Source organism: Anopheles coluzzii, chromosome 3, assembly GCF_943734685.1.
Source record: "Anopheles coluzzii chromosome 3, AcolN3, whole genome shotgun sequence".
NCBI lineage: Eukaryota > Metazoa > Arthropoda > Insecta > Diptera > Culicidae > Anopheles > Anopheles coluzzii.
In genome coordinates this window covers 9,478,443-9,766,800 of record NC_064671.1, presented here as the reverse complement: position 1 = coordinate 9,766,800, position 288,358 = coordinate 9,478,443, and the positions used below count along the sequence as shown (strand labels likewise).

At 46.5% G+C, this 288,358-nt stretch overlaps 9 protein-coding genes, 2 long non-coding RNA genes and 1 other non-coding gene across 13 annotated transcripts in view; 7 read left to right on the top strand and 5 right to left on the bottom strand.

Annotated features, from left to right (window-relative positions):
- Window positions 1-12,384: 12,384 nt before the first annotated feature.
- LOC125907250 (uncharacterized) lies at window positions 12,385-16,961 on the bottom strand. The gene is made up of 3 exons (XR_007452526.1): window positions 16,868-16,961; window positions 16,726-16,779; window positions 12,385-12,525 (listed from the first exon to the last, which is right to left on the bottom strand). It is a non-coding gene; the product is annotated as an uncharacterized LOC125907250 (long non-coding RNA).
- Window positions 16,962-47,625: 30,664 nt separating this feature from the next.
- On the top strand, window positions 47,626-77,997 carry LOC120956007 (tyrosine-protein kinase hopscotch). The gene is made up of 14 exons (XM_040377341.2): window positions 47,626-48,781; window positions 67,460-68,605; window positions 70,483-70,805; window positions 70,902-71,172; window positions 71,262-71,419; window positions 71,493-71,588; window positions 72,402-72,515; window positions 72,605-72,909; window positions 73,022-73,149; window positions 73,236-73,887; window positions 73,967-74,080; window positions 74,184-74,734; window positions 74,815-75,152; window positions 75,242-77,997. Exons 2-14 carry the CDS (start codon window positions 68,354-68,356, stop codon window positions 75,387-75,389), a joined length of 3,450 nt encoding a protein of 1,149 aa, XP_040233275.2. The 5' UTR covers window positions 47,626-48,781; window positions 67,460-68,353; the 3' UTR covers window positions 75,390-77,997.
- Window positions 77,998-82,320: 4,323 nt separating this feature from the next.
- LOC120957220 (vacuolar protein sorting-associated protein 54) lies at window positions 82,321-87,276 on the top strand. Its single transcript, XM_040379298.2, has 2 exons — window positions 82,321-82,866; window positions 83,227-87,276. The coding sequence occupies exons 1-2, from the start codon at window positions 82,688-82,690 to the stop codon at window positions 86,012-86,014; spliced, it is 2,967 nt and encodes a 988-aa protein (XP_040235232.2). The 5' UTR covers window positions 82,321-82,687; the 3' UTR covers window positions 86,015-87,276.
- A 250-nt stretch (window positions 87,277-87,526) lies between these two features.
- Window positions 87,527-89,512, top strand: LOC120958666 (DNA polymerase delta subunit 3). The gene is made up of 4 exons (XM_040381621.2): window positions 87,527-87,749; window positions 87,834-87,989; window positions 88,061-89,087; window positions 89,160-89,512. Exons 1-4 carry the CDS (start codon window positions 87,681-87,683, stop codon window positions 89,378-89,380), a joined length of 1,473 nt encoding a protein of 490 aa, XP_040237555.2. The 5' UTR covers window positions 87,527-87,680; the 3' UTR covers window positions 89,381-89,512.
- Window positions 89,513-89,612: 100 nt separating this feature from the next.
- LOC120958667 (uncharacterized) lies at window positions 89,613-90,906 on the top strand. Its single transcript, XM_040381622.2, has 2 exons — window positions 89,613-90,389; window positions 90,459-90,906. The coding sequence occupies exons 1-2, from the start codon at window positions 90,043-90,045 to the stop codon at window positions 90,727-90,729; spliced, it is 618 nt and encodes a 205-aa protein (XP_040237556.1). The 5' UTR covers window positions 89,613-90,042; the 3' UTR covers window positions 90,730-90,906.
- A 79-nt stretch (window positions 90,907-90,985) lies between these two features.
- LOC120959504 (uncharacterized) lies at window positions 90,986-97,257 on the top strand. Its single transcript, XR_005752211.2, has 2 exons — window positions 90,986-91,289; window positions 96,445-97,257. It is a non-coding gene; the product is annotated as an uncharacterized LOC120959504 (long non-coding RNA).
- Window positions 96,678-124,129, bottom strand: LOC120959501 (uncharacterized). 2 transcript variants are annotated; one of them, XM_040382941.2, is made up of 8 exons: window positions 124,007-124,129; window positions 123,335-123,581; window positions 100,975-102,297; window positions 100,406-100,896; window positions 99,845-99,980; window positions 97,954-99,777; window positions 97,710-97,866; window positions 96,678-97,634 (listed from the first exon to the last, which is right to left on the bottom strand). In XM_040382941.2, the coding sequence occupies exons 2-8, from the start codon at window positions 123,367-123,369 to the stop codon at window positions 97,365-97,367; spliced, it is 4,236 nt and encodes a 1,411-aa protein (XP_040238875.2). In that variant the 5' UTR covers window positions 123,370-123,581; window positions 124,007-124,129; the 3' UTR covers window positions 96,678-97,364. The 2 variants fall into 2 exon arrangements, with proteins under 2 accessions (XP_040238875.2, XP_040238873.2); XM_040382939.2 differs by having other exon boundaries at window positions 123,951-124,081.
- LOC120959503 (metallo-beta-lactamase domain-containing protein 1) lies at window positions 104,623-200,702 on the top strand. Its single transcript, XM_040382945.2, has 5 exons — window positions 104,623-104,740; window positions 137,784-137,889; window positions 139,728-139,935; window positions 147,436-147,603; window positions 193,691-200,702. Exons 3-5 carry the CDS (start codon window positions 139,764-139,766, stop codon window positions 194,035-194,037), a joined length of 687 nt encoding a protein of 228 aa, XP_040238879.2. The 5' UTR covers window positions 104,623-104,740; window positions 137,784-137,889; window positions 139,728-139,763; the 3' UTR covers window positions 194,038-200,702.
- On the bottom strand, window positions 105,725-108,263 carry LOC120959502 (pyruvate dehydrogenase [acetyl-transferring]-phosphatase 1, mitochondrial). Its single transcript, XM_040382943.2, has 3 exons — window positions 107,829-108,263; window positions 107,381-107,689; window positions 105,725-107,265 (listed from the first exon to the last, which is right to left on the bottom strand). The coding sequence occupies exons 1-3, from the start codon at window positions 107,955-107,957 to the stop codon at window positions 106,297-106,299; spliced, it is 1,407 nt and encodes a 468-aa protein (XP_040238877.1). The 5' UTR covers window positions 107,958-108,263; the 3' UTR covers window positions 105,725-106,296.
- Window positions 200,703-207,094: 6,392 nt separating the features above from the next.
- On the bottom strand, window positions 207,095-208,072 carry LOC120953624 (uncharacterized). The gene has a single exon (XM_049610701.1). It carries the CDS (start codon window positions 208,070-208,072, stop codon window positions 207,095-207,097), a length of 978 nt encoding a protein of 325 aa, XP_049466658.1.
- A 7,799-nt stretch (window positions 208,073-215,871) lies between these two features.
- Window positions 215,872-288,358, bottom strand: part of LOC120957247 (follicle-stimulating hormone receptor) — a 98,874-nt gene continuing 26,387 nt past the window's right edge. The window contains exons 3-17 of the mRNA XM_040379343.2: window positions 279,712-280,518; window positions 227,382-227,453; window positions 226,550-226,693; window positions 226,307-226,450; window positions 225,292-225,363; window positions 224,927-224,998; window positions 224,199-224,267; window positions 222,540-222,677; window positions 222,298-222,438; window positions 222,135-222,200; window positions 221,707-221,850; window positions 221,496-221,567; window positions 221,120-221,418; window positions 218,716-220,449; window positions 215,872-218,604 (exon numbers count right to left, since the gene is read on the bottom strand). Of these exons, the coding sequence (XP_040235277.2) occupies window positions 218,306-218,604; window positions 218,716-220,449; window positions 221,120-221,418; window positions 221,496-221,567; window positions 221,707-221,850; window positions 222,135-222,200; window positions 222,298-222,438; window positions 222,540-222,677; window positions 224,199-224,267; window positions 224,927-224,998; window positions 225,292-225,363; window positions 226,307-226,450; window positions 226,550-226,693; window positions 227,382-227,453; window positions 279,712-280,091 (3,846 nt within the window). The 5' untranslated portion in view covers window positions 280,092-280,518 and the 3' untranslated portion in view covers window positions 215,872-218,305. The remainder of the gene's footprint in view (window positions 218,605-218,715; window positions 220,450-221,119; window positions 221,419-221,495; window positions 221,568-221,706; window positions 221,851-222,134; window positions 222,201-222,297; window positions 222,439-222,539; window positions 222,678-224,198; window positions 224,268-224,926; window positions 224,999-225,291; window positions 225,364-226,306; window positions 226,451-226,549; window positions 226,694-227,381; window positions 227,454-279,711; window positions 280,519-288,358) is intronic.
- On the top strand, window positions 282,606-282,677 carry Trnag-ucc (transfer RNA glycine (anticodon UCC)). The gene has a single exon. It is a non-coding gene; the product is annotated as a tRNA-Gly (tRNA).

Here is a 288,358-nt window from a genome sequence, read left to right as displayed (position 1 = left end):
GCCCGCCGCTGCCGTTGAGCAAATTAGTTTTTTTGCTGTGAAAAATTGCAGGGTTTTTGGCACCGTCGTGCTTGTTCGCCAAACCGAAAATGAAAATAACACATGGGGTGCTTCCGAACCTGTGATGGTGTTCTTGCACGTTTTTGGCTCTGAGATCTTTCTCGCTGTCTTCCTCTATTATTTCCTGTTTGGAAGGAAATTCTCCTTAGCATACTACGCAGTTCAGAAATTTCCTGTCGCAATATTGCAGTTTCATTCGAGGGATTTCTTCCCGAGCTTTCACTAGAAGAAACGCCTGCGATTGATGATACCGCTCCGGCTTGGGTTGCTTCCCACACCCTGTCTGCGATTTTAATTAGCTCATTGATTTCTCGGTTTCCGATGGCAATGAGCGCTACTTCCATTGTTTTTGGCAATCTTGATAACCAAAGCTTACGAATAAGCTCGGAAGTGAGGTTTGCAGAATCACCTGCCAGCTGAACCATGTGTCTGTAAAAATCAGACGGACTACGATCACCCATTTGTACGTGATACAACAACTGAGTGATTCGTTGTTCTTCACTCGCGTTAAGCCTTTCTAGAAGTTGACTTTTTAAATGTGAGTACGGGTTGTTTGGTAATGGCATAGTTATTATGTCCATTATTTTCGGCAAGACGTTTTTCGGGAGCACGCTTAGAACGTGAGAATATTTCGAGCGTTCCCTTGTAACGTTTGAAATATCGAACTCAGCTTCTGCTGCCACAAACCATGCGCTTGGAGCGTCTTCCCAAAAACAAGGCAATTTTGTGGAAATTTTTTCTATGGCCAAATGAGAGTTTTCTTGTTCCATCGTTCCCGCCACTGATGACGGCCCCGCGGCTCGCCCCGGAATTGCACTGGGACCAGCATTTTTATCATCACTTTCGTTCTTTGACATTTTGAGTTCACAGAATATTCCCTATCTAATAAAAAAAATGTACCTAATTCTCTCTAAAATGCTTACACTATTGAGTTGAATTTTTTTTTTTTGATGAAAATTGCGTATTATGATGAAAAAAAATTTTTTGTTTGAAATGTTTATGACGTATCACGAAACGATTGTGAAATATGTATAAATATGCATATATATAAATAGGTCGGCAAATTCAAATTTAATGCATGTTAATATTTAACGCAATAGTATATACGATAATAATATAATGATGGAACGCGGGAAAATACGTTATAATAAGAGAAAAGATAAAATAAAATAAAGGAACGAGCTCACCGATATCGTGGCGTATAGCGTCAGCAGCCGGTAGGTCACCACGAGGTTCTCAGCTCGTTGTTCTCGATAGCGGCTGCGGCGTTGTGGTTCATGCAGCAAAGACGATGCTGCGCCGATGAAAATCTCGACACGTTATTGCGATGGCTGCGCCGACGAAAAACTGCACACGTCATCCACGATGTTGCACCGTAAAAAGCTGCACTCGTCATCCACGATGTTCCGCACGTTGGTTCAAGTTGAAATCTGCGTCCGTTCGTTCACTATGATGTTCCGTCGAATGATTGGCACGTCATCTTATGCTGCTTACCGTTGTTTTACACAGCTCGATTTCTGCTGCGCGATGGGTTAACGTGGTTTTCCACATAGAGGATCGAGATGGCTGCTGCATGTGGTTTCCACCATACAGGATCGCGATGGCTGCTTCACGAGGTTTGCCACATAGAAAATCGCGATGGCTGCGTCACGTGGTTTGCCAAATAGAGGATCGCGATGGCTGCTTCACGTGGTTTGCCAAATAGAAGATCGCGATGGCTGCGTCACGTGGTTTGCCAAATAGAAGATCGCGTTACTTCCTATGCCTCGTTCTTCACACGGGAATATTGCTGCTTTGGCGTGGTCCCGTGTGACACTCGTCAGTTTTCGGAGGGCTGGCTTCTTCCCATCCGTAAACGAGAAAAAAAAACCCGTGAGTGGTTTCCTTTGCGACACTCACAATGTGGGCTACCGCATGGTCCGAAACGCGGATTTCACGATGGCATTCACCCCGTACGTTGGATTGACAGGTTTTGTAGTAGCGGTAAAACACTGTCCACGCGGTAACGCGTTGCACTCTCCTTAATGTTCCGACACGCAGTGTATGTGTCCGTGTGCGTTATACTCCAGTCCTGCGCTGCAGCACGATGATAACAGGGACGTGAACAGCTGAAGAGGTGGGACCGTGATGTGCGTTAGCGACGACGGTTGTCGTTTCCTCTATCCATTAGCCATGCACTTAGCACTTGTTGCACCAATCACGACACTTTTCACGACACCCTTCAGATCACGTCGGGGTCACCAATTTGTAAGTTTCTACAATTATATTCACTTTATTATCTTAATCGTGCGCAGGAGAACAGTATTGTCGCGGTATACCGGAGTATTAAGAAAGAGAGCTTATCCGATCGGATGCTCCTTTTTATACCTTCTCTCTCTCGCCTTACGCTCGCGCGCCTATTCCTTCTCGCGCACCTGTCCTTTCTCACGCACCTACGCACTTTCGCGAGGCTACGCATTTCTCGCGCTCGTTATGCGTGTCCTGCCCGACTCTCCCGTTATCTCCTAAGCTCTCTAACCATCTACTTGAGACCCTAATTAACCCTTAATATCGCAGACCTCAAGTGATGAGAAAAAGCTGTCCTTCCCAATTCACTTAATTTGAACAGGCGAACACCACACAGCAAAGAAAAGGAAGTTGCAAGAGGACGGACGTCAGTCTTGTGGTTGAGCGATTGTAGCAAGGTTGTGGGGAGAAATCGAAATCGAAGAAATAAAGTTAAAAAAAAGAACAAATTTTAATAAAAGTGAAGTTTATTATATTGTGAACGAAAAAAATGTGCATCGATCACGACTCTCACCATTACTCCACCGATCCACATCTCAACGTTTACCTTTAACTAAAAGTCCGCAGTGCCAGTTCATTTCAATCCCGTCTTGGTCTTCTGCTGGATACATTAGTTTATTTCGGCGCCCATTTCTACGCGCAATATTAACTGTCTCCTTCGGAATGATTTGTAGCATGTGTACTAAATAAAGCATACTTTAAAAATCCAGAACGTTCAAAGTGGGACAAAAAACGTGAAACCCAATTTCTCAACAATACTAAATGCGCATCAAAAAGGTAAAGAACAACAAACATTCAAATTCAAAACGTGATCAGTTTATTCATTATAACCTCAAAACTATAACCTCAAGTTTTAGAACTAATTAACCGATTAAGAGATGCAAATGAGGCCAATCGGCTCAAAGTCTCTATGAAAGAAAAGAAAAACAAAATCCGTGATGGGCGTTTCGAGCCGATGTGCTGCACTCGCTGGTTCCGTTGCAGCCGTTGGCGATGTAGACGGATACGGTAGTGGTGCTACAGCAGCAAATTAATGCTCTCCTGTCGAGAGCCGTTGCACAGGACGTCAAAATTCCTCATGAGGCTACCATTCCGAATGTTTCTGCGGTGACTAAGTAATAAAAAAAACAATAAAAAATAAATAAATAAATAAACAAATAACATCAACCGTCATGTGTACTGTGGGGATCAAGAGTGCGAGAGAAGTTAAGTGAAATCAAGGAGAGCGACAAAATATTGAGACATGCAAAAATGAGGATGAGAGAGGAGAGATTGGACGAAAGTAGAGATACAGATGGAGAAGGCTCGCGGAAAGGGAGACGGACGTCTACCGGTAGCTAGCGGTAGCTCGGATCGAGAGAGAGTAAACTCGGAGAGAGAGAGAGAGATCGTGAGATCAGGGAGAGTAGACGAGTCAGGCGACAGGGAGAAATAAGCGAGCCTTGACCCAAACGACCAGAACGCGCGATGAATGGGTATAACTATGGACCTGAAATGGGGCCCTATCTCAGTACCCATACTGGTACCCAAAGGCAGACAATTTTGGACTTATTTTTTGCGAGAGAGCAAAAAGCTGATGCTCCTCCCTCTCTTCCCCTTGTATGAGTTCTAGGAGAGGGGGGAAAGGGGAAGAAATGTAGCAAGTGGTTTAAATATAATTGAATGATGAGGAGAGGGAGGAGACTGACACATTCACCATCACTCCCCACCACACCGCCAATATCGAGAATTTGTTATTTTCCGGTGGTGTTTGGGGGTATGGGTTTGGGGGGTGCGCCAAAGAAGAAGAAGAAGAAGTTTGGGGGTATCGGCGTTCCGTGTGGACCACAGATACTCAATGGAAATGCTGTGTACATTTTCGTACAGTATATAATTGCGACGGAACCTTAAAAATGTTATTGCGCGATCGCATCAGGAATCGCGCATCGGATCGATGGAAGAAGAGAGTAGGCACGAGGGGGGAGAAGAGGAAGCATAGAGAAAAACGCTGCACATTCACTTATACATTCTTACAGCAGCAGGCAATTCGCGAAAACATGCAATCGGGAGAGTATATTTGAACGCTCGCAAATGAGCGCAGGCAGGTGTGGTATAGAAGATAAAGCAAGACAGCCGAGTTCAAGCTAGGACCAAAATGTCTCATTGGGGAGCCAGTCTTATGGTTAATCGCAACGAGATCGGTTGAGCGTAAGAATTGAATAAAAATACGATAATACGAACCAAATAAATATTTAAAATGTGTGACGATCACGACATGTACAACCAAAAAATCTTAGTCATGTTTTTTTTTCTAATTTTCTGGTACTTTCTCTCAAATGCTTCTTTGAAAAGTTATTTACTTACATTACTATATGTTCAGGCACAGCCCTGTCACTTCATATCGTGCTTAACGAAACACGAACATTCTTCGTTCAATATCGAGTGTTCGGCTCGATCGAGTAGTTTATAAATAACAGTGTATGTCGCGAATAAACTCTCTCTTCCAATTTTGCTGCACAACGAATAACTGCTGGTAAATATTAAAGGTTTGAAGGTTACACCGAAACGCGGAAAATAAATTATCCGAAATAGTGAGATTAAACATTGGTGCCGTGACCAGGATTAAGACGAATCTGGTTTTCTAAATCTTAATTATTCTCGCGATAATCACTGTTTGCGCGCGTGTAACTGTGCTTTAGTCGCCTCACAATCGACCAAGCTCATTGTGTACGCGAAATCTAGCACCTTTTTCCTGCAAGAACTGCATTATGCTCGTCCAAGTTGCTGGTTTATCGTCCAGAAGGACAGTATTACTCGCGGTATTGGCCAGTCACGAAAGGTTTCCGAGTTTCTTTTTCCCAGAACGGGATGCAATCGAAATAGACATTCGCATTGCAAAGCTCAAACTACTTTCCACCGAGCTGGAAACAATTCAGTCGAAATTAGAAGATGCAGCAGTATCAAACGAAGAGCAGATCGCCCAAAATGCAGCTTTACGCGAAGATTTTGAGCCTCGTTTGATTCGTGTTGAGGCCTTGTTGAAGGCAAAACGATGCATTCAACTAAATGCAAACACTCCGCAAATCACAAGCATCAAGCCTTTGGGAGGGTTACAGCTGCCCACCATCGCGCTTCCCAAATTAGGTGGTAGCTACACTAATACAAACAGAGCCACAGCGACACCTTGCGGAAAAGAAACAAGCTACCAACATAAACCCGCAAAACACACACTCACATACACACCGCACTCCACCAGCACATTTGCCACTGCACCAACGCCAGCTGCGCCAACTGCTCCTGCGTGGAAAGCACAAAACACCGGCACATTTTCCACTGCATCGACGCCAGCTGAGCAAAATGTTTCCGCGTGTTACACACATAAAATCGGTGCATTTTCCACTGCGATCAAGCCAGCTGCGCAAAATGCTCCGGTGACACACACACAACACACTGACGATCACACGGCAAGCACACAAAGAAGCGACAATACAGCTCAAAGACAAACTCCCGAAAAAGTTTTGTCTCACACTACAGTAGTGGACACTAGCCATGCACATAGTAGGGTGCATCCTACAAGCGCATTATTGGACGGTGCAACCCGGCCTGTTTTGATGAGCCACCGATACGATCATGTTTATAAGATCCAATCTTCGATCGTCATCAATCTGATTGGTGCCTATCATTCTCGCATCCCGGTGCATAAGCCGGAGCGTCCATATCAACCCAGTACGAGCTGGATAGCGATATGTTGATGGCCAAAAATGTGAATCACGATTTGCCAGCACATAGGGTGCACACCAGCAACACGGGTTATCAGCACACCACGAAAGTGCTACAAGGGAGCTTCATGAGCTCTTTGATACGTTCCGCGGCGAATTGCTATCCTTTGTCGTTACAGATTACACCAACCGAAACCGCATTTAGCGCTGGGCACTACACACATCACTACCCATCTACGCATTTTGGAACCCAGCAGCGAAGACCGCCAAGAAACAATCACTTCACTCCCGGTCTTAACCTGATCGAAGCCGTAGCGTGTTACTTTCCTCTCCTACCTAAGCCCAATGACCCTAACGCGACACTTACCCCATAGTATTTCCTCGTCAACATATCGGTACAGCACTGGGCGACGGCATGTCGACAAGAAATGGTAATATTGGCTTGCATCATCCATCACTCTGGCCACTTGAGCGCATCATCCGTGCGCACACCGAGAACGATAGGTTGGGACGGGTACTAACGTTGAAATAATGAAAGGTTTCGTAACTCGCCTCTTTAGATGCAATATTTATATCTTACTTGTAGCAATCCGAAAGCACAGGCATCTAATTTCCGTTTATTTTGATTGTTTTTGTTTTGTTTGTTGACTTGCGTCAAGGGGGGGAGGATGTTCAGGCACAGCCCTGTCACTTCATATCGTGCTTAACGAAACACGAACATTCTTCGTTCAATATCGAGTGTTCGGCTCGATCGAGTAGTTTATAAATAACAGTGTATGTCGCGAATAAACTCTCTCTTCCAATTTTGCTGCACAACGAATAACTGCTGGTAAATATTAAAGGTTTGAAGGTTACACCGAAACGCGGAAAATAAATTATCCGAAATAGTGAGATTAAACACTATATTTCTTCTTCTATTTGGTATAGCATCCTTCGCGAAAATGCCAACCCATAAAGGCTTACGAGACTTAATTCATTACCACGCAGCCGGATAGTCAATCCTTCATAGCTACGGGAAGATAGTCCATGCTAGGTTTGAATTCATTTGAATATTGCATCTTGCACTTGAATATTTTCAAGTGTTTGTTCATTATGCGTATTAGATATTGATTACCGTGATGAGTTATAAAAGTGTAAATAAATAACCGTAGTCACATAACATAACAGTGTAGTATTATCAATTTTTGGATACTTCGCTGTAGTTCCATGTTTAACTGACAAGCGGACTGATTAAACCCGGCATTTGACCATGGCAGGCGATCATGGAAACCCGGTAGTGGTTTCCCTTGCTGGAAACGCTTAAATTTAAAAGCCTTGCCGCCTTAGAGTAGGGGACATAACTAAACTCCCTGAATGAGTTGGAAGGCGAACTTTTAGGAAGGGTAACGGGCTATCTTGGCAGTCTGAACAAATCTGACTTGCCATGATCCGAATTGGTTTTATTTTTACTCAAAATAAGAATTTAGTTTTGTCCTAATTAAATGTGATTTTTATTAGTAACAATTTATACACTCCTGAGGCCGACCAAGACCGCAAAGCGCTTGTAGCGCCAGATAAGTAAGTAATATTTTATACATTCAATTGGTGAGAGGTGTTTGTCGATGTATGCCTATGCTGCTGTTTTACTGTGTTGCGAAAGAGGGTTTCAACTATTGTTACTAAAGAATGGATGTTTTCGTCGCTGAGCTTGTAAGTTGCCATGTGTTCTCTGTTTGTCTACTTAGGTGCAGTAATGCTTGAATTAGCTGATGTTACGCGTTTCGGGTGTTTTCAATAAGTGTTTTACAATTGTTTTTATATGAAATGTGTGGTCTGAACTCTTCCGGGTGTGTTGTTATGGTACGATCTGATTTGTTGAGTGTGTTATAATGAATGTGTTGCAATAGTTTGGTTTGACTTTCCAGTAAGTGTGTTACAATAGCTGATAGTAAGGTTTATAATAAGTTCTGTATTGTAGATACGGTTATCGGTTATCTAGTAGTATCGACACAAATCTTGTCTCTTTGCTGAGTTCCTGCTTTCCAGCGCTTGACAACGGAAAACAAGTCGACACTACCTTTACTGATTTTCATGCCGGATTCGAGTTATCTCAATGTCAAGCTATCTCATCAACAGGAGGTTAAATTAAACGCCCCGTTTTCGACACCTTTCACCAGCGCTTCGGGAGCATTTTCCCATTCACCACAAGGAATCGTTCGTGGAGCACTGATTTTTCTAACATTTATAAACGACATCATCTACGCGCTTCCGAACTGCCATACATTACTTCATGCCGACGATCCCAAGATGTTTACGCCTGTTTCGGATACTGATGACTGCTTGAGACTTAAGAATTGTCTGTACAGTTTCACTTCTTGGTGCAAACTATATCGTTTGGGTGTCAACATCAACAAATTCGCAGTGATTACGTTCTCGAGAAAAAGATTTCCAATACTGTACTATACTGAAGAATACTATACTGGACTGAACTTTAAAATTGCCGACATTTCAGTTCCAATAACTAACTCTGTGCGTGAATTTAGGCGTGCAATTAGACGGCTGGTTAATGTTTAAAGATTACTACGAGCTCTGTATTTGCAAAGCGAACCGCTTATTAGGTTTAATTTGACTTGTTGGTGAAGATTTCAAAGACCCATTTCAGCCTTAAATATATGTATTGTGATATCGTGCATACAATCCTTGAGTGTTTTATGGACTCCTACACAGCAGTACATTATAGATTGTGCGCATTGTTATATCGTTTGCCTTGGTCTCGCGATTATACTTACCCATCATCTAACCGCACCAGGTGCATCCTTTTCGGACTGGAGTCTCTCCAACACAGACGAATGACGGCACAGTGTGTATTTCTACGTAACCTACTTTGTGGTTTTATTGACACCCCTGTTCATTCCTGAACATGTTAACATGTTTGGGTCAATTGACCCGATTACAACAATGATTAATGCTTATACTTCTATAAATTGCACTGTTTATTTTAATGTTAGTGTAAACAAACTTAAAATACTATATCGAAGCGCATATTATTGTGAATATGTTTGTTTTGTCTTTGGTTAAACCTTTCGCCCATTCAGTATAATATAAGTTGTGTATGTTAAAACAACGACGAAAAGCAAACCATCAACCGAGAGAAATGTAATGCGACGAACTTTGAACAAAAAGAATAACGACCAAGCTTCGATGTTAGTTATTTTATTCCTGAGACGCAACTGTACAAGTTCACAATGTTGAATCGCTTATATACTACCATACGCCAGTACTTGCAAGCCCAAAAAACAAAACGTTGCTTATTCATAACAGTGTAGGCCTATAGTGGCTCAATAACTTTTATTAAAGAAATTAATAAATACATGAATAAATAAATAACAAAACAAAAAATTAACACTTAAGCGTCCTCAAAACGTCCTATCGCGTCGATAATGGCCTGCAGAATTCTGGGGGCGTCTTTTTTTCTTTTTGGCCTCATTGCTTGAGCTGCCACCTCAAACAATGGGCCAAAATCGTACGCCCCCATATCCTCCTCCCTAGGTACAGGCCTAGGCGTTGAGGAAGCCAAAGGGTTGCCCAATCCGGCAGCTTCCTCTGCTGGCCGGTACGAAACCTGCAAAACAAGAGCACATTATCGTATCACCTTTGAAACTCATTCTCTGTTTCATCAACATACCTGGCCATCTCTCTGCAGCATTGCACCACTGCTGCTGCTTCTAAGGAAGGCCATGGCCTCGTACGCGAACCATTTTGGCCTGTACCTAGGATCTGAAATAAACATTAATAAAAAAAAAAAGTCCGATTTATGCTGCCTTACTTCATGCATTTACAGCGCGTCAAGCAACTTCTTACTTACTTTCGCCATTGCGGCTAGCAGCGTCTACGCGCGTCTGAATCTGCCGATAGCGGTACCTGAGCTGCTGCCACAGCTTCTTAAACTCCGGCACCGATCCCCGTAGCCCCGCAGCTATTGCACCCCATGCCCTGGCAGTAAGGGTTTTATTGCCATAGTATATATGACTTACCTGCCAGAGCAAGGGGTGTTTTTCGATGCATCGCAAAAGCTGCAGTTTTTTGCTACGGGTAAAGGCCTTACAAAAAAAACAAAAGACAAATCATGAATTAGTTTAACGATAACTCAAAATTTTAGCACTACATCGGCAAGCATTGGCTAGGTAAGGGTCCATTTTGTTGAAGAAAAGAGACTACCAACTAACTGTAATACATGGTTTTTCAGGGGTTCTCATAGTAGTGGGACACTTCCTTGACTCTTTCTAATGGGAAGTGAACTTCATGTGATGGAAATTGGACTCTATGGCACCCTATTTGGACAAAATCCTTGGAAAATGCTATTGGATTTGTCCAACAAGGGTTCTAGAACTTGTAATCCCCATTACATTAAGGTAATTTCAAGTAGGAAAGAGTCAAGAAAGTGTCCAACAGCTCTGAGAACTCTTGGTAAAAACCTGTAAGTTTGGTTTGAATACAGTTGCCAAGTAATGCGATGAGCGTACATACGACACAACCTATCATCTAGTAACGTCGCGGTTGCCCAGTATTTCGCTGACATGAGTCTTCAACATCAACTTTGTTAAAAACAAAGACGATCCAGACGATCGTTTCAGGGTGAGTTAGGGGGACATAATGGAATTCTTTAAATGGTAAGTGGATAAATGTTGGATGGGTAATAGTCCTATCCTAACAACGAATCCGGATAAAGATATCTGAACGAATCAGACTTGCTGCCATGATCGGAGTGGGTTTTATTTATGCTCAAAAGATGATATACATGGCTTTCATGCATTTGATTTTAAAATGTGTTTTGTGTGAATTAAAGCTATGCTGCGCTTCCAGTGTTTTTACGAACGATCTGGAAAGTTTCAACTGTTCTAGCCAAAGAGCGTGTGCGTTAGTCGTTCTTTGTCTATGCTGCATTTAAAGCGATATAAGATGCTATGCGTTCTCTACTTAGCTGCAGTAATGATTCAATTAGCTTATGTTACGCGTTTCGGGTATTTTCAATAAGTGTTTTACAATTGTTTGTATATGAACGGTGTGGCCTGAACTCTTATGGATGTGTTTTTATGGTCAGATCTAATTGGCTTAGTGTATTATAATTAATGTGTTGCAGTAGTGTGTTGTGTTACTTCCGAAATGTGTTTATGTTGTGGCCAGCAATTAGGCTAATAAAGTGTAATTTTTGTTAAGAGTAATGCGAATAGATTTGTAATTCGGAGAGCCGTGCAGGGCTTGGCAGATCGTCCGATCGTTTTCTCTTGATCTTGGGCTTGGTTGCGAGCGGACATGTGTAGCGATGTCCTATTTTAATTGTTAATGTATATAGGTTTTAATTCTGATCATTGTGTTCGCGTCATAATTACATTCCGAACACAACAGTTACGATATGGCTCTAGCGGATAGTGAGGTTTATACAGGGTTTCACACTTTATCTCAAGACCGCCGGAATCCTTCCCGAATCTGTCTTGGCCATTGCCAAGACTGCGGTATGATGCTTGAAAACGTTGATGGTACCTGAAAACGTTGATGATACCTGAATTCATCGGATGCAATGCTGAATCTGCGGCACATTTCTCGAACACACTGTTCCGCGCCGAGGACATGCGGTCGAATATTTTTTTACACGTATAACCTTTGTGTACATCAGTGTATTAGAAATACCCAATTATCCTTTTCGTGTTTTTACCAAGAAAAGACAATTTGATGAAATGAATGAATGCATACTTGTTTAATAAAAATATTTTAAAAGTGTTAATAAAGTAGTTCCAATTGTTTAAATACTCTTTTCTGGTAAAAACCAAAAAAATAATAGGGTGTTTTCAGTAGAATGATGTACACAAAGATTATACGTGTAAAAAAATATTCGACCGCATGTCCTCGGCGCGGCACAGAGTGTTCGAGAAATGTGCCGCAGATTCAGCATTGCATCCGATGAATTCAGGTATCATCAACGTTTCCAAGCATCATACCGCAGTCTTGACATTGGCCAAGACAGATTCGGGAAGGGGTCCCGCGGTCTTGAGATTTAGTGTGAATCCCTGTAATGAGTTTTATGCTGTGCTACAACAGTATTTTTCCTTACCTTCACTCGATATCAGCAAAAGCCACCAATACGGCAAGACTGTGACTGTGATGACTGTGACATTGCCGTCTTTATCGTTGTCGAATAGCTGCCAGCTCACGCATCCATCCTGATTTGGCGATACTAGTATCGGAGCTGGTGCCACGCTCTCTTGCACGTGGGCACCATGCTCCCTAGCCTGTGAGCTATTCAGCCCCATGCTCTGGCAGTTACACTGCTTTTGTTGTAAAGCTCATTACTCGTCTGCCAGAGCATGAGCTGTTCCGATAGTGGTGTTGCTAGCCATTTCTGCTATTTTAACCCATGCTCTGGGAGTTACATTTTATTGGTTGATTTCAATGTGGCTTGTAAGCCAGAGCATGAGTCTGATACAACCAGTGAGATATTTTTTGGCTACATGATGTCATTTGAAAAAAAAAACATAAATGCAAACAATTAATTTATTTATACTGTTTACTCAACTGTTTCATATTGCGCCTTCCAGGACTGTAGACTAGACGTTTTTGAGTGAGGACTAGGCTTGAACAATTAGGTTCGCTTTCATAGACGTGAAGATGATAGTTCTTTCATTATAAACAAACTGAACGTGAATCGTAATTGTTCAATTCATTTGATTGAATGAAAATAAGATATACTGTTTCATTTCGGGATAAGAAAGTAATTATTTACCATTAACATTGTTTGGCAGTCCAAGACATTCTTTATTTTAACGGGTAGGACACTCTGTTTGTGAACGTACTGGTCAACGGCTCACGATCATATTTGTGGGGGTCGTGATGCTCTGACAATTTTGTCTCGAGGCGGCAGCGATGATGAAGCGTTCGTTGTCATCGGGTTGCGGCTAGTGTTGGGAATTGTGCTCGAGCGCACACTTCGCACATTGCGTACGTCGGGTGCGTAGTGTTGGGTAAAGAACAACTGTGTGCACTCCATACCACACCCCACCGCTCAAAGTGCGCATTATGCGGAAAGTGCTGATCGAAGTGTGCTATGCTATTGACGGAGTGTGTGCAGTTTACGCAGTGCTAGCAATGTGCTAACACTTTCGCACCTGTGGGCGTATTGCTAAAGCAACTAACAAAATCATCATGCGTTCTCGTTCTACTCAACATACTACCCATCTTGAGAGACCGAGAAAGCATGTTGATTTTGTTAGTTGGGTACTATGCGAATGTGCTAACCTCCCAACTAACAAAACCTACAAGCTCTCTCTCTCTCTCTCTCGTTCTACCCAGCGGACCATTAAACCTGAGAGAGCAAAAAAGCGTGTTGGTTTTGTAAATTGGAATTTTCGCAATATGCTCACATTCAGCGCTTAATTGTGCTACTTTACCCAACACTAGTTTCGACCACGATGGTGATGGCGATGCGGCGGCGATGATGCCGATGTGGATTGTAGCTGTCCATGGTGCCGTGATTTAACTCTTCGCTGACGGTTATGTCTCAGAGGCGTATGTGACTAGTACCGTTACTATATAGGAGCGATGCTACTGCCCAATTTTTGAGCTATTTTAACTCAGGCTTTCACTGATTGCTTTTTTGTTTTTGTGTTAATGCGATACGTGCCAAAGCATCAGCAGCTTCAAAATAAAAGAAACCGCGTTTTTTATACTGATGGATAATAATCTTACTTTTATATTTTAACTATTTACATGATTATGTATTTATAGGAATACAGCAAATTTGCCGTACGCATATACAGATCTTCTTCTTCTTCTTTTTGGCACAAAACCGCTACCGGTCAACGCCTGCCTGTACCCCACTAGTGAAGTGGGCTTGGCTTTCAGTGACTTTTTGTTAGCGTAGCTGGATAGTCAGTCCCACGTATGGGGGCACGGTCTATTCGGGGCTTGAACCCATGACGGGCATGTCGTTAAGTCGTTCGAGTTGACGACTGTACCACCAGACCGGCCCACGCATATACAGATAATTTAATTTGTCTTTTCACTCGTCGGGGTCACCACTTAAAATGTTTGATCACGTTACCACTCTACACTTTATTACTTACGGCAATTTCACTACGACGCTGAGCGAGCCGAGCCCGAGCTAAAGCCCATGCCAGTGCCCGTCATTGCGAATGCGGTTCATATTGCGATTATTTGGTTGATGTTAATAGTTTAACCATTACAGGGTTTCCCACGATTTATTGGTTGGTTCCCATAATTTTCTGGTAGCTTCCCATAAGTTTTTGGTCTGTTCTCACAACTTTTTGGGCATTTCTCAGAATTTTTTGGTTCAATTGCATTGATAACCATTCGGAAGATACCAATAAATTATGGAAACGAAACAAAAATCTATGGGATACGATGAATAAATAAATAAAAATTATGGGAACCCCTGTATACAACATACAATATACATAGCCTACATAATTACATTGACAGATAAAATTGGATGCAACGATCGGACGGAATAAATAATAAATAAAAATCTCTGATATTATCTGTAAAATATCAATAAAATTTGACAGACCTTCCGATAAAATTGCATCTGATGGAGCACTGCCACGGGCCTAAGGACCGCATGCCCTTAGTGCCCTAATTCTTCCTCCGGTTGCTAACGCGGTTGGCAACCACGGTCTAACCCGATTAGAGGAAGGTGGAAGGTTGAGGTGCACAGGGTCAGATGGCGTACCTGCCATAATTTGCTATATTATAGATCAATTTAGTTAGAATTCGTCTAACACGAATCTAACGGTCAGAATTGGTCCGAAGTCATAACGGTCACTGCAGAACGAATAGGAACAAGACAACATAAATACTCTATTCAGTAAATTAACCATTATTTTTATGTTCCAATCCTGATGCAAAAACCGATCGAATTAGTTTCAGGAGACCGTAGAAAAATTTTGCAATGTCTACCATCAAACGTCTATACCAACGTCTGGGGAACTGTGGCAATAGCAATCAAATAGGAAATGCACTTTGTGAGGAAAATCAAAGAGGATATTTTTCTATTGCTCATCCTGAAAAACGCACCCATTTTCCAAACAACACAAACCGTCCACCGATTCCTCGCTTCAAATCGATTGACAAGTGTCATGTCGCCAACAAAGAAAAATGTGTAATTCTTGTACAATGCTTCTTCCTCAGAACACTACAGAACAGACACGTCTAAAGGCCGGGCTACATTGATCGTACTCGCAAGGGTAATTTCGATTTTCACTAGCGCATCTGGTGGCGGCTGGTGGAAGCTTTTTTTGGTCGTCGGGGGAATGGTCGTGCCGAATCTCAAAATTAATTAGTTTTTCCACCGTTTTTCGTTGCGAAAACGGCTGAAATACTTGCACAACATATTTATCTATCAATTGCATAGCTTTTTCAGTCGAGTTAAAGTAAAAAACATGGAAAAATAACGTATTTTCTGAAGCGGCTCAAAATTGTTTGCCAAATTGCTTCTGTCAGCGGCCGCCAGATGCGCTAGTGAAAATCGAAATTACACTTGCGAGTACGATCAATGTAGCCCGGCCTTAACGTAAGGCCCACGAAAGCTTTCAATCCGGTCCGTCAAGAACTTGGGCGATTATTTGTATGAAGCTAAATTAGATTGTAAGTTGAAAGACAAGAAAAAAGGATGCGCTAATTTTGTTCCACTTTAATAGAAGGACGGAACATTTAGTCTAAGTAGTTCGATAAACGAAGAGTGGATTAAATATAACTCAAAGGCGCTTCTTTGGTAAGGTAGCACCAAGGATGGCATGTAGCATGAGTTTTAATAGTTGATTAGTGACGGCACGCTAATCAAATTCCTCAGATTTTCACCCATTTGAGGACTTTTGGACTTTTTTGGATAGTAAGCAAATCATGTACTGTACATATGCTCAGCAATCCCCACTTTTGACAACCAAATTTACGCGAAGAAATAGTGTTGAGTAGTGATACTTTATTAAAAAGTAATCTATTTTTTATATAAGCTTTCTTTGTAAAAAAAAATATATGATATATTAGAATTAACTCATGGAACGAGACGAAAATAAGAAACTAAATAAAACTTATCAAAACGTCATTGGATAATCCGCGCCAAGTCAAGTGCGGATTATCGAGCGTGAACTGTATCGAAATATCACATTCTTCACTTCATTGATGGTGGTACTTTTTAGCTAAAAAAAATCAGGCCGACTCATCAAATTCACAAATATTTTAGTCAACACACCATCACAAATATATTTAGGGTAATTTACTTGGATTCAACGGGTATTACATTTGAATGAATCTATGCTGCAATTACCACATAAAGTTATTTTTGGTATTAAAAAAAACGATTTTAAGTATATGAGGTTAAAATAATTTTTTTGAGGTATATTATTTGTTTAAATATCATATTTTTACCATTGTTTGAAAACATGGTTCTCAAGGCATTCTAAATTGTTTGGATCGATTTGATTCTCTAATAAAAAGTTATTATAACATATTGATCAAAAAAATACCCGGGTGGTGGTTAGAGAAATGAAGGTTGATAAATTTATAAAGTTTAATATAATTAAATTAACTAATAACATTAATTTGATTTATTTTATAAAGGAATTAATATTGCAATTTATTTTAAGGAGGGTGTAAGCCTTTATAATAAACTTATTGTGTCATATGGACTTACCTATCGCTCCAGAACTTAAAGTCTATCGATAAGGAGAAAGCTCATCTCAATCATCTGTAATAAAAATAACATAATTAATGCCTTGTTTGATGCACTTCAATGTCACGATTTGCAATTTGCTTTTCCATGGAACTTAAATTACTTGCAGTTTAAGAGGAACACACGCACAAAAAAACAATTACTACACACGAAGCACACCGCAGACTGAACAGAAATGGCTCACTCCACGTGCGTACATCCGGGCAAGGAAGTACAGGTATGTGCAAGGCTATTATATGATAACAGGTGTTGGAATCAAGGCTATTATAGTCGATCAGGTGGTGAGATCAAGGCTATTATAGAAAGACAGGTGATGGAGTACATTGCATATTGACAAACCGCCGCTTGTCGTGCGTCGCTATGTCAACACTCCCATGCATTAAAAAAAATCGTCTAAAATTAAAAAAAAAATTTTTTTGTGCCAAACTTAGCCAAACAAAACAGCAAAAAAACTTTGTCAATTGATCATAATTACTTATTATTTAAATTATTATTTATTAATTATTTAAATTATTCTTATATGATTAATACTGAAATCAATTCTACAATATATTATGCTTTATAATATTAATTAAAATTAAAATTATTAAAAGTTAATTAAAATAAAAGTAAACGTCATTTTATTGATATCGTATTAAAACTTGAGAAATATGGGACGTTATCAAATATTCCACTTCCTATTCTTCTGTAATAGCCTTGGGTGGTGTCAAAAAGCGATCTATTTGCAGCCTTATTTCGTAAGTTTTTTATTGAAATATACACTAAATTTTGTACAATCTTGTAAAATGGTATGAGCAAAACGTTAAAGTTTCCTATGCATAGCTCAACAATCTCACTAATCGAAACACTTACAGCGAAATGCGGCTGTACTTTTGATGAGCTTTTCTTCGTATTTTCGCTACGCTCACTTACATTCATTCGTTGTCACCGTTCGCACCGTTGCTCATGCTGGCTCAACCGGGCGTTCAACGGCCCCCATCGTTTCATTCAACCAAAAGAAAGGAGGAAAGAAAGAAAGAATAGGTGAGCAGAATGTGGGCCAAGATTTGCCAACAATCCTTCACACACCCGCCCGCCCAAGTGTGGTGCTTTCTCCTATCCAAGCAAGCTCTACGGCTGGCCAGGAGTGGGCTGTCGACTCTTTAAGTGGCACCTTTGAGATTCATAGAAGTGTAAACAACGGTCGTTAATAACAATTGTTCTCATCATGTCGTAGAACGTTTGCTGCTGCTGCTGCTGCTGCTCCATGTGTCCTTCTCTTATGGGGTGGAAAGTATGCTCAAGAGTGAAGCCAAGAAGCCGGCTGCTTCTTGCTCGATGGTGCGCATAAATGAATGCTTTTTTATGATGATGAGCCTCGTAAAAGCGGCGCACCCATTTGCTTTTCGTTTGCACGGGTTCCGCCCATTCAATTCGTTCTCCTATGCTCCTGTACACGCCAAAAGACAGAGAGAGAATGGACTTTTTTTTTGTTATTGTGCGAAAACTTTTCCCCATCGTCCAGCAGGAACGGCCCCCACTGGCCGCTCGGTAGCACGTCCATCAGAAACAATTATGTGCCAGCAGCGCAAGCAGCACACTTTTATTAATATTTTCATTTCAATTTTATGCAAATAATATTTATACCTCGCTGCTACTGCTCCCTCCCAAGCAAGTGGTGTCAGTTTGATTCAACTACAGATCGAGCGCACAGCATCTCCGGATTTTTCGAGTCTTAAATGGTCAACGCCATCCTTCGGCTACCGGGAATAACCGTCGCCCTTTGGGTGGAAGTTTAGCAAAAAACAACAACAGCCCCACTGGCATTACACTTATCAAACATTATCATTCCGTTAAACGCCCTAATAGGCACTTAACTTTTTGGTTTTTTGTCCTCCCTTCAGGTTTGGCGTTCAAATCGTTCCGTCTAAATTTAGCGCACGGCCACCAAACGGGGAAGATAAAATGATGCCTGCACGTTGTTGGGGATACCTTCGTCAAGCTGCCCTTATTTTTTGTTTTGGTCATAGATTCACCATCTCCCAAAAACTAGATGGAAAGAATAAATAACACTCACAGCGGCATGCACATTTACATTTGGGTGAAAATGAAAAGTTTTCTGCCTATCGTGATTATTGCCTTAGCTTTTACTGTAAACGTAGGTGTGGAAGAAGAAAGGGATGAGAAGCGTTGGATGTTTTTCACTTTTTTTTGTATATTAAGTTTCAAGTGAAAGATATTTATTTTAGTTTTTCCTTCTTTATTTTTACTTTCTGGTGGATTTTTTGCTGGAATGCTCCCTAAGGATTTTGCTAATTTATGAAACCATCAAACGTAAAGATTTATTGCATCAAAATGCAAATGTTGGGAATTTATTTTATACGTTTACTTTACGAATGAAATTTCTAGAGAAAATGCTAAAAAAAGCTGTACTGATCTGATTTGCAAATTATTTGTAGCAGTCCAAAAACAAAGTATCGTGCAAACCTTGAAAATAAATTATAAAAAGTTAGTATTTTGTAACAATTACCATATTGCTTCGAATTACGAACATTAAAGACATTTTTGGCATTTAATACTTTCTAACTACCAAAGTGGGTTTATTATACAGGTGGGCTTATCCCGAACAAATTGACAGCCGTACTCTAGAAAAATGAAAACGAAATGACAGGAGGGGATTCGATCATTTGTTGATGTATGCGTGTGAATTCCAATGGCTATTTTGGATGATGTGTCGTAGTGTGGGTGAAAAACTACGTATCACAATCGAATCCCCTCCTCATTCGTTCGTTCAATATGGCCTTCCTGCCAAACCTATAAGCCCACCTAGTCCCTATACCCACTTTGCTAACTACAGTGGAGCGCCGTTTATCCGGGTACCTTTTATCCGGCCGTTCGTTTATCCGTGCAGTTGAGAAATGACAGTTCAATACAATGGTGACATTGCGTTATGAAGAGGATATTTGAAAAAGCGGTTAAAAGAGCACATTGTCATTACAAAAGACACGATAATTCAAGGCAAATTTCAAATACTCTTATGGGAAAAACATGAAGTTAATAAAAACTGCTCTATTTTGATGAACAAATAAGATAATTTTTTTAAACTAATCAGTAGTTTGTGATAAAATATATTAATTGATTCACTTTCCGTGTTATTCGCATATCTGGGCGAGATCAAGTCCCGATGAGCCTGGATAAACGGGGCTCCAATGTAATTCAGTTTTAATTGATCAAACGTACGTATAGCTCCTATTAATAAAGAACCCCTTCTACAGTTGAGAAAAAAAACAAAGATTTGCAATAAATTTACTAGAAACATTGCAAAAATTGATTATTTTTTAACAATATTTTGATTTCTATTCCGGATAGTTTCGAGCTCATTTGTTCAAATTACCTCGAATCTTCGGCTTTAATCTTCAGATATTATAACTACTTCCACAATTGATTCTTGATGTATTTCACGTGCACGTGGAGAACGGTTAATAGGAATTATTGAAGAAATAACACTGGCGTCGTAACAAACTGCTAGGAGCACCTCTTGGCGAGGAACAGAGCGACAGAAAATATTTATTTACTGTGGCATCACGTCCTACTAGGGGTCCGACACATTTTTTATTGATTCTAGAATATTAAGGCAATTATGTAAAATTAAAAAAAAAGATATGGTCAGGGACTGGATGTGAAGTAATTCAATAAAAACATTCCGAATGTCCGGAATTTTAAGTTGTTCGCAATTTGAATCGTAACGGCATCCTAAAATGCGCCTAACAATATGCAACTTACATTACATTAACCTATCAATGTGTCTTTTTAAGTACATTCTGCTATCGAATTCATTAAATACACCAGTATATAACAATTATAAATCATTTTTTTCTGAACAAAGATCATCCTTCTCAAAAACCAATGTCAAATGCACATTTTTTTAATTTCCTCAGACAAACCTAAAATTAATAAACGATGATAAATTGACTACAAACCGAGTAAAATCGTTTAACTCTTAATGTCCTCTTGATTATCACTTATTTTTGTTTTTTTGGTTCTACACTCGTTCTCAAGACAAGTGCGGGCAAGGAATGGTACTTTTTGACACGATACCTGCGCTCCCTCATACCGTCTTTCCACCGAAAACTACCCCTCCATACCCGTACCGGAGACAGCTGCACTGGGAAGGTGAAAGTTCCTAAATTAATTAACAGCATCATAACACTCATCCTGCTGTAAGCTTCTCACCGTTCCAGTGCATGTGACAACGCGCCAACACGCGGTACAATCGGGACCAGGCGGCCGTTGCCGTCGTACGGAGAAGTTCCAGTAGGAGGGGGATCAAAAACTTTGCTGCCATCGTCGGTGTGATTTACGCGAATCGCAGCTGACAGTAGTCTAGCGTAAATTGCGTATTTTATTACATTTTGATTTATTTGCACCGAACCGAGCGGGGTGGGAACGTGTATTTTTTTTTCTTTCTTCTCTCGCTCCTTTATTTCTATCTTCGAAAAATACTCACACAGCTTACCAGGGGCAGCGAACATTTTTCCAAACAGCCAAGCTGTGCGGGGTTTGTCCATATGGCGAGTTGGTATAAAAACTTGCTCTCGCTCTCTTCGTCACTTTATCGAGCGATTAGAGGGAGGGGAGGAGGAGGGACCTTCGGGAAGTGTGTTTTATTGGCACAAGACAGGAGCAAGGAGGTATCGGATTTTGTGCGGAGTTTTCACGACTTATTAAGCCGGTTTAGCGGAAAGGCAACAACGGTCGTCCCCGGAGGCCACTACTTAAGCCGTGAACGATGTCTCCCTCGCTGCTGCTATGCTCTGGCAATAAAACCAACAACGAAGGATTCAGTGTCTGCAGCAATCGTAACATCCTTCGCCAAGCACCACACCGTGGTGTGCGCTATCAAATGATTGATAAATAAAAAGTGGAAACAAAACAAAAACACACACTGCTTTTCCCTTTATTACACGCTGGGTAACAAGGGACGAACGAAACTCCAATACAAAACCAATAAAACACTGATTTTATACAACCCGCGAACCCCTGTTCTGATCGGCCTGGCAAGCCTGGCTGGCAGTCGGATTCGATCTGCTTCGTTTCGGACGTTTGCTTCGATAGCCGGGAATAGTCAAAGTGTGGAAGTTTGGCCGCTTTTATGTCCCTTTTCACAAGCTGGACATGCTCTAGCCGGCTCTGGTAGCAGCTGCGTTTCGGGTAGTGCAAACATCTACTTAAAGGAACAATCTCGAGGGGGTGAGGAATGAGAAGAGCTCATTTCAATCGAAAAACTCAACAAACAGCATAAACCGGCCCCGGTAAATGATCCATTGAAAGGAATCTTCCTGCAAGCATTAGACTAAACGATTGCTCCATAAATTATTGCAATTGGCAATGAGCGCTTCAAACGCGTTTATTTCGATTTCAGCAGCTGGAACATGGCAAGGATGGGAAAATGTTGTTCGCTGGATTTAATTGTTCCTCTATAATCTGGCAGTCGAAAACGTCAAAATTACGCTTTAATACGTACGTTTTAATACGTTTTATTGGATTAAAAATTTGAGAATTGGATTTAAAAAATAAGACAAACATTTTCGAGTTTTATGGGTTAACTATACCATACTAATGTATTGTTTATTGTTAATTTTCATTAATAGTATCCCATGAGTCAGCAGACAAAATTTGACACCTCTATCAGTCGAACTCCAACCGCGATGGTTAAAAAAGTGAAGCAACTTCGTTTAGAAGCGTGCGCAATCAAAGAACCGCACTCGTATAAGCCTCGTGTACGTCGTATAAGCCTGTTCTGGCATCAACAACATCTTGGCACTATTAGACAACAATCGGAGCATCGAAAGATCGAAGAGGCCCGGTTCCGAATGGCCGATGATCATGAGCGAGTTGGAGTTCCAAAGGAAGATCGAGGAACAAATGACTACATCGCTGCATTCGCTTTGCCGATGCAACGGTGGTAAATGCAGCCGGTCAAATAGTGAAATAGTACCTGAGAAAACATGAATAAACATATCAGAAAGTATATTTATCGTCGATTGGGTTTGCAGCGACAAGCAATGACGCCAAAATTCAATTCGACCATTTCAAACGAATTTTGGAGGAGTTTTTATATGACACCCTAGACCGCGAACTGGTCCAACGTCCCCCAGCTATGGCTCATTGAATTCTACTGGACAAACATAAGCTTTACTCTATCAATTTTGTCACAAAAACTGGCCAGGAATTGATAAAAATCGAAGACCTAGAACCTTAGAACATGCCTACACGTCTGTCTTCGTCCGATATGGTGAAAATTCCGGATAACTGACGACAGGGAATTTTCTTACATGGTCGTTGATTTATTTTGTCAAGAAAGCCAAATTAATTACCTTTTAAATGATGTTCATGGAACGAAATTAATCTCTCTTAATTTTTGTTTGCTCAGAGATATTGAAAAGGTATGTTTTAATGCAAACGTTACTGTGTAGAATTGCGTCCTACACTAGTTACCTTAAACTCGCGATTTGACGTTCACGATACCAAATACTCATGAGAGCTCTGACAAGTTACAAGAAAGAGCTACCCGCCACGAACTCTGTTAAAGATTTTCCATCTAGGTGATTTGAAATTAACAAATTCAGACTCCGAAATCTGTGCTGTTAACTTAATTCTGCATGTATTTCTTGGAGTACTTATTACACAGTGCTGTGTTCCGATAGCGATGTAAACATTTTTGGGTTTGTACGATGGCTTAATTTCCCCTCTTTTCGTTAACATACAAATGTTTCTCACCTATTAGCTGATACAAACACCCTTGTACCCCATGATTATAACGGTTAATTACGCAGATAGCGCTTCTATTAAGTATGGAGGAATTCGCCGCAAGATGGCACTATCGATGGTTTGTGGGCTAATTAAAGGGTATAACAAATTGCCTACATTTTGGCGCATTTAAATCCTAAATAGTTACTTTGTTACTTGTATCAATACTTTGTGTTGTTGGTTTTATATTTATATTTCATTGGTACAATTTTACTGTATTTTTAAATATATTTTATATTTTCATTGTCGCTTTGTTTTTATATCTTGATCATGGGTTATTTCTATACTTTGAACCTAGAAATAAACCTTAAGTTCTATTCTAATTTTAATTAATATTTGTTGTGAATTTTGTATTGTTTAATTATTTTTTTCTCCTTTAATTTAATTCTAAACCACGTTTTCAATATTGTCTAAAAGGTACAATGCATTCCTTAATGAAACTAAACATCTAGAGTTACATTAATTATGACTGTTCTGTTCACCACCCGCCAAGAAGTCATATTTAATTTCACTGATCACGTCAACGATACTTGCCGCCAGCATTTAACCCGTCACAACCCGTGCTTCACCGTTCATTTGTCGAATTGTTCACTTATTATGATGCTGCTCATTAATTTTCTACCAAAGCACTGGTACAGAAAGCACCTGAGCGAAGTGAAGACTGCGAAAGTAAGTAATTCAATTATGCACGTTCAATTTGTTGCCGGCCAGTTGTGTAAAATAATTAATCTTTCCCATGCCATGCCCACGAAGCTGCCGGGGAGCGAGAGCCTTCCGTCAAGAAAGTGGTGGCTCTTTTCACTGTTGGATAACAATTTTCCGCCACTCGGCAGTAAGCACACCGATATTTCCTACTTCCTACCATTGGGTCCCGCAGCCACTCTCCCTTCTGCCCTTCAGCTTTGTTGTAAAAGCGTCCGATTTTCACCGGTTGTTTGTCTGCCTTTTTATTGTTCTTTTCTACGGCCCGAGCTATCGAGATCGAGACGGCCGCGTGCTTACACCCGTGGAGCGTGAGGCTTTGCGATTTTATAAAACTGTCTGTCTAAAAAGTTCTTATCCGTGCGCCCGTGCTGTGCTTACCCTGCCCCATTCCCCGCAGCCTGTCTGGATCGGGTTTTCCGTGAGCGTTTTTTTGTTCCGTGAACGATTTTCGCTGTTTATTTCAGCACTTTGGTTTACGCGCTTTTGTGCTTTAATGGACCGTTTCCGTTGCAGAATGAAGCGCTTCGCGGCAGGATTTGCAGTATCGAGGCAGGGATTTGATAGCTTCCCAACTTCCCGCTCATTTCCCGGAAAGGCGTAAATTTTCCAGGATTTAAAACAGTTCATCGTTATCAAAACCAGGGGGAGATGGGATGCTGTTGTTGCTGTCCGTCGAAGCTTTGCTGCCCTCTTTCCTACCCCACAGTCTACGCTCGTAAACATCGCATCGGAGCGGAGGGTCTCAATAGGTAATTCGCGTTTTTCAAAAGTTTAATCGAATGAGAGCCAGCTACAAAAAAAAAAAAAAAACGGGAACACAAAACGGGAGCGCCCCGAGATTGCTGCGAAAAGCGAAATATTCAAATCGTTATCGCACCGCTCCCATCATCATTTATATGAAAATCTTTAAATTTATAGCTTCATCGATTTTTTTCTCTTCCTTGTTCACGTTGTAGGCGTCTCGGTAGGCTCAACCTTCTTTCGATTTGCTGCTGCTGCTGCTGGTCCTGGACTGTTTTGAGGGCAGGGGATCGAACGGTTTTGGAAAGTTTATCCCGACAAACAGTCTATCGGGGGAGTGGAGGGTAGTAGGTGTGGTTGGAATGGGATTGTCGGGAAAATGCACCGGAGCGACCGAGATTTCCAACCGCGCAACAAACCCGGCCAACGAGATTGGTAATCGATAGCGGAAATGCCCCGAAGGCGAAGGAAACGAAATCGAATCCAATCAATTGTCATTTTGCCTACGCCAGAAGCTGCCGGTCGCACGGTTCGGAAGCTCGGGGGATGGTTGTGATTGGGGTATGTGCTTACTATGGGTACGGAATGCTGTCTTTTTCAGTCAAAATTTGAATGCAAAATTGCATACATTCAGGCGGATACAGTAATCAGTTTTCTGCAGTGAGTTGAAACGCCTAAAGTTATGCAAGCAGCAAATCATTCTTACTCCATCATATTTCCCATAGAGGTCTAATTGGAGGCTTTAGACTTCTTTTATATCTTTAAAATCACTTTTAATTCATTTTTTTCACAAGGAAATTTTATTTAGTTAATAACTCTTTTATTTACTTACTCTACTGTGGAATATTTTGCTACATTTTGCATAAGTTTGTAACCAATTTCGACCCCTTTCACACAATATTCCACTGTGCCCAAGCAGGGAGAACGATCGGAGAAAGCACGCAAAAGCAGCCCAATGATTGCTGTCGCTCTTGCATAGGCCAAACAATCGACAAGAAGACAACCTGCAAAAAGGAGGCAGTACCGTACCGTCCTCCGTGGAAAGCAGGAAGAACGGAAAAATCGAAGAATTACCATATTTCAGCAACAGCATCCTCACGTAGTTTTGATATACAGCCGAGATAAACGAGGAATACATAAAAAAGCGAAACATTTTCTTCTGTCCAACCTTTTTTTTTGTTGAGGTGAAGCAGCAGCAATAGCAGAATGAGCCAGTAGCAGAAGGGAACCGTCGTGTCGGTTGTGTTTTTATCTGCCTTCGTATTGCGCGGATCAACTTGATTTCTTTTACCCTTAGCCCAGCGTCGGCGGGTAGGAAGCACAGTTTGAGAGAAGGTTTGCCATTACCGTGAATTCGTTCAAAGGATCAAAAAAAAAAAACACACACACAAGACGGTAACTTGAACCGGAAAGGAAGTCGATGTGGTTTATTGGAGCAACTGGCCCACCGGGCTGCTTTGCAGTTTGGGAAGCTGCTTTCGAATTGCTTCATTTTTTGGTTTTGTTGTTTGCTGGATTCATGTTTTTTAAAGCATTCCCAAAGTACGTATCGCACCCAAAGTCGGGAAATCAGACCAAAAAAAAAAAAACTGCCCTCAAAACGAGCCACAGAAAATGTGCTACTGCCGTTTCTATCAAATCGGGCGTAAGGAATATTTCAAATGAAATTAACCGATAAATTGGAGACTGTTGTGTTTGCTGCAAAGATACGGCGGTCAGCAATGTCACAGGAGACTCGTAAAATGAAACAAAAAAAAGGCGGCAAACCGGCAACCCGAAACGCGACGGTGCTGCTGCTAGCTTAAAGCGTAAAAAGTAACGCTCACGACTGTAGCGGGGGAAAACCCCAAAGGAGGACCACATTCTTCACAGATAATTAAACAAATTTAGCATTCACCCCGAAAGTTCACCCCGGTATTCAAGCATTTAAAACCATGCTCCGTGTCTTTTGCACGGCACCGCAACGACATCTTCCTTGTTCGGTCGAAGGTAAGTATTGTTTGAACAGTCTCCGAGGGAAGCGCCGAAACACCGAAACCGTAGGAAAGGACCATAAATCGGACGGATGACGCCTGTGCGCCTATTCGGCAGCGGGTCCTCCGAACGCCGACAGTAAACCGTGGCGCTTCCGGAAGCGCTGCAAAACCGCTCAAGTCGAATGCAAATAGCGCCAATGAAATTCTCATTTAAATACAGATTTCGGTTACAGTTCAAATACAGCCTTCACACGAACCAGAACCGCCGCAAGAACCGCCAGCGTTTCTGGAAGGAGTGCTCGAGGCGAGTGGCATATCTCTTGAGCGCTCTGGTTTGCGCTTCGCTTAGCGCTTCCGTGGCTCGTGGTGGCAGCTAACCGGAAGGAACCAAGCTGCGGGAAGAGGCCTCGATGGAGACGACCACGGAAAGACGGCTGGCGATGTAAATGTGCGCCGTCGAATGATGAACTGAGCTGCAAATTTGAAACACTATCGACAATGGGGACAAAGGGGGGCTCGCAGGAGTCGTTGTTCTCTGCCGGCGTATCTCTACCGATCGTGTCTACTCAACTACTGGTACTACTGGTATACACTTGCTGGCAAGCTTCTTCACTGGAAGGGTGAAGGGACTACACCACTACCCGGTATGGCAGATAATTTAAATTACATTTCAAATATTTGCCATTGGGAAACGAGTCCGTTTCCGCTGGAAGGAGCGATTGTTAGCGGATTTAGTGGGAACATTTTTGGATCAACATTTGCGTTGCAGAAAGCGTGATATTGTGTGCGTGTTTGAGAGGGATCGGTTAGCAGGAAGTAGGAGGTAAGCACAGGATGAGTTAAAACAATGTAATTGGATTAGATGTGAACTGTTTGCGGGATGTAATAAATCGTACTTTAAGTTTTAAGGTTCGAAATAGGCTAAAGTTGACAACCCCAATAGAGCAATGTGGTTTCAAACGTTGGTTTTAAAATTATCAAACAATATAATAAACTAAAACTGCTAATACATCCTTCCACCCAGCAAGATGTTTCACATAACTGGAGCGCTATAGCGATCAGGTTGCGTTAGTGAACTCGCTCAAAATCCCAGCGGATGCATTATATACATCCACCCAGCAGCGGGATGACTTTAGAGCACAGCCACAAACCGCAACGCAGTTGCCGGCTGCATTCTCCCACTTCCCTTCCCCAGGAAAGCTTCAGCCATCTCCTAAACCAATCCTTTCGTGTGGTTTATTTCTATTTATAATCCCCATTTGTGCATTGACTGCACCGGAAACCCGACGCACCAGACAGTGCGGGCATGCGGGTTAGGCCCATTATGGTGATAGCTTCCTGGAGCCGGTGGTGCTGGTTGAAAGTAGTATTATACTTTCCGATGAACTTCCTCGGATGGATCCGATGCAACCGCGTCCCCCAGGCAGCCCGGCCCGACTGCCGGTGGTGGCGTGCCGAATAAGCCATTGAGGTCCTAACCTCAACGAAACAATATCCGGTAATTAGTGGAGAGGTTTAAGGTTAGACTTTACACCGTAACCCAATACCCGTGTACGCCTCGGTACTGGGATTGGGGTACCAGCATCATTAGAGCTACATTCAATGCACATGAAATCGAGACATGTTGTGGGTGGAGATGGTCGGAGATGGTTGAAAGTGAGTGTCAAACGCCATTGTTTAGAAGTTTTGATATAATGTTACCCCGATTAGTAGCGGGCATATTTCAGCGACAGTGGTGCTGGTGGAGTTTATTACTGTACGAGCGTTGGAGTTTGGCTCGGATGGCAAATTAGTGATAATAAATGTGCAAAACCATACCGTACCGGAGGAGGTCTTATCTTTACTTTCGAAAGGGCACAGATCGTAAACGAGCTCGTAGTTGGAGTATTGATATATTATGTAGGGTTAATGTACATTGTTGCATTCCCATTTGTGCATGAACTTGTTAGGAAATTGAATAAAAAGCTTAAAATTTGAAAAATATTATTCGAATAAATCAGCATTTTCATGAAAAATTACAATTAGGGACCATATGCAATGTAAATTGCATACTTTTAGGCGCTTTTAATGTATCTCTAATAAAATTACACACTCATTAAGGCATATTGTACATAAAAAACGAACCTTCATCATCAAAATCACTTACTAAAGAGTTTCTGACATGTTTTCTGACATCTCTCATCTTCATGTTTCAATTTTGAAATCAATTGTTACCCTCCTCTTCTCGAAACCACAAACGAGTAAGCTTAATCCACTTCCCGCAAACAATCTATACTTAGCTCTCCCTCACTCTGCTCCCACTGGAAAGGGGTTCAAACCGATTACCGGTATCTTAGCTTCGGTTGTAAAGTGATTTCCCAGCCGGTGGGTGTGACCGCAAACAATTTGATGCTGCCACCACTGCCCACTGAGCTTACCCAAAAGATGGTACACCCGATGTCCCGCCGGTCCGGTCGGCCAGGCACACAGGCATCGTTTGTGCCAAAGAAACAGTAACTGACCACCAGGCTCGCTTGGCAGCACTGCAGGCAATCCCAAAATGTGGCCTCAAAGGTGGCCAATCTACGAAACCAGTTATGATTGCGGTTTACGGGTGCAAATGTGTGCGGAAAGTAGATAGGGGAGGGGTCGGAGAGACAAAACGGTTTGAGATTAAAAATTCTTCCTTCGCAAGCACTTGTTAACTGTTGTGTATGCCTCTTGCGCTGTGCGATGGAATGTTTGCAACGGTGAACGATGAATTTACTGTCTGGAATTTTGGCTCCGGTAAGGATGGCTGTTAGGTTCTAAACTGGTCGTAAGGTCTGACTAGTCTTCTGACGGTCCGGTACATCAATCACTCTGACGCACTGACTCACAATTAACCGTAGCAGCGCCAGGGTGGAGTTTGGAAGGGATGCAGGACATTTTCCTTCAATTGTTTCGAAATCGAGTAATGAAGGGATTCATTCTTGGAATTTTCTTAGACTCGTCTCGGGCTCGTCACCAGCTGCTGCACCGCTCTCTTGGTCCATCGTCAAGGTAAGGCAGTATAAATATAGCTCGTTGTGAAGGTACATAAACTTTGCCGGCAAGTATCCTAATTCTTGCTAGAAAGGGCAGTGAAGCGATCCTGTTTTGCAGGTGAAAGTCATGAAATATTTCAATTAGCAAATACTTGGCATCGTTGGGCATGACCACCGTTGAGTTCTTGAAGATTGTGGAAGGATCTAGGCGAGAGTGTTCATGATTTAGAAGTAAAATCTTGTTTATATCACGTTTTGATTGATTTCCTTTTATTAGTTTTAAATGTTAAAATGTGCTACCGTCATATATTTAAAGTCCTCGATCACGTATTGTTGATCCGTAGCCTCGATTCTGCACATCCCTTTATCAACCCGCACTCAAATTTGCTGACTGAAGCCATCATCAGCGTAACATGGTAAGTTTTCTTGCACATTCGTCCTCTTTTAAGCCTTTTTTGTTCTGGTTCGGTAGTACAATAGCAAGATCACCATCAACCCGTGCCGGGCTGGTTGTTTGCGCAGAAACTGGCGCAAACTACAAACTAAAGAACTAAAACAACTACCACACTGTGGCCTGGAATGATAACTTTTCTTCTCCGTCACAAGCACATTGAAAAAAGAAGCAGCAAAGGCTTTTGAGGTTTATCTGTTGATGGAGCCAGCTTCCTTAAACCAGCGTGCGGCGCTTTCGCTTTGAAGTGCTGCGGAACTAGCGGGTGTTTGTGTGTTTGAAAATGAAAAGTTTTCCTTCATCAAAATGTGCCGCCCGGAGAAACCGCATGTATGGCACTGGGTGAATGTGTGGTTAGGAAGACACATAAAAATCCCAGAATCCTTTCTTGCAGCTGGCGGCGGCTAGAGCATACACGTACAGCACAAGCGTAGCATAGTGAGCATCAGCTTTGTTGAGGCCCATCACTGTTTGTAATCATTGATTAAAATGAGGCCCAGGATTCTTTGATGCACAGTTAGGGCGAATGTACTGTGTCCGTGTACTATTGAGAAGTTTTGTGGCGCGCACAATGCCTTACTGTTGCAAGTGTTCTTTTTTTGGTAGGCATTTGAAGTAAATACAGAACGTGAGATTACTCAAACGGGTGTATTGGGTGTCACAAGAACCACTAAAGGAGGTCATGGGACAACAATGGTGTTGGCTTTTGTGTAAGTATTTTAAAAAACGTTTTACTTTGAATGTGACTCATCTGAACTGTTCGAATAATTTTGGGGATACTTGTACGTATATATCCGTAAGCATTATGCTCGAAGAATGAAACGCCTAGAGCTATGCAATGGACAATGTATGCTCAGCTTATTCATTGTTATTCATCCAGGCGTTTCAGTAGACATTTCACCAGTTTGTAGTTTTAATTTATACAATTCACAAACAGCTACAACAAGAAAATGTCATAAATCCACCCAGCAAATCACCATTGCAATCCCAAAGCATAACCCCCAAGTAACTAAAGCATGATTTAACGTTCCTAAATCGAGCCCCGGTTGACCTAGTTTAAGCACGCGCAATTATTTCATTTTTATCCCCCTGCAAGGAGACCGTTCCACGGGCTACTGTTTAATCCCTATTAATTAGGGCACAAGGAACGAACAAAACGTGGTGCTGGTATCTTTCTTTTTTTTACTACAGTGCTTTCTGGCAATCGTTCAATTATCGTGCCCGTGCTCGACCTCCTCCAGCGAGCCCATTTCGAGCGCGTCTCTAAAACAGTGTCCACCTAATGGAGCGTAGTGAGGGAACTAAACTGTCCGTTGCTAATTTTCGTCATCATCGTCAAACGAACTTTGACCATGGCTAGCGGAAGCCGGGGTGGTTGGATTTTACGTAAACGAATCCTGCCAAGTGCCGGCCGTCCGGCTAACTGATCGGCAGCTCTGCAGCCGCTGCTGGTTAGCTAGTTTGTGCCCGTGTTTGTCGAAGGGCTTGGCTGTCTCCAGTTGCTCCAGCAACTGATTAATACCTTCCCACGGAGGAGCCATAACTCATCCGGTTCGTTCTGAAGCCCCGGCCCAGGCTGGACGCTCATTTTCCCGCCGGTCCCGCATCACGGGCAGTGGGGTGGTTTTTTTTTTTTAAGTGAAAAGAATGAAGGTGGGTTTATGTCCTGTTCCGGCGTTTTTTGTTCTCTCCATCGTTGGAGAGGACTGAAGAAGAGCACGTAAAGGCGGTGGCGGTGAAAGAGGGAAAGGAAATTATGATAAAACTCTTGTAGACTTGGAACGAGGCTGGGGAAATAATCCCAGGACGATGAAGCAATGCAAAAAACCGTCGACCCTTTGAGCTGTAATTTTCCACCTCGCCATGATAATGTTATCAGCGGCAATGAAGCTGCCGGCTGGGTGGTGATTAATTTGTCAATCGTTGTCAAGGGCTTTCTTTATGTTGGGAAAGAACGGGGCAAAGAAGTGCAATGGTTGAGCAATGTTACCCGATGTTGGCTGTCATGCTTTTGCAAGTGGCGCCCTTTTTGAGCAAGTTGAATAGAGTTTTTACACTCGGAGGAGGTTTAATGAGATTGGCAACGCTTTGCATTATTCGTAATTGTTTAAAGGAAGTCGCGTTAAATGACACCTTTGTATTCTGTGATGTGCAGAAATAATTTATTTCACATATCACACTTATGTAGCTCGACACAGCTGTGGTGCATGTGGTGCAGCACGGTCCGCGCTCATTATCGTGCAAGACGCGGCATCATTCCTCCCGGGAGCTTCATGAACCCTGTCAACTGTAGACGAGGGAATGTAAAAAAGTCGGATGCGTTTTTTTGTTGCGTCTGCTAACTGCCATATGTGTGCGTTAAACTCATCACTCCACTTCATTATCATAAATTATAATTTCATACGAGCAAACAGGGTTATTGAATTATCGTTTTGTCACTTGTTTGTGCACCTCACTTGAGCCTCTCCCATCGTGCCGCGTATTCTCCTACCTTCTCCTTCTCCCTCTCTGGCCAGTGGATGGCTTTAAATGGAGGGTTTTTTGGTGGGGCAGAACGAGCTGAGTCTCTTTTTCGCTCTTCCCCATACATACATGTTAAGGTCGAGCGAAATGTTCGTTCGACCGAAACCGATGGATGGATGGATGGATGGCTGGAGCCCAGCGCTGGTGCAACCATCCTCCCTGATACTGATGATGGAAAATGTCGCTAAAATGTATGCGTACTGTACAGGGTTGGCATATGAATTGTGCATGAATTTTGATGGCTGTTTCGCTGTTGCTGCTGCCGCTGGAAGTAGGTGAATGTATGGTGGAAAACATAAAAGGACGTACGCTTGATCTATACCATGTTTGCAAGCGTGGCCTTCGGTACGACGCGGGTAACACTTAATGTATTTCACTGTGGCAAATGGCACTTTTTTTACTGGCCGTAGTAACAGGAACTCGTGGAGCGAAAATCACGAACGACACGCTAACCTATTCAGGCGTAACGAGATGGATTTCTGTAGTGGGAAAGGAAAAAAGAAGGAAAAAAGGTTAATAATGTTTATGCAAACAGAGCTGCAAGCAGTAATCGTATTGTCGTTTTAATGTTGCAATGATATGCATTAAGCAGGGTAAGCTATGAAGAAAATTCCAGGAGCTTTCATCTTTTTGTAATTTAAACCGCCTGAAAGTATGCAATCTGCAAAGCAAAGTTTATTTTAAACACTGAATTTACCTTATATTTAACGTTTTCTTTAGTTCGCCTGCATGAAAGATTAAATAAGGACAATTTGATATAAAGATAAAGCAAAAAAAATCACTTTTTGTTTATTTGTTTCATCTTCAACCCTTCGTCTACGATTCGTCGCACGTGTTTTTTGCAGCGGGCACCTAGAAGCAATCAAGTGGGTGAATGAAATCAATCGAAAGTATCGCACTGCGGTTTTGCGGTTACCATTTGCTGTCCCTTAAATAGTACTTGCGGTGCTGCTAAGCACGAGAAACCTTTCTCGTCAATTGTTTTGCGGAAGTGTAATGGCTGCGGCATTCGCCAACTAATTCAATGCCTCAGCGACACTTCTACACTGAACGGATATTTTCAGAAAGGGAGGAAACGCTCTCTTTGGCCACCTAGGGTGAGCTCAAATCATTAGCCTAATTACGTGCACTAAGTGGGCATCGGTGACGATCATCTTTGACGTCGCTTATGTTGGATAGGAAGCACAACAACCGCCAAAAGAAAAACGCGGCAGAGTCTGACGTTTCGTTCCGATGACCGACCGACAGGACGGTTGCTGTTAGGAGAAATGTGTTGCCTTTGACATTCCATACCCATTTTGCTAAATGGACTCATAACTCCAGCCTTAGCCGGATGCCGGTTTCGTGAAGCAATTCTTCATGCAATGACCAGTGTACGGCAAGCGACTAGCGTTTTGCCGATTTCTATCGATCCTAATGAATGCAACCCAGCCAGTGTGTCGTGTTGGTGCGGTTGTTTTCTTTCCCTTATATTTTACCCCCCCCCCCTCCTTTCCCCTGGGTCAGCTGCACAAATGATTGATGTTTGTAAGCGTTGCCACCAATTGCCACCGACCGCAGCGAGACGAGACATGCAAACAGTGCTTGTGCCGAGGGTTCCACAATCGCAACCATAGGGTGGGTACTGCATAAATCTTTCGTTTGCGAGTTTGTTTCCCTTTTTTCTTCCATCCGGTCACGATGATGCACGAGCCGATGTAAAACCTACCGGCGGCTGCATTTGCGTAGTTTTCTAATTCTGTGTTGCTGTTACTCTTGCGTTTTTTGTTGTTGTTGTCGAGCGTGCCCGCTAGTTCCCGCTGCATCGTCACACGCAAACCATTCATTAAAGATGATGGATAGTTTGGGGAGAAATTTGTGAAAGCATAAGGAAATGGATACAGCGTGTAGCTTTCACCTGGTTTTAGGTTGCTGCCCATTAATGTCCTGCAGCTGGCAGGTTTGGGAGGGGGGAATTATAAAAAAAAACAACAACAAGCAGTGGTATGCGTTCTGTTGGGAAAACATGGCATTTTGGCCGATGATTCTATTTTAAGTTTATGGCGTGGCTTATTGGCAGGAATGTAAATTGAAATTCTTTGCCAATGGCCTGTTTTATATGCATTCCACGGTTGGTTTCATGTTAGGGAGAAATATTTCCTTGTACATTAAATTGCAGATAAGCAATTTTAGAATTTTTGTTTGATATTTTAAACATATTAAATTTTGAAAAAAGAATGGAAAATGTTTAATTTGCTAACTTTTGTATTAAGTGGACTTTTCTCGGCTGACAATAGACAAAATAAGAGAGATAATTACATTCCATTCTTTCCATTCCTTTGATTGGTAATTATTTAAGTTTACTGTCCAAAATATATTGTTGGAGTACAGCTTTTTAATCACCTTGGTCTAGTATTTTTTTTAAATTAAAAGTAAAAATAAAGTAAAAAAAATAATGAAAAGGTTATAGAACAAAATTCAGAATTGTAAATATGTAAATGAAACAAAAAGTTTAAAGTTTAACGATATTAGCAAATGAGCAAAACTAACAGTTAAATAGACAGCAAACAACTAAAATACATAGATCAACTTTGAATTTTACTGCGCAACAAGAAAAAGAAAGATAAAATAAATGTTCCGTACAAGTAAAGCTGAGAGTTTTACGTCACCATTTCGTTACCATTGACTTAGCAAAAAAAATCTTTTCCAATCGATTCATAGGGAACGCCCGGGACAGTAAAACTTTTCCTCAGCATGAGCTATTTAGGGATTGCCAACTTCACAAGCCAGCGTACAACCAGTGGCCAGCAGGGTCGTGGCAGCATAAGCATAATTTATACATCCGTTCATTTCACTCCACCGTTAACACTCCATTGATGGCAGAAATCTCAACCATGAAGCGGCTCAGTACCATCAACGATTTCCACCGCAGACCGGAAATATCGAAATGAAGCGAAAACAAAATTCATAAAAAAGAAGAGCCCCCGTGCGACATTTGTGCGAATACATAACGAAAAAAAACACTAAAATCGAAAAACTTTCACCACTTGTGCAGCGCGAGTCGGGCGTGAAATTTGTCTTCGTCTACGCGCGCGTCCCGCGTGAGCGTTTTGCCGTACGGGGAGGAAAGCTACCCAAAATGGAGAAGCCTGGTACTTTACCAGCGCCACCCTTGGGGTATGCTCACCCAGAGCCGACGGTGATGGCATCAGGCCAATTGTTGAGTCGTCAATTGAAGTGTGCCTGCCCCTTTAATGTGAATGGTGTGACACCAGCAATGCACAGCTCCCGCAAAGCTTTCCATCCATCCATCCACTTCCATGTGCAGCAGCAAAGTGTGTAATATTAATGGGAAAACTTTACCACTTAATTCGATTCCTGTTCGCTGATCGTCAATGCCATTGTTAACCGTTCCATCCAGAAGCCCGGTACGTGTGGGTGCCGAAATTTCAACGAAAATAAACCCTCTCCACACACACACACAATGAAACTCACTCCATTGAATGCTGGATGAAGCATGAAACGAGCGTCGTAGAACAAAAAGCCCGTTTGTTTTTTTTTGCTGTTTTGCAGGAACGAAAACTATTTTTCCAACGTGCTTCGACCAGCTCCAGCACGGGAGGGTTTGTCTTTAATTCAGTTTGGCCCTCCCAGTTCATGGCGTGCATGGTGCCACATTCTTATCATAGCGATGTGTACCAATCGCAGCGCGGAATAGGACGGCGAGGGGAGTTCGCAGACTCTCCCAGGATCGACTACTTTTTTATGCATGAACTGCTCGAAGTGACTGCATGTGTGTGTGTGTGTGTTCGATTGTGTAACGGAGTTTGGTGAGTAGATTTTAGTATTCTGCAACCATTTTCTCCACCAACGACTCTTTCGAGCGAGTGTACCCGGTACATTTGTCGGCACGTACTCAGCGATCGGAGAAAATAAAACAATATGTTTAACAAGCGAACGTTGTTACAACGAGCGGAACCTGTCTTGCCAATGCTGTAACTTTGGAATCGAATTCTTGCTGCCATCCTGTGGTCCATAGGCAAGACGGTTTGTCGTCAATTGTGTTGGATGAGTTTGTTGTGCTTTTGAGCGTAAAAATGTAAGATACAACACAACACAGGATGCAAATTATTCAACGAAAAAAAAGTATGTGAATTGGTCAAATAACTTTATAAATACACAGCTTAAATGTAAGCTTAATGCGTCACTTTCAATGTCATAAAAACAATCTGACTGAAAAAAAATGTCAGAGATGTCAGCGTTAGGTACTCAATTGTGATGATCAGAGCTGATACTCAATATGATTGGTGTGACCAATACAGCCTACGTAACATTTTTGCGATCATCACTTAATCAGTGTAAATGTCATGACTTTTTTTCCGTGATCAGTTCTGCAAAACGTCACTGACATAATAATGACATATTCCGGCTGAAACAAAATCATCTCAGCGTCACGAGCTCTACTGTAATGATCAGAGACGAGCCTCAAACAGTTGGTGCGACCATCACATGCTTGGTGCAACATTGTGTGCAACCAACTCGTGGTCAGTCACTTGGTCGCGACATTTTGTGTCGGTGATCATCACGATAGTGATGGGAGATATGCGGTGATTGCAAGTGGTTTCAAGAAACATAATGAACATATTTTCTTGCTCTGATTGACCCAACAGACAATCAAAGCAGACAGAGAGAGAAAGAATGCCCATTTTGTTGCTTAAGACCACACGTCAAGTATATTCCAAGAATCTCGTGGTTATCACCGATAGAAAATGTCGTGACCAAATGACTAACCAAGAGTTGGGTACTAAGCAAAATGTTATCAAGCGTGTGATTGGACCACCACCAGCTGGTTGAGTCCTACCTATGATCATCTCAGTTGGGAACGTGAGCTGATTTGCGCTTCGTTTGAGTATTGGTGACTGAAAACAATGGCATTTGGCAGCACGGTTCACAGTCAGAAAAAATCATGATTATGCTTGCGCCTGCATTAAGCTCAGCTTGTCAGTCAGAAGATCGCGTTGGACACTGTCACTGTAAAGAAACGACTGTCAAGATGAATAGGATCTCTTTTCCAGTTAAAGCCCCATATGACTCTAGATAGTCGAAGTCTTCACAAGAGAGAGTAAGCCTCTGAATATGCTGTTTCAAACAAGCGTTTGAACAACATAGGAGGATACATCCCCTCTCGCAAGAAGAAGAAGAAGAAGTTTAAGCCCCTGAAGGTATGCAATAGTTCTTACAAATTGTTTGTAATGCATTTTGCATAAGTTTTCTGATCTTTGGGAGGATATCGAGCAAGAACTATGCACGTTACAGTCCTTGGACAGTTTGGAGTTTTAGTTTTTAATTTAATTTTCTATTCATGGTCAGGATAATGCAACCTTCTGTTATGAATGTGAAGTCCATCCACATCATCTGAATGAACAGAAGATGTTAAAGCCACTGAATAACGTATACGATTTTTATAGTAATTATTTACCCTATTCCACATATAATAATTATTACAAAATATAATGGTTAAGCCATTAAATTATAATAAAACCTCAACAAATGTGTATGCACCAAAAACTGGTACGTTCGATTCCTTCAAAGCAATCCATTTCCAATTGTGGTTTTCCCATACCTGCGTGTCTAGCATTGCGTCCACCTAAAAACGCTCCGTGTGTTTGTGCAAATTTCCCCCGGATAACAAAAGGCCAGGCTCACAATTTGGACACATGTTTTCTTCCCTCAGCTTTGGAATGGTCAGCCTGGTCAAGCTTACGTTCCTGATCACGTTGGTTGTGTGAAAACGCTCGTTTAGATGATTTCATCGCTATCTGTTTCAACCTCCCCTTTCCCGGTGTAGACAAATTGGAACAAATACACAGTGCGCGGCACGTGGTTGACTTTTTGAAAATGTTTGGGTTTTTTTATTGCTCCCTAAACCGAAAAAATCATCCCATTTTTTGGACCAACTTCGAGCTGGCGTTGCTTCCTGTTTCTATTTCCAGCGAACAATAGATGTCTGTCTGTCTGGGTGGATGACGAGGGATTACAGGCAGGAATCCGACCCGACAGGCAGTTCAGTCGGTTGGATAGAAATCGCGAGCGTGTGCGCGCGCGTGCGAGGTCAGAACACACACGCTCAGCCTGCCTGAGGGTCCTGTTTGAGTCTGATCAGCCGCCAACATATATCAGCGGACCACTCTGGCGTAAGATATGCACCGCTGGGGAGATAACCAAAGAGCAAAACAGACACACACACACGCCCACGATGTCGGTTTTGTATCGTTTTTTTCCCCCTATCCCAACTCATCTGCATTCTTCTGTTTCGTGTGGAATGTTTCATTCATGTATGAATTTCAAAAAGTTTCCTTTTTCGTATGCCCACACACACACACGCACAGATAAAGAGGAAAAAAAAGTTCGCCAAGCCATCCGGGCCCGCCCGACATCGGACGCTGACTGACATCCGATAAGATTATGGGGCCAATTGTGCTGTGTCGTTCTAGCGGAAGCAACCCTTTAACGAATATTACCCCGGAAGAGTAATGTGACGCCGGACGGGACGGGGGGAAAACCCGGGGACCTCGGAAAAGCGGAGAGACATTCATGTATCCAATTTTTTGGTCACCTCGGAAGGTTCTTTACGGGTTGGTTGAAAAAAAAAAAGAAAATACTGTTATCAGCCCTGTTCCGACCAGAAGCGCTTCTTTATTTAAATTCCAATTATTGTAAGAGTAGTGGGAGTTTTACCTCTCTTCATATCAGAAAAAAGCAAATTATTTTCTCAACTTTTTTGGTGAACAGAAGTGCATCATTATTATCACTGCATCAAGCGTGTTTCAAGGCCATATTTTTGTTTCGTTTTTTAAGCAAATTATAATTGTATTCATTACCAAAGTTTGTGATGGATTTCTCTCTCCGATTTCCCGATAGAGATTACAGTAACAATGCTAATTTGAATCGTATACAGTCCTGTTGTATTCGTATAGGAAAAGCTAGCCAACCATATGCGTCGTATCTTGGTTGGCTCAGTCTCTGTCAGTTTAAAAATAGGCACTAAGGCAACACATGACCACGTTTTTCAACCCCCTAAAGCCATGTGGGACAGGCTCAGTTTGATTATCCACTGCTTCTAAATCATTCGTCCGAGATGCACAATCCAGCTGGATGAGTAAGCCCGCATGTTTGGAAAAATCCCACCAACGATAATCTCTCTAAGCCCTCACAATGTTCTCCCTATTGTAGCAACAAGCAATTGACCAACGTACTCGAATGACAGATGGAGGGAGGGATCGTTATTTTTTTCAGGTCTTTTTGGACTTTTGGAGCAAAGCGAATACGTGGTAGGCTCACGCTTAGGTAGGCTGACGGACAGTGGCTGAGCTAATTCACAGAACCAAACCGTGGTATTGCGTCAGGATTTAGACATTCTTGTTAGAGCTTGCAGTGGTAAAGTAACGTATTTGAATACAAAAAATCCATTTTTAACATCTTGCAGAGCAGCATACATTTATGATATTTATGAAATTTTGTATTGCAAAAACAAATCGCACGCAAAGCCTTCCCCCAGACACGCAAAACCGACTCTCTATTCGTGCGTGAAAGTGTTTCACCTGCCTTCTCTTTATCTGTTTTCCTCGCCGGAAGTTCAATTATTTCACTCATTAACATTTTCGTCCTCGACTTTCTCCCGCTGATGCTTCGTCCGATTATCATGATCGACCCTTAATCAAACCGACACCACCAGCACCACTGACCGCCCGCCCGGCTAGAAAACGGATGTACGTTTCAACAATTAACCCTCCGCATAACCTTCGCTATCCTTTCCATCGTAACCGACACCGGAGCCTGTCAAAGAGGGTATACGAACAAGGACAAGGAGATCAGTTTACACGGGCAGGCGGGGAGAAAAATATTGATCCTTTTTTTCTTCTAAGAAAAGCAACGAAAAGGCCAGCTCCGGAGGTAATAAACCGTTTCTTAAAATCCCATTACAATATTAAATATGGATAAAGAAATCATCTCCCTGGTTTAAGCGTCTATCTAGCCATTGCGTTTGTCACGTCCTCTTCCTTTGGAAGCAATACAAAAAAAACCCTCTTTCCGCGTTTTTTTGCCCGTATTTTCATCCCGCATTTTAACGGTGGGAAAAGAAATCTCCACGACCTCCCCCCCCCCCCCTGAAAGTGAAACTTCTTGTTGCATGAATAAATAAATAAATAAATTTTCTAATCTCAACGTAAATAAATTTGGATGAACGTCTCTGTTGTTTTGTAAAACGGGACGGCAAAGGAAGGACGCATGGGAGGCCTCACCCTGCAGGAGGACTCGATTCCTGCTTTCTTTGCCGCATTTTTCCCACCCAGCTACGGAGCAACTTCCGAAACAACGCACTTTCGCACGTTTCGTCCGCATCCCACAAATCACTTATGAAAATCGCAGCCTCCGCAGAGTGTAGTCGTTTGTACCGTGCGTTGGTTGTAGTCCCGAAACCCGGAAGCACCCAGTGGTCGGGAGAGTACTCCTTGGGAAGAGGTACGAACCCATAACGAGCTTAGGTACCCAGGGCTGATTCCCAACCGGTAAAAGGGAAGTGTGGAACCGCTTCAAGTTCACACCATCTATTTTACTTTTGCTGAGCCACTTTCACCTCGCACTGTTCGAGCAACGGCTTGGTTGGAAGGAGGACGAATATCCCGGTACGTGAAAATGTACAGATGGAGGGGAACCAGCCTCTAAAACTTTCCCTCTCACAGTGTAGCAGTTTTGCAATGAATAGCAAGGTAAGAAGTTAGGGGTTCGTTCGGTTTTTTATTCGCTACTTTGTGAAGCACTGGAGAAAACCCTCCCGCCTGCAGGAGAATGTGACGATTGGTGGCTTTTTGCGTTTTTTGCTGCCTTCTGCCTTCGCTGCAGTCGTTATTTCGGGGCATCCAGGGGCCTAGCCGTGATTTGCTCTTCACCACAGTTCGCTCGGCAAACAAGCGAATTGGCCATTACTCTGCTTGCCGCACCGCTCTCGCACCCTTACGATACGTGGATCTACCTGAAAGATAAGCGATTTGAGGGGAAAAATTCAAGATTGAGCAATTCTTAAAATAGAAAGAACAAAAAATAGCTTCAGCTAGAGAGGGGGAAAAATCGTTTCCGCATGTATGCGATGTTGCGATGGTTCGTCGCCCTGTTTCGCTTGATTTTTTTGGAACCGTTGGTGGATTTTATTGCTTCCACTTGTTCAAAGCGGGAGTAAAGTGGAACCAATCAAACGGTAAGAGCTGAGGGGATAAAGCAGCAGCTGGAAGTGGGTGTAGATAGGGTACAACCACGTAATGAAAGTTGTAATGCAATTCACCGAGAAATAGAAATGCAGTGAAACACATAAACACCTTCGCCGCAGAATATGCGCGGAATGTCCTGAAGAGTTCGCTATGGAAAAAGGTTCGCAATTGCTTTTGTCTTTTTGCTGGCATAAAACAATATATGATTATTATTCTCCTTACTGAATGAGGATACTATAGATGTGGTTTAACAAAATACAATAATACTATAAAGGACTACAACGTTACCCTTAGAAATACAGAATTTAAGCAAAATTATCAATTAAATCCTTCTGTGACGATTTTGTTATGTAAATTGCATACTTTTAGGCGTATTTTTTCCTATTTAACGAAAATGTCACAAAATGCCTCTAGAACCATTTCATTTTTTCCTCCATCTTCCACCATCTTTACTAGTACTAAGGCGTCAGTTCGAACGAAAAATCTACTTAAATCTCAAAACAAAATTCGCTTTGGCAAATACATTTTAATCCACCCGTTACTGTAAGTGTGCATCGTAAACATTTCATCCCAGTCAATTGCACCCGAAACACACACACACCCGAGCTACCCAAAAAAAAAATATTGAAGTCTATCAAATTTCCATTTATGTGTTTTCCCACATCGGCGCATCGGCACGGCGCTTGCACTTAACCATCAATCTTAAAATGTTAGCCACCGTCACCCGTCCTATCCTGTTTTGGATTCCGGGATTCACTCAAAACCGACTACCACAACGGGCCCGACTCGACAAGCTATGCAAGCGGTGCTTTATGACGCTGAAGTGGTCATAAAATATGATGAAGAATATTGTCCTTCCAAACGTCCTTTTCCCTGTTTGGAGTGGAAACCACCAGTTGGCTCCATCGTATGACCATTATTGCCGAGGAGTGCTCCCCCTTTGTGCACTTCTCCCGGGCACTGGAGTGTCAAGTGTTGAACGGGGGCTAGAAAATTGCAATGCTACATTGGCTACAATGTACACACACACTGCGTGGGGTTGGTGCAATGTTTCCTATGCAAACGGAAGGATGTCGTCCAGGGCGTCGTATGTGACTCGGGGCGGGGTGAACTTTAAGTTAAACATAAAAAAAATGGACACACATTGGCTATGCAATTGGCGGGAGGAGAGAAACAAAAAATCATACACCACATGCACATCCCACACACACACACACACACACACACACACACACACACACACACACACACACACACACACACACACACACACACACACACACACACACACACACACACACACACACACACACACACACACACACACACACACACACACACACACACACACACTCACACACACACACACACACATTCCTTCATTATGCTTAAAGTCATAACATGCCAGATACTTATGGGTCGTAAAATGTTAGAAACAAAAGCTCATCCTTTGCGGTGGGGTTGTATTTTTCATGTCCGTTTTGTAATCATTTTTTTTTTTTCGTTGTACATTTTTTAGTCTACAACCGTTGGTGGGATCCGTTCAAAAATGTTTATACTGTTTCAACATTGCCGCTCGTGGGTGGCAGGTTCATTCCGTTCATAAAATATTGAACGCACAATAAAGTTTCATGCGAAAGTTTCACATTTTCGATTTCGTTCCCCCTGCCAAGAGCGTTCCTGTTCTGTGGTTCTGACAGTAGCGTGATACGTATTTGAAATTATTTCTCTTTACTACAAAATGGTATGAAAAATGCAGTAGTTAAATGCCACCGCGTAACCAAATCAACCAAGAGAGCAATGGGAAACGTTGCGCGAGAAACCTTTTTGGTCGCAAGCCACACGGTACGCGAGATTGCAGTGCACTGATTTGCGTAAATTCCTTAGTTTTGTTTTTTGTAACATGACTTTTTTTGTACATGTTGTAGTAATGATAATGCTACATTATTCGTTTCAGTTTCTACTTTGTTTTAATCCTACCATTTTACATTTATCCATATTTTTTATTTCACTCATTTCTTTTCAAACCAAGAAAAGTGTTAATAAACAATTACCAATGATTATTCATTTATCGGGTCGGTCTGATGATACAGTCGTCAACGCGTACGACTTAACAACATGCCCGTAAGGGGCTCAAACCCCAAATGGACTGTGTCCCCATACATAGGACTGACTACTCTACTATGTGTACTCAGTAAGTCACTGAAAGCCAAGCCCACTAATGATACAACCAGGTCTTAACCGGCAACGGTTATCGCTAGATACTCAATTTTAATAACGAAACTACAGCACGTTTTCTGAAAAGCTCAGGACAAAAGCCATTATTTTGTAGAGGGCGCTATATACAATGGTAGTGTAGCTTTAGGCAAGCTTTTTCAAAGCTGAGGATAAATTCTTGGCAAAAGCTTTTGGCGGCAGGGTTGAGCAACCTTCCAGCACTAAAGGCCTTTCCACATTAGGCAAGAATAAAGCGCAAAAGCGATTGAACACAAACAACCAAATATAGGATTGCCGCATTACATGCAAAGTTACACGAAAATTAGCTATATTTTGATTCGAAACGGCGCGATTCGACGTACACGGAAATTCGAGATACGCGGTTTGGTAAAAAGTATAACCCAGCTTGCGCACAAGTTCCTAACTTCCACGCAAAATGGCTGAAAATCTCGGTAACAAGTATGGTAAAAAGTACTTACAAGGTGTTACAAGTCAGTTTCGAATGTAAACATTGTTATTCTTCGCATCCATTATGTTTTTCAACAGCTGTCAAATGGTGTATTTGCTTGAAAATAAAATTTTAGTTTCAACGCATGATTTTCAACACATAACAATAACTGGCAAACTCAATCCAGCTTGAGTCGTGTTGAAAATCATGCTGTAGAAATTAAACATTATTGCGATAGAAATGAAATATCAGATCGATGTGGAACAACATTTTGCATGCGGTGAATAACAATGTTTACTTTCGAAACTGACATGCGAGACTGACTAACCCAGGCTATAAGTGACTTTTACACAGATATTTTATTTTTCTTACCCTTATTCATCATAGGACAATGAGTCGACCACAATCAGCACAGACGGCTGTAGCTAGATCGTCTTTTAGCGGCCACGTTAGTCGCTCTAACTGTTGCCCAAAATCCGTGTAGCGGTTGTCCCGGCATCTTTCATACGTTATCTACAACAAAAAAAAAACATTTTTGCGTTTGTACTTGGGCAGATGAGAGATTAACTTATTCCAGTAGGCCGCAAATATAGGACGCGCGTTTCCGCGCAACGCGTATAACAGATCCGCGAAGATATCCAGCAAGAATATAGCTGCGCGTTTCCCTGGTAGTGCCTTTGAATGATATTTCATTACAACGGAAACGCGAATGACATTACGCGGAAACGCGCGTCGTGTATTTGCGGCCTTAAATGATTCAAAACGTTGGGTGATTGGTTATACAGTAGGTGACCGCTAACTGAGAGGTAAACAAGCTCCAGTTAACGAACAATGTTCGCTAACTGGAGTGACGTTTCTATGGATTGATTGTTTTGATTAGCGTTGACTGGAATAAACATACCAAACTTTTTTTTTCATTTATGTTGATATAAAGTATAGTAATTCGTGTAATAACAAAAATTAATAGCAAACGTAGGCAAGAGATCCTAAATTTGTTTGAAAAATGCACATTTGCGACAAATTTCTCTTCATGAGATTCCGGATATTTCATGTTTTGACGTTTAAGTGTTCGTTAACTGAGAGTCACTCCAGTTAGCGAACCTCCAGTTAAAAAGCACTCCAGTTAAAACACATCCAGTTAGCGGTCACCTACTGTATAGTAATACTTACTGTAGGTGCTTGACCTGGCAAACAGATCCGGCGGATCCTCACCTGTAATAAAACGAAATGATTAATAATTTTCAGACAAACAAACAAACATACACACACACATGTTTTTCAACAACTATCATGATTTGCGACAGCAGAGCTGTTAAGAAACTTCTCGCGATTGTTCAATAATGCCGTTCACATTCGAGACTGACCCGCAAAACAGTGTAAATAGTATAATTAAATATGCTGTATGGTAGGCGCTGTAATAATACTTACAATTGGCTCTGCTCGAGCTCTTTTTTGCCCTGTGGAGGCATTATCCTGTAATAAAACGAAATGATTAGTAATGTTCGAGCAAATGCCATGTTTCATTCATCGAACCATAATCTGCCCGGTAGGACATACATTTTGTATGCACTACCCAAGTGCCACAAATCCACTAAACGACCACTAAACGGCTTCTAAACGACTCAAGTTCTCTACCTAAACGGAATATAGAAAGACTTCGTTTAGCAGATGGCAAACGACTCATGCATTCTAAAAATAGCGAAAAAGCTGGTGGCGCTCTCTGTTGGTGGGATACCCCAACCAGTTGAGCTTCATCGCTTGGAGGAGAGCTTTCTCATTTCCTCTGTAGTGTTGTATGGTTTTGCATTGAAGTTATGCATCGCTAGAACTAGAACGGCGATACGTTTGTTTAAATACTAAACTCCAACGGAAACCACCAGCACTGAAGCAAGTGAGATTTGAGTAATGGTCGTTGGTGTTGATACCCACGTATCTGACCACAAGACCATTCATATAGATTTTTGCTCGGAAAGTTAGAAGCTATATACGTCATGATAAGATGAAACTTGTCGAAACACATTGCAAGAAAAGGATAGCAATATAATGATGAGTTGTAATACGCCATCTATTGATCAAACCAACGAAGCTGTAGAGCTTTCATTTTTTTTCTATGGATATTCAATTTTCCAGTCGTTTAAGCTTAATCTGTGGCGCTTGGGAAGGTTCCAAAAAGTACCGAGTGCTTGTTAAAAAGCGCCATAGTTTCGCAAAGTACTTCGTATCTCTTAATCAGCCACAAAGTACGACGTTAAACAGCCTCAAATCAGCTATAGAGTTCGAGCTGGCTATTTGGGTACATCCTATTTTTATTTTTATATAGATTAATAAATTGCTAACTATTTACTGATGTTCTCGTCCTTGCCTTCTATTTCCGGCATATTTTCATCTTATAGACGACTGAAAAAGTTTTCCGCGACAATTTTTGGCGACACTTTCTATCTGTCCGACCGTCTATGTGTTAGCACAAATGTATGGCCTCCTTCGATCATAATGTCACGAAACGCCAGCATTGCCTTACTGCAGTGCCGAAGCAGTGTAACAGAATAATAAAAAAAAAAACACAAAAACGTTTTAAAATGTCATTCATCTATTGGTTCTATTTCTTTCATTTCGTTATATGACTCTTATCTGACTGCTCGCATCCAGTGCTGTCAGCACCCGCACCAATTCTCAAACGTCAAACTTTGCCCACTGGGTACGCGCTCCGGGCGCGCGTTTATACCCCGACCGGGTTGAGCGGGTCCGCTGACAGCGCTCGAACCAAAACAACCTCAGTCTGACAGACCGAAATACCACAAGCGGACGCACAGTCGTGTTTTTGCGTTTGCTCGCGCTTGGTGGAGCAAATTTAACACACACACCACCACCGCCAGCTTCCCTGCGCATTGCAGGATCAGGAAAGTGTTTCGCCCTGAGGGAAACAGACGGTAACGGAACAATTGTTGTTTAGCAGCAAACGGAGCAATTGATTTGGTTTTTACAAAACGCACCCCTCCTCTGTCTGTCTATACAAGGATTCCGGGTTTTTTAACGTGCGCTCCGTTTGTATGTGTGCGTGTATGTATAGTGTTGGTGCTGCAAGTGCGTTCTAGATGCGTTCGTGGTGAGAGTGTGTGCGTGTGTGGGTGTGTGAACGTCCTTTTTCGGTGGAATGCAACCTAGGGCAGAGCGTCCGTAAAGCTTCATCCCGTACGCGCGTGTGTGTGGTTGTGTGCGGGTGTGTGATATGGTTGTGTTTTTCCATTCCTTTCCCACCTACGCTGCAACGTGCAAGGCTGCAAAGGGTCTGGAAAGGGGCAAAACGGTGGAAGTGGAAACGACGCAGTAAGAGTGGGAAGAGCGCGGGGAGTGCTCGGAGGTTAAGCTCACTCGGCTGCACGCTCCGGGCTTCCTTCCTGGATCCGGAAGCGGGGAGTCTCCCTTTGGTGTACAGGGCAGCTCTAGAACCGAAGGAGGTTTACAACAAAAAACACACACATACCCGTTTATCCTCTACATCCACCTACGGGGTGGCCCCGCGGATGCAGTATTGTTGTTGCCGTTGCTGTTATTGTGTCGTTGTGTTTGAAGAACGTCCTGTTAGTGTGCGCGCCTGTGTATGTGTGTGTTTGTGCCTATGTGAATTTCGAAGGAAAAAAGGTTAAGCAGGCGTTGAGAAGGAAAATCCCCAAATCGTGTCTATTTCATCCCAATCCCAAAGTGAATGTGTGTTGCGTTGCATGTAGAAATTGTTCCGAAATTGTTCCGAAAAAATTGCAAAGTTTTGGTCTGTGTGTGCGTGTGTGGGTTCGTCGTCGTACAACATCATTTCCATCAGCCATCAGCCCCGTAGCACAAGCCATGAGAGGCGGAGCAGGCCGTTGTCAATCAGCACAGGTCGAGAGCGGACGAGCAGCACCACGGGCGAGCTGAGAAAGGTGAGTTTTTCCAGCCCGATTTTCCAAGTGCACTGCAACACAGCGCAAACTACGCGGCGTAAGTTTTGGAATTAAACCCCATGTGTGCCTATGTGTGCCTGTTTATAATAGCATAAAAGCATCAAGACACGTGCCGCCACCCCATTCGATTCTCCTCTCCTCTCCTCCCCTCTCTCTCTCTCTCTCTGTATGTTAGATCGTTGGGCATTTTCCTTGAACTGCACGTAAACATTTCGGGTTCCGGGAAAATCGTCCGCTGCTGTTGCTCCCCGCGTGTGCGCGAACGCTTGCTCGGGTGTAAATGCTGTAATGTGTGTGTGTGCGCGCGCGCTTGTATATGTGCGCTGTAAGTGTATTTCACCCCACCGTTTTTTGTTCGCTGCTGCGCGCCTACGATGATGGTGGTGTGTGCCCTGTCAAAATCCATCAGCACAGGGTCTCAGGTCCCCCGGGCTTGGCACGAGGGGGGCAGCAGAGTGTGGAAAAGCTGCCCTGCTTCCCAGTAATAGAATGAGCTGAATGAACGAAGGAAAAGGCCACCCTTCCCAACTGTCTCGTACCACGGTGTTGGTCACCTGTGTGTGTGTGTGAGAGTGTGTGGACGGGAAAAAGGCCATCGGTTGCGCCGTTGTGAGACACGTTTCGGACAGGTTCGAGTTGGGTGTAATTTTCCCGGGAGCGCCGTCGCCATCGAAGGATGCGAGAAGGAGGGTGACCGTTTTTCCCTACCAGCTCTGTGTGTCCTGTGGAAGGGCAAGGGAACAGCTAGAGAGAGAGAGAGAGAGTTACAGGTTGAGAGAAAAACGACTGAGCGGATGTGTAACAAAAAAAAACCGTTGGGTGGCTGACGGAAAAATCATCCCTTAAGAGGAGCTCTGTGTCTGTGGGTGTGTGAGGGGGGGATGTCGTAATACCCAAAGTGTTTGTGTGTGTGTGTATGTATCAATTCCAGGATCATATTGCACGGCCGTCGCCATCGTCCGGTTCCGTCAATCCAGATGATAGGATGGAAGAGTATTGCGAGAAAGAGAGATAGAGAGAGAGCAACAGTAGTAGGCCAAATACAAACGTGAAGGAAAAAAGGACGAACATCAAACAAGCAGCGAAAATCACACAGAAGCATCAGGTTGGTGTACAACAAGAGAGAAAGAGAGAGAGCGAGAGAGAGAGAGAGTGAAGGTGGAAAATGCGCTCCGAGCGAGAGCAACAGAGAATGTAAGACGGAGTGAACGTCGATTTCGTCGGTAAGGTTCCTTTTTTTCGGCCCTGTCATGGCTCGAGCCTTCTCCATCCCTTCGCCTAATCGATCGAAGGATGTCATGCCTATCGATGCCCGATGTGTGTATGTGTGTGTGTGTGTGCACGAGCGGTCAGGGGACGGGCTCTCGGGGTCAATTAGCAGGAACAACCGCTAATGCAAACAATGTTTTTGTTTCTTGTTGTTTTTTCCTCCTCCGAAGGATAATTGCTTGGTCCTTTTATTCCTTTTCTCTCAGTGTGTTTCTGTGTGTGTGTGACTCGAACGCAAAAATCAAATTTTCAATCCCCTGAAGAGGAGCCGCTCTGCTGAAAAACTGCTCACGCCCACACGAGTGCGCCACACACTCACACCCACCCACCCACGTGTCTCTTCGAGGGCATGCCAGGGCAGTCGTGGCTTTCGCTTAAAACTGCATTCGTGGAACGCAATGTACGGGCGAACATGGGGGACGAAAGTGAAGTAAAACAAAAAGAACAGCACCAGAGTGTGTGTGTGTGCTTGTTGTTTTGGTTTGTGCCACGCTGCTGCTGCTGCACGATGACGCTGGCAACGGTTCTGGCAATCCGGCATGGACTCCGGTTTTCCCGGAACCGTTCCGTTCTGCAGACGGGGATCGCCTTACCTACTTTCTCTCTTTCCCTCGCTCTCATTCTCACTCTCTCTCGCTCTCGCGAGCCGTTTGTTAGGTCACACATTACCAAGGAAGAAAGTTGCTGCTCTTTCCACACGCACACACACACACATATGCAAGCCAAGGGCCCCGGGATGTGTAATTATTATTACTCGGTACTGGCATTTAGGCCGTGGAACTGAACAGCCCCCATCTCCAGCCACCCTCACCTTCGTGCGAATTACACTACGGCCCTCGTCCTGCATCCTGCGACAGCGGGTTCCAGCAATTCTGCCAAACGCAATTCAAAGTACCCGGTGTGGAAGGGAGGGGAGCGGGGAGCGATGGAGCTTAGGCAATAACTTTGGAATGCAGCAGTGCGTTTTGTGAGTTCACCGGAAACCCAACCTCCTCGATGGTGCGGCGAGCTGCTCCAGAGTGTGAGAGAGAGAGACTTCCCGGAGCTCTGCAACCTAATGCGATTTGCGAAGGATTAATGTATAAATCCGGCTGGGCATATATGTGTTGAAGTGGGTGGGAAGGTGTCTTTTGATGTTTGGGATTATCATGAAATCGGAGGGAAATGTGAAGTGTGATCGTCTGATGAGGTGACTGGAAATATCCGCTGAGGCACACACATGCTATCTTCGTATGATGGTACTTCTAGGGGGCTTGCCTCCTGAAGTGTGCACGATTGATCTATCCTTTTGTGAGTCTAAGCCTACAAAAGTCTGGAATTCGGTCAAAGGGTGTTAAGTCAGTTGTTTGTTGCACTAAACCTTCCAGTATTACGCGAATTGGCATTTGCACGTGTCATTGAAGACCTCTCGGAACTCTGTATTTGGCACTTGTTGATCGAATGGAATATGACTGGGCGTCTTCGGACAACATCATTGGAGAAACTGGTTATGGTTTTGAGATTTTCATTGGGACCTCTTGGGATGTTGCCTAGGACATTTGAGATGTCCAGTGTAGGATTGGAACGAATATTCCAATCACAATGTCCATCGAACTCATGTCCAAGGACTTAGAGGATACCATATCTTCTTATCTCCAATCAGGACATATGAGGTTCTGCTTTACACGTACTATGTGTTCATAGCGAATATTTTCAAATTTTAAGTCTTATAAGCGCATCTTGCTAAGAGCCCCCAACAATTCACAAAAATAACAATTTTATGCCCCATGTTCTTTGCAAACAACTGACAGAACCAAGAACTTTGCTCCAAAATTACTTCTCCCCTCACAACGAAATCCCTTCCAGAGGCTGTGAGGCTCACGGTTATATTTAGCAATCAAATTTGAAATCTGTTTTACATCGACCTCGTTGTTCGTTCCCTCGGGCAAAGATTGTGTCAACTGGAAGCCATTCGTTGGTGTGACGTATAATTGGAAAGCTTCATCCCGACACGTTGTTAGGCTTTTTTTTTCTTCTCTTTTGCGCCATGATCTGGACACACTTGGGCGTTAATTGAGTTCCAGCGGGGGTTTTAGGACGCTATTTTTAAACTCCCAAAAACCGTGTCAAAATCCCTTTTTCGAGATCAGCGAATACATCGATCCCCGATGCGAAGGTAATGCGTCCACCGAAACCTTTGGGGAACCATAAAAGCAAAGCAAAAAAAGAGATGATGGTCCAAAGGGGAGGAGGAGTACCTCACACTAGTAACAGGTGTGTGCGTGTGTGTTTGTGTGTTTGTATTGCTCCAAAAAGCATTAGGCACGTTTTGGTAAATGCGTCTGCGACGTAATAAAACCAAACCTCCACCCGCGGAGCACGATAAACACGGAAGAAAGCGAAAAAAAAACAGGGAGATAACACACCCGTGCGCGCGCGCTCCCTTTGTGCGAGCTTTTTGGGAGTTCTCCACAGCAGCGCGTAGCAGGAAGGTGTAAGCAACAACGCCGACGAAAGAAAAGGCACAACGCCTGGATCAGCGAGCTTTCAAAGAAGTTCTCCCCGATCAACTCTGTTTGTGGAACAACCGTCCGCACCACCACACCACAGCCTTAGAACGACCGACCTGGGCAGCATTATTTATGGCGGTCGAGAGGGGCAAGTTCTGCTGGCAAGTTCGGCGGGATAGGTCGTAACAACAAAACACACCGGGGAGTAGTTTGAGGAGAGGATGATATGATAAGGACCGGGGGGAAGATCCAAAATGGAGGAGCGAGCTGGTTGTTGTTTGTATTGCTTATACCGTCTTTGGAGCAACAGCAGGCAGATTGATGGCTGCGGCTTGGCTGTAGCTACTACTTGAAGGAGAGGTAACATCTCCCATATTCTGGTCGTTCCCATCCCGGAGACTGGTTCGAAGTTTGACGGAAAGGACGGGAGTTGGGGAATGAAATGGAGGGATTAGAGAATATCGAACACAAGACGTGCGCTCTCCGCCAAAGACTTGCCGTGAAGATGTGGCCAAACTCATCGCCCCAAAGACACACACTTTGTCTGTGCGTTGTGGAGCGCGTTTGTGAATCTTGAAGAGTTGCTCTTTTCCCTTTTTTCTCTCTATGTGGCATTGGCCCCCCCCCCCCCCCGAGAAGGCTTTACTTATACGAATTGGTTATGTTTGCCGATGTGTACGACTCCTTTGTACACACCCCCGCAGTCAGGAGTTTTTTTTTGTTCTGGAGAGGTTGGGGAGGTCTCCGTCTCATTGGGTATTCATTCCCATATCCCTTCTTTACGTGCCTTTGCGCACAAAAAAACGGAATGGAGATCGTGTTGTGTATATGTTTGGTTGTGCTGTGGTGCTGTGATGAATTTATGAACAGCCCGGCGACTGTTCTGGCTTCGTGTCCCCTAGTGGATGGATGGGACATCCCCAGTGTGTGTATGTGTTGTCTGGGGAGAGAGGGGCATTAATATATCCATTACTCCATCATGTGCTGATCAAACGAAGGCCCGCGCCCGTCCATAAGAACAATAATGCCAGGAGGGCTTCTTTTGGTGGCGGAGGTTCGTCGTCGGGTGGCGCTTGCGTTTGGCAAGGAGCAAGGGAAGAATCCACAGCTCCAACATATGGCTGCTGACTGGGTAGAAGCGCATTTAGGTATGGAAAGGGATTTTAATTTGGCCGTTTTGGTGGGTTTAGGACGTTTGTCCGACACACTTTTCCCCACTCTTGATCCGTCCCTTCGTAGTAGTTCGGTGGGCCGTCTCGCCGGACCTTCAATATATGTAATGTTTATGTATGTTTGATGAAGTGCTTGCGTGGCACACACAGAACCCACCACTGTATGGGGACAGCAGCATCAACCATGTTGACCCGGCATCCTTCGGTCATTGGTGCGCGCGCGGTCTTGAATTAATTCACCAGACGGCACTTCATTACGTGCGTGTGCAGCAGAATTGCTTTTTTCTTATATGCCCTCTTTTCCCCTCCAGAACCTTGCCTCTCTTTCTCTCCCTTTCGTTCTCTTCTCTGGACTTTTTGTTCGTCGCACCCCGCAAAACGTTCCTAATGCGAAATGACACGGACACGGAGGAGCTTTGGCACTGTGTTGGCATATGCTGTGGCCACAAACGCGAAGCTAATTGATTTTCATGTTTGGCGGTTCCAATTGTGTCTTCTGTGTTTGTACAAGCTGTGGGAGCGGAAAAGGTCCCCCGATATGGCCACACAGTCAAGCACACATATTGGGAGGGGAGAGAGCGCGAGGATCATGTGGAAACGATTTCGGAGTCGCCCTGCGCCGCTCATGCACGCTCCGTTTGCTTTATACGGCCCGCAGGAAACAAAAACAAGCTTTATGATTCTATTATTAATTAATGGACAATAACCTGTCTTCCTCCGCTGTTATTCCCATCTCCCTCCCAGTAATGGCCGCGGCATTTTTTGCGGCATTATGCGCTAATTTAGGCGGAGGTTTGTTTTTTGCGACCCATCACTCTTTATACAGGGGGTTGTTTTAGTGCTTGTAGGTAGGCCAAAAAGGGGTTATGTTTTATTACAATTTATTACCGTTTTGCTTGATGAGTTTGATGCTTTTTTAATCATGTCTTTTTTTGGGGCAACGAAATACTGAAGGTATGATATCATCAACTAAGAGAGTTACACAGTGCGTCGACGTCACAAGAAATTTCAAAAGACCTTCTTTAAATTGGATTAAAATTTGTAATTGATTTTTTTCTGCCGAAAAGTCCGCTTATCGTTGCGATCTAATCTTATCTTGCGATGAATACCCGCCGTTTGAGCCCAGTGGGTCAAAGATCCTATTTTTGATGACAAATTGAATTCCTTTCGTCAAGCTATTCCTCAATAGTGAAAATCCGATTCCGTGTTCGCAATTTATTCCGGAGCCGATTCCGATGCTGGAATCGATTCCGGAGCCAATTTCGGAGTTGACTCCGGAGCCGATTACGGAGTCGGCTCTGGAATCGTTTCCGCGATCAGAATCAGAATTCGCGCAATTTTCCCCGATAACGGGGAATCATAATTGACTCCATCTTCATCTCCAATTAATCATAATTGACTCCAGAGTTAGAATTAGCTCCGGAATGTGAATTAGTTCTTGAATTGAAAAAAGAAGTTTTAGAAACGAAATCAGTCCGGGAATCTCCATGAGAATGGATATTTTACAAATACATTTTGATTTTTTGCGGTTATTCGAGTGCCGATTTCGATTCCGGAACCGATTCCGATTCCGGAGTCAATTCCGGAGCCGATTCCAATTCTGGAGCCGATTCTGGAGCCGATTCTGGAACCAATTCCGGAGTCGATTCCGATTCCGGAGCCGATTCTGGATTTGATTCCGAAAACTGATTCCAGACCTACCATCCTGAATCGATTCCAAAAAACTGCGGAGCTAACCGGAATCGATTCCTACAAAAACTTCATTTTTCTCATCACTACACGGAACTACTGAAAACGTGTGGGCCTCGGAATATTTCGTGCAAAGCGTTTGATAATTTCCCGATAAACTTTCGCAATGGTTTTGCCTGATAACGATGCCGTAATTTTACACAATCGTCTGCTTGATGGTCTGCAGCGGCAGTGACCGTGTCCCCGTGTTGTTTCTAAGCGCCCCCAGGGCAAAACCCAGTTGGTCTAGAGGGCCAATGTGTGACTAACGCCCTCGGGTGTCCGCACCAGTGTTTGTTTGTTTACACTTTTACGCTCCACAGATTATCAATCGGCAACAATATTTGACCCGAAACTCAACCGTATTACACGGCCCGATCGGTCCTACCCACACAGGCGGGCGGGGTGATCAAGCGTTATCAGTTGTTGGGGGGGGGGCGTGTGGACCCGTTGGAAAGCGCTATCAAGTCATGGGGTTTTGTTGATATCATCACTGGCTGGCTGGCGTAGTGGAGTGGTGTGGCAGAGTTGGAATATGTACCACAGCAAACAAGAACCTTAAAAAAAAAAAAACATGTACGCAGGCGGTCGTTTGTGCGTATGTGTCTGTTATACACATATTGTTGAAAAATGTCAAAAATAGAAATTAACGTTTTCAGTTCGTCTGGGGCAGCACCCGGTTGTCTCTGGGTGTTGGTACAGTTTCCTTTTTTCCGCTTTTGTTGGCTGTGTTGCCTTGAGTAGTGTCCAGGGCGTGTGCGGGGTGTGTTGTGCACGCTATGCTTAACCAGTCCCGCCGACCCATTTCAAAAACGTCCCAGATGTCATTCATTTCAGCAGACCCGCAGCAGAGGACCCCAAGGAGGTCCGCGAGCAGGAGGAGGAGGTTCCGTTACCCGCGGATCGGGTGTTTCTTCGCCCCTGATGGATGGGATGCCCTTTTCTGGACGGTCCACCGGCGTGTCTCGCTCCAGTCTATATGTCTCTCGCCCCACAGCGCGAGGTTGCTGCATGTGTGGTGATGGCTCTGAAGGCAGTTCGAGTTTATGTTGTGTGTTCCCCGTTTCCAATCGTGCATATGCTCATGCTCACACACGGCATCGGGCTTCAACTTGGATTTCCTTTTCTCAACTTACAGGCAGACGGTGTAATGCTGGAGTGTCATTCTCTCTCTCTCTCTCCTTCAACCGAGAACACGAAGAAACCTTGACTTGGTGGCTGCAAGAGATTGAAGAAGGAACCTCCACTTTTCTTACCACAAACGACGCAACGCGACTGACTTGATAATCGCTGCTTAAATACGGAACCCCCCGCTTCGCAGGCCGTTCGTGTCCTCCCCCCAGCGCTCGTTTAAGGCGATGTTTTTATGCTGCCTTCTGATTTTCAACTTATGCTGCTACCCCTTTTTTTGTGCTGTGTAGCTTGCGCTTTCCAGTTGTGTCTGTGTCCATGGGGCTGTCTCTGTGTGTATGCTACAAGCAAGCAAGAGACCACAAGAGAAGGAAAGGAAGAAGGCAAAAAGAAAGAAGAAAAAGACACGCCACACACATTTAATTGCTCATGCGCGCAGCCCTTGCTGCTGCGTTTCCCTCCTTTCCTCTCTCTCTCTCTCTCTCTCTCTCTCCTCCCTTGTCGATGGTGTAGGCTCTCTTTTCTTGGCGGATCTCCTCCGCGTCCCGGTCACGGCGTGCTGCTGCGACGACTCGACTTGACTTCACGGTTGTTGATATTTATGTGTCTGGTTTCGTTCACTCTTGTGTGCACCCGCTATCCTTCCCCGTCCGGTACCTGATCGTGCTCTCGTTCTCTTTCTCCTTCTCTCGCTCTGTCCTAGCTTCCTTCACGATCCTCGTCCACAACAGGCCTAGCCAAGAGGAAGGTTCGTTCTCTGGCTCTCTCCTTCGTTATGCTCCTTCGGTTGACGCTTGATTAATCGAAGCATCAAACCTCCCAACACCACCACCAACCACCCCTGCTGGAAGGCAAACTCGCATTGGGATGTTGTCTTTCACTGAAGATATCACTTTGATCCCCGCGCTGCCTCTTGTCCTCTGGGTGGTTCCTGAAAACGACACGAGATCTAGGGAACAGCGAAGCACAAAAAAACGAAGAACGATCCTCTATCGCTATCTGTCCTTGTGTGTCTTTTTGCCTCGTTTTTTTGTGTTGGGTTGGCTTGACTTGGATCCTTCGACCCTTTGGGGGAGACAGACACGCAGGGTTGTATTTTTGCTACATTTTAAATGCTTGTCTGTTGGAATAAATCCACCATCCTCCCCCAGTCGTCCCCATTTGTTTCTCAAGTTCTTCCACCACGCTGTTTCTGTTGTGTAATCTTTAACTGCTCTTCTTTAGGCGCAGCGTGAAGCTGCTGCTGCTGCTGGCTTTTGGCATCTCCACGATCAGAGCAGCGATTTTAATTCGTTCTCCAAACCCCCATTCCCCCTCCGTGCGCAGCGGAAGGAATATATTTCACTAAATTTCAAATTAAAGAAACATGTTCTCCCCCTGCTTTTGACATTCGATGGGAAACGGCGCTGAGCGCTTGTGGGGACACGGCTGCCTGTAGCTTGTACCTTTAGCATTTTAAAAGTTTTGGTTTGTGTTTCGATTTCTTCCTTTCTTTTTTTTTGTTGAAATCACAAACCTCTACTGTGTAACACGATCGGTAAAAGGTTCTCGTAAATATCAAACCGAGTCCGATGTTGGTAATGGGAGCTTGTTGGCAGTCTTCTTTTCTGCTTGCCCTCCAAAAATGATAAGATTAAAGTTTATGCCATGCATGCGTGAGTGAGAAAAGTGATCGATCAACCCCGTTTTTCTTTTTTTGGAGTTGATGCAACGTTTGGAGTTGATTCGGCCAACTCCAACAGGGAGGGAGGCTAACGTCCTGTCCCACCAAGCGCACACACAGTCCAGACGTCGGAATCAATATTTGATTCTTTTGTGTAGTTTTGATTCTAGGGGCTTACCAGGTCACGGTTTGTTGATATGAACTTGGCTTGTTTCTAGTCAAAACTTAGTTACAAATCAATCTTTGCTCACAGGGTGGAACACGGTTGAGGTTTCTGATTTATTTCCGACCTTTTTCATGGGTCGGGAGTAATCTATTCACGAAAACAAGTTGCTTGCAAGATTAGATTGTGGGATTTTACAGTTCATACAAAGTAAAATAAGCGCCATTTAGTGCTGCACGCCAAGGATCTTCAACCCAGTCAATGCTCTTTATCACTTGATAGATTATTCAAATTCAAATAAGCTCTGTGGGCTACGACATCTATCTGCTGGTGGTGTTGTCATGGTCCTAATATTCCCCGTATTCGTATCCTCGTTAACGCTTCCTTTCCCTTCAAGCGCACTTGTTCGGTTTCGAGTGATGGAAAACGTACCGACGCCATCAGTTTTTCAATATTTAACGGAATGGGAGACAAAACCTTTTTTCTGTAATTCTGTGCTGTGGATGCATCGCGCCACCATTTGAAATGCAAGTCGTACTGTTCCTTCCTCTCGCTTCCGTTAATACAAACGCTTTCCTCGTAATGATATGCATGATCGGCAGGCCCGAAGCGCGCGCATTATTTACCCTTTTTTAAACATTCCACAGCAGCGCAGCATAGGTTTTCTACCGCGTGTTGTGTCCCGCTGCACATGCATTCGGCTGTGTGGTGGGGTGTGTGCGTTGGCGGTTTGTAATTCAAACCACTTCCTCGGCTCCATAGCGGCCGCATCCACACACCGCACACAGTTGACGTTAGCGCTAATGGAAAATATCAATTACAGGCGATCCCTGGCACCGACACACACCGTTGGTGCGTGTTCTGATCATGCTGAACAAAACACGGCCGGCCGGGGCACGCCGGTTTTGATGGTGGTGTACTACCCAGCCAACAATTTCCGAAGGCGCCCCGTGTAAAAAATTTTTACTTTAAGCTTTCCTTAAGTTTTTACACTAGCAGCAGCTAAAGTAAAAACTTTCAGCACGGCACAAACCGATGCACACATTCAAATGCTTGGATTGCTGGTCCTGCTTACGCATACATTTGTATTTATCCCTCCCCTTGCATTTTCGGATTGCTGGTTGTAGTAGTGACGCTTTTTCTTTTTGCTTTATGCACACTTTCGCATGCTATTTATTGGTGTTACTCTTTCCACATGCGTTTTGGCACACTCACACTCTGTATACGGCAGGATGCTTCACCCCTTCCCCATATATACGGTGAAGCAAATGAAGTCCAACCGTCAAAGCCGCCTTTCAATCGGCTGATGCCTTTCAGGTAAAATTGATGGGCGGGTTTGGGAATGGGGGCCTATTTAAGGCGTAAGCATATATGCGTCTATTAATTGTAGCTTTTTGCCGAAATATTAATTAAAATGGCACAAGCACGCGCACACAAACACACAGAAAACAAACCCACTCACAGTAGCAGACGAATGTTTAATTATGTTGATCGAATGATATAGTTTAAGGCATATTTAGGGCGTTATTTGGGAAATAGAGTTACGGTGGCAGTTGGTACAAACGAGTTAAATGTTGTTTGGCATACCAATTTTGGAGCATTTTTAATGAATTTTACTGTCCCTTATGCTCTCTGAAGTGCATCCACGACTCCGATCTGACTCCAGCTATTAATAGGCCGATTCCGATGACGGCTAAGTCGGAATCACTAGTTTCGACCGGAGTTGGAGTTGTCTGGAGTTGGAATCGTCTGGAGTTGCAAACGTTCGGAGTTGGAGTCGTCCGGAGTTGTCCGACTCCAGACGAATCCGGACGACTTTGGGCGACTTCAGACGACTCTGGATAACTCCGACTCTGAAGAATCCGGAAGACTTCTACTTCGGATGACTCCGGACAACTCCGGAAGACTCTGGACGACTTTGGACGACTCCGTACGACTTCGGATGACTCCAGAATACTCCGACCCCAGACGACTCCGCACAACTCCAGACGACTCTGGATGTATCCGGACGACTCCGGACGACTACGGACGACTCCGGATAACTCCTATTATGAAGAACTCCGGAAGACTCCGGCTTCTGATGACTCCGGACAACTCCGGAAGACTCCGGACGACTTCGGACGACTCCGCACGACTTCGAAAGACTCCGGCTTGGGACGACTCCGGACGACTCCGGATGACTCCGGATGACTCCGGCCGGCTCCAGCCGACTCCAGACGACTCCGGATGACTCCGGACGATTCCGGATAACTTCTACTCTGAAGGACTTCGAACGACACCGGGCAACACCGGATGACTCCGGATGATCTCGGACAGGACGACTTCTGACGCCGACTTCCAAGCGATTCCAAACGGCTCCGGATAATGCTGGACGAACCTACCGTCCCGAGACGGATTTGGATCAGAGTTGACTCCGGATGTTTGTCAACATTACCCATCACTAGTTCATTCATTGTCGAGAAAATGAATTGCGATCCCCGTGACACATGGCCTCCGTCCAGCTTTCCTTTGCGATGGTGTCTATCTCCAGGCCTTTTCGTTGAAATAATTCCTCACCGTACAACGCACCATGTTTTTCTTTCCTTTTTGCAAATTCCCGAACGCAGCAATTACAAAACACTCTCTCTCTCTCTCCCTCGGCTCTGTTGCAAACACCCTTTCCCCTTGCCATCCCGGGGTTTTTGTGGAGTGGCTCTTGTTACAACTGCACTCCAACTGACGCGATCCCTTTCCACACCAAATGCCCTCTAGAATCAAAACAATAGAACTATGCATGCCTTCCAAGTTGGCAAAAAGGAACCCTCCGTTGCACTGAAAAGTGCATAATCCGGTGGAAATTGTGTGTGTGTGTGTCTGTGAGCGCGCTCGTTCGTCATTTCGAGCGCTGCATCGGATTTCGCGCGCGCGAGGATGTTAAAACGACGGCACATTCTGTTGCAACGTCTCTATCACCCTTCGGTTGTGTGTATGTTTCCCTCTCTCCCTCTGTCGCACACACACCCATACATTGTCGTTCAGACTGTGAGGAGGAGTAGAAGGGAGAAGGGCGGTAAACGTTGAAGGGCGAGGGGCTAGTGCAATTATCGAAGAAAGCGATCTACACCCGAGCCGATACGAGAGTGGGTTGCGGTTGGGGTTGGCGTTGGCGGGGACCGTTACTGCTGCTGCTGCATGTGCACACACACGTACAAGTTAAAGATAACCTTCTCCCTTCTTACCATCACCCCGCTATCCATCCACTGCTCAAACAGCGGAGCTGCGATTGAAAGTGTAAACAATGCAAAATTTATTAATTTATGCACCAAAGCCGTCCGGTACAGGGGAGGGGTGGAGAGTTGGAAGAGTGGTAGAGCGATGTGGTGGCGTGTTACTCTTATTGCGGAAGGGAGGATGTAGTTGGAAGGGCGGGAGAATGCTATCATTTTAAAACACGGCCAACCTTCTCCCCAGACCGCGCGCTCGCCGCTCGTATATCCACTTCTGACTTTTATGCACCAGCGAGTTGCAAAATCGTTTCAACAACAACAAAAAGTGCATACAAATACATTAAACTCTCGGGTCTTTTCATTTCCATTTCGCAGAATGAACTGCGCTGAACTCTCCTCTGCCCCTTCTCCACGGGGTGGTAAGGTCACAGGGTTTCCTTTTTTTGTATTTTAAATTTAATTTTCCATTTCACCCCCCCCCCCATGGTTTGGCAAATTGTTTAACAGTTAAGCAGATTATTTGACTCTTTTTTTATGCAATTTATGGGTAGATTGTTATAATATGAGCTAAAATTGATTAACTGGATTAATTTTTGTTGGTTTTTTAATATATTTTTTGTTGTTGATATCCTTATAAGAATAATATGTCCTTTATAGTTAGCAAGGAGCGTACTTTGTTATTGGAATGACTTGTTTTGCAAAATGTACCATATAAAATGATACATAACCTTTAAAATGTAGCCAAATAATTAAACAAATGCCAATTTAATTACTCACTAAAAACCCCTGCAAAATAATTGCACGCCAAGGAAATGCAGCAAAAGCACACTTGCCGACGCTACTGCACTTGAGAACTGCCTCTCCCGTGTGGCCCGTGTGTCGGCCCCCATAGAATGAGGCACACAGCACACATGAGCTTTATGCAAACGCGGAGCGACGATGTGTGCTGGCGGCTGGCGCAGCGAAGAAAGCATTTGTTTTAACACGGCGTGTCAGCAATTTATACCGACGACGACGACGATAGGGTTTGAGTGCATTTATCTAAACGCAGAACACAGAACCACAAAGCGCGGGGGTTGAGAATGCGCGCGCACTCCATAAAGTGTAAGCAAAGATCTGCTTTTAACTGAGATCGTTAATTTAACCCTTCTGCTGCTGGCAAGAAAAAGGAAGAAAACAGGGCAGAAAACAGGGCAAGGAATAATTAAAACAAATCCCTTCTCTGCTTCACTGGTCAACGCAGAAGGAGAGTCTTTTCTCCGTTGCATTCAAAGTGCATTCAGCCGTATAAAGTTGATGAGAGAGGAGTAATGGCGCGTGTGTGTTGCATGGTTCTGCCTCCTTTCGTGTGTCAAATGCCGAGATACGCAGATCAACGCAGCAGCAGACGACCTGCCCAATTGTCAACGCGCGGCCCTCTAGGGAGAGGAGGGAACAAGTCATGCAATGGCGTGATGTGGAGTGCATTTCTCAGCTCACACTGTAACACCTGCACACACACACACCGTTCGTTTTTGCACCGAAGCAAATAATCCGTCCCAATGTGCATGTGCTCTACAGCTGTGTGTTTTGTGTTGTGGTTGGTGTGCAGTTAATGTGCATTAATTATCAAGCTTGAGGAGGACGGTGGTGCTTGTTGAGGCCCTGTGGTGATGGGACGCGCTTTAAAACGAACCCCGGGAACGGTGCGCCAAACGCATTCTCGCGTGTGCTCGTTAGGATGCAGTTTCTCAAGTGTTGAAGTTAAAACCACTCAGTTGATGGTTTTGGTCACGAAAAATCGATACGTCGGTGTGTGTGTGTGTGTGTGTGCTGCCTTTTTCTACGTTTTGTGTGGCCCGAGGAAAATCGAGAAAATATCGAAAGATGATGCAGCAGCAGCAGTAACGCGTCAACGAGCCGCGCTCTCATTTGCACATTTCAATCGCAAATATATCGCGTTTCTCCTCTTCTGTTTTATTATATTTTTAAAATACACAAACAAACGCATTTTCTACGGCGTGTGTGATGCCGCCTGATGGGAAGAAAGCGAAGTCGTACGTCATTAACGGCGCGCCGCGTCATTAAGGTCGTGTGCCAGCAGCTCCGCTTGTAAGATTTTTTTAACGTTTTGTGACTGCCCACACATCTGAAAGTGTTTTGCTGTTTAAATAGCTTCTTTTGTTAGGACTAGCACTGTTTGGTATGCGTAAGGATAATTAACATAAATAGCACAACTTTCCACCGAACACAAACTCAAGTCAATCGGCAAACAAAATTGTCCGTATAATGGCAATCAAATAATTAGCATCAAATCACCACCAACCAAGTTGTTTGAGCACGTTCGTGTATGATCGGTTACAACATCGGTTGCCTTCCCCGGAGGCGCCGCCGGCCTGCTGCTATTCAATATCTATTGTTCTGCGAAAATCAACACCCCAAAGCTATGTTGAATGGATTCTACCAGTTCACATGAAATTATACAGCTTGGTTGGACTGACTTTTCCACCTGCATTCGGGCTAACGGAAACACATCTAAAAGGGGGATTGATTTATAATATCTTTTCGCCAGAATGTGCACTCGGAAGTGCTACACCACCCCCAGCTTTTTGGGTTGCTGGGGAACGTTTCATTCTGATATCAAAAATGGTTAAGGAATGCTTAAATGGCGACATTAGGGTAAATGTACCAATAGTGGTGCAATTTGTAATGGTACCGATGTGTTTTAATGGATTTAAAGTGTGAGGAAGGATAATTTCTGAATATTTTAACACATAGCAATTGGAATATGTTTTATCTACGCAATCACAACCATTTTTATCATGAAATACATCAAATTTACGAAAAAATACATATTTTTGTGACTGCTTCGTTGTACCTATAATGGTGGTATGGTTCCTATAGTCGTCGTATTGTGTTCCTATAGTGGTGGTAAACAAAGATGCATCAAAAACGGTGTATAATATCAATGAAACTTAGTTTCGAAGCTGTTTTCGTATGAATAGCAAGGATTACTGCCATAATATAGGTTTCTTGCGTAATTTGATCGTAAAAAATGTATAAATTTGATCAATGAAACTATTGACTAAAGTACTGCATCACACCTGTCATCAAACTACACCAGGAAGAGTGTGCTTGATTTGAAGTCAATTTTTCATTCAGCCATATAAGCGAATTTTGGCCTGTTTTTGGTAAATTACCAACATAAAACTCATTTCTGTTGCTTATTTTAGTAAAAACAGTACGACATGTCAAAATTATCCTCGAAAAAATCTAAAACGACCTGTTTTTATTGATTTTATAACTATAACCACTATAGGAACATGCCTGTTTTGTGTACCTATAATGGCACTATGGTAAAAAACACTAAAAAATGCATAAATATGGTCAAAAGGCAAATAATTTTAGTAAAACAATAACATTTCATAACAGTTATGTTGAAAAACTAGTAATTGCGTGGTTATGTGGTCATTTAGAACGTTAACAGAAAAATGAGTTTCGTTATGAAATCCTAAGGATTTTGGAAAAATGTTGACTCATTTCACAAAATAATGGATTTTTCGGTCACTAAGTAACGGAATGGCCCCATTTAACTTTTAAACCCTTTGTAAAAGGCTAAAGAACATTTCACACTAACTTAAATAACTTAATTACTTGTAATTTGCCGTATGAACCGCATTTTAGTGCAATACCACCACTATTGGTACTACCACCACTATAGGTACATTTACCCTAGATGTTAATAGAAGGGTTAAGAGGGGTTACTCTTGACAATGATGCTTTTAATTGACCCCCAAAAAGACGCGGTGACCTCGCGGGCATCCCGACGCCATGGACAGTGATTAAAGGTATCAACCACAGATCGATAGCTGAAGAGAGGGGACATATTATTATGATTTCTGAATCAAAGACCTTCAAAGTACAAGAGGTCTAGTGATGGGTAAAGTTGGAGTAAAATCTGGAGAAGGAACCGACTAGTTCTACCCAGCAGGAGTCGTCTGGAGTAGTTCGGAGTAGTTCGGAGCCGTCCGGAGTCGTCCGGAGTCGTACGGAGTCGTACGGAGTCGTTTGTAGTAGGAGTCATGCGAAGTCATAGTCGTACGGAGTCTCCAGGGTCGTCCGAAATCGTCCGAATTTGTTCGGAGTCATCCGGAGTCGTCCGTAGCTGAAGTCAGCTGGAGTCATAGTCGTTCAAAGTCAGCAGAGTTGTCCAGAGTAGTCTGTAGTTGGAGTCATGCAGAGTCATAGTCGTACGGTGTCTCTAGAGTCGTCCGAAGTCGTCCGGAGTTGTTCGGAGTCATTCGGAGTCATTCGGAGTCGTCCGTAGTCGTACGTAGTCTCCAGTGTCGTCCGAAGTCGTCCGGAGTTGTTCGGAGTCATCCATAGTCATAGTCATTCAAAGTCTGCAGAGTCGTCCGGAGTCGTCTGGAGTCGTTCGAAGTCGTCTGTAGTTGGAGTCATGCAGAGTCATAATCGTACGAAGTCTCTAGAGTCGTCCGAAGTCGTCCAGAGTTGTTCGGAGTCATCCGGAGTCGTCCGTAGCTGGAATCATAGTCGTTCAAAGTCTGCAGAGTCGGTCGAAGTCGTCTCGAGTCGTCCGGAGTTTTCCAGAGTCGACCAGAGTTGTCCGGAGTCGTACGCCGTAGTTGGTGTCATCTGGAGTGCATTGTGCTCCGAAGTCTCCAGAGTCGTCCAGAGTCGTCCGGAGTCTGCCGGAGTCTATTTAAGAAGAGGAAAAACACCATTATTTGAAATGCCTTCGGCCGATTCCAAACGACTCCGACTCTGGACGACTCCGCACGACTTGGGACGACTTGGTCTCCGGTCGGCTTCAATTGCGGGAAGAGCTAGTGGATCCAATTTTACCGGAGTCGGAATCGTACTAACAATAGCAGGAGTCAGATCGGAGGTCATTTTTTCACCATACTCAAATAATGAAGCAAATGATTGGTCGGTTTTGTAGAAATTTTATATCGTTTCATGCTTCACATTGATGTTTAACAGTTTTGAAATAAAAAAAAAACCCTTTTTCTTTGTCATTTTTCAAATGATCGAAAACTAAACGCCAATTCTGAAATGTAGCTGAAGAGATGCTTTGTATGTTTACAATTGATAATTGTTTTTTAAATCACTCTGATATTGTTTTGATTTTGTTTATTCAATTAAAAAATTTCATCCAACCAATCATTAGTTACAATTAAATCTCTAATGAACATTTCAATTCGTTTTGTCTACCCAACACCACTGCCTGTGTTTGTGTGTGGTTTTGCGTGACGCGGAATCATTTTAATGCGCGTTTAATTCCTCCGATCAAACCGAATTCGCGTGTGCATCCGTTTCACTTATCACGATTCTACTGACCCTCCTCCCCCTTGTTCAATGGCTTTAAATTATGTTAACCCACCTATATATTGGGTTTATCAGAGTTGTTCCGGCTTTAAGCGAGGGGATTTCGTTCCCATCCTATCGCGTTAACGCGCTCTCGCGCTCACTGTCCTGTCGTGGCGTTATTCCCGGCAACAGGTTACCGCATATATTATTAACCCATCCTTCGGTTGTCAGTAGTTGTTGACATTGGTGGTCACTTTCCCGTACCACTCGTTGGTGGTGGTGTTGTGGTGTGATGGTGGCATCGTCGGTGGTTCGGCCGTTAAAGCATGGGCGTCCGCGGCATCCCCGGGGGGGTGGTGAAGCTTAATGAATTAAATATATACATCTATATACCCTTTACACTGGAAATGCTATTTGTGCGCGCATAATGTAATTAATTGTTTTACCAAGTACCGAGCTACCTACCTATGGTTAATTAAACTGATTCTTATATGTGTCTCTCTCTCTCTGTTTCGAATCGTTACAGCACAATACATACGGACAGCAACCGGCTAGAAAGGATGGTTATGGGTGGCCCCGCAACGCAAGCTTGCCAAAGTGACCTCCCAACGGACATCATCGAAACCGTTTGAGCAAGGAACCAACCAATCAACCCACAGAGTAACGGCCACGGGCCGACATTCAAGCGTCTGATCAAATGTACAGCAGAAGGCGGCAGAACCTACCCACGTCTAAGCCTTGGCGACACTCACACACACGGTGGGCTCCAAAGGCATTAGGGTTGAGCCCACTTAATTAAGAACGTAGAATAGAGCTGCCGAGCAACAGCATTCCTTCAATCGCGCCGATGCATCGGCACCGATGTGTGGTTGGTGTGGTTCAAAGTCGAAGGAATTTTACATCTGTGATATCTGTGTGAAATGTTAAAAGTGCGTTTATCAACAACACGTGTGTGCGGTTGCGGAAACGACGATATGATGCCATCCCGTTCGCGGAAGGCGAATGAATTGATCAAATGTCACACAGAATTAGAAGGTTTCCCATTTTAATGTGTCCAGTTCCGTCGAGCGCTGGTCGGAGAGCGTACGTTGCGTAGAGAAGACCAGATTTAGAGCAGGTTAGAGCTAAGCAAGAAGGAGCGGAAACCTTTTACATCCTCCAAGAGGAAATGGTGCGCGCTAAAGTTTGAAGTTTTAAACAATGTTACTGCAGTTATAACTACTTAAACGTCTATCTTGTTATTTGCGTCCATAAACAAAAGTGTCCAACAAACACACAACGCGTCCGTATTGGTAGTAAAGACAGCAAGCTATAGAGATTAGAGAGTGGTAGAAAAGGGATATTATTTTCCTTCCTGTGTGGCTACCGGTGCGCGATCGTTGCGCCCGGTAGTTGACCCGCGGAAAAAACCCCGTTCGCTATGCCCGATGAAGCGGCGTACCAGGTGTTCAACTATGTGGCGGACTGCTTCATCCACGTGCCGGTGGTGGGCCGCGCCGGCGGCGAGGACGATACGTGCGAGCGTGTCTGCCGGGCGGTCTGCGAGCAGCTCAAGATAAAGCCGGTCGTGTTTGCGCTGGTCGGATTGCGGCTGCACGACGAGAAATGGTTCCTGGCCGGCGGGAGCCGTCCGTCCACGGACAAGAAGTACGACTTTCGGTTGCGGTTCAAGGTAAGCATTTTTTGTCACTTGTGTCAATCCTGTGTCACTTGTGTCAATTTTCTTTTTTTAAATAATAAAAGACTTCGAGGGGGTGTGAAGATTGTTTGTGGGTGAGCTTATAAGTACGTCCCACCCCGGCGGTGGTGACACAGTTAGAGCAAAAGTTGCATAGTTATAACTTCCATGAATTATTAGATATCCATCCACGACTAGCTCCGCGAGCGGCAAAGAGAAAGAGAGAAAAACAGTGGAAAAAGCTGAAGTAAAACATTAATAAATTAAACATCCAGGCCCATGCATAACTAATAAAAAGTGTGCTCGTGGATCGATCGTGGAAGCCAGCAGCGACCCATTCGGGCTGTTTATTTTCCTTACCCCCACACACACACACACTGCTGCATCCATAATTAATCCTTTAAGCGTTCTTGGGCTGCACTGTATATGCCCCCTTAGGACGAGGCCCCCTTAGGCTTCACAGAACACACTGTATAACAGATTGGGCAAACTTACTTTTATTTGATTATTCTCCCTCTGTCTCTCTCTGTCGGCACTTGTTGTTGCCTAGACCGATTAGTTTGGTTGCACTTGATATTAAATACATGCAGAGTGTGTGTGTGCGTGTTTTGTGCTTTTATGGCGTATGGGTGTGGTTCGGAATTGTAATATAACTAATCTATTTGCCTTTTGGACGCGATGTTCTTGGTGGTGGGACGTGATTTTGTGTTCGTTCGGTTCCCTTACCCCGGTTTACGGTTTGCTTTACGTCGGAAACTTGGACGTGACAAGCTATGGAGATAGAGAGAGATAGTGTGTGAGGTTGAATGGATGCACACCCTCTAAAGCTGTCGCTCCGGGAGGACGTTTGTTTGCACTTGTTCGGGGCAGGGAGAAGGACAAGATAAACGGGTGTGATGATTTAGCAAAATATTTGCCTTCCCTCCCTTCTCGGGATGTGAAACTTTAAACAATTGCGCTACTTTACATCCGCTCCAGCCGCGCTCTATCTTAACAGCTCTGCGGTCGTCTCCCGTTTTGAGATAGCAAAAGCCTGTAACCCCAACGACGAGAGAAGCTGTACCTGGTACACCTGGTACATAGGAATTTATCTTCTCGTTTTATTGCTTGCAAATGGCACCCCTGGGGCAGGGATGTTCATCTTTTGGTTGTTGGCAAATAGTTGGTTTTTGCTCTATATTGTGCGTCCTAATTACGTGTGGAGTGGTATTGTGCTTCTTGAATCTTTCGTTATGATTCGTTCATATGAATGGTTAGTGATGAGTGATTTGAATACTGAATCTAATCTTCAGAGATTCCTGAATCTTTTCTGTTTCATATGACACATACGACGAGGTGATGCAATCTTTGACTCTTTGGACATTGATGAATGTCTTTAGATTGATGAATCCTTTGTGATTCTTCATTTTTAAAGATCCACGAATCATTAGAGATTCATGAATCGTTAGAGATTTGAAGACTTCAATCTTCAAGAATTTATGATTCATCAGAGTTCCTTGAATCTGTAGATATTATTGTTTCTTTTTAGATTCATAAATCTTCAGGGATTTACGGTTTTTTTTTGAAGATTCAAAAATTGTCAGAGATTTAAGAATGTTCGAGAAATTCATCAATCTTTAGTGACTCATGTATCCTTAAAAAATTAACGACTTAAGGTTCATTTCAAAGATTCATTTTCAAAGATACACTCTAAAGATTCACTCAGATTCCTAAATCTGGATCAGCACTACCCATCTCCAGTCTGGAACAACCACAAAAGGATGTTGTTTTGTATATCCAAAGCGAAAGGGGTCTCAAAACAAACAAATACTACAAAGATCACATTTGATATTCACATGCATTCCTCTTCCTGTTTTCACTAATTTCCTCAGGTCCCGGACCTATCCTGCCTGAAAGCGCTCGACCAGGAGCTGTTCAACTACTACTACAGCCAGCTCCGGTACGATCTGCTGCACAACCGCATCCCGGAGATCGACTACCGGAAGTACAAGAACAAAATACTCGGCTACGTCGTGAACGACATGTACCGGAAGATGATCGAGGACAAGGTTGGGCTGAGCGAGCTGAAGCGTGACTTTGAGAAGTACATCCCGCGCAAGATTAGCCGTGAGCATTCGGTGTGCTTCGTGAACGTGGCCCAGAAGCGGATATTCGAATCGCTCAACTCCATCCAGAACCGAGATCACGATGTGAAGTAAGTGGCGGCGCAGAGCCGACAACACGCGTCACACCCGTAAGATCCTTTTCATGTACAAACTCTCCCGGTTTTCTTTTTATCATCGCAACACAGCTACGTGAAGAACGTTTACATCAACGATATCGACAACATCGCGCCGGGCTATCTGTACGAGGAGTACGCGGCCGAAATACAGTATCCGCGGGGAGAGTTCAGCTCGCGCACCGGCAAATGTCCGGTGAAGCTACGGTTTCAGCCCTACGGTACGGCGGTATCGAGCCGCGAAACGACCAAGTACGGCTCGACGGGCGGTAGGCTGGAGCGTACGCTAGACCACGAGGATGCGACCACGACGCCCGGCCTGAAGGTGTTTTATGCCAGCAAGGTAATGTCTTGGTCTTGTTATACGACACAAGAGGACCTTAGAATGTGCTTGCATGCTTACTCCACAACATTTCACTTCCATTCCAACAGTGGCAACACGTGACGAATATCGACGAAATACTCACCATACTGGTGGAGAAGCTGACGGTGAAACTCGCGCTGGAAGACCAGTCGGAGCCATACTGTATAGACTTTCATGATCAGACTGAACTGAACTCGTTCGTAACCTGCCTAGCCGGTTACTATAGGTAAGCTGTATGTCTTTCCGAAAGCCCGGCACCTTAACATGCGGTCCGCTCCGTTTCCCTTTTCTCGTTACAGGTTAATGTGCAAATGGACCGTGTATCTGTGCCAGGACTACCTTTCCTCGCCGATGCTCAACTTGCTGAAAGAGCTCAAGTGCCACGGTCCCATCGGGTGAGTCTTTTTCGATGGGAAAAGGGCAGGTGGGGGGGGGAGTAGTAATTCCGGCAAAATCATCGAAGCTGTGTAGGGTTTCATTCATACCCGAGGACCAAGTTCCACGCATTCAGCAACAGCAGTACGCAACGATGCGAACGATCCGAACTGCGCTGTCGCCCGGCCTGCTGCTCCTCGTATCTTGGAAAAAGGGCTTAGCCCTAAAGTTGCGCTTTCGTTTCATTGTTTTATGTGTGTGTGTGTGTCGGTGCGCCGCGACATCGTATACACCGAGAAGCTACCGAGAATCGGCGTGTCATCGTCATCATCTTCCGCCTCCGCCGCCGCCAACGTGCTTGGTGTGTTCCGTCCGTCCGGGCCGGATGAATGGAAAGTTTACGCAAAAGCGAACCATCCTGCTGCCTCGGATGAGGGGAAGGGGGGATACATTCTTCGAACTTGGTGCGCGCACTCTCGGTGCATATCATTTTACAGTGCGGGCTTTAGAAAAATGGTCGCTAGGCGCCTTTTGTGAGTTTGAGGTACGGCATGTCATCATGAGGAGAGCATTTTTCGCGTTAGTTTTTTTGTAGCATTTTCCTATGCTACCGGATGGAGGAGAGGCCCGAGCTCAGCTTTAAGTGAGATTTTGAAAAAATAAGGACTTTTCCCATGTAACCTTAGCTAATAGTTCGCAGATTGTTGAAGGACTGGGCCGCTTCTGCGAAATTAGGCACGCAAACCTCCCTCTCTCTGTTTAATGGGGCCAATCGGTCGGGGGTTTCGTTTAACCCCCAGCGTTCTTATGCCCTTATCTTTTCTTTTTTTCAGCGGAAAGTACTCCACCGACAAAATTCGGGAAAAGAACAGCAGCTGCGGTGCATGCATCATACGCCAGTGCGAGGAGCAGTACGATACCTACTATGTCGATATGCTAGAAACCGAGTAAGTAGAAGGACACGCAATTGTGCACGCGGTGTTGTGTGTTTTATCAATACATTTATCTCCTCCACAATCTCCTCCTCCCCATCCAGTGGACTGATAAAAACGTACAAGCTTATCCACGCCGAAGATCAGTGGCACGTGCAGCGCGACAAGGAGGAAGAGGAGGCACTGCACCGGTACAACCAGCTGACGGAGGCGCTGAAGAGCCTCAACCCGGAGATAACGAGCGTGTACCGGTTGCCGCCATCGGACAACGATACCGCCCCGAACCTGCTGCTCTGCCGGCCGACGCACAAAGCCTCCCCGAAGCGGCTGCTGCGCGGCGGCACGCAGGAACTGGGCCAGAAGCGGGCCTGCATTATCAATGCCGCCAAGGAGCTGGTTATCAATCGAAGTGCGTGTGAGATACAGCGATACGGCTAATGCTGTTTTGCTAATTAATGAAAAAGGAACAGTTGGTTTAATTTGTGTTTTTTTTTTTTCTCGTGTGCTCTTTTTCTGTACAGATGCGGTGGAAGATGAAAGCGACGGTTACACGAAGCGAACGCGGGCCGACTTTCTGCTGCCGAACAACAGCAAGATGGAGGTTACGCTCAAGCTGCTCAAGAACGAGAAGGAGGGAGAATATTTGAAGGTTTGTCGCTACGCTACCATCATCGCACGCCGCTAGAATCTGTCCTCTAACCAGCACACTGGGTGGTGCTTTCTTCCCTTTTGCAGGACTTTCTGCAGGTTGCGGGCCAGTGGGCAACGATCGATTCGATCGATATCATCAAGCTGTACGGTATGACCGTTTGCAAACCGATCACGATGGTGCTCGAATTCCCCCGGTACGGTCGGCTGGATGAGTTTCTGCGGACGCGGCGCACCTCGGTACGGCCGACCGCACTGATCGAGATCGGCCATTCGCTGGCCCGGGCCCTGTACTACCTGCAGAAGCACGGCATTATCCACGGCCACATCCGGTGCTCGTCCATGCTCGTCACGCAGTACGACGAGGGCGAGCAGCGCGTGCTGGCCAAGCTGGGCGATCCGGGGATGCACGGGCAGCGCCGGCTAACCAAGCACGATCTGCTCTGGATACCGTACGAGTATCAGGATCTGAGCGAGCAGAGCGTGGCCCGGCTGCGGACGGATCCGGCCACCGATGCGTGGGCCTGCACCTCGACGCTGTGGGAAATCTTTAGCCGCGGCATCAAGATGCACGTGTACAAGCCGGCCGAGTTTCTGCCCACGCGCAAATGGCTGCAGACGATGCCGCCCGAGCTGAAGGACTCGAAGCAGATCTACGAGTGTCTGAGCTGCGGCTGGCACGCCGATCCGGACAAGCGGCTCGCACCGCAGACGGTCGTGGGGCTGCTGGTGCATGCGCGTATGTATTGCGGAGCTTGGATGCATTTTTAAGTAATGATAATCATTTTCTTGTGTTCAAATTGTCTGAAAACAAACAGGTCAATTAGACGGTAGCTACTGCACGGTCGGGAATGGACACGTGAACGGTCACTCGGCGAGCAACATGCTGAATGGGTCTGTCTTCAAAAACAGTATCCTGTCAATGGAAACCAGTGAGTAGGATAGGAGAGGGAACCAAGGGCTCTCCGCAGACTCTCTTTCTTTCCACACAACTCCAATGCTTATCGCTTCTGTTTTGTTACATTTTCCCAACAGACTCCACCTTGATTCGGTCCCGTACCGACTGCACTTCCTCGTCCTACGTGAGCAACGGAAGCGACAGTGAGCTGCGCAGCAATGCCTCGAGCGGCAGCAGCTCGCTTCCGCTGCTCTCGAACTCGATCAACCGTTTCAGCGGCGACTCGTACTACGAGAAAACGTTCGTCAACTGCTCGGACTACATTCAGCTGAGCGGCAGTGAGCGCATCTTCTTCCACAACATGCTGGGGGAGGGCAATTATGGGCGCGTGTACCGGGGTACGCTCGAGCGGGACAACCAGGCGCCGCGCGACGTCGCGCTGAAAACGATCTACGACGATCGGCCCGACCTGGGCCGGGTGAAGGACGACTTTCGGCGCGAGGTCGATATAATGAAAAACCTGCGCCACACCAACATCGTCGAGTTTATCTGCTTCATCGAGGAGCTGGACAAGCTGGTGGTGGTGATGGAGTACGTGCCGCTGGGATCGCTGCTGGCGTACCTCGGCTACATGCGGTACGAGCTGAAGGAGCTGGACCTGCTGTGGATGGCGCGCGATATAGCAAATGTAGGTGAACGGGATGAGGAAGCGGATTGTACATTTAAGAACGAATTAATGATCGAATTTCGCTCCATCTCCCCTCTTAGGGCATGAATTATCTGTGCGAGAAGAACATCGTGCATCGCGACCTGGCCGCCCGCAACATCCTGGTGGAGAGCAAAAAGTGCGTCAAAATCTCCGACTTTGGGCTGGCGCAGGTAACCGAGGGCAGCAATTACTACGTGGCGCGGCACAGCCGCGAGCTGCCGATCCGCTGGTACGCGCCGGAAACGCTCGAAACGCAAAAGTACTCCTCCCAGTCGGACGTGTGGTCGTTCGGCGTGACGCTGTACGAGATGTTCACGTACGGTGCGACACCGTACTCGCACGTGGACGTCAAGAGTGCGGCCCAGTTGTATCAACTGCTGCAACGCGAGACAAAGATGTAAGTGGTGTGTTGGGCCGGTGTCATGGTGGTTGACTTTTCGCACGTGTGATATGATTCTCTTTCTTTCTCCTTCCGCGCTCCGACAGATTACAGCTTCCGGAGGATTTTTCGTACGTGTACGATAAGCTGATGGCACCGTGCTTTAAGCGGGATCCGCACGAGCGCATGACATTCAGCGAGCTGCTGGAGGAGCTGAACGACATGATCAATCAGTACGGTGAACCGATCTATTAGGTTTCGCAGACAGGCGGATGAGATGAATAGAATCTGTGAATAAGCGCTAGCGTGCTCTTGTGTGTGCAAGGCAAGCCATTATATTTAATGTTTGAAGAAAGAGAGAAAGAGCGAGAGAAGAAAGGGCACAGAAGATGGAAAAAGTGTAAAGTCTTAGAACTAGCTGGTAAGCGAACCCAGGCACACTACTACCACGACGGATGGTTTGTTGGATCTGTATTTTAACTTAACTGTGACATGATTGCACAGCACTCTGCGCACAGCACACGCCATAAAAATGGGCAAGATCAAGTCGCGCGCCACATTTCCTTGTGAGCGCAACAACGGTTGTCGTGAGGAGAAGAATCGTGTATTCCAAAGCCTAAACCGATTGCACGCGCGTTCGCACTAATGCTATGGATATAACTATACTCACACACACACATACCTTCGTCAATTTTGATGATCATTAGATACACAGATGCGCTATTTGTTGTGAAGAGAATGTAGGGAAAAACAATGAAGCAAAACACATACATTCGCACTTGCTAAGAAACAAAACAGTATGGATAGTGTATTGGATGACGTTTTAGCCGTTCCTCTATGTGCTCTCCCCCCCGTGATGAAGAAAAAGCAGAATTAAGTGTGAAGGAAAACAAATTAAAAGCTGTAAGGAAAGATAGCGCGAAGAGAGATAGAGAGAGAGAGAGATGAAAAACCCGATGGCCGGCGTACAAGAAAGTATTGTGTGAACGAATCTTAATGGTTGTCCTTTTTACAAAATACTCGTGTCGTGTCCCGTGTTCTAGCGGAATCATATTAGAAATAGTCTATTGGGAAACGTCGTCGTCGTTGGTTGCGCTTTTTATCAAGCAAAAGTGTGTGTGTATGTGTACAGTTTAAGAGAGAGAGAGTGTGTATGTGTATGTGTTAATTAACACTAATTACACAGTCATACTCGTACATACCTTTAACTTTACTAACTCGTTATCACTTTACTCGTAGTGTGGCAATCAGAAAACACGTGTGTGTGTGTGTGTTAGTAGTATGCCAATGTGCGCCTAAAATGGGGGAATACTAATAACAAAGAGGGCTCTATTAAAGGGTTAAAGCTTCCCCCCAAATCCACACTCGCACACATCCTGTTTAATGATGGGGAAAGGAACGATGAAATGTATGTGCCGTGATTATGTATACATAGATGTGGCTTATTAGTGAAATTTGAAACAAAAACTAGAAGAGAAAACGAAGCGATTAAACACGCAAGATCTACTATGTGTGTGTGTTACAACTCTAAATTAGTTTACAGTGCGCGGGGACCTAACTAGAGCGAAATATTAGTAACAGGGTTTTTGGTGTAGCTGGAAGCGCTCAGAACTTTATCTCGAAATCCTACGAAAGGATGGGCGATCGATACATTTTCCCACGAAAACGCGGCGAGCCACGTCATGCTGCAACCGTGAAAATGATCTCTTTGAGAAGAATTTTACTGTGCAATAGAGAGACGCACACACAGACAGAGTCACACAACTACATACTCTATTTAGAACTGTGTTTTCCTACGCATACATTAGTTATGACTATTTTTAACCACAACCTCTGGTACCAATTTTCTACACGGAGCCTTTTTCCCCACCCGAATCTTAAACTAGCAAAAACTAGGGAAACACGGTTGGCGAGGGTGGATGATTGATTTCCCTGGGTGCCGCTCCGATCTGTTGGGGAATTGCAAATTTTAACGTATGATAATAACGAGCGATATGATTGAGATTATTATTCAAGTACAACGACACACACACCCACACATACACAACACGACCAAAACCTGCGGATAGAGGAAATGAAGACGCTTCCCTAAAAAGAAAAATATATAGTTCAAAAAGTTTTTTCCCGACCGGAATATGGGGTAACTCGAGCGCCAAACGGTATGACCGTTGTGTAGTATGGTAGAAAAAGAAAATGATTCACGCCACCCCCCTATCCCCATGGATGGCTTTTCGCGCCTGGAACGACTCTTCATCTCTGGTGTGTGTAATGATGGAGGGAACTCTAAAATTCCACCCATAAATTCTTTATTGAATTCTTGAGATCTCTCTCGCTAGTAAGAGACCGGTAGCAGTTGCCGAAGAAAGGAAGAAGCTTAGCAAAAGTAAAAGAAACTTATATTAAAAGAAAAGGTAACGAATAATAAACATAGATCAATTTCTCAAAGTGCCACTTAAATTTGAAACCCGAAGACAAAGCAGCAAGCAGCAAAACACGCACGCTCACACCCCCCGCACTCACAAACTGCATAAATGGGAAAAAGAAGAAGAAAAGAAGAAGAAGAAGAAGAAGAAGAAGAAAGAAACAGAAGAAGAAACAAGAAGAAGAAGAAGAAGAAGAAAGTAAAAGAAGAAAGAAGACGAAGACGAAGAAGAAGAGGAAGAAGAAGAAGAAGAAGAAGTAGAAACATTAGCAGCAAAACGTAAAACAACGATAAAAACCCCCCCAAGCAAGAACAAAACTAAAACAAACAAAAACCCATGACCATTTTGTGGAAAATCAGGAGAGAACGAGAAAAAGACACACACAACTAAGCTAATTAGAGAGCGAGAGAACAAAACTCAAATCCAAACCGAGTAGAGAAGTGAATATAAAATAGTTAAAAAAAGAAGTGTATATCCACAGGCGCTTTTAAAGCACTGCTTTGCAAAATGAATTTAGCACTCGGTGGTTTCACATAAAAAAGCAGTTTTACCAATTAGATGGATCGATGGAAGAAAGCGTTAAATAGCAGATTAAATAGAAGAAGGACTACGAAGAAGAAAAGCTTAAGGATTTGAAGGAAGACGACGGAAGCGGAAACTTACATAGTGTATTCACACACACACACACGTGGACTCAAAACATTGACCAAGGCAAGGCACTTTACTTAAGAAAAACATAGAAGCGCTGCCTCTACCCTGTTGTGCTGTATTCAAAGATGTAGAACAAAAAACTATTCCAAAACACACACACATACAACAAGTTTGTTGGATTAGAATTTTATTAACGATTGAAGAAGGTTGCTTACAAGAAAATAGAGTGAGCGTGTCAAACAAGGTTTCTCCCAAACACACACAAAATGTGTATGTGCATAATAAGAAGAAGGACGATATTCAGTAGATAGAGCAGAGGAGAGTGAAAGTTATGTTTATGTTTTCTTTATATATATTGCTTATATACGGTTTTCCAGGGGTTCTCATAGTTGTGGGACGCTTCCTTGACTCTTTCTTATTGGAAATGAACTTTACATGTTGGAAAATTGGACTTGGAGTGGTACCTTGTTTGGACAGGCTCTTTGGAATATCCACTTGGATTTGTCCAACTAGTGTGCTATAGAGTATAATTCCTATTACATTAAGTTCATTTCACTTAAGAAAGAGGCAATTAAATATCCCACAGCTATCAGAACTCCTGAAAAACCTTGTATCATCCCGTCAATAACACACCCGCACCACCCCCCGCCCCAAACCTAATCCGTTAGAATTGTGGCGCGCGTCGTGTGTGTGTATGTAGACGATGTGTGAATGTGTGCGTGTCCCAACACCACCACCACCACCACCGTCGCTTATAGTCATTTTTAGCTCGTTAAGGATGCAAAAGCCTGGTGCGGAAGGAATGTGATTGCCCCCCCCCCCCCCCCCTGTAGTATATAGTTTATATTATCCCTCCGACCCCTCATGATCATCATCATCGGCGGAGGCAGAAAGAGAGATGTAGCTTTAGTGAAACAGAGATGAATTCATATAATTATTTTTCTACACAAACTCAATGTGTAAGAGAGTTAGTTAGTTTAGAGAAGAAAAAAAATAATTAAATTTTACGTTTTTTTCCCACGTATCCTTGTTGCCTTGTTTTTGCGCTTACAGCAACAGCGCCTTGTGGCTTGTGGGGATGTTGGTGACACTGTTGTGTTTTCGTTGACGAATTATTAGTAGGAAATGACGAGAATGTTTCGGATAGTGTTTAATGCTACGAAGATTGCGAAAAGAAAAGGGCCACTGTTTACTTACACTTGCTTCCGATTTTTTCGTTTGTTTGTGTGCGCCACACTGCTGCAACTGGTTGTGTTTTACACATATATATTATATATGCGCCTTACGGGAGGAAGGATGCGCCGCCAAATCCGGCTTATACTTAGATAGCGATGCGATGAACGAACGAACAAACGAACAAAAACTAAAAGAACTAAATGTGTGTGTTGACTGTTCGGATTTGTAATTTAGTTGTCTCTCATCCCTTAGAAAGCGAAGGATACGTGTGTGTGTAGAGCCGTAGAGAGAGAGAGCTGAGGGAAGAGAAGAACTCCGTTCTGGTTATAACTTACTTAAATTATATTCGCTTATACAAATCAAAAGGCTCCATTTTAGTAGTCCCCATCGCGAGTGGAGTGTGGTGAATGTGAAATGGAATTTAAAATTCTCAACATACACACCACATCCCGTTTTTGTGAGAACCATTATGTTGCAATGTTTAGCATTAAGAAGAGAGGAACGCTGCTTCAATTTGTACGAGAACTGATTTTTGCCTTACGTTTTTTCGTTACACTTTTTGGTGATAAATTTTTGAACATTTATATTTTTAGTCTCGCTCTTGTGGGTTACTGATACTACGAATGCTGTACAAAAATGTATGATGAATATAGAATTGATAGAATTGATAGAATTCCAAAATGCTCTCCGCCCCCCGTATGTTGTAGATAATGTGAAAAACTACTCACCGACAAACACACACACACATACAGAGAGAGAGGACACAGACAGCAAGTTCCCTTTGAAGAAGAAAAAGAAAAACCTGCCCAAATAAAACTCGATGGTACAATGTTAATGAAAGCGTCAGATTTTTAGCATTAAAAACAAATGTACACTTGTATTAACACTTTGATTAAGGTGAAGGAACGATAGGGAAATGAGGCCGTAGAGCAGCTGCACAGCCAGGCAATAGTACACTGCACGTATATAAGGCTAATGTATCTATGTTAAATGAATTCCCCGCCTCCTGGCAAATGGCCTGGAAGCCCTCCTGTACGTGGAGGGTGGAGGCCCTCCTGTACGTGGAAACCTCCTGTACGATGTGATTATTGTGTGCAACAGCGAACTCGGACCTGCACTACTCGGGCCACGTGTTTCGGGTCGGGTCGGGTCGGGTGTGTGTCTCTATCATCCTGACTCTTGCATTTCTCACCCCCCACCTGGGAGGGGAAAGAATACTTGTTGTGTTATTATATTACGGCTATAAGTGGATAAGCAACAACCGGAAAACGAATAGATCAATTCCTGTCCTGTGTATGTTTTTTTTCTTCCTACATTGTAGATGTATACTCGTCGTGATGGGAGTGAAAAAGCTCTATTAAATATTAAACAAAACCCCAAAAATTTGCAGAGAACCTGAGACAAGGGTGGATCCATTACTCCCGCCATTATTACACTTCCTGAAAGTGAAATGCCCCAAAGTGAGGAATCATTATAGAGAAACACACAACCCCTCCATACACACACTCGTAATGGCAAGCAAGAAAAAAAAACACACTAACAAATGGTTATCTTCCTCGTACAAGAGAGATTGAGTAAAAAAAGTAAATGTTTATCGGTGTTCACAGTGAATAAAACGAACGGGGAGAGCGAAAGGTGAAAATTGAAAATGCAAAATAAAGAAAAATCGTGCAATTCAAATGAATATTGGAAGCAACAGTGGGGTTAATGTTTGGGTGAATCCGAAACGATGGTATGGTTGTAAGTGTTAGAGTGATCTGTAACTGATCTCAAAACTTTTCCTGGCCTAAAACTTATCCTTATCTCATGCAAGTTCTGGAAATGATCCTGAATCTATACAGATCTTGGAACTGATCCTACATCCATATCAGTCTTGATGCTGCGTTCGAATCTTTGGGGGTCCTGAAACTGATTACGCATCATAATGATCCTAGAATTCATATCTCATACCGTTATTGGAACAGATACCTGACCAACTCCATACCTGTCTTGAAACGGATATTGAACCTGTGCGGGTCCTACAATTGATCCCAATTCTTTGACGATCCTGGAACTCTTGCAGATCCTGCCAGGGACACTGATCCCATAACGGTCTTGATACTACACCAAATCTATTTACATCTATAACAGTGCTTGGAGCTGATCCCAATCTAATACCGGTCAAGGAATTTGTCTTGAACTCATAGCGGTGCTGAAAATAATCCAACAACCATATTCCTGAAATTGGTCCTGCATCAATGCCAGTCCTGGAACTAATCCTGAAGTCATAGCGGTTCTGAAATTCATGTTTTAACTCATATGGCCTGGAACTGATACTTAACACATACCGATTCTGAGTCTAATCACAAACCTATACCAGTCCAGGAACTTATCCTTAGGTTATTCGGAAACTGATAAAACCGATCCTTTATGATGGTCTGGTCTAAGATCATGTCTTGAACCAACGCCAACATTTTCGGAATAGATTCTGAACCAATACCAATGATGGTACTGAATAATGGAGCCTTACCCAACTAGCTAGAAAGCAACAAAACGAATTACTTGAGAAAAGAGTACGAGCTCGTTGCTTCCAATGAATCAGTTCCAATGGACATCGTTTTGGTGCAAAGGTTTTGGTTCTCTCTATTAATTCCTGATTATTTTGGTGCTGCTTAATAGCTGCCGTCAGCCTCAAAGTGGCTACAAAAACTTTCCCTTCTCCTTTTTTCGGTTTTTTGCTACGAATGGTTGAATTCCAAATCCATCTGTTACATGATAATGCTCTTAATTGGTCGATCTTCTAAGATTTCACCCCAAATGGTTATTGTAATTTAAATAAAATAGTATTCACTCCCCAAAATGGCACACGCCAAGTACCATCTGTACCGTGTCACACCTTCACCTCTATTAACCTGTCACTTCGTCACAATCGCGCACGTCACTGAGCTGTCAAAAAAACGAAAAAAAAACGAAAAAAAATCGGTGTTGTGTCAGCTGAAGAATTTTGATACGTTGTGTGTGTACTTTTCCCCAAATGCTCCTGCTCGCCGTTCGTATCATTTATTTGCCCGTGTGTCCCACGTAGCGCCCGACGGCCGGACGCGGATTGCCTGGTTTAGTTTCTGGCTGATAAGAAACCCGTGCTGTGTGTGTGTGTGCTGTATTGTGAAAGTGTTCCGAAAAAATCATTCCACCCGGCTGCTGCACGGAGTTCCAGTGCTCCGTCATCATTGTCTCTTCGTGGTCGTGCGTGTGCGTGTGTGTGTGTGTTTTGTGTTTTGAACGGGACGGGCAGGGTCATCCCGTTCCGAACAATATGTGCCAATGGCAAAGTCTACCTCGGGAAGTTTCGATCTGAAGGAACCACCGCCTTGGCAAAGCTGCCAGTACTGCCTTTCCCCCGTCTCGGCCCGGTCAGCTGAGCAGCCCAGCAGCCAGGACCAGCAGCAGCAGTCCCAGCAGCAACAGCAGTTTTTGTTCAAAAATACCAACGAGTTTGTGAGGTAATGGGGAGGCGAGTTTGATTGACACATCCGGAGGAGGGAGGAAGGGTTGCGTTAGTGATGATAGCACGGCGAGATCTTGCCACGCCGCCCTGGGGCCTGGGGTTAATTAGCACCAATTGTGCCGAACCCACCCCATCGGGAGGCCGCTTACGTACTATCGCCCACCCAAGGCTGCGAGGAAATTGATCTGTATAATTGTTTTTTACCGTTTTCGCGTTACGTTTTTCGGTACGGGCATGGCGCAATCGCTCTCCTCCTCGCGCCCGTTTATCGCCCGTAGCTAACACACGCGCCTTTCTTACATGTTTGCTCTACTTTCACCCTCTTCTCTCTGTCTCTCTTGCCATGTCGTTTCAGGCACCTTCGCCAGCAGCACTGCACGGTGGAAGGTGGCTCGTACGTGTGTCGCTATGGTTACAACGGTGTGTGCGCGTCGCTACCGTTGGACGGTGTGAGCGATCGCGACTACGACACGCACGTCACCCGGTGCCACGTGCAGGCGCAGCAGAAGGAGCCGCACGTGAAGTGGTCGGTGTTTTCCGCCGCCCAAAACCTGCCCGCCGTACTGAACGACCCGAGCCGGGGCAAGCAGACGAACTTCTTCACCAAGAAATGGGGCGACAGCTTCGTGGAGGGTGCGTCGATCGGGCCGTCGCCCCGCCTCGCCGACATCCGGTGGGACCAGTTCGATGCGTACCTGAAGCGCATCGGCAAGCGGTACCGGGTGCACACGCGCATCGCGAACGTGCCGACGGCGAACGCCACTAGCCAGCAGGCGCTCGTGAGCGACCGGCTGCCGAACGGGGCCACCGCCAGCCTGAGCGACATCCCGGAGGTGTTCCTCAAGCAGCACCTGGAGCTGCACCGGCCGGCCACGTTTGCGGCCGCGTTCGCCGGCATCGGCACCGAGGGCGGCGAGCAGACGCGCCAATCGAGCCGCCAGTTGCAGGAGCGGCTCAGCCACTACCTGGACATCGTGGAGGTGCTGATCGCCAAGCAGGTGGCGGACAAATCGTCCGCCTTCTTTCACGCGATGACGTCCCAGGACGCCATCATGGAGCAGATGACGCAGGCGCTCGCGAATGTGCAGCGATTGCGCGCCAAGATTGCGCAGATCGACGACATGATCGTGCGCGAGTCGCTGCAGGTCGTGCGAGCGGAGCGCATCCGCTCGAACAACAATCTCGTGCTGGAGAAGCTAAAGCTCATGTCGACGGTGCACCAGACGCAGCCGATGATACAGCTGCTGCTCAGCACGCAGGACTACGTGGCGGCGCTGGATCTGATCAGCACGACGCAGGAAATACTCGGCCAGGAGCTGACCGGGGTGCACTGCTTTCGCCATCTGCCTTCCCAGCTGTGCGAGATGGAGCTGTTGATCGACAAGATGCTCAAGACGGACTTTGAGCGCTACTCGACGGCAGATTTGAACCGGCCCTTCCGCGCGGCGGCCACTGGGGAGGAGCGCGTGCTCGAGGAGGACAAGCTGATCTGCATCATTTCGGGGCTGCTGCGGAAGCGCAGCCTGGACTTTATCGACACGTACCGGGACGAGGCGATCACGACGGTGCGGGCGATTGTGAAGCAGCTCGTGATCGAGGTGATTGCGTCGGGCGATGCGGAGGTGTGCCTGACGGGGGCCGGCGAGGAGGCGCAAAGTTTATCGCTCTCGGAGTGGATTGTGCTGCTGGAGGGTGCGACGGGGACGCTGCTGAAGCTGCTGCGCCGCATACGGGCGGTGCACGACGTGATGCAGCAGACGGCCGACGCCAGCGCTGGCCGGCTGACGGACGATGTGAGCTTTATCGACACGGAAGCGTTCCTGTCCGCGGCGGACTATGCGGTGGTGCAGGGCAAGCTGGCCAATCTGCTGCAGAGCGTGTGCAACTACTGCCACGAACGGTGCGCCAATCTCGTCTCGAACCAGAGCCTGGAGCGGAGCGCCGTCAGTGCGGAACAGATTGCACAGCTGGCGCAGATTGTGGAGCGGTTCGCGGACGGTTGCCAGGCGGCGTGCGGCGTGCAGAGTGCCCCACTGAAGCTGGCCCTCTGTGCGCAGGGCAATCGGTTTGCGCAAAAGTTCCACACGGAGCGCAAATCGAAGCTGGCGCTGTTGCTGGACAGTGAGCGCTGGAAGCAGGCGGAGGTGCCGGCCGAGTTTCAAACGATGATCGATTGCATCGCGCGCGGCGAGTTTCACTGGAGCAAACCGGCGCTGAATGGGCATCAGCAGACGAACGGGGGCGGTGCGGCTCCGTCACCGCCCCAGTCGGTGCTGAAGGTGGAGGGCGAACCGTTTGCCCTGGTCGGTGCGGCCCTGCTGCTCGTGCAGATCGTTAGCGAGTACTGCCGGTGCGCTTCGCAGCTGCCGGTGATTGCGCCACAGCTGGGCCGGAACGTGGTCGACCTGTTGCGCATGTTCAACTCGCGCTGCTGCCAGCTGGTGCTGGGCGCGGGGGCACTACACGTCGCGGGGCTTAAAACCATCACCAGCAGCAACCTGGCGCTGGTGTCCCGGGCGCTCGAACTAGTCCTGTGGCTGTTGCCGCACGTGAAACGTCACTTCCGGGCGCTCGAGGGCGCGAGCGCAGTACCCGCGGGTGCAAACCACACTACCTCCGGATCGGCGGCTGGCCCACTAACGAATGGAGGAACGCATCAGCCCACACCACCACCACCACCCACGAGTGCCTCCTCCTCCTCCACCACCACCACCTACTCGTCCATTGCCGGGTACGATTCGGTGGAGAAAGACTTCGTCAGCCACATCAAGGAGATCGAGAACAAGGTGCTGTCGATCGTGTGTGACGTGGTGACGGGCCAGCTGAACAATTGGGACGCCAGGCCGCCGGTACCGTCGCAACCGTTCCGCAACATTAGCCGCCAGTTCGTGAAGCTGCACGAAGCGATCGCACCGATCCTGCCGGAGAAGCAGGTGCACGCCATCTACCGGACGGTGCAGCGCAACTTTAAGGACAAGCTGCGGGAGCAGCTGCTCCGCAACAACATCACCAACAATGGGGGGCCCCAGCACGGTGTCGTCGTGTCCGAGCTGACGTTTTACATGGAAACGCTGCGGACGCTGCGGGCGATGCCGGTGGCCGAGCTGCACGACGATACGATGGACGATATTTGGTTAAAGTGAGGCGTGAAGCATTCCAGCCTTTGGTGTTCGGGGAAAGCCCAAGGTAAAGAAAAGGTTCAAGGGTTACTATGATAGGGAAACAGCGAAAAAGCGAGGGTTGATTGAGCTTTTAGGTTTAGTTTGGCGCTTTTCGATGGGCTTGCGAGCCCTGCCCCAGTGCATTCAATTGCTTTGCGATTTTATTTATACACCCAGGCATATACACACACCCACACACTTCCGTTTTATTGCATGTGCACCACATCTCCCCCATTGCGCTGGCAAAGCCACATTCTCCTACCTTGCCAAATGTTATCGGTTGTGCGTAGTTTATTGTGTATAGCTGTGTATTGTACGTTTGCGCTTTCTTGCTTCGCCGTTATAGATTTCTTGCTCACACACCTGCCTGGCCGTCAGCTGCTCGGGAGCTTTGCTTGGGCATTTACTTTAATAAGGCGACGAATTTGCTCGCGAACAGCCAGTAAAACATCCTTTTATTTAGTGGACGATTATTTACTTAAGGTAGTACTACTGTACAGAGGGGCGCGCGTTACCTAACCAGGATCATTTCATACCAAAAAGAAAAGCGCAGGGAACGCCTAGAGTATTACGTTTCGGGGCCGTTGGCAGTGCTGCGGCATTTGTATTTCCTTCTCCCTTCTTCTGTAGCTTGTAGTTGTGAGAGTCAGCCTTCAAATTACCCAAATTTTGTTCCCAACCTTCCTCGAGGAAAGGATTGTAGCTGACAGGAAGCTTCCTATACACCCCATACACACACACACTTCCACAGAAAGCAAAAGGCCACTGGGCATATGTGCAAAAAAGACTGTGACCGTGTGCGCCCAGCAAGTGTCGAGCGTTGAAGTAGTAAGGGCGCGCCCCAACTAGCATCGAAGATGGCAAGAATAATACAATGTAATCGAAAAAACCAACCATGCGATAACGTTAGAACGCCGCATCACCAACACCAACAGCTCACCAACTGCACCACCGCTAGGACTCTCGGGCGAGAGTGGACGAGAGACAAGAAACGTTTAGATAATTTACTACAATTGGAAACAACTACTATTAAAGCAAATATTAAAGCCTGCAGCTGCTGCTAGAGCTACATGCTACATCGGGGGTGTATCGGGCATTGTTCCGATCCGTTCGTACCGGTTCGGTCTGGTAAGATTGGCAGTTTGAGGAAGGGTTTGAAACGTTTAGGTAATTATAATGACGATACTTGCCGCAAACACAGGTGGATTTAATAAAGAATAAAATTGGCAGCTCATGTAAGAAAATGCGTCTGTGGTTGTAGGTGAATTGAACAATCAGTGAAAAATGAAGAAAGAACGTTGAATTGAAGAAAAGTATTACTTAATATACTACAAAATAGTTTAATTTGTCATTAAAAATGCTCTGAATGTGTTGGTAATTCAACTTTCAACTCGAAATTCCTTTTAACGGAACATTTGAAAGTGTACCCGCTCGTGTGGCTCACGCCATTTGATCCATCCAGTATGGTGGGCGATGTAAACAACGTTTGACAGCCGAAACGTCAGGGCGAGAGAAAAATTGCGCGAATATCTTGTGCGTTGTGCAGTTTGTTGTTACGCTCCTTTTCCTAGCTAAACGTAGGTAAAAAGCATTTTCCTGTCGATTTATTGCCGTTTTGTGTCTCTAGTTTGAGTAAGTGTTCTTAGCTATGGATGACGAGCTGCTAAAAACGTGCCAAAGGGAGATAGGGCACATTGTGTTCGATGCCAACGAGAAGGTAAGCTTCAAGGTCTTTTTAGGGGGCTACGGTTCCGGTACAACAATTTCCTTTTGTGTACAAATTCCACCTTTTCCACCGTAGATTTCTACCCGTCGGATCAGTAACACGTGGAGCTTGGACAGCAAAAAATCGCTGGAAGTGCTGCAGAAATGGGTTGAAGGGCAGAAAGAGCCGAACAAACTCTCGAAAGAGTACGTCGTGAGGGGCGTCGATAAAAATGGCAACGTTTTCATCACTGTACGTTGACAGCAGAGTGCATAGGAGGAGTTTCATATCGTTTTCTAACTCTTCTCCTTCCCTCCTTTCAGCTAGCGAATGAGGAAAAGCTGGAAAAAATCAGCAAAACCTACCCCAAGTGCTCGAAAATGCTTTACTCCGTCGAGGTTGCGTCCGACGTGCGACCGCTGAACGTGTCCAACGACAACGAGTTCAATGTGATCCGTTTACGGTTGGAATCGCAAAAGCGTCAAATAGAACAAGCATCTTCTACAACCGCCCCACAAACAACGCCGAAACCGGCTCCCGCGCCCGTCAAACAGGAGCAGAAACCCTCGAAACCGAGCATGTTTGCGGCGACCAGCAAGCAACAACCCCCGGTAAAGGAGGAAAAACAATCACCACCCGCAAAGGCACAGGTAAAACCGGAACCCAAAACAGCGGCATCCCCACCGAAAGCTTCGCCGAAAACACAATCCCCGAAGAAACAGGACGCGAAAAAAGCCGTCACTGGAAAGGGATCAATTTCATCGTTTTTCTCTGCCAAACCCGCCGGTACGGCACCGAAACCAGCACCCACATCTGTCCCAGTAAAGCAGGAACCTCAATCACCTGCGCCGGAACCGGCGAAAAAGGAGCAGAAAGACGAGAAAGCGGTGGAAAAGTCGGTGGAAAAGTCCCGCAAACGAACCATTACCGATGACGAGGAGGAAGAGGAGGAGGACGTCATCCCAAGCACCCCGCAGGAGGACAAAAAGCAGCGCGGGGATAAAAGTAAAAAGCGCAACACCGGAAAGCCGCTACTGCAGCGCAAGAAGAATCCGTCGAATCCGTCGAAGAAATCACGGCTGCTGCAAATTTGTGATTCGTCCAGCGATGAGGAAGCGGACGGGAGGGAAGCAGGGGCCGCGATCGAGCAGCGAAGCGAACGGTTGGTGGAGTTTGACGAGGAAACGCCGATGGAGACGGAAATTGAAGAAAATAAGAAGGAAGAAGGCCGCAAGCCGTCACTGTCGCCGGAGAAGCCGGTCGAGAACGATTCGAACAGTGTGAACCGTAATAGGGGCAAGGTTAAGAAGCTGGTCACCAAAACGTACACCGACGAGGAGGGATATTTGAGTGAGTATTGGAGGGTTCTTATCATCAATGATCGTCTTAAATTGTAATACCATTTTCCTTTTTGCTTTCCAGTCACTGTTAAAGACTACGAAATGGTTTCGGAAGATGATGAGTCAACGGCCAATGGAACGGAGAAAGAAATGGCAGCGCCGGCAGCTGGAGCAGCAGCACTCACCAAGCCGAAAGCTTCCCTCGCAAGCCAAGGCAAATCGTCCTCGGCAGAGAAGAAAGCAACGCCGCCAACGCCGAAAACGAAGCAAGGCTCCATTATGAGCTTTTTCGCGAAGAAGTAAAAACTGGTTTAAATTCTAATAGGAAAATCAATCTTTCCAATCATCAAATAGGAAACGGGGAAAGGAAGCGCAGCGTGTTACGTGTTGCAGTATAATCTCTTGAAAAGGTAATAAAAAAGTGGAACAAAACTATTTCATGTTTCTTCTCCCTCCTCGGTTAGGTTCCGGGCATACCTTTTGTTACGGCAAGCGTAATGGTAACGCGTCACCCTTAGTACGCCTAGCGTAAGGTAGAGGGCGCTATCAAGAAATTTACCTACGTGCAAATTTTACTTAACCATAATTCTATTACGCAGTGCAAATTGCTGTAGATCGGTATCGTGCAGCTCGAATTTCCGCAAGTGCAGCTCGAATTCCCGAATTCTGCCGTATATAAGCGAGTATTTTTTCTGAATAAATTTAGTCAAGTTCCAGAGTTCAAAGCAACAACATCGTGTCTTCATCATTACCAAACTTCCTCTTCATCAATAACACCTTTGCCTTTGCGTTTAGTTCAAAAATCCTTCTTTGGTAGTGTGCGTACAGTCAGCAGTAGAAGAACGGCACCAAAAAGAGGGGAAAAAAGGTTCAACAGACGGGTTGGTCCTTTCCGTCTGTTGCCTCTTCCTGTTCGCTCATTTGATTGCTATTATCGTTCCACCCGTCGCCGTCGCCTCGCGCTAATGGGACAGCGCACCACCGTGTTCCTTAGACAGTGCGCACAAGCAAGTCCGTCGTCACAGTGGCAAACGTTTCCCAAAGCTCGGCGGAGAATGACCGTCCTGTGGGTAATTGTCGGTTTCCTGTTCACCTCCTGCGCTGGACAGTCGCTAAACGACACGTACGGTGGGCTGATTATCGAACACGTGCGCGCAGAATCATCCCCAGCACCGGTGCCAACGGCCCAATGGAATCAACTGAAGCGCTACTCGATGCATTACGGCGGGGTGGCCAGCAGCAGTGCAGCAGGCGAGGAGTCGACCGCCCAGTCCAATGTGTCCCTGCTCAGTGAATCGCTTTCCTCTCGTGCGTAAGTAACAGTGTGGCCAATCTGTGGCTGTACAGTCCCGTTAATGGCAGCATGCACTTCTTTCCGCAGGATGTCCGGTGTGGTCGGTGGCATCAAGCTGATCATTCTCGCGTTTCGTGTGATTGGCGAGTTTCTGCGCAAGTTCGGCGCGGAGCTGCGGGTGGCCAAGTGTCTGCTGATGTACTCGCTTACCTTTCAGCCGCTCAGCGCGAAGGTCGCAAGCGGGACGATCGTGAACTGGCTGACCGGGTACTTCGGTGCGGAAGATGCGCGTGATCTGTACCGGTTTTTGTCGCGCAATCTGTTCGCGCAGCTTGGGCTTTCCGGGGCGGATGTGTGAAGTTGAGCTGTGTGTGTGCGATGGGCCGGCAAGGTGCGAATTTTTCACAAAAGTTCGGATTATTGTAGGTTTATGCGGGTCGGCATCGAATCCGGTTCTTTGAGAAGCACCCGATTGCTGATTAATGCCTAAAATCGAGGCGGGACACATCTCATCAATCGAATTTGATAGTTATACGAAGGAGATAAGTTAATACCTATAATTAAAACAAAATTAAACAAAATACTTTTTGGTGGAATCCTCTCATTCACCACTCAAGCCGTCTGGTAGTCTCTCGAGTAACCTTGGTTTGCATGAAACGTCAAGTTGGGCCGTTTGACAGTTGGTGTATTCTCGTTCAGATCAAAGTAGGCGGCCAAACTGTGCGGTTGATCAACGGAAAACGTGCGTTCGCTCGCTGTTGCCGAACTCCGCCATATCGCGTTCTTTTCTTTCGCAATTGTTCCGCAAAAGTGTTCCACAAAATAAACCGAAACGTTCTCCGCACGCTGACACTACTGTGTATCGTGCTTTTGCTTATCGCTCCCTGTGCCTATGAGATCGAAAAGGTCATCACGCACGTAAGTAAGCCCGGCAAGAAAGTCTCTTCCAGGGAAAACTGAGAGAAATTCTAATTGATTCTTTGTCGTTGTGGTATGTGTTGTAAGAGCTCGGCTTTATTCCGCTCCTTGCTAGAGCGCGGTATAATCTGACAACGATGACAGATAGTCAGAACACATACAGAACGGAGTGAAGCCAGATCGTGTATTACAGCAAGCTACCCACCACAAATTGGCGACGAGGACAGGATTAATTTTCTTTATTCCTATTTGCAACACGAGATTGAAGCATTTGAATTGAAATATAATAGGGTAAGTTATCAGGGAAGGACGAAAGAAATGGGGAAAAGAAAGATTAAGAGCAGAAATGAAATAAAGCGTTGAAAGCATCATAGTGTTAGTGCTGGCTTGGGTTATGCGGAGTACAAAGGAAGACAAAAGGATAAGTGAATGCTCTGTGTCGAGAAAACAGAATGGCCGCCTCGGGGAAAAAAAACAAAAGAGATGTGTAGAAAGAGCTGTGTCAAGCAAACAGCAGTGAAGCGTTATGGAAGCGAAAGGCAAAATTATAAGACCTATAAAAAGCGCTGTGTCTTGAAAACAGCAAGGCCGCGTCTTGCAAGCGGATGAAATAATTGAAGATGCCTTTAATGAGCCGCGTCTGGAAGCGGTAGTGGAAAATGAAGAAGAGGAAGAAAGAGAATCAAATAAGTACGCGTCTAGAGAGCGGAAAAAGAAGCGAAGAAAAGGAAGGAAGAGAATTTAATAAATGCGCGTCTAGAGAGCGAGGAAAAAAAGGAAATACTCGATATTAATAGTTATGACTCGGGAAAGAGTCATGAATCTGTCATGAAATAGTGAACTAATTGAATACTTGATCGTATTCACAACCTGCTTCATTTCAGGGAATCAGCGATGGAACCAAACAAATTATTTGGGAATTTGCCACCACTGTCGTTAGCAGGCGTTCCCCTAACCGAGCGGCGAACAAAATGGACGACTTGGAAACGGGGGTTCGAAATTTGGTTGCGTACGGCGAAGATAGTGGACGGAACGGAGAAAAAGAATTTACTTTTAACTTGTGGTTCTCTCGAGCTGCAAGAAATATTTTTCAGCATTCCAGATGCAGATGTAGAGGCGGACGTAGACCAGGGCGTAGACCCATACGAGATTGCTATTCTTAAATTGGATGAATATTTCGCTCCACAAAGACACGAAGCACACGAGAGATTTTTGTTTTGGTCAATGAAACCGGAGCCGGAAGAAACGCTAGAGAAATTTGTAATGCGTGCCCAAGCTCATGGCTCCAAGTGCAATTTCGGGGCAACTGCGGCAGAGAGTGCAGGGATTGCAATCATTGACAAAGTGCTTCAGTTTGTACCGGCAAATTTGCGAGTCAAACTTCTGCAAGAAAAAAACTTGTCTCTGGACGAAGTCATTAAACAAATAAATTCGTATGAAACATCCCGAGTTGCCAACGAACAAATGAGCGGTAGGAGCAAATCTTTTGAAATAGATAACCAACACATCCATCATATAAAAACATTGTGTCGATTCTGTGGTCGTACCCATGGGCAACAATCTTGCCCGGCACGAGACAAAACGTGCGCAAAATGTGGCAAGCGAGGTCATTTCGCTGTTGTATGCTACTCAAATGCTGGACAAACTTCAAATAGACTACATACGAATCAAAGAATGCAAAAGAGGCCGTTCAGAGGGCACTTTAATGATTCGGAACTAAATAAGAAAACGGCAAAGTTTGCAAGGAAAATTCACGCAATCCAGGATGACGGAAATGAACCTCTTGAGTGTGAATTAGTGGAGATGGTATCTTCGGCAAACGATTCAGACGAATTGATCTGGGCGAAAGTAGGCGGTATCCTTATCGAGATGCAAATTGATTCTGGAGTCCAATCGAATATCATAGACGATAGAACGTGGGCGTCAATGAGGAATAACCAAGTCAAGATCATCGGCGAGGCACGGAGTCCGGATCGGAAGTTCAAGGCATACGCTCAGACCGATTGTTTAGAAATAATTACGATGTTTGAGGCGGAAATAGCTATTGCGGACGGGTTGAAAGAACTCCGTACAATTTCCAAATTTTACGTAGTTAAAAATGGTCCACAACCACTTTTGGGAAAAATCACCGCAAAACAGCTTGGAGTATTATATGTTGGATTACCTAGCCAGCATGAATCAATCAACCAGGTTGAAACATTTCGCGTGTTCCCCTCAATTCGTGGAGTCAGCATCCACATTCCAATTGATAAGACGGTGACACCCGTAGCTCAGCGACTCCGACGATTGCCTTTGCCCATGCTAGATAAAGTTGATAGTAAACTAAACGAGTTGGTCGCTAAAGACATAATAGAGAAAGTATCGGAACCGAGCAGCTGGGTTTCACCCATGGTGATAGTTGTAAAAGATTGTGGAAGTATTCGGCTTTGCATAGACATGCGGCAAGTTAATAAAGCAATTTTGCGAGAAACGCATCCACTACCAACCATAGAAGACATACGTTGGAGAATGAATGGTGCTAAATACTTTTCTCGCCTTGACATAAAGGATGCTTTTCATCAACTACTGCTCGATGAAGAAAGTAAAACTCTCACAACTTTTATCACCCACCGTGGACTTTATCGTTATAAACGAATGATGTTTGGGATTTCATGCGCTCCAGAGAAATTCCAAAAAATATTGGAACAAGTTTTGGCCGACTGTCCAAACACAGTCAATTTTATCGACGATATCATAGTTACGGGAAAAACTGAGACCGAACACGATTTAGCACTAGAGAAAGTGATGGAAAAGATTGAGGAATATGGCATTTTACTTAATCAATCTAAGTGCGTTTTCAAACTCACAGAAATCGAATTCGTTGGCCAACGTTTTAACCAGAACGGAATGCTCCCTGCACTAAACAAAATTGAAGCAATAAGAAGCTTTCGGCCACCCAAAAATTGTGAAGAGGTTCGGAGTTTTCTGGGATTAATTACTTACGTGGGAACGTTCATTCCAAACTTAGCTACAGTTTCATTCCCACTACGCGAATTAACAAAGAACAACGCCGAATTCGTTTGGGAGCGAGACCAGAACAAAGCATTTAACGAACTGATCCGGTTAGTTTCTAACGTCGAAAGATTAGCCCATTTTGATCCTCATCTAAAAACCCGAGTAGTGGCAGATGCGTCCCCAGTAGGGTTAGGAGCCGTCCTCCTTCAGTTCCAGAACGAGCAGCCTAAAGTAATAGCTTATGCCAGCAAGAGCCTAACGAGTACCGAGCAACGGTATGCACAAACAGAAAAGGAGGCACTAGCGTTAGTATGGGCCGTGGAACGGTTCCAAATCTATCTATTCGGAATACGATTCGAGCTGGAAACGGACCATAAACCTCTAGAGGCTATCTTTAGCCCCACATCTTCTCCTTGTTTGCGGATTGAGCGTTGGGTCTTAAGGCTGCAGGCTTTTAGCTATGATGTAATTTATCGGAAAGGAAAAACGAATATAGCTGATCCTCTGTCTCGGTTGTCAAGTCCTACTGAAGTATCAGAATTCGATCCAGATTCTACAGTATATATCCGCAGCGTGATGGAAAATGCTGCAATCGATGTGCAAGAGGTAGAGATTGCTTCTTCGAATGATGCCGAAATGCGGGCTCTTAAGGAGTGTTTGGAAAGAGGTGCGTGGAATTATACAGATGAACTACTGAAACCTTACCAAGCATTTCGATTGGAACTCGGAACAGTTGGAGACCTAGTAGTCCGCGGTAGCAAACTAGTAATACCGAAAGCTATCCGGCAAAGAATGCTAGAACTGGCACACGAAGGGCATCCTGGACGCACTAAAATGCAACAACGGCTGCGATGTACTTGCTGGTGGCCAGGAATGGATGAAGCTATTGCTCGACTGGTTAGCAGCTGCTCAGGCTGCCAATTGGTCAGCCAACCAGATAAACCGGAGCCCATGAAGCGAAGGCCACTACCACATAAGCCTTGGGTAGATGTAGCAATCGATTTTTTGGGCCCACTACCAACTGGTGATTATCTACTAGTAATCATTGATTACTTCAGTCGGTACAAAGAGGTCGAAATTGTTAAGAAAATTACAGCGATTGAAACATCTGAACGACTTGAACGAATATTTGTGCGTCTTGGCTATCCGAGAACCATAACACTCGACAATGGAAGGCAATTTGTGAGCAATTATTTTGACAACTATTGCAAACAGCGAGGAATATTGCTTAACAAGACAACCCCATATTGGCCGCAAGAAAATGGTCTGGTTGAACGCCAGAACAGGTCTTTGCTAAAAAGGCTGAAGATAAGCCAGGCTCAGAACGGGGATTGGAAAAAAGATTTGGGGGCGTATCTCTCCATGTACTACGCCACTCCACACAGCACCACAGGGAAAACACCGAGTGAGTTGATGTTCAACCGAAATATCCGGACAAAAATACCATCATTGGGAGACATCAGTACCGGATCTGCATTACCAATGTCTGATTACAGGGATAGAGACACATGTATGAAGGAAAAGGGAAGAGTGACAGAAGATCAACGACGCAAAGCAAAACCGTCTGATATAATAGTAGGAGATAGAGTCCTATTGAGGAATACAATGCCAGGCAACAAACTGAGTACACCCTTTGGACCACAGATTGCAAAAGTAATTGAGAAGCAAGGTTCTCGCGTAACAGTACAGGATGAGCAAAACGGGAAATTATATGACAGGAATTCGAGCCACCTAAAAGAGTACAAGGACACAGACGATCATAGGGATGGTTGTGAGAGGGTGGTGGATAACCAGGAGGAAGGAGTAGGTTTTAATGAACCAACGACCGAAGAGATACCGAGAACACTCTCCCGTCCGAAACGAGAAATTAAACGTCCCGCTAGGTTCCTATCATAGAGTAAGAGATTGGGTGAAATAATCAGATGAAATCAAATAGTAAATAAATAATTTGGGGAATTGTATTTATCGTTCATTATTCGGAAAAAAGGGAGATGTGGTATGTGTTGTAAGAGCTCGGCTTTATTCCGCTCCTTGCTAGAGCGCGGTATAATCTGACAACGATGACAGATAGTCAGAACACATACAGAACGGAGTGAAGCCAGATCGTGTATTACAGCAAGCTACCCACCACAGTCGTAAATTCGATCTGTCTTCCCCGTAGCCAATCTGCCGGCTACAGTTGCAACGAGATGGCTAAGTCTTCACTTCAATCGACTTTGAAGTTTCTGAGGAAAGTCAGCCCGGTACTACCTGTGGTCAGGATTGCTCTTCAGTACACACTCGGGTTTCATTCGCCCACCATCGAATGGGCACAATATCTCTTGCCCGACTGTGTCACCCTGGACGTGGTCCGAGAAATGCTGAAAAAATGGTAAAACACGCGCAGACACATGCTTTTATTTTGTTGAATTACTCTTTATTATACGGATTTTTCGACGATTACACCCCAGCAAAGATGAGGTGAAGTGGAGGGCTCGGTGATCGTCCACATCGTTCGCCCTCCCCTCTCCCGACGAGACTAACAACATTACGGGAGACACTACTAAACGGAACTTCGGCTCCTGCAAATCGTAAATATATAGAACTACATGTATCTTTTCTATCATCACTAGCTGATTCGTTCGCACGCACTTCGTTCTTCGTTCACTGCTGCTCTTTAACGTTACATTGATTTCTATCGGAGGTTAAAACAACACCTCACCGTAGGGGACAGAGTAGTGGCATCTTTCACGCGCTAGTCCCTAGTCGCGCAGAAGATGATCATAACTTAAGGAAAGCGCCAAGAGGCGAAAAGGCGAAAATAGGGGGAAGATAGTAATAAAATAGTAGACATACAGAAACACACACAGGAGCCTGCGTGAGCCTTCATCGCGAGATCACCATCGGGGGATATGGTGGGCAGTTGGTAAATAGATAACGTTGGTCCTGAAACCAGGAACGAATTCCTCACAATAAAATATATGGTAAAAAAAAATACGGAAATAAGAAAGGAAACTATCAATTATGGCCGCTCAATATGTACAAAAGTGTTTGGACACCGGACAGTGTTTTTTAAGTCCATTGGGTCATCCGGGACCTTCTCTAGCCGATAAACTGCGACAGATCGGGGAACTGGAAGCCCTGGAACGTGAACGGTGCCGAGCCGGTCTGCTGCTGCACGATGCGCGACCGTGCAATGCGCTGAGGAGGTGGCCGCAAGCTGATCGGGATGTTGCGTCCCTGAGGAGTGCCGGCATTCTGCAGTACCAGCCCGCACTGGGCGCTGCACACGTCGTCCCGCAGGATCACATCGCGGGGCCATTCGCGGGCCAGCTGGGCACAGTCGGTAATGCGCAGCGAGGCACACTGGGGCTGGAAGGACGAACGAGAGCACGTTAGTGAAAGGGGATCACACACACACACTCTGGGAACTTGTAGAGAACTTACCCCCTCGTTGGTACAGATGCAGCTGGTGCAGGGCGACGGGAAGGCCGACTCGCCGACGTTCACGTTCTTACCGCCGATCTGGCATCCCTGGACGATGTTCTCTCTCCACGCGCTGAGATCAATTTGTGGCATGGAGTTGCACGGCACACGTGGATTGCTACAAGAAGAAGATACAAGGAGAGCATGAAGCAATGGTTAGCTGCGAGGATCTTAAAACATCATTCAAACCAGCACCGAAACTTACAGGAAGTTGCTGGGAAGATCGAACGCCGCCCGCTGCATGTCCCCGCCAACGTCCAGATTCTCGCAGATAATGCGCGCCAGCGTCGTCTTCCGAATCTCAGCCAGCTGCTGCTCGGTGAACTTCACCACCGGATCCTCATTCTCGTACCAGAACCGGTCGCACTTGCGCAGCTGCCGGAACTGGATCGCAATGATGCAGGCGAACGTCGGTCCCACCAACCCACCCTGCAGCGGTCGCTCCGACATGCCGCCCGGGAACAGATCGATATCATCTACGTGCGCATAGATACGGCGCAATCGGGCAATCACCTCCGGTGGAATTTCCCGCCCCAGATCTTCCCACGTTTGCGCACGCTTCAGATTGCAAAGCGCTCGGTAGTTGTTGTACGACGGCATGCCATGATCGCGGCCACGGTGGATGTTGAGTGCAATCAAATCAAAGCCCGAGAACGGTATGCGCCGATCCTCGAACAGATGGTTCGTCACCTCGCCGGTAATGAACTGGTCGAGCGTTTCCATCGGCGTGGCGACCAGGCCGCGCGAAATCTCGTCCACCAGTCCGGGCTGCAGGAAGTTGTCCGTGCGGAAGAAGCCATCGCGCAGCAGCAGCGGCGGATCGATCGGCTGATGCTGCACGCTCAGGCGCGGGATGTGCGGACGCAGCAGCGAATGGCCGATGCGGAAGGCGGCCGTCGCAAACTCCGTCACGATCGATGGGTTGCAGGTTGGGTTGTACTCCTTGTAGTAGCCCTGTGCCAGCAGCTTCAGCCCGTACAGGTTCACCGCGTTCCAGCTGAGAATACGGGGCAGAAATTCGTTGTACGTGATGTGCTGGTTTTGGGCGATCACGATACGGCGTGCCTGTTCGTAGAGTTGATCTCCGTTCCAGTGTGGATTGACGCCGCGCAGTCCCTCGACGATGCGGTTGTGTTCGCGCATAAACACCGTGTGGATTGCGGTCAGGCCTGGCTGTTCCGAGGCACGCCCATCACCGGCAATGAAGCAGTACCCGCTGGGGGACTTACACTCCGGATGTACCGGGCTCTGCGGCAGCAGTTCCTTGCCCTGAATCGGATGGATGGTGGAGTTCAGACGTCCGGAGAACCCGCGCAGCTTCTTCGCAATGCACCCGTTCTCGCCGTAAATCTGGGACGCGTCCAGGAAGGCCGTGTTCTGGTTGATCTGCTCGCGAGGACCTAGCGTCTGCTGACCGGGCAGCGATCGCATCGACGGGAAGCACAGTCGCTCACCGCTCGTGACGTTCACCTCGGGATAGTAATGGTCACGCGGCGGCACCGGGAATGGACTACACTCGGGGTGCACGGTGCGGGGGGAATCGCACGATCGGCAGCTTGGGATCGACTCGTGGAAACCCTTGTGGATGGGCGTCATGGTGAGATCGTGATCGAGGAACTGGGCGTACTGCATCACCATGAGGGAGTAGCGCGTGTGCAGGTTGGAAATGTCCGGATGGATCAGTGAGGAGATGGAGCGTGGGTTGGGAAGCGGTGCCCCTGTGACGGACAGTGATCGTGGCTGCGATATGCCATCATCGTACACCGGTGGCAGTAGTCGGGCGAACACGGTAAGCGATTGACCAAGCTCCGGATTGCGTAGGTTGTTACAGTGCGCGGTGAGTGTGCGGAACGGTGTCGTGGTGTCGCACGGTGCTTCCAGGTTTTCGCACTGCGGTTCCAGATTGATGGGCGAGATCGACCCGGTAATGAACTGGTTGACGTCTACGCTCTGGAGCGCATTGCTGAAGTCGTCGCTCGCAAAGCCACCGAGATTGTTATCGAACACTTGACGCTTGCGACGTCGCAGGCTGTGGAGGTTCACGCGAAAAGGGAGATTAATCTTTAGCCGAAGGTCAGGGTTGATCGTCTACTTACGTATGCAGCGAGTTGACGATCTCGTTGGTGGCCAGCTCGTAGAATAGTGAGGTGTTGGCGATGATCAGTGCGTTGCGGTTCGCCTTGCTGAAGGAAGCGGCTGTACCGTCCGGGGACTTGGCATCGATGCCTCCCTCTGTAGGTGAAGTGGAAGAACATTTATTAAAAAAAACATCCCAATAGTTGGAATTCCTATTCCGGATCCTATTTCGATACCAAAACCGAATCCGAATCCGAATCCGAATCCAACTCTGGAACTGATTCCGATTCCAAACACGATTCCATTTCCGAAACTGATTTGAATACGGAACTGATTACTAAATCGATTCCCATTCCGGAACTGGTTCCGAAACCGAATCCAATCACGGATTCGATTCCGATTCCTAATACGATTCCGCTTACGAAACTGAATAATAATTCGATTCCCCTTGCAGAACTGGTTCCGAAGCCGAATCCAATTACGGATCCGATTCCTGATCTGATTCGGATTACAGAATCGATTCCAGGATTGGAATCAGAGCACCCATCAATGAGTGAGATCATCCAGAAGAGAATACTTACGTCGTACCCACGCCTCGTACTCCTGGCGCTTGCGCTCGTTCAGCTTCGTTTTGGCCTTGTTGATAGCGCTCGAGATGACGTCCATGTTCAACTCCTCAAACTCGGGCGGCGTCGGCTGCTCCTCCTGCATGTACTCCTCCACCACATCGTCCTGCTCGGAGCGCCAGGCGGACACGTCCAATCCAGCGACCTGCTCACAGCTTAGCCGTGCGTTCAGGTACGGATCCTCGCGGATGAAAGCCTTCGGTTGGGCACGCTGCACGTCCTTCGTTTCGCACAGCAGCCCGGAGAGCGTCACGCGACGGATCGCCTGCAGCTGGGGCAGTGTCAGTGAGGAAGGTGGAAGATCATTCTCGTACCAGAACCGATCGCTGCTACGCATGTTCGCAAACTGGATCGCCATCAGACAGGTGAGGGTTGGGCCGAACACCGTGCCCAGGGCGGGCGTTTCCATCAGCCCACCGATGAGTAGATCGATATCTTCCGGATCTCTGTAGTTGGAAGGGGAACACAGAGTTTGGGAAGTTTAGTACAAGGTGAGACGGGGAAAAAGAGTTCGCAATACTTACTGGTACATGCTTTCGAGCACCTCGCGCTTGCCCTGTCCCAGCCCAAAGTACTGCATGTCCTCGAAGCTGAGTTTCTCCCCGAACGGCTTACCGAACCGCTTCTCACACAGATTGATCGCCTTGTGGTAAGCCGGCACTCCATGATCGCGTCCACGCTGAATAGCCAGCGAGATCGGTGTCCACTCATCGCTGAAGCTCGCATGATCCGGTATGAACGTTTGCTGCATCGCCGGCGAAGACAGCAGTATCTCGGCCGACATCGAATCATTGTACATGTCCGGTGGCAGCATCGTCAGGAAGGCTGGCACAGCACCGACCGCAACTTCCGCAAACATACCGGCCCGATTGGCGCTCGAGTACCCACTGTAGTAGCCACCGTTCTCCAGCCGCAGGTCCGGGTTGTTCGTAATCTGGCTGCCCAGCAGGATGGGCAGAAACTCGCTGTACGTGATGTGCTGTATCTGCGCCATCACGATGCGGCGCGTCTCGTAGAACAGTGTCGTGTCGCTCCATTCCGCATTGAGCTTGGCGAGCTGCTCGGCAATGCGGTTATGCTCCTTCAGCAGCACCGTGTGGAGCGCACCGATCGCACCGGGTTCGTTACAGCGCAAACACGCGGCCGTATCGACCTTCCCGTTCAGGAACGTTCTTAGCGCGTGGATTTCTTTCTCCGTCGTACCGTACAGGCCCGATCCGTCCAAGAACCCGGAAGCGGCATTCATCTGATCGCGATAGTGAAACTCGCAGCTGGTCGGATCGTGCGACGGGATTGATCGCTTGTACTCGCGGCAGCCCTCACCCATCCGCACGTAGCACTGCACCACATCCTCTACCGTCTCCTCGGTTTGATTGCGGCAGCAGCGGTAGCGTGAGTTGGGTGACAGTATTTGCACCAGATCGTACGCAAGCAGCTGTCCCCAGGCGGGCAGCATGGCGGTGATGTGCGGATGGATGGCTTTCTCGTCCACCGAGCGTTGCAGCTGATTGACGATAACGTCGGGCGTGGGCAGTGCATGCGAACCGACGGATGTGCGAGGCTTCAGGCGACCGTCGGCGTAATCCGGTTGCAGCAATCGGATGAACGGATCACCCCGTGCACCCCAGTACCGGTGGTTGAAGTTGTTACATTCGCCCGACGCCGAGCGGAACTTGCTCGGGGGGCAGGGCTGAGGCGTCTGTACCTGGCAGCTGGCGGGGCCGTTCGGTTTTTCCAGCAGCAGTGCGGCACGGGCCCGTTCCTTCAGGTCGGCTCCCGTGGTGGTGTGTGCTAGGAGGGCAAGGAGTAGTAGCAGTCCGCAGGCAATCGGGTACCATCGCTGGGACCTATGAAGGAAATATTGGGAAGATATTGGGAAACTTGTGTTAAAAATCATTCGCAAGGGCAGCTCTCCAATAGAGAGAGAGAGAAGGTCAATGACGCTGGTTTATCTGTTGTTACTATGTGACCATAGGGTGCGCCTCCCCAAGATGTCGTTTTCATTTGGATAGTAAAAGATCAGCCCCTATAGGGGAGTGTCAGCTCCCCCCCCCTCCTCCGTTAATCCGGTTTACCGGCAAGACGTTCGAGAGCTTTCTGTGGCAGTGGCAGAAGATGAAGATAATTTGAATATTTAATTGATTTAGCATGAAATCAGCGTATGCGACACACGCAGAAGATCGCTCGCTGGAATGCTGCTCATATCGCGTCACACCCTGCTAGATAGGTGGCGCTTCTGAAGGTACTGATCGGGCTTGATAGGGTTGGAATCCGGTTTTCTTTCTTCTGCTTCTGCTGGTGGTGTCATCGCGTTATGCGATAACAACATTCTTGAATAGGGCCTGATGTGGTTAGTTCTATGCTAAAAATAAAACCAGCATGAATAGCCTCACGGAGAAGGAAGTTGCTACCTTCCATTGTGAACACTTTTTGGAAGAATTTGGAGCAAATCCTCCTTTCCGAAAGTGGTGAAAGTGGGCAACTGGAGTTGCAATTTCGGAGATCGCTGTAAAACCTGTTTGTAATTATGCATATTGCACTAGGTCCTAAAGTCTGGCAGTCTCGACCAGGAACAGCCCGTGTTTTATTGCCAATTTCCCTCTCGGAAATGTGTGGCCACCTCCCCAAAAAAATCCGTTACAAAGTTTGCATTTGTCGTCCTGCAAGCTTGTTTATCATCCACACAAAACAGCTGTTGTTAATTTATTGATTTCACCAGGAAGGAAGCAACGATCAAGGCAATGGCCGTTTATGGAGTGCTCTGTGGACATGCCTCTCTGACTGTGTTTTGGTCAGAACCATAAACTACATCCTCCTGGGAATAGCACTGGACAGAGAGATCGAGCACAGAAAGAAGAAAGCCACTAAGAGCAAAGCTTCGCGTGACAACGGTTGACTGGGCGAAATTAATGTCCCGCATGTTTTACGAATCTTCTGGAAACCTGTGCGGGGCTTTGTGGGATGGGGGGTATCGGTTTGCTGCCGAGACACTCCATGCCGTGTGTGTGTGTTGTTTGTTTGATTTAAATTTATCGGCAGTCCAAAAACCGCGAGATGCTGTTGCTGGTGCTCCCTGACGATACCGCGAGTCGTGTGTATTTTAGTTCCAAGCAAGGGGAACTCATGTTTGATTTGTTTATTGGTTTTTGGTATCCATGTCCCGGTGTCTGGTTTGCTCAAACACCAAACAACAATCGTGCTGGCTGTGTAATTTATTGTCCATACGCAAGGTACGTGGACGAGCATTATTGGGACGCTTTGGTGGCTTACGAGCACGTGTTAACTCCGTTAAAATCCATCCTCTTCAGTACGTTGTTCCTTTGCTTTGCAGCTGATCAATAATGGATTTTCGGAAAAGAAAGGTCATCTGACCATCTTGAAGGGTTGGAAAAGCATGCAAGAAAACGATCACGCGATCAGTCTTTACACACACGCACAAAAAGCTTCAATTATTCATCGCAAATAGGATAGGATAGGGAGCCTCACGCTGATTACATTTAATCAACCGGAAAGGTCTTACATACTTATGCAAAATTCAATGTTGATTGTACGGCAAATGTGAAATGGAAGTCGTCTCCAGGTGCTTTCTGATTATTCCATCGTACGATTCCGCTGGAAGATAAATCACTTGCAAATGCGTTTAAGAGCGTCCAATGTTCCAAAGCGAAGGCGACCTTTTCCGCCTTGGCATGGTAGGCAACGGGAGCACTGTTTTATGATGATTTGCTTAAATCCCGTGGCAAGGAGCGGTGTTTGTTGATATCCGAAGGCTTAACGACCAACTAGGCTTAGCGGGGATAGTGTTACGCAAACTTGCCATTTGCCAATTCGCCGGTGAAGATGATTCGTAGGTTGGACTGTGTGAATTCGTTATTGTAAATGTGGAAATGACTTCCAGAGGTGTTTCCGGAAATTGGGTTCGAGCTAACTAGAGCTGTGGAGATTTATACGGGTTTGAAAGTTGATACAGGTATGGACAAAAAAAAGGATACAAAATATTGTATGCACGAAAAGTGCAAAACCTTATAGAATAGTTTGTAATTACTGTGAAAACATTATTAATGTGTTCCGAAAAATTTAATTGATTTTCTATACTGTCTATAAAATAGTAAAAAGTTTTTTTTTTGTCAGTCACTGTTTCTAGCTGACAACTGTCAAGGGTGAATTTCTGGAAAAGTGTTTTGAAGGTGGATCCCGTCTTCAAATCATCCTAGTAGCGCATGCTGCACGCTGCCCAACAAGTGTGTGAAGTGAAAAGGTCGCTCTCCGTGTGCCGGAATTCCATTTCCCGTAAGTAACTTCAGTGTTAAGTAACTTTGTTTTATAAATTCATGTAAATAGTTGTGTTGTGGGAAAAGGGCGTAAAATATTCCAATGTTATCCACACCGTCTTCCTCCCCCCCCCCCCCCACGCTGTGTTTGTTTGCTCCGATCACGCGGATCGGACCGTTTGGCACACTGACGACGAACCCCCGTCTTGCCCCGAGGTCTTACGGCATATACCGCATTCATTGCACGATTGATCGAACCAAGAGGAAAGGGGGGTGCAATTGGAAATTAGGTTATGTTTTGGTTTTCACTTTCCTGTACCCTTCTCTCCTCCCCATCATGCGGGGCTATGTGAAGCCGACGTCATCGGCATTCGGATCGGACAAACGCAAACACGCCTCCGGTGGGAGATCGCACGTTCGATCATCCGTGGCGTGCCCGCATTAGAGTTACTCGAGCGAAAAGACCTGCCCGTTTCTTGGGCTACTGTTTACTTTTGCACCTTTTGGGGTTTTTTTCTCCTTCAGGGGGCTGGAGGTACACACCTCCAAACCACTCCTAGGGCACATTTTAAACGGCCAAACAGGTTCGGTCATAGCGCGCAAATTAACACACTTTTTCGTCTTTTGTGTCCACCGGATTATCAACCGGAACTGAGTGTGTGTGTGTGTGTGTGTGTGTGTGTGTGTGGAATCTTCTTCTTCCACGCCGTTCACACCGTTGAGTAACACACAGCCAGGGGAGCGCTCGATGAGTTGAGTCGGCATGGCGTAATAGTGGTGCCACCTTCTCCGGGGATCACTTTCTCCAAAGCACGGATTACTGATTCGAACTTTCAGCTCATTTTTGGCTTGGCTCTCCTGATCATGAGGAGACACACACCTGTGTGACCTTCACTTGTGTCCGGGAGGAAGGGATGGTTGGATGGATGGATTACATCAATCCGTTACCAAACACGTTTCGGAAGATGAAGTTGGGCGCAAAGAAGGGGGACCGAAAACAGAGTTGGCGGAACATTCGGAACTAGTTTTAATTTATTCACGTTTAACTACTCAAGAACTCAACAGATAAATCTTTTAAAACAATGCAATAAATTCACGTCAAATTGCACTTCCGTAAAATAAAATTCGTCGTATGCGCCGTCGTTGCGCTGTGGCCGGCTTTGGACGACCGCATGGCAGGTCTCGATTGATTGATTCGTGTTGATCAACTCATTGGCCTTCTAAATTCCTTTTTTAAAAAACATATAAACGGAAACATAAATACAAGGGAATAAAGAAAAACAAGCACCTAATGTGAGTGTGTGCGTTCTCTGCTGTAACGCTGTTGCGATAAAATGATTCATTAGGACACACAACGCGTTACAGGAACGCGCGGGCACGCTTTGTTAAGTTGAGCGGTAGGACATATTTGCGCGGGAAAAAGGGGCCAGCCTTTACCATTTTGTCGACATTGAACTGTCTCTGAGTGTGTGTGTGTGTGTGTGTGTGTGTGTGTGTGTGTGTGTTTTAAATGCTTCCGGCGGTTTCCTATGAAGCACTGTTCTTCTCACGACGGGGACCATCACCCTCCCGCCATCAAGTGGGACAATTTCGCAGATATTCCGAGTCAAAGTACACCACCGTGATGGTAATGTCGTCCCGGAACAGTCTCACAATGTCCTGCGGGAGTGACAGCATGTGCGACAGCTTCGAGTGCTCCACGCCGTACTCCGTGCCGCCGAGTGCGTTGCGGATCAGATGTGTTGCCGCATTGCGATCGAGCGGTTTCTTCTGCAGACCCGCCTTTCGAGTGGTTAACATTTGACTGATCTCCCCGAGCGTTATGTCCTGCTTGGGGAGAGTGAGCGGCTGCAGGAACGCCTTCCCGTACATGTGCTCCCCGACCAGATGTACCGTCTGCATGGCGCTCATCGTATCCCACAGGCCGTCGCTCGCGATGATCAAGAACTTGTCGCGCGGCGTTAGGATGTGATGCGTTATCTCGGGGCACGCGCTTAGGTAGGGCGGTGTGAGGTAGTACGGTGCGATGACCTGCTCCCCGAACTGTGGCACGACCAGCTGTTCGAGCTGCTCGCGTGACCACTTGTAGCGGAAGTCACCCATCGCACGCAGTGGTGCCAGCTGACCGAGCAACCGTTCACCGCGGATCACCGTATCCCGCTCCGTGGCAGGGTGTTCACTTAGCAAGCGTCGAACCTCGCCCACATTGTCGGAGTTGTGCTCGTTGGTGAGCTTCTTCGCCATCCACTGCCCGGTGTCGGTGACGGTACCGAGCACGGCCGAACAATCGCCAACCGACGCAACGTGCAGATGGGGGCCGTCTATGTGCGCGACCAGCGCCACGGCACCGCTCATCGCCACCGACATCGTCCGCAGGCTGGGCATTTCGATCGCCTCCCGGGACAGATCCTGATCCAGCCGGATGAACGCGTTCTCGAGCGTTTGGTGCATCTGAAACCCGGCCAGCGTCGTGTTGGTCAGCTCGTTCGCGAACTGGTGGAAGCTTTTCTCGTACAGCTCCTTGATTTCGCTCACAAACTCTAGCTGCAATGAACAGTCCAGAAGCCCCCGGTGGGAAAGGGGAGAAATTAGTATCACACACACACATGGTTTTGTGTCTTCCAAAGCGCCCTGTCAACGGGCACTAGCCGCATCTTGCCTTATCGTTGTGGCAGCTCAGGAAGGAGAAGCTTTGCGCACCGTTCAGCACGTGCTGGCGCAGATCGTCCGGCGGCACGAGCGAGGCGGCGATGTAGCGCATCAGCCGCTTGCTGATGACCTGCGAGCAGGCCGGTCCGCCGTGACCGTCAAAGATGCCCAGCAGCAAACCGGACGTGTGGACGCAGCTCGCCTCGCTGCGCGAGTCTTCGATCGGCGAGTTCGAGGCGAGCTGGTTCGAGTCGTAGCTTTTAACCGAGCCGCCGAAAAACTCCTGCGTGTGTTCGTTCGTTCGCAATATACAGTTGACCTGCCGGGGTGCGGAGAGAGAGGGAGAGAGAGGAACAGCGAGGTGTGGTATGAGAGAAACACAGAAATATGGTAATGCTGGAATATGGTGGAAGGAACCTGTTTTTGGTTTCCCCTGCCAGCAGAGCCAGCGCACGTACATCGTATGGCGAGAGTTTCGGTGGCCCCGACGGGCAGTGGAGGGCTGTGGCACGGTGGTAGCACCGGTTGAACGTCTTCGCCAGCGCATGGATCCGGAGGGCGAGAATTTTGCGTGAACAGCTCGACATCTTTTCTGCTTCGCGCTCCTATTGACAGTGGTTGATGCGGGTTGTCTTTTCGGAAGCTCACTCTACTGCTTCCTCTTCTGTGCTTACATTTGTGTTGCGCAAACACAGCACCACGTCACTGCTGCACTGTTTATCACACGCGGAATTGCACTGGACGGGCGAGGTATATAAATAGTTTGTGGTCTTTCGTGTGCCGTGTTTTGGTTTTCACGTTCGTTCACGGCAGAACGGAGCAGCCAAGTGCGGGCCCGAGAACGTAATCGGCTAGCAGAACGTAAACAAAACGTGTGGTGGTCGGGGTTGCGATTTGACAGCTGGGGCGGATGACAGCAGGCGTTTTCGCCGTGCGCTTCAGGGCGCGAATTGCCGGTAGAGGGCAGCACTGCGTAACACATTTGAATGTTTTGTAGAATATCGGTAATGAATTGATAGTGAACGCTTTTTTTTTTAGTAATCTCTATGGGAAAATATGATTGTTATATTCTTTAATGTTGTAACAGTAATTAGTTTGTTCGTTTGTATGTTTTTTTTTCTCCAGAAATGGAAATTTTATGGTAATACATAGATTGGTCAAATTATTTGCCGTCATTAAATACTACTATGTTCCATCTTTTGATTATTATACGAATTTCGTAGTGGAAAATATCGTCTCTTAGGCTGCTATTCGAACATCGATCTATTTTTGTACTTCTGTGTAATTGGAGAAGTATTGATGAGCTAGATCATGCTCCATCGACTAAAACAAATGATAATCCGAAGGATCAATGTTTAAGCTAGCGGGTGAGATAAAACTTATAATTTCAGTGTTTGCTTATGTACTTTTTTATAGTTGTTTTTGTCTCTCAACTTCAGTTGACATGGGGTTCAATATCCCGTTATACGGATCATTCTCATCGCTTTTAAACATAATAGCTGAGGTACACTAAGTATCTCCGGAATTCTTTGATGGAGTCTTTTGTGCAGAATTAGGCTCTATTCGAATGACTAAATGCATCTCTAATTTTTTCCCATGTATCACTTCTTATACACTAAAAGCGATTTTAAAATGTTGAACATTTTAAACGCTATCCCGGATGTTCCGCTGCAGCCCATAGAACCCGGATGTTTTGGAAATCAATCCTTCGTGCGTTCTCAGAAGTGATTTCCAGTAGTGCCTGACATTTTGGCCCTCCACCACAAGAAAAAAACCTCAAAGACTTCTCAAAAACCATCCAAACCCCGGACGTAAATCAAGATTCAATTCTACCGAACATTTTGTGTTTGCATGATCCTTATTCACTCGCCAATATTTGCTTGTCATGGTCACGGTTCGGTTTGCACCGCTGCGTACCAGATCATGTACCGAACAGAATGCAGATAGTAGGATAGAAACTCTCAGCTCCTTCTTCCCATCATTCGATGGGTTGCTCTCCCTGGGGGCAGGTGGTATGAATGAAAATCAGCGCCATTAGCACCCAAAGAGACTTTGCGTGCAAATAGCGACCAGTCGTTTAGCTCGCGGGGCAGATAATGGACTCCTCGTTCCTCTTTTTTTTGAGGAATTACCGGCTTTGTCGGGTTGAGTCAGCTGCTTGATTGGCGTGATAATTGAATTATGGCGCGAGCAAAAAAGGGAGAGTACGCGGTAGTTGTTAGAACGTTGCGAATCAGCAAACGGGATCCGGGGTATCCCCTGAGGCGAACATTGGTCTGCTGTCGTAATGAAGAATCAGTGCAAAACAAACCGAAACCCACTCCGATGACCTTCGCGGATCTTTTCAGATAAGGAAGATGATCTCGGGCGAGTTCGGCTGATTGATGATACTGCCATTTGAACTTCCTTTTCTGGAGACTTGTGTGCAGGTTTGTGCAAATAGGCAGCTTGTGTTTCACTGCTGTTTGTTGGCTGTACGCTTTTTTCTCTCTTGTCTCTGGTCTCTGGTATCAATCAATGTTGTTTGATTATTTCAAAAGAATGTTGACCTTTATCGTTTCATGCTGCGTTAGACAAATGGAACTGTGCATTGTAGTTGGATCAGCGGGAGAGACGGAGAAGCAACGTGATATGACCCGACCGCGAGAAGACATGCGGTAATAAATCCTGCCACCTTCCTAAACTCCCTCCTCACTCTCTACAATCGCCAAGTCACCCCCAGAGGGTGCCGATTAAATGCCGCCAAGAATGTGCCGTCCGGTCACCCAATCATCATACCTGTTCGGTAAAAAGTGAAAGTAAATTGTTACAATCGTGCAGGGGACGGTCCCCCCGTCAATGTCCGGGGGCTTGCCTGGGAATGGTGTAACACCTTGGACACAACACTCCCCTTCTTTGCTTGCCTGCTTGTTTCGAAGTCCGAGTGTGTGAATAAGAATATAAATCAAACCAACATCGGTGACGTTGAGCGATCGACGCAAAAAGGAGTACAATTATCTAACACGCTTGGTCGTTTGTGCGGGGTGACTTGAATAGAGTCATCTTCCGACGCCAAAGGGACACTGATGAGAGAGGACAAGCGCACACTGCTTTGTCGTTCGGCGTGCGGCATCGTGACGAGAATTGTGCACGGCCCGCGCAAACGAGCCTTACCTACCAATTTATGGCGCTGGCAGGCATCGTAAATCGCGCCCCCGTCACACGTGTAATCGTGCCCTCCCCGCCGGAGTTATCAGAGTCCGGCCGGAACGCGGTAGACCCTGACCCAACGGCTTCTGTACTTTCGCCGTTAGGGACATAGCATTGACGAGTGTGTCGCGGAATGCTAATTTGAATTCTTGGTGAGGATGTTTTTATTTTGCGACTGCAAGGTACTGCTGGAACGGACGTGACTTAATCGGGCACACGAACTTCCAGTATGATAGTGTATGAGGAGATTTTGCCACCAGAGGGCTGTACAGAGCGGGGAGAAGAGGTATCCATACATGTTTGTTCTCCCTGCTTGATTAAATCATCAGCTCTGCGTTTGCTTAATTATGAATGGGTTTGGTGTGAGAGGCGTTGATTGTCAGTTTCGCCGCACACACACACACACACACACACACTACATTGTGTGTCGATTGGTGGAGTTGGAATGATTTACGGATAAGCTTCATCGACAGTGGCATGAATTGAGTACAAACAAAAAACACAAAAGACTTCTCGTTTAGGAATGCATTATTCAGGCGACGAACCCTTCATCGTAGGATGATAGTATCGCTGATGAAGATAATGGAATTACAAGAAAACGAAGACGAAGAAATAAACGGAACAAGCGTGCTCAGTAACTCATGCACGTTAGCGCTGGATATATCTCTGTGTGAACGATTTGTGCAGCAACAGGGAGTTGTTGTTCACACAAATCAAACTTCTTGATAATCAACAAAAATCAACCGACCAAACAATGTACGCGTATGTACCGAGATGTAATGTTTGCCTTACCGCCTGTGTATTTGCGCACCACTTCACCAACCGACGCTCGTCGGTTCGGTAAGTGGTAGTAGCAACAAGTGCTCACGACAAAACGCAACGCGCGCTGTGCTGTACACTCACGAACGGTGCCGTTTGCCCAGAAGAGCCAGGAGCTAGAGGATGTTCTCGTCTGTGTTAGCGTTCTAGGATGCCAAAAGTTCATTGTCACATTCCTGAAACGCTCGCAAAACTTGATGAGCTTTGGCGGAGTGCAAAACAACACTATTCCGGTTTGGGGGAATCCCTCGTGGCGTGATGCGATCATCAGCAGCAGCAGCATCATCGACGTATCACATCGAGAGTTTAATTGATTGCAGATGGATTTCGAATGAGTTGAAATTACTCACTAGATTCGTGCTTCTCGGGTCTTTGCTCCAGGTGAGTCATGTGACCTTTGATGATACTTGGAAATTGCTCTTCTCAAGATTGGTGCTGTGAAGGCTTAGCTTTGTGTTGTTCGTTGTGTATTGGCAATGTCCGAATAGTGATTAAAATTGCTCCGAAAAGCAAAGGACACGACGGATCATTAATACTTTTGCATTGAAAGAACAGTTGTGCGATTAATCCCTTTATGTATTGCTTCATCGAATGCAACCGTTCGATTCTGTACGGTTGGTCATCACAAATAAAAGCAATTCCCTTAAACGATGCGCTTCGACTAGGTGGCTCTGACCTAGTAAAAGGAACCAATCCATTTCATCGGTGCTGTGTTTGTATGTATGTACCAATTCCAATGCTTTCAATATGTTCCCTTCATTCACACGCACAGTCCCTCATACTAGAGCCCCGTCCCTCGACCAAGGTTATATAGGGTTATGTGTTTGTTGTTCTTATGTCTCGTCATGCTACCTCACCAGGCAGACATTCTTCGACCTGCAAAGATCTCCCCAAGCGGCACGAGAGAAAGAAAAACACATTAAAACATCGATGCAAAAGTCAATCGTTAAGTCCAATCCAATCGAAGGGATATGGCGTAAATGGCTGCTTATTTGAAGTGCTCTTTAGAAAGGGTTTAGAGCTTCTTTTACCCCGAGCGAAGTGTGCTAAGTGTCGTTGTTACCCTTTCCGTTCCGCACTTGGCACCACAAGAAACTGGGAAGGAGGAGGAGGTACCCCTAGCTATTAGCGTTTGTGTGTGTGTGTCTGTGTGGGCAAACCTTAAAACGAGCCACACTTGGCAGCTTCACAGCTGATTCACATCTACCCATTGCGATGAGGGAGCACACTACAAGGGTTCGTCGCTTACGCCCGACCATCACATCGGTCGCATCAACAGCAGTTTATCGAAAGCGAAATCAGCAGCGTCCCTTTTTGGCACCCGCAGGGGTGCAGGCGGTGTAGTCTGCACGTTCGTTTCTGGTGCAGTGGGTCGGATGCAGTAATGACACTGTTTGCATCGCACCATGATGGTGCAGGCCCGGGTAGCAATTGACACATTAGGTTGGTACGCTCTGCACGTAATTGTTGTGCCCGAGCGGTACCCCAGGCGTATGTGGGTGGCGTAAGCTTAAGGCGCAAAGACACATTTCGAAGGGGTGCATTTGTTTGCCATAAACGGACTGGGCAAACAATGTGCAGGGGCCGTCTGGAGGGCCAGCCGCTGACCGTGGCACTCGGATTTGGATGGTTTGGTTTTGAGAGGTTGCAAAAGTTAACCGTTTCTTGGTGGCGCTTTTATAGCGGCTCGATATTGCTACCAGCATCGGTTGAGGGTAATAAAACTGAGAAATGATTATGATTTTGAAACCTGCGCTTGTTGCATCATTTGCTAGAGCTTTGCTAAGACTGAGCTTTGCGCACAGTCGATACAATTCACCCTTCGGTACGAAGGTCTACTCAGGTCATGTCTCCCGTTTGCTCGGGAGCATTGACACTGCCTTTACTCCTCATCTCATATCGGGCACGATTTAAAAACAAAGATATCAGCAACTGTTTGTAAATATTTATCACTGTGTAGTGCAAATATCGATCTTTGCTTCCTTCCCTCGCTCCACGCTTTATTTTTTAATCGCTTTCCACGCAATTAACTACACACCAGCCCGTGATGATCACGCCGGCAGCAGCCGGGCCTCCCACCCAACATTGCGCCTTACACGCTAAGATGATTTCAAAGGCGAAACCGATTTTAATGCTGTCGGAGCAACAAAGTACCAATCTCCACCTTCCCCACGCCTTGTTCGGCCGACCATAAACACGCCTATGTATGTGTGTATGTGTGTGCGTACCGAAGTCTATGCGGATTTTTGGACTGGTGGAAAACGATTGCCCCCTTTTTCGCGCCACGGTTCAATGGCTTTCCCCCGCAGCCAGGAGGAAGATCGCGACGAGTAGGAAGTGTACTTGCAATGCGAATTGGTATGAATATTTTAAATCATGCTACTAACACCCCAAACGCACAGACGAGCCGTTTGTTTTCCCAGCTACTACTGCCCGGGCCACTTCCGCATTAAACGGCGTTGTGTGGTGGTGGTCGTTGTAACGGGCATGTTTTTTTTCACAATGCAGCTCCGCCGAACGATCGCGCTTGGCAAGAAGCGCCTGGTTATTATTTGCACACCGAGAGCGAAAATTTCCCAGGCATCTTCTCCAATCATCAAAACAGCCGCGTGCAGTTGAGGTTTAGAGGGGAGGGAGCGATAGTGCTTCGTGGGAATTTGCGGTCTGTGTGTGTGCAATTCAATGGGACGGTGCAATTTCGAAGATTCCGCAAGATTTCGAACTGCCTTTTGGTGGCGGGAAGCTTTGGAACGATCGGTGATCGGTTTTAAGAGCCGAAAGCCGGCCCGGAATGCGGTCACAGTCGGGTGGGCTGTTTTTTCTCAAGATACGGCGCACTAACGGGAAGGGTTTTTGGTTGGACGGATAAGATGAAAGCGAAAGTTTGTTGCAGAAGTAGATGAGCGGTTTGTGGAATGGCTCGGCTCGATTGATTGGCTGGACGATGAGGCAACAGAAAATCGAGCCGGGAAAAGCGGACAAAAATTATGATTATCTTTGGGATTTGCATTTAATTGATGATTACTGTTTGGTTGCATAAATGTAGCTGTTTCATTTTTTTTAGTCTAGACCAATTACTAAATATAGCCTAGAAGACATTTTCGATGAGAAAATTATGCCATTGAGGCTCTTTTTATGCTTAAAATTTCACCACATTGCCACAAAGCAACCTTCCAGAACTTCCCCAACCCAGCACTTGCCCAACCGACGATAGCTGGTGTCCGAATCACCTACACTAGCGCATTAAAAACTAAAAAAATATATTCATAGATGTCAGGGCTAAACCATCCGTTGCGTTTGCAAACCGGCCAAATGGTGAAATCCGGTTGCAAATGTTGGACAGGCTACAATAGCAACAAAAAAAAGAATCATAATCGAGTCGCGTCGTTTGCGGTCCGACCGACGACGCACACAGACCGAAATGTGCAACCGGCGCTTGGAGCTATGTTGTGTGCCGCGTAGAGATGGAATGCCGTTTCGCGTGCATATTTCGAAACGCATTCGTGACCTTCTGCTTGGTGGTTTTGGTGTTTTTGAAAAGCTTCTTTTCGAACGTTTCGTCCACAATGACGTCTTTTTACCTTTAAAAAAGCGAAAAACGATTCTTAATCGGGTTCGTCGCTTTTAAGCAAATCGTTCGATTTTTGGTCCTTCGAACCGGATGCAGTGCAAAAGGCTAGTATCCATTTCATGCTATTTTTTTCTTCTCCAACCGAAGGTCAGCAGAATATTGTCCCGGTTTCTGGAACCGCGTTGGTGGAGAAAGTTTTGCACAATCCCAAGCTGCAGCTGGTACGCCCTCTCACAGTGAGGGTAAAAGCGATCGATAAAGAAGAGGAACAGAAAACAAAACTCAACAACAAGAAACCAAAGAGGTCCCATCAGAAGTGGAGCGGCGGCTGAGCTAAAGGGAACTTTCATTTTCAATAAACCCTTCTCGCCGCTCTCGGGCGTTCGTGCGCGTGCAGTTCCAACTCGTGCATTCTTCTACTGGCTTTTTTCGGTTTAGGTTGTACTTTTCTCTCACCCTTTGTTTGCCTTCTATCTATCTAGTCTAGTGTTGGCGGTATGATGCTGGTTTGTTTGTACACACTCTTGGTACAGCGAGAAACCTCTCCGCGTGGTTTGTGCCGGAAATGCACTCGGCATAGCAGTCGACAGTCAAAACCCGTACAACCATATGCACAGACTCGGCCTGAAGACCTCGTCTGCTCTTTCTTTTTTAACACATATTGTTTTAGTTATTGGAAAGTGGAAGCGGTGGTTGCTTTCGCGCTTAAATTATCACTCATAATTGAACAAGAAGCAATACAAACTGCAAACAGCACGGGGAGACGGGGTTTGCTTTTCCCTTGGCCACAGTCGCTATCTTGTCCCTCCCCCCTCGTCCATTCCACTACATGACACCGATACTGACCTGAAAGAGAAAAGAAAGGAAACATTTCATTAAAATGATGCATTTTTGTGTATGGGTGTAGGGGGCTTATGCAAGCCTGTTTGTGGAATGGATTTTTGTTTTGTTTTGCGCTTAATCGATCTCTCTCGCTCTCCCCTGTGCGTGTGTGTGTGTGTGTGCAGACTCCCACTCATGGAGATAGTATAGCACCCCGGGGCCTTCGGTAGGCTTTTCGGCAAAATGTCACGATCATTAAGCGAAAATTATTAGTTTGAAAGGAATCAAATATCAAAATTGATGGTAAAGGATGTGATTTTGGGTGTTTTTTTTTGCTCCCTCACCTTAAACTCAAAACGCTACCACCAAACCGCCAACCGTTTTGAGTCGACGGTAGGCTTTGCCTAAGCAATGCGCATATATTCAAATGAAACTACGGAACGCATCATCGGGCGTGCGGAAAAGGAAAGCATGCTTCCCACAGCATCCCAAAGCGGACTCCGGACTGCTGGGGTAAAGCGGCAACGACGATGCCACCGCCGCACTTTCTTCACGCATTGCGGCATTCACTTTCGACCGTACGCGTCTGCTTACTTCATCTGCTCAGCGGCACTGGTAACCACCGATCGAGTGATGTGATGGGTTTCTTCCGAAACAACTGCAAACGACTGTGCGTTTGTTCGTGTGTGCGTGTGTGTGTCTGTGTTGATCGCGAAAGGAAATGAAACTCTTTCACCGTTTTTCAACCCCCATCACCCAACGGAGCCGATCTCGGCGAACGGCTTAGTATCTTAGTGGTTGTAGTCTCGGCACGGTAGCGCGCGAGCATTACGCTTACGAATCGTGCGATGGGCTCGAAATAGCGAAGGAGGAGAGGAGGAATGATTTTATAACAGCGAGAAAATAACTTCTTCCGATCCGAGGTGACGAGTGCGGCCGGATATGAAGCGGAGATGTCGTGTGTTGATGTTTTTTTTTATTATTGTTTTTAGCCTTTTATAGCAAGTCGTGGTTGCGGTTAGCGCGTCGTGGGTTAAGTAATAGCGGGATAGTGTGTGTGGATTGTGTTGCAAAAATAAGCTTTTATGCTGTATTTATATGCCTTGAGATTCAGATTTGCTTGCAAACAAACAACAATTCGTCCAAAAGCGACCGAGAACGTCCTCATTCTAAATAGCACAAAGCTCGAAAGACTTCAACGGGCGGGCAGGCGTGAAACCTTATCCCATAAATTTCGTACATTAGTGCGATTGTGTTCACTAATTATATTAAATTATCGCTCGCGCCGGGGTCCTCCTTTGCAGAATCGGTGTGAAGGTGAGAACTGAAATTAAACTGTCTCATTACCCGGTGCTAATTGGCAACCATTTGGTTGGTCGGTGATGTCGGTACCCGGGAACAAGAACTTCCAACTAGCGGGTACCGTCCACGAAGTGCAATCGTGTGCACGCTCGAAGCGACTCAGGCTCAAGATATGGCACCAGGGGCTTTTGCAGCGGGCACGGAGAAGAATTCCAGGTAAGCTCGCTGTTTTTGAACGTCGACTGCTGCCGTGTGAGAGACAGTTGCTCATCTTCACGCGCCCGCAGACCGGTTCGCCTTGAGCGGGCGATCTTCCCCTGGATGCAGCAAACGATCACGACGACAACTGCGTCGGGTATGCAACTGTCGACTGTCTGGCTGCGTGCTTTTTGGTGGTGTGCGTTGAGTCGTCCGTTTTTTCGAATTTAGTGGGTGTCGAATCGGCGTCAAAAGGTGCAATAACCTTGCCGGCAAAGCAGTAAGGGATGCAAAGCACAGAAGGCAACAGAAAAAAGCAATAACCAACCACACCGCCGCCGATAGAATAACATATCGCTGCAAATTTGCGTTAATTTGTGTGGAGGTATGTTTTGCTGCTGGCCTGGCGCGAAGCGCTTGTTTGTCGAGCCAGGTGTTTAATGTCACCATTTGTCATGTTTCAAGTTCACGCCAGATAACCCTCCTGCGCGCGTGTGTGTGTTGGTGCTGTTGGAAGCAGCGGGGGCCCACCGGTCGATCCGATCGACGAAGTGTGATGCGCCAAAACGTTAAGGTCGCCGCGTCTCGGGTGTTTCAAACCACTCGAAGCGATCAATCATTTACCGTGCGGTGACGCGCGAAGATCACCAGCACTCGCTCGCTTGTTTTTTGTTTTTGTTGTGTGTGCTGGGTGGTGTGTGACATGGACGCGGTTCGTCTGTCTGCGGACGAACCCTCCACTCCGGCTTTGTATGTTAATTAAAGACGGAACGAGGAAATGCAACTCGAAGTGGCAGCGCGCGCTCGGTCTGTGTTGGACGGCGAGCCAGCATGACAGTTTGGCATCGTGGGGGCGACTTTGACAGCTCATTGGCGACGACCTCTCCCGGCGGTTCGGCGGAAGGGCGCGCTGTCGGTAGATCTCTATCCGGTGGTAGAGTAGAAAGTGAAATATGGCGTTGGAATCGGCACGCGAACCATCAGCAGCCACCAGGGAATGATGATAGAAACAAAAAACCCGAAGAGATGAACAGTGATGATGTCAGTCATCGGGGGGGTGTCTGTCAGCCCGGGAGATTGAAGGCAACAGCTCGCAACCTCCCCATTTCGCTTGTTGGAGGTGACAAAACTGGAGCCGGTTTTGTTGTGCACGTGCGCGTATATTATAAAACCGCAACGCGCAACCAGTCCAGAGATCGCTCAGGTGGGGTGTGCGTTTGTCCCGTGCGGGGAAACATATAAGACCCGTTTTTGGCGAGTGCGTGTGCGTTGTGGATGCTGCCGCCCTACAGGGTGCCTCGGACGATCGAGACGATCAAGTCGAAGCAACCGAATCTGCGTCAATGTACTGGTGCGCCAAAAATAATCCTCCAGCCGCCACGAACCTTTCCCGGAGTTGTGTTTTATTTTTATCTTCAACACCGAAACAACCCGAAACGGGTGAAGATTTATGAGCTGCGGGAGGAGGTGTTTGTCGCGTTGCTGTGGTACGCGGTCCCGCGGTTACGATCCCGGATCTTCCGATCCCGGTCGGCGTGCTCTCGCGCACACTGCGAGCAATAAACTTCTCGCATTACACTGTGACGTCGTTGTTGTGCCTTGCGGGATCGCACATGTGTTTGGCGAATGCGCGTGCACATTCCGGAAAATAGCGCCGCAGCCATTGAGTCAGAGAGGGGGAGAATCCGGGATGCATTACCGGTAGCGGGAAAGTGCACATTTGGAGGATTGTGTTGTATCGTAACACTGATGGATGTAAAATAAAAACATCTTCAAACGATCATTGAAACGATCGAAAGATCAAGCAGGAGGGGAAAACGGGCCCGGGAATGGAGGGGTGAAAAAAAGGTTAATGATGTTAATTGGACAGGCGCAGTGCAACGCGCGGCGGTTTGGATGGCACGATAGATTCTAATGCGATGCTCGTTTGCGAGCGTGCTAAGTATTTCCGTGGGAGCGTCCGCGTGCAACAGCTGCTGCTGCCGCTGCTGCTGGCTGACGTACGGACCAAAGGCATCGATCGAAACTGCCACACGGCGTGTTCGCGGAATGTGTTTGTGTGTGTTGCTTAACGAAGCTCCAAGAGCACCTCTGCCTCTGATGGCAAGCGACAGAAAAAGAACGACACAAAAAAAAGAAGGTTCTAAGTTTCGCCTCGCGGCTTTGGCAGGTTTTCGTGTCAAACCGGTCACGATCGTGCGCAGGATCCGAGGTTTGCCGCCTGGCGAGGAATGTCCCATAACAGACGGCTTTAAACCGAATTCATTCACCTTCGCGGTGGATTATGTTAATAGGTGCGCGCAAGATTGTCGAGGTTGTTGTTGTTAGACCCAAACCCCTCCCCCCGGGGAAGGTGCGCTTCGGATTGCTCCAGCATACAAAGTAGAGTAGATGGCGATGGAAAGTAAGCTGTTGTTGCAAGTAGAACAACACATTATACTTTCACATTATTTTTTAAATTAATTTTTTTGTGGGTAATTATTTATAATTATCGATGGTTCTTTTTAAAAGACAATTTAGCAAAGGTCCGAGTAGAGCAAATTGACCAAATGATACTAATTATAAGTAATTAAAGCAGTATAACATCCAGAAACAACGCGCGCGATAAAAATCTTGCTTTTTACAACAAAAGATTTCAACGCGATTTTTAAGTGACGAACCTCCCAAAATTGACCGAATCTTGTTGTTCCCCGTTCATCTTCCTGAGGCATGAAAAATCATCTAATTTTATCTGATGAATCGTCGCATGGTTGAGCGCTTCTTTACTTCCCTCTAGCTCTTATAAAATGATTAAAAAAAAAAACACTTTACTTCAATAGCGTTTACGAATGATGTCGTTGACGTGGAATGCAACGCGAAATAATTATCACGGATGATTCACATTCGCCGTGAGTTGGCACCACCGTAGTTGGAAGTTGCAAGTCGTTGGGTCTGCAAGCTTCGTCACGTTCCAACACCCTCCCCGTAAGTGGAATGGTCGTCCAGGGTCTCCCGATATTTAGTTCGGTCGCCATTGTCCTTCAAAAAGCCGTTTTTGCAAATCGCGAATGTCCAATGTCAACCGGGAAAGTAGGATCCGGGTGACCTAATTTTGGGTTTGCAAAATATTATCGTTTGATGTAGTAACCGCGTTTTTTTTGTCTGCCCACCCTGCATAATTCGTATCGATTCATGGGCACGCGTGTTGTACTTGTTGCAAACCACGATGATGGTACACAGTCTAAACGGTACACGTTACGGAGGGTGTCCGCGCAAGCTGCAAAAACGCGCACTCGAAACATGTGTTCAACCGCGATGTGTAGTTATGCCGCGGTAGTGTTTATGTCGAACGACGAGGGGGTTATGCTTGCAAGCCACAAAATAAAATCGTAACGAGTAAAACGCTCGCCAATCGGTCGGGTGCATAATAAATTTGGTTTCGGCCGCGCTGGAGCTTCATATTTTGTGGCGTAACCGTAAGGAAAGGGGGGGAAGGTTATCTTCCGCTGGACTGCGCTTGAAGAGGGACAGTCCGCGCGCGTGTTTGTGTGTGTCTTTGGGAAAGCTTATGTTTTATTAATGAACCGTTCGGTCGGCGAAAGGATGGGAGGACTCCCTCGAAACCTCTTACCCGGGGCGATGCTGTTACGTGGACGCTGCTGAAGGACTACGTCACCGTCTGGACGGTTGCAAGCGTTTGGTTCTGATTCGAGGCTTATTTATTACCAGCGCAAAAACGGTATCTTCCTCTTTGTCTCCTTGTTTTTATCGCCTTTTGCGTGGGGTCGCTAGTTCCCGCCGGGTAGTAGTAGCAGCAGCAGGTGCTGCAGGAAGAGTACAATAATTTGTTTCCCCCGTGCAAGCGACCACAGAGCGCAGTGGCAACAACAACAACAGGTCTTTCGGGTCATTTTGGGGCCCGGTGGACCGGTCCTAGATGTTGGGAACCGGCCGGGTCGGGTCTTCCTGCGCAAGAATTGGATAATAGCCCCCGCAGGCTCGATGGGTTCGAGGCGCGGGACCAGGAAGACAAAAAAAAGCGACGCGTATAAGGAAGCAGCGTCAACGACAACGGACGGCCAACAGGTTTATGAAAGCTGTTTGCGTTCTGCAAAAATTGTCGTCAAGCCGAATGGCTTTTGACTGCGTGCGGAGCTCCAAGTTCCGTGTGTTAAAACTGTTCTTTGTGTTCGGAGCTATTATGTTGGTCAGCAAAAAAAAAAAAGAAAAGACAATAATTTGATTGATACCGTATTCAATGGATTGTTTAATTTGATCCAAGTCGAGTGTCATAAAAATGGTGTCAATTATAGGAAGTTCGAGCGGGAGACAATAGCGCTAGCTCATCGGCTCGATTTAAAGCGAAGCTTTATGTTTTATGCCTAGCTTTTACTTTTGTTAGTATTTTCATTTTGTTTTGATTGTTGGACGGATCATTGCCTTTACGCCAAAATTGGTCTTAAGACGCTGATGAATTGTAAATTCGAGACGAATTGAGATGTCTGGAGGAAGACCAAAACAAAATAAAAAGGCGGCTAATAAAATCAATCCTCCACTTTTGTATGTCTTCGATTATTGTACATCAGTTTTCACATGTGGTTCGTGGCGGTTCCAGCCGTGGAGTTTTTTTTATGTTAGCATAAATAAACAATCGTCGCATTCGTTGGTGGAATAAAATTACCAATTTTCATTGATGGAAACGACACGTTTCGCTTCATGGCGTCGTGTTTTTTTTTTGCTGCCGATGAATCTATAAAATGTGCCAAAACCGTGCCTAGCTCGGGCATCACGCATCACGCGGCCGGTGAGAGAGAAACTTCGAGGCGGAAAAGTCCAAAGATCTGCTCAATGAAATTGCCTTTTTGTCTTACGCAACCTGGTGCCGGCGGTACGCAAGAAGAAAGGGGCGGCTAGTGTTGGATAAAAGACACAGCCGTCTTCGTCGTACCCCGTGTGCGCGATAGCGAAAAATGGGCTGGGAAGAGAAGGGGGGGACACAGTTGCGCGGGTGGCAAGGTGTGTAAATATGAGCCGTGCAACTTGTCGATCGTTGAACAGGTTGGAATGCACGGCTCTGGGGCTGGTACGGAGAGGGGAGAATCATCTCGCCGTGAGATGTGCCCCGGCACCAACGGGGTGGTTGGTGGTTTGTGAACAAAAAACCAATCGTGAGCATAACCTCCACAGTCGTGCATACCGCCCTCCAAAAAGCATAAAAAGAAGGTAGACGATGAACAATGATTTAAGATTTGAATCTTTTCCAATGCGACCGTGTGGCGAGAGGAAGTTCGTCGCTTAGTTGCCCTTCGGCGAATGTCCGGTTTTTGGCGCTGGATGTTGCGTAGGTGTGCGTAGAAAACTGAAATGATTGCAAATAAGCATACGCGTACCCCAAACAGTATGATCATTCGTTTTTTTTCGGTAATGATTTATACTGTGCAATTGGGATTGTGCAGAAATTTCAATGTCTGCATAAATCACTGGGAGGCTGTGAGAATGGGCCACAATAAAAGCCACAAGAACTTGCAGGGTGGCCGGAAGGCATGTTGCATTGTTTGGCGGTTTGCAATTTGGACTAATTGGAGTGCCGAATTAATCTCCAGCCGATCTCATAATTGCAACATCAAATGAGTGTAAATAAGTGGCTTAATTCGAGACAATAAGAGCTGCTCATACCCACGCACAGATTTTTCCTATTTCCATCCGCCTTCGAGAATGATCGAAACAGGTTTTGGTTGGAAAGTGGCAGTTTGAAATTGCTTGGCTGAGGTTTGTTTGAGGAACTTTAAAATAAGTTAAAATGGGTTTGGTTGTATTCTGTTACTTCAATCATTTGAATTGAACTCCGCCACTATACACTATGTTGATTTCATTCAGTGTCTACTTTAAATTTTTATCTCAACTGTTCCATACATTAAGAAACAAACGATGCACAACGAAACTGTGTAAAAATATTGCGATAAAATGAATTATGCTACTTGATTTAAAAATCAAATCTCTTGATCGTTCCGAAACAATGTAACGCTTTATGCACATGCCTGCCCCGGAGAGCGCAGTAGAAGAGTACCCAAACAAAACACCTACCTTGCTGAGGGAACTGTCGTGGTGCATAGATTCATCTTTGCTGCGTTCACCGTATGGGTGTGCGGTTTTACACAAAACTAAACATAAGGTGCACACACAGGTAAACGATAGTAGAAGGTTTCAAACGTGCGTCGGACGTTTGTTTGCTGTACTCGTTCAAATGTTAAGCTCTCCGAACACACTTTGCACTACGGTGCTCACTTACAATTCACTTCCTAATAACTATATCACCAAAGTAAAAAATGCCCTGAGAAGAAAAGGAAAGGATAATTTAGTAACAGTGCAACACAAATCACTTCCACTAGGAGACAAAGAGGTAAAAGAAGATTCAAAAGCTTATGCTACACTGGTACAGTGATAGTAAATGGCGTATGTCTAATTTTTGCACTTGCAAACGGAGCACTTCGGAGTTACGGAGTATACAATTTTCCTCATCAAGAAATCACAGCAGCACAATGTTACACCGAAATTCGACAAATTATGTGCACGTTCGATGAAGTCACTGGTTTGCCATTATTTCCCGCACGCGTTACACTTTTCTTTTACCCCCGCGGCTGCCCAGACACTCGGTTGTTTTTTTGGCTTTCCCTCCCGTATGCACTTCACTTAAACTTACAAAAAAATACCCCCAAAAAGCGACAAGCAAAGAAGGGATAAGAGGCGGACACCCACTGTTTAGCACACGTGCGCACTCCGCAACGACTTCTCAGCGACTGGCCTGCGATGCGTTGTGCTGATCGTGCTTTTATGAAATCAAAAGTCGAACCCCGACGGCCCGTGTCTCGGACTCTCGCGCCCTTATGCGAGGCTTCTCTCCCTCTCTCTCTCCCTCTCTCTCTCGTGCACGGTGGTGGCGAACTGGTTTCGGACGGTTACAGCCAGCTTTGGGTGAGTACGTAGTATGTAGATGTGCCTTTGGGATGTTTCGTTATTTGCGCTGGAAATCCGCGAGATCCGCGATCTCTCGTGCGCGGCATGCTTCTCGGCGCACGTCGGTAAACCCGAGTGGAGAAAGTTGCGCCGAGCGATCGTTACGAAGATGTGGTGGTGCCGGTGTGGTGGTGCCGGCAACGATGCTGTTGCAGTGCGAAACCGTCCGTGCGGCATCGGTTCGCGGAGATGTTCGTGATCGTGAGCAAACAGTGAGCCAAGGTTGTGTGTACCGCGCTCGCGGTTTTGGTTTGAGTTGGTGTGCCGTGTTACATTTGCATAGGTAAGAATTCCACCGGGGGAAAAAACGACAGAAAAAAGCCTAAGGAGGCATCGCATCCGTTTGACGGTGTGGTGTGTCGTCATGTTGAAAAATAAAGAAGGGAATTTTCGAAGGCCTGTGGCATTTCCAGCTAGTGGGTAGAATGAGCTCAAGCGTTTCTTGGATCCGTTGCTTGCGATGAATCATTGCGAGCTTCTTTTTCGATAGCGTTTCGATGAGAATGCGAGAATTTCCGCATTTTGGCAACAAGCGACGAACCCTGGTTCGCTCCGTTTTGAGCAGTTTCTGGTGTTATTTTTGTGTCACAATGTTACATGCATGGTTTTATGGTGATGTTTCGTTTTTAAAGCACATTTGAACAGGAATAAGAATAAGATTAATAATGAAGGAAATATTTGCCATGATTATCACAGTATTTGCAATGTTGCGGAGGAATCGTAAAGTTTACATTTCCTGGTTGAAATTTACAACCTACAGCAACATTCTTCATGCATAATGTATTGTCTAGCACAACATACCTGTTCTAATGTTGAAGCAGGAAGTTGAAACTTCTGAATAGTTTTATTCTCAGCCAGAACTCAAAACAAGATAAGAAATGAATTCATTGGTGACTTATTATTAGTTTTTTAGTTTTAAAATATGACCATGCATTGAAAGCCGTTCATTTTGTGCCGGAGTTTATGCGATCGCATGGTTTGTTCGGGAGCAAAATAAAAAGAAAAATACAAACCCAGAACGATATGGCACGTTCATCATCACCCAGCAGCCACATCGGCTAGGCATCTCGGACAGTTTATTACCCATTGTTCTAGGCTAGAGGTTGCGAAATAACAATAAAATATTGTTTAGGACAAAATTTCTGCGCTGCACAAACTGCGCTCTGCGCAACAATACACAGGGGTGAGCATCATCCGCCCGAACGCGCGCCTTTGGTTTTGTGTTTGGCTCTACCAGTATATGCACGGTTGTCTCACGTTGTGAAATTGTTGTTTGCTGTGAATCAATAGTACCGCACCGTGCGCCACACTGTTTGACCCCGGGGCGGGCAACCACAACAACAGCAGCAGCAGCAATATTCCCTCTACGGTTGTAAAGCAACGGCAAAAGTCTGTGCGCCCAACGCGCGGGCAAATCAAACATCAAACATTTAGCACCGAACCGATACCGATGAAGGGAGGTAGAGAATGATTGAAATTCATATTTTAATGTGAGCGGCCACTCAATTTGAATAGCGGATTCCGTTTGGTAAATTAGCGAGCTTTTTAGGCGCATTATGTTCTGACAAAAGAGTAGTATCATCTTCGACTTGTCGCTCACGCGCTGAAGGGGAGGTAGTAAAGTGGAGGAGCAAACCACTGACCGGAGAGGAAAAATAAAACGTTGTTAATAGGATGCTCAATCTGAGTCGACGAATCAATCTGGTAGTGTGGGTCCTTTGGGTAAACATTCCAGCCGGAATCGACATTAAAAAAAACCTGTCCCTCTTGAAGACGCACTCCACCTGAGACTTTGCTGGGACGGGCCCACCTGCCACTGCCATTCGTGCGTGCGTGCGTGCGTGTGCGGGTGTGTGCACAAAATTAATAATTAAGTTGCGCGTTGCGCAACACCACATTAACGGCAGGGACAGTGCTGGACGATGATGGGGGTTTTGTTTTTGAGGCATCAACCAAACCCCGCGAGGAAGGCCGTCGTCGTCGTCGTCACCGTAGTGCTGAAAGCTTTGGCCCTCCCCCTCCCGGGGGTCTTAAGTGCGCCTGGGAATCGGTGACGACTTCCTAACGGACGTGTGCCGATTTGTGTTGCAGTAGTAGTGGTTAATTTTTTTTTATTGTCTGACCCGTTGTTTTCGTTGTCTGAATTTAAAATATTCAGCACTCTGGGGGACCAGAGCCGGGTGTGTGTGTGAAAGTGTTTTCGGGGGGTGGGACGGTGGGCAGAAGCGCACCGGTAGTGTCGTCAAACTTGACCTCGATGGCCCTGCCATCATTTTCGGCCTGCCACTGGACCGCCAAGGTCTTCCAGTAGTTTCTCTCTCTCGTTCCCTCTATTGATCCTGTCCTTGGAGGTCCTCTTCGGGTGGATTCCTAAACGAGCGTGTTTGTGAAGTGTGATCGGATCCGAGGGGAGATTTGTTGTTTGCGACAGCTGACCTAACCTCCTGGCCAGTGTGTCATCCAGTAAGTGAGTGCTTGTTATCAGCAGGATACTGGATAAAGCTGGTTCCAACTGTGCGAGACCGTTCCGTCACATGATCGGCATAAAAAATAGAAACCACTTATGCTAACACACCATTGATGGTTAACCATGCGCACCAGGCTGCTCACAACAAGCTCCCTCTTCGGTCGATGATCGAGCGTTGCCCATTTCGTGCGATTTAGTTCGCCATTTGTATCAGGACAGCATATCTAGATCGATTAATTTCCCTCACCGCGGTAGTGGCACGTGACTGCGGATGAATTTCGTATCATTAATCTAGCCCCCGGTTCGCTCTGCATATTTTCATAGACGTTTCATAATTTTGTTTGTATGATAAATTATGTTTTTTCACTATTTGAGCGGAGTTTTTTTGGGATGATATATTTCTCCCAATGCGCTTCATAAATGATCTAGCGCAAAACGTTAACAAACCATGATGCAATGAGTTCCGAGAGCGTGCGTAAACTGTTTGCTCCGTACTACCTCGAACGTGAAAACGATAATCCGCTTCTCATGACAATGATTAGCGGTAGAAAGTACGCATCACCTTCCGTCAATGATTTGCCAATTAGTGGCTAAAATGTTCAAAAATTAGTATACCCTTCGCCTTAGTCACCAGGAAGTAACAGAGAGAGAGAGGCTGGAGAGCCTTTTTGCGGATGTGAAAAAAGTGCGTTTGGCATCATGATGCTGGTGGGAAACGATCGATTGAATAAAGGTAGACATCAATTTCACCAATAATGTGGTGCAATTTTTAAAACGGAACTTAACAGGTTAGGAAAGGTTTATTTTAAATTGGTTTTACTTTTTACTGTTTTATGTTCATATTTTTATGTTTTCTATATTTCGATACAAATAAGATTCTTGTTTTAAAGCGAGTTCAGAATTTATAAATCATTTATAATTTGTCAGCTATGATTTTATTATAAATTTTCAATTATACAAGCAAAACTGGATACGTGGAAATTGAGAGATTTACCACAACCTAATTAAAACCTAATGAAGCCTCCGACATGAAACGGATAGCAGTAGGAAAAGGAAAAGTAAGCTTGAATTGTAAAAGGGCACATCTCAAAGAGGAGAGAGAGAGAGAGAGAGAAACCTCAAAAAACATAAAAAACAGATGCCTTGTGTGAAGGAAGCATTAACATTAGCCACTCAAGCCGCCTCTTTCGTCACATGCATCCCGAAGTGCACTCGTATGCTTGATCAGGCGCATAACCATCGTCTCTTCACGATCGTACCATCGTCGGGTGGAACTGGTGTGTATGTACCATGGGGAAGAGGGAGAGCCTTTCTGTGTCACTAGTGTGTTTTAGCGTTAGTGGGACCGTGCTGAAGTAAAAACAACAACAACAAAAAGCGGTAAGCGGTGATCCGTCACAGAGCATAGGCCGGTGTAGCATAGGCAAAACAAAACGGCCATCCGTAGCCCGTGGCGGGACCGGCCCAGGGTGGAAGCTGCAGCGAAGAAGCAGATTAACAACCGCTGCAAGTAATTGCTGTTGATGGCTAGGTACTTCGCTCCCTCGTTGCTGCTTGTTGTGTTCGGGAGAGTTGAGCTTTTTTGTTTTTAGATTGTTTTTTTTTGCTTCTCTCTCTTCTGTGCATACCCGCGCAGTGTTGCCAGCATGGTTTAGCCGTCCTTCTGGTTGCTTCTACCTGTTAGTGGTGAACTTTATCTTCATGCTTAACGATCAGCGCTTAAGCGGCGCTAGATGGCACCCGACATAGATGGGACAAGAGAAAGAGAGCAAGTGCAAGCGTTAGTGGAGGCTGGGTGCGCGCTCTCTCTCTCTCTCTCTCTCTCTCTCTCTCTCTCTCTCTCTATCGCCTTCGGTTGACGCCACTCTTTCCCGAGGCGTTCCTTCAATCGAGCGGAAGGTGATGAGGTTATGTGATTTAGAAATGTCATAATCAGCGCTCGAGTGGCACCGCACATTGCGTAATCGTGAGGGCACACCGTGCGCCCCGTTTCGGGGATGGCTGGATGGGGTTTTTGTTTCGGACGCTTGGGTTTTCTGGAGCTGGCAGGCTCTTTCTGGGGCTGGCAACCTTTCGCCGCAGGTCCTTTCTTTTGTCGAGCCGAACACACATTTGAACATGTCTGGATGGAAGGCGAGAGAAGCCCGAGAGACGAGATTTTTGGAGCACTTTTTGTTCGTGGTTTGTTTATTTGGCATAATTTTGTTACAATTTTGTTGTGAGCAAAAAAAAAAAAATAGTCATAATATGATACGAGCGTGTTTGTATGTGTGTGTGTTTGGTTTACACTCCGACCGTAATCGCCATGCTGCATCGTGTTATGCGGCTGTTAACGCACTTTCCTCAAAAGGGGGTGTCGGGTTAACATCGCGCTGGTCTGGTCCATTTTCTCCCCACCATGCACCACAAGGCCGCAAATACGCAGCACGGCCGACTGGAATGCTGCTGTTGACGGGCTCTGCGTTACTAAGTGTTATACCGCCACTACTAACCCGTAATCGAGTAGGTTGGTGTGCAACAATGCGCCCAGAGTCCGGGAGATGTAATGCAACCGAACTAGTGATGGGTAAAGTTAGCACAAATCTGGAGTCAAGTCCGGAATTTTCGGGATTCGCCCAGAGTCGGAGTCATTCGGAGTGATCATCTGGAATTCACTGGAGTCCGGAGTCATTTGGAGTTCACTGGAGTCATCCGGAGTTGTCCGGTGTCATCTGGAGTCCTCCGGAGTAGTCCTGAGTCATTCGAGATCGCTTGGAGTATTCTGGAGTCGGAGTCATCCAGAATCGTCAAGAGTCATTCAGAATCGACAGGAGTCATCCGGAATTGTACGGAGTCATCTGGAGTCGTCCGGAGTAGTCCGGAGTCATCTGGGATTGCTTCGTATATTCTAGAGTCTGAGTCATCCGGAATCGCCCGGAGTCATCCGGAATCGTCCGGAATCATCTGGAGTCTTCCGGAGCTATCCGAAGTCTTCTGGAGTTACCATGAGTCGTCCGGGGTCATCGGTAGTCGCTCGGGGTCGTTGGTAGTTGTCCGAAAAGGTCTGGAGTCATCCAGAATCGTCGGGAGTCATTCGGAGTCGTCCGGAGCCATCAGAAGTCTTTCGAAGTCGGAGTCGTCTGGAGTTGTCTGGAGTCGTCTGGAGTCGTCTGAAGTCGTCTGAAGTCGTCAGGCGACATTCGGAGTCGTCCGGAGTGGACTGGAGCCACTGGTGTTCACGGTTCTACGGAGTCGCCTGCAGTCGTCTGAAGATGACGGAGTCGTCTGGAATCATCCGGACTTGACCGGATACAGGTTTTTATGGTTATCATCAGGCGTATCCGACTCCGACTCTTGCTAACTACAGTGGACTCAAATCGCTATTCTTAGAAAGAAAGGCCTTTTAAGAAAGTCTGTCGCAATGCACAAAAGAGGAAAAACACACCACAAAATGAAATGCCTCCGGACGACTCCAGCCGACTCCGATCGACTTGTCCAGAGAGCACATCACTAAACCGAACCATCCAGTCCAAACGAAGCGCAGCTCTATGTCCTGTTTGGCATCACAAAGCAGTACAGAGACAGCATGATGGCCATAGCGCCAAGCGTACACGGTTCCATCTTCAGCGGCATGGCCGATGACGCCACGAGAGAGCGGGGTTTACTTTGCCCATTAACACGTGCTGCGATAATCGTGCAAACTTGTTGTCATTTGGCTGGTTGGCTGGCTGCACTTTCTCGAACACTTGCTCCACTCCTGCTTTAAAGAAACGATGCGGTTTTGCTTCCGAACTTCCTTTCCCGGCCACTGGGCGCACACGGAACCGTGCGCAGAGCGCATTCCCCTTTCGTCTTTCGATTTGTAATAATTTAGACGTTTTGGCAAAAGTGTCAAACATTTTAGCACGTTCGATGGCAAATTGAACATCGCACTCCGTTTGCTCAAACACTTTAGCATGCGTGCAGTGATTTATGCAGAAATTGTTGCGGACTTGTTTACTTTTTAATGTATTCGGTGCTAATGTACGAAATGGTGTAACAGCTTCCCAAGGTTGAATGATGCGTAACGAATGTAAATGTAAACAAGTTTGCCAAAAAAAGGGGGGGAATAATTTATGCTTCTACCGATGCGATGATTAAGCGTTGTTTTTAAAAGGAATTAATGCGCTAAATCAATCAAACCGAGCTAGATCTGCGGTGTGTGGTGCGCCAACCGCGCTATCGACGCCATATTTCATGCGCGTTCCTCTTGGTGCGTGCTACGATTCTGTCACCGGATGAACGGACGGATTCAATGATGTGTGCGGTGTCTCGATCTCGAGCGTCTCTAAACAGCAGGGCGAAGGTGAACGAGCAGGAGGAGACGAATCGACAGACAAACCTACTGACTGAGTAACATAACCAAAACCAGAAGGGAAACCCTCGCTCCTTGCCACCAGCAAAGCGCCGGAGCAAAGCAGCAAAACCTAAACCACAGAGAAAAATGCGCCGACCTGCGACGGGAGGGACTGAGCGACGACAAAAAAATGCAAAATGAAAGTGATCAACATTTATGTAACAGGTGACACAGCAGGGGGGAGGGTGCACCGATGGTTGGGCCGATGGTTGTCGTTTTCTTCGTCGCCCCGTTCATTATCACTCTCACGGCGATGACGTTTTTTTTGTTTGTTGCTTTCTTCTGGAGTTTCGGTCGATTGCAAAGTGTGTGTTTGGATTATCGCAACACCCCCCCTTTGACCGTGTCTTCCTCCCGCCGATCTCCTGTACTGGTCGGGTCAACTTTCGAAGGAAGAAATTTGGGCGAATTTTTTGGCGCCCGCCAGACGACGCGAACGGCGACAGAGTTTGCAGCCATAGAAGAAGCCCGGGAGAAGAGAGCATGATGTGATGATCGCATCCGATTACGACCATTGTGTGTTGAATGCGTGAGTGCTCTTTTATCGATTGTTACACATCCGATTTCCGGTTACTTAACAAAGCTCGTCTTCATCCCGAAGTCGTGGAAGCTGCCTGCCAATCGACCAGGTGTCCAGGTGCCTAGGTGACATTGTGGATGCAGTTCTGGGGATGTTTTATGGGCATTGGAGTGATGCCGCCATGTCAAGGAAAGCGATGCGTTTGATTCAACGCTCCAAATGGATTGAGCAATCTCTCCGTGTCCGTTGTAGTTGGCACCGGCACCGCATTAGGTTCTGTGTCCACTTCAGCGTACCCATAATCGTGCGGTGAGCGCCGAAGCGTCTCAAGCCACGATCGAAACCCACGAGGAGGGGACGCTAGGTGCAATGCGTACAGGAAATCTGCGTACAGGAAATGTACCCTTCTGCGCTTACTTCGCATCGTTCAAGCAGTGCAAATTGCTCTTCTGCTGCGCCAAAAAGCACCGCTCATCCGAATCATTTTTTGGATCATCGATCGCCATCCCCACAGCGCGGGAATCAATCACTATCCCAGATGACCGAGATCCTAGAGGCTATCCAACCGGAGTTTCCTCCCACACCCCCTCAGTTATCACCGGGGGTGGGGCTTCAATCACAGAACAATCTCAGCAACACGAATCGCTCACCACAGATCAGCCCGTTTGCCAAACGGATAGCTCACAATTAATAGACCCCTTCGTGATCTATTACCAAAATGTTCGAGGCCTTCGCACCAAATATAATGAATTGCGCCTTTCTGCGAATGAATCAGGGTTTGAAATGCTTGCCCTTACTGAAACCTGGTTAAATGAATCGATTCCATCCAATATGGTCCTGGATAGTGATTCTTACAATATATACCGTTGCGATCGCAGCAGGTTAAACAATGAACGATCGCGTGGGGGTGGTGTGCTGCTTGCATGTTCCAGTCGTTATCCGTCTGTGGCACTTAACATGAATCAACCTACGCTTGAAGCTTTATGTATTCGTGTTTCTTTTCCCAAGTTTCGTCTTTATGTGGGGATTGTTTATGTGCCACCGTATTTGAGCAGCGACCGCAACTATTTCGAATCCCTTTCTGCTTTCATCAGCGATGCATACATGCATATGAAACCGAATGATCATCTTATCCTTCTTGGCGACTTCAATCAACCGGCGTTAGGGTGGTCGCCTGCAGCCGCAGTAAGGTCAGATTCATCTTTACCTATGAGACATTATGTGCCTCATATCTCTTTGAATTCATCCAGTTCCTGCTTTTTGGATGTGTTAAATTTGCATGAACTCTATCAGCTGAACGGGGTGCATAACCATTCAAATCATTATCTGGACCTGGTGCTCTCTAACTCTGCTGCTGCTGCTTGTTCTTCTGTGTATCCTGCTTCGTCACTGCTCCTGCCCCAGGATGCCCATCATCCTGCTCTGGAAATTGCGTTACCGTCTTCTTTATTTAGGGCTAGTAGGGTTAGGAATGAATTGCCTTCTGCTCCTAATTCATTGAGTGTTCGTTATAATTTTCGTCTTACAGACTATCGTAAACTTAATTCTATTCTATCTCGTGCCGACTGGTCTTTTTTTTATCAATGTACATCGGTCGACGAGGCTGTCCAATCGTTTAATGCTTTGTTAACCTCTGCACTCCTTTCATGTACACCTATTTTTCGTTCCCCTCCTAATCCTCCCTGGTCCAATCGTACTCTTCGCAACCTGAAAAAGGATAGAATGAAATATCTTAGGAGGTATCGTCTGAACCGATCTGCTTTCAACTTTCGTTTATTTAAGTACGCTGCCTCTGCGCATCGACTATACAACAGGGCTTGTTTTGAGGCCTATTCGAGTAGACTGCAATCGCGTTTCCGTTCTGATCCAGCATTCTTCTGGCAATTTGTTAGGATTCGAAGAGGGTGCAATACGTTACCTAATGAAATGGTACTTGATTCTCGAACTGCCTCTACGCCTGTTGAGATCTGTGAGCTATTCTCTGCACATTTTTCCCAAATGTTTGAGCCACCGGTTAGTGACCCTAACCTTATTGAGGGTGGGCTACTCTACACGCCAGAGAACTTAATTAATCTCTCCGATATTTCGGTTAGCTCTGAAACAGTTGTACAGGTGTTATTTGGGTTGAAACGTTCTTTTACTCCTGGTCCAGATGGCATTCCTGCCTCTGTTTTAATTAACTGTAAGGACGTGCTTGCTCCACACCTTGCTAAAATTTTCAACCTTTCACTTTCTCTCGGGGTCTTTCCTGCTCTTTGGAAATCCTGTTGGCTTTTTCCGGTACACAAAAAGGGATGCCGTAGCATTGTCTCTAATTATCGTGGGATAACTCAAACATGTGCCACAGCCAAAACTTTTGAGCTATGTATCTTTCCAACCATACTTCATAGTTGTAGTTCCGCTATTAGCCCTAAACAGCATGGGTTTATGCCTGGTAGGTCTACTTCTACTAATCTCATGTCTTTTGTTACCAATATTTTCAGATCTTTTGAGGCAGGTACCCAACTTGATGCAATATACACTGACTTTCATGCTGCATTTGATAGTTTGCCCCACTCTTTACTATTAGCTAAACTATCTATTAGCTAAACTATCTAAACTTGGTTTTGGTGATCGGCAGTCGGCATTATTAGCTGGCTGTCCTCATACTTAAGTAATCGATCTTGCAGGGTTAAAACCGGGTCGTACTTATCTGAGGAGTTTTTTTGTACGTCAGGTGTCCCTCAGGGTTGTGTGCTAAGTCCACTTCTGTTTTCTTTGTTCATCAATGATGTCTGTAATGTTTTACCTCCTGATGGTCATCTCCTTTATGCGGATGATATCAAAATCTTTTTACCTGTGTCCTCTTCTTCTGATTGTATGAGTCTTCAGCATTACCTTAATGCATTTGTTCATTGGTGTTCATCCAACTTACTTCGCTTGTGCCCTGATAAATGTTCTGTTATTTCTTTCTCTCACTCTCTTTCTCCTATTTCATTTAACTATACTCTCTCTAACTCGTCTCTCTCTCGTGTTTTGTCCATCCGTGACCTTGGTATTATACTCGACAGTCGTCTTAACTTTAAACTGCAGCTTGATGAGGTTCTACTAAAAGCTAATCGAACTCTTGGGTTTATTTTACGTTTTACCTCTATTTTTAGAGATCAAAGCTTCTTAAGAAACCTTTATTGTGCTCTGGTAAGGCCTCTTCTTGAATATGCTAGCATCATCTGGAATCCTCCTACTATTGATGGCTGTTCGAGAATTGAAAGCATTCAGCGCCTTTTTACCAGGGTTGCTTTTCGTCGTTTGTTCGGTGCTGCCTCACTACCTCCCTATGAAACGCGATTGCAGTTACTCAATCTTCACTCTTTAAGCTTCCGCCGCCAAGTGTCTCAGGCATGTTTTATTGGTGGCTTATTACTTTCTGATACTGATGCTCCTGATTTACTCTCGTCCATCTCGTTGTATGTTCCCTCTCGTTCCCTTCGTCCTCGTGATCCTCTGTCAATTGAAACACGTCATACTCTCTATACTTTCAATGATCCTATTCTATCCTGTTTCAGGTTGTTTAACCACTTTTACTATCTCTTTGATTTCGACTCCTCTCTCAACTCTTTCCGTAACCGTATTTTTTCTTCTAATTCTCTTTAATTATTCTTCTAAGTTTCATTAAGTTTTGATAGTCTCTACGCTCTACCTTTGTTTTTTTTCTTTAATTTTTTTGCTAGGTCTAGACTAGTTTAGTTAGGCTTAGTTTTTCATGAATTATTTTGTTTATTTGTTAGGGTTTATTTAGTTTTAAGTCTGCCTTATTTAGCCTTGATGGCGGATATTGTATTAATAAATGAAATGAAATGAAATGAAATGAAATGAAATGCTGTGTGGTAGGTAGGACCCTTCGGATGGGTACGTGACGTGCGCGATTGCGCGATGAAGCCCTGCACCGATGGGCACGTCACGATGCGTTGCAGGGGAGGGGTTTAGAAGAAGCAGCCCTTCCCGTCGTGCCACAGACTGACGTGAAGTTTACCATTCGGAATCGGACACTTTCGGAGGCATTGATCGATTGCGAAAGCGGACGGTAGGCTTTAGATTGGACGTGAGCGCGCCCACACCCCGTGCACATCACATCCAAGCGTGCCTTCACAGTACGTTAATTCTATGCGGCATTACACAGCTGTTGCACATTGGTCTGTGTGTGGGTACGTGTGGCTTGAAGCGCTATTGCGTACCCCCAACAGGAGGAACCATTGCGTTTCGCAGTGGGTTGAAATGTACGTACGGTAGGGGCTCTCTTGACACATTACCGGCGAACCCGTAGCCTCATAATCGGGCCCCAACGGCTCATCTTCACGCATAATGCGAAAGGCGCAAAAAAGTGCAGTCAAGCGGAGGCACAAGACAAAACTGCGGGCATAATCGTACACTGTGTGGCCATGATCCCAAAAATGCACCTGCAGCAGTAACGACACTGGTTGTCATCGTTGCCATCGTCGTCGTCGTCGTCGTGGTTGTCGTTGTCGCCATTGCAAGCCAACACGACCGGTGACCGATTTGCGAAGCAAAAGCGCGTACGGGCTGCGGCAGTTTGTTGGCCCAGTGACCACAGTAGGTGCTTCGGAGCGAAATTATAATTAAAAAAAAACTGTTCCATCCTTCCTTCCGTCGCGTACGTTGTGTCGGTTCGTCGCTTGATTCCCCTCCATTGATTGAAGAGGGTTTACGATTAATTGACTGTGTTTATGAGCACTTGTCCGTATGTGTGTGTGTGTTTATTGACGCATCCCTCGCTATTGATATTCAATCGCCGTGTTGAACCCGCTTGGGACAAGGGCACGCTGTAAACGCACTCACCCTTGGCACGGGCAGATTATGTTGTAATGCGAGCGTATGTTTGGTTTTTGTCGTTGAACTTCAAAGCGCCAAATTGAAAAAAAAAAATGGGGAAGGCGTTGAAGGACTTTTTCACACGGGGCAAGCGTGTTCACGTGGAGACGTGGGAAACCTTTGCGTGGGGGTAGCGAGGGTTTTGGGAAGATTGACAGTCTCGCATGTAAGTGATTTATTTGTAAGTGGTTTGGGGGGGTTGGCATTTTTTTCAGAATGCTTTAGGGATGGCACAGTAAGATAAAATTAATGTCATGGGATGCTAAATCGATGGCCTTTTTGCTTAAAAAGTGTTCAAATAATTTAATTAGAGGACTTTAATTAAAGAAAGGGCATTCAATGGCCTTGCAGTGAGCAGATTGAAATATGATATTTCACCATAAAAATTGGTTCGATTATCTCCTGAATGAATTCATTTTAATTAAAATCTTTGAAGAATTCTAAAAGTGCCAACCAGAGCGAAGCGTCTCCATCGCTTTGTGGGGTATTAAGCTTGCATGCAAGAAACATCGCCAACATTATGAAAAGTTGCGCGCAACTGGGGGTATGTTTCAGGTCGCAGCCCACAGATTTATGGTAAGCTTTGGTGTGCTTTTGTATTCGCTCTTTCACTTATGTTGGCCATTCGGTTATGTTGCTACCGTGACGTCAGAAACGAGTCGATACAAAGAGTCAAACAACAGTGGGGTGGTTGATGTGGACTGTTGTGCCATTTTTGAACTGCATTTATTCGTTGTGGATTATGATTGTGCGTGTGGAGCTGGTTTTGTATTTTAATATTTTAAATGATTATTTAGTGCATTCAAGGCGACTTGTGTATGAGTGTTTCTGGTCTTTTGACATTGTATCATACAATGTTGCCCAAAATTAACAGTTTATACGAAAAGATATACATTTTCCAACAGATGAAATGGGTGCGAGAGAAATGGGATGACTTTTGTTTTGGATGGAAAGCAAAACAACAACATTACTCGTGAGTTCCAATTTATCATCGCACAGGTTGCAGAGAAAAGGAAAGAGACAAAACGATCCTTTCAATGCGTTAGAATGTCGTCTAAAGTATAGCTTTCGAGTGGACAAAAAAATACAACAAGCTTTTATTTTTTAACAATAATATTATCGTTGTCCAAATGTATTGATTAATACCATGTTTTTAAAAATAAATTAATATAATTAATAATATTTTTATTAAACCACGGATTAGGACAATCAAACAAGTTATGAAGTATTTAGACACTAAGGCATGTTAAATAATTATCTTAATTATCTATTTTTATTTTCTTTGCAGACATATCTGAGATTTTTTTTAGCGCGTAACAAGCCATAGTGCAGCATCGTCAGAAAAACATCGTCCACTCACCCTCATCGAAAGCATATACACCGCTCCAACGTAGGTAAGTACACAAAACCAGCACCCTCCAGAAAATGCACCGGAAAACGAGAACTCAGTGAGTGCAGGCTGCTGGTGCGCGCTTTACCGGTGAGTGCTACGATGCGGGCGAACGAACGATGATAGGCCGACGAGTCGCCGACGACCCGCCGACGACTCCGATGACGATTTTCCACCTCATGCGCGCGGGTGGCGAATGCGAAAAAAGAAGAAAAAAAAAAACACAAACGCTTTCCGATCGACTGCAGGCTGTGTGTGTGTGTGGCACCAACCCCGGTGGCTCGACCGTTTTTCACCGTTTTCCGTGTTTCCAGTCAAGGTTGATCACTCGGCAGGAGCGAACGGAAGCGAACGACTGGCACAGCCCGGCTGGAACGGCGGACGACCGTTCGGACGACCCGTAGTACGCGTAGCTTTGGACTGTATGGCTCCCCCCTCCCTATCCCCAGTTGAAATCCCTCTGCCACCTCCCCTACTATTGCTCCTCATCAGTGGCCCGACGAACAGAGCTTGTTTTTGGCGTGTTTTGGCAAACAACCTAGAATCGGCACCGGAAAGAGTTTCTTCCCAGAGAAAAGAAGGAAAAACCAGCCGGGAAAACAGTGCGAAAAGTGCAACCGCGTGCGCGTGTGTTTATGTGCGTGACCGGCCATTAGCAAAAATCGCACCACTCACCACCACCCGCCCCATTCGTAGAACCATCGGGGTCGGGGTGAATATCGTGTACGGATGACCCGCTGCTCGATTTTCCCTTACCCTTCCCCCCTCCGTTGCTCGGTGGCCCGCTATGGTGGCAAAGGTCGGGGTCTTTTTTCCACTCTCGGGGTGTTTCTCTCTGTGTGTGTGTTTGTGTGTGTGTGTCGCGCGCGTGCAAAATTCACCTCCAATGCGGTACGGAAAATCATCGCGCAAAAACCCCGCACATAGTGGTGTGTGAGAGAGAGTGTGTCTGAGTCTGTGTGACTAACGCGCGCGCCCGTAGCCATCTGTGTGTTTGTCGGTGGTCTCCCCCCCCCTCCCCGGCCGTGTGGTGCACTTGTTTTGGTGCGGTGTATTGGAGTGTCTCAGTGTGTGTGTTTGTGTTTTGTGTGCGCAAAACAAGAGAGGCAAAGGGCATGAAAAAAAAAGCCCACCCGACGGAACGGGAAATGCGTACGAGAGAGAGAAAGAAAGGGGGCTGAAGCGGGGGGAGGCGAAAACGCAAAACAGCTGGAACGGAAATCGCCTCCCCTTGTGCATGCACCACCACCGCGCACGATGGGAGGGGTGGAAAAGTGTGCTCGCTCGTGAAAAGTGTGTGTAAGTGGCAAGGAGAAAAGAGGGAAAGTGTGAGGAAACTTGGGGGCCAATTTCTTAAATCAAAACCCCAATCCTGCCCCCGTCCCTTCCCCATTCCCCCCTCTCCACGTTGGTTCAACGCTACGCGTACTGCGTCACTCTGCCTGTCGTCCGTTTTACCGTCGCCGGTCGTCGTCGTCGTTCCATTCGCTCCTGCCGCGGTGGTCATCTTCCTTGTAGGGTGGTTGGCTGAAATTAAATGCCCCTCCTCCCACTGCCGATCTTGTGCGAATTAAAAATAATCAGCACACACACTCGCGCGTGTGTGAACAATTTCCCGACTCCCGCTTGACACGCGTGGAGTGGAAAATTAAACTGCAGCAAAAGAGAGATAGTGAGAAGGATTCGTTCGTTCGGTTTGTGTTGCGTTCGGTTTTGAAAAAAAAAAAAAAACAAGTTTCGTTAGTTCGTTCGTTCTCTACGTGGTGCATCACCCTCGCAATTGGAGTGGCAAAAAAAAAACAGACCAAAGTAATCAATTTCATTCCCTCCGCTTCACAAAAGCGACCAGCAGTAGCAGCAGCAGCGACAAACACCACCATGAATCAAATCATCGTGCTGAGCGAGGGCTACTCGAAGTACGAGCAGAACGAACCGCCGTCGGCCGACGCCCCGATGCTGGCCAACTGCACCTGCACCCTGATCAAAGGCCCCGATTGCAACGTCATCGTCGACACGATGACACCTTGGGATGGCGATCTGCTTTTACAGCGTAAGTATACGGGCCTCTTACGCTCGGGATGGTTTGTCTTAACACAGTAGACACACTCGCTAAACACTTCTTTACTGCCCTCTTGGCGGAGCATCTTCGAAGCAGCCGGAAATTAACAGTTTAGACACGGACATTTGTACCACCCATTTGTGAGTGTGTCTTTTTTGTCTGTATTTCTTCGCTTTATTCGTTTCCAAAAGCACACGGCAGCACATCCACATCATCCACACATGGGCTAAGCAGCAGGAAAAAAGCTCATTACCTAAAGGCTTTTTCGGATGTAAAGGTCCGCGAGGGAAAGAGTGTTGCGAAAGGATGGCTCTGAAATCGAATTGCCATTTTCGAGGGGGTTTTGTGTGTGTGTGTGTTATTGGAGAAGGATATTCGTTCTGTCGAGGCATCCTTTCGCTTTTTTTTTGGCAAAATGATGGTGTACAGAAAGTCACGATTCCAACAGGGTCAAGTGCATGGAAAGGAGAGGGAGCATTTTCACTTTCCACTGGACCGGTTCCAAGCCAGCCAGCCATGAGGGGAAGATCGGTAAGAGGGCTTCTAACGTATGGTTGGGAAGATATAACCACTTTCCTTAATCTCTTCGTTTTTTCTGTTCGCACACTAGCTTTAGAAGGGGCGTGCTCGACCAAAAGCATGCTCTAAACATGCTCTTGTATGACCTCTTGCTGATACAAAAATGGCTCAATATCCTTTCGGTCCTTCCATTGCTGTTTGGTTTCCCGTCCAACTCCCTTGTACTTCAATGCGCATTTACTACGTCCATTGACTCGTGCTTTCGGTATGTTGTGTCGCACAGAGGACGTTCTTTTTCTTGTTCGTCTGCCTGCCACTGTCGAATCCTTTTGCCATTACGATGGTAATGATGGCGACGCTGTTTGTTGTACGAAGCAACGCATTCAAGCACGCGTGACACACACGCACAAACACACGCACAAAGCCACGGAGCAGAATAAACGATTGACTGTGGGTGTAAGAAGGTTTGGAAAGCAGCTCCAAGCAGCAGGAACAAGTTTTCCATGTTCGACGTGATGTTCCCGCGGGAGCGATGGAGCGGGGCGGGCCCGGGAGGACCCGAAGACAACTGTTTGAAATAGTTTCTCCGTCCCTCGGGCTTCACAAATCACAAAACGGTTCCGAATGGCGGGTGAAAACTTCTAAAAAGAGGTGATACTACCCTTCCCCTTCGTCTTGGGAGTGAGAATGGCAAAGTGTGGTGATTTTCGCACACAGGTTCGTTTGCTGCTTCCCGCAAACCAATCAATTCTTGTCACTCACAAGGCAAGCACCGGGAATGGAAAGGGAAAGCGAAGGGGTTGGACCTTTGTGTGTGTGAACCGTCTAAAGGAAGCTTTTGTTAGTGGGGAAAACACTATCGTAAGTAGTTAGAGCGCGCCACCGTGGCTGTAAGACACAGTCGCCGACGGGAGTGGCAGCAAATGGTGGGAATGCCGTGCCGTGCCCGTGTACCGCCTGGAATAAAACATTCAAACGAGGGTTGGAAAACAAAAACCCCTGCTACTCTAAGGGGTACTGTGGTGTGTGTGTGTGTTGCGAGCTTGCGAACATTTCCGGAACGAGGTGAAACATCGGAAAAGCACGCAATGACGAGCAAGAAGTTCTGCAGCGTTCGTCCAACAAACAGCCAACAACAAACGCAAACGGAAAACATTCAGCAGCAGCAGCACCAGTCGCTGATACGGTACAGTTTTAGAAAACTCCTTCCATCCCCTTTCTTTTCTCCTTCGGACTCCAAACAAAACGGACACGGCAGCACCGGGAGTCAGCTTGCCAGCGGTGAACTTTTGATTAAGCTTTTGTCGTTTTGCGCGTTTGGGGTGTGTTGTGTTGTGTTCTCCAGGCTCGCTTCGTTTCTTAACATACCGCAACGAACAAACGGCCACACGCGCACACAAACACACCCTTGGCACGGGGTTCACGGGCCTTGGCCACCCGGTGACGGTGGTCATTTGAATGGTTTGCCGTGGTTTCGGTTTCGTGCCGGGCAGAACGCGAACTGCTGTTTGCGCGCGAGGATGGGTGCAGCACGGTTTGGGTTGGTTCGGCTTTCCCTCCCATTTTCTTCCATTTGTCTGGCCGGAAAGGTTGGTAGGGGTGCTTTGGAAAAGAAAGTTTTGCAAATGGTTTCTTTTCCAATCGATGTGCCGTCGTGGGATGAGTTGCAGGATGAAAAAGGCGGGCGAAATATTATTGCCAAACGGGCGATTGAATGTTGGATTTAGAATTGTTCGCCTTTGCTTGGACGGGTCGGGGCGCATTGGGGTTGCGAGAAAGTTCCCGAACTTTGACCGCAATGAACTTTTGGTGTTCAAACAGCTAATAAAGCCAGTTCAAGAGGCAATAAATCGAAAAGTCACATTTTTTAAGTGCGCTATTTACGCATTGATTCTCGGAATGATCTCCTAGTGCCGTGGCAAACTGCTGGATGCATCACAACGAACGACACACGTTCAAATCTTATCTTGACCGTTCTTTTCAGGTTTTCGGTATCCAGTTTTACTATAAAATTATGGTTTTGGCAGTTATTTAAGGGACTTATTAGATGCTATCAAACCATTATTGTTAGTGCTGACCGATGTTATAAGATTGTTCTTATCTGGGATTAGATTTTCAAGATTGCATACCTTCAGGCGCATTCACATTTTGCATTCATGGCACATTTTGCACAAATACAACTTGAAAATGACTTTATAGCGATATTTTGATTGTATTTAATTTGGGTTTAATCACTTTTTTAAACCTTCCTCACTCTTTTGTCCACCCAATAACTATGAAATACCATCGATTGCGAACCAGCCAGTCCAGTCAAGTTGAACGATATCTCAAAAACAATTCCGTTTGGTTCATTTATTTTGTGTTCACAGATCTCGCTTTTTCCTTTTTTGTTCACTCTCCCCTTCACAAACTGTTCGTCGACCGACGACGATTTAGCTGAAAAAAATCTCAAACAGTAGTTTAGTAAAAAAGTGACTCTACAGTGCAATACAAAAAAAAAACAAAAAGAGAAGAATTGGGGAAGGTGAAACTAATTTAGAAAGTTTTTTCATTTCCATTTCCCCCCCAGAACGGGCAAACCGGAAGCTGCTGTGTGCGCTCTTCTAGCGGCGCGCGAGTTCACAATTGATTGCGATATTTTCACGGCACACAACACGGTGTGGTGTGTGTGTGTGTGTGTGTGTGTGTGTGTGTGTGTGTGTGTGTGTGTGTATGTGCAAGCACACCGGGAGCATGATTTGCTCCGCAGCGAAATAAATTGATCTTGCCGGATTGATTTTGTCGAATTGTTTGCGTTTGACTTTGCAATTTTTGTGCCAGACGCGCAACGGTGGGGGTGGGAGGTACACAACAAAAAAAATTGGAAATAATTGCACATGAAAAAGGAGCTGAAAGAGCTGATTGATGAATTTCATTGCATGGAGCACGGAAATGAAGAGACGACAAAGCGCGCTCATAGAAACAAAGCGAGAAAAGAGGAACTTGTACATTGAACATGAAACATTAATCATTCACGACAAAAACCTGAAACCCCCCCGCGGGGAAGGAAGGTTATGTAAATAAGCGCTAAAAGTTGGTTTGGACTTTTGGAACAGCCAAACAGCGCCGCATACCGAAATGAGGAAGTTGTGCCAAACAGCAGCGGGGAACCGGAATCGAGAATGGAATCGATATAAAGTTAAGCTAAACTGTGTGTGTGTGCTTGTGCGGTGGGAATGTGGAAGCAAATTATTTCGGCATTCTCGGCGCACAGTTCGCGAGCCATGCCATCGATTGTCAATTCTGAGTTGGAGTCTAATAACTCTGTCGCTTTCTCTCTCTCTCTATCGCTCGCGTTCTGTATATAACTCTCTGTCCCTATCCCTCGCAAACTTCATAATGATGCCAATCAAGCCAAAACGAGGATTAACCTACCCCAACCCCACCCCTACCGGTCGATTTTGCACATCGAAATCGGATTCGCGCGAGTATCCGGTGGAAAACTTTTCTTCCTCCTTTTATCGTTCGCTCCCCGGGCCCCGGCCGGAGAAACGGAGAATCGTTACCACAATTAACCGGCTGGAACGACTTGCTGGGGTCAGTTCATTTTTCGGGGCACTTGAGCGGAGGGAAGACAGAAGAGTGTAACCTTCCGCCGGTACTTCCGCTTCCGGAACCGGCGCAAGAGTGCGCACTGCTGCCTGCAGACGGACTTTAGTTTGGTAGTTTTCATAAAGTGGTTTTAGCAAACGGTTGCTCGGGGAAAGTTTTGCTCCCTACGTCTCCCACCACGCTCTGGCGTGTGTGTGTGTGTGCGCTATTCGCCATTCGGCAGTGCGAAAGTTCATGCGCCAGGGCCAGGCGATTCTAATCTGTTGTGCTAACTGTGCTTGGTGTGGTTGTAGGCCGTTCTAGATAGCACGATACACCGAATCTGCACCATTTGGATGCTGTTGGATGCTTGTGTCTGTCCTCCTTTTTTTTTGTTTTGCTGTTCTAAATAATTTTCCACTTGTATTTTCGGTGTGGCCCCCTCCGGGTGTGTACGCCGCCGCGAAGTGCCCCGTGTAGTCAGTGTAATGGGGATGCATGGATGCCGATTTGAATAATCTACTCGGCCGTAGCAACCGGGCGAAGAGCGCTGGGGCGCTGCTTTGCGAAAATGAGCACCGAGCATTCGGTTTTTGCGGTAAAGTATGAAATTTTGATGAATATTCATCGTCAGTGCTCAGCGTGTCCGTGTTGCAGCGTGTGGGCAAGACTGGAATTGACTGCTTCATAAGACGGTACGGACGGGGACCGAGGCAAAAACACGCACTAAAGTGAAACAAGGCGTATGAATATTGTTGTGCAATACTTTTTGCTTATCCGTTAAAGCGGCGGTACCAACAGGCAAGAAACACCGATGCTTCCCTCTCATGCTATATCTTTATTTATGGTTTCGAAAGATGTTCGAAACATTCGACGGTATCCTGCCCACGGGGCGAGTTTGTAATCTCTTCGGCGGCCGTCCTCCCCGTCAGGCAAAACAGAACTTGAACGCTTGCTCGAGTTGAAAAGTTGTGTAGAGAAAGGTATGCAAATGCTGCCATCCCCCACCTCGGTAGCTGAAGAAGCGCCTTCTTGAGCACGTCAGTTACAACCAATAAAAGCAGCTGCCAGCAGGTCCAGGTTCAGGCCTCTCCACCACTGCCGCTGGTTGAGGTTGCCTCTTTGATCGATAGTTTTAATTTGATGTTTTTATGTTGCAGATTGTACCGAACGCCGGGCTCGGAAGAACATGATCCTAGCATCTAAGAACACTCCACTCCGCTTCGACACTAACTTACCTGTTTCTCGAGACATCGTCTAATCCCTTTTGATGTCCGATTATCAGGATTTGTGAAGCTTACGTTTTTCATTTCTATATCTTCATTCAATTTTCGCATCCCGGGCTACCTTTTGTTACCTGGTTGTGTCTCCCCGGTCTAGAGCCCCAGCGGTAAGCTCACTCCGGATCCGGATCCGGCTTTGAGAGAAGCTTTGCTAGGAGTTTCGAAGAGCCGGGGGGGCTTGATCTGCCACTGCTGTGGCTAGTTTATTGGCCTGTTGGAGAAAAGGCAGTTGTGTAGAGTGTGGAGTGTGAAGAAGAGAGAGAGAGAGAGAAGGGGGATGGCAAAAACCTCGTGACCGATTCCAGTGCTGTGCACACGGCTGCAAAACCACAACATCGGGGGTCATCGGGATTGAAATGCGGCGCCTCCTGTGTGCCACGAAGCACTCACGAAGAACCGGCCGGGTGGGTGCCGTCGTTCGTGTTCGTCGTCGTCGTCGTCATTCCCATTGTCGCTTGTGTGCCGGTGGTGTGTATTACTGTGTGCGGTAAACCCGGAAGCTGTGTCGGGGGGGACCCGTCCTGTGTGTATGGGTGAGTGAACAACACAAGCATACACACTGAGGTGGGTCGATGTTTTTAGGCCTTTCTGAAGCGATGGCAACACCGCTGGCCGTGTGAGTGGCAGGTCCTTTTTGTCCGTGTTGGTGTGTGTGTGGAACGGGAACTGTGGAAACTGCAGCCACCGCAGCAGTGTACCCCGTGTGTGTACTAAAGGCGCAGGGCTTTACCCTAACTAAGTGGTGAATCAGGAGATGAATGTAGTTATTGATTATCATAAGCCAAGGAACGAAACCGTATGGAAGGAACCAAGAGTGAGGTAGAGAAGAGTGTAAGGGGCAGAAGGATTGTGTACGGTGTTATTTCGCACACATACACGCTGAAACGGAAAGGTCCGTAAAACCCGAGGACCGTAATCTGCGAAGCCCGGACGGATACGTGACCACCGAAGACATTCGCAGCATTGGAAAATGCCGCGCTGTGGTAGCTTTGCTTCCCTTTTTATCCAACCCTGGTTTTCTTCCTGGTGTGGCATTTTGTGGAGATGGGGAGATGGTAATAAAAAAACTGGGGAGCGAGAGACAGAGCGAGCGAAAGAGAAGGTTGGTGGCAACGTGTGCACGATACAGCAATTGTGCGATTTATGCGCTTTTGTTGTTTGTTCTTCTTCGCCCGACACCTAAACTTCGTGTGTTGGCCTGCAGGGGATGTGCTGCTGCTGGATCAAAGGAGGGTATGGGGTAGGAGGGAGGGATCGTTGCTGGTAGGAGCGAACACGTGGGTTCATAATCGAACGATTCGCTTTGCTCTCGGTACTGGGTAGGTACTACTGGGTCGGGAAGGTGATAAAACCCCATCCTTTCGGCAAACGCATAAAGGCCTGGAAGAGCCTGTGGTGCTCCAGAGAGACAGAGAGAGAGAGAGAGAGAGAGAGAGAGAGAGAGAGAGAGAGAGAGAGAGAGCGCTCCGGAAGGCGTTGTCGGTTGGTTGGTGTTGCCTCGGAACGGGAAAATCAATAGCGAACGGGTCTCGAATGAAGATTTGTTATGCTGGAGGTGATGGCATGTTTTTCAGGAGGAACCGGGGTTAGTGGTTTCTTTTTGCATTTTTGGTTTTGCAGGAAGATTGCAGGAAACCTACTTCCTGGTGTACACACGTCAACCACCCACCCACCCAAGCCGAAGTGTGGTCTCTGTATCACATGTCACATGTGTCGCCTGATGATGCATCATCAAACGAAGCGCCCGGACAGAGAGCAATTATGCTGATCCGGAAAGGCGAGAAGCAAAAGATTCAGAAGCTGTATTTGAGGTCTTTTTGTTGTTGGGTTGCTGCGTGTCTTCTTGAGTGACGATGCACAAAAAGGGGTTTCGTGTGTACACAAAGTACATCTCCTTGCGCTGCTCCATCTGTCACTGTGCTCGGTGTCCAATTTCGTCACGCCAACCCGTCTGTCGTGTGTGTGTGTGTACTTCCAAAACAAGATAAAAAAAACTGTCTCGAACTTATGGAGCTGATGTGTTTTCATGTACTGGTTTTTCTCTCTTTCTTCTCTTCTCTTTATCTTCTCCTTCATCCGATGATAAATGCGTTCGTGGACGGGGCAACACAACACACAGGACTGCAGGAGCATCAGCTGCATCCGGACGACATCGACTACGTCGTGAGCACACATGGACATTCCGACCATCTGGGGAATAATAACCTCTTCCTGCGGGCGAAGCGGCACATCGTTGGCACTAATATTTCCCACCGGAATCGTTACTACGTCCATGATTTCGACGCCGGTAAGTAGCTGGGCTGGTGCGCCTGCATGCGCCTATCTCTAGACGTCTTGCCGGGGTGCTGGGTGGGCTGCTACGGCGGGTATCGTTTGCTTGCCTGAGCACGAACAGCTAGCGAGACGACACTTCAGTGTTGGCGACGGACCGAGTTTTTGTCCGCAACAACAAAAACCAACAACAACAACCCGAAGGATCAGCCCCGGATGGACTTGATTGTTTGACATTAAGACAAACGAACAAAGCTTGTCGCACGATGAGCTGAAGTGGATGGAGGAGACGCTGGGGGAAACGATACGAAATCATGTTCATTTCAAAGCGTTCCAATTCCGTCCCAGCTTTTCTAGGGCGCGGGGGTGCTTTTTCTCGCTTGCGCTTTCTTGGGAAGCAGATAGAATCGCACTTTGGCAGAGGATGAGGCAGAGACCGGAGTGTTGGTGGTGTCGTTGGTCCGAAATTGATACCGTTTTAGCCAAATCTTTGCGCACCGTGTCCCGCCTCTGGGAGGGATAAACCGGTCGTTGCCGGGTAGAGCGCAAGATGAAGATGATAATGATGATCTTGGGTGTTTCGTTCTCGTTTCGCGTGCGCCATAAACTTATTTACCGAAATAAATAAACAGAAAATTGACACGTCAGCAGCAGCAGCAGCAGCAGTCGAAGCAGCATTGGGCGCTCTGGCGCGGGATGTCGTGGGATTTTGGGGGGCCACTAACGAATGCGAAAAATCAAGTCGAAATTAGATATTGCCTCTTGGCTGCCTCACGGACTTTGTATGTGCCGTTCCGGTCGCGATTTGGAGCCTTGGTAGAGGAGAGATAGAGAGAGAGAGAGCGCTAGAGCTTCGTACCGTGATTCTTTTAGCGCGCTGGCTCATAGGAACATGTATCATTCTTCGACCACCCGCCCTCCGGTTGGCCTTATTTCCAGATCGTCTCTGGAGATGGGTGAAAGACCACGAAAACCTTCCTGGAACAGGACGACAGCGACGTCTTGGAGCTGGAATTTTATTTTCTTCGCCTCATTTCCCGGTGACATTCTTGAGCGGCTGCCAGGGTTTTTGGGTGGGGCGTTTTTTTTTCTTTCTTTCGGGACCAGTGCTATTTTTTCCACCACTTATTCCACCGCCCTCGGAATTTGTTCGAACGTGCCAATTCCAGGCCCCCGGTGTGCCTATTTCATGGTCGACGTTCGAACACCGTCGTTACCGTCGATCTCCGTGCGGGCGTACGGCGTGTGCATTGGAGCCTGTGACCTGAGCGCTTACTTTTCCGGCTGGTTGAAGCTATCAACCGCGCAAAGATGTATGGGCAGATGTGTTTGAGTGTGTGTGTCCATTGGAGGGGGGGGGGGGGGAGGCTTTTGGGAAGGAGCCCCGGCATCGGTGGACTGGGCTGATTGGACTGCAACAAAAAATACCTTTCCTTCGGGGCTGGATTCCGAATCATTTTCCCATTTCTGATATAATGTGCCTTTTCTCCTTTCGAGGAGACTTTGCTGGCATTTTGCTGGAATAAAGCTCTGGACACATACATCACTAACAGCGCTACTTGTTACGCTATTACATGGTCTTTACAGGCTGGCAAGAAAGAATTGAATGCTCTCTATGGCAGTAACAATACGCCAAGATTTCCAAAGACTTTCAAAGACACTCCCGGAAGACAACAGCCCACCCGAGCAGCGCTGAAAATCGGTGTCAAAAAATCGATAATTTTAATTTTGCCCATAATTTCCACCACTATACCTCAATTTTGCCTCATTTAACAGCCGCGCGTTCGTTACCGCACGAACGAGCGAGCGGCGCCCGTGCGCGTCTCGTGACTGCGTCAGATAGTGCGGCTGTACACTGCGGAAAATGATACGAGAAGCCAGGGGGGAGGGGTACAGGGTGTATTTTGGATACGGTACGGTAGGGACATGGTGTCTCATAAAACGGCCCAGGTACTCGCCCTCATGCCTCTCCTGAAAGCTTACCGAAGTGAAAATTAATGGTACAATTCCGCCTGTACTCGGTGCTTTTGGTGCCCGACTACCATTTTGTTTGCTTTATGGGCGGCCGGGAAGGAAGGCGCTCAATGCGCTGAAGACTTTTCAATTACGGCCGTGTGCGAGACTGGTGGCGGAAGTTTCGCTTCGTTTTTTGTTTAAAATCCTTTGTGCTTGGAGAGGGAGGTTTGAGTATATTAGGGAGTCTTTTGTGATTAGAAATGTTTCGACTGGGGAAGGAGAGGTTTGGTGATGTGATTTTATTTTTGCAGCATCACTACCACCATCATCAGCCTCCGAAGGTGTAACTGGCTGCATAAGGAAGTTCGGAAGACGGGTGACTGACGGTGGTATGTCTTTAGCAGCTTTGGTAGTGTGCAAATCTTTGCCGTGTTTGTTTTTCGGCGCCCCCTCGGTATCAAAACGTTGGCGCGTATCGCATAACCCAACCTGCTCGACGAACACAACTCGCCGTGGGGAATGTGGCTGGGGTGTCGTTTCCCGGTTTGCTTCGCTCGCTTGGTGCGCTGCGAGAAACAATGCCGGCGCAGCAGCAGCGCTATGGTAGTGATTTTTTACTGTGTGCTTTGGCGCATGCTGTCGTTTCGGGGGAAGGATTTAGATAAAATTTTATGAAAACAGTTTCGGTTCCCGGGGATGGTGTGCTTTGCGCACTCCCCACCCAGCGCGCCTGTTACGCGAGTGCTGCGCGACAGTTGGAGAGTCATTTCGATCGCAAACAGTTTCGCAGTTTCGCTGATAGTACAAAGAAGATTGAGTAGAACAAAAAAAACATTCAGAGCAAAACAACAACGCTTCCAATACCATCCGGTGAGGTTTTGCGCTGAGTTCGCGAACATATGTTATCGAGTTTTTTTTCTGTAAGGAAGAACGTTCCCCACCCACTCGCCTTTATCGTAACGTACACATACACTGAATCAGAGTGTGCGAACGTGTCAAACAAACTTGATTAGGGAAGCGCAAGGGGAAGAGTGGTATGCTTGATTGTTGTGAAGGATATAAGGGATTGGCTTTTCGCCTTTGTTTCTTGTGTGGGATAATAAACAGCACGACAGCACAACGCGACCGATGGTTATGTATGGGGTGCGATATTGGGTATTTTTGACGGAAAATTGACCACTTAAAAATGATTGCACGACGACGCGTTGCTCTGGATGTGGTTTGCTGCACAAGCGGTTACAACCGTTTACAACTTTTGGAAAGGAAATGAGTGTTGTTGGGTAACATGCGAGTTTTAGCACCATATATCAGAATATTATTCGTTTTAGACGTTTTTTGTAAGCTAATTTCAGAGTTTTGATTGTTTGATACTCATTTTTGTTGTCATGGGAAAATGTGGTGATATAATGTATATTGAAAATGTCAATTTTTTTTAGTTAAATACCTCAAAACGACCTATTATTGGTACATTATGGCATCAATTCTATAGTACCTTAATAAGTTATGCAATTAAGACAAGACAATAGTTCCCCTGGTAGTCTGGTGGAGCTTATTTTAGGAACTCGCAAAACATCTAGACAAAAAATCATCAAAATAAAGCTTTGATTCAATAAAGCTTAACTGTGAACTTCCATTTCTGTGAAAAGAGCAATAATCCGGTTTTTGGAGAATTCTGGCTCTTAAATCCATTTTCTTATAAGGTTTTTATTATTTCCCTGGAAATGACAAATCTTATTTTAAGACTCTTCAACTTATATTTGAGTTCTTTCATATGTGATTTGATATATATCCTATGTTGTACTAAAAACCGCGCATATGGATAGATTCAACAACCAGTTTTGAGATGCTTTAAATGTTTCTATACGAAAAAACAACTTTCTGATAGCGATCACTATTCATTTATCCTCCTTTTGTCGAGCAAACTAAGTGCTGCGTCCAACAAAAAAGAACAAACCACCCCCGTACCCTATACCATCCCTTGATTATGAAGCTTCGCAGGGTTGCACGAATCACGTGTATTCGCGACGCTCCCATACACATCTTGAGTGTTTTTCGGCGAACGTCTCGGTTGTGTTGAATTCGCATGAAAAGACGGAGCTGAATGCAATTTTGATTCGAGTGCTGGTAACAATGTGCTCGCACAGTGCACTTCCTCGCTATCGTTTCGCTTCGGCTCCGATTTGGCTCTGGTTGGTAGTCCGGACAAACGCGGCAAAGGGCGTTGTTTTGTGCTGTTTCAAAATCAGGCAAAAAAAAGGAAAAGAACCGTGACATCCGGTAGGTGTTTCACAGCGGTCCCTTCCTTCGCCCTCCGCGTGTGATGACGTCTCTGTCACTGTCAAGTTAAAAAATCACGCAGCTCTTTTGTTGCTACGACCGATTCGCCGTAATTTCATCTACGGTCGGGAAATGCGAATCGCTCTGTATGCCTGTCCTGTATGTGTGTGTACATTTTGTGTAAGTCGGGGCACGTATTTGCTCGTGGTAAGATTTTCCTTTGCGCGCGCTCTCCATCATCCGTCACCAGTCCGTATCCTGTGGCGACCCCCTTCGTCACGATCATCCCTCGTTTCACCCGTTCCGTGTACTTCGGCCATGCCGTAGCTGCGGGAGGGATTGTGATTTCCTTCACCAGGCGCTGGGGGTGTCTGTGTGTGTGTTCCATCAGTTTCGGTTGATGATGTGAGACGTTTCGGAAGAGGAAAATTTGAGCGAGAAGTAACATGATGATAGTAGGTACTTTGGGCCGCCGTTGCTTAAGCCTGCCACTTGCCGGCGAACTTCGGTGGCGGCAGGGAACTGGGGGGGAGGAACCGGAAAGCTATCAGAAACAGTGTGAAATCTCACACTGCCTCATGCTCTGCTCTGCCTACCGCCCTGCTCTGCCTACTGCAGCACAATCATCTAGGGCCGCGCGGACTGATCCGGCTTTACGTTTTTTTTTGACGAGACAGCTTCAAATCCACGTCACGCTGTGGTGGTGGTGGTGGCGGTCGTGTAGGTAGTGGTGCACGACGTGACATTTCCATAATCGAGTTGCCTTTAACTGGCGGGAGCGAGCCATGCACCGAAGAAACAGTTTGACGGATATGGGTGTCTCCTCCCTTCCCTCATTTCTTTGGCCGTTAGTTTCCTGGAAAAGCGGCGGAAGGCATATTCTCCCACATAACTGTCTTCCCTCCGCTTTCCTCACACAGTGGAACGGGATGCACACTGACACAACAACAAAAAAGAACTGGAGAAGCTTTTGTTGATCATTGTGTACCCAGGTTCGACATATACCGACATTCTGCGTCACCCGGATCGATGTTTTCCTTCACAATGGCGCTGCTCTCTGTGTGTGATTCCTCCGGCTGGGAGAGCCCCCCCCCCGGGACTGGGAGATGCTAAAGGGAGGAAACTAAAATTCAATTTTGTGCGAATATCGTCTCCTCCCGAGGCTTGCGGTGATGGTAATATCCTGTATGAATGTGTGCGAGCGTGTGTGTGTGTGTGTGTGTTTGCACAAAGCACACATATGTGTAGAGGATGCCGCACTCCAGCGGTGAACAAATGAACCTGACATGGTTTTGCGCTGCCATGCCCTCTCCAGCCCCACACGAGTGGAGTCGATCAAACTCTCACCGTGATTGGCGTTCTCGTTCCGGTTACAGCTTTCACCAAGACGACGGTTATGAGTTCATCGTGTGTGTGTGTGTTTTTGCTCTTTTTTCTATCTACTTCCATCCATTTCCGTCGTTGGAGGAAGTTCCCCTGTTGGGTCTGCCGGGCCTTAAGCCCTAGCCGATTTGTAACGGGAGGCCACAAAACGAAGACTTCCCGTTCTTTTTTGGTTTGGCCACGTGTCCCCGGGAGTCCACTGGTACCACCGGAGGAGGCCTTCCGGAAGCACTCCGTTTCGGACTAACTTTTACCGGATGTCGGTTTGTTATCGCTCCAGCTGACCGGAACCTCATTTGAAGTGGTTTCTTATGTGGCGAGGTGTGGGAGGCCATCCCAGGACAATTTTAATGTCACAAAATTCGCCCTGCCCGTAGGCTCATCCTGCCACAGCATCTCTTCTCGGGGGAGTTCGCAAAAGTTTCGTTAAATGTGTTTCTGTGGTGTCGTTTTTATTTTTCCTTTCTTTTGTCTTGTACACACACACATACATACACAAACACACCCATATAGGAGGTAATATCAGTTCTTCCCGGTGGGCGGAAATTCGATTTCAACTGCGAGCGTATTGCAGCCTCCGGTGTGACGTTCCTGCGAGACATGTGTCGGCGGCTGCTCCAAAAGTTGCCCACCTGGCCTCGCCAGCCGGGGAACAAAATATATGAGCACGATTGCCCCGATGGCAATAACTGTCAAGCGGGGGAATGATAATTGTCGGCAAAGTGTGTGCTAGCTATCGCAAAAGCGAGAAAGACGCATCGTTCTTTTATGTGGTGTGGAAAACTGTGAGCTCATCCTTCCACGTACCGCGCAAGTACATTGCTCGCACTTGTCAACTTGAACAAGTCAGCAGACGATAAAGAGTGACAGGAACACTAAAACATCTCGCCATTTGCCATCGTACCCGATGGTGGGCCGTTCCTCGGCGTTGCGTCAAATCGTTCTATTTTATGCAAATATTTATGGACTTTCCGGGAAATTAACTTTTATCAGTCGATTAACGAATTGGCAGGCCCGCGCGCTTTCTTCAAAATCCGGCTTCATTTCGATCATTAAATTTTGCGCTTTCCGCTTTCTTCCGGCTTACAGTTTGCGGGTGGGAAAGGTGGTAATGCCATTTGCAGCCATCGTTATCAAACCGTGAATTACCTGATATTTTAGATCACAGTTCCGCTGCGATTGGTCGGCTTTGATTGTTTCTCGGAACGCTTGCCAGACAAAGGAAGAAGGCAAAGAGGCTCCACGCCGTTTCGGAAAAACACAATTTCCTCCACCGCTAAAGCATTTGCCCTTCGATGGCGGTGGCGGTGTCTTATTGGGGGAAAATCTCATCTACAATGCCGCTACTACCATGGCGCCCTCCATTGCGCGAAGCCGACATTAAAATCATCATTTATTCCTTCAGTGTCGGTCGTAATGTGATATACTTTGGGCCGCTTTTAAGCAATTTCCGGTAAGACTTTTCCCGCACCACAGTACACAACACCTGGGCGTTCTTGCTGTTGGCAGTGCGAAAGTAACCACCGCATTTGCAACCCTCCCTTCCTCGGTTTTTTGTGCAGATTTGCTGTCGCGAATTTATTCCTGCTGGGCGGACGGCCAACTGGCAGCAAGTTCGAGCTCGTCGTGGGTTGTTTTTTTTTGCTGCCGAGCCTTCGATTGGCAAATGGCGCGTGAATCGGTCCCGTATCGGGGAAGGATGGGAAAGGCTTTCTCAAGTAAACTGTGCGTGGAACACCGTTTGGCATCACCATCCCACACGAAAGGAAGATCCCTTTGTGGCTTAAAAAATGGTGACTTTATGAATTTTTCAAGTCATAATTCAAACGCCGCCGTTCCGAGCTCCTCCTTCCCACTCTCAATGATCGCTTTGTTTTGTGTCTTTTGTGGGGAGATATTTTCTCGTTTCGCTTTACAAAATTGTTTCGCTTGAAGGCAGTTTATTCTGTCACTTTCACGACTTTTCTTTTAACGGCTCGTGCTTTTATACAGCAGCAGCTGGATTGGCGGAGAGCTGAAGGGAGAGCTTCTCGATGCTTTTTGTTTTGTCCATTTTTGTGCTTCCACGAAAGTATATTTCTCCTCGATGACAGGGACAGGTCTCGGCGCTACACACCTTAATTAAGACGGGTGGCACAATCGCACAAAATCCTCGCGCACCGTTCGCGTGATGGAAAATCTGTCTCTTTGAGGGAGGAAGGGGTGCTGTTTCGGAGCAGGGTAGGAAAAATCGGAACGGAACCCGTTTGTTGCGCGATTGTTCCTTTTTTTTTACTTGCACTGTCTGAGAAGAAAAGCTTTGAATTAAGATTGCCTTTCCATTTTCTTATCTCTTTGTGTGTGTGTTGAGCATTCTGTTTTTTTGTTTTTATTTGAATCTCAAACCACGTTGGTCCTGTTCGCCTTTTTGTGTCTGAAATACCGCATATTTGCATTGTTCATTTTGAATCAGCGAAAAGTAGGTGTCTTGTGGGGAGCAGAGACAGAGAGAGGCAGGGTGCGGTTTCGGATTCACTTATGCAGAAAAGGTCACGAACGTGTGTTGTGCTCCTCTGCGTCAACCTGAAGCCCTTTCGGCATTTGAACTCACAGACTCGCTCCCGTTTCCCCCCCCCCCCCCCAAACGCCAAGTCAGTGAGTGCCACTCGCCGAACGCCAACCTTGCCGACCTTAAAACTGTTGCGAGACAACGATGAATAATGGATTTTTGGAGCAATATTGGAGAAGCATCCGAGCAAAGTTGCGTTTTGTGCGGATTAGCCGGGCCGTGTTGCTTCCGCAGTGGTTGGAATCTGCCGGTGACTGTGCCGTTGCTGCTGCTGCTGCTGCTGGCATTATTGCCGGCGAGTGGAGGGCAACCGTTCCGGCCCGGTGGTCGTGATTAATTATTCAGCTCGGGCCTAGGCCAAAAATCGGTACTCCAACACACGAGGCCGCGCACCGAAAGAAGCACCGAAACCAATTCATCCATATGCTTTCACGGGGTGTGTGTGCGCGCAGGGAACGCGGCCTCGTGGGCTGCAGCCTGGCAACCGGGACGAGTGGAAACAATTCCGGGAAGGTTGAATCAGTACGAGTGCGTTTTGTTTCTTTTTTCTATTTGTACTGTTTTCTCTTTCTCGAGAGGTTATGTTTGCATTTAGAGGGAGGGTTGACGTGTGCGTGCGTGTGTGTGTCTGTTGATCCTTTATCCTGCCAACTCGAGTTGAACCCTGTCAAGTATTCGGTTGAGACATGGTCCATGGTCCATGGATCCTTCCGTCCACGCAATCACTGTGCGCACACAGTCAGTCAGGACCTGGCGCAAGAAAAAGTTTGTCCGGGCAAAGTAACCTTTAACTGGGATCTGGGGTGTGTGTGTGTGTGAGTACTGGACACGGGTTAAAGGTGACCCGTTGGTGGGGAGGAATGATAGGGAAAGGAGTGTTGCCGGCAAACAACGACACCACCAGCCTAAGGTACCTCAAATGGTGGTTGCACTGGCAACGCTTGATTGCTGCCTAATTTCTATGTTTGACTTATGGTTCTGTTATTCGTCACAGCTAGTCCCGGGAGGCATGTTTTGTGCGTGCTCTTTCTTGCTCTCTCTCTCTCCTGTACCTTCCTTCTCCAAGCTATTCATGGGCAGCGAGTGTTTTGTAGGGGCTTGTAGCCTGAAAGGACGGATTTACGCCCCCGGGCAGGTACTTATTTTTGCTGCCAGCTGTGTGTAATAGGCGTAAAGAATGGAAGTACAGCTTTCAGAAAGCTGAAGGGTAGTGTGGACTTGTTTTGTTGTTGTTGTGGTACGGTGTTTCACTTTCTATGTTGTCACATAACACACACACACATACATTATTTTCGGTGTTAAGTTGTATGTATTTGGGCAAGTACTTTGCGCCAAGCTACCACCATATTTAATGTATAAGATACAATTATGTGATACGATTATTTACAGTAAAGCGGCTTGGCTTGGTGGGGACAATTGTGCTCAAACATTTCTGTGGTGTGCTTTGGGGAATTTTAGGCGAAGAATGAGACGCTATTGTTAAAAGAGGTATACTTAGGGCAAAAACACAATGTATATGGATATGGATTTGAAATATTATATTAAATTTAAAACGGAATAAAGTTTCCAAAGGTTTTACAATTAAATTTGTTAGGACGTAGGTTTTATGGATGATTGTACCCCTTTTATTCATGCTTTTTTGGTACTTTGTCGTTTGTTTTCGTTTTTTTATTCAGAAATTAATATTTAATTTTTGTTTTTCGTTATGATGATAATACACATTTAAATATAACAAGGTCAACTTGTTCAGTACACACAGACCTCCGCATGAAAATCGACTCAGACTAGATTCGAACTCATAAACTGCGTTGTGAAAATCCAATGCACTTGTCACGACACCATCGAGGACCGCCTCCACACTTGCTGCTTTGAAAGCAATAAAAGCTTCGAAACGATCGACAGCTTTAAAAAGGTGTCACTTGTATGCAAATATTTCTTTTACAAACGATAAATCCTTGCTTTATTGGCCATCAAATTACAAAGCTATCGGATCGCTTCAACCGCTACGTTAAAAAGAAAGAGAAAGAAAATAAAACACGTCACACAAGCAAACGTTGTTGATTATATCTTTGCTAGCTGTACAGGCGCCGATCGTGCTTGCGTGCTTAAATGATGCGTTTTTGTTGTTGTTATACGTATTCACCGTCACTAGACGTGCGTCCGTACCGCCACCCGCACGGTGCGCCAACTGCTTGGCTTGGCAAAATTTATTAGCCCCTCAGCGCGTGCTCCAATAAAAGCTCGAAATTGCCATCTTCAAACTGGCGAGCACAACACTTACGCACTCGAATAAAACATTAGAAAACGAAGAAGAGGGAACAAAAACAAGCTCCAGCGGGTTGCTGTTGTTGTTGTTGTTGGTGGTGAAGGATCAACAACTTTTATTTAATTTTTCTCCTTTAAACTCTCTGCACAGCATTTCTGGGCTTCAACTCGATGTTGGGGGTGACTTTTTTTGTTATGGAAGAACAACACACACACAGGCAGAGCGCGCAGCTCAACGATGCACTTCCCATCAAGAACGGGACCTCTCAGCGATATGGCTGAGTGGAGAGGGCACTCGAAACCTTGGTACTTTGGTTCCAATTTTCCTCTCTTTTTGCCCCTTCTCGCGACGATGATGGGTTAGAAAAGGGGAGCGATCACCGGGGAGCACCAGGTTCGTCGTCAGGGCTTCGACGCAAAGAATCACAATGTAACAAGCGCAATAAAGCAGAGAGGCCACTTAAACAACAAACTCTGTCATAGGAACGGGGAGCATGGGAGAGGGCAGTTTGGCGATGACGATGACGATAGTCTTAAAATGGGCGTATTCCGGCGGTCCTTCAGGATTCGATTGCAAAACTCGAACTGAAGCAGAAAGTGGAGCTCCCTCGCTATTGCTGCGTTGGGTACGAGCATTGAGGGAGCTCATTTTTCTACTTTTGGCTGTACTTCTGGCTCGTTGTTGCTTACCGCAAACGATTTGTATTTTTCGCTTTCGCAGCAGCAGTGGGTTGATTTTCGTACAATCTAAAACCAGTTAGTAAAGCAGTGGAGCTCTTTTAAGTGAGCAGAGCATTCGTGTGCGTTTTTTTCGTTCGTTCATGTTGTTATGTGTGCACGCTTATCACGTGCCACGGGGTAAAGAGAGAGAGAGAGAGAGAGAGAGAGAGAGAGAGAGAGAGTTTCAAAGCAACTGCGCACGTTTCCATCAGCAACAACTGTAGCAGATGGGCGAGCTTCTTGTACCGGGAACACCGGTTGTGATGTGTTCACCTGGCCGGAAAAACGGATGGTCTCAATCAGAGCCAGAGCTGCCAGGTTCATACCAGCTGCAAATGGAGAGGCGGCTGCAATGGAGAGGCAAAAAAGGGAAACCCGTGGCAAGGAAAATTAATTTGTATCCATTTCTCAGAGCTTTTCGGACGTTTTGTCTTTCGCTGATGCTGCGAGTCGTTGTTGCCGCACGAGTCTCCAAAGAAAAGTATCGTAAAAACGGGTCAGGCGTGCACTGGGAGGGCGGAGAGAGATAGAGAGTGGGTGGGTATGAATAGAGAGGATGGAATGTTTTGGCTCCATGTTTCTTTCCGTCCGTTTCGTATTCGCTTTGTTTTCGGGCAGAAAATCGGGGTCGACCATACTGTGCCGTTTGGGGCCCTGGCTTTGGGAAGAAGCAGTGCTCTGCAGGAAAGAGGTTGCTGGGATTTGGACAAAATACCAACCAAAAAGAAAGAAAGAAAGAAAAGCTCATCCCATCCGCACTCCTCCCGCAAAAGGTGATAAGCAACGAACGTGATGGACATTCTGTGATGGTCCTTTTGTGGTTCGCGCGAAGGTGAAAAAAAGCAAAGCGAACAATCGGCTAAGCGGATTCGAGCAAAACAGATGGCAAAAATAGACAACCAAGGGGGGAGAATGGGGGGAGAGCCAGGAGGAGAAGGCAAAAATCCCGCTAGCGCTAGTAGTGAAAATGGGCGAAAATGGGATGAGGAATGCTTGGGAAATATTTTAGCAACAACCATCAGGTGTAATTGTTTGTGTGTCTGTGTGGCCGGGCGAGGGATGTGTCCGAGCGGGCGGACACCCACCACCCACAAGGGCGGGGCAACAAAGTGCGAAAAACGCTGCCTCCATCGCGCATCGGTTGGTCAGTGTGGCGAGAAAACGTCACGATGGGATCGTAAAGATGAAAATGTAGCACAGGCAGCAGCAGCATCACCAGCAAAAAAGAAAGATAGATGAAGGACGATCGGGACAGGGGTTTGGAGGGAACTAGTTAAGAGTGTGCGGAGGGAATCGGGGAAAAAGGCATTTGAATCAATGATACCGCCGGGACCGAGAGGAGGAAAGAATGCTGCTGCTGCTGATGCGCGGTGAATGCTTTTGCCAGGTTTTTCTCGTCCAGGAGCGCTCTGACTACCATTTTTTTCTCTTTTCTGGCATTGGTTTTCGTTGGTTCTTCACTCGGATGGCAGCTTCAAACGTGGTGTTTAGTTACTCTTTTCGGGTGCGAACGATCGCTCAACTCGCCCCGTGGCTCAACTCGTCGTCGTGCGAAAACTCACATTATTATGCGAAGGAGCATTTTCATTATCATCATTCATTCTTTGATTTTCTTTTTTCCATTCCGCTGGGTCTCCCCACGCTGACGGGCGTTGGATGGTTGGTTGAGCAACCGGGAGAGGCAGAAAACGCATGGGTATGGAATGCTACTACGGGGTTTTGGGTGGAGCTTCTTCTTTTTTTTGCACTTGGTTCCAGTTTTCGGTGGAGGATATGGTGGTAAAATTAATTTAAATTCCCCACGGTGTGTGTGTGTGTGTATATGGGAGCGACCGGGTGCCACCGGATGTGCCGACCGGTGGCGGTGGCCACGGTTGTGCGCTCGAGCGTGTGTTTGTGCAAGTGTCACGCGGAGGCGAGGATCCAATACAAATGAGGAGTCATTATGTGTGTCCCGAGCCAGTGTGTCGTATTTTGTGTGTGTTTTTGCTGGCTTTTCTCCCTCCCCCGTCCCCATTGGGTTTTCACAGTCAATGCGGGGCGGCAGGCAACTGTTTTAGTGTCAACCAAAATGCCTAAATTTGACGGCCGAGGATGCAAAACAGCAATCTCGTCGCGCTCTTAGTGTTGTGGGGGTATTTTGTGTTTTGTTTTTGCTGTTAGCTCTGCTTCTTACAGGGTTACAGGGCTTCTTACAGGGTGAGATAGCTAGTGAGATAGCCTTGAAATAGTCAGTAGTTTTTCTTTTTCCATCATTTCATTTCATCGTAATCATTTTGGAACAAACAGTTTCAGACCGTTTCAGGCTTTTATTTTCCATAAATTTTATTCAATGTTTTATTACATTTTGACATTTTATTTTACGATAGAATCTTAAACGATTTTTCTAATCTTAAGCAAGGTTTTTTAAGCTCTTCTTCAAGTTCTTCAAATTTTGTTTGACGTCAGAGTAATATTTGACATGGACCTGTCAATCAGTCGTTTAAGGCAAAATGTCTTAATTTCATTTAATTCAATAATCAAACTAATATTTTGTGCTATTTTTAATACTTTTTTGCAAATTCCGATGTTCTTTCTGGATAATCATTCTGTTGAAATGTAGTTTAATTAATTTTCCCATCCTCATCGCACCCATGCGAACCCTGCACTTTTGCGCATTCGGGTGTGCCGCGGCTGTGCGGTAAGGTGAGCTCATTTTTTATTTCACCGCAAGGCTCGTAAAGATGGGGAATTCTGTTTTTTTTTCTTACCTAACAGTGGTGGCACTGGTTTCGTTTTTCCCCCCGTCGAAAAACCGTGGTTTGAACGGGGATGGGATTTTTTTTGATTTTTCCTCCACTTCAACCCGAACTCCCGATTCGATGGAGACGCCCGGTACCCGGTTTCGGCAGTGACGTTCTGGCGGTTCTGGCAAAGTGTGGCCTGGGCTTAAATTGACGCTGATCAAATAAATTTTAGCAGCTTCACCAGCGGCGTTGCGGGATCGTTCCTTGCGCATCGCTTGCGGGCATCTGCAGCCCCACGGAGCAGCCCATCGGCACGATCCATTACGGTCACTGCGCTCTCACTCTCTTTCGTCGTGTCTGTGCGCTCGTTGGGGGGGTAAAACCGTTTCCCGTTCGCCCCCCGGGATGTTAATAGCGAAAACGAAATGAACGAAAAGGCGGCGCGGGAAGGATGTGTTACGGTAAATTGTAATAGCTAAAAGTATGCTGATGTGTGGGTTGTGGATGGAGCGAGCGTCATTGTCGCCGGTTGCGCCGTGGCCGTCGTTCGCTGCGGTGGTGTATCGTCTCGCCAGTGCGCCACAGCTCGCCTCTTGTTGCTGCTGCTCGTTCGTGTGTCATCAACTCCGGGATGCTGGGAATCGTCCTCACACAAGAGGGGATGTTTCAACCTTTCATCCTCCACCCCGTCCACCTTTCCACACGGGGACAAGTCATCGGTGCGGTGACACTAACAAAACGCCCACTGGAAAAGTATGTCGCTTCGCGCGGTGGCTCTTGTCCGCATTTTATGTTCACATTCATTTCGGGTCGACGCCATAATTCCACTAGCTCACCTCGTCCAAAACCAAGCACAAAAAAAAAAAAATGGAAATAAAAAAGGAGTGGACAAGGAGGAGCCGGTTTTTGTGTGCGCGGTGTGTTTTCTATCGCAACGATGTTATGCTTTTATACATCAGCAAAGCCCTCAACACGTGTGTGTGTGCGTTTGTTTGTCTTTTCGACCGATTTGAATCTGCTCCTGAAAGGTGCGGTTATTGTGGCTGTTGTTGTTGTTGTTGTTGTTGTTGTTGCTGTTTTTCGTGCTATGTGTCGCAGGCAAAGGGAGCGGTTTTTGTTTTCATTTACCTCCTTCTGGGAAAATGGCATCCCGACTCGGGGTTTCGTTTCGGGGAAAAATCCTTTTTTTTTTCTTCTACATCACCACCACTCTGGGCTGGAGGGGGTGCTAAATTGTTTTCGGAACAAACATTCCAAGACGAATGTTGCCTTCGACGAGCGGCGAAGTGAAATGTGTTCGTATTAATTTAGCCTTTTCTCGATAAGAAGCGAGCGGCGTCTGTGCGAACGTTCCCACGCCGAGCACGCGCACGTCTTTGAAGCTGACGTTGCAAGCGCGAGGAGTGGCAGATGTAACTGTGTGTTTCGCGGTAACTATGTTAGAACCGTTTGTAATGAAGGGAAAATCTGCATAATGGCATCAAAGTGCCAGTCTGTGACTCGCTTTTGCAAAGACTGTACAAAGAGAGAGCTGTGAGCGCGGGAAAAGCGCACCGGGTAATAACTTCCAATAAAACATGAACCAGTATTATTATTGATGACATAAGCGGATGCTGTCATGTTTATAGCAGAAAACATTTTCTTTCAAAACAATATAATTGATTGTCTTAGCATTAGTGTGTGCGTCGGTGACTCTATATGTGCATACTTGGCGTGCCGGAGGGGCTGTTGTTGTGATTGGAGCTCGCATATCAAACCATCAAACCGTGAAACACCGCACACACACTCGTAACCCACACCAGAACTCCTTCCCTCCCCACGGGTTCGATGAGCCTCATAAAAATGATGATCGTTTTGTAACCTCATATTTTATATTTCGGCTGCCCCGAAACACTTCGGTCCCGGGGCGATGGTCCATGAATGCATAAAGTCCGGTTTGGCCCGAGGGGTCTCGATTTTTATCGCTTTCGTCCAGCTGCGCGCGTGTGTGTGTGTCGAGCCAACCCAAATCAAAATAACCGGAGCTCACACGACCCTTCTTCATCCCTCTATTTCTGCCCCCCCCCCCCCCTCGCCATGATATGTGTGATTCGTGTGGGACAGTTGATTAATACACATCCGGGGCGCCCCGGGCTGGTGTCGTAAAGGTCGCCTACTCGGGGGAGGGGACTAGGGGCAGCATCCAAAGGGGTAGCGGATGAGCAAGGGGAGAAATAGGAGAGAAGTGTTGAATCCCTCCCTTTATTTCTCCGCCCTCCACAAACAGTCGCAATCCGATTGGAAGAAACCCTGCTGGTTCGGGTTTAACTATCGCTCTCCGGTGATGTTTATCGAGCGCTGACTGTGAAATGGGTGACAGACCGGATGTGGTTTGTTTTCCTTTGGTGTGTATCCTGGTGTGTGTGTCCTTAAAGTCGTTGAAAGTTTGATGTATCATCTGTGGGGAAATGTAAATCATCAAAGTAAAACCCGATCGATTGGTGCGGTGATGTAAATGATTCCTGTACTCGGAAGCTGCAACTGATACATCAAACTTTTTGCAAAACCACAAACCGAACCATGTCATCGTGTCTGTTTTTTTTTGTTGCGCTCTCTGCAACTTTCCCATTGCAACGATCAAAGCAGAGTGCAATCGGAGAGCTTCTAGGTAACTTTTTTACTCCGTCGGACGGTATCTTCCACTACTCGGCTGTGTGCCGCTCTACCTGGAATCGATTACCCCACCCGGGGATCAAAGCGGTACGGTTCGAAGAAGCAGAACGATTTAGCAACTAAATCCAGCAATGGAATGGAGGTTTTCGGGAATCATCACGAATTCCCTGTTTTCACCCCGGGCAGCAGGCGAAATTCGTGAAAGCAAAAGCGAACGATTGTCTCTCTCACGGTGACAGAAACGGTAAAAATGCTTTTAATTTCCTCCTTCAACCTAAACGGACACCCACTGGCGACGCAGGGAAAAGGAAATCACCGCTGGAAAAACGGGGGAGTGGAGTGAGTGAATAGAAAAGTTTTTGACGTGTGTCAAGAGCCAACACTCATACTAATTTGTTGGCAGTAGCTTTTTTCTTCCCTCCACTTTCGCTCTCTCTCTCTCGGTTTCTTTGCCGTCTGAGCGGATCTTCTGTTACGTGTAACCGCTTTTTTCATCCCCCCCCCCTCCCGTTACCTAACGTAACTTTTCCCCGTGTGCCGTGACGTTTTCGGTAACGGTTTCGTTGGACTTTTGGGAAACAACTTTTACGGCTGGTTTCGTTCGGTACCCATGCGAAACAAATTACGAGCTTTCTTTTTTTTTTTGGTTGTTGCTTCTTCTGGCTTTGGTTTTGGTGGCGGTCTCTCTCCACGAGGACGACTTTTCCCACGCAGCCACTAGACGCGGCGAATGGCGAATGTAATAATGTACTTTTCATGTTTTTTAACGGTTTGATTGACTTGCTGCTGCTGCTGCTTTAGATTGTGCTGTGTATGTTTGTGCCTAGGGAGGGGACTGGATTTTCCCATTTCTCTGCGAGTTTCAACTTTCAGCATAATCTGTGAGGGTGTGTATGGCGCTTATGCTCTCATCTCATTCCACCGCAAGCGGAAGCGTGAGCTTTGAAAAGTCCTATTAATTATGCGCATTTAACGCTGTCTGGGCGGGTAAGCCACACTTCTCTCACGTCCGCCCCCTAGTGTCACCGGGAAGCTCAAAAGAGCACTTAAAGATGCTCGATTAAAAATTCAACACTCGATACGCGCACGTCGATGCCGTTTGGTGTGTGTGTGTAATGGAATCGTTTGCGATGCGCGATTGTGTTATTATTACTGCCGTGTTTATTTCAATCGCCCATTAGTGTGTGTGGGTTCGGTTTAACTAAAGTTTAAATCGACTGTTTGCGCATGCACTCACGTTTTGCCGAGAACGGGCCCGGGTGGTTGTTGGGCCATGCTGCATAGCAATGCGGCTGTGCATCAACTTTTATAGGAAACTATTAGCACGTACCCCCGTGTGCGGGTTCGGCTGGTTGGTTGTTTCTTTTCGTGTATGACGGGGGTCTGTTTTTTTGCTTCATTTGGCTCTTTAATTGATACCATTAGCAAAACACGTCAGCTCGTTTGTAAAACGGTTCGCCAATTTAACTTCAATCCACTGTTTTGTGCTTGGTTTTTTGTGGCTCGCCCGATGGGTCACCCACCTTTATGGGATTTTTGTTGTGTAACGTGTAACGAGGTCCGTCCTGCACCGGTGGGAATTCTAAAACGAGTTTGCAGTTTGACAGAATGTGTTTTTTTTCTTTTTCCTTGCTTCTCTCCCTTCCGAATGGTCCAGCGTGAACCCCTCAGGGCAAACGAATGGTGCTTTATGTGTGTGTGTGTCCTGTGTTACTTTTTATTTTCCAGAAAACAGAGCACAAGGTTTGTTTTTGCTCTCCCACAACTCCAAAATTCGCACGCACACCTAGAGGACCCGCGTGGTGTGGTGCCTTAGGCTTTTGGAGGCTGGCCTTTGCAACAAGGGGGCACACCAAAACGATGACACAAAACAACACGCATGAGGAATTAGAGTTTATCAAATTTTCCACCAAACCGACCGACCGGCCGATCGACCGGTGGCGAAAAAAAAGGGTTCCATAAACAACAACGGGTTCATTCACCAGGGAAACGGAATGAAACTTGTTTGTGTGTGTGTGTGTGTGTGTGTGTGTACACAAAACACAGCCAAGGGAAAGTGTTTTGTCCATTTTGTTTCGGCCGTACCCGAGGGTTGCACCGCCAAACCGAGCTTCTCGCTTAGAAAGGTTAGATTTTGGTGGGGAGCGAGGGAGCGAGAGAGGGAAGGAAAAGTTTTGCGTTAGCTTTGAGCGCGGTTGGAATGTGTGTTGGGAAATCGCGTTCGGAAAAGTGACTCGCAAAACCGGTTGGCCGTTGCTGGTGGTACCGTTGGGAAACGTAAAACAAGTGAACATTTCGGGTTCGAGCATATACATTCTACACACAACAATAGCACAGTAGTGGGACTGGCGGTAGAGACAGCAGCAGGGTACAGTGATTGTCAAATGATAGCTGATTTGACTGATTGCTTTGTTTGGGTTCGAACTGATGCAAGGAATTGATTTCGATTGTATTTGTATTGGCTGCATCAAATAATCAATTTATTCTGACAATCTTACTTAGATTTGTAGTAAAAGAATATTATTTAATAAATGATGTACTGAATGGTGTGCATTATCAATATTCTATTTAATATTTAATTTATAGTATACGTGGTCTACAATGTCAATGGCCTTCTTTTTCTTCTATTTGGCATAACGTCCTACGTGGACATGCCCGGCCTACACCAGGCTTTCGAGACTTTATTCATTACCACGCTGCCGGATAGTCAATCCTTGCTGCGGGGGGATGGTCCATTCTAGGCTTGAACCCATGACGGGCATGTTATTGAGTCGTTCGAGTTGACGACTGTACCACGGGACCGCCCCCATGTCATGGCCATTATTATTCATTTTATAAAACCTCTGAAATGGGATTTGAAAATTCTCTAGCGATCCAGTGAATTGCAATACCATATCATTTTCTACATACTAGCATGATGCATCAATTATTATTTTAATTTCAAATTGTTTTACTTTCGATATTTCGAAGATTTTAGGTAATGTGGTTCCTTGCATCGAATTCAAAGATGCTTTTCGACTATAATCCATGAAATTAAATTACATCCTCGGATAAAATGAGAACGAATTATAATTACCGCCCTCCTTGAATGCTCCAATCCATTAAACGCCTGACCTTGGTTAAAACTATACCAACATTAATTACGCAAGCATTAATTAATTGCTAATGTTTCGCACAGCACTGTACACACTCCACGCCGCACTTAACGCTGCTGCACCAGTTTCCAGTTCCAGCGCTGCTGTTGACGATGATGATGGTACACGGTTACCTTGGTTTTTCCGTGATCCTATTTCCGTCCCCCTCCCCCCATTCGGTGCGCCAGCTCTTCTACGCCTGTTCAGTTGTTCCTTTCATCCTTTCTAACATGACACCGATGCTCCAGTGACCAAAGCAGCGAGTAGCCCGTACATTTAGCACCGGACCGGAAGCGAGCGACGAGATGCTGCTGCTGCTGCATTGTTGCCCCAGTTTTGTGTTACCCTGGGAAGTGGAACGCGCAATGACCACCGGTGTGCTGTGTACGCGAGAGCCGAGCACCATGAAGAGCATTTTGCTGTACCGGGGCTGCTGCTCTGCTACTAACACCAGCATCACCACTTTGCAGGGCGAGTGAAACAGTGCCCGCACTCCGAGCTCAGATTGCTTTTAATGAATGACGAGTGTGCTGTGTAGAGCAGCAGGACACGCTATACACCCCTCGCAATTCTCCCGCAGCACGGCTCGCCAGGGTATTCTGTTTACGGGAAGGTTTTGCTGCTCGTTCCCGAATAAGAGCGCTGGAGAAGGAGGAAATGGGGTCGTGTGTTGTTGTTGGATTGGGTGGAGGAGGAAGAATTCGCTCCAAAAAGTACACACAAAAAAAGGGCGAGCGCATCACAGGAGCAGCGGCAACTACTAAACTGGAGCACATTTGTTCAGTTTAGCACGAGCGGCTAGGAGTGGCCCACGAACCCGGACGGAATGAGGATGTGTTGGATGGTGGTTTAGCTTTTTTTTTAGCTCGAGAAACTCTGTGTGTGTGTGTGTGTGTGTGTCCTCGTCCGGCGTGTATCGTCAGCGTCCATCGGAGGCGTACATGGTCAACTCCCCGGGGGCGTTCATGGGAAGAGATGACTTTTTCCCTCATTTAGGCATCATAACCAGCTCACTCTGGGTGCGATTTAGTTTTGCTGTGTGCTTTTTGTGCAAAAACAAAATAGAAGCAACATAGAAAGCATGAGGATAATTCGCACAAGGACAAAGTGCACACATACACACAGAAACGTATAGAGGAACCGTACGGTCGATTGGGTCAGAGCCGTTGTCCGTCGGAAGCTTGCTGTCCTTCCCCCCCCAGGCCGCTCGCTGTTGATGTTGACCGAATGGAAACAATAAAGTTGATGTGGCTGGAAGTTGTGTCCTTTTATATCCCACTCCATCTGCCTGTCTCTCTGCCTCTCTGGATGCCGGTCCCCGGAACATGGAGCAGAAAAAATCAATTAAAACCAAGTCACCTAATGAAGCGGCTTATCTATTACAGCGCACCAGGCGGCCCGGCTTCACGCGCTCTCGAGGCCATTTGTTGCGAGGACCGTTCATTTAGGCCCCCGGTTACGACGGAGTTTGCGTTCGGAACTCCACGCGAGCAGCAGGGATAGATACAGTGCTTTGATTGGTGGTTTTGATGTGCTCACACACACTCGACCACACTGGGGCTTAGACTTCCCGAGCGCTTAAGGACACGTGTTTTCGAGCTTTCACGGGCGGCTGGTCGCGGAATTTGGCAGCACCAGAGCGAAGGTGTCCGTCGGTCGGCGCAAAGCCCACGCCCGCTCCGGCGCTACTCGGCGAACAACCAGCAGTCAAATGGGTGGTGGCTTAGAGCAGCAGCCCACAGACCGACTGCAACTGAATTGGATTTCGGGGCTTTCGGGTTGGTTTGACTTTATTGGCAAGGATCAAACCATACAAGTCGTAGCCTGCCTGTAGGGCTTGGTCGCCGCTCCGTTTGGTTTCGATGAGATAATGCATGGGAGGCTTTTGGAGGTACCGGAACTTGTGCCGGATAGTCGCGTCTAATGTTAACCGCGTTGCTCTTTCCTGCTAGCCTTTCAATTTCCAAGTCTTCCGAAGTGACGTGGCAGATGATAAGCCTCGTTGGCAGACTTTGGAACGGGAGCGAGCAAAAGAAAAATTATTTAGTTTTAGGTTGTGTTGAGCATAAAGCTCCACATTCTTCAGTGCTTTTCGAGCCGTGCGTGCATGCCTTCGTACCAGTTTGGAGGCTTAAGGCCGCTTTTAATTGATTGCGGCACCAAACACTCTACCGAATGGGATAGTATCTTTATGTCTGTGTGTGTGTTTGTGATGGTAGGCATCAGAATCAGCAAAACCCCAGCAACTGCTGGCGGTGGCGGTTCTGCTTGGCGTGTCAAAAGTTTTGTCCTACTTTGGTGTGTGCTCACGAACGTTGTTGCAGTGGGCCGGCGAGTGGGCTGGTTGACTTCCACCCCAGCTCCCAAACTACAGGGCCAGATAAAAGAAATCGACTGTTTGCGTGACCTACAAGATTTCCAGGACCGCATCCGCTTTTTCGCAACCGCAACCACCACCACCACCACCAAAGGTCGTGTGGTTCTTTTTCCTGATTTTAGAACCTCCCCGAATGGAGTCTTCCACCCAAAGCGGCAATGGCTGAGATGTTGGTGAAATGGTTCGTGCAAATTTGAACTCCCCAAGCCCAAAAGAGGTCTGTTGAAAACGGCGACATGGTGTTTCTTCATTTTTTTTTTGTTTGGAGCGAAGCAAATCGTGTCAAAACGCAATTCCCTGCGCGAAAGCCATCTTGTTGGTTGTTTTTTTTTTGTGGGCCGGTGTGCGGTTGGCATAGGTGTGTGTGCTGTTGTTGGCCCTGTGTTGCGCTAACGTGTAAATATTGATATTCGCTGGAACGGAACGGAGCTTCCATCAAAAATGCTCTCTCTGATTGGTTTGGTTATGATGGGTTCTCGTGCTCGTGTTGGCTTCGTTCTCGTCCGCAACTCTTCTGCGCTGCGCTGGTATCTATTGCTGGTATTTTGGTATTTTTGAAAATGTGTCACATGGTTTGGCTAGCCTATCAAACAGACACACACACGCGCGCTTGTGACTTGACGTGTCAAGCAAATCAATATGCGATACGTCTGATGAGGTTCGATCGGTTTGATGAAATAGAATGCAAAATCGCTTTTTGGCACCGTTTTGGAGGTGATTCTTGTGCCACTGGGGCCTTGGATATCATGTTGTATCGGAGGGCAGCGACGTGGAATGTTTAAGCGCGCGACGCGTCTGGCGATGGATGATATCTGATTACTTTTTCAATTTTATTTCCATTTTGCTGGCTGGTTTGTTTTCGATCGGTGGAATTTATAAGTTTGCTTGAACTGTGGAGGACTTTTTGGGATGGAATATTTGTGCAAAATTCTCTTTCATTCATTTTTCAATTAAGATCTTCAAAGTCATTAAACATTTCCCCGCAATAAAAAGGACAGTTTTTTCTGTGCGATCTGTCCCCACTCTTTTGCTGCTGGACGTTCCTTTCTATAGCGTCGTTGATTATTTCCGGCAGCGCTTTATTACTCCGACCGACCCAGAAACGCACAGGGCCGAAGGAACTATTTAGCTGAACCGAAAGATAAATTTGCTGTCCGCGTAGGACGGCACTCCGACAAAGGAACAAACAGAAGGAAGAGCAGACAAAAAGAGAACATCAGGTAATAAAGAACAGCCGTGTCCAGTTCATTACGCTTTTGATGAGGCATAACGCATGCTAATCGATCAGTCCAGCAACTGGCACACGGGCAACGGTTGTCCTTGCGCAGATGAGTTCTGGGCCCGTGCTTGGACGAACCTTCTGCAAAGCAAACGAGCAAAACCGGGCATTATAAAGTGGAAGAAAATATGTGAAGACCGTGATTATGGAATAAAGAAGCAGGGGACCGTCCAGCGGACACAAAGCAAGACATACACCGCACAAAAAAATATATATCTCCAAACAACCAAACCGAAACCATAACGAACTTGTCGAAGAAGTTCGCCTCCCTCCCAAAGAGCTGTGTCCTCTGACGGGCTGCTGGGCCGGGCGGTGGGTGTAAAAGTTTTCGCTTCAGGAGTTTCCGGTCGTCGGGATGGCCTTCTTTTTGTGAGGTTATTTTTTTTTCGGGAGCTTGGGTCCGGTGTGGCCATCCGGTGCTGGTTATGTCCCTGCCCCATTCTTTCGGTTGTTGCCTTTACCGGGGGCCTTCCGCTGTTTTTTTTACCCTTACCGTGGCTGTTATTTATCTACGGACATAAATTATCATGAAAGACGAGTCGAATGATTGCGGTGGCCGGCAATAAAGTTAGGAAACAAATTAAGGAACACACAGCCCACTCGAGAAAGGTCGGCCCCGGGATGCGTCCGTGTGACAAATATATATTGCCCGAAAAGAGAGAGCGGGTTCGGAGTAGTTTGGTAGTAGTAGCTATATATAAAAAAAAAAAAAAACAGGACAACCCCTCAAAAACGACTAGTTGAGGGTCTTGGGAGTGGGCAAAAAAAAGAAGGTGACTCTAGCACAACAAAAACAGACAGAAGTCAGAGCTGTCTTTTTTCCCACCAAACTTTCCCACACCACCTGTCCGTTCTGAGCACTGAAGTCTTCCAAAACTGATGATGCATTGCAGAGACGCTATTTGGGGTTTAAAGGTCCCTACAATGACGTCATCCGGCGGAGCAATGGAGAATGGCAGGCGCACAAGAGGTGGACCGAACTCCTCGAGCCCGAGTTGAAGATAGTTAAGTTTGGCCCGGCTTCTTCCGGTTTCCGACAATCTTCACGCCCTCCGAGCTCCGGGCGAAAGCTAAAAGCTTTACCGTGGGAAAAGTTTGCAAGCAGAAAATTGTATTTGAATTGCAGATAAAAGCGTATGCAGCTGATGGCAAAATGAGCCAGCCAGCTGGTGACGCGGGCGCTCGTGTATGTGTGTGTGTGTGGGAAAGGCGACGGTGACGGGTGTGCGCGCACAAATTTGCACATTTGGCTGTGTGCAGTGATGCAGTTAGCGAGTGCATTTCGCTGCAAAAGAAAGGGCCTGGTGCGATCACCACCGTACTACCTTGGAGCGATTCTCGTTTGAATGCTTGATTCGGTTGCGGATTATATTAGTCATTAGCATCGGGGCTAACGAGACGAGTGCTCTGGGGAAGGGTGGGGGGGCTAATCCTATTTGCCGAAGAATTATAAACAGTGCAACATTCGCTGTCAAGATAAAAGCCTTAATGTAATTAATGTTGGCAAACGATTCGGTTAAATCCTTTAGCTGCGTGGGAAAATGACATTTCGCCCGAGGAGTTTGTTGTGCGCTTTATTCTTGTTGTGAATTGTTGCCAATGAACTGGTTGTTGTACTGTTTGCACATTAAAAAGTGCATTCTGTCACGAAGTTGCATACATTTAGGCGCATTTAATGTGCTCTTTGATGTGAGTGTGAAACTATTCAGTCAATCATTTCTATTATACTTAATAATTGAATCACTAAACTTGCTTTACTTCTGTTATCAAGTATGAGTTGTAGCTTCTTTCGTTCGAAAAGTAGCTTCTTTTGTTTAGCGATTGCATAAAAACGGGCGTTTATAATCTTAACAGCATTCTCAATATGCCTTAAACCGTTCAATACACTAACTGTAACTGAAATCGGTATTCAATTCTTCTCAACACTTTTCACTCATGATTACATGGCACTTTTTATTTCTATGTTAGCATTGTCACGGGTTGGTACAATGGAAACCGATACGTCATAATTGATGTATCATGCTTGCGACAAAGTAATGCCCAACCGCTGTGGAACTGTGTCAGTTGATTTAATCTAGACGTTAAAATGAACTGTTTCCATTGCTCGTTTCAAGTCTTTTGCCCTCTATACGCGTACAGCGTATTTTCACCCTCTTTGAGATGCATACACACACGTGCTAAAGCCGTCTCCGTGATGGTTGCTCATTTCTCATGCAGCACATGGTGCACGAGCAACCACGTAACAAAACCGATGCATTCCTGGTCGTTTCGAAAACCCCAAGAGGAGTGCATGCATCTCAATTGGAAATCACCCCGCTCGTGTAAGTGTGTGTGTGTGTTCCAGGTCCTTCAAAAAAAGGAAATTGGTTTGTGCAGTGGAATGTCTTACTTTTCTTTGTCATCGGGGCACAAAATGCCAAACTGCGCTTCTCTCGCACTGTTTGCCTTTCGGGCGAACACTAACGACTTTGTGGCAGCTGATCTTTACGCGTTAACTGTACCCCCTTTTTTTGGGTTCGTTTTTTTCAATCTCTTCCCCCTTTCGCCCCATTTACCCATCGCACTTTTGCACTCTTTGCTATGAAGTACGAGTATTGGATTTCGATGTGCAAAAGCAACGAGCCACAATCGTCATCTCGCTGTCGTCATCGCGGGGCGGTAGAAACGATTCGCTTTGTTCTCTTCGTCATTTCTGCCGCACTTTCCAGCACTCAGCGGGCTCGTTAGCGATCCGGGCGAGGGCACGGGCGTGTTATGCGATACCGACACTACAGCCGGCATTTGCTATTGTCGGCGGGCAAAAGCTCGGCGAAGATACCGCGATAAAGATACCATTATCTTCCTATCAGATATCATAAATAATTCAGCACGGTTGGCGCGGGTATGCCGGCCGAGGTGGGGGGCAGTGAGTGAGCGGTGCAACGCCGGTACCGTTCGATTGTAATATCAATTTGTTCCGTTTGTGTGTGTGTGTTGTTACGTTTTATTTTTGGCACGATCGTTGCCGTCCTACGTTAGCTATTGCTATGTTTGTCTCCAAATGCCAAAACGGGCCCCCGGTGTGCCCAAACGTTTGTTTGCTGTGGGGGGCGACGGTGGCGGAGGTGCTGCGGGTGGCTTCGTTGTCATTTTCCCATGCCAATTGATTCTGATGGAACCCTCAGTGCTTTGGCGAATTAATCTCTCGGCCGGCTGGAGGGAGGAAAAACTAGGCAGAACTGCAAGAGCGAGAGAAACCGAGGACCGAGGGGTTTGTTTGCATTTCATAATCGAAAATCTGTTCCAATATAAACTATGGATAAACAATTGGTTGTCAGGGGAAAGCCCTGGGGGAACGGGTGTGACAGGAAAACATAATTGATTGTACCGGTTTTTTTTTGGCCGCTGATGGTCGTCGCGTATTTATTTGGCGGTTTTTGGTGTGACGGGAAACAATTTAAATTAGCTTATTCAGATGGCGCCGTCAAATTGTTTTATTTAAAAATACATTTTCCTTTCTTTCTCTTTCTCCACTCATTCAAAAATAAAATGTTGGAAAAGAGCGAAAGAAAATATTGTTTTAATATCTTCTCTACCAAAACGGCGTGCTGCTGATGTGGGCTGCGATAAATACTGCAACAAAGAAAGTGAGGATAAGAAAATAAATAAAATTATATAAATAAAAACACGCTTTTGCCGGTGGTCCATGGGGATGCTACCGTGGCTTTGCTGCTCGACCGAGCTCACCCCATGATCAGATAACTGTGGCCACTCCGTCGTGGGTTGCTGGATCGCTTTGGCTGGCCCCCGTCGGGCAGGCTCATGCAAATAAAAATCGTATCCCAGCGAGGCAGCGTCTTCTGCGAAGTGTAATGCGCCGGAAGAGGAATTTGCCGGAACGGGCACCACCCGAGTGGGAGCGTGAGCGTGTGTTTTTCCTTCCGGCGATTACGCAATTCGCCGTACGCCGTGGGACGGGTTGCAAAAGGAACCGGATTTTGCTTGAAACGAAAACCGTTCCCCGGTGTGCGGGCCTCGTTCAAGGCAGCAAAGGCGGTACGATTGTTATCTGAGCGGCCAAGAGCGTACATTGTGGCGCAGAGCGTCTCTTTTGTGCGGGAAAATCTGCGGAAAAGTAAACCATTCTTCGTCGCTTAGCGCCACCAAGCGTCCGTTTTCCTCGTTGCGTGCTCCCGCCGCCTGGTGGCTGCAAATGTCAATTTTCTCATGCGCCAACAAAATGTGGCCAGCCAGCTTTCTGATAACCCCTTTTTCTTGCCCCACGGTGGGTGGCCGGGGGGGGGGGAGGGGAAGATGGGAAAGTGTTGGTAAGCAAGGAGGGCTGTCCAAAAATTCAAGCTGTCCAGTATGCTGTCGCCTGCCTGCTCTTTTCTTACTCGCCCGGATGCTGCCTGAACTTCGGAGCACATAAAGGACGGCCAGGCAAAGGCATAATGAGCTCCACCTAACTACCCTCCTTATGCACAACCCGTTTACTGGCAGCAGCGAGAGATTTTGCCATTTCATTGGGTCCGTTCGGGGCGCACACAGGACCGGAGCAGAAGCGATAAAAACATAAATATGCTGACGCATTCGAGTGCTGCTGCCGCCCGAATGCGCTAACTACACGCGCCCACATCCTGGCGCTCGTTCGATTTTCGAGCTTATCGAGGGAGGCAGGCGAGCTTTCCGCAATGGCCCGATCATCATCATCATCGACATCTCTGTTGCTGTCTCTCTTTTTCTCGATTGGGGCACTTCCAATCGAAAGGAAAGCGACGACGTCGGGGGAAAAAAACGCCCAATCCCGATGCCTTTCTCCATTAGCGGCGAGATGTGACTTAACTAACGAACGGAAAATGCGCGTGAGTGGGAGAGCAAACAGCAGCAGTGACAAAAAAAGAACGAGAGAGAGAGAAGGCTCCGAATGTCCCGAAAAACCCTGTGAAATGGAAATTTCAACATCAATTATCACATTTGTTTGACACTGTGGAACGCTGCCCAGGGTTGCGTGTTAAGCCACTGCTCACTCTCTCACTCTCTCTTTATCGCTCGTGCCGGGGTACAGGCTACACTATCGATTAGTGTTCGAACCTGGAGCAGGAACTTTGTGTGCGTGTGTATGTGTGTGTGTGTGTGTGATCGTTTATTGGATTTTGCTGCGGTCGACCGTCAACGGGCGAGAAAATGATTACACATGCACAAAAACCGAATGCACACCGGAACATGACATGAATCACTTCCCCGTGGGGGTGGGAGCTGTTGGGCTCGGTGAGATGTGTGGGTGCGGGGTTTGCTCTGATAAGCTCTCCGGGCACACCCACGAGCACGGAGCCGGCCATGGTTTCGCTGGGTGGAGCAATGCTGGGCGTAGAGTAGGCAGAGAGGCCCATGTAATCGTGTTATTCCATTTCGAAGCCGTAAACGAAGGGGTACACGCGGCTGGAGCGGGAGCGCACCGAATGTCCAGCGGAGGATCCGTTCGATGGTTACTGACTAACAAGCTTTAACGATGTCGCACGGTGTGTACTCCAGGAAATGGGATCGGTGTGCCAGGTGCCATCGGGGAAGATGTGTCCAACAGCGTATGGTTGCGTTACGTATGTGTCCTTTTTGCCAAATCACATCACGTTAAATGAGATACCGGAATGTGATGCGGTGACTGGCAGCTCTCGGGGAAACCACGGGGAAGGGACATCCTTAGCCTCCGGACCCGGCGTATGTGTGTGTAGGTGCGTGTTTGTGGATTGAGTCATTTAATTAAAATTATGTAGCCTGTCACACGGAAAGCGCTCTTTGCTGGTCTGTTGTCTCGGTGTGTGCGTATAAAAACAGCACCACTCGTCTGCTTGCAAAGCTGGAGCATCAGTGTTCTCGTTGTGTGCGGAAGAGCACACCACTAGAGCCAGATCATGCCGTCCTTTAGTGGCGGTATGCTGCGGTTCTTCATCCTTCAATTAATTTCTGGTCTTGCCGGTCCATCTCTTCCAGTGCGCCCGTGCTCCGTGCATTCCATGTGTGTTGCAATTAAACACACTACTTGAGCACTCGCCCTTACACCATAAACACGTCACCATCGCACGATCACCACTAAGCTTACCGGGGGGGACGAACGGGCGCCACTAAGTTGGCATCTATATGGCAAATCGTTAAGTCACTTGACGTCGGGCCTGGGGATCCCTTCCACAGAGATAGACAGTTTAATTTGTACACCTTCTTCAACTGATTTTACAACTTCGGAGCACGAAACAAAAAAAGAAAAAAAAGAAGGTAGTTTTGTGCGATGAATATAAAAACAGGACGCTCCCTTTGAAAGAGTACGGCAGCATTCCTTTCTTCAACTGCTGTTTCTGCAAGCAATGGAAAAGAGGATAGAGCCACAATTACGGAGTCTCCAAACTCCCCCCCCCTCCTCCCCCCAAAAAGAGATGTCAAATCGGGCAGATAAAAGTGAGCCCCAAAGTGGCAAACCGCTCCCACCGGTGACATTGTTCTTGTGAGTTGGAAAATTTCACTCCCTCTTGTGATATGGGGAGTTGCAGCGTTTCACAAGTTGCTCCATTACATGTTTTATGTGTGCACGCAATTTCACCCCACCCCGCAGGTCGGTGTGCAATTGGTGTTTTAAAATTGCTTGCGAGTTTTTGCCAGAGGACCCCGTGCAACGGGTATGGGAACGAACCTGCAAGGGAAATGTAAAACATCCTTCGGTCCCCTTTTTTGTGTGCGTTTTCGATCTAGCTTCACGCGCTGCCAGAAGCCCAGGGAAGCTCGCAATGGATGGAGATGGAGATGTGGATGTTTTCCGAAAGTATTTCACCTGATGTCGCGCGCACAAACTCCGGCACAAAGTGCTACAGGCTGTTGGCAATTTGGTGTGCGCCGCAGCGGTTGGCTGTGCATTGGCATTCGGTATTTCCGTGCAATATTTGCATCCGATTTCCCGCCCCCCGAGGATGCGGAAACGGATGCGTCCTCCGGAACGTATTTCTGGTGCGGAGTAATCGCATCAGGTAACATGGCGCGGTGGTGGTACGGGCACTTACCACCACGGTTGGAAGCTGTTATTATTGTGTACTCTGTGTGTGTGCATCACATCCTGGGAGGATTATGTTTACAAATGCATAAACATGTGTTTGAGGTAGCGGATGGGCAGGAAGTGACGGCACGATCAAAGCGAGAGTGCATTGCAAGTTTGCTTTGCAAAATGAAATGCGTCCATACCGCCCCAGGTGGGGAAGGACACGTTCGAACGAGATATTGATATTGGGCGTTGGAATCAATTGCAATTGCAGGTAGCAGCACAGGCAACGTAGCAAAAAGTGCATTTTATGAGTTTTGCCGTACACCATGCAAACCTGCTGCAGACGTCCGCTGACTTTGTTCTGTGTGGTTGGAATTGTAACGTATTTACCCAATTACTAATTACTTACTGCAGAGTGCTCTAGTGTACATATTTGAAGTTTCGGGACATATTCGTGTAGATATTCATGTAATCGATCGATTGGGGCGTATCAGTGGCATGAAGTGGATGTACATTAATTTGCCTTTATGTGCTTGAGTTTGCAAACGTTTGAACCATATTTACGCTTTGGAGAATTGTACAGTACTTTTCTGTGTGGCGAAGATGTCTGGTACCATTTCACCCGCAAAATTCTCGTCTATCAGTATGTGGAACTTCCACTTCTTTTCCTAGAAGCAATTAGTTAGCGACAATTAAGAGCCTACATGAGCCGAATATCCTGATGTTATCTCCTCATTACTTCTATTCCAGAAGGACCTCTGCAAAATCTGAAGATGCAACAGCTCAGTTAAATCTTGCCCTTACTTATTCGTGGAGGTTTATAGAAATACTCATCGGCTTCAGGAGTTGCATTGTAATTTGCCATTATGTGTTAGGTTTTGATAAAATTTGATGTATATGTTTCATTATAAATAATTTGATAGCATTACAAAGTAATCGTGGTATCCCTATACTGATGTGTAAGATTATCAATTCGGACCTTAATCCCGAAAACTTTCGTTGATTAATGTACGGAATTTAAACATCCTAGATTTTGCGTAACAAGCAATTAGTTAAGGACAATTAAGATAGTGAAAACTACGTAGACTTCGGCCTAAGAGACCTGAAACAAGATCCTACCATGAGCAAAGTTTCCGGATTTTATCTCTTAATTACTGCTATTACTCAAGGACATCTGAGAGATCTGGAGATGTATCAGCTCAGTTAAATCCTGCCTTTGCTTCATGTTGTTTTGTGTTTCCATTGAACTATTCCTCCAATGTTCTTCTTGAAGATATATTGAAGTTGTGGATCTTCAGAGTCACTATATTGGAATCTCTCGAGCTACAGAGCTACTCGGTCGAAACAGAGCTTCTTGCTTTATCTAATACATGTTTGAGGAGAACTTTAATATCCAACATTAAACCAAAAACTGCAATAATTTCTTATTGCTTACTGCATAAAACCATCTTCCCTATTCCACTAGGTTAAATTTAGAAAGATCCTCCATTACAGCTATTCCATTTTGAAATTTATTTCTCTCCATCTCTTAGAAACGCCAAAGCGGGTGATAATAATTCAGCTCGCATTCAAAACAGCAGTTTGCGACTGAAGTACTTCTTTGAATAAAACTACCTCTCCGTCCAAATCCTTTCTCAAACTACTGCGCACTCTAGCTCTAGCCAAATGTGTGGGCTCTCCAGTACACATCAGCAAGTTCATTATAGTTCTCTCTGTAAATGATTTATTTTGGTATTTCTGTTCCCCCAGCGTGTGCACACTAGCTTTTGCGTTTTTATTTTCCCTTTCCCCCGCAGCTCCATCCACGATGTCGTGTCGTCCTTTCCGTTTGCCCGTTTGAATGGCATCTTGTATTTTTGTCATCCTATTTTAATTCTTTCGTGTCGCAGCAGCAAGGGGGGGGGGGGAGGTTGTAAGGAGAAAGGCGAGGGAAATGAAATTTCTTTCAAAAGCGGATGACTAGCACCAGCAAACGCTTGGATGTTCGGAGCGCGGGTCGGGTGTGTGTATATGCATATCCTTGATGCGAGCATATGATGCTGATGAAGGCCGGATGAGTACTTTTAGCTGTAGGAGAAGGGGGAAGCAGAATAAAGGACGGAATATTCGACACACACACACAAACACACACACTCACACCCATACGCGAACGGATCCCGGTCCTCCTGTCTCTCAAAGGCAACAAAGAGCGAACCCGCCCGGAACACAAAGTAGTGTGTGCGGATTGTGGAGTGAAATTGCTTTGAAGCTAGTGGGTGCTTTCGAAAATTTTCCTTTCTGGTTGGCCTAGTTACCATATCATCATCACAGCCGCTCCGGCCTCTCTGGCCGTTCCCGTTTGCTTGTCAGCTTATCGGGATGGGATTTTCGGTGGAACAGGCCTGCCGCTCCCCCTCGGGCAGCTCTGATTGTTCTGGAAAATGATGATTCTTTGCAAAAGCTGTTCTGATTTCATCACCAAAATGTAGAGGGAGATGGCGTGGAAGAGAGAGAGAGCGAGAGAGATAAGAGAATGAGAAGGAGTTCCCTGATTTTCTTTAGCTCCACACTCGTGTGGCGCCCGGAAGTGGCAGAAGTTTGACTACCAGGACACCTACTTACCCCGGCCAACCAACCGCTCTGTGGGGGGTTTTATGCAACCGCCGGATGCTCTGTGCTTAAATGATCGAAAGATCCCCAAGCCCGTCCGGTTGGGGCTCATTTTTGGTCGCTTTCTTACGGCCGTGAAGGCAGGGTAGGGGAAAGGTTTGTTCGCGCTTTAGCCGTGCACGGTTCCTTTGTTGTCGTACGTCCTTTTCTTCGGGACTGTTCACTTTGGACAGTGCCCCGGCAGCCGAGCGTAACCTTAGCGCTCGAGCCATTCCGCCACAACGTCGACAGTCAAAAGCACAGGGCGCTTGGGGTTAAGGTTACCAAAAAGAGAAAAAAAAAACTCGTGTGGAAGAAAACAGAAAATGTGCAAAAATCAGAAAAAGTTCACCGAGAACAAACCTTTTTTTCGTTGTTGTTGCTTTCGGCCCTTTTCTCGTGTCTGAGAAGACAGAAACGGCAAGCAAAACATGGAAATGGCGACAACGAGGTGAAGCCCCTTTTGAAACCTGAGTGAACGTTAAAAACCCGCCAACACGGAAACTTCTCATCTGCTGGTGGACGGGCTGGAATGGTGGCAAAAAAAAATCGCCCAAAAATACTTATTCTTTGTCCCCCGTCGCTTCGCTAGTAAAATTTCAAATCACGATGGAATATGACGGTGAGAGAAACACCTTTCTCTCACTACCCGCTTTCTCACGTCCTTTTCGATCACCGATGAGCAAAGAGAGGCGCGATATAAGCACCAGAAAAGTAGAAACACTTTTCAGCTTTCACAGTTTAGTAGTAGTGGGGGGGGGGATGTCTTAGTGCGCTGAGGGCTTTCCACTTTTTATTACACCTCCCATACATGAGACTGGGGCATGTATCATAGTCATGTTTTGTTTCTTTTGCCTTTTCAGTCAAGCAGTGGACGACAGACACGTTCACAAGAGCCTGCAGTTCGAACGAGCGAACTTTTACAACTCGAAGCTCGAGAAACCATACACGAAAACCCCGTGTGCTGCAAGTGTGTGCTTTAGCTTCCGTTTTCTTTTAGCAGAAGGTTGTAACACGCCCCCTCCCACATCCAAATGCGAGATGAACGGTCGAAGAAAGGCTTCCCCCAGAGTGTACCGCAAGTTTCAGCGGGTGGTTTTGTTTCTTTTTCTCTTTTGCTACATTACATGCCACTCGTTGCCGAATGGGTTTCCTCTCTCCCCAATTCGGTTTGGTGTGGGCTTTTTCCGTTGCATTTTCCTTCCAGTTTTATTCGAGGCATGATTTCTCCGTGCTGGAAGACCGCAGGGGAGTTTGCCGTTTTTCTTTCCGCTCCTTTGCTTGCGTTGCTTACTTGCTTATTGGCAGGACACACCGTCGAGTCGAGTCGTGGGAGGGGAAGGATGGGATGGAAAACCAAGCACAAAAACCGGCCACATTGGCAACTTTGTGATTGCACTCTGTGCTAAGTGGAAGTGTGCGGCCTCGGTCTGGATTCGGGTTTTGGCGTCGCTACGTTTTGCGCGGCGCCTCTTGCGTGCGCCCACGTGGTTTTACGAGCGCTTAACTCAAGGATCAATTTTGGGCTCATAATTTCTTCAATTACGCGCCCACTGGCGGCGCCCCCTTTTTCCCGCGGTTTCCTTTCTCCCCATTTCTGCTGCTGACGACGTTATTTTGTTCGTGTGGAAGGATTTCTTGTGTTCCCCTTCCTTTTTTTTTGTTATTGTTTGAGGACGGCAAGAGGATAATGCTTTTCATGGATGAAATTCTTCTTCTTTTTTTTTTGAAGAAGGTAGGAGAACTTTGTTCGTATTTTCCTTCGCTCGTTTTGTTTTTGCTGTGGGCTTCATGCTTTCTTTCCCTTTCACCTTATTTATGTTGCAGCTGCCCGTTTCCGAATAAACACTGGCGCCATTTTGCAAGTGTGGTCTGCAATTTTCCTTACCGATGGGGGGTTTCCGCGTAAGTCGCGGTTTCTCTGTCTCTCTCTCTCTCTCTATCTTATGCGCCCGGCAAACGGCAAAGTTTTAGCTGAAGCGAATTTGGATGCGTTAATTGCGTCTAATGCCGTTGTTTGTGTATGTGGCGGTGGGAGTGTGTTGTGTGTTTGTGCCGTGTGCTTAAGACTATTATGTGTGTGTGTGTAGGTGGGTGTGTTTGTAATTAAGTTTGATAAACGACACCAACGGTGCCGGAACTAATGGGAGGGTGTCCCCGTGATTTCCACGCACCAGTCTTTTCTTTCACGCCCGGGCGCGGAGGGAACGATGCGCGATAAGAGCACACCGAGGAGTTTGGGCATAAATCCTCGACCGTTAGCATATATCTTCGGTTAGTGCGAGGGTGTTAAAGACAAAGCATCGCCGGGTGATCTGCTTGAGCCTGGGAAAGGGCAGTGGGAAAGTAGTTTCATCTTGCTGCTGCTGCGCGAAAGGGAAGGGACCAAACGGCCTAAATCGAATGTCTTCTTTATGTGAGTTGAAGGTGGTTCGCTAAATTGCACTTATTTACGATGTCCATTTAATGGAGGGTTGCCATCATCTATTTGCTTATCTTAGCTCATAGTAGTGCCATTATGCCAGGATTAGTAAGCTCACCATAAAACAGAGCACTTCGAATGCTATCAGAGCGAAAGGGCCTAATGTAGGAGATAAAGCAATCGCTTACCGTCGCTGTTTGTATTATTGCAATTTCCAAATCATCGATGCAAACTGTCGAAACCACTATCGGCACACACACATACATACTACTGTACGATTGCAAAATTAAGTTGCATAAGTAATCGGTGCTACAGAACCAATACCCTCCAAATCTGCGATTGTTCGTGGAATTAGAGCAGGCAGCTCATATTGGGCGAGCGAGCAAATCCACCCAGCACAGCTATAGGGCACGGTGAGTAATTTCGAGTTCAATTTGATCGTTCCATTATCGCGGGCGGGGGATGAAGGATGATAGGGCATTTCTGCCACCCTCCCCCACCACACGCTTCACTGCATTAGACCCCTGGATCGATCGCAGCCCGGTGAATCTAATTTATAATTTCAAAGAACCCTATTTAATTTTGCAAACGCAAGCGCAAACTCGGACGTTCTCGGGGTAATAAATTGGTAGTACGAGGCAGCAGTGCCCTCCGGCAGGCGCCATCATCCAGTGGCTGGCCTGCTACGAGTGGCCTGCGAGGCGGGGCGGCACATTACGTTTAGTTAGTTTGATAATTATGATGAAAATCAGTGTCCCTGGGCCCCGTGCCGTGCCTTAGGTACGTAAATGACCCGGGGACCGCAAATTGATTGGCGAACCAAACCTCGACTGTGCGACGGCATTCCGGGCGTGAGCGAGTGATGAAATGCTTGTCCATAATGTAGTTTCAATTTACCCGATGACTCGATTTTGTGGTCGAAAATGAAGAGTGCACCTGGTGGTGGTGGTGGTGATGGTGTAAGCAGGGTGGAAAAATGGCGTCGGTTTTTAATGGTTTGTGTTTTCAAAATGTTGTTTCTGTTTCCAATTAAATTTGTACAACAGTTTTGCCACTAATATTTGCATAATTTTTGGCGTTTCGAGGTAAAACGATTGCATACTTTTGGGGTGAGTTCGAGATTCAACGAGATATGCAATCAGTGTGCTTTCAAGCGCCAAAGTTATGCAATCTGCATGGGAAAATATCCTTATTATGAGTTGCGCTGCGCTTTAAGACAACTCTCACCTGTTTGAAACCAACCCGCCCGATGCCGGAGAGTTCACTCACCAAATGTACACCCTCTCGACCGGCTTCTTAAATATTCGATTATTTGTGGTAGATAAATTTTCCCACTCACCAACGGCGAAAGCCAAAGATGAACCTAATGTGTGTGTGTGTGTGTGCCTGTCACAATGGAGAAAGTTTTGTCGCCCGTTTTTATCAGGTGGACAGCTCTCGGGTAAAACCGTTGGCCGTTCGGCCACAAGGCAGTCGGAGTGGAAAGTTCAGCAAAGTACGAATTCCATAAATATTCACACTTCTGATGCTGCACATGCTCGTGGAAAGGTGCCACCAATATATCTGTTCGGACCATTCCGTTGCCAGACACCCACATAGATATAGAGGCACATATATATATAGGGGTGCGAACGTCTTGAACGGGTCCGTACCGAGTCGGATATCATCGTCCTTCTTGGGTTTAATGTCATTTTGTGGTCGAAGCAAATGTGTGCCACACACACATACACACACACACACAGACACACAAACACATACTGTGGTTCTGTTGGAATTGTGCCACTTGTGAGCCGGAAACTCGCCGCAAAACTCGCCCGGGCCCGCTTGCGTGCAGCGTTTCTTAGCGCCCTTCGTTCGCAAGCAATTACCTATTTTGAAACTTCTTTATTGGCAATGTTTAGACACCGGACGGAAGAGCGCACGGAAGAGCGCTCGCCGTTCGCTGTGCTTTGCATTTAGATTTTATTTTGCCCGCTCGGCAGCAGTGGCCCGGGCTCTGTGGGCCGGGCGTTATCTCCGCACCGGGACCCACTCCTCCGAAGTGAAACACATCGGAGGGCCTCGGAAACACTATAAACCGATTTGACCTTACCCCCCCCTTGGAGTGCTTCATTTGTGCCGGTGTGCTATCCTTTCCACTTTGCTGTGCCCGTTTTCCAACTCTCACACACTGGCCCCCGGTACTGGCTCGATATACTGTGAAAAGATTTAATTTACGTCAGCGAGCTTCCGCTTAAGCGGGCACGTTGATGCTCTGCGCGACCACTAGCTGTGGGGCGGGAGGAGTGAACCGATGTCCGGAAAACCCCGGTGCTGCTGCTGCTGCTGCTTTCCGCCCCAGCGAAGCGAGAGCGAGTGAGTGCTTCCATAAATCAATATTCACAACCGCTCCTTTCCCCCCTCTCCATGGCCAAAAGTGTGACACCCGCGGACTGTCTCGCACCGCACCGGACTGGATTTTGCGAAACTGGTCGAAATTGAAATGAATCGATCGATCGGAGCAGCAGCAACAACAACAACAACATCGCACTGTGCCTGCCTCCGTAAGGTTTTCCGGTGGTCATATTTTTTTTCGCCTCCCCATTTCCGCTTCGGTGTGCGCGATAACCCGCCAGTCGTCGGTGTGCACGCCGGATGGATCTGTCTGAAATGGGGGCTGGTTTAATGTATTGTTGGGGAGGGAAGGTTGGTTTCGGGGGTCCGGGGACTCCGGGGTGGGCTATAAATTGCGGCTGTCCTGACGCACCCGGGAGTGCATTTCTTTATTTATTTGAATATCACATTTTGGTGCGAACGAAATTCGGTAGAGTTATCGGGCCTGGGCGCCTGGGTTTGGAGGCTTTTTTTTTGCTTGTTGCGTTCTGTTTGTTAATTCAATCAATGATCAACCGGTCAGTACCCCAGCGCCCGATGGCCGCCTGCGTAACGGAATCGTGTGACTGCCAGTTTCCATTAGTGGTTCAATTTTACAGCCCGGGAAAAAGTGGCACCGGCTTTTCCACGGCCTTTGCGGAAGGATTAATACGTTAACTCGTTAAGGGAAAGCTGATATAACTATATAACTGATGCGGCAAAGACCAAAACGGACCAGAAAGGATAAATTAATGTTCTTTTTAAAAGAATTGGAGTAATCTTTTTTCGAGTACCTTTACGCTTTTTTTTCCTTTGTTTCTACCACATCCCACCCGGCCCGGTTGTGTAAGCCGGCGAACACGAACGGCGAAATAAATTCAAACACCAGCGACAAAGAGCAAACTTTCCGGGAAAAATCCATCGAATCTGTCTTGTTCGCGTTGTTGCCGCCTGGAAAGGCAAAAAGCTCTTGTGATATTTCCCGCCATGTATTTTGTGTAGCTGAGCCCTTTTTTTTTGAGTGTCTTTTTGCCATAAAAAGGCTCAAGAAGTGCTTTGGGGATGGGTGTTTTTTATCCCCTTTCTACAAAATATCTACCATTTTCTTATCGGAATTTGTACACGATTTATTGTACCCAGCAAGTTTAACTCTCCTGTCGAAGGGAAAATGTTCCTATTGGAGGGATAAAGCAAAGCGGGGAGCAATGCTGTTGGGGTGCAGTTGCAGTGGAGGGAAATTTGCTTGTTTTTTCTCTTGCAGCGTAGATAAAAATGTGCAGCGAACAAAGTTTCTCGAGTGGAACAGTGATTTTGTTTTTCAATGTTCAACGAGTTTTTATGGGAGTTTTTGCCGTGTTTAGGAATTACATAAATATAACCTGCTTGTTTTTGTATGGCAAAGGGAGTTGAGACCCTTTCTTGCACACTACAGAAACATAATTTTGTGTTCGTTCTTACATAGTTGTATTCAAATTAAATTAAAAACTCATTTAGTGGAGTAAAGTAATACCTTTTGAGCTCAATATTATATAATAATCTACGAGCTTTAACCTTAAGCTTTCATCCAACCAAAACGTTCAAAATTACTTTCCCTCACAGCGAACTGTTATCGATGATCCGCACAAAATAGTGCAGCACCAATCTCGTGGCATATTTATTTGCACCCCCGTTCCAACCGAACGCTACAAATTGGCGTAGAATAAAAACTCAATCACCTCGCGGCACTTTTTTCCTCCCCACGCGCACTCCAGCCTTTCCAGAGAGGGGACGTTTATGTTCGCTCGTCCGTTTTTCGTTTTCGTACCAAAAAACCCACCCCTACGGGTGTGTGGGTAAAAGGGAACACAATTTATGGAATATCACGCGGGATAATACCTTCCAACGGGCGGCTAATAATTAATCATTTTGGCGTTTCGTTTCCGCTTCGCAGCGCAGGGTTTACCCGCGGAGGTGGCCTATCGCCTGAGAAAAAAAGACGCTTTTGCACTTGGCCGCTGAGTGCCATTTCAATTGGCAATCTGCTCTTTTCTTTTTCCTCTAGAGAGGGGACCGTAACACGTTTGCGGCGCAGAGTGGGTATATTTTTACTCTGAGTGGAATAAATTGAACCATCGAACGGTTTCTTTACGAACCGTTCCCATTTTGGTGTATGTGTGTGTATGTATCTGTGTGTGTAAGGGTACTCTTGATTCACACACACACACACAACCCATCGGTGTAGAGACCATCGAGATGGGACGAATTCTAACGACGATTTATGTCATCCATCGATTACATAAAATCGTTTTCAATTCATTCAATGATTTCCATTCGTAATGCCCGTTGAATAAGGGTGAAGTGTGATGGTGTTTCCTTCGCTTTTTTTTTGGTTAAACCCCACTCCATGCCTTCCCATCCACACCCACCGCACACAGACTGAATTCAATTTATCCTTCGATCACCTACCCGCCCCGTCGAAGGGACGCAAAACTGGAGCGCGAGCAAAAAATCATAGATTACAGCATTATGGAAGGTTTCAAATTTATTGAAAAGAATGTGCTACTTTGTGTGTATATTTTTTTCTTTCTTTTATGTATCCCGATCAGCACCGGGAAAATGAAAATGGGCACACACTTTCCCGAGCCACGAGGCGATGCTCATTATTTTGTACTCGCAAACAAATTTGACGCATTTATTTCATGATCAACACCCGCTGGATGCATCGGAGTAGTGTGGTAGTTCCTACGTTCCATTTTCTTCAGCCGCGTTGGAGCACTTCCAAACGCCTGGGACACTGGGAATTGATGAGCTTTCATGCATCATAGCTAGCTACTTTGGTAAGGGAAGTAAGAAAATATACGCCATTATTGCGTTTGAAAATGGTCGATGGTAAACGGAAACGGAAGCGCTGGTGTGAGTTGTAAATCATTTCCTTTCGGGTGCCGGTGGGATGAAAAATGGATCGACCGATCTAAGGGGGGGGGGGGGGGGGGCTCCTAATCGGGAAAGCGGGATATGGATTTTACACGCCTGATTGAGCGTTCTTTATAGTTTTCGGTTGTGCAGTGATTGAACGGTGCTGGGGTTGTTGTTCCCATACACAAGAGAAAGTATGTTGTTGGATATAAATTGAGCTATTTAGTTTTATAATGGAAAAGGTGGTAGTTGTTTGGTGTTATGTTTTATCTAAAGAGAGAGAAATAAAAATATCCTTGAAATATTGATTTTTTTATCCTCGTGGACGCCTAAAGTTATGCAATATGTGTTTATTCCATACATTTAGTTATAATGTTGTACATGTTGCATAGCTTTAGGCGCTTCGTAACGCTCAATTCATGCAATCCAAGCAGCATGGTTTCCAAGGTTATTCACATTGGTTTTTATTTTCTGATAGGAAGAAAAAATATGCTTAATTGGATGTTATTCAATTATCGCTCACGCAAAAGTTATGAAAAAATATACTCTTGTTATTCAATATTCTTCGAAAATAGGCTCCAATTTCAACCCTTACAGCTTGTTTCTTTCTTGGGTGAATAAATAAGCCTGCTGCTTACCTTGCCTTTTATGCGTAACATTTAAGCTTGAAATGTATTTTTTTTTTCTTCCCTTTGCGGGTAGTAACATGCTTTTCCACTCTGAGCGCACCACCAATCGTACCGAATGTTGTTACGCCCGAACGCTTTTCACGCCCGAACACGTAAAATAATGTACAGCGAATTAATTCGTGTATCTGGTTACTTCTGCCGAAACGCCCACACACAGCGCAGCCTGTGTGTGTGTTACAACCGCCATAAAATACACACCTCGGACGCAAACCCATCCATCCACCATTAACCGATCCCGAGGGCTAACTTATTAATATTTGAATATCGTGTGAAGCAACCTGTCTGTGCTGCGTTGGCTCTCTCGTTCCATCTCTCCCGGAGAAAAAAAAACAAGGTACACCGGGATCGTTTACAGCTTTAGGATAAAGCTCTTTTCAATTAGCCTGGTTCATGTTTTCCTTTTGCGAAAGAACCGTGTTTTCCCGTGCCAAACCAAAACTCCTGTAGGTGGGTTCGTATTTATGTTATTTTTTTGCTTTGTTTTTACCTGCTGCGATCGTTTTCAAACTTGCAAAATTCTCTCGCTCCTGCCAAGGAGTGGGAAAGTATTTCAGCGGAAAAATATTAACTAACGCTCTGCCGGCAACGCACATACCGCTTTCGATAACCGATGTTCGTTAATTTACGTTTTAACGGTGGGGTCGACGGGGTGTCTTTGGTAAAAACACCTGAGGTCTGCAGCGTGATGAACTTCGTCTTTAGAACTGAAGACAAAAAGAAAGAAAAAAAGCAAGCCAGCGACGGCTAGGATGGCATCAGGATGGCATTCTTCGTGCTCTTGCGCGGGTTGTTACCCGGCCGTTTGTTGCTAAATGTTTATGCTTTGCTACAACCAGAAATAGCGCTCGTTAAAGACCCCTGGAGTAAGTTTCAATAAATTATGGGGAGGCATGCAGAGAGCGGAAAGTATGAAACAAAAAATATATCCGGAACGATAAAAAGCAAACTTTTCCAAAGTAAAGCCGACTACCGGGAAATAAAGGAACACACAGCAGTTGCGTGAACGACAGGATGGGGAGTTTATGAGGGTTTTTTTCACTCTCTCGCTTTTCTTCACTCAGCTTTACGAAGAAACAAGCTCTCCCACTGTACCCAAAACCGGAAAGCAGTCTGATTCGGTGTGTCTCAGGGTTTTGTTCGGCGCGCCCAGCCCCGCAGGGAAGGAAAGAAAAACATTTTTGTTTCTTTCTTTAAAGACCCCCCCTTAAAAACCCCCGTTCGGTTAGCCGGAGGAAGCCGCTCGACTGGCACGAACCTGGGAACGGAACCATTTGTCCGGTCTCATACTTTCCTTCCTTTTACACACAAGTACACGAACAGACACGCACACACACACATACGCTTAAATCGGCAAACAGTAATCAAGATTTCCCCGACCCGCCGAATCAGTTACTTACTGGGCGGGAAATTACCCTGCACACGCGGTGCGGCACGTACACCGCCGTGTATGTATGCTGATGGCATCAGTAATTTTTCCGGCCGGGGGAGAAGGACGGGAGGAGACGCGGGAGGGTTTTGAAAGGTGAAAAGTGAGAAAATAAAATAGCCCCTCTTTGTCGCTTCGTAACATGTATTTATCGCCCGAGTTTGTGTGGGGCGCGCTGCTATCATCAGACAGCAAATGAATGGAAAATTTTTGGGGCTAAAGAGCGTGGGGCTGGATGGGAAGGTGTCCCGGTGACTCCCCGCTGACTGTTCCCACTGTACACCAGGAGTGCACGACGCATTCTCTCCCTCATCTTCCCCCATATCATTCCCATCCCTGGAGAGACACAACTCTAAGCTTTCGGTTGAAATATTAATGCAATCGCTGTTGGACGCTTTTAGAGAAACATTAATATTTTACCCTTGTCTCTGGCGACTAGCGCGCGCGCCGGTGTGTGGAGTACCGTCCTGGAGATTGAAGGTCGGGTGCGTGAGGCAGGCAGAAGAATTGAGCACCGAAGCGCCAGTCGAATGGCTGGGCGAGTACCGCTCGTCGAGTTGGAGTTTACAATTTAATACGCATCACTACACTTCAAAGCGAACTTCCTGTGCTCTCGGGTGTTTTGGGTCAGGTTGGGCCAGGTATAACCACGGTGCACGTCATGTACCGATCAGCTTTCATTCGAACGGTCGGTGGAGGAGCAGTTCCTAGGAAAGCACCGCCGGTCGGACTGAATTTGAATGGAATGCTTAATTTCAATGTTCCGAGAGCGCCCGGTTACGGCACTGGATTGAGCAGAGCTTCCGGAGCGTTCGGTATTGTGCCCGCATGCGATTGTCATCCCCACTGTCATCGAGTGTGTGTGTGTGTGGCACTTGTTGTTGAGTTGATTGAAGTTAGTAATTTTCGATCCACTCGCCTTTCCCAGTCCATGGTGGAAAAGTGGTGGTTGGGGTTTGATGTTTGATCGAAATGGCTCGTATTATCGCGTCGAATCGCGGGTATTCTTTAGGCGAGAGAAGCTAGAGTCCTAGAATTAATCATCAACTTGCAGTGAAGGGTACGGGTTTGTCTGTGCTGCTCGCAGTGTGGAGGAAATCTGTGTAACTGATTACAAATTTCATTACAAATCGATGCGCCGTTGGAAGGACCAAACGATCACGACGATTCAATCACGGCATCAAATCAAATCAAACATTCACAGCCGGGTATTACCCCGGCACCGAGCGTCCCAGGCAATGGAATTGGTGTCATCCAGAGTTATGATTCGATGTACGCCTGCATAGGAAATTATAGACCTAGCAGGGAAAGCGGTCGAAACGCCGTACGGGTAAAGTGTTTTAGATGGACGCATTAATACCTGACAACTAAATGTAGCTTGCGTCCGTGTTCGTACGATTAGCGTACATGGACGTGCGCTGTGGAGCAATTGATGGAATTCAATTACCGTTAATTGCAACGGCACTGGACCGAATTTACTCTTCCGCAAATGTGTAAGAAGCTCGGGCGACATATGCGTCTCCATTGGCCATTATCTGGAAGAGTGAGTATGAGTGTGTGTGGGGGTAATGGACATGCCATTGATTTGGGGCAAAGGTGTTAATTTGATTTGAAATCACGCCCCGAAACTGTTTGCATTGTGCTGCAAATGCAAATGCAACTGGTAATTGCTGTTTTAATATTTGTACCCTGATTGGTAGGTGCAAACGTGGAACAATTGGCAGGTTTGCAGTGAGATGATGAGTATCGTCACTTTGGGAATAGAACTGTTAAACAAAAAAGTGTTAAAATTGAGCGATTTATTGAAAAATTTAGCATCAATCGTGAACTTTCTCTTGTAGAGTGTAAAAAAACGCCTGCAAGTATGCAAGTACTGGTACAATTCCAACCTTTCAACCCCGGGCGGCAAACGCTTATCCTGACGTAAAAGCTCCTTTATTTTAAATTAAACAAACCGCTTCCTATGCAAATGTGATGAAAAACGCTGCAAACTGTTGCTGGGATCACACTGATTGGAATATTTAATCAGCATCAAAGTATTCAATTTTCATCATTGCACCGTGAGCGACCGGAGCCTGATCCCGGCATCGCTGGCAGCTTCATTTTCTCATCTCGTTCAAACAACACACTGTCGGGCACACACACACACAGCGACATGGGAATTTCCGAAACTGAGCTTCCGAATTTTTCCTAGCAAAAGGGCACGGAACGGGAGCACCCGGGGAGGGAGACTGAACTGAACGAAAACCAATTACGCGCGGTGCGCATTCTGCTTGCGCGCCTGCCCGGGCGCCAATGAACTTTCGGGGCGATGTAATAATTTGTTGCAACAAAGCCTTAGACGAAAACTGCAGGATAGCTGCCCGCTCGCCTCTACCTTGTTTTTTGGGGAGCGTGCAGCGATGAGTAAAGGCATTCCCATCCTTCTCGTTACTTCTCGCAGCTCCAGCTGCGGCCTTCATTGCCCCTCCTGCGGTGAGCGCTGGTCGGGTGCTTTCTGGTTGTATGCAAATGTACGTATGCACTGCAGGAGTCGGCGGCGCACATTGGGCGTACAGCACGCGGAACCCTGCAGTGCGGTGGAAAGTTCACCGAAATGAACTTTCTGCTTTTTGCCGGCGCTTCTGCTCTGTGGTCAGAGACGGGCGAAAGGACCACGGTGCGGAGGAGGAGGGAAGTTTTCATGGTTGGTACGTGAATGGAAAGCTAGTAGTTTCATCCGTCGGCAGCTATCATCGGATAGATAGGCCATCGAACGGATGGAAGAAGGTACCCGCTCATGGCCATCATGATGGTAATCTTCATGGTCGGATCCTGCGTCAGTCGGGCAGAAGATGGGTCGGGAAATTGGGCGCCCCCGGGGATAAATGTTTATGAGCAGCAGCCCGACCCAGACAAAGAAGAGCTGCTGCAGCGTAGGGCGTATCGCTCTGTCTCATCAAATAAGCGTTCACTGAGTGTTGATGGATATAGTCGCTGCAGAGTGTTGGAGTTTGCAAAAGTTCAGAAGACGTTGGTCGGACATTTCGCCGCTTTTATCTCTGCTCCGGCTACTATCGCGGTCTGTCAACTGGGCTGGTATTGCAATCTACTGTTATGACAGCAACGTCACAGTGTAAGCTGTAACAAAAACCGTAGCGACAGTCGGATACAGAAGATAGACCTATTAATAATCCCACCCATGCCCGTGTCAAACCACCCCGGCTGTCAATAATGGGTTTTCGAGCATCGCCACTTTTGACCAATCGATAGTAGTCACCTCTAGGTGACAGTTGTTACCCCTTCCCGTTTTGCATTCATTACCCATGTTTGGCCGCCGTTCAAAAAACCCTCATTTTCATACCTCTCGTGTTTCGCCTTTCTTCTTGCAGGCCCCTACCGACTGACGGACGACATCGAAGTGCAGGCCACACCGGGCCACACGCTGTCCTGCGTGACGGTGCTGGTAGCAAAGAGCAACCTGGACGAACGCCGCCCGGTTGCCATCGCAGGCGATCTGTTCGAGCGGCAGCAGGACATCGAGGACGAGCGGCTGTGGCTTGAGGCGGGCAGCGAAGATCCCCGCGCCCAGCGCATCCATCGCGCCCGCATTGCCAACCTGGCCGGGTGGATCATCCCGGGCCACGGTGGTCCCTTCCGGGTCGATGCGTTCGTACGCGAGAAGCTGAACAAACAGCAGGACCAGGCAGGACCCTCAACCGAGGGTGATGTTATTTAACGAGCGCTGGATTGGGAATTCGTGCGTAGCTTTATGGTATGAATGAATGATTGGAACAGGCGGAAAAAAGGAACCTTTGAAGGGTGATGCACGTTTTATTTGTTAACAATGTTTCGTGCTCGAGTTTATCGTTTAACGTGTGCGTTTGTGTTGTTTTTATATGCTGAATTATGAACGCACGCGCATTTGAAACGCCGCAAGCAAGTGTTGATACACTATTCCGTTTGATTTCCGCTCTGTTGCGGTCTGTTTTCTCTTGTTTCTGTACGAAACTTTGATCATTGAAAAAAAAGAGTACTATTGCAAACAAAAAAACCAATATGCGATGCAAAATGGGGAAGCAAAAGGCAAACATGAAAAAGGTATTAATATAAGTGACTATTCAATATGATTATTATCCGTGTATCTGAACAAGAAAAAAAAGAAACAAATTGCTATCATTGTGCATTACAAATTATCGATTGTTCGTTCATAGTGTTGTTCAATGTAATGGCAAAAACCCCAAAAAGCAAAAAACAAGGGGCGCGCTGAAAAAAAAAGCGTTCATTAATTCTCCGCAAGGATTAATGGATCGCGCTCAGCCCGTCGTCACCAAGTGGTGAGCGGTTACTATACACAATGTGTTACAAATAATTAATCTGGTTGCATTAATCGTAAAGAAAACAAAACAGAACACGCAAAACAAAGATGCAGTTACCTACCTAATTGTTAGTCGGCAGAGTTAATTGTTGTTTGTGTCGAAGCCCGGAACCCGAAGTTACGGAATGTTTTGCGTTTTTTTCCGCTCCCTCTCCTTTTTACATCGTTATATGCAGTTGTATGCGCATTTTGCTGGCTGACAAAGCTGGTTGCAGCAAATGCTAGTCGCTTTAAAAAAAACGCACACACAGGTAGAACGAACGGAGTAGCGCTTGATTGCGTTCGCTTCATGGTTTTGGGATGCATTTATGTAGGGAAAATGGAAGATGTTGGTGGTGAAGCAAATTGCGGCGAAGCAAGAGGACTGGCGCTAGACGAGCCAGTCGGAGGTTACGAGGTTTACCGTGCATTATTGCATTGTTGGTTGAGCGAAGCGGGATTGTAGAAATGCTTACGATTGATCGCTTTTTTACCGCTTATTTCCGTATCCTTTGCCGGTTTGCTTCCCACTCGAAGTTTGCGCAATACCGGAGATTGATGTTCGGTTGGGTTTACCGCGAACGTTCGGTAGATCGGCTATCCTCCCATGAGAATCCTAAAAAGAAACAAAACATCCCCAAAATACACAGTTGGTGGAGCAAATAGAGAGAGACAAAGAAAAGAAAAAAAAAAAACAAACAAAACCACTCCTACGGAAACGTTCTCATAGAACGGACGGCAACGATGTTGCCGAATGTTGCAGACGCAAGCTTTATGAGAAACAGAGAAAGAAAGAGGAAAACAAACTTACATACCTATGCTTTATGGTTTTAACAAAACAAAAAACCCCCTTTGTTTGTGTTAAACCACAACCTAGCTTTCAATGCGAAAGAAGCCAAGAGCCGCGGAGACGAGGCGGGATGGCATTTGGAATGAAAGAATTACATACACAATTTACATAACTACACGATATTAAATAAGCAGTTTATTGATCATACATGTAAACGTTAGTGGACTTAGAGTTTCAAACAAAAAAATGTTTCTTAAACTACAAGCGAATGAAAAATGGCGGGAGACAAGAAAACACAAAACCACATCACACATTATACACAGCAACACACACATACACAGCACAAGATAGTAAATGTTTATACATCGGCAGAAGGATACATAGCAAAGCGTGGAAACTTCGCACTGTGAACGGCAAAACACATGAACTAAACAAACAAAACAACTGGACAACACTTACTTGCATCCAAAACTCACACATTTAAAAAGAATAAAAAAACACACACACGGAAAACCAATGGTACCAATTTTGAAAAAGGTTGTGCAAAGTAAACAGATGAAACAAGCAACAAGAAAAAAAAACAAAACAAAAGAAGTAAACTACACACCCACAACACAACAACAAAACCTCCCATGTAGGGGAAAATCTGCTGATCTTGATCTTTGTGCTAAGCCACGCCATTTCTATAGTGAACGTGATGACACGTGGGAGACACAGACGCAGTCGCAACAACCAACCCACAAACATACGCATATATCTGTACACACAAACACCACCACACACATACACGATTTGAAATCTATGGGCTTACAGACAGGGATAATGGTGGCGGTGGTGGTGGTGTGGCGTTGGTGGCGCCGCTCCCTTCGGTCGGATCCTTCTGCTTAAACAAGGGAACAGAAGGGACGCTGCAGTGGTGCCGGTGATCACACGCACACTCACACACACACACGCCCACCCATACACCTGATGCCTTCTTTAAACGATGATGCTTCTACCGATTTGCCAACTTTTTGAAGACAACAGCTCTCCCGGAGAGGGTGGGGAAGGGCACTGCAAAACTGCATACAACTTAGTAAAACTCACAGTCACTGGTAGTGCATCTGGTAGTGTGAAGGATGCCCCAGGCGGTAATAGTAGAGCTTGGCTAGTTGTTTCGAATACAAACACACACTCACAAACGTACACAAAGCATCACTCACACATACATAGACACACAACTATATACACAGTAGCAATATGTGCCCACGGTGGCAGTAGAACGCAGCAGCAGCGACAGGATAATATTATACAGCAAAGCGTAAAATGCATTAAATCTTCGTATAATGAATGTTTAGTTCTTAAAAAAACAAAACAAAACAAAAAAGCAAACACACGTACACACATACAACAAAGCAACAAATTGCAAGAAACAAGTAATGAATAATCGAATAAGAGTTATATATACACAAACACATATATATACAAATATATATATATATAAATTATACAGCAATGTAATCATCTCATGAATCATCAAAAAATCATCAAACGCAGTAATTAAACTAGCAGCGTAAGTGCAAAACCCCTTTTTGAAGGCGCAAAGGGGCGCCCCAGCTCCTTGGCGGAGACTAAGATCGACTCCGCGCCTCCTGGCCGGCGGGAATGGGGCGCCCAATTTTACACCACTTGGATCCGAAAACTAAAATACAAGATATAACTACTACTACTACTAGTTGGTAAGGAACGTGAATGAACCAGTCACGTAAAACAAAAAATGGAAGGAAGCAAAACCCCTGGCAAACAGCAAAACAAAAAACCGAAAACTGTAACGAGTAATGACGTTTTAGTAATGGTAAGCAAAACAATTAGCGTATTTAGAAACATTTAGTAAACGTTACGTGTTAAGTAATAATAGAGCGATAGAAGGAAGAATAGAAGAAGGAGAGTTAGATAAGGAGGTGGTAGAATTAGTGAAGTGATTTGAAAAAGAAAATGAAATTTCTCCTCCCCGCTACAGCATTGTAACAACAACAAGCGGCAAAAAACAGGAGAAAGCCTGGCAAACACGATTTTCTACTAAGCGGAATATTTATGCGTAAACAAGAAAAGGCTACAAGCATATAGAACATATACATATATACATACAGGCACACTTAAAACTTACAGTACATATATACAACAACTATGTATGGATATACACAAGACAGAGGACAGCAGTGGGAGACGACAAAAAAGGCGCATTTAGCTCTTGAGTAGTTTGCAGCATTTAAAATAGCGATTAAAGCAAGCAGAACAAAACAAAACACAGAAAGACACACACACACAAAGAAATGTTTAATTGTTTCCTATAAAACACATTGTAAGCAAACCATAACCTTATGCAAAACTGATTTAATGATGATGATGTTGATGTTGAACTTACACAACAAGGCCAGCAGCATGATGCGCTCGCTCTTGGTGAAAGGAAAGGAATACAGAAAAACACAAAAAAAAAAACAAGAACGAATGGTTGCAAATCCCTGTTGAATGACAGTGACAGTAGAAAAGAGCAGGTAAAAAAGAAGGAAAAGGACATGTAGGTCACACATGCTGACGATCACAATGGGAAATGTTATGCCGATGAATAGGAATGCGGTACAATGCGTAGTGCCGCCAAGTGCCGCCGGAAGTGCATGTGTGTGTGTGTGTTGGGAAACTGTGCAGGCAGGAAACGGAACACTTAAAACAATAATTTGACCGTTAGTATAGTGAGAGGCCAGTGGAGCTTTGATGCGTTGTTGCGGGCGAAGATAATGATAGAGAGCACAAAGGAAGGCGCAAAAAAGAAATGAAATGGCGAAAGCGAAAAGAGAGAGAGAGAGAGAGAGAGAGAGAGAGAGAGAGAGAGAGAGAGAGAGAGAGAGAGAAATAAAATCAATAAAATCCATATGTACCGCCCTCGCTGGCGAATTATAGTAGTGTTTGTAAAAGCAGCTAGCAGTAGAAGAAGTAAGGAAGAGGAGAGAGCATTAAGGTCGTAGAAGAAGTAAAACTATTTCACAAAAAATGTAGTGTGACTAAACGTAGCATATATAATTACTCTATCATGTTATCATGAACGTGTGTGTGTGTGAAGGATAAGGTTGCGATAAAGAAAGGGAACGATATATAGATTGTAGGGAAGACATTGGGATAATAATGTTAAAGGCAGTGTGCAGTACCCAAGTATGCAAAATTAAAAAAAAAGAAAGAAAGATCCCATATATACACACATACACACTAGTAAATGAATACGCAAAACCCTATACATATAAATATATATTATATATATAAAACGAGAAAGACGTTACAGTGTGGCGAGTAGTGCTAAGTAAGCGAGTGCGCGCATACATTTGTTGAAAAATACAGATGAAGCTGCAGCAAGCAAAAACGCAAAAAAGCAAACAAAACATATTAAAATTATACTTAAAACAAGAAAAGCAAAACAAAACACAATATATCTTATAAAGCAACAATAGAAAGGATGTGAATGCTAGTAATGCGAACAATGCGAGGGAAGAAGAAGAAGAAGAAGAAGAAGAAGAAGAAGAAGAAGAAAAAGAAGAAGAAGAAGAAGAAGAAGAAGAAGAAGAAGAAGAAAAAGTGTCGTAGCATGTATGTCGAAGGCGAGTAATTGATACATTATTTAAGCTTGTACTTGTTAAATGCGAGAACGCGCAGAACCATTTCGGACAATATTAACGACCGAATGGCCTTGAGCAGCTCTCAGTAAACACATTAAACACACACGCAAACAAATACACAAAACATACAGCATAGGAAAGGTTTTAGGAGAGTAGTCGATTCAGATGAAAAATTATAACACAAACGATCGGAAACAACTAATCTTTAGCTGCTAAATCCCGCCCCACAATGTGTACTGTGAATGATGAAAATGGGACAAAAAAGGAGTATAACGCGTTAGAGTTAGTGGTAAGAGAGTGCAATGAAGGTCTGTTTAACTCAGAGGTCGTTGCTCGGGCCACAGCTTTGAACACAGCTGGCAGTTCGACTAGAGGGTGGCTGCAAAACAAACCAACACCGTGCAAACCAGCAGTATAAAGATATTAATCTTCCGACACAACCTGTCGAATTACGCCCGAGTATGCTGCGATGCGCACACTGTTTTGTAAACACTGTTCTACTCCAACTATCAAACCGCTCACACGGTATCGTCTTCAAATGACGCCGGATGCAGCGACCTCTTTCTTCAATAGACCTTGAATGAAACGTAATCTAATAGCGAGCGTGTTATGCGGATTGCATAAATGTTGGCGTTTGTAGAACGAGCATTAAGGAAATGGGAGGAAAAGGCATTAGGCAGTGATTACATGGCTTCAGCTGTGCGGCTTACATCAGTGTATGACATAATGCAGGGCAGGCAAAACACATCCTTCGGTGGTGTGAGAATGTCACAACATCAGCAAAAGGAGGGACACAACAAAAAAAACAAAATACAAAATCAGGTGATAAAAACAACATCCATCAAGTGCAGATGAAGGACAGTGCAAAAACATAATGTCTTGCTCTGCTCGGTTTTGCGGTAACACAGCAAGCGTGTCACATTGCGAGTGTAAGCACACAGACGCACACACACACACACCAGTTACAAACAATAACATCGTAATGGAAGGATGTTAGTGCCAGTGATACAGATGAGGACAACAATGTAACGTGCAGACCAATCTTGAATGGCGTGAAATAGAACGGTAAAAAAAACGCAGTATTTGTCATGCAGAAGAAAGAAACCCAAACCAAACACAAACAAAACACTACAAAGTGTATGTGTGAAATAGTAGTCGCAACCACAAAAAAAAAACTCACAATGCACAAACAAAGTGAAACCAGCATACAGGAGCATACATTACAGGAATATACAGACAAGCTTCGGCAACAAACAAAAAAAAAGCAAGCAAGCAACAAACAGCTACTAAAAGAAGATGAAGAAAGGAGGGAGAAAAATATAATAATTCACATAATACGCACACCGAAGAAGCCCACATGGATTGGATTGAGTATGGTTTGCTTTTGAGCAGAAGACACACGGCGTAAGATTGGCGGGGACGCTAAGAGTATGATTAATTGAAATTTTCACATACACAAACACACACATACAGCCATAAAAAGCATAAAAGCAACAGCAAAAAAAGACAAAACAGAACATGTATACACTAGCAGTGCCAGTAATCAAAAAGATTTTCGAAAAGCAGATAAAAACAAACATAAAAAATAGAGCAAACGGCAACGCAAAGGCATGAAGAAGTTAATGTATTACGCAAAAAAAAGAGACAAGAAAAGGCAAAGCAAGTCACATGATGCATGATGGAAGCAGAAGGCAAATACAAGGGGAAAGGGACGTGGCTAAACGTAATCATGGCCTGGAATTGTCCGGAAAGAAGAAGAAGAAAACTGTTGTAAAAGCAGGAAGCTAAACCCAAGAAAAGAAGAAAACAAGAAGAACAAACAACACAAACACAACAACAAACCGTTGCACACCTGCGTGAGTGTTTTCTTTCTTATCTGTTTGCTTTTTGTTTTGCCCCTTTTCAAAAGTACGTTTGTGGGCGACACAGTTTGGTTTATTTATACCGAAATTATGTTTTATTCTAACGTGTTTCTTTTGTCTTTCAAGGTTTTGTTTGTGTGTGTGTGTGTGTGTGTGTGTGTGTGTGTGTGTGTGTGTGTGTGTGTGTGTGTCCTAGTTTCAGCAAGAAAGGGACAGTTTTGAAGATTCCTTTTCAGCACAGCACAAGCTCAAAAGTACCCAAAAATAGGGCAGCCAAAAAAAAAAGGGAGCCGTACGTGAACACCCGAGCACTGACTGACTGACCCGACCCGACTCGATCCGTTTCGGAATCGCTCGGCCATTGCGGTAGGATTGTAGTTCATCAATTATTTAACCCACAGCCCGTTTTAATCCAATACATCCCCGTGGTGACTGTTTCTGCGATGGGGTTGAGGAAAAAAGGAGCAAAAAGGAGCCCATTTTTTCTCTCTCTTACTCTCTCTCTCTCGGTTTGCCTTCCAATTCGATGCAATCCCACACCCACCGTGCACACGTACCCAACTGGGCTGGGATTTGTGGATTTGTCGAGATGCCTGTTGAAGAAACGTGTGACGATTGTAGGCGGTACGGGCTGTGAGTTTTGGGCCTGCTGCTGACCCTTTCCATTAGGGGAGTGGGGTCGGGGGCCGGATGAGCGCTTTGATTGGAATGGGAATTTGGAATGGAATGTCCAGCGTCGGGCGATCTACTCGTTTTTTTTCTGGGTGTATTTCTTTTCCCATCGCATCATCATCACGTTCGTCGTCTTCATTCGGAAGGGCTTCGGAAGGATTGTTGTTTAGGGGTTTTCATCAACATTAATGAAAATGCCGAAATGCTCTGCCGTTCGTTCGTTCGCTGCATCGCATTTGGAAACAATGATGGGAACCCGTCCCCGGTTTTCGCCGATCGTAAAATGTATCTCTTTGTATCGCGTAAACGCGTGAGTGTATTTATTTTTTATTTATTTTCTGGACATTTGGAGTCTCTCGAGCAGTCGGTCTGCTACCGGAAGGGGTGGCAGCCCTGTGCTGTGCCTTTGTGCTACGGAACCACACCTGTCTTTATGGTGGCCTTTTATCCCCATGAAAGTGTGGAATTGAAAATTCTGTTCGGTCGCTTGTCGTTCGCTAGTGGACCCGATTTCTCTTGGTTCAAAAGCATGTTCACCTTTTCCTTTTGCTGTTCTGACTTCAAAAACACGGCTGAAAAAAGACCCTCCAACCCTCTTTTTTTACGACCTCTGTTAATGGTACACGAAGAACAAGACACAGCACAGGGAAGAAGTTCCTTCGTTAAGACGTTTCCTTTACGGTGCCGGTGTCTGTTCCTTCCGGGGTCGTGGAAAATCGCACTAAAATTGAATCCCAATACGCTACGCTAGCTCGAAAGTTGCCTTCACTTTTCTCCCCACAAGGCAGAAAGACATAAAATTTCATGCCATCACTCTCTCTCTCTCTCTCTCTCTCTCTCTCTCTCTCTCTCTCTCCCTCTCTACCATTCCTTTACACCATTCTCTTTCTCGCGCTTGCAGTGCACTTCACATGCGTACGGATCGCGTGATTGGCTTGTATTACAAATTATCACATTCTCATTAGCTTTACGCGCGCACGGTGTACCGTGCCGAGGGCTCGCGATTGCTAATCGACTTCCCCCTCTGCACGTCGGTCATTTACACCGTTTGCCGTGCATGGGTGGAAGCATGAGCATGAGGAGAAAACGCAGGGGGTTGCTGATCCGCGGCGCTGAATCGTGATCGGGTGGCGTTTTCGATGAAATGTAAGTAAGATTCGATAATGTGTACACGCGCGAGCGCCCGTGTGCCAGGGCGTTGGTGTATTTATTGAGTAATATCATCGTTAATTGGAATTTACATCGTATCGTAATGGGTTCGAAATTAAGCAACAGGAACAGTGGGAAAGCATGCGGAGCCCATAAAAGCCTGTGTGCCGGTGGGTGTACTCGTGTCGTGCCGAGTACTTGTTGCCACCAATCTGCAACGAATTGGTGTGGGGAGCGGGAGAGGGCTACGAGCTGAAACATAACATTCATTAATGGTTTTAGTGTGATCGGTATGCAAATGTTAATGCCTTCTTATTGCTAAACGAAGAATTATAGGCGGAAGCTGCAATTAAAATTTCGTGGTTGTTATGTCACTTGGTGTACCTATAAATGGGAAGCAATTAGGCTTGGACATAAATAGTTGCTGTTTGGACCAGTGCTCGAACCATTAAATGAATTTTAACGAGACAAAGCTCGTAAAACACTCTCATAAGCTATGAAACTTATTTAAAATAAATATTTTGTTTTAAGTTAATAATTGTGTTTTTGTGGAAGCTGTGAATTCCTCAAGTAACCAAGGTGGAATGTATAATGAGGTTTTAGGGGCGCCACGGAAGTGGTCCCTAATTTTTTTATGTCGCGAACGCGTTGGGTTTCGTGAGTAGGTAATAATGAACTTTATTTTACACTATAATATGAACGGTTGCGCACGTTCGTTCGAGAGGGTTTCACGTTGAGGAATTTTCGAGCGCGGAGCGAAGGAAGAGGTCTGTTCGCTTTCGAGGTTGGGTCGCAAGAGAGAGAATGTGCTCGCTGACAGCAGGAAGTGTAGCGCTGGACACGCGGCGCACGTCACTTTGACACATTCGTGTGCCTGGTGAGTGCGCTTCACGGAGATCCGTGTCCTTGTCCCTGGATGTCACGATCGCTCACGATTCTCACGCCAGATGGCGGTCTGGTCGCTACAGTACTCCCCTCCTAGAGCGGTGTCACCGGTAACGTAGAGGTATGATGACCTTCCGCTGAGACCTGGTGACGCCGGTCGATACCGTCTGGTCGTTGCGGCGTAGGATGGAGGGTGGTGGGGCGTCGACGGCGGCTCGGTCGGTTTGTCTCGATGTCGTCGGGTGCGATGGTGGTGCGGGTGTCGTCTGATTACGCACTGGTTGTTCGCGCGACGTCGGTTTGGAGGCTGCGGTGGCGTCTCTGCGGTCCGAATTTGCCTGGACGTCCGGTAACGGCAGAGTTTCCGAGTGGTCGGTTGTTGGCGGCAGCAGGTTTGTCGTTAGCCCTTCCCACGAACACTGCGGGGCCGGGGTGGCTTCCTCTTCTGCGCCATACGCTGGTTTTAAGCGGTCGATCGAAACCAGCGTTGGCTGTCCACGTAGGAGTATCTGAAAAGACTTAGGATTGCGTGTAAGAACCTTATATGGACCGTGGTAAGGTGTAGTTAGTGCAGGTCGGACGGTGTCGTCGCGTATGAACACGTGAGTACACTTGTTCAGATCGGAATGCACGAACGGTGTGCGGTTGGTATGCCAAGCGGTGCTCTGTGGTCGAATGCTGCTCATCGTCTCCTCTAACGTTTTGGCGAAGTCGGATTGGTCGGCGAGGGCATTTTGCGGTTTCGCGATGAAGAATTCTGCCGGGATGGTCAACGTCGTTCCATACACAAGTTCGGCTGGCGAGGCGTTGATGTCATTTTTGAACGTGGTTCGTAGCCCAAGCAGTATTAGCGGTAGGTGTTCGCTCCATCTTGCGGTGTCTTTGCAGGTGATTGCTGCTTTAAGAGTGCGGTGCCACCTCTCGATTATTCCATTTGCCTGCGGGTGATAGGCTGTCGTACGGATGTGTTTCGTTCCTAGGGCTTTCGTCAACTCTTTGAACAAGGAGGATTCGAATTGTCTCCCTTGGTCCGTTGTTACGTGCGCCGGAACTCCGAATCGGGCGATCCAGTGGAATAGTAGTGCTGATACGACGGTAGATGCGGTGATATCCGAGATCGGTATTGCTTCTGGCCAGCGAGTAAATCGGTCGATTATCGTAAGGCAGTATCGGTTACCGTTACTGATGGGAAATGGTCCAATGATGTCTACGTTGATATGACTGAACCTCGCTGTTGTTGCAGGGTATGGTATCAAGGGGCTTTTGACGTGCCTTCCTACCTTAGCGCGCTGGCAGGCTAAGCAGTTCCGAGCGAAGTCCTGGGATTCCTTCCTTGCATTGAGCCACACGAAACGCTCTGTTATTAGTCTAGCTGTGGCGCGGGCTCCGGGATGACTGAGATCATGTACGGCGTGGAGAAGTTGTGTTCGAAACGATCGGGTGATGTACGGTCTGATGATACCTCCAGGGCAGTCGGCGTAGAGTGACTTGGGGCTTCCCGGTATTGGTGTCTTCTGCAGGAACAAGTCCGTCTGAATTTTCCCACTGAGAATGTCGGAAAGTTCAGGGTCGCGCTCTTGTTCTTCTGCTAATCGCTCATAATCGATGGTCGGTGTCGCGTGCACTGTCTCTATGCGGGAGAGCAGATCGGCTGTAACGTTGTCTTTTCCGGCGATGTGACGGATGTCGGTGGAAAACTGGCCAATGAAGTCTAACTGCCGGGCTCGTCGAGGTGAGGCATTGTCGTGCGTTTGTCGGAAGGCGAAGGTTAGAGGCTTGTGGTCTGTATAAATACAGAATTCCCGACCCTCTAGCTGGTATCGGAAGTGTCGTATGGCGAGATAGATGGCGGTAAGTTCTCGGTCATAGGTCGAGTACTTTTGCTGTGCCTTTTCGAGACGTTTCGAGAAGAAGCCTAGTGGTTGCAGGTCTTCGTTGGTGCGTTGGTGAAGTACGGCTCCGGCTGCGAAATCTGAAGCGTCGGTCCATAGAGAAAGTTCGGCGTTCTTCACGGGATGTGCCAATAACGTTGCACGTTTCAGTTGCTCTTTGCATTGAGCGAATGCTTCGGAAGCTTCTAGCGACCAGGTTAATGGCGTTCTGTCCTTCTTTTTGTTACCTGGAGTCATCTCGAGAAGTATACCTTGCGTTTCCAGGGCGTGCGGCAGAAAACGTCGGTAGTAGTTTATCATGGCGAGGAACTTCTTCAACTCCATAATCGTCGTTGGCTGTGGCAGCTCGCTGATGGCTTGGACTCGATCGGGGAGAGGACGAATACCAGAAGCGTTGACCAGATGGCCCAGAAAGGAAATCTCGTTCCGGTAGAACTCGCACTTGGCTGGATTGATGGCTAGTTGGTGCTTCTCCAATCGTTCGAAAAGTTGGCGTAAGTGTTCGTGGTGTTCTGCCTCGGACGTTGATGCTACGATCATATCGTCGATATACGGGAAAACAAACTCGAGTCCTCGTAGGACATCATGGATAAGGCGTTGGAATGTTTGCGCTGCGTTCCTCAATCCGAAGGGCATGGTAGTGAACTCGTAAAGTCCAAAGGGTGTCGTGATGGCTGTCTTCGCTATATCATCCGGATGAATTGCTATCTGGTGGTATGCTTTGTGCAAATCGACCTTGGAAAATATGATCTTGTCTTGCAAATGCATCGTGAAGTCCTGTAAAAACGGTAGTGGATAACGGTCGGGTACGGTTTTTGCATTTAGGGCGCGGTAATCACCACAAGGGCGCCAGGTGCCGTCGGCCTTTTTTGTCATATGTAGCGGGCTGGCCCAGCTGCTATTCGAGGGGCGGCACACTCCGAGCTGGACGAGTGATTCGAACTCTTTGCGGGCAGCTGCGTACTTTTCGGGTGGTAATCGGCGAGGTCTTGCGAATGTTGGTTGCCCCGTCGTTTCGATTCGGTGTGTCACTTCGGACTGCAGTAAGGTGCCAGGAGTGGATAGTGCAGTTAACCCGGGAAATTCCTTTAGGAGAGTGGCGATCGGTGAGGTGGAATCACATACTTTTACGGTTGGTTCCGACGGGTTTTGGCTCGGCACTCCGGTAGAACGTACGTTCGTTAAGGCGTCGACAAGACATTTTTTGCGCAAGTCCACGAGCAGATGGAAATGTTGGAGAAAATCGGCTCCAATAATCGCTGTCCCCACGTCTGCGATGATGAAGTTCCAAAGGAAAGATCGGCGAAGTCCCAAATCGAGAGTATAGAGCGACTCTCCGTAAACCTGGATTGGTGTAGAATTAGCGGCGAACAGCTTCATGGTGGAGGGTTTACTCGGGACGGAACTGTGTTGTCGAGGGATTACTGAAACGTCTGCACCGGTATCGATTAAGAATTTGATGTTAGTTTTTGGATCGGTTATTACGAGACGATAGCTATGGGTCGAAAGTACGTGTATCTGTTGAGGTTGGCCTCTGGTTAAGCGTCAATCGGAAGCAGTGGCCGAGTTACTACTCTGCCGCCGATTGTTGAAGGAGCAGGGGGCACGACAGTTCCGCGCTGCTTGCCCGTACTGCGTGTGGTAATAGCAGTGTCCGCTGGGTGTTACCGCATCCTGGTTCGGTTGAGGTTGCCGGGTACGTGAGCGTGGTCGCGCGCGTTCTCGTTCGTTGAGCTTGCTCAGTACGGCGTCCAAGCGCTGACCTAATTCCGTTACTTGCCGAGAAAGACGTTCGAAGTCCTCGTTGCGTACTTCGTGGATGGTTTGGTATGGGCCCGTTCGGTGGTATAACGCGAACGAATCCATAACAGAGTCTGCTACTTTAGCTCGATCGTTGGTATCCGTGTTAGTGGCAATAACGGCGGACTGGACGTATGGCGGGAGACGGCCGATCCACAAATCTACCAGCATAGAGTCCGTCATTGCTCCATTTGCAGCGCGGCGCATCTCCGCTAATAGCTGCGATGGTTTTCGGTCCCCGAGGTTCATTTCGGCAAGCAGACGATGCAAGCGGCTTCGTTGCGACTCTTCAAAGTGCTCAATTATTGCACGCTTTGCTACCTCGTAACGGTCCGTAGCGTACTGTCGAATGTTCTCCAACAGGGGGCGAAGCTCAGGAAGGACACGAAGCGGTATACGCGTTCTAAGAATGTTAAAACGGCGAATATGTTGGTTCGTGGTGATATTCCACGCATCGAACCAGTTTTCCAATGCGAAGAAAAAGGTTTGAATGTCAGTGGTGTCCATCTCCGGTGGTTTCAGCTGCATGGCATTCAAAGTGTCAATCTGCGATTCGGGCGGCATAAACATGGCGTCGCAGGCGGACGGCCCTGGTACGCGCGGGGTATTCGGAACGGGCGGTGTTGGTACGTGAGGCGATTTGGATCCACTCGCGGCTGGATCGGCACTCGGGGTTACGCCATCGGGAGTCGATACGTCGCGGACCGGCGGACTGTGCAACATCCTTACGACTAAGGTTAGTTAAAAAAGGGTGGATCTTACCTTAGTGGCGGGGGCGCAAGCAAGTCCAGCTGAGGTTGGCTAGGTCGATCCTTCGGCGACGAAAAATCCGCACACGCGGTCGATCGTGTTGGCTGCGTTCGTCGATGACGCCGGTGGTGTGAGAAACGAGGGGCAATGATCTTCGGTGGCGTTCGGTCGGTGGTGTCGGCGAGAAGAGAACGATGGCTGCGTGCGCTGACGACGGTGCACGGTCGAAAAAAATGACGAACGTAGCTCGAGCAAAATTCTGACGCAATCCGCTCGGTGTCGGCCTGCGCACATTCACCCACACACACACACACACGGTGCACACACAAAAACCGCGTGGGTCTGGAGCGCGCTCGGCGGTACGTGTGAGGTTATGATCGGCGGGTGCGCAAACACGTACGGGTACCAAAATGCTCGGCGGGTGTGCGACACGGCGCGGGGTGTGTCAGCAAAATGTTCGGCGATCGCTCAGCACCGAGAGGAAACTTTTCCGCTAGAATCGGTCGCTCCGTCGGGTAAAAATGTTCCAGAACCGTGTTCTTCACTGTCGGCCACCTTCGGTGTCGATTTGCACTCACGTGGGTTCGGGGTTTGTGCACGGGGGTTTTTTTCGCTGGCTGCGCTTGCGTGGTGCCTCCTTCGTGGTCGGCCGCTCCTCGATGATGGGGGGGAACGTTGTCGTCGGACCGGACCGTGGAACAATGGAAACACGTTTTTTCCGGCTGGACACGATGTTCGTCAGGTTACCACTCACTCACTCGCGCACGCGATCACGTCGGGGTCACCAGTTTTAGGGGCGCCACGGAAGTGGTCCCTAATTTTTTTATGTCGCGAACGCGTTGGGTTTCGTGAGTAGGTAATAATGAACTTTATTTTACACTATAATATGAACGGTTGCGCACGTTCGTTCGAGAGGGTTTCACGTTGAGGAATTTTCGAGCGCGGAGCGAAGGAAGAGGTCTGTTCGCTTTCGAGGTTGGGTCGCAAGAGAGAGAATGTGCTCGCTGACAGCAGGAAGTGTAGCGCTGGACACGCGGCGCACGTCACTTTGACACATTCGTGTGCCTGGTGAGTGCGCTTCACGGAGATCCGTGTCCTTGTCCCTGGATGTCACGATCGCTCACGATTCTCACGCCAGATGGCGGTCTGGTCGCTACAAGGTGTAGTTATAGCGCTTTTGGCGATCCCCCCCCTGGGCTCCGATTTTGACAGATGGTTTTCCGCTTGTATATGTATTGATGGATTATTTACGTTTTGCATGGTCAATATTTGGTGGAGATCAATTTGGGTGAATATTTTAGTTTATTAGAACACAGTCCGTGATTTAAAATGGAAATTTTCCTTCGAGAACTTGAAGCGTTCGCCAAAAGCGGAAAACTAACTGTCAGTTTTCTTCGTGAATTCTTCTTCCACCTAGCTGTCAAAACGGGCTTATAACTTGACCTGATATCTTTACGGTCCTTGCAAGTAACGCAAAGAAATAACATTTTGCATGCATTCAGGCGCTTATTGCATAAATCTTTCAAACTGATTAGTTAGCAGAGCTTACATCTTGCATACATTTAGGCGCTCAAATCATCAAACTGTTCAAAATACCGTATCAGATCCTCTTCAAAATAAACAGATATCACATTTTTGTTTATTTTTTGTATACTTCCAATACAAAAACAGTAAATAAAGCCGAGCATTGGACATCACTGCTAGACATCACTCAAACAACATTGGCAGAGAGGGCACACTTAGCAAACAAAACAGTAAAACCATGAGTGTGTGCTTTTACCAATAAGAAAGATTCCATTCCAGCTGCTGGATAACACACGGCTCACGGCCAGCAGGGAACAAAGCGAACAAGCATTCAATTCATCTAAAGCTCCCCGGCAAACCCCTCCCAATTAGCTACGTTCGATGGTTAAGCAGACGCATTCGCATTTCGATTCGAGGCCACGTGTACTTGCCGCCTCGCGTGTGTGTGTTTAGTGTTTGCGTAGCGCTGAGCAACCGTTATCCGTTGCGGCTCGGCTCGCGTTGGGGTGCATGAAATGAAACACCCAAGCCCGATGGAGACGCCTGGTGACGCGTACGAACCCAGTACAAACAGTCCTCATCATCATCATCAACATCATCTAGGAATAATTCGACGCATGTTTTATTCACTCCAGTACAAGGCAATTGGTTCTGCCGGGGCATCCTAGGGCAAGCAGCTGAAGCAGCAGCAGCAGCAACAGCATCCCAACAAACAAACAGTGCCTTGGAATAAGGGAGGATGATGGAGTGGAAAATGAATGTTTTGCTTCCCGCAAGGAGACGAAACGAAACATTGGCCTTGATGGTGGGAATCGTTTCGTTCGTCATCATACCGTTGGAATGTGGTAGGAAATACCATTGGCGGGCAAAAATTCGCTGTGCAATATTTATTAAACACGGCGCACAGCGGAGTGTACCAGCCCTACTCAAGTGCGTATGCGTGTGTGTGTGTGTGGTGAAGGCTAAATTTTTTGTGCTGAAAATGTGATCGTTAACCTTTTCTCATTGCCCTTACCTTCGCAACAGCGCGCGTGTGTGCGTGTTTGTTGGAAGAGGATGGAGAAAAATGCATAATTGAATGCATTTAATGAGTTTGTGTTTATAATCGCATTATCGATTGTGAGGGGAGAGGTGGGCGAGAGACAGTGAGGAAGGACACGGGGACAAATTTCCGTTGCCTGTGAAATCAATTAAGGTATTAGCTTTAAAGTGGTGGACATACATTCACCGACCACGATGGATTGCAGCTCGAGTTTCAATATTTTATCCAGCGATGGTGGTATTGATTTTCAATTTGTTTGCATGATTTATGGGTTGAATTTCATTCACGATAAAATATGCCCCTGTCGATTGCAGGACGAACAATGGGACTGATTGGGTTGTGTTTTGTGAAGGGCTTTTTTTTCTTCTTCAAATGAAAACATCAACCACAGATTACGAGGCGTTTAATATCAGGGCTTACACACTTCGGGCTGATTATCGGCAGAGTGTTAGCTTTTGGATAGTTTAACATTAAACGTTGCAATCACTCAAGCCTTCAAAGGTATGGCAAAATACAATTTAATCAACAATTTCCAAACAGGAGCTCGTTATTCTCCACCGCAATCCTTAATACCGGACTTAAGGGCAAACAATTTCAACTTTCCCCATAACAAACACCTTTAATTAATTATATCCATCAGCGTTCGGTCCATTGAACCGCTCCGAAGCTCTTCCCGAAACAGGCTCAGCTGCTGATGTATGATTTACGACACGATTTCACGACGGTCAAGATCGTATATGTAGCACGAGCTGCACCTGTTGTTTGGGACAACACCTCCTTCAAAACAGCAGCACCTTAACGTCGAAATAGATCATATCTTCTCATCGTTCGGCGCTACTTTACAGGAGCCCTGAGTCATCATTTCGGTCGTGTGGCGGTGGTCTAACGTCGTTAAAATGGTTGAAACCTTGACGTCAATCCTCCTCTAGCCCACCTGGCTTATCGGTGGGACCCGGAACGAAAAAGGTACCACCGACGGATGCTCAAATCTGGCATCCCTTTTAAATCACGCCCGATGCAAGGGTTTGGCGATGTTTGGAGAGGAGACAGTGAGAAATGAGAGAGAGCGCAAAAGGGAGGAAATTATAACCAATTCAATCCTTTCCGGTGTTCCGAACGCAAGAAGGATGTCACCTGCTACGGCCCCACTACGGTCGGGGTTGGTATTGCGTACATTAATTCCTTCCAGGGCTCCCATTTCACCCAAGGCCCGGCGTTTGAATTAATCCTTTTTCCGTTCAAAAATAGAACATCACCGTCATCCACCCCAATGTGTGTCATCGTGTGTGCGTGTGTGTGTGTGTTTGTGGGAACGAAGTGGAGTAAAGGATCATTCATTCATTCATACCGACACACACACACACAGCGTCGTGGTCGTGAGGACAACCTTCCGGCCAATGAGAAGGACACTCAAGTGCTCGGATGCGCCGGCGGTGGTATAAGGTAGGAATATTCAACAACATGCTCGCCGCGCTTTGCTGAAGGTCTTGTGTTGCCTTTATTTGATCTACTCGGCTCGACAGGCGGGTGAAGACAGACGCATGGGAATCGGGCGACCTGGCGACGGGCAAACGGAAGACAAATGCTTCGCAGTTGCAGCCTCTCAGGAACGTGACGCTCTGACAGGGCGGGCTGGAGGATCTTGGCCTGTCGGCAGTATCTCATCGTCACCCGTCAACGTGATCCGTTTGGTGTGTTAGATCTTCCCTTCCGTATGGCCGGCAGTGCGGGGGTGTCTTGAGGCTCACCAGGCCTTGATGGTGGGTTTAGTGGAAGGGAGAAAGGGCAGCTTTGCCAGGAGCAGCAGAAGGAAGCAGCAGCACACATGCGGATAGGTTTTGGTTTTGTTTGCCATGTTGACATGTAGTGTTGTGCCGGGTGAAGTGGTGCTCGACAATATTGCTGCACCGCCACCGAGAGGGACACACACACACTGCTGCTTACACGGCACGATGGAAAGAAAACACCCTGGAGCCGTTTTAAATTAATCATTGATGCGATGATGTTGTACACTGTACGCGCCCGGTCGCGTCGGTTGATGCCGTCGTCGTCGCCGTCGCTGCCGTCGTTTGTCGTTTGGTTCAATTTTTCGCCCATAAGTACACGACGCAAGGACACACCTGAACACACAGCGACATACCGACGGACGCATTCATCGCACGGTGACAGCAGCAGCAGCGGAAACGGCGAACGGGTTGAAATTGTTAATAGAGTGTGGCAAACGATTCGTGGCGCAGTTTCGAAACACACTAACAACAGCATCTCCCCTCCGTGCCCTTGAGAAGGAGCTTTAGTGGGGGAAGATTTCCTACTCCCTTTTGCCCTGAGACATTCTTCGAGATGGAGCTTTCAGAACTACAACGGGATGGAGCTATTCGTCATTTGGGATTAGGGTGGTTCCCTTCCCTGCAAGACGATGACGACGACGACAACAAGGGTGCAGCATAATTGGGTTTTGTAACCGCATTTAATAGTTAAAATAATGGATTATGGAAGGAAGCAGCAGTGAATTGCGTGCGTCAAAATAGAATAATCATGCTTAGCGGTAGAATAAAGCAGCCCGCGTGCTTGGTCGCTAATGACTCGCCTTGCTGGAATGCGTGCTGTGTCTACCTTTAGGCGTCGAAGCGTGACGTACGGTGGTATCATTTTGTCGTCCGTTTTGTAAGTGAAAGGTAGGCTTGTGTACAAATTGTCCTACAAAGCAATTTTGTCATGCAAATTGCATAGCTGTAGGCGATTTATGCTGAAGCTGTCAGGAAATGGTGTTTCTTCGTATTGCTCTGTTGTCTTCCTTCTTGAAGGTTCAAAAACGTGTTTTGAGTGAATTTGATTGAAAATTGAGAAAATAGGTAGTTAATTCAATGCAAAAAAGGTATAAAAAAATCTTTATAAATGTTAAAATTATTAATTTAAGATCAATAAATTAATAGGTTCGTAGAAGCTATCGGTCTCTGATCTGTTCGATAATTTAATTTAAAATATTTTGTAATTTTTTTCTGTGAGTAAATCTTGATCTGAATCACATCAAACATTTTGAGAAATTTCTTAACCAGAAAGTGCCTCGATGTATGCAACAGTAGAATCAAGTAGTAAGCGCCTAAATGTATGTAATGGATACATTTTCTTGACAGAATCATGCAGCACGCTTTGAAGAGCATTCCCGTTTTCAAACAGTTTCACACGTTTATGTGTCACCCTTTCTGCATGATCCACATACGCCATGAGAAGCATTCAATTGACTCATCCTTTTAGCAACCGCTACCGTCATAAAGGTGTTTTACTTAAACCCCGTTCGTGGAAAACATTCAACCTGTCCACGCCGGTGTAGAATAACGAACCCCTTTTCGGTCCCGGCTCACTCGTGCACGAGAACGGTCCTTCACAGACACACACACAGGCAAAAAAAGAAACGCATCCCACGGGAACAGTGCTGGATAGAAACGACCGCTCCAAATCATCCACCAAACGAACGACACGCCGAAACTGTCCTCCATTCATATTGCAACGAATGTGTCACAGCCAGTCAGCAGCGCGCACGAGACGACACCTTGCTCTTCTACAGACGATGGATGACAAAATCTGGCCGACGGAGAATGGTCCATTTGGGCCGGGGACGATGGTGGTTTTGGGACTTTTCTGCCGAGGCCCGTCGAGAGAAGCGCCCATAAAAACTGGTTGTTTTATGGTGCGAATTCGGTGAACGGGGGCCCCGGATATGGGACTAACCTTTCGCCGTGGAATGGGAATGGGAAATCTGACGCAAGGTAGCAGCGTCACACCTGAAACGGGCAGGCTGAGGCGAAGGTTTTATGAAGGTGCTTCATCACCGTCGGGCGTGCATCGCTGTGTGTGTGTGTGTGTCATCAGCGTGATGACAAATAATTGCGTGCGAAGTGATAATGAGTTTCGATGGATTGGTGTCATTAAGGGAAAAGCCCGTCGGAAGATCCACACCGAGCACGGCTGTGGACGGAACATCCCCGGCGCCTCGGTGGGTTTTATGTTCTATTTCGCACCGCATTTAATGCGTTTCGAAAAGGTGGCCAATGGTTTGATAAAAGAAAAGCGATTTTGTGTGTTTTTTTTTCCAATGAACTGTTCAGGGTGATGCTAAGCACCACACAAACCGAAGAAAACACTGCAAAAGAACAATCAATATTTTATGAGCCCCGGCAATTGCTTTCCATTGCTTGTCAGTTGTAAAAATACGACAATTTGATTTACGTGTTTCGTGTGCATAAAGGAAGTTAATCTTAGCCGCGTTTGGAGTGGGGCTGATAAAACTTTTCACTAAAGCCAGGCAGAAGCCGAGGTGGAAAAAAGAGGAGAATGTTGTGCCAATTTTAAATTAGATTAAAACTGACGCCAATTAGCCAAAACCCTGACACGAGCATCGAATGGAAGAAACAGCTTCCTCAACAACCTCGCGTCTCCCTTTTGCTTACCGGAGAAAAGAAACTTTTCCGTTACCAAGAAACCGGGCTCACCATTCAGCAGCATTGAATTGGGTTCGTTGTCTTATGGCTGCCCGGAGGAAAGATTACGATTTCAAAGGAATTATCGAGAATGAGTCATTTTTGAAAAGTCGGATTGCGTCGGTTTCGGGAGCGTCTGGTCTCAAAAGCCTTACCCAAACAAGCTTCAACGATTGGTTTAAAAGTGTTATTCTTGCACAGATGCGTGATTCTGTATTTGAAGCATTGTTTCAACAGCAAATTCCGCGAACGTTGGCTAAGCAGCATACTTTACCGTAGAAGGAGCGTTCAACTTTCGACGGCACTCGGTAATTGAATTAGACGACAAGCGTTTTGCTGATGATTGAGCCGAATCTAAGTGGCCTATCTTTACAACGGGTTGAAGGTTTCAGCTCGGACGCCGTTGCTATGGTAATCGTGGTCAATGAGCTTCAAGTGGACGATGGGCGATTATCGAACCAGATGGAGGTTGTTTGAATTTACATTTTATTTGTCTTAATTAGAAATGGCAAGTTTTTTGTTTGTAGAGCATTTAAAAAGCTAAAAGCATAAGAACGCTTTAAACTACAGTTTGCATAATTTTAGGCTTTTTGTGTATTGCAAATATATTTGCATAATTTCGGGCGCTTTTCTGGCACAATCCATTGATTAAAGAGTATCCAGCTTTCTTCTGCGAAGCGTAACATCCAATAAACCTTTCGAAGAAATAAAAGCAACACCGCAAAGCATTACGATTTAAATATCCACTTTATTTTGTCTGCCCCGCGGACCGCGTTCATTGCGGGCTGAGCATTTATGCAGTCGATTACATTACATTGGGTTGGTTACAAGTCATGTTTACCCGTTGGTGCGGGGCGAATATACACGCTCTCTTACTGCCACGTTGTTTAGCCCACCCTGTTGGAGTTTCGTTTCGCTTTTCGTGTCAGTTTTGCGCTGCCGTTTCCATTCCCTCAGCCCACAAACCCACCCCGCAATGGTGGAATCATTATAAAAACTCCTCCAGGAGCAGCTGTACAGTCCTGCCTGCCTTTACAATAAATATATTTATTTTTATGTATAGTAATTTTGTAAGCACCGGGAAGCGCCGACCGACGAGGCAGCCACGCTTTCGCAAACCGAAAGCTCACCTTTCAATCGATTGTGCTTTCGGGCGCGTAATGTGTCTCCTTGAATTAGATTGTAGGATTACAAGCTTTGTAATATCTGCCGTTCGTGTGTCGTTCCTTCTTGTTTTGAGTTGCTGCTTCGTTAGTAAAATTAAAATTCTCCACCCTGCCTATCTGCTTCTCCATTAATACTGTAAACTGTACGCGAGAAGAATACTTGTCCATCCCGCGCCCTTTTGTTGTAAGAAGTGGCAGTGTTGTGAGTAATTTTGATCCTATTCCTCCACTGGTGAGAATTCCATTTACATTTACATTTATGTTTGTGTATGTTTTTCCTGTTGGCGTTTGGCAGTATCGTTTGTCTGTTGTATCGCACTAAACTGTGTATGCATATGTGGTTTTTATTAATACTTGTTTTTTTCTTTAAATTTGCATTGTTTTTGTTTTCTTATTTGCAGAACAGTGAACGGGTATGCTTTATACAATTGATTTAAATTTTGTATCTTCTTTTGTAACCGCTTTTGTACCATTCCACACACGCACACACACATCGGTACACGATAGCATTTGATGCATTTGTATCCTTCAAATCTTGGCTAGAAGTGGCATAAAAATAGATGTTTTGTTGTTCATGTCCATGTGCATTTGCATATTTATCTTTCCTTCTCATCTTTCGCTACTTATTGTCTCTGGACGGCTTCCTGCCATTTACATGCTGCTACTTTTTATTTTTATTTCATTTATCCTTTCAAGTCTTGCTCATTCCTGTGTCTCAATTCAGTTTTGTATTCAAAAAAGGAGAAAGCAAAAATATTCGTGTTTATCGAAAACTATCTAAAATGAAACTATCTTCAATGCGACACTAGCGCTCCTGGTGAGCGATAGCACAAGCAACCGATTTTGCCAATTCAATGTTGTACGCAATACTTTGCCATGAAATGTTGCACACAACTTCCAGTTGTAGCTGCGTGCAACACGATGAAGCGCCAGAATGTATGCAAGTTATTTTCCAAACAAATTGCATACTTTGAGCAGCAGTTGAGTGGCATAAATTAACGTCGCGTACAATACGTGGTCGGAATTTGTGGTACGTAAATCGATGAAAGATTGTATGGTTTTTGGAAATTTCGAATAATCTTGCTAATGGATGTAGTTTTTTAACTCATCTTCTTAAAAATTCAGGCAAAATAGTCACAAACAGTCTAGTCCCCGTACGTGATCTACCATCACTTCATCATCAACACAACGGAAACCCTACTTCAATCCCGTTTCCTAATTTTCCTGTAAAAATTTGCCTCGCTCACAGTTCGTTTCTAGTTGTCCCTCCCCAAAACCGTCCTGGCTGGCGGCCATACCCACTCCACCCACCTAACATAATGCACATATTTCCGCTAGTTGTTTTGTATAAAATCGTTTTCTTTTAATATCACACTCTGTACTCGTTCGGCTTAATGTTGCTGTATGCTTTTTATCGCTACATATCGCGCTAGAATTCGCTAACCAAGGGGTGTTTGTTTTACCCCATTCCGTTTTAATATGGCTCTGGCTTTGTTTGATTGGCTCCGGCTGCTAGAGAGCTTAGCAACGATTCGTTCTATGTACAATATCGCTTCAGATAACATTCAAACATGCACACTTACACGCACATCAATACATTCGCTTCCACTGGCCCAAACAGACGGATAGAATGACGAAGAAGGACAACATCGAGAAAGGTGGATGATGAGCGAAAAGGAAGGGTAAACAAAATGGTTCCTCCGCGAGCATGATTCCTGCAGGGAACGAATCCTCCCTGGGATGGGAGAAAGTTTGTCCCCGCCGATCTTTCTCCTGTGTTTGTTTGACGGTACACTACACACTAGACACACACGCACACACACAAATACTAATGCCGCTGAGGAATTAAAAGTAATACTTAAAGGTATGGACTATCGTCAAGGACACGGACAGTGTTTGCTGCTTCGGTTGCGGGTGCTCCCACCATCTCGCGCCCCACCACCGAGATGGAGGGCGAAGCGTCGTCATCGTCGTCGTCCCGCAGCGCCTCCCCGACTCACGGGGGTTTGGTTTTATCTTTAAGACTAGAGACGGTTGCCTGAGGACCGCTGCCGTGCAGGATGGCGTAGAACGGGGCGGGGGCCGGCTGGTTGCCGCTTTGGCTTGAGGTCGGACTGGCCGCTTCGGCCGTGTCGTCGTCCAGCTGGACGCTGCTGTCCGCGGCGGACGGGATCGTGGGCAGAAAGCGCACGCCGAGCCGGGGCGGCGAGCAGGACAGCTCGTGCGTGTCCTCCTGCACGGCCGACTGGCGGACGAGGCGCGGTTTGCCACCGGGGATGGACTGGCGGGCGGTACCTATGAATAAGGAGGAGAAACCAAGATAATCAATAAACGTTTGTGAGCGAATAACGCTTTAAAAAAGCCAATTTGAGATACAGATTGCCTACATTTAGGCGTTTCACTTACTGGGAACAGGATGACCAACACCGTCGATACGCACACCCGGCAACACCACGGAAGTGCTGCCACTAGAGCGTGAGATACGCCACGTGCCCGTACTCTGCGTCGCCGTCGAGCCCGAGGAATCGTTCCGCGAGCTGGACAGGTTCGAATCCTGCGACGTTTTGCGCGTTATCAACCAGGACGTGTGGCGACGGCGTGGATCGAGCAGACGCAGCGGAATGCCGCAATGATGCTGCGCATTGCGCCACGAGTCCGATCGCGACGAGCTAAAGTTCTCGCTGGACGACACGGAACCGGCCCGCTTGTGCTGCTTCTGCTGAATCTCCGCTATCTGGTACGCGTACTGGTCGCCATTGCGGCCCCGGCCGCGCCGATTCCGCTCATCCGCAGTGCCCCAGCTGCACAGCATCAGCCTGCGCCAGGTACGGCCGAACACGCCCTGGCGCAGATGGTGCTGCTGCTGCTGCTGCTGGTGATGGTGGAACCGCAGCCGGGCCGACTCTTGCTCCATCAGCTTGGCAGAGCAGTTGCACGTTTGCCCGGGGAGCAGCGGTGGCAGCTCCTTCGACGACCTTTCCACCAGCGAGTTTGTGTTGGCGGGCGTGTGCCGATTGCTGAAATTGGAACTATGCCGACACCGGCCAATGCCACGCGTCACCCGCGACTCCTCGATCGCTTTGCAGATCAGCACGCAATCCTTCTTGAACTGCTTGGTAAGGATCGCGTACAGAAACGGATTGCAGCAGGAGTTGAGCGGCAGTATGAACACGGTAAACACCTTCGCCTGCTCGAGCGAGATCAGGTGCAACCCAAAGACGGCCGTCAGCGAGAAGAACGCGATCGGCGACCAGCAGATAAAGTCGGTAAAGACGAGCAGCGCCATGCGCTTGGCGATGCGCGAATCGTTCGAGTTCCAGGCCTGCGAGCCGCGTATTGCGCAGTACATCTTGAGATAGCACCCCATCAGGATGAGGAACGCCACTCCGTTGATGAACATGAGAAATACGACGTACGCCAGGCTGCCGGTACCCTTCTGGATCTCGAACGGCAGGCACACGGCGAACACGCGGTAGTCGGACACGCCGAGCAGCGGCAGGACGGCCATCGTGATGGCGAACGTCCACCCGACCGTCATGATGTAGCTCGCGTGCCGCAGCGACAGCCGCTTGTTCAGGTGCATCGCGTGCGTGATGGCGTAGTTGCGCTCGAGCGTGATTACCGCCAGCGTGTACACGGACAGCTCCGAGCTGAGCACGGCCAGAAAGCCGGACAGCTTGCAGCCGGCGCTCATCTGCCAGGGGATGGCGTACATGCGGAACTCGCCGAGCGTGGACGCGTCCACCACGGCGAGGAAGCCCAGATAGATGCCCATAAAGAAGTCGGCGGCGGCCAGATTGCACACCAGAAAGCGCGGTACGTCCATTTTCGAGCGGGAAAAGATAAGCACAAACACGACCGTACCGTTGCCGAGCATGGCGAGCAGAAACACGACCCACACACCGCACCGGAGGGTCCACCAGTCGAACAGGTCCTGGCAGGGCAGGAACGGGCCGGGCTCGGGCAGACACTGGATCGAGCCTGGTTGGGCGGTGGGCGAGGCGTGCGTTATGCCCAGCTCGTCCTCGAAGTACTCGTCCGGGAAGGTGGGCACGTGACCGCTGGGATAGCTACCGTACTCGGCACCGTACGCATTCAACAGGTCGTTGATTTGGGTGCCGAACTTCTTGCTTAGGTTTTCTGTGCGAGGAGAGAGAGAGAGAGAGAGAGAGAGAGAGAGAGAGAGAGAGAGAGAGAGAGAGAGAGAGAGAGAGAGAGAGAGAGAGAGGGAGTGTGTGAGAAGGGAGAATCGTTTAATTAATAAGCTTTTATAGCGGTATGGAGTATGCACAAGTTCTTGGAAATGGAAAAGGGGTCGTATATGGTTCAAGTAGGTCCAACTGAAGGACAAACAACCTATTAATAGAATCTACAGAATATATTGTATGAGCATAATGAGTATGTTCATAGGAATTGAACAAAATAAACCGCCTAAATGTATGCAAACCGCATTACATGAGCTGCTCTAAAGAGCTTTCGTACATACAGAATGTCTAAATTGCTTTTAAACAGACAAAAACCATTCAAAATCCTGTCTGTGAGCATTATTTTCCGGGAAAAGCAATGTGTCTGGGTCAAAAGCTGCTGGCTCTACTTTTAGAGCATATTTCACCCGCAATCTTTGATGTTGTGCCCATGAATTTATTCACACTTCTGGCTGTCCTACCCACATTGTGGGCCCATTCATGGAAAGGAACTAAAATGCAAGAGCATCCCTTTTGTGTTTTCGTTCACAAAATTCCCAGAAACAAAAGCACAATCAAGCGTCCCCAACAGGCATCAACACTGCGTTGGACAGTGGCATACTTACGCAGCTGCGGCCAGATATCGTTGTAGCTGTTGTTCCACAGGCTCATGTCGAACTCGTTGTCCGTCGGGAACAGCACGTTCTCGCGAATGTTGAAGGTGTTAGGAACTTTCGGTAGGGCCGTGGTGAGCGGCAGAAAGGAACAGCAGTGGTAGGCGTACGACAGGACGAGCGTCTGGATGCGGGGGAACGCTTCCGGCGGCGGAAACTCGCGCAGGTGTGGATTGTTGAACGTTTTCAGATGGAGCAACCGTTCCAGCCCGGCCGTCGGTAGCTGCGGGAAGAGATTATTGCCTAGGTTTCTGTAATGTAAAAAAGAAAATGGTATGGAAAATAACCAAATTATACCCGTTTACACCACCATCGCCGTTGCACTTACAAGTCTTCGAGCTTTTTAAGTGGCCGAAATGCGTCCGCATGGATGAAGAAAACACGGTTCGATTCCATGTCTCTGTGGGAAAAGGTCAAAGGGAAACAAAAAAGCACAAAAAAAAACCCGTTGCAATGAGATAAATGCAATTGAATTTAATTTCACCGATGATTTATGCCCCAATCGGGATGATTGTGTTCGGTACCGCCGGTGTACTTACAGCACTTGCAGCCGGACCAGCCCGACGAATGCGTCGTGCGGAATAGATTCGATTTCATTGTTCGAGAGCAGCAGATCGTGCAGCTGACCGAGACTAGAGAACGGTGCACCGTGCAGTGAGCTTATCCTGTTGCTGGCTAAATCTCTGCATTGCGTTGAGAGCAGTGGGAAGGTGTGCCATGGGATGGGGGTTTATTTTTCCAACGGTGGTTGGCAGCAGTTCCAACAGGAAGCACAGCGCACCCACAGGAAAAAAGGGGAAGAAACCGGAGATGGAAAAATAGAAAGCGTCAAGCGAGCGGGTGACACCACCGTAGATAATAAAGAAAAATGTAATTTTCCCATCTTTCTTCCACTGTTGTCGTCCCACCTTTCTGGGCGACTTGGCGGAGAAGAGAAAAGTATAAAGGGACAAGGATGCATACTTACAGCAATCTTAAATCACGACAGTTTGTTACATTTGGAATGCTTAACAATATATTGGATTTCAAATCCCTGGAACGAGTTCAGACAGAGAGAGAGGCAAAAGAGAGAATGAACAAAGAATAGAGGGTCAAATGGAAGCGCTTCCACACGGGTCCGGGTCACTTACAAGCTTCTCAAGCGGGGTGAAGTCTTACAAATATGATCAGGTATTTTGGACAGGTTGGCTCGGTCCAGCCGCAGCACCTCGAGCGAAGTGCAGCCGTCCAGTGGAGGTAGTTCATTGAGGCCGCGCACATCGGAAAGAATGCTTTGGTCGGTGGGGGGGGGGGGGTGTGAAGCGAAAGGTTAAGAAGGGCAATTGTGAGAAGTAGCTTAGGATGGAGCTAGCTGGAGCTGGATGGTACTTACAGCTTTCGGAGCCGTGGCATGTTTTGCAGCGCGCCGGGTTTGATACCGGCCAGCGGGTTGGACTTTAGATCCAGCGAGACTAGATTTTTCGGAAAATCGCCCTTCGATACCCATCGGATGCGATTGTTCGATGCCGAGCTGCGGAAGGAATTGGGATGAGAAATAGAGCTTATGCAATGTTTTTAAGGGGGCATCAAATCACGGTACGACCCCAAGACATTCCCCATTATTTTCATATAAAAATAACCCTCCACCGTAGCTGTTCCTGGCAAAACAAAACTATAAAAGCGAATGAAAGTTTCTGTCTCGTAAAAGCTGCACGAGCCTGTCGTCTCGCACCCATCGCAACAGGAGGCTGATGGTACAGCCAGCCCGTGTGACAGCCAGCAGCCGTTCTCCGTCCAGCGAAACCGTGCTGACGAAGCAAACGTCCCGGGGCGAACCGGCCACTAATAGAAAACGACGTAAATCTTACAGCAGAAATGTTGAAAGGCTTATGAATAATGAATGAAGCCGGAAGCGTAAGCCGGACACTATCCACCACCAGGACCTTTAGCCTCCCCAACCCCCAACCGTATGGCTTCGTTTGACCTCGCGACTTTCTGCAAAAGGCATCGCAGCAGGGAGCGGTCTGAGTTGAAAAATCCCTCGTTTTGATAGACACGGTACAGTTTGCGGGATTGCACTATCAAATTAAAGGGAAACCAAGAGTCCAAGTAGTTGGACGTGCCTCCGAGGACTGTGTGTGTATGTCTTCTTAAGCAGCGGATGCTTAAGATTTGCCTGCCGGCGGCGGTTAAACGATGGGCCAGCAGACTGGTACGGACACAATCGCGCTTGCGGACACAACTAATGGGAAGGTAAATCCAATTAGTTAAAAAGCGGACAGGGCAAGCAGTCTGCGGGAATGGACCAAGACAAAAGCACCAGTAATTGCCTTGATATGACCCTTCGCTGGATCTTGGACTTTTGCTTTTCCTTTTTTCTACCTCGCTCTCTCTCCATTTCGCCCTCGGAGGATGCCTGCATTTGCTGTCCTCTTTTTTCCTGGAGAGGTTCCGGTTCGCAGAAGTAATATCCTGCTCTATTTTAATCGCATCGGAAGCACCCGGTAGCGGTTGTGAGGTGGAAAATTGGCTTGGTTATCCGTATCTGTGCTTTCTCTCTCCTGTGGCTTCTGCTTGGCAATGTGAGCGAATTGAATGATGAGGTAATGTGTAATAAGAGATTAAATTGCTGCGAAATAGGTCTGCCCACTTGTTCGGAAGTTGGGTCCGGTGGTTTGGTCCGCACTGTACGATTATTACCACAGAATAGAGCCGTACATGGAGATTGGAAATTTATAAAACCTGCACATTCTGTGGCTGCCTGTGTGGCAACGCTCGGAACCCGGTGTAGCAAGCCAAGATCGGTCGGTAGTTTACTTTTCTTTTTGCAGATGCATTAAAGTATCTCCGTGTGGCTCCACCCAGCTCGTTATCCGAACCGATTATAATACTTGTTTGAGGTCAGAAAGGGGTCAGAAAAACTTACACATCACCTTTTCTTTTACCAGCAATTTTACAGCTTTATGGCCCTGTTCTCCCCATCCTCCGGAAAGTCGTAATTTCCCACACCCAAATGGGCAACTCTGGTAGCAGTTCAATATCGTATACTTACATTTCCTGCAGCATCATTAGATTCTCGAGGCCAACAGGCATAGAGCTTAAGCTATTATCGTCTACATCTCTGCAGGAATGAAACAAAAAAGGCCGGAAGAATGGAAACAAATGTGAAAAGTGCACTCGTTTAGAAGGGACCGGAAATGCATATCACCACCAACCCTACTCTCGCAGTCACAAACACCATCTTTCCACCGCGCACGCTGAATTTATTCAAAAGTTTTAATCGTCCGTTGCAGAGAAAAAAACACACAAACACACACAAAACGGGCATCCTTTTAACCAACCACCCTGGGGAATCCTGTGGGAATGATTCTTGCGCTTCTCTAGGCGCGGTGGGTTTTATGCAAATAATTTTGGCAAACTTTATCCCTCTCGTTTATCTCTGCTGGCAAAAGGGGTAGAGGGTGGAGTAGATTGTGCAATGGCCGGTGGTTTGTGCTATGGGTTTTTTTTTATTTGCTCCGATTTATTTGTGTGTGAAATTTATCTGAACCAATCGGACGGAGAGGGGAAAGTTTTGAAGCTGCAATTGTTATTTTTTATCACTTTATAGCCGATCTGGGTCGAGGTAGAGGAGGAGTTTATGCTTGTGCAAATGACAACAAACGATCTGCAGCGTTGAGGTGTGAGAAAGGGGGTGGTGCTGTGACTGACGAGGGTGGTGAATTAAGTCACAGTGTTTTTTGTGTGTGTGTGTGTGGTTCGTGTTGAAGGAATACTTACAAAACTTTGAGTCGTGTTAGGTTCGTTAAAGCACCGGAAGTAATTTCACTTATTTGATTTCTTCTTAATATTCTGCAATTGAAAGGTAGGAAGTTAGAGTTGAAATTCATTTGCCAGAGACGATTTTAGCAGATGATAGCCAAGTGAAATGTTTTAAGTATAGTCAATGCCATGAAAATTGCATACCTTTAGGCGATTTGAATCTTTACAGGATAATTTCACTGGGTCAGCCGTAAAGTATGCAATACAGATCCTGTAACGCTTACAAGTAATGCAATCTGCATGACAATTACAGCTTACTCATCAATTTCAAATGGCTACCATCTTGACTTGTTCAATTTAGCAAACAAAACCGATCTACTTACAACATGTATAAATTATCCAAAACTGGAAAATCTCGTTCTCTGATTATTGTAAGTAAATTATTACCTAGATTTCTGTAAACAAAAAAAGATGAAAGTGGAAAAAATGTAACAAAATGAATACCTTCATTTAGAAATTTCATTTCCCCTCGTCTTGCTCGGCACTGGTCGGGGGGTATGCTTTTAATGCTGCAAAGCGTGGCATCATATTTCAAACTGCCGAGTGATTTCTTTGAAACAAAACTACATTTAAGTGTAAAAAAGACACAAAAGGCCACTGCTTTCAGGCTGATTGCGTATCAGTTTTCTTTTCTTTTGTTGCTCTTGCTGTCTCCCTCTGTCACTCTTTCTTACTCAATCAGAGAAGAAATGCATCCGGCACCAACACTTACACTGCAATGACACACATTTTTTTGTTGTTGCAAAAATGTCACATGAAATAATGTCATGGCTTCCAATCTCGGTCAACGCTTGCCAGATAGATCGTTCAGCGGAAAAATGTCCACCCGGAGAAGGATTTCCGGTGGAAGAGAACAAAACAAACCAAACAAAAAAAAACACACACACACACACACGCCCAGAGCGTTATCCATTCGCTGGAAGTGCGCCAACAGCGTTGCATCTTGCAACTGTTTCTCGTTGTGCGGAACGGGTCCGTATCGTGTGTCATATGCACGCAAAGGGTGATCATGTCAAAATGTGCCATTGTTCAATCATATCCAACGACGGTTCGATTGGCTTTTGGCAGCTTTTTTCTTTGCTGTCATGCTGCTACTGCCGTTGGGTAAGTGAGGAAAAAATGAACATCTTTTGTGCGGTCCCGTGGAAAGTACGGAACTATTTTGATTGATTATTCAACTTGTGTGGGGAAAGTTTGTGACAGATCCATTACGTACGAGTGCACTTTGACAAGTTGACAAGTGCATATGACGCATGAAGTGAAATTGAATCAACATCCTTTCAATCGAGCGGCAGTTGAAATGCATCCCTGCAAACCCACTCCAGCAAAGCTACTTACAAAGCTTCTAATGATCTCAGTCCGATCAGTGCGTCCGTCGGTACCCGCTGCAGCAGATTGCCCTCCAGTCTCAGATTCTTCAGGAAGTGAAACCCCCGAAAGGTAACGTTCTCCATGTCGGCGATTAGGTTGTTGTCTAGGTAGCTGTTGGTAGTGATAAATCATCAACCGAAGAAAACCATCTCAGTGTTCAGAGATTAAACTTCGAGTAAACTGGGGTTTAGTTTGGGGGTCGTAACTTACAGTGTGGTTACCGTCCGGATGCGTCTCAGTGCTTCCATCGGGACGCGCACCAAACCGCAGCCCTGCAGTGCAATCTTCTTCAGGTTCGACAGCCCGAAGAACGCTTCACTGTTAATGTGATCCAGCTTGTTGTGGGAAAGGATTCTGTTCGGTTGGTCGGAGGAGAAATGAAAGTTAGTTTGAGCTTGCCTGTGCAGTGCGTTCAATTAGCAGTGAAAATTGAATTGGAAGCGTACACCTGAAACTTTGCAAAACCCTCACTATGATCCTAGTTATGCGGAAGCGGAGATATTGTGTGCTGGCAAGGAGGAGCGTGTGGAAGTTAAAAATAAATCCTACGGCACAGCTTTTTAATGTACTTTTACCAACACAAAACTCTTGTACCAACTTGTACCAACGCGAGGCAGGCGATTTCAAACGCAACACTCGATCCTCATCATCACTATCATCAGCAAGAGCCTTCAAAGAGTTAAACTAATAAAACTGCTGACTTATACGAGCATTGGCAGCGAAGAGAAGACATTGAACAGAGGCAGTGTGGGAGATGAAAAACTTTTTAATTACAAAATATTTGCACTGTCTCTTCGTTAACCGGAACGGGCACTTTTTTTCTCTCTCTGCTTCGTAAAACTCAACCTATTTCGTCAAAGAGCGTGAGAAAGGCTCTATCATACCTACGTCGTTATCGATTTAATTACTTTTGATCGGTGGGCAGCGGCCACTCAAACGCCGGCTCTAATTCTGAGCCAACTTTTGACACGAATAACGACCGAAACCGGTAGCATTAATTACGAAACTCTGTTCGCCTAAGAAGTTCATTTTTCATACTTACAGCTCCTCTAGATTTGGCAGCATGTCGAATGACTTATTTGGTAGGTTGGTTATGTTGTTGTTACTTAGATCTCTGCAAAGAAGAAGAAAAAGAAGGAAGAAAGACTCCATTAGTAGTGAAAAAATCATTCACTGACTGTAGGTTTAATGTCAGAGCACCCTCACACCCCCAAAATTTGTAATGATCGCCACCGAACGGTTGGTCTGGGCGAAGGAACGCACTAATTGCTTCCGATCGAGTTGATTTCTCCTCCGTTGGATAATATTTCACTACCGATAGCAAAGTGCCACTCGAAAAACCGGCGACGTCCATTCCCCTCAACCCTCTGCTTTCCTGAAAAAATAACACTTCCTTCCGATGCCTTCTTGACACACACAGCACAGCACAGTCTGCCTACTATTAGCGTAGGTAATTTATGGCGAACGATCAGAAGCGCTACCCGTTCGAGATGGAGCTGTTTTCCTTTTGCCCGTTTCAAACGAAGGGGGGAAGTGAAGAAAACATGGGAAAGAGGAGGCTTTTCGTGGCGTAAATAATTAGCCTCATCGACATCGGCGCTGCGCCCGGTAATAGGTTTGACCTAGTTTGGTTCGAAAAAAACAACGAAAAAACAAAATTGTGAAACACCACTCGACTGCTACCTTGTTTGCTAAACCGAGGCCGGAGCTGTGTAAACGTTTACCATAAAGCATCGAAAATATTGTTATCCTTTTTTTTCTTTTTTTTGCTCCCCGCTCTGGTGCGAATGGCGTCGCGTGCCTAACGGGGAGGATATAATAATCCATTTTGAGAGGGATATAATGGTAACGGACGGACGGAAGAATTGCTGCACAAACCGGAAGTCATCGTGCGGCGGATGACGACGGTGCGACGAAATAATGCAATAAACTCTTCCGAAATGTAGCTTTTTGGGGTGCGGAGAGTAAGAAGTCTAACACGGGGCTTAAGATAAGTTCTTAGGAGGAAGCTTCGGGAAGCTTACGCAGGAAGGCAACAAGCAGCAACAATATGGTCTATTTTTGGCAGCGAGTTCTGATGGAGCATCCTATCTGTTCTACTTTTCTGCTCCATTTCAAAGCTGGAGCCACGCTGTAGGCATTGTTGGATTAATAGTAGATTACCCCCATACGCACGCTCGTCTTACATATGCTCTTTTCTCTCAATCACATCAGCTTCAGGATGCGAGGGAAAAAACCGAGACAGCTCTTTGTGGTTGAAGATGTGAAAACTTTTCACCGCGAAACATGACGCAAGCAACATTCGAACGTTCGGGGAGGCTACACACTGATTCATCAGTTTTACTATTCAAAATGAATGAATTTCCGCAACGCGGGGCTCGGGCTTTCCTATTTTATCTTGCCAACGAAACCCACCCACTGTGACATTTACTGCCACACAGCGGGCGACCGGCAAAACGAGGAACGAGAAAAAAAGGAAGATCTTGTAGTAAAAAAAGTTTGCAACAAATCCCAGCAAAACCTTACACCGTGAAATGCTTGTTTGATATTACTTCTCGTTTTCCATTTTGATGGTCACGCTTAGACCTTGTTTGAAACGCGTCCAGTGTCCAGTAAATGGAACGAAACAAAAAAAACACCAATCCCTTGGGTCTTGCAAAAGGGCAAAACCGTTTCAAGGACGAGGAAAGTTGTCCGTGGATCTGATATCTGAACTCCGACCCCGGGTGCCCATTATTTTGACCATTCCGGACGGTTCCGGAGTATCGCGATTCCGTATCACCGCGACGGGGAGTCGTCCATAAAAATAAATCCATCATAGAGGGTTTTTTGCTGCTGTTGTTGTGCCTTTTCGCTCTTATCTTTCTGCCGGTTTTTGGTGCCTCCATGTTTCGGAGTTCCGTGCTGCGAAGGTGCAAGAAGCAGCGTCCATCAAACCACGACGTATCTATTGAGGGGGGTTGGTTTTTGAGGCAATACTCTCTCCGCCAAGGAAAGGTGTCTGCGATCACTAATTTGATACACTTGCTCCCCGTGACATGCCGGGTCGGTAGGGACATGGCCCGAGGTGATGCTGACACTTGAATAGGTACACACGTGACGGTTAATGGTGCTTTCAGTGACACCGCAAGCATTCCCAAGCAGCACTCTCACTTCGGGCTTCGCGCTATCTCAAGAGTGTGGTTAAGAGTACAGCAAAAAAGAGGAATATTAAAATGCCACAAGCCGCGACCAAACGCCACACGACCAAGCAATTGCCAACGCGTCTGTCGACCTGGGCGGGCGGGAAAGGGATAACGTAAAATAACAACTTCAGCCCGGACCGGCCCAGAAAACCAATTTATCATCCCAATGTGTCAGGGAGACCGTTTCCAAGGGCGTTTGCGTTTTCTTATCGCCACAAACGGTCACAAAATGGGATGGAAGCATCTTCTTTTGCGAAAAAAAAACGAGCCACCAGACACTAACGGCACCTTTTAACGATCTTGTTTCTGCTGGGGACGGGGACCAAAACAGGTCTACAGCCCAGCAGGCGTCAATTTCTAGCCCCAGCACCATCGGACACTTACGAACCGGGTGTCGAATGGAACGGGTGTGTTTTCCCCCTCAGGTGAGAGTCGAGGGTCGATGGGGTCGGTGGGGTGAAGAGATTAAAATTCTATAGCGTCGGGCCTGCCGGGCATATTTTGAAGACAGCGCAGTAAATCATCGCATCCGATTGTTTGTCAACCGATGATGCTGACGACGATGACGGGGACCTCCCAGCCGGGAGGACCATCAGAAGAAAAGGTGTCTGGTTATGAGTGCGTATGCAATCAGCACACACTGGGAACGCTTGGTGGCAGTGGGCAAGGGACACGGTTTCCTTTCCAGCAACGGCGCGACACTCTAGCGTGTGTGATGAAGGGTCCAAAGGGATCGGCTGTCGGCTAATGTATGAATATGGTGTCGGCTTGAATGGCTAGAGAACGTGTGTGACAGCCCGAGACCGGGGAAGGTATGCACAGTGTGTCGGTGACAATTTGCTGGGGCTGCAGACGAGGGATTGGTCGATGAGCCTTCTTTAGGCTCACAGGGTTGTGACATGGTTTAGGACAGCATGATGCTAATGGATGCTTACAAGCTATGAAGATTGTGTGTGTTTTGGGAAGGGAAAATATTTGTTAAATGAGGCAGAAAATGTCTTTTGGGTATAACGATAACTATGTCATTAAATTTTATACCAAACGATTAATAGTTTAATGAGTACAAGGTGCTCGATGGTAAAACAATAAATTGCCATGCCAACACATGTGAATTTTGTATTTCAGAAAACAAATTGTTGTTTGTCATATCACAGCATTAACTAATAAAATATAGCTATAAAATTGATTACGTATAATAAAAAGGATTTGCTACGCGCATTGCATACTTTAAGGCAAACAGTGAAACAGGCAGCGTGTTTAATTTCGCAGCCATAAAAGTCATCATACGCCTAAATGTATGCTATCTGCATGGAAGTTTTATTTCAATGTTTTTGAGCGCAAGGAAAAGCATGCCATTGCAGGTTGTTTTTGTTTATTTAAATAAATTGCGTTGGCTGATTTTGGTTGACCTACTTTCCTGCTTTTGTTATGTACTGTCATCAAACTTCTTTTCTACGCAACCAATCGACCGGGACGATAATGATAAGAAACTTAAACCGCCAAGAAGCATCGAATGGACAAGATAAATGAACGTGCCAGTAAATGTCAAACTGTACAATGGCTCTTTTTTTGTAAAGAGATTTTTTTTCCCTCTTGTCATGAATGATAAGCTAAAGTATCCCGAAAAATGGTTTGATCTGCAAGTAATCAATTTTTTTTCAGAATTCAGGATAATGTTGATAATGGAATGCCTTTTTTTATAAAAATCATCAATAAAATGGTAAGCTATTTTTAGCGTTGGTTCCCTAAATGAATATTTAAAAAAAAACTAGATCCCATCCATGCTAGGCTTTTTGTCCGCATCTTGGACAGTTTGCAGTGAGGTAACCTTTTTTCCCACGATCAGTGCAGTGCGCAAAAACATCCTACCGGAAGCCAATGGACGAGAGTTTTCCAAACCAGTCATAAGTTAGCGACCAAAAACGAGCATGTTTATGACAGCGAAATGAAATGATTCCTGAACGCCCGGTAATAAATGGACGGGAAGCGGATGTCGTTTGTGATAAGCTGAGCAACGGTTTCCCTCCCTGTACTCTTTCCACTAAAAACTAGCCGATCGGGGCAAACATCTTCCATGGTTGGCAGTCACACACACACAAAAAAACCGGAAGCACATTTGAAATAGATTTGGCAAAAATGGAGCGGGTGGCAAACAGACATCCCCAATCGTAGCGGCGGCGGAAGATCGTGTCTTGCGTCCGTCCGACAGTAACCAAAACGCCAAAAGCTTCGGTAGCGCCCACCCAATGAGAAGAGAGCTTGCAAAACAATCATTTATCATAAGAACACCTCACCACAGCGACCGTGCCCGCATACCTTCTTCCGAAAGGCCGAAAGAGAAAAAAGCTCCAATCTGTGCATAACTTTCCCCGGGTCCAAGGAGAGACAGAGAAGGTTTTTGGGGTTTTTTCTTCTCCTGCCTAGGTTGCCGCTTATGGACGAAGTTCTAAATATCTTTACGCACGTTGAGCTGCTGCTGGTGGAGAGCTTTGCACGGCGGCGCTTCCGGCTAGTGTGTTGCGGCTACGGCTGAACGCTTTTACGAGGGCAAACCCATGGGGCCGATGTTCTCATTTGTCCTCGCGCTAAGCTTCGCCGGAGGGCTGTCTTCCAGTTCATTGCCAGCAGCACGAATAAAGAAACGTGTAACCAAACACCAAGAAGTGCATAAAGGACGAAGAAGAAGAAGAAGTAGAAAACAATTTGCTCGTGGCGAATTTTTCTTGTTACTTTGCTGCGCTAAACCGAGGAAAATAAAAACTTTTCAACTAAATTTTCCTCCATCCCAGCTGATTTGTGGTTTGCCATGTTTCCCTTTTGCGCTCGTTCTTGCCCGTGCTTTGCGCGAAAAGTCATGATATTTGTGGTCGTGCAGGCGAGAAGAGCGGGGAAGAGGAACAATGTTGTTTATCATCGAATCAGTGCCGGAGCCGCAAGGACAAAAGCGCCCGGGCAGCACGAACACACGATAAGACGCTAATTTATACACGATGCAGCGGTCAAACCGTGCGACCATAAATCATGCATCACTGGGCTGGCTGGCTCTGCTGGGTGTATGGGGCTTTGTAGAAGATGTGCTTTTTTTTGTCTACTCCAAGAAAGCGAGAGCGAGAGCGGGAAAGATGTACTGTTGCTGCACTATTGTTTGTCATTGTTGGGAAAAGTGGCAGCTTCAAAGCGGGACAGCGAATCGACTGCCTGCACGTTTACGTTTCCTTCCGGTTCATGAAAAATGCAGCACGAGTAATGCACCGAAAGTAGCAGCAGCACCGGCAGCAACAGCAGCCGTCGTCTTCCATGTGAGATGTGCATGTGCAGTTTTGGGTCATGGCGGTCATCAATTTCCTTCACCATTTAGTGGTTTGTTTCTAGCACAGCAAGAACACGTGAAGGCAATGCGTTGTGCTTTGGAAAAGGATGATCGCTGTTGTTTTCATTTTAGATGAAGTTCTTGGGAAAGAGGGATTTGGGTTGTGGATCGTGATGTGGAGCATGTGCATGCATTATTTATTGCATAGCGTTGTTCCTTATCGTTGATATTGTTTTGCATTTCCCTCCATAAATAAAGCGTTTATTTTATATCTTCTTTGCTTCAAATGCTTGTATTTTACTTCTTTCCAAACGTGCAACTTCAATACAATCATCAGGTTTAAACACAGTATTCAAAGAAAAAAACGATCACTAAAAACTCAACATGACTCATACAGCAAACGCTCAAGAGCGTGTCACAGCAAAAAGAGCAGGCTGACGAAAGCAAAAATTGAATTTCAAAAATGTTTCCATCCTCGGCAACCAAAACCCCAATGAGCAACTTTTCTTCTTCAGAAAGTGCACAGCGTAAATAGCACACACATACACGCACACACCGTACACAAAACCGCTTCGTATGCATTTATGCATTTTGAGTGCGAAACTTTCCTTCCCCCCAGAACAGGCGCACAACGACGGAGAAGGCTTCAAAGGCTGGCAAGAACACATGGAAGAATGGAGGAAGGTGGTTTTGTAGGTAGCATCGACGAACAAATCGACGTTGTCTGGCGGTGGCATCATCTTGAATAAATCTTGAGCATGATGCTTCTTATGCACGTGTGGGCATGGTCCAATTGGAGCATTGTTTGTAGCACCGGATGCTTCAAGTGTGTTTGTGTGTGAGTACGGCCAAACCAAACGCACGTGAACGCGGTTTTCACTCTACAGCATCGATCAACAGTGTCACAGCATGCTGCTAGTGCTCGTACGGCGGGCAACGGCGTGTCAAAAAAGCATCAACTCTTGTGCAATGATTTACTGCAGCAAATTGATAAGGGGTTGCTTTTCGTGCCCAGCGTGTGTGCGCACAGTTCTTAGTGCACTTTCAGCACTCGAATATTTGCTTAGCGTCGCGTTCGCGCGCGATGGGGGGTTTCGGGACAAACTTTACAGTAAGATTTGTCAAACCCACATTTCTGCCCACATACACCCTCACACACACGTGTTACTTCTTGCATCGTGCTTTGGTTCAGTGGATACTGAGGAGGAGCCAGCAGCAAGAAATAATAGAGAAAGTTTGCTAATTCAAGTTGGAGCTACTACACGTCTTCTCGGGTGCCCTGTACCCCTGGTGAGCGAAGCTTTGCAGTCGTCATTGCGCTGGGATTATGCTTAAAGTTTTGCGGCGATATGCGATGTACGATTGTTTGTAAATTGTTTTGCAAAATGTTGCCAACCGAGAAGCGGCGAATGAATTTGCAATCAGCAGAGCTCAGTGTGTGTGTGAGTGTGAGTGTGTGCAGTGAGAAAACAAGTTCATTTCGGGCAGAAAACATTGTATGGTGATGCATGAAGTCATCTGTAATTGAATTACTCTTGGGATCTTGTTTAATGGTTCGTGGAGTGTTTTGCAGCAATGCAGCGTTACTATTATTTGCTGCAAGATGGTATACTGAAGGATCTTAGCTGAATGTTTAAAAATGTTAAAGTACTACTAACTTTAAAGATCAAGTTTTAATTCCATCTACAAAACAGTTTATTCGTAATAAGCAAAAATAAGGCATCGCTGGTGACGTGACCAGGATTGGACAAGCTCGTACGCATTACATGATCTTTATTAACACACGTTTGAATAACACTGAGCTAAAAGATCGTAAAAATAATATTACTTCACTAAACATAAAAAAGGGGGTGTGCAAGTTCCTACACACTTATCTGAACTGTGATCAAGAGGGCAATAATCATACGAAGGTCTCTTTACACTTACAACCTGCATCTTTTTTTCCTCTATCTCCCTCGATCCTTTCATCCACATTCTAGAGCACTGACTAACGTCAGCAACAGCACACAAAAGCACCATTCCAGCTGGCTGTTCCAGTGACTGAAAAGCTGACTAACATGCGATAAAAATAATGGTACGAAAACTAATGTCGCTTGTAAGTGTCATGTAACGAGGAAGATTGTAAGATGTAGGAACCCGGGGCCAGGAAAGAAAGAAGGATGCACCTTCAAAGCGACATTCATATCCCATTGTTCCGTGGTGCCTTTCTGCAGCTAAGCGGAAGGACGAGGTGCACCAACTGGAGCAGCAGCAGCAGCAACTATGGCCACGGTAAACATTATTCTATGGAAATCTGCATCGACGAGCCATAAAAGCAGCATGAGTCGAGATGAGCACTGATCCTAGCGCCTGCAATCCTCCCCTTCTGGGATTGAGTGGAAAGAAGAAGCGAAAAAAAGAGAGTGACACAAAGTGTGGTGTAGCGACAAGGATTACAGCCAGGAATGCAACAGTCAGCGCCCGGCCACGCTATCCCGTGGAGTGATAAAATCAATGGCGCTAAAGTGGCGGGCGAGCAACATCGATAACGCATCGCACTGCAAATTCGCAACGGAAGAATGATGACGCGCAGGGAGAGAAATGTGTGTATGGAGGGATGGCGCACCGCCCTATCCGCACGCCATGTTGGCAAGAAAAAGCAATTTATTCGGAATCCAAGAACGCTCGACATTCCGCCGCGAATGCTATTGTTAATGGCATATCTAGGACAAACGGTTGCTCCCACCGACTTCCAAACACACTGGCTACACTGATACCGCAAGCGAGCGCAATGATATCACAGCCAGCATCTCGTGGTGACGTTACAAAAGGCCGCTGCTCGGTCGCGGCCATTCCGTGTCGGTTTCGTTGCCTTCTTTACATCTCCGGATTGGGAACGGAAATTCCGACACATGCGACCCGGATTCCCACATCGCATGTGCATCGGGACGGCTTTGGGCTGTGCCCAGACCCGATTATTGTCGAGACGATTGCCATCATCAGGTCCCAGCTTGGTGAGGGTATCTATTATTGGGGTCTTTTTTTCTTGTTCACTTCCAATCGTAACATCGTGTTCTACAGCCACCATGCGCCTCCATCGAGAACGATTGATTGTAAGAAAATTCATCAAGCTCGGTACGAGCCGGATCGTTCAGTACCTATTTTTATGGCCGGTTTGAAGATGTCTGCATTCCATTCCATGGTGCCCGTTGCTGTCTGGGCAATTTTTGGCCAATTTCAGCACGAAACTACCACGTCCTCGAGCAAATTGCAGCAGTAGTAGATCGAAAAGCGAACCAATGCATGATGGAATGGAGCGAATGGCGGTAAGGGCAACGAAAGGCATAAAGATAGCCCCAAATCCCACTTGCTTAAACTTTCACTTTTCTCGCTATCTTTCTGTGCCACGGGGGGTTGTGTGCTGGTGCTGGGGCAGTGACGGGCCGTCGTCTGGTTTGACGTTCCGAAGAAGCTCGATGTGGGTAAATAGTGAAACAGGACGTCTACTTTACCCTCCGAACTTCTCATCACCCAACACTACGTTACGTAAACTATATGTGTGTGTATGGGTGTGTTTGTGTGCCCACTGCAGTGGTGGTGCTGGCGCGCCCTAATCGTTTTATCCTGTAATGCTTACAGGGTTTAGTTTCGTGCGCTTGTGCTTCTCTTGTCTTCTGCCGTTCGGCGCTTTCGGCTAAATGTGTTCTTGTGCTTGTGCATGTTATTCATGATCTGCAACAGCACCTTTCACTCACTGCACTATGGTTTTTTTTTCTTCTTCTATGTGTGTATGTGTCTGGTGGTGACGTTCGGGAGGTCCCTGCCCAGCGTCTACCAAATCAGACACGAGCGAACGACCGGGAATCAAGAACTTTTCCGCACTGCCACACGTTGAATCAACCGGCCAACAAAACACGGCCAAACAAGAAAAAGAAAGCAGATACGATGCCCGAAATAGCTACAAAAACTTTTCGGTTTTCATGGCTGAAATCGTAGTGTACGGCATTGCAAAACCCGTGCCACACTCTCAATGAAGACTTTCTCGATTCGGTAGGATAAGAACGTTTGCGATACATGAAGAAAACAAAAAATTGAACACAGCAAACACTTTTTTCCGAAGGGAGGTGGCAGATTTGTTCCATTTTATTTTACCGTGCTCTTTTTTTTCTAGTTCACTCGGAAAGCTTGGCGTTAGATTTAACTTCACCATTTTGTTGCGCCCCTCCGTGCCTGGGGGGGAGGGGCGATGAATGCAATGTATCGTATTTTCTCACCAGACCGAAAGACTGTTTGTTTCAATGCGTTTCACGCCACTATTTTGGAGTGGCAGAATTGAAATAAAAAGCAACTATACACCCTTGCAGCCGGTGGACAGTCGGAGTGGGGACGGAGGGGACACGCCGGCTGATGGAAGTGATTCTATTACCCGGTTTGCAGTGTGTCCACCCGCACCCGGGATGAAGATGTCACTGCAGCCGTGTCGGAATGGAATGTTTCTTGCAAACAAATTAAACCCGAGAACCGTTGCAGGCGGAATGAAATAAAATATCACCACCAAACCTGCAGCATTCCAGGCGTCCAGAGCGTTCCAGAGCGTGTCCTTTTTTTGTTGTCTTTTCTACACCATAAAATACGAAATTGTATACTACAACGGGAGGGCTCTGCTTGGAGTTGTAGATACGCTACCGCTATGCAGGAGGTTACAACATTGTGCAGCAGAAATCGATTACAATTGTGCCCTCGAGTCGGTAGCGGCAGCTTCCACCGGGCAGCACACGGTGCACGGTCATTGGAAATAATTGGGCGCTAAGGCGCTACTGCTGGGTGATCTGTTTTAATTATTTCCAGCGGCTACAGCGAGATTCGCTATTGCAGCTGACCCTTGGAGCTGCGCTGCACACTCACTCGATGGTAAACAAATCATTAAAATGCGAAATTCGTTGCCAAGCACCCAATTGATTGAATTGGTGCCGTGGTTAGAGAGCACAAGCGAATAAAATGCATCACAAAGTCACTATCATTACTACGATTTGAACGTAGATATATTTAATTAAGCTGCTGTATGATCTTTTGGATGAATAAATAATTGAGTGTTTCGGACGCGTAGTGCGGCAATGAATAGGTAATCAATCAAGCCATTCGTAGCATAGCAAATACTAATGATCATTTCTGGTTTATAGTTTGCCGCCTGAATGTATGCAAGCAGCGATATAAATATTGTTAGATCTGTTTCGTTTGTTGGGATGGAAGTTTCTGTTTTTTTTTTGTTATTTTGCTAGAATCATGACGAAAATGTCAGTTTTAGTAATTATTATTGTCTTATTGTCTTATAAGACTGTCAAATCGGGCAAAACACATCTAAAAAATGGGTTTTACAATTAGTTGCATAAATTTAGGTACTTGTAATAAGGTACTCTTGATTTCAGGAAACGCCTGAAGTCATGCTTTTCTGTGTTTAAAAGATGTTTAAAAAAATCAAATTTGTGTTTTATTTTAGCTTCCGAATGCCGACCATGCCGTCTTGAATTGTTTGTAAGCAAAGCACACAAATCATCGTTTCTATGTACGATTGAATGGCACAGTGCTGTCACAATCGAAGCAGCATAACGATTCGTCATCATTTCGTGATTGCTGTCAGAACCATTTCCATTTTGCTGTGCTCAATACAATTCCCCGGACAACATAGTGTGGAAATGTAAAGGGAATGGTGTTGTAGCGGACTTCCCAAAAACAAATACACGTCCACTGTTGGCTCCAAAGGCGTTTGGTGGCGCACATATTTATCATTTATTTATGATGAAACTGTCACAAGGACCCGCTGTGCTGAGCTGCTGTGCTTTCTGCTTTCTGAGACTGGTCAGCGGGAGCGAGCGAGAAAGTTTCAGCGAAGGACATTCGATACGACCGAAATCGATATCAAAACTAGATCAAATTTCACTTGTCATTGAGCAGGAGGTCCCATCCATTATCCATCGGTGGAATGTCCATGGCGCTGTCCGTGTGGAAATCGCCACGGGAAGATTGGTAGCTAGTACCACCGGGGTAGGAGTTCGAGAAGAAAAAGAGGACAGTACACACTACTGTTCCGTACGCAAGCACCGTGTTAGGTACGGGCTAAATCCCGCTGGCCATTGTTTCAAGCTCAAATAAGCGGAAAGCATAATTTACGCTACATAAACCACTGGACATCAGGTCACGGGACAAACGAACGTACAATGTTGCCAGTACTCCACGTTGTACTGCATCAGTTTGCTTCCTTGCTCCCTTGGTCTCCACGGAAAGCAGGACGACCCCGGACCCCCGGTGCGGTAGTGTCAGAAGTCGGAACCACTTGCAGCAACATTTGACGTTTCATCCGGCCCGGTGTGTGCCTAGCGGTGGGTGCATCGGAACTCGGCAACAAACGATCGTAATCGTACGATGACCGGTTACGGTAACATAAGTACTACCCCATCATGAAACGGCACAAAAATGGCCACACCTTCTCCTTCACCCCAATAATGAATCTGGCAAACCTTCGTCCGCCAAAAGATTCATTCGCTCGTGATACGATAATAATAATTTCATCATCATCATTTTCGCCCACTCCGGAAGCGAGCGGAGCACGGAGTGCACGGAAATCGACCGTCATGAAGCTTGAAGTTAACCTCACTTTTAAACCTTATCCTTCTCCTTGCCCTACACCTACACACGTTCGAGCGGAGCATGCTCGTTCTGGAACGGTGCCGATGTCAACCTCACCACACGAGTGAGTGCAAGCTTTTCCGCCCTTTAAACGGTTCTTTAACCTTTTGCACTCGCAAAGGGAGATTGGAGCGTGAAAAGCAGCGCTTGGGGAGGAAGAGGTCGTGAAATTCAGGATAATAGTTGGTGTTGCATTATTCCCAGTGCGTCCCGTGCAGGAGTCGGAACGGATTGCGAGAAAATGAAGTCAAATTGTAAATGCATTTCAAATCGATATGATATCACCGTGTGCGAGTGTGTGTGTTGGAACATGTGATCTTTGACCGCTAGGATGACGTCCGTTGTCAAGCAAGAGGCGTGGGTCGTATGTGAGCAAACTACGGAAACAGTGATAGCAGTGAACGCAATGAACTGACCTTTCTCAAGCTTTTTCGTAACCGGGCCGTTTGTTTCGCTCGCGAGAGAAAAAGGGCATCGACCAGCCACGGTGGCAGAGAACGTATGTGTGTGTGTGAGGAAGCGTACGCGTTCGGAATTAATAATGTGCTTTGTGATTGGAAGCTGCTTCCGCGACCAGCTATTCGAAAAAAAAAACGGTTGGGTTCTTTATCACTTACGAAGCAATTTTTCCGATATTGTTCATCTTTTATTGGCAACGAAACGCTTATATAAAGCAAAATGAAATAGTTTTTCGGTGAGCAAGTTCTTCCCCTCTCCCTCTCTCTCTTGGCAACATCATAAAGTCTCACTTTCCACTTCGGCCTACGTGCACCTTCAAGCGGGACCATCTTCGAGGAACTTGTCTTGCCACGATACGGGTACGGAAAGCAGGGCGACGGCAAACCCCGTGAAAATCACTATAATCCAAACTAATTGACCATAAATGTCAACCGCCGCTATAAAAATAAACCATTCGCTGCCATACCAGCAGCTCGCGCCGCGCACTTGTTTCGGCCATTGCCGCCAGAGCGCCAGCAAACCACTATTCGAGCGAGGCCACCGCTGCTAGTAGTCGCAGCCATGTGGGTGCTGCGTTTTGGGTTAGGTGAAAAATAGCGGCTCGTAAATCATAAAAAGTTATGTTACACCCGCGCAACGCAACGCAAGCGAAGCAACACATCGCTGTCATTTGCGCCGGCAAACGCTCGGCTTGGGGCATGCGTTTTTTTCTGTTCGCCGGACGTGGTGGAGGATGGAATGGCTGAAATAAAACGCTTCCTTCCTCGACTCCTGCATCGATCGACGGTCGGCCGTACGGTCTGGTAAGGACTGTGCGCCGAGGACTCCGTACGTTACGTTACAGCTGCGGAGAGATCATAATCGGACGAAGAATGGGACCGTCTTGTGTGAGATGTGAAGGCAAATGTGTTGCAGTAGTAACTGTGCCACGCAGCTAACACTCACATCATTCACCATTTAGCTCGGTGGTGCCGGGTCCGTTTGCTCAATGTGCAGAAAAATATGTTCCATTTGCCGTCGCGACAGTCAACTACTAAGGGTAAGGAGGAGTTTGAGCACGAAACTCGGAAAGACTCGAAAGAGGATAAGATATTGGTAGATTTAAGAAGGTGGTTATGTACCGCAAAAGAACTACATAAAGAGTTTGTAGATACAATTTAATCCGTTGGAAATAGCATACATTTAGGCGCTTGAAAGATCACAAGTAACACAAGCGCCTAGATGTATGCAATTTTCAGACAATAACTGCTTCATAATGGCTAAAATTAAGATAGTGACTGATTACAGTCACTCAAACACATTCAAAAATGGGGCTATTCATTCCTCAAAGTCATTTAATAACATTGCAATCAGGAAAGCAATGTGGATGAAATATTGAGCGTTTAGTTCAACCATCATGAGTTCCAATTAATCATGATAACATTAAAGCAGCTCACTCGTGACGAATGGCCCACCCCAATTTCGCACCATTTCAGCATAATTAGTACATCAAATCGAAGCACCATTCGTGCTTAGATGAGGTGGAATAATGAAGAAATTCATCTTTTATGCATCAGAGCTCGTCACTTTCGCTGGCACGGCTCCCCACTTCCTTCCAACCGAAAGCAGTCACAGCAGACAAAGTGTTTTGGCATTTTTCTCGACTGTGTGTGTGTGTGTGTGGGAGCGCCAGATCCTCGCCGGCAAGATGAAATGACACTTAAGTACGATCATAAAATTCATAATGCTGGGCGTTTTATGGTATCGCGTTTTGTCGGTCGCTCCTTGAGCGTGATGTCTATACCGGACAGGCAAGTAGTGGCTCTTATTTTAGAACGTTTCCTTTCCTTCCCTTTGCCACCGAAACAATGCAAAACCTGAAAGTGCATTATTTGTCTTCTCGCTCCCTTCCCTTGAAGCTGTTTGGACGCGTTTTTCGCTAGATCATGCTTCTGTAATCACACTTCTCGTGTTGCATTATTCAGTCCACATTTTCACATTCAATCAAACGATGCAAAATAATATCGTATAACTCCTGCTGCTGCTGCTGCGTCTACTAGGATGTTGCAACGCGGTGTGCTTTGCACCGCGGGGACACTGACACTTCTCGGAACGGTGTCACACCGACAACAACGAAAAACTCCAACAAGAAGCACAATCGAAAACCGATTTTCCCTACCGTCAACCTTCGCCCGAGAGTCAACGATGTCGTGCGAATCTTTTTAGCACGTGTTTATCCTGTCCAAAGAACAGCGCTGCTGCTGCTGCTACCGCACACTGTTGATGTTGTAGCTGTGTGTTTTTCTTTGCTCGAGCTGTGCCCGCCCAACATCGTCTGGGGATTTCGATTGCGGATTCGATTGATTTGGGTTGTATTGCGTTACAGCGCACAGCTGCAGCAGCAGCAGCAACAGCAGTGCAGGATCATTGCTTTTCCATATGCAAAGCAAACCCGAGCTAGCCGCCCGTGGTACGGCAACAATTGAGCTACTTGGGAAGTTCAAAACGAGAGTGTCTGTGTGTGTGTGTGGGAAAATGTCAAGCACAATCAACTGCACACCACACCGCAAGCAATCACACCGTGAAATCGTTTTGCGGATGCAACCCTCCACCGGCAGCTGCAGCTGTACGTGATTTTTCAACCCAAAATGCGAATTCAATCGACATGCAGCGCGCTGCTGACCGCCGGAGGAAACTCTCCACACCGAAAACAAGACGTTTCTCGGTCACATTTGCATTTTTCAGCAGCAGCACTGAGCGATTTTTGACGAGCGAAACAACGAACAACAACGGGGACATGCACACATCTGTGCCACTTTAAAGTGTGGTTAAATGTGGGGATTGGTTCTGGAAATTGGATTTACATGCGTTCTAGTGGATTGAACAGGGTGGAGCTACTGATCGGTGCTTGTTGATCATACCATTACGGCGGTGAAGGGACATCAAGGGGGAAAATGAGACATATTTCTCCTTGTTGGTAATGTATATTGAAAATAGCTCAGTTAATTCGATCTCTTAATCTTAAGCATTCGTTCTCAAACAACATGATTCATTAACATCGACAAGTGCCGCACACACACCCAAACGATATAAAGTTTCCATCCCGATAGAATAACTGCGCGCCATAAAAGCGTAAAACGATTCTTCACATATTCGTTGGAAAAACGGTTCTCCGAATACTTCGCGACAAATGGTAGGCGACGAAAGCTCTCTACTTCCGGGCCGCGCTTATGTGTTTGTCTATTTATTATCCGTCATTCATTCGTGTCGTTTTGGGGCGTTTATACGTGGCGGCGCCTAGTGCCTTTTTCCCTCGTCTAGAATTGATGTAGTGTTTGTGTTTAATTAAGCAACCAACCGAAGCCAGTTGGCCTAGACGATTCGTTTTGCGGGAGATGGATACAGAGAGAGAGAGAGAGAGAGAGAGAGAGAGAGAGAGAGAGAGAGAGAGAGAGAGAAAGAGAAAGGGATTGAAAGAGAGAGGGATTGAAAGAGTGCTGCGAGTTCAACGAACGCTTCCCCAGTTCCCGAAAAGCAACCGAATGGGCGGAACGTTCGAAAACACCCAAAACCGGAAATGCATTAATCAGTATGGGTAAATAATACGATCGGCAAGAAAGGCAGCCACCGGGTCTTTTCCAAGGATGGATTTATTTCTCACGATGAATTGTGGGGCGCGTTGACGCGAAAGGGTGTACAAGTGGGCGTTAGAACGGAGGTGGATCCATTTCTTTCCACTGGGTGGGTGGGCTTGCCAGCACGCCCCTGCAGAGCAACATTCTATTGCGTGGTAAAATTGTTTATCCATCCACCTATTGACAGTTAAACAACACACTTTCAGCCAGCTGTTCGCTTCGTATTGACACAACCACACGCATGAAAAATGAAAGGATATTCGTTTTGGTGCAGAGGAAAGCTTTTGTTTTTCCACCCTCTCTCACGCTTTCGCCATCATCATCCATTAGGTCGTAAATTTACTCACGCGATTCAGTAGGTGTGTATGTGTGCGCCGAGTGAGGTTTCGTTCGAACTTTGTTTGAGTGTTCCACGAAACTAAGGAGTAAAACGTGTTCGCTTACTTACGCTTGTCAATGGCGTTCTGGGTCCGCGTGGCTTTTTTTAAACAACCGAAGCGAGATAAGCGATTTTCTTGGAAAAGCGTCTCAGGAGCGCGTACGGTAAATGTTTATCTGAAGCCAAGGTGAGCCGTTACGCTGCCAAGCACGGGGCAGACGTCAGACTTTATGAGCTGTTGACACGCAAACCATAACCCAAAGCCCTCTCTGGAACGGCTTTGGCCTACGGATTGGAACATCTTACTTTGGTTCTGGCCCACTAAGACGCACGGAGGCTTTCCGGCTTTCTAGCTCAACAAACTCACCGTTCGCGCTACAATGTAACACTCGTGTGACTTGAAAACGTTGAACTCTATTAAAACCACCCTTTCAATCAGTCATCAGGCGTGGTGAAATCGCACCAAATAAAGGTTTCGCTTTCAGTGCAGGTGCGCTTCAATATCAGCCCGCGTTCAGATTAACATTTCCGCTTCCAGCCAACAAATGGAATGGGAAACGCTGGTCCCGGCCCGATTACTACCTTCCCATTGACCTGACCCTAAATATTGTATTGCGTGTGGTGCAATTAGATTTCACTGATTTTCGCATTAAAGCCACGCCGCGTACGGACACAGCACGCGATTAATGTATTCCAACGCCAGCGGCGGGTGATTTAGGTTGCCGTTGAAAGATTAATGTGCCACGCCACGGAACTGCTGTCGAGCGATTTGGATTGGTGTATTGGTGGTTGGAAGCATGCACTTAACTGGCATCATCAGTAACCTCAGTGAAGACTGTGAAATTATGTTGTGATTAGAGGGAGTTTAAGTTTGTATAATCGTCGGCGTATTATTGCTAACGATCGAGCAAAACATGCGTGCGAATTGGCACGCAAGTGTTGTTTTGAATGATGTTGAATAAATTAAGAATACATTAGGAAGGTTTTCTTTCGTCGTGACGGATATCAATTAAAAAAATCATGATTTGCGGGCTTTTTTGGAGCATCAATTCTACTAAAATTGAATCAAAGTTCTGCCAAAATTGCATCAAAAAGCATTGAATTTGCTTGAAGTTCAGTTTTGTAGAAACTTTCTAAGAATTTTGGGCTCCCTCAAACCTTCCATTATATTAATATTGACTTCATCCCTTTTTGAAACGCAAACATCATTAGCAAGTCATTCAACAATAAGTACATATTACATGTTTGTCCAAATCCAACATTCATCTTAAACATCCTAATTGATATGCTTTTTGACAGCCTTAAAATTATAAAAAAGGCAACAAAAAGACACCTTTATCAACTAACACTTCTACCCCCATTCGATTCACTCTATCTTAAATTAAAACCTCCTTTCTTCGTATTGACAAACCATTTCATCACCATCGCGGAAATTAATCATCTTAATCAGCGACTTTGACTTACGAAGCCGCCGGAATTAATTTTCATCTCAAAACCAGCCTAGACAGGCACCAGACACGACCGCGGAGCTGCAAATGTGCTCTCATCAAATAATCATTACCCTGCAGATCGCCCCCAAACCGACCGGTATTGCCGACCGTTCAATCGTCAATCTTTTCACTGGCCGGGACTGGTAATTTTCACACCAGCGGGTCGGATGGGGAGGGCTTATTCCAATCGAGACATTAATCCGTTATCAAATGGTTCAAGTGTCGTTAACACTTCATTTCCCCCGTCGAGACGCGACGGCTTGGGAGATCCCTTTCACATAATGGAACTGTGCCTCGTGAGGGAAAAGACAGCATGACGCAAAAAAAAGAAGAGTGTCCTGAACGGTTGTGGTGTTTGGAAGGATGGGTGAGTGTTTTCTTTTCTAAGTGAAGGAGAAGAATGGATGCCTGCGATACTGATACTCGCACGAGGAAAAGTACAGGCAGAGCAGAGGATGACACTTAGTGAGACTAGGCAGGGGGGGAAAAAAGCGAAACAAATTTCCCGGAACCCCGGAACCAGAAGTGCGTTGGTGTGAAGTGTTGCCTGAAAGGAAATGAATTTCTTGCAGATCACTCCACTCGACTTGGGTGGAAACAACTTGCGCTTGGGTTTGGGAATATTGCTTGCGTTCGCTTGCGTGCCTGGACACGAAAGGATAAAAATCAAATTTGGATACACCAGCACAGGGTGGTGGGATGTGGAACCGGATCCCGCCATCAAGCGGGAGGAGTCTCACTGGCAAGCGATCAAGAGCAAGCTTTATGAGAACGGAGAGCAAATCTTGAATGGCCTGGCATGCTGCGGGATGGTGCGGGAGATCGGGTGTCCTTTTCCTCGCCGCACGACGTTCGTTCGTTCGTTCGCCGGGACGCGTGAAGGCAAAGAATAGATCAGTTACAAGAATGTAATAAATTTAATAGAAATGATTGATGAGATGTTTTCCTATTCTTCAATCAACCGTCGCCACACTGATGCCACAATTCCCATACACTTACGCTTCGTCCCTTTTTTGCTATGCCCATCACCCACTACACTTCTCTTCTCCAAATCCTCCGCTCCTCACCAACAAATCTTCACCAAGCGGGAGCAAACATCCGAGACGTTATTTATCGCTTGCGTACAGCAACGGCAACAACACGGTTTGCCGGGCAGAATAGTTGCGATAAAATAAATTTCCTGTGCGTCAACCGAAATTGGATGCTACGTTTGCAGCTGCTGGGAATTTCGGGCAGGGATATTATACATACCCACACACACACATACACAATCGAACACAGAACCTCCAAAAAGGGGGCATCCGCCCCTCAAATTGGAGTCTGAAAAATGAACTCAAACTAGATTAGAGTCAAAGTTGTTCGATTATTCAGTTCGGTTGTTGGATTTCTTTTCGAATCCATTTTCCGGCCTAAACCGGTTGTGTCGACAGTGCGTCTTTTGGTACGTTTGTGTGTGTATGTGGGGGGAATTTGTAAGGGTGGAACCAAGGGAACCAAGTTCATATTTCGGTAGCAACAATCGGCAACATCATTACAAGGCTTGTCAAGCCAGCCTCAGTGGCCATTGCAGGAAATGGCGAATCGTACAAGAGAGCACAATTCGATTTTCGACAAGAGATGAACAGGAAATGGTGAAAATTATGCTTCAATCCAATCATATTGACGGTTGTTATGGGGTGTACAGAAGAACAGGGAATGTGATGTTTGATATTGTCATTCGAATGATAAGGTTGTTCTTTTTTGGGTAAGAAAACAAGTTTTTAGGATTTATAGACAATGCAAGTGAAATACACGAAATTAAATTAATATTATAAAAATATTCTCAAAGCACAAGGACAATAATTCCGTACTTAATTGTATGGCGTTTAAAAGTGTATCAAAAGAACAGGTTCATACCATATTTTGCTTCATCTTACATCCGCTTTTTTGCATTACACCCCACACCGAATGCGTGTGTGTAAATTTTCTCCACCCATCATTAGCTGCAGGGCAATCAAAATTCATGATGCTGTTAATTTCTCCCATCAATGCACATTCGTCCAGTGGCCGCCTCATGCTACCACCATCCCCACCAGCACCGCTCGCACGTCATTCGTGGGAAATATTCGGCCATTGCCCAACTGCACCGTTGTGAGCGGCGGTCTTCCGCGTCAGCAACGCGGTGCTGGCGGCCGCAAATAATCCATTCGCACACCGGGGCCAGGCATCGTTAAGAAATATGGCAAACACGTTAAAATCAGACGGCCGCTCGGATGCCGGCTAAGAAAGAAAGAAAGAAAGAATGCATGCAAAAAAAAACGAAACACCCCCAAAACTGTGCACTCTGCGCAACAACACAGTTGTGCAGTGGTGTTGTTTTAGCAAGCGCTTGCTGTTCATTTCTCAATGCGCTTCCCCGTTGACAGTAATGCCATTATTCGTCTAACGTGTCCCTTCTCTTCCCTTGCCACCGGGCTATCCCCCCTCCTCGGGTGCATCAGCGCGAGAATGGGTAATTTATAAATTTTCGACTGCATCAAGCCCCGACTTGCCGGATTTACCACGCTTCCAGAAAATTGCCGCTACTGCTTTTCAACCTTTTCCCCTCCTTCCCTTTACAGTGAAGGAGTGGATGCGCATTATATTTAATGTTCTCGCGTCAGCGAACGAGAGCGCAATGCAAAAAGTGATCCGTTAACGATGCGTGAACAAACAACTGGTCAACACACACACATACCCATGCACAGTTCACAGAATTGCTAAAAGGTGCATCGTTTTTGGGCGGGATGGGGTGCCATTTTAACGGCCACTGTTAACATCTTTTTGAGGGTGAAGAAAATCGAGCCAAAAAAAAGGGAAACAAAAACAAAACACTGCAGTCAACAGGAAGAAAGATGTGTTATCGTTGCAATTTGCTTCTTTTTGGCCTTACGCCCGCTGCCACAGAACTGCGTCCCATCCGCTCGGGGGAGGGGGACTGTTGACATGAAATAATGTGCAAAACAACGCGCCACAGTCGTAGAATTTGCCATCAATTTGCCAAACTAAAAATAATTACTGTCCGGGGGTTTTACCTCGTTTTTGGGGTGCAACACGGCCTCGGTAAACACAGACACGGTGCAGCATGTTTGGAATGTGTCGATAGGTGCAATTTTTCCTACCCCTTTTTTTCTTTCAACCTTTCAAAGAAAAACCATCTGAAAAATGTCTACAAATGGGAAGGAGACGGGCCCCGATGCAGTCCAATGGAGGAAATGTTTATTTGCGTTCGATTTTCGCTTTGTGGTTTGCGATTTTAAATAAATACAACACCATAAAACACCCATCAGCGAAACTGTTCCCCACGGTTTGTACCACCCGCCTCCAGGTCTCGTAATGATTTTCGAATCATCACAGCGGAGGGCGGAAACAACAGCGCGGAAAACCACCGACGCCGCAGATAAAAGGCTGTGAAGAGGAGCGAATTTGATTACAAATTTAATCCCATCAAACTGTGCGAGCTCTTTTTTCCTGTTTGCTTTTCCTATCTACGCTGCGGCAAGAAGCTGCAGCACTGCCAGACGCGCATTTTTCCTTTTGGATCTGCTTTCTGGTGCTCCTTCCGCGAGGTTGGACGGTTCGTAGTTGAAAAGTCATTACTTTGCGCATGGCGAGCGCAAATGGTGCCCATTTTTCCTCCTTATTTACCATTGGATTAGTGAGTGTGCCACGGTGGGCTGTGCAGGTGTGGGTGTGTGTGTGTGTGGGGGGGGGGGGGGGAAACTGCGGGGTTCGGGATGTACCAACAGCACTAGAAGCATCACTTTATGATGCCTTCTCAATAGGGCATGACTAGAATAAATGCTGCTAGCTATTCGTAACAATGCTAGCCGTGGCAGCAGACGAAAGCTGAGAAGAAAGTTTGCCTCCAGCTCCATCACCTTCTGCCGGTGCCGGTGCTTTGGCGGGGCCCGGTTTTCATCCAAGTCACGATGTGCCCCTGATGGCCACCTAATGGTAGATGATTCCGGTGTTTCACCTTCGCCAACCATGCCCGCCAGGAAGGTTGTGAGAATATTATCCTCATTTTCGTCACACTTCTGTGTTCGGTAAGATTTGGTTTTTGAAGTCGTGTGTCATTGGGCTGACGGGGTGGGGCGCCGGTTTTAGGGCTACAATATTGAGTGAATCGTTTAAGGGAGGAACAAAAAAAAGCCAACATAAACGATCTGTGGGTGGAGAATGAAGAATCACACGTGGCGAAAGGATCTTAGTGTTTTTTTCGTCTCCCTCTCTCTCTCTCTCTCTTTTTGTAGCTTGCTTTCTGTCATGCCCATCGTTAGACGACCGGCCAATGATAAATTACAGTCCATCAACTGTGCCACACACACAGACACACAACATGGGGCCGGGGACAGAAGGACAGTGTGCCTTTACTAATCATTTCCAGCTATTATTCATTCGGTTGGCCCACTCTTTGTAGGAGGTCACCGTATGCTTTTCCGTTCGGAGCAGATGAAACGCTGCTTCTTGTGCGAGTTTGCCCAGCTGTAGTGTCCGAAACGGTTTTCTGCTTCGATTGATGTGATGGCGCTGATTGAAATACTGGAGCCTCGAAACCTACGCGTAGGGCGACGAGCTGGGTAAGGAATCAAAACTTTGCAATCCTTTTTGCCGTTGGTGATGGATAGATGCGTTTGATAAGGAAAGTTTTGTAGGTCATAGAAAGAAATGGAAAAAGGGCAATTCATTCTTTTTATGGTTCAGAGAACGGCCCAAATCATTTATTTTAGTACAAAATTGAGTAGCAAAATCATTCTTCAACAAAAAATCAAAATAATTAGTACCTTGGAATGACATTCAATTTAACGGTGTAATCATCAACCTCTAAAAGCAGATTTTGAGCCTAAGGATCTGCGAATCTAGTGACAATGTTGTCAAATTATTTAAATGACTCATAATCTTATCGCTGCTCTGCGAAAAGGTTACAACAATAATGGATGACCTTTTCTTGCTGTATCCTTGCTGTAGCTCTTTCAAGGACTTCACGTTTTTGACGGCTTCAGGCCTTTTGATTTATATTAAACGATTATTCCCTTTGCTACGACTATCCTTTACCTCCGCTCTATTGTTTGGCGTGTCATGACACCGGTGCTGGAACAATTACTCTGAAGCTGTACGCAATTTTTCCCAGCACACCGGCCCGCAACACAACCCTTTTGGTGGCTTCCAAATGACCCTTTTTCAATCTCCCTTATCACGGCCCTTATCCCACAACCCGCACACGCATCAAAAATGATCCGTTTGAGGTGGGAAGGAGCAGAAAGAGGCCTCAACCATTTATCCCAACGAACCTGCCACACACACCTACCGGTCACGGCCGGAAACGACAAATGGATTACAATTTGTGTGCAAATTGAGCGTATAATTTAATTTTACCCACACCTCTAGGGGTCTCTCGTTTGGGCAGTGGAAAGAAAGTAAAACAAAAAAAAACAATGAGCACTCTTTTCCACTTTCCTTGTACAGCTCAATGTTTGGCAAAAATGCGCCATCACCGCAACAAATTAGTTTTGATAACCAGTCATTCCGACCCCGTAGCCAGCCCGTTTCACACAGAAATGTCACACTCCGGGATGCCGTGTAGTGGCTCTCTAGTGGACATGGTTTTGCGATTGCTTTGACGATTGGAATTTCCGGTATGTCTTCACCAGCACCTCCTCTACCCCGCCCGGACGAATGGTGACGCCAGCCAGAAAGCCAGATGTTGAAAGGAAATGTAGCAAGAAATGTAGCAGTGCGACCGACAGAGAAATGGTGCAAAACATCGTTGGCGAAAAACGCTACGCGCCGGTCACATTCCCGGGCCGGTGTAGAAATATTGTGACACTCGGTGAAATGTTGTTTTGTATACAACAATCATCCACAGGCACCACACACAGACACGCTCGGGAGTGGTCGCAATGCGTGGGGAAATGGATTTCCGTTACACCATCGAGGCGAGCGTTTTGGTGAGTGCATCGCTGCACTGCAAGCAACACACGGTCAGACGGCAGCAGCTGATTAATAATCTTCGCGGTGTCGCACCTTTTTTATCACTTCGCAACGATCCCCGCGGGACGGCAGAGCAGAAGATGAATGGATGCAAATTTGGACGTCGTGTCATGTCGGCGGGTAATTGAAATTATTTCCCAACAAGCGTCGGGACAACGCCGCGCGGCAAATGGGTAGCATAAATCAAAATTGACGACGTAGGAAAGATCGATCGATACCGATACAGCATCGTTGGTGGGGATGTTGGCTGCACTGACTAATGGTTGACCTATATGGTCGCTGGTGAAAATGGATGTGAAAATGGAAAGTTGATAAACGGAAAAAAGAAAACAAACCATAGCATTTATGTTTTAATGTGGACAAATTTAATTAGAAGCGATCCCGATAGGACGCAAAGCTATGTGGAAGCATTTTTCGGTGCTCTCGTTCGAATTTCCATTTCTCACCCAGACGAATCAGTGGATGATGTGTTGGAAATTTAATTATGAAGGACTTTATGATGACAAAAAGAATGTGTTCTATTGCATTTAATGATTTTTTTGTGTGATGGTTTGTGTTCTATTGCAATGAGATGGTCCTCGTGGCTTTTTTGGCTACTCATTGGCTTTTCCTTATGGTTAATTTAATACCTGATGACATGAAAAATACTGCTTTTTAGCAAATATTAAAAAGAAAGGATGCAAGTTGTTAATCCTAAGACATTTGAATTTTTCTCCTAAATTTTACTCACACAATCAGCCAAAACAACCCAACTCAAGGTTTGGCACACTTGGCCTACAATACGGCTAGCTCAAAGACGGCCAATAAACAACAAAGTCGGTTCCTTGTTCAGCTAAAAACGGTAGGCCATCAGGCCTCAATGCTCGCCACGAAATCGTGCCACGAATCGACAAAGCAACGTACACACACACGTCCCAGGAATGCTGATGAGAATGCGGCAAGGCATGCTGCCCTGTAGCGCCAACTACTGGGAGGAAAGAAATCAAATCAAAATAAAGCAATAAACTGCGAAAGAAAGTGTGCAAACGGGGTCGGTAACCGGGTCGCTCCACAAGGCCAAAACATTGCTCTTTTTTTGTGCGTTCCTGACCACTGCCCGCTACGCTTGTTGATTGATCGAGCATAATCGATCGGATACGTATGTGATGATCACACTGACATGTGTGGTGACAGTTTGCGGTAATCTAACACACACACACACACACACACACACTGGGTGAGCGAGGAAGAACAAAAGCAGCACCCACCGGCAAATCGTCCGATTAGTGTGACATATCGCACGGATGCCACCGGTAATCATCAACAAACGCCTGCCGGCACTGGCTGGGCCGATGTCAACGCGCCAGAAGCCGCTTTGTCTAATTCCCTGCCCTTCGGTGGCGTGTATGCGAACCATCCGGCTTCGATCCAGGACGTGACATGAAATGAATACCGATTAAACAACAGCTTTCCACCACACAGAGAGAGAGAGAGTGCTCCACCTCCTTCGTTGACATTGTCATCAGGCGAATCAAAACATCAAATCCGGGTCTCGTGTACACTGAGGCGGAGATTCCCTTGGAGCTTTGTGGTGTTTGTTCTGCCGCTGTCAGGAAGTTGGCAGCGAACGAGGCGCAGGAAATTGATGCTCACGGCCTGCAGGCACACATGTTACTTCCACGTTACCATCGTCATGCTTGCGCCGATCCACTACCGAACCGTTGAAGTAAATAACGGTTGACTGCAGCCTGACACCTGATGATGACACCTCACTGCTGATGCTGCTCAAGGTGGGTTGGATTTCTAGCGACAACAATTGATCGTTCAGCTTTTCATTTCAATGCTCCCGCTTCTGAAGCTACGCCGAATAAATTAAGCTTAAAAAACGACCGCCCCAGAGCGTCCTTACAATTATGCAACAAACCACTGAATTCAACACGTGCACACGTATAAAGCATTAAAATCTCGCACAAAACACACTGCAAAAAACATTAATTATGCATACAGGTTGTCGTCGTCTTCCGCAACCGATGCCACCACTGCCGGCAACAACTAAACAGCATTAGAACAGGCCAAACGGGCCTGTTTTTCTCGTGTAGCGGCAGCCCAGCTGGAAGCTGTGCTGATTTATGTTTACGTAATTACCTAATCCCCCTCGCGTTTCGGGGTTTTCCCGGCGAGCGCAGACCGTGAGCCTGCAGAAAAGGTCGTTTGGAACAACAACTTTTTGTGTGTGTGTGTCACCCCTGCTCTCGATTTCTTTTCCACCCCGGTGGTCTCATGTTTTTGGGGGCGCGTTCCGACAGCATGATAAAATTCGGTCGGCAAATCCTTTAATCGTTTTCACTCGGTTAGTGTAGCTCCATTGTAGGTCGTGCAAGAGTGTTTTGCTACCCAGCACCGACGGAAGAATGCGATATCGATGGTAACATTTCTTTGCCCCGGTTTTGGTACTTATTTTTCAGTCCTGTTGACTTGCTTCCGGGCTGTACATGAGCTAGAGCTGTGTGTTCAGTAGAGGAGTTTAAATTATAGGCCCCAAAGATGCATCCAGGGCAGTACATTAGTGTCTGGATTAAATTGGGACATGCAGCTCCCTTCGATCGAATAACAAACTGGACCGGCGAGCAGGCCAACTTTGGAGTGTAATGCCGTGACCACCGAACCAAGCAACGAAAACATGTTGTCCAGACCAGATCCGTCCCGAGCTGCTGCTGCGCTTTCGCCTGTGGTTAATGTCCGTTCATTAAAATCGTTTCCAACCGATGGAAGGAACCGTCTCGTCGTTCTCTATTGCAATCTATTTTGCTGCTTTTTATTTAAACGTGACCTAAAATTTGCAAACGATACACGACATCCCGTTCGTACGCCCCGGCCCCGGCGGAACGGGAAGGAAAATTTATTTTCCAATACCTGCGTGAAATGGGTAGTGCGATGCTCCGTTTCCGGGAGGGTGGCTGCGTTTGCCACCGTTTTCCACCGCGTGGTGCACTGTAAACCTACGCACACCCTGTTGCGTTTAATGGGTTTTAGCGAGAAATTCATTGCGCCCCGCAGCATATGCAGCACCATCAAAAGGTGGTGGAGCACACGTTGAAAGGGTCCCCTGGGACGATCGTCGTGGCTGTGTAGCGAGCGGAGGCGAGGTCGTTGAAAAACGCGTCCACCCTTTTCCGGCTGTGTACGGCGTTGTACATTTATTGCAGAGCCTGCCTTTTATTTTCTGCGCGCAGTGCAGTGGTTGGAACGCTATCTAAAGAGTAGGCATTTTGATGCTAGCTGCATCACAGAATGCACTACAAATCTCAAGTTTTTAACAAAAATGCGAAAAATGTCAACGCTTTGAAGTAAAAATTAGAATAGTAAGATTGTTTTCCGAATAATTCATTACATTTGGAGCTTCAAAAGGTTGCCGACCACTGCAAAAGTGCAATCGCTTCCAACACGTCCCATCGCCCCTCGAAAGTCCTTTCCCCGATAGTGCTTTGTCGTTAAACGGGGTTCATAGAAACACAAGCAAAAATTATCCCAAACCACAAAACATGCTGTCAACGGTGTGTGTGTGCGACCATAAACCTACACGCCAACACGTTGTCGCCGACCAATCGACCTGACAAGGTTTGGTGAAGCGCACGAATCTCCCTCCGCGCTCGCAGGAAAAACCCCTTCGCGCCCATTGAAGAAATGAGAGAGGAAGAGAGGAAAAAAATCCACCAGATAGTTACAACGAGCCGAGGGAAAACCCCCACAAGCAGGTTAGTATCGTGGCCCTCCAGCGTGCTGCTCACGCTACTCGCGGGGGACCATTTTGATTACGGTGTTATTACCTTGCCATCAATTTAACCTGTTTCGTGGCCTGACAGTGTGTCACACACGCGCCACACACACACTGACGGGCGAAAGAGGCCAGCCCCTTTTCTCCAGCGCTGGAAAGCCTACGCTGGAGCGCGTTTTCCCATGAGCGCGTTTCCTGTACCATTTCCATACAGCCAGCGGCGTGTGTAGCAGCGACCGAGTGCACAGTGTTTCGGGTGCTCTTTTAGCGACGCCCTAATGATAATAATCACGCCATGAATAAAATAATAAACAAACTTTTAATAAATTGCCCGTTATATCGTTACAGCGTTTAGCACATTGCGGGGAGGCAGTAAGGAAGGAGATAAGTTGCACGGTCGGAGCTAGTGCGTTATTTAGAGGGGGCAGTCGCATGTTGGAATAGGAAAATGAGTTTCATTTCCCATCCCACTGCTGGCAAACAGTACAAAGAGCGTGCATGAGCGCGTAATACGAGGGCTGATGGTTTGGTACTACGACGTTTACAACCAAAGCGCAGCGCTGCCTTATCAGGCGGAAGCACAGCCACGAATTCGAAGGTCTTGCACAGAGGGGGGCTAGCCAAGAGCATTTAGAAAAACATGTGATTAAAACGTAATCCACGGGAAGAGAGACAGAGAGAGAGAAAGCTACACCATAAACCTCACACTCGGAAACATATTCCGGTGGCAAACTCACAAACTCACGACTACGTGGATTATGCTTTTTATCTGTTTTGTGCTTGTGCCGGAGGAGGAGTCCCATTGAAAAGGGGTGTTGCAGGGTCCTTATTTGCTTTTCCCAACGGTGCAAAAGCTTTAACTACAACTGGATCGGCGCTACTACTTGCCGTGCATGCAAAAGCGAGCAAAAGGCCAAACTTTCCCGCCAGCTGTTTTCTGGGCTCGTGCAACGAAATGAAATCAGCTTGCGGAAATGGTTGGCGAGGCTAAGCGAAGGGTGGCTAGCGCGATGGGAGCATTCTCCTTGGTTTGCTCCACCGTAAAGAGTTGCAAACAGTACGGATATAGTTACAAATGGGGCTGAGCTCATTTACTAATGAGATTTGGAAGAGATATGCTCACTATGGGGGGTTTGATCTTTTGGCTACTCGGTGATAGATTGCTGTATTGCTGTTTGGGTTGTAGCGAAGGTGTTTGAGTTTTCGATTAAATGAACTTAATGCTTAGGAGAGAAATGAGTACAAAATTGAATTTCATTCTCATGAAATATTGCAGTAGACATTCCCAACGTCTTGATATGCCTTAAAACTGCCTTTTTACATACTAAATGTGTTACTGATTGCATAACTTTAGGCGCTTTTCAATAGAACACTTTTCTAGCTAACTACAATCCCAAGAACAAGAGGTCCTTCAATTCAACACATAATGCTTCATATCAATAATCACTACAATGTATTGCAATTTGATGAGCAGTTTTCCCGTGCAATTTCTTCCCGGCTGTAGCCCCACTTTCTAAATTAAATAAACGAGCAAATTAACCCATTAGCTCCCGGGGCGGGGAGGCCGGGGCACACAGAAGCGTTTAGCGTGTCTTTAATCAGTGTAATGGGAAATCAAAATCAATCACCCGACACCACAAAAACCCCCGCCAGCGATGAGACACCCGTCAACAAATCGTCCACCATTAAACGTCTCCATAGCACGCGCACTCGTCCGGGTCCGGCTCGACCGAGCGGTCGGCAGGGAGTCTGGGGGTTAGTTGGAAGGGTAAGTGCAATAAAAAACGAACACAGAAACCACAGCCAACGCATTAGCCATGCAGGTAAGAGACGACGCTTGCCGTCCGCCGCCTTACTATGTTGCTATGTGTGGCGGTAGCGGTGTGGCAGCTTTTGCTTGCTGCACCACACCAATGCACCACACATGCCGTGCATTAATTGGCCTTCGGGTATCAATAACAACCTGCACACCGTCACCCATCAGCCACCCAGTTCAGCACGCGCGTTCCACAGCGTGCACAGGTGTAGTATCACTAACAAAAGGCTTAAGTGCAGTGCTTTAGCACCCGTTTTATGACACCGCAGGCTAGGGATGGCTAGGCAAACGGAACAAATTGTTTGATTGGTAGCATAATTGAATCACAGTGTGGGGGATAAATATGCTCCCGTTCAAACGAACCCAACGAGCCGGCAATTGATTGTCCGGCGTCTAGACACACACAGCTTTTCCACCATCAATCGCACCGCATGGCCCGCTTCTATTGACTTTGGTTGAGGTGTTTTCTTTGCGTGGGTCCACATTCCCGATGCTCCACTGTTGGATTTTGGGTTTATCTGTCCGCAGGCGACTACAAATCTTTCTGCTCTGCCACTTTGTTGAGTGGGTAAAAGCTCATCCGAACGCAAACATTTATTGTGTGTGCGTATGATGGATTTTCTCGTGGTCAGAGTGGGAGGCGAGTGGCGTAAAAATAGTGTCCACTGATGCAGTTTTCCAACGATTTTGTGGCTTTCCTTTCAACCGAGTGGCACGATTTTTGTGTGTGGTTCCCGTCCGTTGGGTGCGCCATAAATCAGTGCCACTGTTCACCCGGCGTCTCGAACACGCCATTCAAAACGATAACCACCGACACCAACAACGGGCTATATCTCCGTCAATCCTTCCAGACTGTCCTCCAGGGAGGGAAAAAACGCGTTGCTTTTCAAAATAAACCCTCAAAATCGATGATGACCTTTCCCGCAGTGACGCGTCACCAATTCGGCCCTGTCGCTTAATTGCTTTCGGCATCTCCTTGTTCGCCCCTTCGCCTCAAGTCTAAAGTGTGAACCCTTTTTTCCGAAACCGAAGAAAGCACACACTTTTTGTGTCTGTGTTTTGCTTCTTCTCTCGCTTTCAATCCACCCGCCAAAATTCCCTCCCGCCCAAAACACAACCGGTGGCTTTTGGGTGGTCTGTTTTTGTCGAGCCAGGGCTTAATCGGGCCAGGACTTTTTTGTACCCACAGCGCCTCCACCGGGCAAATGGCACTCTGTGAAAGTGCTCTCGATCGAAAATTGGGCATCCCGATCGTAAAACATCGTCCGCGTGCGCACCGCACCAGAACACAACAGGCGAGCGTAGTTTATGATGGTAATCAAGCGAAAACACTCTTTCCCTCTCGGAATGCCACACACACACACACACACACACAAGGACTGGCAGACAGGCCCGAGGGGGTTTTGTTTGTGTTTTTTTTTCCTGGGAAAGAGCAGTTTTGTGAAAGTGAGAGTAAATATACACAAACGGAAAAAGGGCGAGGAAAAATACGGGCAAGCTTTAAAAGCGCAAGCAACATCTGGCTGACAAATGGTCGTGAAATCAATGAAATGCACTCAACGATGCGCTGAGCTTGTTGAGACGGCATTGGTCGGTGATTGGTGAGTAAAATTGTAACGAATGGCCAGTTTTAGAGCGTGTTTGTGGATCGTGCTGTTTATGGAAGGGTGTGATTTATGCTTTTAAACATGAAGCGCATTCCATTCGGTGGCATTTGATGGCTGAAAAATGTTTGATTTAAATTTTATTTTGTTTGACTTCACTGAGGATATGTTAAGCATTATGTCATACTTTGAGGTTAGCTCGCAAAACAAGATAAAATTATGGGTTTATTTGCTCCAAAACTTATTTTTATTAAAAAACATAATAATGTACTGCTTATTGCATACCTTAGACCGTACTAGCTTGCATAACTTAAGGCGTTCACAGTCTGGGTACACACTTTTTACGCGTAAAAAAAGCTTTATTTGAATGATTATTTACAGCGATGTGTTATGGTGCATTACTCAATTCTCTGCGTTTCATTTGCCTGTTAAACTCGATTCAATTTCACTGCTAATAAACCTGCTCGCTCGCGTACCGTCCCTACCAGCTTATCCGGGAATCCAGCCGACAGCATAACAACGTCGGATCACACATGTAACTCCTCACATCACTAACCCACCACGACGCCGCCGTTCGATTACACATCACAGAGAAGAAAACGATCAAAAGCAAACGGATCCAAAGTAATGGACTTCAAAATCGATCCCCAAGCCCTATAAAGCGAAGTGCGCTCGTACCGGTTTACGACCCCATGACGTAGTTTCGACCGATAAGAGAGACTAGAGATTTCGTCTCCTGGGCGGCAAGTACTGACTGGCTGTTATCAACCGCACTACAGACGGGGGGCGCACACGGGCGTGCGCTTTTTCGCTCAAAAGTTGGAGGTGACGAGATGGTACCCCAGCCGCCGTCTATCTTTATCGAGCTTTTCCCACACTAGCCGGTCGACTCATGTCCCTAGCCGTTCATAGCTGACACAGTAGGTGACGATGCAAAATCGTCGCTGGGCGGATTGAGGAGACTGTCCTACCGACGTGTGCTGCTGCTACTGCCGCAAGTCCCTGAGGCGAATTGATGGGATTTCTTCCACTTTGAGCTAGTCATTTATGGAAATTTTGTGTATCGCCAGCGCAAAGCGGGAGAAAAAGTGGGAAGCGAACTTTCCCAGGCGGTGGTGGTCGCACTTTCTGACACAGATCCAGCGGTTCCTTCCCCCGATAGGTTTATTGCCACCATTGCGGGCGAATCCACACACACACTTGTATTACTTGCGGCCGAGGCTCCCCAACGACCCAATGAAGACAACGGCGATGGATGGGTTTACGATCAACGCAAATGGGCGAGTCGATTTTGGGGTCACGGCATCCACCGGGGAAGGTTTTCCAGTTTTTCACGGCCTAAAATGAATATTTCATGAACCCGGCGGAACCACTTCGCCAGTGCGAAGGATCTGCTGACCTCCTGCTTCCACTGGGGCTGTGCATAATCGTGCCCGAACGCTCCATCGCTCGCACAAAATCTCATCTCGTCTGTCAGTAATCTTTTCATTCATCGAAATGAGGGCCTCGAATGGACGATCACTATCCATTACTGGTGGAAGGAACGGAGCACCGCGTAAGCAAATCAGAGCTCATCTATTTCACCAACTCACGCAGAAAATCGCACGCCAAAAGGGGTTGGGGATTGCACAATATGCTTACGTAGCCCGGAAGTCAGAGTATTGTTGCCCGCCCGTGCCCGATGGAAAGTACATCAGAAACAACACACTCCCGCAAGCAACTTAATTAGGTCAATCCGTACCCGTATAATCAGGATCCAGTTAAGCTCTTTCTTCTCATCGCCACTGTTGAACTCTGATACACGCAACGGAACTACACACTTTCCTCCAGTGCCGTATGCTCCTCCAGCGCCCGGAAGCTCTCGCCAAGGTTAAGAGCAATCACGGTGCCGTACCGCTGCTTTAGCTTCTCGTACTGCTTTGCCGCCCGCTTGCGCAGCTGGTCGGCACGGGCCGGGTTCGTGTTGGCCAGCTGCCACTGATACTGTTCCAGCCGCTCTGCCACCTCGACCTGACGGTGCAACTTCGCCATGTCCAGTGCCGTTCGGCCGGCTGTGTTTAGCTCGAACACGTTGACGTTCACGCTTAGCAAACACTCGACGCACTGGCGATGGCCGGCGGCTGCTGCGAGGTGCAGGGCGGTACTTCCTGAGCGGTCCGTGCGGGACAGATCGGCTCCTCGCTTGAGCAGCACCGTGAGGGCGTTTGTCTGCCCGTTGGCTGCTGCTAGCAGGACAGGTGTTAGGAGGTTCTCGTCCGGTGCGTTTACGTCCCAGCGAGTTGCTTCCTTGAGTGGTAGTACGTTGCCGGTGCTGGCAGCACGGTGGAAACGGGTCGTGGTGCCCATGGTTTGCTCTCTTTGGATGTGGACAGGGGTGTAATGCAGCGTGAACTAACTGTGAACACAACTGGTCTGCAATCGGACGACGGTCGAGGAAGCAGTGGCGTAGTCTTATCGATCGGGTACGATAAGAGGTTAGCTTATCTCGAGTGCAACCAAGGGCAGGGTTTGTAATTATTGTTTCGAAGAAGATCTTTTGGACGATAATTTTCGATTATGGCGCTATTGGCCACCTATCAGGCGCTATCTTTCCGGACCTGAGATTATAATGCTGTCTGGTGAAGTAAATATTGCATTTATTTTCAACAATGTGTCAGCATTTAATTCACTTTCCTGTCATAAATGAACATAAAGTCTCAGATAGGCGCTCAAGATAACATATAACGCTTAACATAAGGGCAATTTAAGACATGACAACTCCACAAAAATTGTCAAAATTTCTGAACTAGATCCCAGGATCTAATTCAGCAACGGAAAAGCGTACATAATGTAAGAAATCTATATTGTTTATTGAAGAAATAACCTTTATTTCAGATACTATTCAAATAATTTTTATCTTTTATCAACATTTTAAAAGAAAATGTATAAAAATCATGCTCAAATACAATCTCCTTTTCTTTTCCACCTCCTCTAAGGCAGATCTTATCCTCTCCTCATTGGTAATCGCTATCAGTTCCAAGATCTATTCCAAATAATTACCATGAAATAGTGTCGTTTACTTCCCGGAACGCTTTGGACGCTAATTACTCACTTCTAACGCTTCGTCCCGCTGCTCCAGCGAATGGCATCGCCACCCCGCCGCTTTCCACAGAGTCATCCTTCTTATCTGACGGAAAATAATGACTCCGTAATGCTACTGCCTGTGCCGATGCCGGTGTGACGGGCTGAGCGCGTCCGGATCGGATGTTATCTATCACACCCCGGCCCACGGAACTGGGTCAGTCAGGCAAAAGTTTCGTTCAGGCTGCACCGAACGGGGCCGAGTGCAAACCAAAGGCGGAGAGACCACCACCAACGGCACGTCGCCCGGGCTGTATTGATTACTTAGACAAAGTATAAATAATATGCAAATAACTTCATTCGCCCTGCAGGCACCACTATCCGGTCGCACTTGTTCCTTGCAGCACACAACGGCACGGACGGACGATTCGATTTTTTTTCTAAACCGACAGGGTAAGGGGATTACTGCTCGTCGCGCGAGTAATGTTGCCATCGTGACGAGGCGTGCACACACACTCTGCGTGAAGCTGCAATCTAATGGCAACTGGTGCAGGCGACACACAAATCCTGGGGATTGCAGTTCAGTTCCAACCCGAGCCCGAGCATGCCGGGGCCTGATCGTGTTTGCCCTGTGAGGTGTAATTAAACGTAACGCTGCCGTGCCGTCGTGAGAAGCTGCTACGATGCAGCTACACATTTTTAATTACTTTTGCCACCCAAAACCCCACCACCGAGCTTGCTTGCTTACCGAACTCCGATGATGTCGCCGATCGCCTGAAGTGTATGCATTTGTTGATTGAATCGAACCGATTTCTCGATTTCTGATGAAGCGTTTAGAAGCACAGGGGAGACGTAAACTTTAATTCCAAAGAAGGATCTAAACCTATCTAAATGAATTTCTTACGTTGGAATATGCCAACACCAACAGACAAACGGCACTGTGCTTCTGGTAGGTAAACCTCCGCTACTTGCTTTCTCACAAGCATTGAACACTCTGTGCGTCTTGCGTTTTTCCAAGCGCTCTCCTCGATACGGTTCCTTCCTTTTTTCCTCCGAGCGACATTCCAAGATGAAAAAGGGCATGAATACGATTACCCGATCGAGTGCACCCGCGGCTGTGTTTGGGTGCGTGCGCGTGTGTGTGTGAACGTCTATGTGAGAAGATTGACTTAATTTGTTCGTTAATGAAGCGCAGTACCGCGTCGTTTCGCATCCTGAGCAGACATGAGCGCCGGGGTCTAAGAAACTCGAAAGGAGTTGGTGGTGGCGCATAAAAAGGGAACAGAAAAAACACTCCACACCCTTCCCCGGCCGTCATGGTGAAGACATTCCAAACCGAAACGAGCAGCCGATTCGTCTTTTTGCCTTTTCCCCCCCCTCTATTTGCGACCAGCAACCTGTTCGAGCGTGGCGGCAAATTGAATGTTGGGTGCAGTTTTGCTGCGTCGGAGCTTAGACAAGATGGATTGAGCGATCGCTTATCCGCGAAACAGCTGCCCCCGGGGAGGGTGGTAAAGCGCTGGGACAAAAACCCGACTGCTGAGACCCCCGGGCGGGACTGTTGGCGAGTAAATCAAATGGAGATTTATTTTCATGGGTAGCGCGCGGATAGTTTATGTTTCATAATTGCATATAACTCATCTCCATGGACGTGGACATTGAGGATTGGACGCAATGGACGCAATGTTTGCTTTCAATTTGGGTTAAGATGTGATTATGAAGCTCTTAGGTAAAGTTCAACTGCTCTATGTTGCTTTTAAATACTTTCAAAATGATAATAAATTCAAAATGAGCGTAGAGTAGTTCATGTATTTTCCGCCAGCTGATGCTAATGTAAATCCTATGATAAGTTCCCGTATCTCTATCACTTCTTTGTAAAGTTATCAAAATCTACTCCTGAATATTCAACTCCAATGAGGATTTTCAACAAAACGATCAACAGCTAGTTGCAAATTTTCACTTTTAATAAACTTTATTTCACCTTTTCCCAAGCAACCAGTTGATTGAACTAACCAATTCCTTACTAAATCATACACCCGGCTTCCAGCGCCCAACTACTCCCAAACGTGGAATGCTGGTCCCTAGACAAGCACCACCGGAAAACCATTCGTCTTCCCGGCCCGGCTGTCACAGCGAACCGAAAACATTGCGCTCCCTTTTTTTCCCGTGTTCCGATGCGTGATGCGACGGAAATCGCGCCCTCTGTCACAATCCATCGCTTTGCAGCTGTCGGCGTGCGCGTCAGCATCGGCCCATGCAGTAGCAGCAGTAGCAGCAGGTCCAAGATGATTAATTGCCTTATCACACTGCCCCCAGAGCAGCGGTCGGAAGCGATCGTACCCGACAGCTTACGACGCGCACGCACCCATTTTGATGGAATGCGCGCGCTCCCGTGGAAGCGAAAACGCACCAGCCTGCCCGCCCGCCCCACATCAAAGGCTTGTTCCGCACAAAAGGTGCCAAAAGGTGCCGGCGGTGGAGCAGGCGGTTCCTACCGATTTTTATACATCATCGCTCTGCAAAAACCCCACGAGTGACAGGTGGAAATCTGGTGCTTTATCATGCAAGCCGGCCGCCACACATCATCGCGGGGCACCGTGTGGCCTCGGAATGATTTTATGACTATTGTATGCGCGCTACAATCCCTAAAAAGGACATGAAGGCGATTGTCTCTAGCAAAGACGGGTCCGTTTACGGGGCCCCGAAACGTTTGCATTATCTCGTCGGCAGGCTGGGGTTATCCTTCGCCAATAAATGTTTAAGTCACACAGAGGCCTCCGACAATGACAGCAAAAGCAAGAAACAGCCGCAACAATGTCGGCGCGCGTTGTTGGATGTCGAATTATTGAGCGAATTTTTATCATTTTATCGCTACTGCTCGGATACTATCTGAAGCCAATCTTGGCTGCTGGGAGGGCCGGAGCAAGTAAAGGGTGGTAACGAGTTGAACAAAAAAATCGACCAACTAAACCGCACCGCCCCGCCGGAGTGCAGGTTCCGAGTTGTGGTCCGTGGGAACAAAAAAGAAATAAAGGCATCGTGTACTGTCGCCGCTCGCCACAACCGCCGAACCCACCAGCCACAACCGATCGAGCATTGGATTTATGGTTAGGATACCGGATCCGGACCTCCCCGATCGATTGAGCGGTGATGTTGAGTCGTTTTTCTTTTTTAATGAGCAAAAATGTTTCCTATTTCGGTGTTATGCTGTACCGCGTTGGTCCCGTGCCTCTCGCCTCTTCGTGTGTCGAGTGACCCAGAAAAAGAAAAGTTTGCCGCTGCTGCTGGTGCTGCTGCAGGGCGATTGCATTTCAGATTGGGTGCTTGTAAAGCGGGCAGAAAAATAAACGACAAGGCAAAACATTAAAACTGTCAAACCGTGGTTGTCACGCTGGAGGACATGCGGTCGGTTGTGAGGCGCAAGCGCCTCCTCTCCGGTTTCGATTTGCTTGAATTAGGACAAATTTAACAACTCAGACGAAAGGGTCACCACCATCGGTACAGTAGCCAAGGCCCTGGGCAACGGTGCCATAAATATCGGCAACGGTACATTAGCAATGCACTCAATGATGCATTAGAGATTAATGTAAGCCGGAACGGCCATATCAAGCATGGGGCCGTGTTGCCCATACGATTCCTTTATTCCGATTCCTCGTTGGCCGTATGCAGCCACAAATCAACCCAAAACGCACCCCGAAAAAAAGAACCTCCCCAGGAGACATAAAATGACCCCCCCCCCCCCCTCCACCCCTCACTCCCAACGCAACGCCTCAACAACGCAGGAAAAAAGCGGGTCAATTGATCGGTATGCACACGTACCGCTGCTGCGGTCTGTGTGTATGCACATTAAAAGAAGTGCAATAAAAGTAAGTTGCTAGTGAAGTTTGAATGGCTCGAAATGCTGATTCGGACACAAAGTGGGTTCGCCAATAAAATGGGTTTGCTAGGAGGGGGTGGTGAGGTAATTTATTTTGCTGTGGCCAATCTGAAAACACTACTGGCTCATAAATGTGCTGTTTTATTCCATTACTACGACAAGGAACCGCCGTTCGGTGGTGCAGAGCAAATTTTTATGGTATATCGTCGTTTATGCGGGAATTGTTTTATAACTTTTAATTAGCGAATTACGGTGAATGTGAGCAGTCGGAAAGGGTACCGTATGAGGCGTAGAAACACCCAGAAATTTGGATGGATTTTAATTTGTTGCGTTTCCTTTGTTACTTTGTATACTGGGATGTTGATAAACGAGGTTTCTGGAGCTCTAGAGACCTGAAACCTTCATGTTTAAAAAAATACAGTTCATATTGCATCATTTATTGCATCACATCGTAATTTGAAAAACATTATTTACAAAGCCTGATAGAGTGTTGCATCATTTGAGTTCTTGCTAAGATTGCATCATACAAATGATAACAGAACGAGATCAAATGATTAGAGGCTAATTACAGGTAACAATATATTCTTCAGGTTCGCTTACGTTACCTATGGCTAAGATAACGCAAGCTACCCAAGGTTTCCAACACTTTGTTGTAGAGCACGTGAATAATCCGGTTCGAAGGACTAAAAACATTGCTCCATGGTCAAATGGTCCTTCGAGCCGGATAGTTTGCTTTGTTCATCTTTCATTGTCTTATTATCTCCCTCTGTTCACAGATTTTGTAATAACAACCTCCGAAAATGCATCAGTAATCACTGTGAAATAGTAGCAAATTATCATGGGTTGCTTCCTACGGTAGCCTCCACCAAAAGCTTACCAATAATTAAACGCATAATCGAACCGATTTCCGACCGAGTGTAAACACTGTTTCATTATCGCCAGCCGCAATCTTTGCCAGGATCTTGTCTCACATTCATCTTCTGCCTTTCGCTTCCCTTCGGCAGGGAAGGTTTCCTGGGCATGCGAGTTGGCAAATTATAGGCATACGAGTGGTCGAGAGCTTTACCGCCGAGCACCCAGGCATGGGTAAATGAACTCAGGTTGACAGTATATTGTTCATGTCTTAATTACAAATTAAACGACATAAATTCAGGACAGCGCTTTTGGAGCGCAAAACTTGTCTCCCTGTGTCGTTCGCGAGGGGCGCCACGATCGCTGCTTCTGTCGGGGTCCCACCGCCGGCGCTCGCCGGTGCCACGAAATGTGCGATCAACCGCCCGCTGCACGATTTACAACCCAATGCGCCCGTCAAGGATTACGGGTGACACGGCGACACGGACGGAAAATTTATGCACCCCAGACATGTCAGCGGGGTCGCCTTTGAGGACCAGCCGAAAATCATTGCCCAACCGACGCCCGAGGACAAATTAGCTATCGAAAGCTGCCCGAAACGTACACCAAAGCGGAGCCAGTGGTCGGGCCGTTGAGAAACGTTGAGTGCAAAAGCAAAGCAAACACAAAAAATCCCCCCTCCCCAAAACCCATTCAGTGGGGCGCGTTTGTGGTTGGATAAGCTAAATTTGGCAGAACTTGTTCTGTTGCCGTTCTGTTCATGACTGGACGATTTCGGGTTGGATGGTAAACGATTGTTGCTCGCTTGGCTGCTAATTAAAAGCAGTCAGCCAGCCGGGCTTCTGTTTCCATGCCACCCCACAGAGTGGGAAAAGCACCCCCAAAAAAGCGCAGACAAATCTCGCACACATCAATACGATGCAACTTTTATGCAGACTTCTTTGGCACTTTGTTGCTCTAGGTGTCGCGCGAAATGGTGCGCGATCTGTGATTTGAGCGTGGCGAAAGATAACAATTACAGCACCATCGGAGCTGGGATGGGAGGCGTTTTCTTTTATTTTTGTGCTTGCTGCGCATCGAGCTAATTGAATTGATGAGCCAGACGGGTTTTATGTTGACCAAGACAAGCAGACTTCGCAGATGATTAGCTGTACGCTCCATGGAGCATTTACTAGCGATTTTGTTGGATTGTTTGCTGTCTTCTCCTGCAAATCGTTCCTAGTAATCTAATGCCAAATCTTGGTCCGAAATTGTAACTATTTTTATAGTAATTTTATGCACTTCTTTACTTTCGCCTCAGTGCGGCTATTTCCAACCAAATAAAAACACTTCAAAATTGGCGAGACAGCAGCTGCAATAAAAATTTACATGTGTTTTTCGTCGTTTGGGAGGTGAAAATAAAATGTTTTCATATGCGTTGTTGGTGCTGCGGCAGCTCTCTAGCATTAATGTTAACGTTCCGCCGTGTCTGTCAACACAATGCTGACGATAATCCGGGGAATCCGCGCGTCTAGACATCGGGCAAATATGACTGCATTAATGTTATGATTGCAGATCGCAACATGTGTATTTTATTGAAGGAAATTAAAGCTTCTCTGCAATCGAAAATTCTTACACATTTCTTTGAATTAAAGCAAAGTAATAATCTATTTTGACAAAACACAAACAACAATCATCAAGCCTTGGAGAGCTCTCTTACAAAACTGTTGAATGTGCTCTGGATGCTAAAAAAAAAAAAACAATATTAATGCATTCCTTACTCTGCATTCAAACTTCGACCCCCTCCGCAGAGTACATAAAAAATCGAATAAAGATTGTATTGCAACTGTGCACTTCGAACACGACAGCAAAACAACAACCTCCGCACTCGAAAGATCGTTCCACAACAGATCCGAATCGAACCATTATACCCGTCAATCGTGCTCTGAGCAGCAACAGTGCAAAAGGAAGGAACCACAACAGCAACGAGCAAAAACAACAACAAAAACCAACCTCGTGAGCACACAATAACAACTTGTTCATGTACTTGCCATTCGTTTTATCACTCCGTTAATCGCCAGCAGCACATCACTCGCGCTTTGGTGGCGTAGAGAAAGGGAAGGGAAATGGGGGGAGACGCTTAAGGATGCAATTTTAAATTTAATGTTTTTTTTCTCCCCCCCCCCCCCCCCCCCCCTCCAAGCATGAACCTCAGTGGGGCAACGCGAAGACCCCCGTAACAACACTCTCCTGTTGGCGAAGCAATTCGATAAGCAATAGCGCTGAAGTTTCCATTTATATTGTTTCGGTTCGCGTCACCAACGGCAACTGTGGGGGGGCAAGTGGTTCTCACGCTGGTGCCACCGTGGATATTGGCAAAAGCGGGGCATAGCATAGCTGACCATCAACACCACTGCCAGCGACGGATAGTAGCGGACGCTTCACAGAAGGTTGAACCCCGTTGAATGGGAAGCCAATGTGTTTCCTTCCTTATCGTCACCGTCCAATAACATCATTTCGTGCGCTACTTCTTCGGTATCATTTTCCCCAATCCCCGACATTGTGTGTGTGTTGGAGCTGGTACAGAACACCCTTCCAGCAGTCCTTCCAGTGCGCATCCTCATTTGTTATTAAACTTTTATGTGCGTTTTAGTGTTATATTTCATCCGGTTTTACACCGAAACGGGAGCGAGCTTCCCGAGCTTGAGGTTTTGTTCCCAGCGCCCAAGCCCAAGCCCTGCAGGAAGCTGCACTTTGGTGCAATTCGGTCAGTGTCAGTGTGGCTGTAAGATAGCGGTCCCGGAGTGCGGAAAACCTTGGCCGCCTTCGATCTCCGAGCAATTCCAATTCCAGCGCGGATGAAAAGGTGCATCCACAATCTTGCATGAACTCGCTCCAGCGCTGACTAAGCCCGGTATCGAATCGATTTCAATGCATCGAGGTTTTGCTCGAGGTTTCCTAAGCCCGCCTTAGTTTCTTTAAAACTCGTAAAGACTTGCAGGCGACACCGGGAACACCGCATCCGCACGGTGCTGGCCATTGTCAGGTCCTTCTCCGCCAGGTTTCGAATGCATCCAGAGGTGGGTGTTTTTGGGGGCAAGGCAACACTCTGCCAGCGTTCCAATGTTGTAATATGCACATCGGATCGTGCGGATGAAAGTGTACAAAAGGAAATTAACCTACATTCCCGGTCCCGGTATCACAGTCCCGGTACAGTTCTGCCGAGTCATCCTCGGTCACCTCGGGATCCCGCTTCGGTTCAACTTTTGCCCTCCCGCTGCTGCTCAATTGCGTAATTAGGTTAGGGGCAGAGTAGTTCACGCTTCTGGCATTGATGTCGTACAATCGTGTACCGTGTGTGTGTGTGTTGGAATTAGTTTCCTCCGGAGTAGTAGCAATAGAAGTACGAGCAGCAGCGAGCAGCCACTAGGACAACGACTGACCCAAGCTCACTCGCCAGCTTGCTTCTTGCTCTGGATCGAAGCAGTGGTCTTTGGGCGTGGATTCAATCAAGTGCTCACGGGGTGAAAGTGATCGACCATAAAAACGGTTTGATTACGGTTGCGGACCACTCTCCCTGCTCCGCTCGGGTCGAAAGTTGTGTTTTTAACGATTGTTGATAGAGAAAATAACAGAAAAAGGCATCATTCGAGACAATTCCAACCAAGAGTTGGTACCATTTTGCATGTTCGGACATTAAATGCAAAGTTGACAAAAGGGATTAGTTTGCAGAGCCGCGGCAGGGGAGGAAACCAATCGCTGGACGAAGTTGTAATTTGAGCAAACAGTTTTTATGCGTTACAACAAACAATGAAATTGTCATCGTTACGAGTTTCGATGGTTGGATGAAAGGAATCTTACAAAAAGAGATCCCATATATCTTCTATCGACGCTAGAACTCACCACGAACGAGATAACGATGTGCCAAAATACATTGCTTTCTGAAAAAGTGCATCCAAACACAACTTTGCGCTTTAATTCCTTTCCAATAAGGCAAATCGCTTCGGGGAAGGGATCGATTGCTTGCGTTATCTTGCCGGCCCGTCTGGAAACTTGTTGACTTTTAGCCATCGTCAACAGTTCTGGCACTGAGCGACCGAGCACAACGAAACATCACTTCCAGACGCCAACGCCCCAGTGCCATCCACAAAAGTAATACGATGTTCGCAGACTAAACATCGACACCTCCCTCCTCTGTTCTGTGGGCAGGGTGAGATGCTCTTTAATTTTGGACGTACTTTAATTTTGGCTCGAATCGGAAGGCTGTAAAAAAAAGCAACCATAACAAAAGAAATCTCCAACAAACCGTATGGTTCTGCTTGCGATCGAAACCAGCGATGTGGTCAATCGTCAAGACGGGCACACTAAAGCGGGTAAGAAAACGAGGCACTACTCGCTTATCCCCGTCCTCCAGGGAACGGGTTATTAGCAATAAAACTGAAATCAATATCAGCACACACACACATTGACAGACGGGTATGCTATAATTTTAACGCAGCTGTAGTAAATCCTTTCCTCTATATCTTCCCTTGAACTCCCGTGGACCCGGTGTGGGAAGACGCTAGTAGAGCTGTGGCGCTCTTCAGGGTGCTCACTTTTTCGTCCGCGTAATGGCTTATTTTTTGGTGAAGGATGAAATTTATTGGCACATTGATTTATTTATTCATTCATTTATGACTTTTGTTCGATGTCAGGTTTCCGCCAGTGTGTGTGTGTGTGTGAGTCTGTTTTTGGCGAACTTCATTTATGTCTTAACTTTTTCCACCAGCGATCGCCATTTGGCAAGGATGTGCGAGAAATCATTCAAAAATGAATACGACGAGGGACCGACGGACGAAAAAAAGGCATTAAATTTATTTAAAGCTATTGGCAAGATGGTTCTCATCTCTAAAACAGTAGCCAAAACAGGGCGACCGTTCCCGGTTAGGCGGCGCTGGAAATAAAATTGTATTTTTCTTCCGTGCCATTAAAAACGAGCAGAAATTGGATCGTTACGCTCCCCTAATCGATCGGCGATGATCCATGGCTGGCCCCGCGTATGTACCTATAAGCCATAGGCAGACACTGTATCGACCATATGGTTATGGGCCAGACAGTCGGTCATCATCGACAGGTCGTTGCCATCGCCACCGACACCACCTTGACTCAAACCAGACGACCCATTTCCGTCCAAGGATCACTGTTCCGAGCCGGGACAAGTTTATAACGCACCCGTCAATTACACCGTGCACCGTGTGTTGACCCGCCGGACAAATCATGGATCCTTGCAAGCAGCAACACCACTTTTTAACTTTAAAAAGAAAAGAAATAGCCAGTATTTATTTTTATTAGCCACTATCCGAGCAGATACAGCCGCCAGTGATCGGTCCATTTGCCGCTCGTCGTTAAATAAATCAATCAGCCCCGAACGGGAATATGATTAAAAATAAATGACCCACCAGGAGCCCCGGCCCCATGGATCATTCCCGTATGCCAGAAATCGAATCGTAAATCGCACCAATACCACCTAATTACCCATCTCAGCCTTCTCTCCCGGGTTCGGGTCCGGGACCCTGTGGGCGATTGACTCTTTTTCTCCTTTCAGCTTGGTTTTCACTTGCCTCGGCACTGTTGTGTGAAATTATAAAAATCAACCAAAATGGTGCTTCAATAAAAAAGGCTTTTTTTGTGTTGTGCTGCTGCTGTGGTGTCACCCCTGCCCGAACGTATCGTTCACACACATAACGCATCCATCGTGCCACAAAGTGCCATTAATGCATGGCAAATGAATGAATCGCGACCATAATTCGCTCCGAAAACGGATATTTCCATTAATAATAATTGCACATAATTTATAGAATCACTCAACCATCGGAACCCGCACGGGATGGGTCAGAAAAAGACGCATGTGTCTGTTTAAGTGAGTTAAAAACAGATCCGCCCAGGGGCGGGGATGGCACGCGGGTGTGATGGGTAAATTGTGTGTAAAATTAAAACCAGAAGGCAAAAACGAAATGGAGCGCCGGCTGGCAAATAAAAATCACATCAGCCAGATTTAAATGGATTGGCAACCGAAAGTGCATCACCCCAAAGACCGCGTGCAGTGTCCGGTGGCACACCCACGAATTATTGGTGGGAAAGGTTCGCAGCAACAACCAGATGCAACGAAACACACACACACTCCTGGGGGAGGGAGGCCTGCTGTTTCATCTCTGACCCTGTGAGTCTGGTGAAATGGAAACGAAGAGCAAAAAGACGAAACAAAAACGGCAACAGATGCAATTAATAATAAAGTCTTCCTTTTTTGCCGCTTTTTGTCACCATCTTTATGCCCTCCCATTAGCCTTCATTTGTCTCGTGTCGGTAATGGGAATGCGAACATCCTCACGCACCGGTTTGTTGCTTCGGAAGCTTCGTGAGGCTTCACCGAGGGAAGCTTACAGCACGGCTGTGAACGCTGAACGCATGAATGAAGCTTCACTTGCCTTTTCCATTGCATTCAGGATTCAGCATTCCGGACTGTCTGGATGAATAATTCACCAAAGACAAAATGAAAAAAACACCATTAAGTGTACGGCTCTCTGCGAAGTGTGCATTTTAATATTTATCGCACACTCCGGTGCAATTATTATGCACATTAAAAAATATTTATAATATTGAGTGCAGCGCGGTGCAACAAATCGTCAACCGCTGTCCGCCGACTGTCTCGTCTGAAGCGTCTTTTCGTGTCAGAAAGGTGTCACCCAACTGTCTTTTTTTCTTCCCTTTTTCTTCTCTCCAACCTTTTGCTTTCCCACTCCCTGGAAGAGCTGGCGCAGCACAACCCGCGAATGCGCATCATCATCATCCGCTTCTCCGATTCGGACAGCGCCGTCAAAAACGCATTTTCGGATAATGATGACATGCCGGGCCCATAATGATGATCATTGACCGACTCGATGACATGCAAGCGGGGGAGGGAGGAGGAAGGGTAGGAAGGTTCGTGCGCCCACAGCAATTACAGTAAATCTAGTGCTGGTGCAGCCAAGTGGCCGTCCAGAGGTTTTGGGCCAAAAGAAGTGTTTCTCGCGTGCGTTTAAAGCACTCTGAAATTCTGTCACACGGCTGTAATCGTAAATAAAGTGTGCAAAAAACACACACACACACATGCTGAATGCTGAGGAGTGAATTTGAGTTACGAATGCAATGCCCCCGAAGAGGTCGAGCAGCTGGAGTGCATCAGTTTTAGGGGAAGGAGTTTTTTGCCGATCGTTTTTGGCAAAAGCTTTGATTTAATGGAGGGTCGTAAGTATCCCGTGTGTCATGCTAAATTAAAGCACGAGGCGTATTTATGTTCCGATTAATAAATTCATGTCTGAATGTTTCATTTGTAAAGCTGTTCAGAGACGCCAGCCATGAAGACATAGAAATTTATTATGCTCGTATATCAGAAAAAGTGATTTAAAAGGGATCCAGGTGAAGGCACCAAGAAATTCAAAAAAAAAATAACATGAAAAGACTTACCATAGGTAAAAATTTTAAAAAACCATTCTCCCGTCAAAGTGCCTTGACTGAAGCGAAAAGACAAAATCTTTTAAAAAAAGACCTCTTCGGAAAAGCAATTTGTCATGGAAAGTTTTACAATAAACAATGCCGTGTCACTAAATGACAACAAGCCGCACACAAAAAAACACAAAAACACATACACCCCTGAATGCTAAATGCTTGTGCCCGTGTCGGTCCGTTACGCACTGACAGGAATGAAAAATCTCACTACACAAATCATATCACGTTCGGCAGTCAATTAAATATCAAACCGGCAATTAAGTGCCACTAGCGTCTATCTTTACCCGGAGGTGCTCGATGGTGCAACCACACAGCGGCAGCTCGTAAGTGACCGTTTAAGATCGCGAGATGCAAAACCTGTTCCCCTGTTGTGGCTGCCAAAAAAACAAGGCACGAAACGCAGGCACTCCGAATCCGATCCGTTTACGAAATGTGCAACTCATTGCAACGTGTCGAACTTCATTCGCTGCAGCAGCAGGAGGATAGTGTTTTGCTTCCCGAAATTTGACACCGATGCCCGCGGAGAGTTTTTCAGTAACCAAAGAATGCTCCCTCCACTGCCAGATCACTGATCCACTGTTGAACAACTCAACTTGATTGGTTTTAACGCGGGCGCCTTAATCCTGTCGTGCTGCGGCTGACACCCGCATCGGATACGGCTGCCGGCCCTGAAATTCCGGACACACGTCGTGACGGTGGCACCACGCCGAAACGCCTCTCCGCCATCCGCCCGTCAATCATAAATGTCCTCCGGAATCGTCCGTGTGGCCCAGGGTGTTGCCCAGCGCGCGTGAATGTCCTCGACGCTCGGTGCGTGACGTTGCACGATTCGAACTGTGCGCTGACACCGTTCCAGTTGGGGCGTGAGCGCAACCGATTGCTCAACCGACCGATCAAACCACCGACCGATCAAACCACCGACCGATCGAGCTAGAATTGCACTTAACGCACGCATTTGCCTTCGATTAGCTGCACGTCCACGGGGTGCATCTGTCAGTAGATTGGATTTTTATTGCTTTCGGAAGTACTAACGGGAAGAGATGAAGGTAATAGCAGCAGAGAGAGGACAGCAAAGAAAACTACAACACGGTGGAATGTGGCTGGGAACTCAGCCTGTGTTGCGACGGCAGCAGCACAGCATAAAAATGCACCCGCTGCAATGTGCTCAATCATGTTGCTGCTGCCCTACCGCACTTCTTCCCTTACATACTATCCTGCCTTACACACACACACAGAGGAGGCTTATCGCACAACAACACGACGGCACAACATATTAATCGAAATTATAAATTGATTTATTTACAACTTTATTGTATCTAATTAATAAAAAACCAGTTTATCGCGCCGATACCAATGAGGCGCGAGAGAAAGCAAAAAAAAAACAACATGCAATCGAGAACTCCAACAACGACAAAAAACCAAACAGACCAACACCAAGCATACGGAATTAAAAAGTCAGCGTAAAGTAAAACGCACAATTACGGTTATGCTGCGCCACTGCGCTGTTGCTGCTGCTAATGTGCGTACTGGCGAGGATCTCTTTTACTAGCATGCTTGGTGTCCGTAATGCCGACAGTGGGAAAGAGACAGAGCAACCGATGCAATCGTGCACATTTCTGACTCAGTGTGTGTGTGTGTTCGCTTATTTTTCATGCTGCCAATTGCTGCCACCCCAATCTGGACATCTGCGGACAGAGCCAATCGCCCAGCAACCGACCGATCGAATCGGAATCGACAGCTTGGCATCCAGCAATTTCGAGCGCGTAAAACAGTGGGCGCGGGTACAGGGCTCGGGTGTAAAAGTAAAAGCCAATCTAAGCACAAAAAGCTGGCACCGGCGCAGTTGAAGTTGTGTCGCTTTTTTTATGCTGCACTGGTTTGCAGATCTCCTTTCCCATTAAACTCATCATCATGGTGGGGTCGAGATGCGTATGGTACGATTTATCTTGCGCAATCAAACTTTGTGCCCATTTCTAGCATTTTGATCGAGCTGTGTAAGTGTGTTTTTTTTTGTGTGCTGTGTCAGTTTATTTGCACTTATTTCCACTCCATATGTGAGCTGGGTTTTCCACTTTTTTATACTTTCCGCTCCCTCGGTGGAAAGCGGTAGCGCGAGGAAGCTAACCAACAGCAAAAAAAAAGATACCGTATCAATCGGTTGCCAAAGCGCAAAGCAATTCGAATTCATTTGCTTTTCAAATAAATCGTCACCACATTCCATTCCACACACACACACACACACACACACACACACACACACACACACACACAAGACCTAACGACCGGGGGCTGGCAGTATCCATTTTGTATCCATTTCGCACACACTGCATACTCATGGTCGGGGCAGCAGGCCTGCCGTGGAATGCTCCACTAGAATGTCTTGTGTAATGAATTTTCCACGAACGGGGGGCGTGTGTTTGACGACTGCCCTCTCCTCCTGCCTGCTTGGGCGGCAAACGCTATATGATTAGCTCAAACGGAAGCCCTTATTTGTTGTGCCGTTTTGTGCGGCATTTGATGAATTGTGTGTTCTGCAAGCCACGGCAAATTGTGCTAAGGAAAATAAAGAGACTGAGCAAGAGAATGGAGCAAAACACAAAAAAAAACAGTCCGTTTAAGGCGCAGATAAATAAAGCTATCTGCGAATCATCACCAACCTGCGAGTACGTGTGGGAAACGGTGTGTTTTTGCTTGCGCGGCGGATACTTGATTTATTGAGCCGCGTACAGGGGGTAGAGTCGATTTTACCGGTAGAGTTCGGCTCGTGGCAGACCGTGGCGCGTACCTTTGGAAGGCACCTATAGCAGACCAACCCATTGGGTGGTCTGGTGTCTATCAATCATTTTTGCAAACATATCAACACTACACCTTGCCCCGTTTCGAAGATGCCACCCAATAGCGTGGTAGGACACTGGCGGCTTAAGTCACGGTGTTGATTCTTGCAGGCGAGCGGTCGGATTTAAGCTAAAACTACCTCCAATAAAATACGAGAAGAGCAGTCATCGGTGTTTTGATGGAGGTGAATAGAACCCAACGCTTCGGGACGCTTCGGGATTTGTTTGTCGAGTGTCAGCAGCATGTTGAATGTTGTCAAACCCCATAATAAGCAACGCTCCTGCCCGGCCCGCGTCCAAGACGGATGGCGTAAAGTGGCCCGGCAAAGGGACGGCAAGGTTTATTTATACACGCTGGATAAATTGGAACGTGTTGGATTTCTATTGCGAAAGATTATTGTATGTAAATCACAGCCATATGCCACACACAGTGGCACCTTGCTCCATGGTACAAACCATTCACGGGAGCAATGTAAAAAAAACGACGGTACCTGCGCGCCTTAGGACGCACGCGATTGTGTGCTAAATATTTAAAACATTTTACCATAAATTTAAGCCATCCACCAACTGCCTTCCAGCCGCCAACTTGTACGACCTGCCAAATTGTGAACGGATTTATGGCGTACAAAAGCGCTGAAAACCTAAAGCCCATAATGGGAGATAATTGGCCGCGTTGCTGCCGGGGGTAGCGCTGCCGTGGCTTCTGCTGCGGCACAATATAATTAACATCTCATATCAATCTATTCAAACCTCATTACTTCGCGCGCACGTTGCAGGCGGGACGTTTCTGGGACGTTTCTTCTGGGCCTGGGCGGGTTTTCCGTAGCCAAACATAAGAAAGAAAGAAAACGCACCAACAAGAAACGATCCCTCTATTGCTCTTCGCTGACATACATATTTCTTTGGACCCCCGTTTTTCACCCTCCTGCACCAACTCGAACGGGCCGCCGTGTGTGTATGTGTGTGCTATTTATACGCCACACTCAGAACACACACCGGGGTGGATCGTTCTGCCGTCAATGAGCGGTACCGGTCTGGGCCGCTGTGGATGCGCCCAGCGTTTGGCAATCCGGTCACCAGTCCGTCAAATTAGACATTCTTGTCACAGCGGTAACCAAGCATGCCCGGCCTATTATTCCGCCCTGATGCGAACGCAAATTGTCTCACAGCCGGGAGGTGAAATCGGTAGTGCGGGCATCGTTTCGGTGCTGGGGATACGTCCTCGCTTCCCAACAAACGTGTCTGTGGATGATCCTGCGAGTTTTGCTAATCATGTTTATTTATTCGCTCACACACAGGCGAGCATACGTTAAATGTGTTGATGATGGGTTTTGCGTCATATTTGTTTCAAAGCAATGGCTTAGGAAAAATTGGTCTCAAGTAAACGTCTTCGGGTGCTTCTTCGTTCGGCTCCGGGAAGGAGCAGATGGCATGGAGATGGATAGGAAAAATGCGCACAATGCGAAGAAAGAAAACAACATTGGACAACGGCAAAAACTGGGTTGCAGCACCATATGGAACATCTTAACGGTTGTCAGCTCTTAACTGAAAGGAAGTCACGTTTCTCCATTTGAGCAGAAAAAGGGCAATTCCAGGCAGATGGGATACTTACTCTTCCATATGTATGCACAATCAGCAACAGCATGAATGATAATGATTAGTGCTTAATAATTCAAACCCGTTCAAAATGACAGAATAGAAATATGTGAACGGTTGATGTCTTTATGAGTTTTAAACACCAATTTTGAAAGTTCCGATCGATCAGCTGCTCAACACGCGCGTTTTGTGCGTCAAGATGAGGTGGTGCGTCCCGTTTTTTTTTGGCGTGCCAAGACAAACCTTTACGCGTGTTTGCGGGTGACTAAGCAAAAGTCAAACTCATTTGCCGTTCAATTTGGTGTGGTTACCACACTCCTAATACACGCACGACGCGGCCGTTCATGCCACCCACCAGCCGCCATCCCGCACCAAGAACATCGGATCCAGGCGCCACGGTAAGCCGTTAAATTGTCTCTCGTTTGGCACTCGTTTTTAAAAATAGACACCTCCCCCCTGTTTGGGAACACAGACGCGACATGGGGGACAGAGCAAAGCGACAAACGTCTTTTGGATGAGGCAGAGATGAGGAAGAGACGAAGCGTGGAGGAAAATTATGAAAAATGAGTTCGTTGCATTGTTGTTTCGTGCAAGCAAACGACAAGCACATACACACACACACACACCATAGTGGCGACGAATAGTAACGTTTTGGGCCACATGGAGGGCCACTGCAGAAAGAAGACGTGAAAAGAGAAGACGATAGAGAAGCAAAAAACGACCCAAACGAATCCAATGTATTCACCAAACGGCAACAACGGCGTACCGGTGTGAATCAACCCGTCGTTTGGTGCATTAGCTCAGTCGTCGACGGTGTAATGTTACATGCCGCAACGGACGCCGAGTGCCAGGTGACATGGCATCACCGTACGCCCGTTAATCGCGCGCGTCTGAGACGTTAGCACCGTGATGGCGTGATTTTTCAACCAGGTGAAAGACTCCAACCTGGTTGTACACAGGGAACACAGTCTATTACCAGGCAACCACATTCCAAAAACACATTTTTGGTCGTCCAAAAAAAGGCAGATAAAGACACGACAACCGGGACAATGTAATTACGAAAGAAGACGGATTGATCTGACCGAGTTTCGAAGGTCACCCCAGAAGCATCTCCATCCGGAGCAGCTCCACATTCTCTGGAAGTGTGGCATGTCAAATCAGCATTGACAAGCGGAGAGGAACCTCTGGAGTTTACACTTTATCTTTAAATCTTAGTCTCTGATGCGTGATGAACTCTCCCTCCCCAGGCAAGACGTCCCAACTCTCAGACCAAACGAAACTAGCTCTACGCACGCAATTGATAATTGTTTGATAGCAGCAGCAGCAGCAGCAGCTGCTGCAGCCAGGGGTAGATAAATACTCACAGTTTGACGAGCTCGGTCGGCAGGTCGGCCGGCACGGCATCGAGCCCGATGCCGCGGCACACCAGCGTCACCTCCTCTTTGGTTCCCGTGCACTGGCACCCGCGGGAGACCCACGCCTTGCAGATCTCCTTCAGCGTCTTGCCGTAGATGCCGTACTGCTGCAGCGCCTTCTCGTACATCGCCTTGGCCTCCTTCTCCGGGTCCATCGACGGTATCAGCAGGCTCTCCTTTAGCATGATCTTCGTCTGGCCGGTCGTCTGGGCGGTCGGGGCGAGCCCGCACGCCCGGTGGCGACAGGTTTGAAACAGCAGCAGCACGAGCAGCACCAGCACCACGTGCCCCTTCACCACGGTTTGGTGGTTAATAATTCGTATCGCCATTGCCGGGACCGGACACAGACACACTCAACACAGACACGACGGACACTCACACACACACACGGACACACGACCGGGGAACACACGGGTAAGGGATAGAAGGGAACCTGATGGTCACGGTGACCACATAAGCGTGCTGGCGCCGAAAACTACACTATTCGGAGGTACCTTTCTCGCGTGTGTGTCGTGTAGCGCACACTCACTTTCACTTCGATGCAACATTAGCACACACTGATGCACGCACTGGCACTGGTTGACGATCCTTCACGCACAGGACCCGAAGTTCCGGCAGCATCTTCCCAGCAACTTTCTGTCTGGAAACAGCGTCTGGAGCACAGAGAATCCTTGAACTTGTGGCCCCCCTTGGAACCGTTCCCGGGGAAGAGACGTGCCGATTCCGTCGAATTAGCAGGTTTGTCGTTAAAATAATCTGTAATTAAGAAAAGCAGAGGAGAAAAGAAACAGGATGAGTGTGTGTATGTGTGTGTGTGACACCGAAAGGCGGCATGGCATGGACGTTTGTTTGATTTTTTTTCGGGGTAAAGAAAGCCCCCATATGAATTATGTCTCTCCATCAAAGTGAGGGCAAATTGCAGTAAAACGATTCGTAATTACGCTTAATTCACGTGCGTCATGGAGTTGCTGTTGCTTCTGAATCGGGTTTTTGAGTTTTGTGCTAAAAAAAAGGGCGAGAAGAAGAGGAGTACCTCGTGAAATCGACTCCACACACGCCAACCCCTTCCAGCGGGCGGCAAACAAAACTTCAGAACAGCAGCAGCAGCAGTTCGCGTAAGGTCGCCGACAAGCTGAACGAACGCGCAAAGGAAGGCATTAAAAGGATGGTGCCAAGCGACACAACAACGACCACCACCACCACCACCATTGAAGCCGAGCGTCCATTTCTGGCTACACAGGCGGACAATCTCTTCAACGGCGCGGCACGGATTGTAATGGCAGTGTCTCGTGTGAGCGCTAGAGCTCGTGTTGCGCACACCACCAACACTCGATGGTGTCTCACTACAGGGGCCAACCGTGAGTGAGATGCACGAGCGAGTGAGACCTTACATTGCGTAAGGCGAACTCGCACGCTCGAACCGCACAGAAAGGGACGGCACCCTTCGCGGACCAGTTCCAGTTCAAGGTGAGCAGCGCTTGATTCATGTTTTTATTAATCGATCATTATTATTGACCTTTCTTTTGTTTACATTTTTGGTCACCCGTCGACGTCCGTGTGTGTGACCAGGGCGCCAGGTTTGTCGGAGGGCCCGCGGGAGACACTGCAGAATTTCTGCAACGAGCCTTAGAGTTTGTTCTTATCGCTAAGCTAAGCTCCCCGAAACATCTGGATACTTCAAGATCAATCAAAATACAGTAGTTGTCTTCAACGGTTGTTACGTCATTTTGTGTAACAGCAGCAACAGTACCTGTACCTTCAAGAACGTGTCTAACGTCAGCAAACTTTGACCTTGAAACCCGCGCACAAGAGATCTACACCAAATCGATCAAGATCAAGCGCCCGTTTGGAGTGCCTTCACTTCTGCGCACCCGTACCCGTAAGTCGATTAGCAGTCGAACGAACACCGTACATGTGATCGGAGGACTCTCATCGAGGGTTTTTTTTCGGGGGGGCTACCCTAAACCCCAACCGTGTATACCAGGGTCGCCGTATCTGTCATTCGCGTACAGCTCACGAAGCTCCGGAGCTCACAAAACAGACAACCAGCTGAATTGGCAAAGACACACTCAACATGGTTGCGCTGTTGGGAAGCTTGCAAACGCGAAGGTTGATCCAAACGTGCTGCAAGTTTTACGCAAAACCGATCGCGGTACGTTCACACAATTAATGACGGGCTAATGACGGGCATATGTGTGCGTGTGTGTCTGTATGATGCGTTTGTTTTGCCTTCCTTCTCATCAATTTGCATGCAGAATGCCTTCGCCGGTGTACGAATTGTCACAATCAGACAAAACCGCGCATACATTTCCCGCTGGCAAACAAACACACGCACGGGGTGGTGCGGTAATGTTCCCTAATTAAAAGGTATTCTTTACCACGACGACAAGACGGGGCCTCCACTGTAGGCCCGGGAGCATTTCTTTAATTACTGTTGTTTACATTTACGATGGGCCGCGGCACCGTGGTCACTTTCACAGCTACCGAACCGAACGGCGAACGGCAACAGGGGAAGCAGCAGCGGGTCAGCCCCAGCAACATACTGTTGCTAATTAGCTGCTAGGCTGGAGAGGGCATTGAGTGGCAGCAAGATGAGAAAGAAAAGGAAACATAAATATGTTTCCGGCTGTGGTTGATTATATGGGCTGTTTTGTTCGAGTAACGCTTGGAATAAAAGGGGTTTGTAGGATTGATTTGTGTAATAAAGCATGTATTTTAATTAATCATGGCTCAAATGAACGATTAGTCCTTGTAAAACGGAACCTCTTGTCATAGAAAAATGAATCGACGCGAAAATTAGAGCAAATTGATCAAACGATCAAGTAATGCCCGTCACTCAGCAAGCGTCGGTGGTGTAATGGTCAGCATAGTTGCCTTCCAAGCAGTTGATCCGGGTTCGATTCCCGGCCGACGCAGCGATCTTTTTTTAATAACCAAAAAGAAATGATCATGACACCTGACCACAATTAGCTAACAGCCAAAACACTCACGACGGGGAGGCAGCTAACACAGTTTGATACATTTGGCACCCTCTCGGGAGACACGATGTCGTGTCAACATCGACACGTGCATGTAACACTCCAACGTCATCACCAAACCGCGTCACGCGCGTCCGTCCAGCGCACACTTAAGCACAAACAGAGGGGGCTTAAATTACTTTTTAAACGAACCATTAACCCGCACGATGAACCCTGACGTGTACCACCATTAGCGAAACTGACACCCCCGATTCCTTCCACCCCTCTGGTGGCTCCAAAAACGGGAAAGGGAACGTGTGTTGTAGTAGCCGCCAACTGCCAACCGTTTCGGCCGTCGCTTGTGTTTTACGCGCACCCGTCAAAATATATGCATCTCGTTCGATGATGCGCTCCCGGAAGCGCTACGACCAATAAACGCTAATTCGAACTGACTGGTTGACCGAATTTTACCTCATCCTTTGCTCCCCTCTAACTGTGCGATCTTTTCCAATCAATTCTCACCCACCGTGGACGACTAAGCTGACGAAAGGGTCCTGACTTTCCACACTCTCTGTCTACCGCTCTGTGGTTGGCTGTTTTTTTTTTTTGCTTCTTCCTCTGCGTTTGCCACGACCATCCAACACACGACCGACACCTAGCGATCGCGCGCACGCTGGCTGTGACGGCGAGTGACATACCAATTAATCTTCCTGCCACTAAAATGTCAGCGACCGGTGCGCGCGCCCGCGTTGCACAATTTCTCCACGCCGTCCCGTCATCGTAATTAACTTTTGTCATTCATCAAAACTTTTCGCAGGTAAAACATGACTTCCGTCTGAGAGGAGGGGGTGGCGATTGGGAGGCGGTCCCAAGACTTGTGGTGGTGACAATTGCGCGAAGGTCAGCAGCGGGACTGTGGTTGGGTGTCTGGGACTAATTTTCGAATGGGTGGGTCGTTTTTCTTAATCTTTCAGGGGTTTGGCATACACCGGGAAGTTAGGGTGCTAAACTAATGATGCTGGTAAGCTAGTATTGTGTCCCCGTCGTATCTGTCAAGTCGCATCAAATCATCAAAAATTGAAATGAGACCGAAAAAGATGGAAAACTAAATTAAATTATTTCTTCACGTTTCAAATGGTTTAAAATCCAATAAAATTATAAATAAATCTGTTTTATCTACTTCACCCACAGCACACAATAGAGACATCATTCTGAACCCCTATTCACTGTGGATTAATTTCATATTTATCATCCACCGCTGTTTTATGCGCCACGGCGACAGACAAAACACCCACCAACGCTCCACACAAAGCGGGATAACAATATGCAAAATCAAAACCAAACACCACCGAAAAAGCAACACACACACACACAGAGACAGAAATATAAAACACACTCTACCAAACAGTCCAAACAGCCCCACTGGCGACACTGTTCCTATTTACCGGATATCGGCTACGTCCTTGGCTACATTCTTCGGCACCTTCTGACGTCAGACGCCGCAACCCCAAGTGGAACTGTTTTACGGGGAAAGTCGACCATCGGTGCGTCCAGTGGCCTGGCGCGTACCAGCAACACCAGCTACAACCATTAGACTGTGTGCTGGTATCGCGTTTGCGACTCTTTTCCACTCCCCTTCGTAACATGCACACACAGCGCCATTTCCACCGTCGGGCGCTTGTGGCACGGTTCATTAACATTTGCGCATAAACATTTTTCCTCCATTTTTTTCCCACACCATCTCTCACACCCACCCACACACACTATCATTCGGTTCGATATCAAAAAGTGACCTGATTTCGTGAAGCCTCCTCCCTCCTCCCCGTCCCGTCCGCTCCAGGCTCCAGGCTGTGGCGCGCGGCATGTGATGCTTCTCTGCTTCGCCTGCGTTTTTAGATGACTTTTGACCGCACGCGAGAGATTGGGAGTTTTCCTGCTCACTTCTGCAGCGTCGGGTTTTCCCCCATCCGTATAGGTAAAAGTTTTGAAACCATTAGAAAAGAAGCGGTCCATTCGCTGTGTTACCGGGACTACCCTTCAGATTGTTGTTTTTGTTGTTGAAAAATGAAGCTACCGCCCCGCTCTGCCCGTGCGACATGCACTTTTGCTACGCTGCCCCACTGTATGTTTATTAATAAATTTCCAACTGCTTCATCGCATAACGAATCCAAACGATTGGCGGCACGCATAAGCTACATCATATAGGTTCTTTCTTTCTGCGTCGTGGCCCGGTTGAGTGTTTGTTTTGCGTTTTCGACCCCCACCGACGGAGCAAGCCGCCAAGCATTCGTCATTCCGGAAGCGGGCAGTTTAGAAGGGAAGTTTCGCAACGTTACAACATGCGTGATAGTTTGTCTTAGTCTTAGTCTTGTTTTTTTGCGTATTACTCTTTCTTGAATGCTCTTTTTCTGTTGATACACCAGCGAACATAGAGTAAATAGTATCATTTCCCACGTGATTTAGAGCAGCACATTATGCCGTAATACACTTCCGATAGCCACAACTCTCAGCATAAGGTTGTGTGAACCTCACTAACAACAACAAAAAACACCATAATAATATGCACTCACACAAACTTCCGATCGTGGCACCACCACCGGAAGGGTTTCAAGATCAGATTAAGCCTTTTTCTGCTCAATTTACATTTTACACAGAAAGAAAGAGAGAGCAAGAGAGAGAGAGAGAGAGAGAGAGAGAGAGAGAGAGAGAGAAGCGCGCAAAGCACCCCCAAAACGGGGCTCGTTCCGTTAGATTAGCCGTGGGGCTTTGGGAAAGCTATCGGGGACCGAATTAACATAACTAGGTCCCATCCTGAGGCGCCCCAAAGGTTCGTGCATTATGCGATGTTTCCTGTAGCGAAAAAACTACACCCTTTGAGAAAAAATAAGAGCTTCGATCGCTCACTTCCGTTCGGTCACGTAATTTGGTGCCGGAGTTTTTGTCGTCGCACCTGCGGCTTTTTGGGGGCCACCTTTTGGCGTGGATACTAGACGCTATCGCAAAAGGAAAACCTCATTCTTTGCGCCTCGCGCTTGATAATGGAGCGTTAAATATTTTATCGCCGGTGACATTTACGATTCATGGACTAGCGGGGGGGCCAATTTCGTTTTTTTGTTTGTTGATTGCTTCTGTGCGGTAGCCCTGATTTTGAAATGTTAAAAGAGCATAGGTAGGGCAGGTCAGGGAAGGCAAGATAATCAATGAAATGAATGTGTTTTGTGTAAGGTGTTTCATTAAGAAACGCAATCAAACGCCGAAAAGTAGGAAATTTATGTGGGTCTTCGCTTGAAAAGACTGGTCAGAAGTTATGGTTTGAGATAAAGCATTACATTATGTCTTTGCTTGTTGCGTTTTAGAGTAGGAAGGTATTTGAAGATGAAGTATTCTTTCCAATTTCACCTATTAATTCAAACTTCCCATACAAAGATCCTCTAAAGAGCCCTTTGAAAGCATCTAATTACAATCAACTAATGCTGAGAATTCCACTCCATCGTTTCTGTTGGCCAACCACAAGTTTCAAGCAGACTATCCCAACAAAGTCCAATCCCCAATCCTTAATCCAATTGCATCCGTTCTGCTTGAGCTTATTTCACTTTCCGAATCAACTAACCTCGCACAGAACCTCCGCTCCACGAGTAGAGATCATCGGTATGAAAGCCTATTTCCACCGGCACACGGAAAGCCAAACCGACCACTAGCCATGGTGGTGGTTATGGTTTCGGTTGTAATCCACAAAGTCCTTTCCCACAAACCGCCCCGGCCTGCTTCAGAAACGATACTAATTATCCAACATGCTCGCACACAGCACACAGCACTGTGGGACGGTGGGAAGGCATATCAAACCGGGCGAGCGCATCGTTTGCAATCACTTAACCACCACTCCACACCGCTCGTGTACAGCAGCATAATCCAGCCCAAAATCCACACGAAAGCTTTATTTTTCCTCTAGCATGCATGCAAGATAAAGAGCTACACTTTCAACCATCTTTACTTTTTTATCCCAATCATCTAGCGGCACAATTTTCCCCGGTGGCGTGCCTGGTGGAGCTTTTTTGTGTAGTTGTTGCTTCAACTTCAATCAAGAAAGAAAGCAAAACGATAGTGTGCTGTAATGTTGGCTTATTTTTTGCCTCTTCACCGCCATACATATGATGTACTGTGGTTATGCTCTCATCGCGGTTTTTTCCCCTATTCTCACCCTCTCACACACACGCTTCATTACAGACATGAGCAAGCGTTTCGGGGACGGTGTGCACGGTGCGCTTCTTAACGAGCGTAAAATTTTGCATAATTTTAACCCATTTCAAGCGGCAGCGAGTGGAAAAGCTCACGCCACCAACCGTACCACGCCACCATTGCTGACAAAAACCATGGCATCATGCAGCGATTGCATTCCCGCAAAACATGCCCCGGTGGTGAGCGTGATTAGGCTTTCACGGGGCGAACAAGCCAACATGGCAAATTGTAAATGTCAAAACGCCACCGAGAGGGGGGAAACGGGAACGAAGCGTGTGCGGTGTGCGTGCATGTTTTGACTTTTTGAACCTTTGAAGCTGTGCAGCGGCGGCTCGTTCGATCGTTCGGTCTATGGTCCAAGGGGGCTATGCTTTTGCGGGAATGTAAGCTCTCCCATCGAAGGGTGGCCGGCAGGTTGAAGGCTACCCAAAGAGTGGTGACGCGCGGACAGCAATAATTGTCGTGCGTTGAAGTGGTTGATTTGTATTTTAGAATGTTGCACTTTTCGTGATTGTATTTGTAATTTGCAAAGGGGTGGAAAATGTGACATTTTCGAGTGAGATTGTGAGCGGAATATTGTTAAGGCTCTGCTGTTTGGAGTAGTGCATTTGATGTGCGGTTTGTAGCCTTGTAATCAAGGAGATTGAATAGCTACCATTCGATTGAAAGCTTTAAAACATTTTGCCTAGTTAACACGGTGAACTTAAAGATTAACCAAAAAGAAAATGGACTCATTTAACGGGGTAAGCCTTATCTCAGCACACAACCATTATCCGATTGCATTTTTAACCCTTACCCTTCTATAATTGCCTTCCGAGGTCTGATTACGCACAAGGGTTTCCCTCCCGAGGAAATAGAAACATCTTAACGATTTAACAAAATCTTGGCGAATCACACCATAACTTACACCGCCGCTCAGTACAAGTATCCGCCGGTTGGGTTGCGACAGAGGGAGCACACCCAAATCTCACCGTCAAAAGGATCTGATTCAATTTACGGTCGTTTGCGGTCGCCAGTCCGCACCAGTTTGTGCATCACCCAAACACAAAAGAAAAGAAATACCTTATTTGATCGAAACCCAAGCGAGAAGCAAGATGTTGTGATGCAATGTTTCAGTAGAAGTTGACCAACACTTTGGCTTTTACGATCGTCCGCAACCATTCTCGGCGTCTTTGCTGCTTGCTTCTTATCTGTCTCCTTTTCTAGTCCTTTTTTTTCCTTTATCAGTTGACCTTTTCTCATGGTGCGTCGATTATCGGCAAACTAACGATAGATTATGTGTCACCCGTGTTGCACGTTTCGGCAACACTGAAGGTCCTCGTGAATCGTTGACCATCACAAATTACACGCTTTTTCCAACACCTCCCATGCTCCTCCCACGCTCCTCCCATCCACAAAAACCG

What these genes read in the sequence shown, in the direction of transcription:
- LOC120956007 (XM_040377341.2), top strand. Translation starts at nt 68,354, where the DNA reads ATGCCCGATGAAGCGGCGTACCAGGTGTTCAACTATGTGGCGGACTGC. An exon ending in AGGAGGGAGAATATTTGAAG is followed by an intron (nt 73,150 to 73,235) that starts GTTTGTCGCTAC and finishes TCCCTTTTGCAG; the next exon opens with GACTTTCTGCAGGTTGCGGG. An exon ending in GGGGCTGCTGGTGCATGCGC is followed by an intron (nt 73,888 to 73,966) that starts GTATGTATTGCG and finishes GAAAACAAACAG; the next exon opens with GTCAATTAGACGGTAGCTAC.
- LOC120959503 (XM_040382945.2), top strand. Translation starts at nt 139,764, where the DNA reads ATGAATCAAATCATCGTGCTGAGCGAGGGCTACTCGAAGTACGAGCAG. An exon ending in TGGCGATCTGCTTTTACAGC is followed by an intron (nt 139,936 to 147,435) that starts GTAAGTATACGG and finishes CACAACACACAG; the next exon opens with GACTGCAGGAGCATCAGCTG. An exon ending in CGTCCATGATTTCGACGCCG is followed by an intron (nt 147,604 to 193,690) that starts GTAAGTAGCTGG and finishes TTCTTCTTGCAG; the next exon opens with GCCCCTACCGACTGACGGAC.
- LOC120958666 (XM_040381621.2), top strand. Translation starts at nt 87,681, where the DNA reads ATGGATGACGAGCTGCTAAAAACGTGCCAAAGGGAGATAGGGCACATT. An exon ending in ATGGCAACGTTTTCATCACT is followed by an intron (nt 87,990 to 88,060) that starts GTACGTTGACAG and finishes CCCTCCTTTCAG; the next exon opens with CTAGCGAATGAGGAAAAGCT. An exon ending in CGACGAGGAGGGATATTTGA is followed by an intron (nt 89,088 to 89,159) that starts GTGAGTATTGGA and finishes TTTGCTTTCCAG; the next exon opens with TCACTGTTAAAGACTACGAA.
- LOC120959502 (XM_040382943.2), bottom strand. Translation starts at nt 107,957, where the DNA reads ATGTCGAGCTGTTCACGCAAAATTCTCGCCCTCCGGATCCATGCGCTG. An exon ending in CGAAACTCTCGCCATACGAT is followed by an intron (nt 107,690 to 107,828) that starts GTACGTGCGCTG and finishes GCACCCCGGCAG; the next exon opens with GTCAACTGTATATTGCGAAC. An exon ending in TGAGCTGCCACAACGATAAG is followed by an intron (nt 107,266 to 107,380) that starts GCAAGATGCGGC and finishes TGTTCATTGCAG; the next exon opens with CTAGAGTTTGTGAGCGAAAT.
- LOC120953624 (XM_049610701.1), bottom strand. Translation starts at nt 208,072, where the DNA reads ATGTTGCACAGTCCGCCGGTCCGCGACGTATCGACTCCCGATGGCGTA.
- LOC120958667 (XM_040381622.2), top strand. Translation starts at nt 90,043, where the DNA reads ATGGGACAGCGCACCACCGTGTTCCTTAGACAGTGCGCACAAGCAAGT. An exon ending in GAATCGCTTTCCTCTCGTGC is followed by an intron (nt 90,390 to 90,458) that starts GTAAGTAACAGT and finishes TTCTTTCCGCAG; the next exon opens with GATGTCCGGTGTGGTCGGTG.
- LOC120959501 (XM_040382941.2), bottom strand. Translation starts at nt 123,369, where the DNA reads ATGAATCTATGCACCACGACAGTTCCCTCAGCAAG. An exon ending in ACGACAGTTCCCTCAGCAAG is followed by an intron (nt 102,298 to 123,334) that starts GTAGGTGTTTTG and finishes TTTCCTTCATAG; the next exon opens with GTCCCAGCGATGGTACCCGA. An exon ending in GCATCTGTACCAACGAGGGG is followed by an intron (nt 97,635 to 97,709) that starts GTAAGTTCTCTA and finishes TCGTCCTTCCAG; the next exon opens with CCCCAGTGTGCCTCGCTGCG.
- LOC120957220 (XM_040379298.2), top strand. Translation starts at nt 82,688, where the DNA reads ATGGCAAAGTCTACCTCGGGAAGTTTCGATCTGAAGGAACCACCGCCT. An exon ending in AATACCAACGAGTTTGTGAG is followed by an intron (nt 82,867 to 83,226) that starts GTAATGGGGAGG and finishes ATGTCGTTTCAG; the next exon opens with GCACCTTCGCCAGCAGCACT.